The 207,751-nt window shown below is 45.2% G+C and overlaps 5 protein-coding genes, 1 long non-coding RNA gene, 2 other non-coding genes and 1 pseudogene across 11 annotated transcripts; 5 read left to right on the forward strand and 4 right to left on the reverse strand.

The window, feature by feature from the left end:
• Nucleotides 1-22,807: 22,807 nt before the first annotated feature.
• Nucleotides 22,808-22,914, reverse strand: LOC132651095 (U6 spliceosomal RNA). Its single transcript, XR_009588990.1, has one exon. It is a non-coding gene; the product is annotated as a U6 spliceosomal RNA (small nuclear RNA).
• Nucleotides 22,915-23,334: 420 nt separating this feature from the next.
• LOC132652070 (U6 spliceosomal RNA) lies at nt 23,335-23,444 on the forward strand. The gene has a single exon (XR_009589562.1). It is a non-coding gene; the product is annotated as a U6 spliceosomal RNA (small nuclear RNA).
• Nucleotides 23,445-37,854: 14,410 nt separating this feature from the next.
• On the forward strand, nt 37,855-41,414 carry Sfr1 (SWI5 dependent homologous recombination repair protein 1). The gene is made up of 4 exons (XM_021640214.2): nt 37,855-38,012; nt 38,789-38,898; nt 39,386-39,781; nt 40,653-41,414. The coding sequence occupies exons 1-4, from the start codon at nt 38,000-38,002 to the stop codon at nt 40,845-40,847; spliced, it is 714 nt and encodes a 237-aa protein (XP_021495889.1). The 5' UTR covers nt 37,855-37,999; the 3' UTR covers nt 40,848-41,414.
• A 2,775-nt stretch (nt 41,415-44,189) lies between these two features.
• Cfap43 (cilia and flagella associated protein 43) lies at nt 44,190-121,266 on the reverse strand. The gene is made up of 38 exons (XM_060390893.1): nt 121,111-121,266; nt 119,767-120,020; nt 116,845-116,941; nt 114,483-114,650; nt 113,139-113,286; nt 107,263-107,422; nt 103,976-104,043; nt 102,264-102,395; nt 99,409-99,525; nt 95,101-95,181; nt 92,492-92,640; nt 86,457-86,560; nt 84,828-84,968; nt 83,599-83,771; nt 82,465-82,614; nt 79,680-79,810; nt 77,511-77,682; nt 74,983-75,069; nt 73,707-73,784; nt 70,992-71,117; nt 69,373-69,477; nt 68,292-68,408; nt 66,765-66,995; nt 65,127-65,333; nt 63,395-63,484; nt 63,106-63,186; nt 62,428-62,553; nt 61,043-61,162; nt 57,786-57,893; nt 56,423-56,509; nt 55,663-55,751; nt 53,515-53,728; nt 52,473-52,585; nt 51,459-51,618; nt 47,178-47,342; nt 45,671-45,751; nt 44,725-44,878; nt 44,190-44,566 (listed from the first exon to the last, which is right to left on the reverse strand). The coding sequence occupies exons 1-38, from the start codon at nt 121,176-121,178 to the stop codon at nt 44,400-44,402; spliced, it is 5,019 nt and encodes a 1,672-aa protein (XP_060246876.1). The 5' UTR covers nt 121,179-121,266; the 3' UTR covers nt 44,190-44,399.
• LOC132656416 (uncharacterized) lies at nt 93,907-119,907 on the forward strand. The gene is made up of 6 exons (XR_009594162.1): nt 93,907-94,197; nt 106,892-107,908; nt 108,176-108,277; nt 109,792-110,006; nt 118,314-119,358; nt 119,792-119,907. It is a non-coding gene; the product is annotated as an uncharacterized LOC132656416 (long non-coding RNA).
• Nucleotides 121,267-127,714: 6,448 nt separating the features above from the next.
• On the reverse strand, nt 127,715-128,099 carry LOC110550378 (small ribosomal subunit protein eS12-like; annotated as a pseudogene).
• A 3,217-nt stretch (nt 128,100-131,316) lies between these two features.
• On the forward strand, nt 131,317-142,107 carry Gsto1 (glutathione S-transferase omega 1). The gene is made up of 6 exons (XM_021640241.2): nt 131,317-131,476; nt 131,568-131,676; nt 134,317-134,539; nt 136,635-136,733; nt 140,747-140,853; nt 141,651-142,107. The coding sequence occupies exons 1-6, from the start codon at nt 131,443-131,445 to the stop codon at nt 141,802-141,804; spliced, it is 726 nt and encodes a 241-aa protein (XP_021495916.1). The 5' UTR covers nt 131,317-131,442; the 3' UTR covers nt 141,805-142,107.
• An 8,009-nt stretch (nt 142,108-150,116) lies between these two features.
• Gsto2 (glutathione S-transferase omega 2) lies at nt 150,117-162,763 on the forward strand. 2 transcript variants are annotated; one of them, XM_021640231.2, is made up of 5 exons: nt 150,117-150,190; nt 152,499-152,721; nt 154,007-154,108; nt 161,334-161,440; nt 162,519-162,763. In XM_021640231.2, exons 1-5 carry the CDS (start codon nt 150,132-150,134, stop codon nt 162,688-162,690), a joined length of 663 nt encoding a protein of 220 aa, XP_021495906.2. In that variant the 5' UTR covers nt 150,117-150,131; the 3' UTR covers nt 162,691-162,763. The 2 variants fall into 2 exon arrangements, with proteins under 2 accessions (XP_021495906.2, XP_060224796.1); XM_060368813.1 differs by lacking the exon at nt 154,007-154,108.
• Nucleotides 162,764-173,801: 11,038 nt separating this feature from the next.
• On the reverse strand, nt 173,802-196,204 carry Itprip (inositol 1,4,5-trisphosphate receptor interacting protein). 3 transcript variants are annotated; one of them, XM_021640233.2, is made up of 3 exons: nt 196,034-196,204; nt 186,293-186,451; nt 173,802-177,401 (listed from the first exon to the last, which is right to left on the reverse strand). In XM_021640233.2, exon 3 carries the CDS (start codon nt 177,386-177,388, stop codon nt 175,724-175,726), a length of 1,665 nt encoding a protein of 554 aa, XP_021495908.1. In that variant the 5' UTR covers nt 177,389-177,401; nt 186,293-186,451; nt 196,034-196,204; the 3' UTR covers nt 173,802-175,723. The 3 variants fall into 3 exon arrangements, with proteins under 3 accessions (XP_021495908.1, XP_021495907.1, XP_021495910.1); XM_021640232.2 differs by lacking the exon at nt 186,293-186,451; XM_021640235.2 differs by lacking the exons at nt 186,293-186,451; nt 196,034-196,204 and adding an exon at nt 180,016-180,133.
• Between the last annotated feature and the right edge of the window lie 11,547 nt (nt 196,205-207,751).

Here is a 207,751-nt window from a genome sequence, read left to right on the forward strand (position 1 = left end):
CAGAGCAGGTAATAAGCCTCGGGGACATATCAGCCCAGGTTTGTGTGCACGGACGTGTGAGTCCTGTTCACAGACCCTGCAGTGGGTACTTGGAGGAAGAAAAAAAAGGAAATTCAGCACTCACCCTCTAGCTTCCCAAGGTTCACAACTCTTGACCGAAACTGTATGAAACTTACCCTGGAGCATGAAGAGAAAGAAGCCATGTTCTGCTAATATTCACGTGTGAAACTCCTGGTACTAGAAATGCCTTAGAATAACTAGAAAATAAGGGAATTCCCATTGAAATGAAGAAGTTTTGGGATTCTGCTTTTGGAAACAGGAGTGACTAAGATGCGGGAAGGAAAGGTATTCATCTCTCCTGACTCCAGCCAAAAACATGCTCATGAATCATGGATCAATTTTTTAAAAAGATGGATTTATTTTGTTTATGTGTGTGAGTGTTTTGCTGGCACTAAGGGTGTTACCTGTGTGAGGTGCCCTCTGAGGCTAGAAGAGGAATGTGGATCCGCCTAGAACTGGAATTACTGATGGTTGTGGGACACTATGTGGGTGCCAGGAGCTAAACCTGGGCCCTCTACAACAGCAGCAGGAGCCCTCGACCACTGAGCCATCCCTTCAGCCACACAATGATTAAATTTTGATTGGTTGGGAGTCAAAGGCATCCAGAAAAATAGTCCTATTTCCAAAATTACCTAATGACTGAGAAGGAGGCCAGCTCACAGGTGGCACAAGTGGATGTCACGTGACCAGACTCTTCACTAGTGAGAACAGGCAGACTCTGCTATCTCTGACTGACACATGTCTGGAATGAGACAGATAAACCCAGGTTCCAGGACCTGGGTGAGCGCTTTTGTCAAGCAGCTCTGAATCTTCGTACATACACACTTTCCTTATTTGCTTGGTTTTGATGACTGTGTCCTACAGAGTTCACCTTCCTCCCCAAATGGCATTTGTTAGTGGTGACACTTATAGCACTTTCATCCAGAGACCCTAAATTTTGGGGACTCTTTTGTACACGTTTCCTAAAAGACAATAAAAAGTAAGGGGCATTGACAGATGTGGTGGCACACGCCTTTAATCCCAGCACTCAGGAGGCAGAGGCAGGTGGATGGCTGTGAGTGCGAGGCCAGCCTGGTCTACAAAGTGAGTCCAGGACAGCCAGGGCTACACAGAGAGAAACCCTGTCTCAAGAGGAAAAAAAAGTAACAAACATCAAGAAGGGAGTAGGGGGAAACAAAATAGTTTCATGTTTTTTAAATATATTTTGTGAATATATAGCATATATCTTAAGTCATATATCTGTTGATCCAACTCTCTTATTGAACAGCAAATCCACTGATTTTTAAAGAACTAGTGCCCACATATCAAAAATAAAACAAAAATTGCTTGTGCTTTGCTATTGTTGCTGCTAAGACCAGAAGCCAATGTGCCCTGACTTCCCTGGTGACCACGTGTTTCTGGGTGAACAGGGACGCGTTACAGTGTGTGGAGAAGTGTGGCTCCTGGGAGGATGTGAGACATCACTGAGAGCACCTCCCTCCCCACACGGCCTGAGGTCTTTTCCTGCCTGTAAAGTGCCCTGAATTGTCTGCCCCAGCTGGGCTTCCTTTATTATAATAACAAAGGCCCCAGCTTCCTTTCTTCCAGTTCCAACTTCAGTTGTGCTCATTCCTGTACCCACCCCAAACCCACCCATGTTTGCTGACCGAGGAAACCACCAGCCACTGAGCGTGTACCAAGAGCAAGTTGTGGCAGGACGCCTGGTTCAGCTGAGGTGGTCTTCAGCTGTACAAATCGGGATCTTGATGCTCCATGCTCGGAACTTTGGAGAGTCCTCTAGTTTGGGACGTCACCGGAGCTTAATGGTCGGTGGTTTTAGAAACTGAACTTGAAGAAAGAACTTAGAGGAAAGTGTGTGGGAAAGGATAGGGAGGAGGGTGCTCAGGATAGTGTGAGCAGAGGACAGGGGGCAGGTGAGAAGGCTTGGGTGTGTAGGTGAGGGGGATTATTGAAGATGGGTGTGCAACGTTGGGCTCTGAGGAAGATTGACTGCTGACAACACAAGGGGTGAAACAGGGATAAAGTGGCAAGACGTTGGGGGCAGATGAGGAGAAATTAAAAAAAAAAGGTGCCGGGGCTCACGCTGATGGTAAAGCGCTTGCCATTCAAACTCTGGGCTCTAAATGCAAATCCAGACAAGAAGCCAGGCACAGGCCTTGTGCCTGGACTCGAAATGCTAAGAAGGCTGGAACAGTTGGCTGGCTAGCCGTCCAGCTGAATAAGCGACGTCCACATTCAGAGAGAGGTTCTGCTTCAATCAGAGCAGAAGGCTAGAGCCGTGTCTCAGCAGGTGACAGTCTCTGCCACCTCTGCACCAACTCCGATCCCAGGGGCCACCAGGCGGGAGGAGAAAACTGACTTCTGTAAGTTGTCTGTGACAGCCGTGTACCCACGCTCTTGCACACAGAAACCACATTAAAATATAAATACATATATAATGTAATTTTTTAAAAAGGAAGAAAGCAGTGAAGGAAGGCAGCCCATGTTGCCCTCTGGCCTCTTCATTTGTGTGTACCCACCCGGCCCCGTGCACATATGAACACACACAGGAATATAATTAACTAATTGAAAAGGAGCTCAGGGCGGGAGGCCGTAACAGGGGGGCTGGACAGAGGCTAGCATTTAGTGATGGCTGTTGGTCTGAGGGAGACACCAGCCGCTTCGAGGATGTTGAGATTTTTCCAAGCCGACCGCCCGCCGACCACAGCAATTTCCCTTCCCTGCCAAGTTTCCTCCCTCAGACCTCCCTGTGTTACACTTACGTTCACGTGGGGGAATCTGAGCACAATAACGGGATTATTCCTTTTGTTCCCAGCCTTCCCCGCCCTCATTTTGTCTCATGTTCACGCCCCATCACATTGAAAATGGGAGATTTAAAAATGGCCCCGCTGTCTGTCTTGATGAACTTGGAATCAAGCAGTAGAACAATACTGGACCACGTCACCTACAGGTGGCACAGCTGTTTGGGAGCCACCACCTGCTATTTCTGAGACATACCCCTGCAAATAACCTGACATTTATTTCTTATTATTTAACTTTTTTGTTTTTGCTTTTTGAGACAGGGTTTCTCTGTGTAGCCTTGGCAGTCCTGGACTCAATTTGTAGACCAGGCTGGCCTCCAACTCACAGAGATCCACCTGCCTCTGCCTCCCAGAGTGCTGGGATTATGGGAGTCGGCCACCACTGCCCATCACATTCATGTCCTTGTAACAAAAGAGCCCAGTGGACTCACAAAACACACCCAGTGCACTGGCCTTAGCAGTTGTCTGCTTCAGCTATGGCCGGAGCCTGTCCCGTCAAGGTCACGTGGTAGCAGTGTTGAGAGGTGAGATCCTTCAAAGATGGTTCAGTCACAGGAAATCTGACTGGATTGATGCTGCCATTGCTCAGCTGGTTCCTCACAGGTGACGAGCTTGGCCTTTTTCTTTTCCTCTTGCCCATGTGATATGTTCTGCCATGTTAGAAGAAGGCTTTCACCAGACCTGCTCCCTCAGTGTTGGACTTCCAGAGAGATAAATCCTTTTCTTTACAAATTATCCATTTTCTGGTGTTCTCCTCTAGAAGCACAGACCAGATGAAGACAGCTTTTATGATCTGAGAAGATAAATCCCTTGGATGATAAAAGATCCTTTCATTATTGGAGGCAGAAAGGAAAACCCTTGTGTCTATCCGGGTGGGAAGGCTTTTGTGGCCCTGAGCTTGGCAGTGATTCCCTGCCCACCTTGGTGGAGTGAAGCCTCCAGGGCAGGCAACTCCTCCACATGTTACTTGTTCAGAAATGTCACAGGAGCTTGTCCGAGCAGCCAGTTCCATACAGGGAGAGAACTAAAGTTGTTTGAAATTTCTGTTCTGCTTGATTCCCGTTGGGGAACAAGAAATAAAAACAGTTCAACGGAACATCAGGAAGCTGCTTGACAGCTGGATTAATTACCAGATTTTTACGCTTTTAGGGCAAAAAAGCTGAAAGGTCTGAGTCAGGCGGTGATCATTCATTTGTGCTGTAGGCCGTGACTCAGGAGCGGGGCTTGCCCTTCACAGACGTGTTCACACAAAGACTGTCTTCATTAACACGAAGGCCGCACCCTATTATCTATCCTGTGGTTGCCAGTATGTGCCCCTTGGGTATGTCTCCAGCGCATCGACTCACGCTGAGAACCAGGCCTCAGTGCCAGACACACCCATCAGCTCAGCGGCTACTGGTTAACGACACCCTGAACTAACTGCAGCATGGTCTCCAACCCTGAGGACCCCGTGCTTCAACAGGTCACAGTGAGGTGCCACTCAGGAAGCCTCACTCTGTTGACCCCGTTGGCGTCAGGAAACTCCACCCTCTCTGATGTTCTGGGTTGCTGCGGGGCCTGGTTTTGGTGCTGGGGATGAAGCCTAATGTTTACTTCTACTGTGAGCTACACCCTCAGGCCCGAGGGATTTTCAGCAAATGCTTGCAGCCGTGTCACCTCCACAGCATTTAAGACGCAGAGATTTTCCTTACACCCCTAAATTCACTTTAGTCCATTCCTGTCTCCAGCCCCCGACAGCTACCGATCTGGTTCCAGTCTCTGTGGCTTTGCCTTTTCCAGGATGCCATTTACACGAACTAAACAGTGTACAGCCCTTCCTGTCAATAGCTGAAATTCATTCATGTTGCAGTATGCATCATTAGTCTGATTTTCCACTGTTCGGCGCACATTTTTTATGTGTTCTTATAGTGATGGACATTTGGATCGTTATCAGTTGGTCTAGGTAAGCACCTTGAATTGTAATGATGGGCCAGGCATAACAAAATGTTGTGGCACACGATTCGGAAAACAGTGTCTCAAATTGTTCTATTTTCATATTTTTACATGCTGAACTGGAAAAAAAAATCTTAGAATCAAGGTCCTCTCCTATCAGGGACAGCTTTGGTGTGGAAACTGATATTTCATCACGCATCACAACCGACAGATTGAACCAAAATAACTTGTTTGCCTTCTATTTCCACCTTGAGGTTCTGCTACATATTACAGAAAAAGAGCCGGAGAAATGCAATCTTACCTGCACGGACTATGTCACAGGGTTGTGCCTGCCTCCTGGGCTCATTCAAATTCCAAGGAGAATCATTTTGCAAGCTAATTTCTGTCTCAGGCTCCATTTGCTCTGCTAATAATTATTTACCTTGTTCCTAAATTGCCTGTATTCCCACCTGTCCTTTTCCCTGTGATGAGATTATTACACAGGGGACGGGACTCTGGCTGGCTTCGTGCATCATCACACTACCACGATTCTCCTCTGCAAGTTAGTTTGTGTTTATTTTCTCCCATTGATTTATTGTCCAGCAAACCTTCAGAAAGCGGGAGGAGCGCTTTCCCTGAATCCCCACGGTACTGTTTTCTCTCCCCCAGAGCAATGTAAGAGAATTACTGTGTCCCACATCCTCGTCAGCTCTTGATATTATCCGTGGTGTGCACTACTAATTTAATCTACATTTCTGTAGTGAGTAGGTATGGGTGGTCTTTCCATAGGGTCATTTGCTATTCACATGTTTTCTGGCTAGGGCTTTGTAAGAGTTTTTTTTTTTTTTCTTTGTTTTTTGGGTTTTTGAGACAGGGTTTCTCTGTGTGGTTCTGGCTGTCCTGGAACACACTCTGCAGACCATGTTGGCCTCAAATCAGAGATTAAAGGCATGTGCCATCATTGTCCAGCAAGAGATTTGTCTATTTAGAAACTGGATTGTTTTAGTGTTGTTAAAAATTTATACCTCTTTATACATTCTGCATATACATTCCTTATCAAATATCTAATCTGCCAGAGACTATGTTTGACATTTTAATGCCTTATGAAAACACGGTCTATTTTTTTATTATGAGCCCTACTATTAGCATTGTGTATAAGAAATCTTTGCAAAGTTCATATGATTTTAAAATATATTTTCTTCCAGAATTGCTATTATTTTCAGTTTCAAAAAAACCATTCTGAGGACTTTCGTATATGGATCAACGTTCTTTGTCTTATTTCATTGCTTTTTCTCCGATCAGGTCTTGCTGGACACTTGTGCTACACTTCCTATTGCTGTGACAAAAGCAAGAAAATGACTGAAGTGACGAGTGGTCGTCTCAGGACTTCAGCCGTGGCAACTGCTTTTGTGTGTCTGGTTTGTGGTGAGACCTCAATACGGCAGAGGGGGAGAGCAGAACAAGTTGAAATCATGGCGACCCAGATGCACAGACCCACACCTTCAGCTCTCTTCTTTCTTTCCTTTCATCTCATCTAGGCCTCCAGCCAATGGGACGGTGCCATTCCTCTTCAGGGTGGGGCTTCTCACCTTGGTTAATCCTCTCTGGAACTGCCTCTGTAGATTCATCCAGAGATGCGCTTTACTGATCACTAGTTCTCTCAATGTAAGCAAGTCAACGATCGAACTTAACCATCACCTGTCTAGCCCTTGTAAGCTTGATACCTAATCTTACACTGTACACTTTACATTGTAAAATTTCTCCCCTGGATCTCAAAAGGCTCCTGCTAATCTTATAATGTGAATTTGCTTGGCCTATCTCTAAGAGCCCTCACGGGCTTAACCATTCCAACATTGCTCAGACCCTCCTCTGAGATGAAAAGCAAACATTTACCTTGAGTTCTTGTAAGCAAAGGCCTATACTGCATACAATGGCATAGAGTAAGTGTTTCCATTTCAAAAGTGGGAATAGGAGACCAGCAAGGATGTATTGGACCAAAGCAAAACCAAAACCCTGAATGGAAAAAATTAAATCCTGTAGCTCCGTGTCCAGCATCCGCACACATGGTGTTGTGATGCTGGCTCTGCTGGGCTTGGGACTTCCTGCCATAGGTCCTACCTCTATGGCTTTGCTGGCAGTGGCCCAATCCTGGCAGACTTTCCATTCCACATTCTGGGGTTCTCTAGCTTCCTTTGTACCCAAAACTTTGGTCTCACTGCTTCCCACATTAACCTCTCAGAGTGACTTCCAGAGAACTTTTCCCTGCTATGTGGACTCTCTCTGGTCACCCAGGCTTTCCTTTGAAATCTGAGTGGAAGCCTCCAGGACCTTGTAACTTTTGTAATTTGCATGCCTACAAAACCAGAATCAAGTTGGTTGGTGCCATGGGCTGCTCCCACCTTGAAGAGCAGGCAGGCCCTTAGGACCATGACTGCAGCAGCTTCCCAGTGCCTAGATAAAGAAGCCTGGAAAACAAGGAGCCCTGAAACTCCTTCTCCCAGCAAATTCTTTCCAGTGAATTAAAATTTCCGTGTCCCTGAGCCTGCCATAGATTGGGTCCAGCCTATTTCTAAGATGCCCTGACGGTACCTTTACTGTTGTCCCATGTTTTTACATGTTGTAAAAAGCATGGCTTCTGTTCGATGAACCTGATGTCTTTGATGGCCACACTGTCCTTGTCCCCAATTTTGCACATTTCCTCATCCAAACCTTGGCTCTTCTTAGTGATAGCAATTCTCTGTGGACTTGGGTATATAAATAGCCATGCCATAGCCTGAATGCTGAGCTGCCTTGAAATTCCTTCCACCAGTTTAATTGGTCCATCACCTTGAAATCCAACCTCCCACAAGGTGTTAGAGCTCTTTCCTTAGTGTAACCAAATAGCCTCCAGTCCCATGGGACTTTCATTCCCTTCTCAAACCTTATGAGCATGGTCTGCATGTCTATGGGATTTCTGATATTTGGAGTTCCTCCCAGGACTGACTTTTAGTCTGTTTGTAACAGTCTAGGTGCCCTGTAATCTGCATTTCCCAAAATTCTCAATTCCTTCTGGCAAATTATTTCTAAACTACCCTGTGAGGTAGTCGCAATAATGACCTACTTCTGTTAAGAATTTTCTGTGCTAGTCTATCTTTCTGTGGCTGTGACAAAGAGAGTTGAGGAATAACTTAAAGGAAGAGGGATTTATTTTGGCTCATGCTTTCACAGTCTGTTGGTTTTCTGGATCTGTTTGAGGCTTCTATGGATCATGGCAGCAGAGCATGGTGGGAAAGAGCTAGTCCTTGCACAGCCAGGAAGGGGGAGAGAGAGAGACAGAGAGAGCAAGATGCTGCTTACATTCCGAGATGTTCCCCTCAATTACTGTGTCCTAGAAATGTTTTCAGAGTTGCCTCCAGATGAACTTTGCTAATGCCCCAGGGCTTTCTGAATTCAGTCAAGTTGACAATCTTGATTAGCTGTCAATAGCCCAGGCTGGTCTTGAACTCATAATCTCTCTTAGCCTCCCAGTTAGGAAGATTACAATCATTTGCTACCATATCTGGATGTTCATACATGCATGTATTTTGCATGCCTGGCAAAAACTTAAAAAAAGGTCACGTATGAGACATACTTTGTTTATTTGTATGTCTCATAATTATCTTGTTTTTTGAATACTAGTGTTTTTAGTAATTCAGCAACTCTGAAAATCAGAGTCACATCCTCATTCAGGTTCTGTGGTTACCAACTGCCGCCTTTTATTCACGAGCATTCCCATTAGGTGACAAAGTCTCTATTCTTTGTTTTGTGTGGCCACCAAAGTCTCTACCCAGCTGATTCAACGGGAGCAAACACCTGGACAGAGATTTCCTTAAATGCTTGAAACTAGTAAGTACCCCCTCTCGGCTAAGGATCTCTGTGCATGTAGGCGGGCACGTGCCCATCACTCCTCCAGCGAGCTGGCTGCTCCACCTTAGCCTGCACTTCCTGCTTTCAGGGAACCTTACAATTAGAGCAGAGAGAAATGAAAGGCTTCTGAGGGCTTGCTGAGCACGCATGCAGAGCATGTCCACAGCGCTATGCATGTGCCCAGCTCTCTGGCTTCCCAGAAACACGTTACAAGCCCAAACAGCCCCATGGACATCTTGTCACCTGTTGCCGCAGTGTCACGCAGTGTAGGCAACTGTGACCAATACTCTAGGAAAAGGCTGAGTGAGTTCTGTGTCAGCTTCAGTGAAACCTGAGGATTCTGTAGTGCAGTGCTCGCCTAACATGCGTGAAGTGCTGGGTTCCAACCCCATAACTGTGAAAATAGGGATAACAAGGTGAGATAAAACAGCAAAAAAGATTCTGCAAGCTCCTCCCCCCACTCTTTTCTTCTCTTCTCTTTTCTTTTCTTCTCTTCTCTTCTCTTCTCTTCTCTTCTCTTCTCTTCTCTTCTCTTCTCTTCTCTTCCTTCCTTCCTTCCTTCCTTCCTTCTTTCTTTCATTCTTTCTTTCTTTCCTTCTTTTTGGTGACACACTGACTGTAAGTCTGGTTCTTTGCATAGCATGGGTCGGGGGTTATTAATGGAGCATGGGTAACTAACCAGTGGCCATACTACTGAAGGGAATGACTTCCCCTCCTTCAGGAGCCGTTAACTGCAGTGGCAGCTCCCTATTCATGATGGAATGGTGGACAGGGCCAGTCTTGTGGAACTGTCCTGTACATAATCACAACTGTGTGATGTCATGAATGTCATGGCTCTGTCATGTCTGGGAGATGGCATTTCCAACATTCACCCAGCAGCCAAAGCTTACATCCTTTCTAGCCCTTTGCCTGTGAGCTTTGGGAGGAGTAACGTAACAGTCCCTTGTGGAGCTGGGCACTACAGAGTGACCAGTTTTGTTTTAATGATATTTTCAAAAATTAATTAATGAATTATTAATATTGCTGAGCTTACTTATAGTTTTTGTTCCCAATATTATTGCTTTCTGATGTGTTTTTTTATTTTTCAGAGACTATGCTTCCAAATTTGTTTTACTATTACATTTTTGCTTATAAGTATTTAAAATTTTTTAAAATTAGATTCCTTCATTCTTCAGTGTGTGTGTGCATGTGTATGTGTGTTTGATGTAGTTTATTATAGCCTGGATTGATTTCCACTTCACTATGTAGTTGCAGAAGACCTTGAACTCTGATTCTCCTGCCTTCACCCCTTGAGTTCTAAGATAATAGTCATGAACTAACACACTCAGATCATGTGATGCTGGTCACCAACCCCGGGCTTCATGCACGCTATGCAAACACTCTACAAAGTTGGGAGCTTCGTCCCCAGCCTCAAGAGTAAATCTTAAAAAAAAAAAAGGACTTAAAAATTAGTTTGTTTATTTTATGTGTATAAGTGTTTTGCCTGCATATTTTTATGTGTGCCTGATGCTGAGAAGAGGACATCAGATCCCATGGAACTGGAGTTATGCTTGTGAGCTACTGTATGGGTGTGGGAAATGAATGCAGATCCTTGTCACCTTTGTGGCTGTGCTGCTTTAGGAGATCCACGTTACAGCCCATAACAATGTCTGAAGAAAGAAAAGGACTCCCTTTCTTTGTCTTCTTAGAAGTCGTTAACCTTCTTCAAAAGCCCGTGTCAGACTTTTCTTCATACACCACCAGCTAAGAAATGGGTCGTGCTTATTCCCAAATCCTTCATTAAAGGAGGACAATGGATGAAGAACAGTTCGCAGGACACAGTGGAGAGGCAGCCACCATGGCCACTCTGATGCACACTGCATTCTCAGACCGCTGTGCACAGACCCCTGGTAATAGATCAGTGTGCGTTGCCCACCTCTGCTCTCAGGCACCCTGAAAATTCTAGATTAACTTTTCTTTATAAGACCAAACGATTTCTGGATTAACTCTTCGTTATAAGACCAAAGTCTACTAACACTGAGGATATCATCAACTGTTTATATTCTTATATGGAAAGAAAAATGAAATTAATAGACCTGCAATGCTGAAGGCATTACAATACCAGACCACAACTTATACAACAGAGCCATAGTAACAAACACAAAGGTCACAAATATACAGCGGGTGGGGAACTCTTTATAAAACAAGTGCTATTTGCTTCAGTGTAAGTATTTATAAATACCCTCAGGTAATTTTTAAGAGTATCCTCAAATAAGGTGCAAGCAATTATTAATAAAGGCAGGCTGGTGGTTCACACCTCTAATTCCAGCATTTGGGAGGAAGAGGCAAGAGAATTGAAGTTCAAGGTTACTTTTGGCTGTATAGTGAGTTCAAGGCTATCCTAAGCTACGTGAGACTCCATCTCAAACAAAGCAAAAAAGTGATTAGTAATATATTACCACAACTTAAATTACAAAATTTAAGTGGGCGATTTTAGAAGCAAGGGAGCAATTAAAATTGAAAACCAGAACAAACCTGCACATTCCTGAGAAGAGAGACTGAAGATGATAGCAGCCATATTGATATCCTAGGAGCTCTCACATTAATACTCAAGGCTGCCTGTTTTTTCAGTGACACTGTAGATAGAAAGCAATGATCTTGTCACAGGAAAAAAAGTACAAAAGGGAATAAAAATGCAAGGATATGCTTGTTGGATTCCCGTCTTTCATCTGGGTAGGTCAGGTGAGGTGTCTGAGATGGAGCAGGGAGGTGAGTTGCTTATGTGCTCTTTGTCAGCCTATGAGAACTTTTAGATTAGAAGAGACAGGCACAAATGAGTGGCTGATGAAAGGCCTGAATTTTCTTTGATGCTCAGACAGATAGAGTTGGAGAGGTGCAGTGTGGGAGGTTATTTCCATTAACTCTAAGGTCTGACTAATCATTGGTCAAAGGGGAATTTTTTTTATTTTACTTTTTTTTAAAATTTATTTATTTATTATGTACACAACGTTCTGTCTGCATGAACACCTGCAGGCCAGTAGAGGGCACCAGATCTCATTATAGATGATTGTGAGCTACCATGTGGTTGCTGGGAATTGAACTCGGGACCTCTGGAAGAGCAAACAGTGCTCTTAACCTCTGAGCCATTTCTCCAGTTCCCTTAAAGGGGATTTTCTAAAGCAGAAAATAATTTCACAAATTCTCATAAGATAGACTACATTGCCTACAGCAATGATTCAGACTCGTAGGATAATTTATTTTTTTATTTTTATTTTTAGAGAAGATCTTGGTATATAACCCAGGCTGGTCTTGAACCCACAATCCTCCTGCCTCAGTCTCCCAAGCCTTACGGTTATGCCTTAGCCAGTTTTTGTCAATTTGACACAAAGTAGAGATTCCTGGGAAGAGGAAACTTCAGCTGAGAGATTAATTGGCCTGTGGTCAAGTCTATGGGACATGCTCTTGCTTAATGATTGATGAGGGAGAGCCCAGGCAACTGTGGACAGTGCCAACCCTGGGCACATGGCTGAAAGCCAGTGAGTTCCTCCATGGTCTCTGCTTTGGTGCCTGCCTTGACTTCCCTCAGCGATCAGTTGTGACATGTAAGCCAAATAAGCCCTTTCCTTTCAATGTTTCTTCTGATCAGAGTGTTTATCATAGCAGTAGAAAACAAATGAGGTGAGATTACAGGCAAGCGTCACCACACAGCTCTACTGCCTGGAAATTCTCGCAGCCCGTTGGATAAGGACCACAGCGATGGACCATCCTCACCGAGCCGAGGTAGCAGCTTTGCACGGCTCGGTGCTTTGAACGCTGTTGAGAGGCTTAGCTTTGGGCTGAGCATTTTCCTTAGTACTTTATTGTAAATACTCTATCATGTTTTCCTTTTCTCTTTTTTCGGCAAATGAGCAAAATCTCCAGAGTGGGGCCCTTGGTCGGCAGCAGAAAGACCCAAGAAGGGCACTGTCAGCCACAGATCCCCTTTCTGGATGGATTACCCTCCCAGGATGGCTTGCTCTCGTGGCCCGGCTAATGTGGACACTTTAAAATAACTCTGTGAACATTCCTGATAGCTGTGGCTGAAGACATGATTCAGTCAAGACTATTCCGGTCAGCCTGCACTGCTGGCTTTAGCAGCCTTCTGAGCGGTACAAGCCTTGGCAAACTCCAGGTCACTCTGTGCCCATTTTCACCTAAGCCAGACAGGAAGCACTTCCCTCAGAGGTCCAGCAGAAGGCTTGTGATTGGTGCAAGCGCAGTATTCATTTGCATGACGGACTGCTAGGATTGGTGCCATCACTTTAGCCCCACCCACTCCTGACTACAAAACCCGGATGTCCAGCTTATTTTTCCAGTCCCCTGGGAAACATCTTCCTGGTCCCACGTGTGCTTTTTCTTTGTCTACTTTTGATTTTTACTATAAGTAGAGTGGGCCGAGATGATCATTTGGAGGGAAACAGCTGAACAGTAGAAATGTAACGTCAGCAACACTGGCGCTATCAGCGGTGGCAAGAAGGTCACTAAGTAGTTCCAGAAAATGTCTTGATGAAAAGACGGTGGAGGGGGGTCAAGTATGGCAGGAATATAAAGGAGGCTGTGGAGAGCTAAAGACGGGACTGTGGGCGCTGTATCCTGGCACCCAGCGTTCCTGAGCTGTAACACTAGGACACAAGGCTTGCCGAGAGCTGTAACACCAGGTGGTGGTAGGGGCTGTGGATGCTAGCGTCCATGGTTTGGGAACTATGGCGCCAGCTGGTACCAACGGCTGCTGCCAGCTCCAGGAGAATGCTGGCTACCGAATACCAGGCCACTGTCCACCAAAGCTTCAGAGCAGTAAGCCTGCAAGCTGAGCGCTTAGAAACACAAGTCTTTGCCCCTACAGCCTGGGGCCAGACTGAGTCTGTCAGTCTAGCTCATAAGCTCTTGGCATTCAGGGACCCCGGTCTGCCAATATTAGAAGAGGCCTTCTTTCCCTGGTTGTGGCTTCTGAGCAGAGCGGAAAGACCCCAGCCAGCTGATTGGTAGAGCTGACCTCACTGAAGTCGGCAGACTCATCCTTCCTCGGGCTTGTTCCGGATCCTGCAAAATGCAAGGGAAGAAAGGTAAAGAGGTCATTGGGTAAGTCTCTCAGGGTCACGAGGACTTCAAGTAGCCATGGGCTTTTCTTTCTTACCAAAAGAGGCAGACTATTCCCTACAGAAAGATCAGTGCACACCAAAGGAAAGAAAACCAGCCTCAGAAGAGCTGGCACTCCCAGGCAAGGCCAGCTGGAGCAGCTGGGCATCAGCCAAGCCTAAAAGGTCAAACTCACAGTTAAGACCCACGGAGACCATCCTGGCCGGCCCCATGAAGAGGACAGGTGGCTGGCATTTCCCGCCCCTCTACAGGGCATAGATCTGACCACTTTCCTTTGTATAGCCTCAGAACCTTCTCATGTGCTCATGTTGCTTCTAACTCTCTCAGTTTTCTCAAACCCCGGGGAAACTGTTTTCGGTTTTACCTTTCCCTGTATTCTTAATCACAAACACCACAGACAAGCTATGAGATACAACGGTCTCTCCCCAGGGTGCCTGATGGGCATTTTCGACTTGTCCTGCCCACCTCCAGGGATATCTTGCTGACAGTCAGTCTCAACATGAAGAAGGTAGGGCCTGGCACTTCCCTCTGCTTGCTTCAGTCATGGTCCTGCTGCTGCAGCCATCCGTGTACCTGCGGGACCTGTGTACTGTGCTCACGGCAAGAACTATTGAGAGTGGGAGTATGGGGAGGAGAAAGTATGAAGAAATACAGTCCCAGCGAGAGGGAAACCATAGCCGGTGGTGCTGGCACACTTTAGTCCCAGCATTCAGGAAGCGGAGCCAAGGATCTCTGAGTTTGAGGCCACCAGCCTGGTCTACAGAGTGAGTTCTAGGTCAGCCAGGGCTACACAGAGAAACTCTGTCTTGAAACAAAAATACCCAAGAAAAGAAGGAAATCATAAAGGCCACAGAGTCAAGTGGAGGTGTGTGGGGGGGACTGGGGAAGCTGGGAGATGGGGTGAATTGACTAAGAGGGAAAGAAGGGTATTTTAGGTTGGATTTCACCGAATTTGAAGAGGCACCGTGAGTTCAAGAACCTTCGCTTAGGAGACCAGGAACGTGTGTTCACACCCTCCCATTCTGGTATTTCCTTCCACTTCACCCAGGAGGTTAGACCCTGAATGTTTTGTTGGTGTGATGGGAGAAAGGGCAAATGGGCATGGTTCCTGCAGTCGCCATCAGGGGCTGGGTTAATTTCCCCTCTGGAGAGTGACTTTGTGTAACAGATAGGAGCAGAAAGCGTGACCAGGCCCTTATTTCTAACCTGTCAGGTTTCTTTCTTGGTGCTAGGGTCTCCAGGGCCTCCTACAAGTTAGGCAGATGTTGTGCTGCTGAGCTCCACCCTGCCCCAGCTCCTGCTTCTTCAGATCACAATCAGAAGTGGAGACCCGGCTTTTCCCACGGGGAGCCAGCCCCTGATCCGCCTTAGGAAGGTAAAGAGACAAGCTCTTGCTTGCTCCTCTGGTTCTGGAGTTTGTTTTTTTTACAATGGTGTAACTGGTTGCTGGGTTTTCTTTAGGCATTCTGGTGCCAGCTCGTTTAAAGTTTGATACACTAATCTCCTTGAATGAGGACATGTCACAACTGTAACCTCCAGACATTTTCAGGTATAGGCAAGACACAGGCACTCCTTGATTTTGTTGTGGGAAGCATGTTCTAGCCCACAGGGAACCAGTCCATCACTGTCAGGGAACGGGAAGAGCCACGCTGACATCTGGTAGTTTTGAAGGGCACCTAGATCTATGGACAGAACCTTTTTCAGAGAAGTTATTTTAAGTACTTGTTTGTAAATGGGGTTTAGAGAAACCTGTTCTTTAAGCCAGCATAAGCAGCCACTATTGCTACATCAGCTGTCCTCAACTCTCTTCCTGTCAATCTGGGACCTCTGGATTTTTTTTTCACTCAACACAAACATCCTGAGCCAGGACTTGAAGTGGTTGGTAAAAAGCAACAGAAAAAAAAAAAAAAAAAAGCAACAGCAGAGGACGCTTCCAATTGGAATGCATGCCCCAGAGGAATGGGGGTCCCTCCTCTGCTTCCTCTTTCTACTTCCTGTTTCATTTTTTTAAATACAAAATTATAGAAATATTTGTGTATATATAAGCTATTTACACGGTACAGGCTCTAATTTCATTACAGGTATCCCAGGCTGGTTTCAAGCTGAACCCTCCTGCCCCTGTCTCCTGAGAGCTAGGATTACAAGGACATGCTACCACACCTGGCCACATATCTGTTCTGAATAAAGCAAATTATACGCATATTCAGTGAATGGAATGCGCACACAGCTAATTTTAATTATTATTATCTTACATAGGAAGTTTTTCAGACCTCAGGTCTCACTGTGCAGCCCAAGCTAGACTCAAAAATCAAAGGTCTGCCTGCCTCTGCCTCCTGATTGCTGCGATTAAAGGTGTGCACCACTCTGTCCTGTGGTGAATGGGTCCCAATAGCATACAAACCTTGTAAACCCCACAGATGAGTCCTGCTTTCTGTTGCCATCATTTATTTGTGTAGCTCTCACGACCTAAATGTATCAAACAAGGGGCCCTTCAGAAAGAAAGCAGACTTGACTTGGCCAGAGTGGGGGTTTCAAATTCTCTTCAGCCTGTAGATCACGGCAAACTGCTGGGTAATGATATTTAGAGAAAAGAAGGGTCATTCTATATATTTTGTATGTTAAGATAAAAACTTGTAATCTGATGAAGTCTCTAATAAGAACATAGGTGCATGATGCATGAAGGAAGCCCCAGGGAGGAAGAGCGGAGTGAAGGAGGAAAATCAAAGTTCTGAGTGTGCAGCACCCAGTTCCATTTGACCCTAAATAAATTGAGCTTCCCTGCCCACTGCTTGGTTGTAGACCCTGGAAGAACCACTGGATGATGAAGTACTCATCATTGTGACTACAAGTGTGAAAACATGCTGGAGTGTGTTTCTCAGTGTTCTAAACTATTTCCACACAACCTTGTTGTTTTAACAGTTTTTTATAATGAAACTTCACCAAGCCTCCGGTGAACACGAGTCTAGTCTTTCCCAATGCTCTAATGTAATATAAAGTCAACAACATTATCAAAAGTAGCTCGAATCTGTTGAGACGGTTTTCCAACATTGTGAACTAGGACACCACCAGGAGACTATGATGTGGTCAGTTCAATACTGCTCAGTTTAAAATATTGGTCAACTCACCTGATCACAACTTTGGACTACTTTTTCCCCCTTGTGGTAGTAAGGAGGGGGCCCAAAGTTGTTATGTTCAATAACTAAAAAGTGAGCTTGTCACTCTCTTGTCAGTTTAGAATGGACATGTCCAGCAAAATTTACTCTGAAGGACCAAAATGTAGTCTTAGGATGTTCCCTTTAGTCCTGAGCATTTACCGGAAGCCATCCTGACCTGCTCCTTTTGGGCAAGAAAGAACAGCTGTCCACCTTTCCCATCAGCCTGTTAGTCATCTCTGAGATGTCACTGTCAGGAATGCAGCGGAAGGAGCCAGAGAACAACAGGCTGTCCAGAGATTGTAGAGTCAATGCTCACGTAGAAAAGTTACTGAGCCTCGTGAGATGACGGAGTCAGGAGCAGGAGCTGGCGCATCCTCGTCCTGAGCATGCGTTGAATCAGAAGCATGATTCATCAGCCTGAATGTGGGAGCTGTGATCAGAATAGCACATGGCCAGGGTTCCCACAAACATTCCCAAGAATGTTGACACATCTCTCCAACTAGCCAAGACAAGTGGAAGTTAGGCTAGCTCTGAAATTTTAGGCCCAGAAACTGACATCTCCTGCTTAATTACTTGACCCTAAATTTTTATATACCTGCTGTTTCACCTATGACATTAACTAATGGCATAAAAAATTCACAGCATCTTTAGGAAACATATATCAATAGTGGAAGTGAATAATCACTACAGAAAGTGGATGAAGCCAAGGAACCAAGACTAATTTAAAACTACCTAGCTAACTCTAGTGGTGGATACCTATCATTATACATCTGTTAAAATCCATAAAATTAAGCAATAAGGGGTTTTCCCCTGGTAGTGGTTCCAACTTCCATTCCCACTAGCAGCATAGAAGAGGTGCAGTCTGTCTATTCTATATTGGCCACACTAATACCGGTATGGCTGATCTTTTGAATTTTTTGCCCCTTTGGTTTGTGGTAGTATCTCATGGTGGTTTTAATTAGAATTATCTGACCAAAACAAGGTTTTCTAATTTCATATTTATTGTGCATTTAAACACAATCAACAGAATGAGTGAATTCCAGTGTCAGCTGCGGACTTTACTGAATAATAATAATAATGTCTCAGTGTTCCTTAGCCGTTGTAACAAACTGGATCACAATGATGATGCAAGACACCCATGAGGTGTTTGCTTGTGTATTTGTGGCAGAGGTGAGGGCACATATAAAAACATTTTCCTGGGAGATCCAAGGTGGCGGCACTGGGAGGACTCTCTGACCAGCGGCACAGCAGGATCTGCACAGTGACCAGCAGACAGAACTCCGGGCCCCAAAACACCAGTGATTGTGTTTCCCAAGGGAGAGGAACCCCCATGGTGGGGGATTCAATGAGCTTCAGATCACCCAGCTAAACCGCAAAACAGTTCCCGGGTCCTGCCAGGCGCTCAGATGCCAGCCCAGAGCCACACTGATCACTGTCCCAGACTGAACTGGGGCCCCACAACACCAGAGACTGGGATTTCCAGTGCAGAGAAAACCCCACGGTACAGGAAGTGACTGGGACTGACCTTAGGTCACCCAGACCATCCCTGGAAAAAGACCTGGGTCCGGAGGACGCCCAGGCACCAGCCCAAAGTGGGTGCTTAGCTGCTGGCACAGAGTCCTGACTGTGTGCCTGACTTACCATCCCAGACAGAACTGAGGGCCCCAGGGCACCAGAGTCTGAGTTCCTCTGTCGGGTGGAAGCCCACAGTGAGGGGAAGAGCAGGTCTGACCTCAGAGCACTCAGCCGACAACTCCCCCCCCAAAAAAAGTTCTCAGGGAAAGTCCTTGGGTTGCTGCAAGCGTCCAGGCACCCAGTCCCCAGCAAGGCAGAGCCACACACCTGTGCCTGCTTGCTTTGCTTGCCATCCCAGACGGATCTGCAGACCCCCAAACACCACAGACTCAGGGAAACCATCCGTTCCAACCCTCAGGACACCCAGCTCCAGAAAAGCTTCTGGGTTCCCACAGGCTCTGGCCTTCTACTGCACTTTCTACTGCAGGTGCTGTGCTCACCTGCCACTGATTATGGCTAGAGTACTGGGGCACACTGCTCCAGCCTCAGACCTACAAAAGCCTGAGAGCCATTGGAGCAGCCCTCAGATACTGCTCCAAGGTGCGACCAGTCATCCCTAGCTAAACTGACAAAACCTCAGGACTCTGTGGTTCTTCACGAGGGCTGAGCCCAGCAAGTACAGCTTTGCAGCAGCAGCAGCAGCAGCAGCAGCAGCAGCAGCTCACTAAATTCAGAGCAAGAAACCCAGCAGCAGGGCAGCTGTCTACAGGACTTCTCTTGATGAGAGGAGAGCCTTCCTGAACACCACAGTAACCACACAGGTCCTTATGCCTGAGGTGAACTGTGACAATTCCTGAGAAGCACCACCATTCAGTTGACCATACTAAAAAAGCTGAGGAGATCTCCTTCAGAACTCTGCCAAGGGGATTCTCCCACCCTAGGACTCCAGCAGGCACTAGAAGTTAACAGACAACACCTGAGATGGACAGATGGGTAGAGGCCAGCGTAAAAGCACAACCAACAAAAGGCAAAGCAGTATGGCATCCTCAGAACCCAGGTATCCAGGGGCAAGTAGCCCCAGACACCCTAACATAAGTGAAATTCAAGATGACCTTACATCTATGCTTATGAAGAGGTTAATGGAGGAAATAAATAAATTGCGTAAAGAATTAGAGAATGATAAAGTCAAACAGATTATGCCGTAAAGAAATACAGGAAGATGCAGCCAAACAGTTTGTGGCTCTCAGAGAGGAAATGCTTAAATCACTGAAAGAAATAAAAGAAACAGAGGATTGTTCAAACAAACAGGTGAAGGAATTGAAGGAAAATATAGTCAGACAGGTGAAGGAATTCAACAAAACAGTTCAAGATCTGAAGATAGAATTGGAAAAATTAAAGAAAACACAAATGGAGGAAATCATGAAGAGGGAGAACTTAGGAAAGAAAACAGGAACTACAGAGGTAAGCATAATCAACAGACTACAAGAGATGGAAGAAAGAATTTCAGGTGTGGAAGATACATGGAAGAAATCGATGTATCTGTCAAAGAAAATAATAAATCTAAAAAATTCCTGACACAAACCATCCAAGAAATCCAAGACAACATGAAAAGACAAAACCTAAGAATAATAGGAATAGAGGAAAAAGAAGATTCCCATCTCCAAGGCCCAGAAAATATTTTCATCAAAATAATAGAAGAAAATTTCCCCAACTTAAAGGAGAGGCCTATAAGTGTACAAGAGGCCTACAGAACACCTAATAAATTAGACCAGAAAAGAAAATCCTCCTGCCATATAATAATAAAAACATCAGTTTCAATAAAAATTTGTTGATAATGCTGATTTTCTCAAGAACCAAAACAAACAAACAAACAAACAAAAACATTTTCTGCTCCATTCTTCTGTAAACCTAAATAAAGTCTATTATTTTTCAGTGTGTATATATTAAGTAATCACCACATAATACACATAGTTGTAGGAAAACTCCATGCTGCCTCAGCATCGCTGAATTCAGAAGATCATGAAACACTTTTGTTTACTTATGTACTAATGTTTTCGTTTTATTGCCTGCACGCTTGTCAGTGTACCACACTCACACTGCTGCTGGGGGTCAGAGCAGGCGTCACCGGTGATTGTGAGCCACTGTATGGATGGAGCTAAATCTGGGTCCTCTGCAAGAGAGGCCAGTGCTCTTAACTGCGGAGTCATCTCTCCAGCCTCACTTTTCATTTTCTGACATAGAAGAGCAGTACACATACAGAAAAATACAAAAACTCTTAGTATCCAGCCCCCGGACTACCCACAGAGAGAGCACACCCACGCAGTCACGGCTTGCAGGGAGCACCTGAACACTGCCTTCGCCTCACCAACCCCACTTCTTAGGAACTTCTAACACCATAAACTAGTTTTGTTTGTTTTAAAACTAATAAAAGAGTAATGCAATATCTGGCTCTTTTTGTTGTACGTTGCGCTAATGAAAGCCATCTGCAGGGCTTGTGTAACTTATTTTCATTCCTATGCGTTTCCCATTGTGTAAATGTATTAAAATTTATTTATTCTGCGTGGATAGCATCTTAATTGTTTCAGACTTTGACTGCTATGAGAAATGCAGCTACAAACTTTCTTGTGTTCTTGAACACGCATCGAGTTTCCATTGGCCATGTGCCTAAAGGATCCTTTTCTGGACAAGTGGGCACATGTGCATTTAGCTCAGATTTTACGTGACAATTGCACTGATTCCCTCCCCTGACCACCACTGGTTACTCTGCATACACACTGGAGTGGGTGCTATTTTCACATCTGCCCTAAGCACGTGGCTCTACTTCATTGTGGTTTTAATCAGAATATCCCTGATTGCCGATTCATCTATTTTTAATATTTATTGGCCATTTGTATATCCTTTTAATGAAATATCTACTCAAATCTTTTGAATATTTGAAGTGGGATTGTCTTTTTTCTTCATTTGCTTTTTCAGTTATATATATACATACATACATATAATATTAAATTTCATCTCTTAGTTTGTGGCATCCATTTTGACTTCACTTAAATGCCTTTGGTAATAGGACATTTAATTTTAATATAGCTGGACCCAGTCAATCTTTTCTTCATTAATCAATTTATTTCTTAAGAAATACTTCCATTTTTTTCATTTTTAAAAATTTTATTATTATTATTATTATTTTTAATTTTTCATCAATTACACTTTATTCATTCTGCATCCCCCCATAAGCCCCTCCGTCCTCCCCTCCCAATCCCACCCTCCCTCCTCCCTCTGCTTGCATGCCACTCCCCAAGTCCACTGATAGGGGAGGTTCTCCTCTCCTTTCTGATCTTAGTCTATCAGTTCACATCAAAAGTGGCTGCATTGTCCTCTACTATGGCCTGGTAAGGCTGCTCCCCCCCAGGGGGAAGTGATCAAAGAGCAGGCCAATCAGATTACGTCAGAGGCAGTCCCTGTTCACATTACTATGTAACCCACTTGGACTCTGAACTGCCCTGGGCTATATTTCCATTTTTAAGGCCGCGAATATACTTTCTTTTCTAAATCTTACACATTATCATTTAATACCAACTTTCTTACATTTGCTTCTAAATCCTCTAGGAATGCTCTCTCTCTGTCTCTTCCCTGTCTCTCGCTCCCTCTCTGTGTGTGTCCATGTGTACAAACACTGAGAAAAAGGTTTCATTATCCCATACGGCTCTTCAATTGACTGTCACCATTATTAGGAAGACAGTTCATGGCTCAGCCACAGCTCAGAGATCTGCTAGACAAGGCTTTGGGTTCAGTCTCCAGCACTGAATCAAACAAGAGCAGACGTCCTTGTCCCATCTTGCTGTGATGCTATAGTTTCCACGAGCGTCATCTTTCCTCCTGTGGGGCGCTTCCGGACTCCATTCCCCACCAGCGTGCAGGCGTTTCTCCTGCCCCAGCTCTGCACTGCCTCCATGCCATGTGAGTGAGCACCGCCGTAGACATCTTGGCTGCCATTTTGTGTTTCCAGTTAAACTTCAGAACCAATTTCTTAATTGTGATGATACATAAACACGCTAGAACCTGCTAAGAAATTCTTTAACATGGAAATTGTACACAATCCGGAGGTTAACTAGATGGAAAAGTGAAATCTTTCACATGTAGAGTCTTCTGGTTCGTGAGCTCTTTTGTTTGTTTGTTTGTTTGTTTGTTTGTTTTATGTTTAGGAGTACTTTGTCTGCATGTACATCTGTACACCAGAAGGTGATATTGGACAGGTGAGAGCTGCCGTGTGGGTGCTGGGAATTGAACTCAGTATCTTTGGAAGAGCAGTGAGTGCTCTTAACCGTCTCTTGAGCCGTCTCTCCAGCCCTGCTCTCTTGTTTTTTTAAATAAAACATGGAACATTTCACTAATTTGTGTGTCATCCTTGTGCAGGGATCATTATAGTCTTCTCTGCATTGTTCCAATTTTCGTGTATGTGCTGCTGAAGTGAGCATTCGTGAGCTCTTTTTAAGCCTCCATTTACTAAGGCCCGGGTTTGGACTAGTAAGTCACGGTTTTATGGAATTTATAGTTTATATGTTTTATAAACATATGGCTCATATATCGTAATGTTTATAGTTTATATATTTGTCTGCAACTGTTTACATGGTCTACAGTCTACATTCTGTATGTTGCCCTGGCCGGACTCCAACTTCTGGCCTCAAACACTTGCCTCAGACACTTGAGAAGTGGGGACTAGAGACACACGCCATCGCCTCTGCATGGTGTTCAATGTGTTTGACACTGGTTAAAATAGCACCCATTGAAATTTCATTTTCTCTTAGAAGCTTAAGATATTTTAAAAATCATATTGACTTTATATGTAGTAGACTTGATGTGTGTGTGTGTGCTGAGAAATTTGTTTAAAGATTCTTTTGCTACTCGCTTCAGCAGCACATATACAAAAATTGGAACGATACAGAGAAGATTAGCATGGCCCCTGCGCAAGGATGACATGCAAATTCATGAAGCGTTCCATATTTTTTAACCAATTGGTCTCCCATAGTAAGGGGAACAGGGACTATCTCTGACAGGAACTCAATGACTGGCTCTTTGACCTCCACACCCCCCAAGGGAGGAGCAGCCCTGCTAGGCCACAGAGGAGGACTTTGCAGCCAGTCCTGAAGACACCTGATAAAACAGGGCCAGACGAAAGGGGAGGAGGTCCCCCCAATCCGTGGATTTGGAAAGCGGCAGGGAGGAGATGAGGGAGGGAGGGTGGGACTGGGAGGGAATAAGGGAGCGGGATACAGCTGGGATACAAAGTTAATAAAATGTAATTAATAATAATAAACAACAATAAAACAATAAAACAAAAAAAAAGATTCTTTTTGAGCCAGCTGATGTTGGTGCACACCTTTAGTCACAGCACTCAGGAGGCAGAGACAGGCAGATCTCTGAGTTCAAGGTCAGCCTGTTTTACAGAGTGAATTCTGGGACAGCCAGGGCTACGCAGAGAAACCTTCTCTCAAAAACCGATTAAAAAAAAAAGATTCTTTTTGACTTTTTATAATTTCATTCATTTCTTCTGTAGATGTTTTATTTTTCTTCCAAATCTTTATACATTATATTTCTTTTCCTTCCTTATTACATTCTTTTGAGTCCTTCTATTTGATTCCAAATAGAAGTGAATCTAGTGAGCATCCTTTTATTCTGAATTTTAATGATTTTTTTTTTTTTTTGTGGCCCTGGGGATTTTTTGTCAGCCTCAGAGGAAAAAAATTCACTATTTCACCACCATATTTGTTATGAGTTTTAAAATTAAATCCTTTATCAGGTAAAGAAACCTCTTTAATCACTAATTTCCTTTCTATCTTTGTTTTTCAGTGTTGGGATAAAACCCAGGACCTCTTACATTTTGGGTGAATGCCCTGTCACTAGCTATACCCCACTCCAGTATTTTTGTGTTTTATTTGAGACAGTATCTCAAATTTATCTGCCTCCAATTCACCATCTTCTTGTCTTAGCTTCCAGCGTGCTGGAATTAGAGCACCCCCACCTTGTGTGTGTGTGTGTGTGTGTGTGTGTGTGTGTGTATGTGTGTGTGTGTGTGCGCGCGCGCGCGCGCGCGCGTGCGCCATGGTACAGTGTGGCTGTCAGAGGCCAATTTGTAGAATCATTTCTCTCCTTCCACTTCTGAGTTCCAGAGATCAAACTCAGGTCATCAGCTCTGCATCCTCAGGCAGTGACTGAGATGTCTGCTGGCCCAGGTTCTGAATTTTATATAGATGCCAGGGAGATGAACTTAGGTTTGCAGAGCACTTTACCTGTGGAGCAATTTCCTCTGCCCTGGTGCGTGTGGTAACCATCTGTTTGGGTGCTCATGTAAGTTTTAAATGTTTTATTCTGTTAATGTTATGCTGTAATGTTAATGTTATTAATGTAATGTTAATGTTATTGTATAAGAATTAACCAGTTCTGCACCTCATAGTAAACTCGCTTTGATCATTCTTTTTTCATGCCTTTTGAGTTTTGGTTAGTTTACTTAAGAGTAAAGAACTTAAGAATTTAGTTCTTTCCCAAGTCGATAGAACACTGGAAAAGAGATTTTGTGGACTTACAGCTTTGTTTACGATATGTTTATAATACCAAAGGTCAGAAGCTACGATGAGAAATGTGACCTTTTCAAGAAAAAATTTCAAAGGAGTCTTGAATTCTCCTTGCTTTTAAAAGTGTGTCTAGGAGCTGGAGACATGGCTCAGCAGTTAATCCTGCAGAGGATGCAGGCTTGATCCCCAGCACTCCCGTTTGGTAGCTCACGGCTGCAGGTGAATCTAGTCCATGGGATCAGACACTTTGTGACATAGTGGGAACAAGCTAACTGCAATGTCAAGGATTTAACCCTGTTGGAGGCTGGTCTGGTGCGTGTTACTGGGCCTCAAGATCTGGTTACCCCTGTCCTTGTTTTGTAAGCCTGCCTAACACATACCTGAATGGTTGATTAAATGGCCTATACATGGGCAGGGCAGAATGGTGCAGGCATGGCTAAGGTTCCTGGGTTTGGAAAGGACAGAAGATCACAAGAGACAGACAGACGGGAAGGGAGGAAGAAGGAGGAAGAAGGAAGAAACCACATGGGCTGGGAGGAAGAACTCCAATAATAATGGCGTGAAAAGGCCCTGATGAAAAGTACAAGCAGGTACCATGGGATTATGGATGGAAGGTAGACCAGATGAGGAGGATTAAGGCGGATGGCATTGGATGGGGGCTGGGCAATGGATGGTGAAATTTTTGAGACAATGTAGGTGAAATATCTGCCTGGCCCAAGGTAAATAAGGCAATTATAAAATCTAACAGTTGTCTGTATTTTATTATTTGTGATAGTGGGTTAGATAATACTGCCATGTTAAGCACAGGACGAATAGTGAATATTATATATCCCAACACTACAACATAGTCCCAAAAGGGTGTCTGCCAGGAGACCTAGCTTCCAAGATGCAACTGTTATTTTCCTTTGCTATCCCATATCTAGCTCCTTGTCTACAGGCAGTCTGTGGCGTCCCTTCCTGGAATAGATGTTTACGAACCATCCTTACCCATAATTTAGTCCATTGTTAGAAGAACTGGAACAATCGACGAAAAAGAAACAGTTCCCGCACATGTTCTTTGGGAGCCCTACTGGGTGCCAGAGGCTGCCAGCACCAAGACTTGCTTTGTTCCTTTTCTCCTGGAGACCTGTTCTTCATCTCATCTGGTCAGGCTGGTATTTTTATGCCCAGATGCAAGACCTCTTAATTCTCTTCTTTAGCATTCCTGCCTATGAAGAAACCTGGGACCTCTGCCTCTCATCAGTCTGATTCTCCAGAGAAATGGATGCATGCTGTCTTGGACCTGAAAGATGCATTCTTCAGCCTCCCATTGGCAGAGGTGAGTCAACCCATTTTTGCTTTTAAATGGACAGACCCAGGGGGATATTACAGCAGGCAACTTACACAAACCAGGTTGCCCCAAAGATTTAAAAATTCTCCAACCCTGTTTGATGAGACACTAAATGCTGACCTCCTTGCCCTTCGGTCAGAGGTCCGTCCAAGACCATATGCTTACAATATGTAAATGACCCCTTCTAACCTCTTAAACAAAAATAAATTATAAAAGGACCACTGAGGGACTTCTGCAAGAGATACAGGCCTTGGGTTACAGAATGTTGGCTAACTAAGCCCAACTTTGTGCATCAGAGACTACCTATCTTGGATACCAGCTGAGGGGAGCGAAAAGGAGCTTTTCTCAGAATAGGATTGCTGCCATCTTTCAGATCCTAATTCTAAAGACTAAGAGACAGGTTCAAGCCTTCTGAGGTGCAGCAGAATATTGTTGTCTCTGAATACCAGAGTTTGTGGAAATAGTAAGGCCTCTACACACCAGCACAAAGTAGGGCACTAAGCGCCCAAACTGGACTGAGACTAAACAAAAGGCATTTGAAGCTTTAAAATCATCTCTGACTTCAGCTCCTGCCTAGCACTTCTAAATGTCTCTAAACTCTTTTATCTGTTTGTCCATAAAACAAAAAAAAACCAAAAGGGCCATGAAAATGCCTGTTGATGTGCCTGCCTAAACATTTGGACCCTGTAGCCACAGGATGGCCCACCTAAGAGCTGTGGCAGCTACTGTTAATCTAACACGAGACAACAAACAAAAAAGTTAATTCTGGGTCAAGATGTTATATTTACAGCATGGCATACAGTTGAGGCCCTTCTCTGAGAAACACCAGAATGCTGGCTGTCTAATGCCCGAGTGACCCAGTACCAGGCCCTACTCCTGGACCAGTCTTGAGACTGGTTTGAGAGACCCACTGCCATCAGCCACCAATCCTGCTTGATGATGAGCTGTTGCTGATGCCAACCTAAAGGTCCCATTCATGACTGTCACAGGATGAAAGATGAAACCAGTCTTCTCTGGTGGATACCCCACAACATTATAATTTGAATATGAAGTCTCCCCACGGCTTCCCCACAAGTTGAACACCTGCCTTCTGCTTGGCTGTCTTACTTTGGAGGCTCTGGAAACTTTAGGAGGTGGGACCTAGCTGGAGAAAGATCACTGGGGCATGCCTTTGAAGGGTATACTGGGACCTCTGTCTTCACTTGCTTTCTGTTTCCTGGCAAACATGAGGCAAAGGACCCCTTTTGTCACGTACTCAGCCAGTCACGATATTCTGCCCAAGCATATATGGGGCAAAGCAACCAGGGACTGACGCCTCTGAAACTGTGAGCAAGCAAAATCAAAAAGGCAAAAAACATAACAACAACAAGACAAAACAAACACCAACAAACCTCAAATCTTTTTTCCCTTAAGATTTTTGGTTTTTAGACATTAGGGATGTGTCAGGGAATGACAAGGACTGAGAGAGGAGAATTAGTCTGACGCCCTGGGCTTAGGAAGATGATCTATGAAGTGTTAAAAGAAAGGGGTCATCACATCTACCTGAGCTTGTAGCACTCTGGGGACTGTGGTAGGAAGGTCAGGGTTACACACCAGGGCTGGAGAGATGGCTCAGTGGTTACTGCTCTTGTGAAGGATCCAGGTTTGAGTCCCAGTACCTATGCTGGGTGGCCCATAACTGCCTGAACTCCAGCTCCAGGAGGTCGATGCCTTTCTCTGGCTTCCACAGGTTTTTGCAAACATGTGGGCACACACACATAAGTGTATGTATTTACATATAAATAAAAATGTATATTTTAAAAGAAGAGTTTATGACCAGCCTGAGCCAACTTTCTCCAGCGTTGGCCCTGAATGAGTCTATGTGATACATATTGGTGTTCAATTTGTAAAATCTTAATATACTTTCCCCCAGAGCAACTAGCATATCTTATATGATATTATCATATTCCTTATTTCTAGGACATTTTACTCATAACCATTTCTCTGGAGGAAACTGATAATTTCTGCAATACTAAAATGAATCTAAACTGGATCTATGGAAGCCCAGATCTGGAGAAAGATCATATCCTTTCCAAAAATCCATAAAAGATTATAAACTAAGGGCATGGAGTTGCATTGCACCTGTCATAGCTGGTCACAAGTCAACACAAAAAAAGAGCTTTTCTGATTAATTCATCCCTGTTTCATGCTGAAGCCATCTTGCCATTGGAATGAAGTAATAAGTGGGGAAAATGTTGCGAACATTAGGAAGTGTCATTTATGTTCACCAAATCTTGTATTCAAACAAAAATCTCCAAAGATTTCCCCATGTGTCTAAATTTAAATTGCCAGCCCGTGATTATCTCTATTTAGAAAAGATTTGAGCAACCTCACCTTCCCCATTTGTGACCATAACCCTTTCCCATTCCTAAATCACTGCACGCAATGAATCAATGAATGTGAGATCTGGAGTCCAAACAGAAACTCAAAGAAGCAAGGTGTGTGACTTTACAGCCATTCAAAATTTCCCTACAATACTGTTGTAGAAAATAAATAGGTTATTAATGTTTACTATTGTTAAGTATTCACCCTGCTATCATATCAATAAAAGACAAAGATTCCTGTTAAATTTTAATATGCCTATGCACTGGTACTGGGCCAAACTAACCCCTTAAGCTGCTTTGTTATCTCCCAGTCCCACATCCTTAGCCATTTGCTCTAATCACTCCTAACTGGGACACTTCTCTGCAGCCAAAATACCATAAATACTTGCACATACTTTCCATCTGGGCCACTGCCCTCCATTATCAATCCTCAAAGCAGGCTCCTCCCAGACATGTGTTTCTCTCCATGATAACCCATGCTGTAACCGTGTGGGCTGGTGCTTTGTATTTGATTGTTAATTAATTTGCTCCCCAAGGCCTTCTTGATGTCTTTTACCAGTAGACATTCATGTAAGCTTGCCTAAGAGATAATTCCTGATTGGCTAATTAAAAGGTCTAAACCTAGTGTGACCAAAGTTCGAGAGCTTTGAGGACAAGAGGATCTTTGGAAGGAGACAAGTACAGGAGGAGGGAGAAGAAAGAGGACCCAGCCACGGGTTAAGTGGTGAGAGAAGCATGGAGGAAACTGGCCCAGATGAAGAATAAGCAAGCATTTATGGAATCATGGATCCTAGGTAGCCTGGGATGGGGCTGGGAGGTAAAGGTAGTTTAGAAGGTTACTATCTGCCTTGCCCCAGGTGTGTGTGTGTGTGTGTGTATGTATTAAAAGTAACCGTAAACTTGTATCAATATACCAAGATTTATATCAATGTAAACAAAAATAACCTTATCAGGGAATAACAATTAAAGATCTAAGTTGAAATCTTAATTCAATAATTTACATTTTTTCTTATTATTCCTATAAGATAATCCTATATTTCTTTTCAACCCCTTTGTCTTTAACTAAGAAAGAAAAAAAAAACGTAGAAATCCCTGAGTCTAAATTTTTCTACCTTGTTTTCTCTCTGTGTAAGACCATTAATAACTTTTGTTGTTTCATGGGCATAGGATACTTCTTTTGTGGGCCCAAAGGAAATTGGAAAAGAAATGGTTAAGTAATCCAGCAATAATATTTGTTGTCTAGTCTCTATATGTTGAGAAATTTCAGGTTTAATAGAAGTCCTGTTTGGAACAGTCTGAAAGGCAGGACCAATTGAGATCAGCAACTTTCTTTGAAGCTGGCCTGGAAGCAAGCTTTGATGGGGGCAGCAACTGAAGCAGTCTGAGGCCAGACATCTTGTGTCAGTGTTTCAGCATCTGACAGCAGATCCAGTGTCACTGGTGTCCAGTTCTTTTGCTCTGAAAATATACAATTTCTCACAAGCATTGTACAGTCCTAAAATAATAAATGCATGAGATGTGCAGGATGCACAGATCAGTTAAAGATGGATCTCTGTTTTTTGTATGAGCAGAAGAAAGGTATTTATCTTTCTTTAAGCCAGTCCGGATAGTATACCAATTGTAATAGCAATTTTATCATGACATTTAAAAGAATGGCATGATATATCTTGAGGATTTTTGTAGCCAACAAGATTTATTGGCTATGCAGAAATGGAATTCTGGCTGAAGACATTTACATGTCCCAGTCAGTCTCAGAGCTGGTCCCATGTGGAGGGATCAGCAAATTACATTACCTGTCTTATTTGGTCTTTTTTATTTCTTTTTTCTTGTGTGTGCAGCCAAGATCCACAGGAGGTCTGCCCCTGTCAAATCTGATCCTTATTATTTTGGATGGAATCAAAAGCCTTTAAAATTTTTTTCTTGTAAACAGAAAACATAAGGCCTTGTAAATATAAAACAATATAGCCTTGGTCCTCCAGTTTGAAGTATAAGTATAGAATGATTCAGTTCAGTTTGTCAGTCCTTTTTTTATTTGGTCTGCAAGTATCATTTGTATTCACCATAGCTTGTATTCAAACAAAAATCTCTAAAGATTTCCCCATGTGTTTCAAATTAAACTGAAAATCCGTGATTATCTCTATTTAGAAAATATTTGTGTAATACCAGCTTCCCCATTTGTAGCCACAACTCATTTCATCCCCAATTCACTGCACACAGCAATAAGAATCGATGAAAATGAGGTCTGGAGTGCAAGTGGAAAGTCAAAGAGGCAAGCAAGGTGGCTTTACAGCTGTACCCATTCAAAATGTCCTCACTATAAACTACAGCTTATTAACCTTAGAAGGTGTAGTCAGGTTGAGCTTGGTTATTATGACATCCATCCCACCACTCCTAAGAAAGTATACATGTATCAAGTACCTACTTATGTCTTTATTAATGGCCAAATATTGATATCCTATAATCATTTATATCCAATTATATAAAAAGGGCTTACGAACATGACTTTCCCAGAATTTAGCTCTGTCAATTTATAGGGTTCAGTCTGCTGCTTATATCTCAAAATCCCGTTGAATCTGCAGAATAATTAATTGTATGGGATAAACAGGTGGTAGAGTCAGTAATTTGTTATGAAAAAATAAGCGTTCTAGAACCTGAGTTGTTTTACTTCAGGGCAAGAAATAGTTCTTTTCTCTCTCTCCATTTCTTCCCACACAATTCTTGACCTTTTCCCCACCTTCCCTCCAAAACTGTTTGAACACTTCTGAGGCCATACTTCACTTGGGAACACATGGTCCAGGGGTACCTATGTACCAGCTTGAACAATCACTGATGATTTTACAAGGCTTGTTCTGGGAGCTGCTGGCTAGTACACAAACACTTAATTCCAGCTTCCCAAATATTCTCAATTCATACAATTCTTACCTGGAATCTTTCAAACATGTAACATGTTTTTCTTTAATCACCAAAATCAAGTCTCCAGGTCCCAGTTCACTCTGTCTCCTGTATGATATCCTTGAACTTATTTTTCTGGAATGAATGTTCTCTATTTGCTCTGGAAAACTTAATTCTATTATGAGGAAGGGAAACATTTTAATTGCTAATTGTAAGATGGAATCTTTTACATTGTAAAACCAGGAAGTATTCACTGCAGAAAGAGTGGTGTTGATTTTAAAGTAGGTTGATTGATTCTTTCTGAAAATTTAGTGCCTAAAAATAATGCCTGAAAATAAATTGTCCTTGTAGGTAATTATTGGAAGGACACAAGGTCAACTTCATGTCTCTTCAAAGCCTTCGAAAAGTATCTCTGAGGAGAAATACAAACCCATGATGCTACTTTCCTTCTTTGCCTCCTCCTTCTCCTTCCCTTCCTCCCCTTTCTCCTAAAGAGAAGAGAGCATCTTGCTAAAGATTCAAATTCATTCCTTTCAGGCCATGGCTTAATTACACAAGCCTTATGCTAATTATTGTTGTACTGCAGATTTGGCAGCTTTACAAAAATCTTGAACGTGTGCACACAGGTTTAAAAACTCTGTTTCAGTGGCCTAGAGTTAGACTAGGAAAGCATTTCAGAGGATGCCAATCTACAATATGGCTGGTCTTTAAAAAACATTTTTTTTTTTTAACTCATGTGTAGCTTGTAATTTATAGTTTCTCAGGAATTTGTTTAACTAATGTGTGGATGTGACTAGCTGCCTGCTAATCTAAAACTTGAATCTATTTCCCTTAGTATCTGGGGATGTTGACTGCTAAATGACAACTCAAAAGCCTGAGAAGTCCAAATTTCCTTGTGGGTGCTGCCTCTGCACTCGCTATGTTCTGTACCCACCACAGACCTTTGGCAACACGGAGGCTGCATTTCCAATATCCAACATTCATTGAAGGCTGTAGACTGGAAAGTCCTCACAGAGCAAGGGGAAGAAGAAGAAGATCACATTGTGGTCCTCTCCAAGTCCGGGCGTGTGGCTGCTGGGGAAGGGTTCTTTCAGTGGCCCATCTCTTGATTTTTAAGGAGGGGTTAAGAGTCTGTAAGGAAAGGACACTTGACACAGAGGAAGTGAGATGATGTGGGTTCATGAGACGCAATATAATAACAGCTAGAAAGGAAACCTTGAACAAGAAGCAGAGCTAATTAGAAACTGAGGTAAAGGTTTGCATTGTCGAAGGAAAAGTATCACCTTTCTTCATCTTTCGTTAACTAGAATCTAAATAGCTGGGTAAAGAGAGGACCAGGTAAGAGTTCTATTCTACGTTTCTTTTCCATAAAGCTGTTAACTGAAGTTTTGGACTCCGGGGTGCTGCACCTACATTAAACACTCAACAAGCATGACTGACTCATTAGAATTGGAATATGGTATTTGTGGCAACCTGAATCTGTGTTCCCAGGAAACTGTCATTCATATTTGGGTCCATAATAAATTATCTATTATTCCCTGTGAGATGAGAGCTATGCTTTTGAGTCAACAATATTCATTTATGGCAAAGATGTATTTTTTGCTATTAAAATACAACCCAGTGAAGTCATATACCAATTATGGGCCACCAGCATCATCATTAAGCTTGTATGTTATTTATTGATAGTTCCAAAAGTGTAATGGAGTCGGAAAGCTAGTTAACAATGTCACTGACACTGGGCCAAGTAGTGGTGGCACACTACTGTAAATCCCAGCACTGAGGAGGCAGAGACAGGCGGATATTTGTGAGTTTGAGGCCAGCCTAGTTTATAGACTGAGTTCCAGGATAGCCAGAGCTACACAGAAAAACCCTGTCTCAAAAAAAAAAAAAAAAAAAAAAAAATCAAAAATCCCAGTATCACTGACAAGTCCTATGATTTGGAAAGAGCAAGGGATAGGAGCAGTGGGGCGTATCTTGGAAGCAGGAAGGAGATGAGTGAGGAGGCAAGTGCGCCCAAGCCAGGGCTGCATCTCTGATCACCTCTGTAGTGGTCCCCACTGGGGAGGATGCTGCCTGCTCAGGAGCTTCCTATCTAGCAGGCTTGGTTGACACTGCTTCTGAAGGCTGAAATTTAAGATATTTTGTCTTTGCAGTAGAAACCTGGTGTTTTCTCCTGACTGGTAGGATAGTGGGAATGAGATTCAGTTTTAATCTAACTCTTGGATACTGAATTATGCCCCAAAGTTTCTGGTTAACCGAAATTCACATATCTGATCCAGTACTATATTTATTGCCAAGGTGTGGAAGAGTAGAAACTAAACAGGAGTAAGATCCTAAAACACAGTAGAGTGGTCTCTTACCTCCCATTTCCTCTATTCTCTCTCAATTAAGAGTCCCCAAGAAAATTATACCCTCGGGCCTGAAACAGTAATAGAGTCTAGGATAGAATACTGAATTGACATGTTTATCAGCACTTCAAACAGATTTCAATACTGTGAAACTATCATGAGAGTTGTTATGTCCCAAATTTCAATGTGGTTAGAGATGATTAGAAGACAAATTCTGTTGCTCAAGGATTTGCTGACATCTAATGCCTTTTTTTCTTCAAATGAATTCAAGGGCGACATTTCTGAGTTAATAAAGGGTCTGAGAATGATGTGGCCCTGAGCAATACTTTTATTCTCACTGTTTTTTCATAGTCTCACTCTTCTGCTGCTATCGTCTTTTTCTCAACCCACATAGACTACCTCCTCGATCACCATTATTACTCTAACATGAGTCACTCTATTCTTCTCAGGGAACAACACACCAGCAACAGCAGTGAATCACAGATACTCTTGCCCCTCGAGTCTGTAATGGACTTGATAAAACGCCAGATCTGGCAGAATGAAAGAATAGGAGCTTCATGTGAAGGAATCTCATTGGGTTTTTGTTCATCATTCTGCACCTTACTCATCAGAAGCTTTCCCAGTTGCCTTGTGTTGAAAAGGTTTTTATCACAGTAGTAAGACTGACCCTCATCATCGTCTCTCCTCATTCTAGGTACCTACCCTACTTAGTGAGGGATGCCTAAAACAACTAAGAGCCTTTTCATCTTGTGGTTTAAAATACAATTCTTTCATGATTAATACAGCTGAAGAATGATAAAAAAGTGCACAGAGGTCACCCTATGGTAATAGAGTGTTTGATAATCTTTAAACATAGATTAATCACACACTTTTGAATTCCCCATGAGATCCTTAGGTACCAGAGAAATAAGAGGAAACATGTAGCCAATTACTCTCAAAATGAAACTTAAGACTGACAGAGCAATAGAACTCCTCTATACCATAACTAGGTCTGCAAGATGGCAAGAGAGATGTAGGTAAGAGTTCTTGAAGGTACTTTCCCATTTACATACAGTAATAAAATACCATAATAAATAGTTAAAAGATTTACTGAAATTTTTTGTGATACACATCAACTTTATCACATGGATTTTATATATTCACCTAAATGATTTATAATCATAATTTTGCAAGTGTTTCTATCTTTTAAAAAAATCCTTTAGCACTAGCTATATCTTCATGAGACAAAATTTTTGTCAATATAGAAAAGTCTGTGAAATAAAATAAACGATCCTGAGTTCATGCTAGGATTAAAAAATGCCAAAGCTGCAAGGTTAAGAAATCTACTGAAATTTTCAATTGTGTTAAAAATACCTTTATTGTTGCATGAGAAAAAAAGAGAGAGGGAGGGAGAGGATGAGGGAGAGGGAGAAAGGCTATAAATACTGTATTCCTACACTTAAAAATGAATAATAAAAAAAAACTCAAAAGATTTCTAGGTATAGGTCATCATCCATCAACAGTAATCACAGCAAGAATGGAAGACACATTTTACCACTCCCTCATGAAGAACAGAGTAGTCATCAATTGCCTTGGGAACTGAAGAAACGTAAAAACAGAGAAAGTCTGACTTAGGAGGAAATTAATTACTATTATCCCTGTGTCTTAGGACAATTCTCCCATTGTTCTCTATGGCAGGGTAAGGAGTTATTGTTCTCTGGCTCACAAGAAAGCACTTTTTACTACTTGAAAATTTCATATGAAAATAAAAAAGGTCCTATGTAGCAAACACTAAACTCTTTGTAGGCAAATAGATTTCAGGTCACTAAAGACCTGAAAATATTTGCCTAAAGACACATAGAAACTGTAATGGCTATTTATAACCCACTGCCCCTGGGTCAGTGTTCAAATACAGGGCCGAGGGAATAACAGGCAGCATGCTGCCACAGAGTTTTGTCTCCATTTGTATAGCAGCAATTTGTACATAGTTCACATCTTTCACAGTAAACTGAGTATGGGAAGTAAAATACAAACATATGGAAAGGTCATTGGCACTTAAAAACATACAGAAGAGATAAGCCAACAAATGCACATTTCTGAACTAACAGGTTTTTCTGAGAGCTTGCTCAGAGGTCCTTTGAAAGTTTGGCCAGTCTTATTTTAATACACCAGTTTCACATAAAAACAAGTCAGAACATTTGCAAGGCAAGATATTGTTTTCCTTTATGTAGCCAGTAAAAACACAGCTCTAAGAGAGTCTGTAATAATAAAAGAATTTGGGAGCAGCTGATTTTAGACACAGAAAAACAACTCACCCTTATGCCTCAAGGCATCCTGAAAATGCAGAGTGTGCATTGTGCTTCAAGTGTCAAGACAAATAATTCTATATTTTGTAACAAGATGAACTCATATCAAGAAAAAAAGTGAAAAGAAATTAGTGTACAGATTGAGTTGTGAATTTGTAACACCTCTATCATAAAATCATGAATTTTGTTGATGGTGTTCTAAGGTCTGTAAGGTTAATTTATATGTTTCTTAAACATTAGGAGTGATTTATTAATTTATTAAGTCATAATAAATGAAGGCTCCAAGTTTTCTGGTACCTAACGGCTTAAGTTCTGTGGAATTTTGGAGATCATAGCCCCATTTTTAGAAATCCGTGCTTTTGGGAAGAAAGGTAAGGGATAAAAGCTTGTGACGCATTGCTTTAAGCCAGTTAGGGAATGACGAATATGTTGAATAAACGCCATTAAATGTTTCTCTGGTACTTGGTAGTTCTAGCTGCTTCTCATAAGTTATCATTTAATTTCCCTGTCTCTCCGGGAGGTATTATTCTCGTTTAGCAAACCAGCAAACTGAGGTACACGGCTACTACACTCCACAGCAAAAGACAAAAAGCAAAACAAATAAAAAACCGCTGTGCCAGGACTTGAACCTAGGCAATGAGCTGCAAGGTTGGCAGATCTAATCTCCTCATTACGTTTCTTCGGGTTCTGTATGTATAACTGACTGCTCAGGACTCTAATCATTTCTTTCGGGATGTTTTTAAGCCACCATTAGCAGATATTCGTAAAGAGTTGCATCCTGTTACAAACTTCCCAGTGACTCACTGGCTACTCAGCCTGCTGCCTTCCCGACACCCGGTGCTCCACCCCGGCTAGTTCTTCGCTGTTGCATAGCAACCGAACATCCCCGACCAAAGGAAGCTTAAGCGTTTCAGGCAGCGTTTGTGGCCTCCCAGGGCCTAGGAAGGGGCCTGGGTCTCAAACACCTGAATTCTAGACCGACTGCGCCATAACACGCTTCCTTGGGTTACGTTTTTCTCAGATTTGACCAGAACGTGTGAGGCCAACAGGGGAGACAACTGGAGAGGGTCTCCACGGCGCGAGCAGAGACGCCGGCACAGACTGCCAGCAGGCCTGCTTCCCGACAGCGCTCGTTCGTCACAAGACGCTGCCGGCGTCCTCCTGCAGGCAGCCAGGGGGCCCCCCGGGGGCCCTCCCCGGCCCCGCGGTCCCTCCCCGGCCCCCGGCCCCCCCGGGCCCCCCGGCTTCCGGCTCTGCCACGTCTGAGGAAAAGCCTGCGCCGCGGAGAGCGCAGAGCCCGCCCGGGCGAGGGCGCGCGGGGGCGGCGCTCTCAGGCGCCCTTCCCCGACCGGGCCCGCCCCCAGGGAAGCTGCAGGGAAGGCGGCGGGCGCAGCAGCCCGCCCAGGAAGGGGCGAGCGGGCGCGCGCCCCCCTCAGGCCGGTTCGGAGGTTCAAAGCCATCCTCTCCCCGGGCCCCCACCCGACGCCAGCGGCCGAGCGCGCGCAGTGGAGGCCTGGAGCGCGCCGGCCCCTCCTGCCAATCACGAGCCGCGCCCGCCTCCCGCCTGGCCCCGCCCCTCCCGGCCCCGCCCCGCCGCTGACGCTCGCGGCTGGGTGCGCGCGCGCAGTTGGGAGCTGGACGAAGCACATCCGCCCGCCGTGCTCAAGCCAGCCAATCGCGCGTCTCTCCTCCCGCGAGGCTCCGCCCCCGGGGCGAGGTCGCTGTATTGGGGCCGCTACGCTGGCGGTGTGTGGCCGCGTCTCCGCTGTGGGCATGGCTGAGGAAGGTATTGTGCTTTCTCCCTGGGGCTGCTCCGGGCGTCAGGCCTCCGGGTGTCTGTGGGTCTCACGGAGACGCTCTTCCCCGCGGCGCGAGAGCTCGGCTCCCCTGCTCCGTGGGAGAGAGGGCTTTCTGTGGTGACGGGGGTGGGGGGCGGGAGGGAATTAGGAGGATAGGGGGAGGGGAGCGCTGAGGGGCGGGAGGAGAGGGCTTTCTGCGGCCAGGGCGAGCGGGGGTGTGGGAGAAGGGGCGGGGCCGAGGAGGGGGCGGGGCCGAGGAGGGCAGGCGGTGGGGCGGGGGAGGAGAAGGCTTCTACTGTAGTAAACCAAAAGGGTGGACGCTGCTGCTTATTAAGGCCTGAGGCGTGGATGGTTCCTGGTTCTAGGCACAAAGGTTTCGAGATTCAGGATGTTTAACGTTATTCCGAGTCACGATTCCGACTATATCGCTTTCATTTTCGAAATTGTAACAGAAATAAAAATTCTTGTATGTAAAGTTAGTTCTCCTACCCGAAAATTTTTGGAGGTATGTAAAGGGGAAAATGAGAGTTGACAGAATAACTAGCAGGTTAATTTGTGGTGAGAAAACAAAACAAGGTTACACTCCTTGTGGAGAGGTACCTGGAAAAATACGAAAAGAATTACAGTAAATCAAGTCACAGCTATATATAAATGAAAACAGTTGCCTTTTTTGGTGTTTTGCACACTAAGGAAATTTTTGGTGATAAGAATTGAGGTCTGTTGAGATAAGTTAATCATCATCCATGTTTTTTTTTATTTTTAGAAGGAAATCAGGACGTCAAGTCCAAGATGGAAAGCCCTTCAGATTCAGCATCAACTTTATCTGACACTCCTCAGAATGGGAATCCACCATCACCAAATTCAAATACACAAGTATGAAAATCTTGATGCTACGCCCTCCCCATCTGTTCTGTGTTTCAAAGTATTCTGGTAGTGGCAGTTTAAGGGCATTGGAGTGTGAATTAATAGCCCATGCTTTTCTGTCTCTGCCAGATTTTCTTCTTGAATCAGTTCATTTCTCACAGTTTCTTGTCAGGTTATTGAGGTGCTCCAAACTGAGGAAATCTGAGTCTGAATAATATTTCTTCAGGGAACCTTAGTCTGTAGTTATGAAGCATTTCTGGTATTGTCAAGCAAATACTAGCCACTGATGATGGGAGAAGTGTCTCAGTCCTATTTTAGAAAGTAAGACTAAAAGAGCCTCTGGAAATTAAAGGCATTGGTGATGCTTACTTGAGATTTGTGGAGACAGAAAGCCAGCCAGTACACCCACTATAGAAGTGGAAAGCCGTCATTTCTAATAGTGATTTACTTCAAGAATGTTTTCTTAACCTTTTTTAATGTTTTGTGTCTTTTTCAGCCTATGAGTGGAACACTGAAAGAAAGATTAAAGAAAACAAGGTCTTCATCTCATTTTTGTAGTGTGGTGAAGCGACTTAAAGTAGAGAATGAAGAAAATGATCAGACCCTTTCAGAACCAGGAGCATCTTCAAAAGAAGAAAATTGTTCCAAATCCCAAGAAAGTGTGGAACACATAGACAATGAATCTGAAAAAGACAGCTCGGAGAGTAAATCTGAATCTAAGTGTGAATCTAAGTCACTTGATACTGGGTCATCTAGTACCCTCCAAAATGATTCTGTGAATGAGAAAACTAAAGAAAATTTAAAGGAAGAAAAAGCAAAATTGGTAAAGCTGGTTAAAGAGAAGGAAGAACTCCTTCGGAGGTTAAAACTAGTCAAAATGTATAGAATAAAGGTGAGAAGAATTTCAGAGCCATTGAATTTTTAAATAAATTGCAGTGAAGTAATTTCAGAATTTGGAAATAAATTCATTTTAGTCAGACAAACACAAACCTGGCTTACAGCAGCTTTAACTGAAATAGAAGTAATTGCTTTAGAGTGAGACATAACCTTCTTCAACATGAGGTACAACTTAAAAGCCGCAGCTTTCGTTTAATGCGCAGATGGAGCTTTTCAACTTTAATTTCTAGTTAGTAGCAAGATTAGAAGTGTAAATTGTTAGATGAAAATATGGTGGGAACAGAAAGGGATGATAATAGAACTAAAATTAGACTACAGAATACAGTATAATGTACTTCCAGTAATCTTGAATCTCTTAAGACATTTCATTTGAGAAAACAGTTTTAGGTTTCAACTTACATAGGTTGAGTTAAACAAAATATGTCTAGAAGGTGGTGACTTCTATTATGTGGGTAGTTCTTGGCCATGTAACACCTAACTCTTCTACAGAAATATAGAATAAATGAGAGAATAGTGTATCTTATTTTTGGTTTTGAATTTTTAGAACTTTTCTAAATGTGACTTGTTCTTAATGTTGGAAATAATTAACTTGAATATTTCACCTTTAAGAACAGTTTGAGGTTCGCAGCATCATATCTTAAAAGTATAGTTGTAATATAAAAGTGTATTTAAAACCTCAAATTCTATTTAACATGTGAATTTAGTAATTTTTCCCCCAAGGTGAGTTTTTCCCAGACCCTGTGCTGCCCGTTACGCGTGCTGTATTAGCCTTTAAATTGAGGCAGGAACCAGTGTAGTCACTGTGATGGTGTAAATTAAAATGCATGAATGTCTGATTATTAACTGACTTTGCTTTTCTGTTTCAGAATAACCTGTCTGAGTTGGAGATGTTAATAAAGAAGTGGAGGAAGTGCAGCCAGCAGCTGCTCTATGAGCTGCAGGAGGTTATGTCGGAGGATGAGGATGAGAAGCTGAGCCTCACTGAGTTGATCGACTACTATGGGATAGATGAAAAAGTGGTGCACTACAACAGAACTGAAGAGGAATTCACAGGGATTTGATACATTTTGGTTTTTTCCCTTCAGGCTTCTTTTTTTTTTTTTCTTTCTCTCTCTCTCTCTCTCTTTGAGGTGATGGGATCACACCCATGGCCTTAAATGTGCTCTTAAATGAGCTATACACTTTACACTTGGCTCCTCTGCAGAATATCTGAGAATGACAGTGTGAAAAGATAAATGTTTTAAAGGGAAGAAAGATGTAAGCTGTTGTGTTGTAGAGGGAGGAATATTGAACAGTTCAGGATATTCTGATACATAAACGGAATTGTAAAATGAAGCTTAGTATTTTGGATATGTTTACTAAAGAAAATATTTAAGTAAGTATAAAAAATTAAATTGTGTTTAAAAAGTTTGGATAATTCTAGAAACCAGGTTTAATACATTGATTTTGTGGCAAAAGGTTTTATATTCAGTGTTAAAAAGTAGTCTTTTCAATGTTTAAATGGCAACTGGCCTAAATGTAACCTGCCTCTCCTAAGTTTATGGACCTGTCTTCATCTGCTTACCATACCTTTGTTTCTGCTAATCTAGAATCTAATTAAACTTGTATGTGAACAATTTTTCTCCCAATTTTGTTTCTTGTTTTCCTCATTTACTAAAATGACCATCTGTTTCCTGAGAAGCTTTGGATCCTATGTGGAGGTGTTCTTGGTATAAAGGTTCTTCACAATTGCCTTTGTAGCTTCATCTGTGATGTAAATGAGAAGGGTCTATTGAGTTCATAGCCCTCAGCCAGAACCCTACCTAAGTTACGTTACTAGGATACCAGCAGGGTGAGTGCTGTAATCCCAGCACTCAAGGAGGCAGAGGCAGGGGGATCTCTGTGAGTTCAAGGCCAAGTCTGGTCTACAAAAATGAGTCCCAGAGCAGCCAAGCTGCACAAAAACCCTGTTTTGAAAAAAACACTAGGATACCTATTAGCTAGATGTGCAGATGTGTCCTAAGCGGGCCCAGTTGCTGAGGTTTGAGAATGAGCCCAGTGGAAACGCATGTTGCTGGAGCTGTTGTATAAACAAAAGGTTGGCGTCTTTAACAATAGTGGGTCTCCTGTCCCCAATGTGTCCTTCTGTCCCCCATCTTCCATTAGACTCTTTGTGCTCTGCCAAAAATTTGCCTGTGAGTCTCAGCATCTGAGCCCAGGGAGACCTGGAAAGACTGATGAATCAACCACTATGCATGTAGAGGACCTGCTCAGATGTAGCCCATAGGCAGCTCAGTCTCCATGTGGGTACCCAAGTAAGGAGAGCAGGGACTGCCTCTGTTAGGAACTCAGGTTGCCTGTTCTTTTAACCCTTGCCTCTGGTGATGTGGCCTTCCCAGGCCACAGGAAGAAGGTCCAGACAGTCCTGATGAGACTTGATAGGGGAGAACTCACCCTTTCAGTGGACTAGGGAAAAGGGAAGGTGGGGGGGAGGGAAGGTGGGACTAGGAGGAGTAGAGGGAGGGGCCTATAATTGGGATATAAAATGAATAAATTGTAAAATAAACATTAAACAAAAGAACAGTCTGTGTAGATGGCTAGACGGAGGGAGAACTTTGTGGTTTGTTCTATTTGCCAAGCATTCCTGAAGCTTTCATGCTTTCTGCTTGGGATCTAGAAAACATTGTTTATTAGTCTGTAACTCTTGTATCCTTGAGCTCTCTCTCAAGAACTTTTTGTTCAGTTGTGCACACCCTCTCATTCCCTTTTGATCTAAAAACTTGCTATTTGATACAACAGGAGACTCAAACCTATAACACACCCAACTACCATATACACATGTAAATTCCCTGTTGCCATCTGCATTTGTGAATCCTTTCTTCCTGTCCAGTAAGCCATGCTGTGCTTGACCTAGTTGACTCTATCACTAGTTGGTTCAGCAGAAGCTTAGAGGAGTTGGTAGCATGAACAGTAGGTACTGAGAGATGACTTAGAGTGTGTAGCACGGGAGCCCTTCAAAGCACCAATCAGACTCTTACACCAGAAGGGATCTTTGGAAAGGCTTCTTCTGGAACACTGTATGAGAGCAGGAGTCCCCAGTTCATTTGTGCCTCAAAGCTGAGGAAGGAGCACTACCTAGAGTTGGTGACAAAACAGATGAGGCACGCACTGTTAGGTCTATTAAGATCAGAATTAGCCATTTAAACTTAGGACATTGTCTTTAGCTAATAGAGTATCCAGGCAACTCATTAGTGACATGGCCTTTCTAATACTAGAAAAGTGAAGAGCCGAGTCTGGACTATCCACAGTTGACTGAAGTCAGAGAACTGGCAACCCACGCTAAGTACAAAGTGCCCGTATTTCCTGCCTTGCACACCCTTTGATTGCATCTCTGAGCTTCTCAGAAAATCCTCCCAGAAATCAGGAAATGGTACCAATGGCTTCTCTGCTAAGTCGACTAACCTGACAGCCTTGTACTCATTCTTGGAGGTAAAGGTCAGCAAGGTCATCACCCATGCTGCTCTTCGCCCCTGGAGCATTGAGCACTGGTTGGGTAATCAATTAAAAACCACTATGAGAGGTTTTTGTAAGTGAATTTTTTTTCTGCTTTCTTCACATCTGTGATAGTTGATAGTATTAATTCTTTTCTTTTATTGAAAGCTCTTTTCTCTCTCTCACATAATACATGATTACAGTTTGTCTTCCTTCCACGCCTTCCAGTTCTTCCTTACACTCCCTCCTATCCAGACCCAGCCCTTAGAAAACTAAAACAGGCTTCTAAGGGGTAACGATAAGATAAAATATAAGATAAAAACTAACGGACAGGAATAGGACAGACCAGCTAAGGGGAAATTTGTATTCTTTGAGGTGGAGTCTCGCTGTGGAACCCAGGTTGGCAGCCAGCTCTACCGATCTTGGCATTACAGGAGCACACTCCTAAATGAAAGATGGTTCTGATCTTTTCTAAAACCTCTTCCAGTATATATTAGATATGGTGGTATATATTAAGCTTAAATTTAGATTATAAACTGCAGAAAAGTAGGGCATTGACATCTCGTGGAGACTTTGGTAAATGATCCTGGTGATGTTGCTTGGAATGCAGTGGGCCGCAGCTGTGGAAGAGTGGATGGATGTTTTTTTTTTTGTTTTTTTTTTTTTTTTTTGCCAGTGGGTTGTCCTCCAGAATTGGCATCATCTACATGAGTTAGAACCAACTATTTCAAGGAAAGGAACAGTTGTTTGCTGAACCCTGTTAGGGTGAAAAATTGGCTTCTGTTACAATAGAGGGAAGGAAGACTATGTTTCCAAAATTAATTTACAAATTAGTATTGGAAAAAATACTGATTTTCTTTGGTTTTATTGGTAAAATTTCCGAAATTCTAGTAACTTTAATTGAATAAAATAAATCTTTGGTGTTTCCTGGCTGAAAAATATTTAATTAATACAAATGACGCTTTATAGAATTTTATTCATTTATTCACGTAGGACAAACAACTGTACTGATTAACCCAAACTCCATTAAAACCGTGTAGCTAAGAGCTAACCTACTTAGGTGTTCTCAGAAAAGCGAGAGAGGTCGTTTTTAGGCCCGCAGCATTATTCTGGAACGGCTCTGCCTGCTGCTCTGCTGGTGTCTACATTGGGACGAGGGCAGGGAATGTCTTCATCCGTAGTCTTTCCACTTCCGCCTGCAGTATCGAGATCTGCTCAGCCTGCTGTTTCGAGATGTTTGTCAACTTCTGGTGTTTCATCATGTTACGGTATCGTTCTCTGGCAATCTTCTCACAGGTCAGCATAGACCCTAATCCAGAAATGGAGACAGGGTTTAGTTGGATGATTACTGGCATCTAGGATCAGTTGTGTGTGCCATAAAGCTGGCAGCTTTATGGTGGTGGTTCAGTATCAGGGTACTTGTTAGAATACCACGACCAGACAGCTTTGGTTGAAGGGAAAGCTCACCCATTTCATGGCAGATGTCCTGTCTCTCTGAGACAGCCACCAATTCCTCCCGCAGACTACAGCTTAGAGCATAATTTGCGACATCCTTTTGATTGCTGTATTTTCCCAACTTCTTGAGTAATTTTTTGCAGTTTTCTACATTCTTCTTGTGGGTCTGAAATTTTCGTTCCCATGAAATCCCAAAACAATTTTGAAAAAAAAAGTTTATTAAATCATTTATACTTTATCATCACTGAGATAACATACTATATCCCTAGTGCCTATTAGATGGTCTATTCATTGTAAACACTCAGGTTTTGTTTTTTTTAAAGACAATGTTAATACTATACTCTAGAAAGTATTTTTTTTTAAAGATGTATTTATTTATTATGTATACAGCATTCTGCCTGCATGTACACCTGCACACCAGAAGAGGGCACCAGATCTCATTATAGATGGTTGTGAGCCACCATGTGGTTGCTGGGATTTGAACTCAGGACCTCTGGAAGAGCAGCCAGTGCTCTTAACCTCTGAGCCACCTCTCCAGCCCCTAGAAAGTATTTTATATGGTCTTAAAATGAGCATTTTAAAACTTTGGCAATTACTTTATTTCCATTTTATACGCTCTATAGTAAAACCAGTTTTGTTGTGATATTATACTAAAATAAAAAGTTCAAAATCCCAGGAAAACTTTCAGTGCTAGTGTGGCTCAGACTGAACTAATGTAAAAACAAATTCACATTCATCCACATATATCCCCAGAGATTAATCCTAATTTCCACAGAAATGCTGGAATGTGTGTTACTGGCTACGGTTGCAAAGACACTGTTCAGGAAGCTCTGGTTTTCACAAATATCAGTAATTTACCAAGTTTGAGTTCAGTTCTGTCTGTGTTCCTAACTGAAACATTTCTTTGCCTACATGATTAGAAGCTTGGCATTATAAAATTGATATGCTTGAGACTGACCTTCTCTAGAACATTAATGGTTTGTTCCATTATTCCAATCTCAATGGCAATGACAGTCTCGTAGTTTGGTTCATTTAGGAACTTTAAGAGGGGGAGAAAGAATATATCACAATGCATGTAAGAATACTTTTTCTATTTCTTTTAGATAACCATAAAGTTTTGAAAATTGTAGTTTTTCATAACAAATATCTGTATGTTAAGATTAAGTTGGCCTTTTGTGCTATAACATTTACTTGTATTTAGCTAGCAATATACTCATCTATATGCTCATCATTACACGTGCTTAAATTTTTCATTTGTTCAACTGGCCAAACATAGTGTCTCACTTGGGTCCCACATTAATAGTGTTTTAGTTAAAGAAACCAAATTGGATTCAAGGTCAGACAGCATGACCTAGAAGAAGAGGCATTACAGAAGGTATGTCAAGTGTAGCCAGGGCAGTCTGTGCTGGGTCAGGGTTTCTCGAGACTTGGGAAATCAAGAAAGGCATTATGGAGAAAAGTTTCTGCATTGTTTATCAAGTATTGATAAACCAGGTAGATGGGATGCGAGGAAGGGAAGGAACAAGGAACAAACGAGGGGAAGAAATGGGAGGCGGGGGAGGAAGGGGGAGGAAGCTGTTCCAGGTTGAAGAGCCACTGTGAGCAAAAGGTCATCTACTTGAGCCCTTGGGAGATGGCTTACTTGAAACAATGCTCGTCACACAGGCATGTGGATCCGAATCAGAGTCCTAGCACCCACGTAAAAGCCTCTAACCCCAGCACTAGGGGGCGCCCTGGAGCTTGCTGGCCAGCCAGGCTGGCAGAAGTGTGTGGGAAAATTACTGAGAAAGACATCCAATGTTGATCTTGAGCCTCCTCCTCCATTTCATTTTCGAATACTGATGATAAAAGCTATAGCGCTTTTTGTTCCTCTTACTGGCCCCAAGGGCAAGTTGAAAGACCCTGCCTACCTAGGGACTTTGTAATTTATTCGGCAGCTAAAATAAATATTAAATATTAAAACATTTGAGCAGATGTCACTAGAATTGAGTAGGAATTCAGTATGACAGCAGTATACAAAAATAACAAACTAAATGAATTTTGAGAGACAGGAGAGAAGAGAAGAGAATTTTGAGAAGAGGAGAGACACAGAGAAGAGATAAAAGGGCCAGAGAGAATAGGGAGGGGGGCAGACAATATCAGAGTATGAGAGACCAAGCGGCTAGTATTAGAGGCTAACTGTAAGATGCATCTCACTTGAAAACAGTGGCAAAAAGAGGAGACAAAGAAAGAAGAGATAAATAGCTGAACTTGGAAAGACAGGTACAGGAAAGAGAGACACCAAAGCTGACTCAAAATTTTAAGCCTGAGTGAGTGTTCAGAGAGATGAGAAATAAGCAAATAAGAAGAGACTAATGAAATTTGGTGTATGCTTGCCATTAGGAAGGAAGGCTTCCTATTAAGTATCTGTGAATGAACGAATGAATGAACAAACAAACGAATGAGGGGGACTGGGAAAGACTAGCCTTTTGACGGTTTCGTGAGAAAAACAGCATCTGAATATCCCAGGCCTTCTGGTTTAGATCTTCCATTTCCATCTCCATTTTCTTGTGCTCCCACTCAATCTGATATATCCCTTTGTGGACGTCTTTACTTTCCATCATGCTAGTCACTTTCTTTTGTCCTTGAGTCTGAAAAGATATGATAGTCACTATGGTTCTGTATCCGGAACTGCAGATTATCTGAAGCTGGTCTTTAAGACTCGACCTGATAACCTGTGCGGGATCGGAGACCTCCCGGTCTTTGCATCTGATCTTCCTGGATAAAACACACGGTTAACATGGCTAAGGCAAACTAGCATTTGTCTTGTAGCTAGTAGCAAAGAAAATGTCAGATGACACTTAAAACAGCCCACTGCTTTGTACCTCACTTAGAATAATGGTTATTCAATATATTCATATTAGGGTAGATATTAATATATTCAATATATTCATATATTAAATTCATTCATATAGGTTATTCAGTAATTAAATTTCAGTAATGAAATTAAAGAATATTTTAAATAAGTAACATTTAAATTAATTACATATTAAACACATTAATTTTATCAAATAAAATATTAAATGCTTATTCAATTAACTTAAATATTATTTAATATTATATGTTCTCAATATTAATAAAATTAAGGAACACTTATATGATCAGTATTTAAATTAAATAAAAACTGTTCTAAGATCACTAAAATGAAATTACCATGTCTCTAAAGTGAATTTATAGTCATGTCTGGCGGCTCCTACCTGTGATTCCAGTGTGTGGGAGGCTATGACAGGAAGATTGTCCCAAGTACAGGACTACTTTGGCCACATAATAAGCTCTAAGCCAGCCTGGGCTGTACTGTCAGCGAAGCAGTCAAACAATTTGTATAAGAACCCCATCAGTTACTATTTTGCATTAATTCTTTTCTTTTTTTTTTCTTCGCTTTCCAAAATCTAGCTTTTTTGAAGCACATCAACTAAACTATAGCATGTTCTACTCTTATTATTTTCATCTTTTGATTATAGCGTGGTCTCTCAACTCCTTGCATTTCTTACTTTTAATAATGTTTTAAAATTGTATTTCAATAACCCCGCTCCCATGCTCATACACATCAACTGGCCATCAGTAGCTCAAAAAATCTTTTCTTTTTATTTCCTTCCTTCCTTCCTTCCTTCCTTCCTTCCTTCCTTCCTTCCTTCCTTCCTTCCTTCCTTCCTTCCTTTTTCTTTTTTCTTTTTCTTTGAGACAGAGTTTCTTTGTCCTTGGCTGTCCTGGACTTGCTTTGTAGACCAGAATGGCTTTAAACTCACAGAGATCTGCCTGCCTCAGCCTCCTGGAGAACTGGGATTACAGGTGAGCGCCACTGCACCCAGCTCAGCCCAGCTGTTCAAAAAAGCTTCAGTTTAAGCATTTCTCTGCTGAGAAAAGCATGTTAACCCAGTGGAGGATCGTAAACTTTAGGTTATGTTTGGCTTGGCACAGCCAGAGAGGTTGCTGTTGGCATCTAGTGAGTGGAGGTCAGGGGTGTTGCTAAGCAGCCTACAAAACACAGGGCGGCCCCCATGGAAAACAATCTCCCATCCCAGATGTCAGAGGTGCTACACTAGAAAGTGACTGTTTTAGAGCTATCTGTCCTCTCCACCTTCACCTCAGCCAACGCTGCAGGTTGTACTTACAGTCAGTGTCTTCCCTTCTTTATCTCACGAGTGGCGCCCTTTCCTCAACCCTTTCCTGAGAATACTCTTGTCAAATGGTTCACACTGTGCGCAAATCGCTACTCAGAGACAGCACCCTGGTTTTCTCTTCTACTTTACTAGAAGCTTTCCCGCCCCCTTCCCTGTTTCCTTCCGTGCTGGACCTCTCAGAGTCAGATTGGAGGTGCATGCACAAACTTCCTATATTGTTGGTCTATCTAACTTCCTAGATTGTCTCAACCAATCTCATGGCTTAAATTACCTATAATTAGATACCTGTATATGATCATCTGTATGCAGTGTGATCTAGTTACATGTGATTTATAGAGAACATGCAACCCTAAATTCTGTCAGGTTGGATCCACCGAAATGTTTGAAATGCATCCATTACCTGTTTCAATTACCAGTACATCAAGCACATAAATTAACAAAGGTCAAACCTCTTCACTCTGGGACCCCAGCCAAAGCTACTGTCTCTCAGTCTTTCCACCATCAGTTAACAATGCTGTATCTATTCAGCTACTCAACTTAAAATTTTAATACTTTTAAGATAGTCTAACATAAGATCTTGGTACGTAATCCAGGATGGCACTGAATCAGTATCTTTCGTGCTGGCCTCTGAATTACAGGTATCGCCAAACCTGGCTAAGCATGGCATTTCTTGCAAACCTCCACTATGTTGAAGGTAGAAAGTTGGGGCGTCTACTTTGGTTGTCCAGTCTTGGAGAAAGCCTGGAACCAGCATTTAGGAAAAGCTAACCTTTTCCCTTATAGAGCCACTTCAGCCACTTTCCTCATAGAACCTTCAGCCACTTAGAGAACAGCAAACCCTGGCTCAGAAGAACAATTTTGGCTAGAGGAAGGGGAGAAGAAACAAAATTAGAAAAGGCAAAGCAAAGCAAAGCAAACCATATACTCCTAGGGAAAAGGTAAGGAAGAAATATTGAAGCAAAACAAAAAAGAAAGAAAAAGACCCCCATGCAGACCCTGTCAACCAAGAATTTAAGAAGCTTGTAATTACAAAAACTGTGTTTCAGAAATGAAGCCTGAGCTGGGCTCCCGGACTCCTAGCACCCAGAATGGCGAGGTGGAAGGATCCCAAGTTGAGGCCAGCTTAGGCAATGTAGCAAGACCTTGTCTCAAAAATCTAAACAGAATAGAATATTTGTAATAGAAGGACAAACTAAGATATTTTGAGGGGAACCAAGTGGATGGAGGAAATCTATTGCTAGTGGACTGGCTCTATAAAATATGCCAGAGGAAGTCCATCAAGTTGAAATAAGACATAGAAGAAGAAACTCAAAGAAAAAGGGAGGGATAAAAATACCACTGAAGAACTATGAATCCATTCATAATAAAGTCCAATCTGGTTCCTGGTTGCTCCTTTTAAAAGAAAGTCACACAGCCAGTCACCATAAATTAGTGTTATTAAGTACATACTATGAGAAGACAGAGTGAAAGAGGAGCCGAGCTTTAGTGGGGCAGAGCTTCCAATACTACCAAAGCTATGTAGACATTAGCCCTTTTTTTGTTGTTGTTACACACTTAGGAGAAAAGGAATTTGCACCAATAACTTAACTTTATGTGCCAGAAACAAACAAACAAAAACCCCATCATTGAACTAACTAAGAACAACAAAAAAAAGAAGCTAAAGTCAAAGCCAGAGGAAAAATAAAGTAAAATGGAGATATGTGAAAAAGAAAATAGAAAACAATAATATCCCTGAAATCAAAAGTTGGTTCTTTGAAAAAGAAACCTGGTATGATTGGCAAACCTTAGAGAGACTAAAGAAAATGTCGGGGTTGGGACTCTCCTATCCAAACCCAAAGCCGTAATTAGAGATATAGCAGAACTATATAAGTCAAAGATTATATAGCATATATAAAGATTGGAAACTATATTAACAAAGGCACATTAGAATGGACATTTAGATGCACTGTCCTGAACTTTCTATACCTTAGAATCATGTAGAGAGATTTAGAAAAATATTTATATCTGGGAGTGAGGTCTTGGCACGTTTACAAAGTTCTGCAGGTGATTCTAATGGCAACGATTGACAAGAAACACTGTTCTGACTGAATTAAAGTTGCTGTTTCAGTCAGGGGTGCCATCGTTATGATGGAACACCATGACCAAAAACAATTTGAGGAAAGGCTTTATTTAGCTTCCACTTCCACTTTAGTGTTCATCATCAAAGGACTCAGGACAGGAACTCAGCAGGGCAGGAACCTGCAGCAGGAGCTGATGCAGAGGCCATAGGTGGGTGCTGCTTACTGGCTTGCTCCTCATGGTTCGCTCAGCCTACTTTCTCATAGAACCCAGGACCACCAGCCCAGGGGTAGCCCCACCTACGATGGGTAAAGGCCTCCTCCATCAATCACTAATGAAGAAAATGCCCTACAGGCTTGCCTGCAGCCCCACCATATAAGGACATTTCCTCAGCTGAGGCTCCCTCTTCTCCAGCAACTCTAGCTTGTGTCAAGTTGACATAAAAGTAGCCAGCACATTTACCATAAAAACGAGAGACACTGTAAAGCATTTCATACAAAAGGCAGTATGTTCAAAAACTGTAATTACCCGAATCACAGAATTCAAGTCTTCAATTATGTTCTTATTGATGAGAATCGCATCAGCATATTCCAGGCTCAACTGGAAATTCTCCAGTTCTACTTGTCCTTGTTTAAGAAGAATTTGCACTGTCAGATTCAGCTGGAATTTCATTTTTTCATCCTGTAATCTAAATGTAAAAAGACTTCAAAGGTAGAATTTGTAGTATATTTAGGTTTCAGACTTCACCCGGAGCAGCTTGACCAGTATTTCCCCAAAGATGTGTGTTTCTAGAAGGCCCTCTCAGTGCCCCTTCACTTGATCTGGAATTCTAATTGTGCTGTTTAAACAAGAGTGTGGACCAAATTACAGTCATGAACTTTTTCTGTAAGATTAGGAAAAAAAAAACTGTATAGTCTTGATTGTAATGAAAAGAAGTTTTAAAAAAAAGTAGAAATACTTTTAAGTGGAAAGCCTATCAACATTTGACCTTACAGATTTTTGAAAATATAACAATATTAAGTATATATGCTGCTTATCAAATCTATTGCCTAATTCATATTCCCCCTATAGCCTAGATCTGAAACTGATGTATAACAATGAATTTGGGAATGTCACAGAAGTATTTATCCATGTGGTTATACATACGGCCTTTTGAGGCAAAGACTTTATACAAAGCACTCAGTAAAAACCATCAGGCTCCACGAAGAAAAACATAAACCTGGTGGGTGTTTATGGAGAAATTGTTTGGAAATTAGCTTGGTTTCCACTCAGGCTTGAGCCCAGCAGTCTGCATGGGCAGAGACAGGTTCTTTGTACTTTTGTGGGATCCTCGCCCACCCCCTTTCCTGAAAGTTTGCTTTTTTGTGTTAAGAGCACACATGGCGAATTTTCTTTTGAAACAAGTCTTGTGTTACAAACCACACTCTATAAAATGGAACATTTCAGCACAGTGCTAGAACTGAGACAGCCAGCCAGCTGTGGATCAGCCAGACTGTGAATATGAATGACAAAATCCCGAAAAACCTGAGAGGGTCGAGTTACCGGAGGAGCTCATGGAGCACTCTTTCGATCTCGTGCTGCACAGCCTCATCCTCCTCCACTCGCTTCCGGAGAAAAGTCATCATTTCAAGCAGGCTGGCTGCCTTCTGCTTCACCTGATGAGCCCAACACCAGCAGGTCAGCACATGTGGGGCTTGGCTGGAGACAACATCTGTCTTGGACTTTTTCTTACAAAATCTTAACAAGCCTGCCTTTCTTAGAGATGAAATCTTTTCATAACTCTGGTGAGTTATGTAAAACATGGTGGGCACATTCCATAAGAAATTTAAAGAGTACCAAGTTGGTCTCTGGCTGAAAATCGAGTATGTATTGTATGCGTGTGGGTGACGTACACATATACAGATCATTTTGAAATCCGTTATCATCAACTTCAGATGAAATATCTAGACTCACAGACACTCAGTGAAAGTTTGCCACACTGATGTTTGTGCACTGACTTTGGGAAATTACAAGAGAGGAGACAGAAGCGGGCAAAGGCAGGAGGGTCTCTTCACAGCTAAACACATTCTCACGCTCTCACCTTTTCCTCATCTCCTTCCCCTCATCTAGCAATGATGCTGCTGCCTCTGGAGAGCTAAATATAATTCTATGCAAAACCATTTCTAGCAGTGCTGTCCGGGAGAAGAGTGATGTGAGTCATGTGACTTTAAATTCTCTCATAGTCACTTTATAAAAAGTGAAACGAAACAGATGAACTTAACTTTACTAATGCTTTTTATTGAACACAATCTCCCCAAGATACTATTCTGCTTATAAGCAGTGTAAAAATATTAAGGAGGCACTTTTGATTTGTTTGATGGGAGGTGAAATCTGTAGTGTGTTTTCCAATAAGAGCCCCTCTCAGTAACTGGTCACATCTGTTTCCAGCGCACAGCGAACACATTTTGGACCTTGAGGATTTACATCAACACAAATAATGTTATTTGATTTGTTACAAACTAAGAGGCTCTTATTTTTCATGCATGTACTGACAGATGTGCTTTTTGCTTTTGGAATACTTAAAATTTAAAATGAAGTTATGTACTTTGTACTCGTTTTCCAGTTTTGCTCGTCTGATTGAGCAGAAGTGTTCCCAGACCAAGGGGTCCAAGCCTTCCGGCATGTTACTGATATTGTCCAGCTCGTCCATGGATCTCATTTGCTGGAAAAAGGTGTCCTTATTTAACTTGCCAGGTCCTGGTCTCTCGCCGAAAGGAATAAGAGTGTTCATATCTGTGTGTGTTTTCTGTTTGGGAACCCTGGTATTAGCAAGAAAAAAAAAAATCAACCTTTAATACTCTCACAAATACCAAAATGCAAACCAACCAACCAAAACAACCAATCAACCAACCAACCAGCCAGCCAGCCAGCCAGCCAGCCAACCAACCAACCAACCAACCAACCAGAACCCAGTGTTAAGTCACAGACCATTAGCATAAGCCTGAAGTTGTCTTGTCATTTCCTTTGTCACGTCAGGGCTGGTGAGCGGGTTACTCCAAGCACAAGCAACCACTTTGTCATTTCATACTCTAGCTTCCCAGACATGCTCTGGACTTACAGGTACCCCTAACTGTGCTGGCACCAGCAGCTTTACCCATGCAAGAAAACCCATTTCTTCTGTGTATTAGAAGCAAATAAACATCCAATAGCAGCTAGTGTGTATGCCCCCTGGGCCTGTCTGGCATAGTAGCCTCTTCTGGTACCTTTTATTCAGTAGGGCCTACCTGGACACATCTAGAACTGGGAAAGGGCTTTCTGTCTACATTCATAAGGTAGCTTAGTTTTCTTGGGCTGTGGCTGGGAGGTGAAGAAGGTTACAAAGAGCTGTGTATCTCCCTGTGGAGATGCCTGGCAGTGTACAGCCAGTGACATTTCCTCCGTATCTCCAGACAGGGTGGTTGGGTTCTGGAAGAAGCTACTGGCCAAAGGCCAGCTCTGGGTCTGAGAGACAGTGGAATTAGATCTCAAAAGAAATATTATTTGGTGATCAAGTGCTTCCCATGGGTTTATGATTTTGCACACTCCTAGCCAGAGTTGGTGGCTCACACTAATCTCTGCACTCAAGAGGCTGAAGCAAGAAAATAACTAAAATTTGAGGCCAGTCTGGACTACATATTGAGCCTCGGGCCAGCCAATGCTGGATAGTTAAGGCCCTGCCTCAAAAGATGTACAGTAAGCAGAAGGGGAACTGAGCTAGGGAGACAGTTCTGTCAGTACTGAACAGGATAAACACTTGCCCTCAGTCCCCAGAGCCCATGTAAAAAGCCCAGTGTTGCAGTATGTGCTTGTGTCCCATCTGAGCATGGATAGGCCGAGGTGGGCAGATCCTGGGGCCTCCCTGGCTAGTCAGCTTAGGAAAACCGACAAGATCCAGGCCGCTGGGAGACTCTGCCTCAAAAATTAAAGACATCAAATCAACCCAAAAGGTGGAAAGCAACTGAGGAATTACATCATGGGTTTACCTCTGGCTTACACACACACACACACACACACACACACACACACACACACACGCATGCACACATGGAGGGGAGGCAGATGAGGAAAGAAATTAAGACATGAGACAAGTCTCAGGCTAAATTCGAAGAGTTGACAGTAAATCTGTCAAAGGTGAGACTATGAGCTTGTATGCCTCACATAAATTATCTCTCTCCTTTGTGACAAACGGCATGATTTTGTATTACATTTGTTTGAAATTTCAAATATCTTTGGAAAACATGTATGCCAGCTATGGCTTAAGATTTTTCATGTGTGAAATAGCACTTGGCTATTTTTAAACACTGGAAAGAGGTCATCACACTTCGTCCTCTAGCATAGGACACCAGCATGATCTTGGAAAGCACTTAATCATGATCAGGTGGACACTTTCATCTCAGGATGGTTCACTGATTATTTTTATCTAATTGGGAAAAGGTGAAAAAACTGTAACTGTTTTACCTTTTGATTTTTATTTACTAATTTTTGAAATGTTTTGCATGTGCACACGCCTGTGTCGTGGCACACTGTGGAGGTCAGAGGGCAACTTGTGGGAGTTGGGTCTCTCCTTCCACCATGTGGACCCCAGGGATACCACTCAGGTCACCAGGCCCGGCCCTGAGGAGCCATCTCTCTGGCCCTCATAATTCTTTTAAAAAGACCCTGCCCTTTCTGCCCCACGCCCCCAACTCCAATTTGATAGCATAGAGAAACAGACCTTGGCCGCCGCTTAAAAAGTTTGTAGAGTATATCCACGTGGTGCCCAGAAGTTTCAGAAAATTCCTTTTTGAAGCTGCGTTCCAGAATCTAAGGATAAACACAGTATCTCTAGGACCGCAGAAACACACACACATTTCTCACTGGTTAGTGTAATTTCTAAAATACAGATGGTACCGCTGTGACCTTAAGACCTGGTTTTAACAGTTATTAGAGAGCAACCGTTTTCTATGCAAAGACTTCCTAAAAGATTTGTTCCTAGGGAGCATGTCAGGGCACTAAAAATATTTAAAAATATGAAAAATATTATTGTATATGACATTTTAAGAGCAATCATCTGGAAGTGCCCCCAAATAGTATTTACTCAGGAAACATGCAAGTCGCTGTTCATTCTATCCCTTTCTACCTCATTTTGTTCCATCCCTTTTTGCTATTCTAGCTATTATTCCTGTTACAAGCTGTTGGCATCCCATTAAGCTGATTTTATGAGGAACTTATGGGCTCCACAGCCCCAACTTTGAGGACCCTAAACTTAATGACCTCTCCTACACTTTCTTTTTCCACAGAAAAAGCTTAACCTAGGGAAATTGACAAAAATTCCTCTAACCCATGGATCTTTCAGAAATGCAAAATAACTGTGCAGAATGAAAGTCACAACTGAAGATGCCAGAAGGAGAACAATCCGGGAGGAAGCCCATTCAGGTCCTGCCCAACCTCCCCTGCCGACCCCAAGTGCCACAGCTCAGCACTGTCTGACTCACTTTGTCCTCCGCCAGTAAGTTGTCATGGTGCTCCTTCAACACATCCAGGTCCTCTCGAGCTTTCTGGATGATTTCTAAAGTCTTACTCTGCGGGAATGGCATGGTTAGTTAGTTGGAACTGAGAGTCCTCCAGTCAAACAAAGCCATAGGTGAGTCTAAGAACAGGAAGGCACCCACAGGATACAATGGGGGGTGGTCAGAGCAGGTTGTCTAGTGTCTCTGAAATGCCCTCCTCCTCTCCTAACGATGTCTAACAGCCTGCAGGGTTGTGGTAATACACTTCATACCATCTTGCTATGTAGCCCAGGCTGGCCTTTAGCTTGTGCTCCTCCTGTGTTAGCCTCCCATGTGCTGGGATTACAAGCATGTGCTACCATGCCTGGTAAAAGTTCTTGGCATGTGTTATAAACAGACTCTTTTCTTTTTTCTTTTTTTGTTTTGAGGTGATCTGTGAACTCACAGTGGAAATACTAAGAAGTTCTTTTCGATGACCGCTTTAGAGTCACTTTTTTTGTGACAGTCTCTCTCTGTCTCTCTCTCTCTGTAGCTCTGGCTGTCCTAGAATTCACTCTGTAGGCCAGCTGGCCTCAAACTCAGAGCTCTGCCTCCTGAGTGTTAGGATTAAAGGTGTATACTGCCACACCTGGCCTTATAAACAGATTATTAAAGTAAGTACATATGTAATCTATGATGCAGCAAATGTGTTCATAATGTGCTCTATTGACACTATCAATATAGGCTGACAGCCACTGAAGCATGTATTAACAATTAGCATCAATATAATTATATCTTTAATAACTCTTATTTAGTTGTGCTCATGTTTAGTGTTTTTGAATATGAAAGTTTTCATTCTATGTTTATCACTTCTATGTTCAGTGACAGTTGGAACCATGACATGGTCTGTAGCAGATGTTTTTTCCTGGACAATAACCTGTGAAAAGCTTCAAAGGTTGCATGCCTTGATCAAGGTCCCACAGCTGCTCCATGCTTAATAGCTGTATCTGGAGTGGGAAGTGTTAGGGGGTGTTTTCCTGTGTAGCCCTGGCTGTCTTAGAACTCACTCTGTAAACTAGGCTGGTCTTGAACTCAGAGATTCACCTGCCTCTGCCTTTTAAGTGCGACAGATTAAAGGTGTGAACCACCACCTGAGCATGGCTGAGTAGGAATAGCAGAAGGAAAAATAGGAGGTGAAATAGCCAAATGTTATTGCAATGGTCTCTACTTGCCTTTTCCTTAAAGAATTCCTCTTGTCTCATAAGACTACTTGATGAGAGTGGAGTTTATGGCTGTAATCAAATAAGACTCCAGCTGTGGGATCTGTGTCTAAACACGGGGCACAGATAACAGAGAGCCCCAAACTTACTTTCTCATCCTGCTTCTTCAAAAGGTAGTTGTTCAGGAACTGTTCCCTGGAGCTCAGTTCTTCATCCAGCAGCAAAGAGAACACGAGGTTGTTTATTTTCAGTTCCTCCTGTGGAAGAGCACTGAGGTTCAACACATCAGGCTGAGAAAGAACTTTCTACTGACAGTCTTAGACTGGACACTAATCAAATAAGCTCATGAGACAAGAGGGATTACTCCAATGAATGCCTTAAAGAAAAGTCAAAACAGGACTTTTACAATAGTGTTTGGCTATTTTACCTTATTTGTCATTTCACTGTAAGCAAAACATACATACATACAAATACTTACCCAGGAATTATTTAATGAGGTACTATGCAGGCCTTTGCTCGTGTCATTACCACTCAATTTTAAAACCTCAGCTTTGCCAGCACAGAATCCAGGTGTCACCAAGAGCCACAGTCGTGACCACTGTTTTGGCTTTAACAATAATGAGCACCTGTGTTTCTGTCATTCTACATGTTGCCACTTTTCATTAACAATATTTTGTTACATCTAAATCTCCTAAAACCTGCATGTCCTCTTTTGTCCTCTCCTTTCCTTCACAATACTTGTAGCAGTCAGCAGTCCGTATACATAGCATCACAGGTTCCATTTTGAATTTTAGGCCCCATGTCAGATAAGTTCTCTCAGTACTTTTCCAGAAAGCAGAAGGGTGTAACAGTCCCCACCCTACCAGGAAGAACAGATCAGAAATAGTTCCAAGAAAAACCACAAATGATCCTTGTCCTCAGTCACCAGCACGGGTGGAAGGGTGGAAAGTGCCGGGACCCAAGATACACTGGGGCAACATGACTGTGGTCCTGGGTATGTGCTAATCGCTCCGCCTCCCCTGGACATTCCAGGTGTGACTTAAAGATCAAATATCCTCCAGGTGTCCGGGGCAGGAATAACTGGACCTGGTGCCCAAAATTAACCAATCATTTTAAAAGTCAACTACCCTACAGACCCTGTATTCAATCCAGTGTTGCCAGACCTGTAACCCTCTTGCCCCCTTGAATTTTTTTTTTGTTGTTGTTTTGTTTCGTTTTCCTTTAAAAACCTGAGGCTTTTGTTCCTCAGGGCTGTTCCTCGCCAGTTTGCAGGGCAGCCCCATCATGCAATGGCTTGAATAAACCTCTTGCTGTTACATCTATTCAGTCTCTGAGTTTTCTTCATCTGTCTTCTCAGTAATTGGGCTCTCCCTGGGCCTAACACTTCCATAGGGCAGTTTATAAGGCTCCACAGCCCCTTCTAGTCCTTGGAAATTGGCAACTTGCTGAGGTCAGACCTGGCTGGACCCTTCTGGCAAAACTGTGGATTCCTCTGTTCTTTTGTCAGGGCATACATGATATTGTGCTGTCTTTGGGGATGTTTGTAGTTACAGATGCTCAGAGCACAAGCCTAGTAGATTTAATGAAAGTTGAAAAACGATCATTGTCTGTTTTCACTTTCAATTACTCATTGAAATATTTTATAAAGAAATGCTCCTACTTATGCTTTTGATGCCTAGGGGTATAGTTTGTACAGTAAAGTCAGAACAGATATTAGATCCTTTATCAGTTTTGGGGACAATGCCCTTGTCCTTGCTATCTGAAGGTGACTGATGGTCAGTGTTGACTGCTGAGAAACTCTAGGGTCTCAGGGAGAAAGGCCTCTGGGCATGGCTGGGGAATTAGCTTGACTAACTTATGAGGGAAGGCCCATTTTGATTGTGGTCAGGATCGCTAACTGGGCAGGGATCACAGACCACAGAAGAGGAGGAAGAGACGTGGGCAGCACACACATCCACTGCTCTTCTGACTGGACACAGTGAGGCCAGTTGCTGATGCCTCCTCTACCTTGATGGTCTACAATTTAAAACCCCGAGCTAGAAAAACCCTTTCTACCTTAAGTTGCTTTTGTCAGAGTGTTTGTTTTATTGCAGCAATAGAAAAGGAAACCAAGATAGTGACCAACCGTCATTTTCTTTTTAAAATGTCATAAATCCATGAATTTGGAAAAATTGGATGAGTTTAAACGAATTGCAACAATAATGTTGGTATAAGATTCTTGTGGAATGTATACAGTTTACCCTTGTTCATTCAAACGCTGATTTCTCTACCCCACTGTCTGGTTTCAATCCAGACATTGCATTGTGATGTTTATTCTAAGCATCACCTGTCTTAAGTTTGTGTAAACATGCCACCATTTGTTGTCTGTATTGTCAATAGAACAACCAGCCACAATGCTGAGCAATGGAGAGAATAGGGTGGGACATCCTGGGCTGGGAGGGAGAAGGAAGTTAGTAGGAGGAGTCAGGAAGGAGAGATGGGCAAGACAGGACTTAGAACCATGAGGAAGGATGAACCGGACCTGAGATATGACTAAAAGCAAGTATAATGTGGGAAATCTGAATGGGAGGAAACTTTGCGGGAGTGGAAGTTTAGGATGGAGTAACTATTGCCCAGCATTGTGCTCTAGGCTAACTAAATAAGTCCTAGTCTTTGTGTGGTGATTTAGGTATACAGCTTGTTTAACTAAAAGATAAGTCAATAATAAATATTAATAATCAACAACATAATAATAATTAATATTGTTAGTATTGTCATTGGTGCTGGAGTCTTGCACATGTAAAGGAAGTATTCTGCCCCAGCCCTGTTTTTCTTATTTTTGTTTGTTTTTTTGAGACAGGGTTTTTCTGTATAGCTCAGGGTGTGCTGGAACTTGCACTGTAGACCAGGCTGGCATTGAACTTATATAGATCTACCTGCCTTTGCCTCCCAAGTACTTGGCTTAAAGCCATGCACCACCACTGCCTAGCTGTATATCTGATTCTTAAATGGTGTACTTTAGACCAAATAATGGTAGTTGCTGAGTCCTTTGGACATTGCCTAGTAGTCTGATCACCCCCTCATTATCTATACAAAAAGATATTCTAAGCATGTCTTTAAAAAAAAAAGCAGCTTTCTTGAAGCATTTTCACATACCATGCACAGCCTTTTGCAGCTATTTTATATTGACCTCTATCAGAACCCCTCATAAGCTCCTCCTTCTCCCTAAAGCAGCTACTTATCAGGACCCTGGAGAAGTCAGAAGGAGAAAGAGAGAGTGCAGCAGCAGCAGGCTGGAGATGACTGGCACTCTGCCAGCAAGCGCGGCCTCTGTACCAGGTAAGTGTGCTGGTCAGCTTCCTTAGATGGAGGGATGCCCTGCAGGTTACTTAAAAGGACAAGATACAGGAACAAAGCCTTCATTTACCTGGTTGACAACCATCTCTGCCTTCACTCTTTTGTCAAAGAGTCTCTTCAAATGATCATCAAAGCCCTGTGTGCTTTCTTGAATAGAGTTTTGAAGTTTCTTCAATTCTGCATCTAAAGACTAAATGGGAGGTGATAGATGCTTATCACAATTGGTATTTGCATTTTGACACATGGAAGAAGCAGGAAGAAGGCAGAGAGGTACTACCTGGACCCATCTAAAATACTGTGAGTTTGGAATTTTTGCTTTCATTTTTTTGTCTTATCCCTTTTTTGTGTGTATTTGGGTGTGCTGTAAGTTGTGTGTACACGTAATATTGACCTCAGCAGGGTGAGCCCTCCTACACCCATTAACAATCAAGAAACTGTCCTACAGACACGCCCGCTGGCCAGTCTGATGGCAACATTTCCTTGCTTCAGGCTCTTTTTAACCACTTGTCTCTAGCTTGTGTCAAGCTGGCAAAAACTACCTGTAACACTATCCTTTTCTCTTCTGGCGTCTGTAGCATACCTATCCAAATCCTGACTTCTGCCAAGATTAGTTATTTGGGCTCTTTAGGCTTTTGGCTTTTAAACTTTGTTAAAAACACAAGGGAGAACTACAATGAATAAAAATACAAGCTGATAAACACTAGCGTTGAAGAAGTTGCTGGGAAGATAATGCCATGAAAAGCTGGTAAATTGTACTATCCTGTCTTGAGTGATGGTGTAATTTAATTTCCTTCATGAAAGAGTATTATTTATTGTGTTACATGTCATCGGTTTATTTCTGGAGGAGTCTTCCTAGGTTGTGAAGACTTCCTAAATACTTTCTGATGTTCCTGCCTCTGCCTTGCAGGTGTTGGGATTGCAGGTATACACCGCTACCATCAACCAATTACCATCGACTCTTGAATCTCTGCTACAAGTGTAAGATATTTTAATGTGGGCATGTTGTTTCTTTGAGCTGGAGGAACAGAAAAGAGAACTAGGTTGCAAAAGCCTCAAATAAGGACTGAACTGTGTATCATGTAGTCATGTCATTTTTCTTTTCTCAACGTCTTTCCTTGAGGTCGAGATTGGCTCAGGCAGAGGCACTGCTGAACCCAAATAGCTGGAGCCAAGGAATCGCAACCCTGTGATGCATGTGCTATAATAGGTGCTCCTTAAAACAGGGGAAGAACAAGGAGCAACCGAATGCTAAAAATGTGACATTAATAAGAATACAAAGCAATTGCTATATATATATTTTAAATGTCCCAAGGCTTCAGTTTTGTCTCTCCCAATCTCTTTAAGTTCTTCAGAAAATTTGAGCCAAATCACTATCCTTAAGCTCTATTAGAGACACTAGGAAAAATCTGACCTAGAGAATCTAGAGAAGTTATATTAATTTCCCGTCCCTCTAACCTTTCTGTACTTATCTCTTTCTTCATTTAGATCCTTGACTTTTTTCTCATACTCTTTGAATTGCTTCCTTTCTTCTTCAGTCCACAGAGCATCGGGTTTTTCCATGAAGGCAGGTTGAGGGATCACCTGGAGATACAAGGATAGATATATAATTTATATGTAACGCAGCACCACAGTAAAACCTCCTAGCTCAGACCGCAGCTAAAAACCCAGAACGTTAAGGGAGTAACTTGGTGCTTTGATGGAAGGCTGTGGAAAAGCCTTATAACTAGGTTCCTATGACTCCAAGAGGGTGATCATTTTAGGGTTCCTTGGGCTCTTAAGGGACAAAGTCAGATGTGTGTTGTTATCTTTGTAGCTGGAACTTCAGGAAGACCTGGAACGTTATGTCCCTGTTATGTTTATTCCATCTGTAGGTGAAGCAAGGGGACTATGCTTGCTTGATTGTGCTAATTTCTTCCTCCTCCTCTCTCTCTCCTCCTCCTTCTGGTGGTGCTAAGTGTATGTGGCAACAGAAAGCACATGTCTTGTTGGCCCATTGTGGTGTCTTTCTAGGTCAACTGAATATTGGGCACTGTAGAGTTTCTGAAACTGAGCTCCAGAGAGAATGAAAATGATGAACTTTAAGTAGCTCTTTTTACCTCATTGCATCTTCCACAAGATGGCAAAACATCTTACCATTCTTAAGATGTCTTCCTTCTTAACTTCCAGAACACCTCCCATCATGTCCATCAGGCCTCTTTGTCTTTCATCGGCGGCCTGGGGGGAAAAAAAACAGGAGAGAGCTAATATGTCAGGCAGCTGTCTGCTTGCTATTAGACCATTTACATTTGGGAAGTGAAGGGTGATATATAGAGAGAACAGAAGAACAGCATTTGCACTCCAAGGGACAGCTTGACTGTGGCAAATGCACGGTGTGTTTCTGTGATAGGAAGGATATTTTAGGTATTTGAACATGGCCACATACCTGTGATTGTAGCAATTTCTTTAATTCAATGGATGTGACCAAATTTGTTTTGGCTTTTTTCCATGGAGTAACATGTTTTTTAGTTGCAACCTGAAAGAGAAAGAAAGCATAGTTTCCTGCTGAGTTTCTTAAAAACAAAACAAACAAACAAACAAAAACAAAACAAAACAAAAAAAAAACAAGCCAGATTTTCCTTCTATAGTCTGGGAAAAAGTTAAATGGTATTAAGGGGGTTAAAGAAACATTCCTGATTTTCAACCAGTTTCTTATTGTGGGATGAAGATAAGGTCTAAAATGAGAGTGCGGGGGGGGGGGGGGGGAAGGTCCCTCACTTATCTATTAACTTTCAGCTATTGTCTCATTTGAAAGGAATTTTATTTAGATTAAGACAGAATGGGAGGAGGTTCGAGGTGTCAGCTTAGTCACATCCAAAAGGATGGGGGTCTTAGAGTTAAGAAGTGGGGGTGTCCAAGAAACCACCATCCAGAATGTGGATTCTGAATGAACCAGAATGTGTGGTCTGAACAGAGAAATCACTAGGCACAGAGGTGAGAAAAGCAGTCAAGAAAGGGCCTGTGGGCATTGTTCCCACTGGGGGCCCGAGTGGCCTGTGCAAGTGCCAGGCAGAGAAGGACCATCACAGATTTAGCAAGACAACTGCTCTCCAGAGTGTAGAATGGTTTAGAGTTTAAAGCTAAGCAGAGCTGCTAACACCGAAGAAGTGATTGCCATGACAGGGACCTCAGAGGGCAGCAGAGCGAGGTCTTGATTGCCACCTTGATCCAGGTCTCAGACACAGCAATAAGAAAGGAGAAGTGATCTGAATGACGACAGAGTGCAGAGAGGATGGAGCTGCCTTCTGAAGCACGACAATGGACAGTGTTCAGACCTTGACTCTTATTCATAAGCTAGGACACTATGCTCAAGCCGTTTAACCTCCCCAAGCCTTGCTCTCTTCAGCTGTGGAATGGAGATCAAGGTTGGGTAATCACAAATGCATTCCAGTCTTACTGGGACACATAGAATGCTGCCTGGCATCTTACATGCAGCACAACAGCTGTTACTTCTAAACATGATTATCTTTTGCCCCCAAATAATTTCAGTTGATTTCATATGAGCCAGAGATTTCCATTGTGTATTTTCAACTTTAAAATGATGACATATAGTCATCTAAGCACTTCAGCTGTTTTTTCCTACTGCTTCTGTGGAACACACTAAAAACTATCTGAACATCCCCTTGCCCTGGGTCCTATAGTGCCCTCTATGACCTAGATAATTACTCAAACTCCACCAGCTTCAGCTTCATTGGCCTGTTGGGGTTCTACTTTTAGTAACTGTTTGGGCTAAAGAACTTCTTGGGAAGACCTGGAGTTGGAACAAGAGATTCTCACTCAGATGAGCTCTTTTCTTTAGTAGAAGAGATGCAGAGCGGGCATTGCCAAAGGAAGTTAAACTTCACAGAGACAAGAGCTAATGCTGAACACAGTCTCCTGGCAACCCAACCATGTCCCAGCCTTGGGCTCCTGCTCCTTCTAGGTTTGGTATTTAAACCTTCCCAGGATCCATGGGACTCACAGAAGAAGCCCCCCTGCTGAGGCTTCGACACCTGCGTTTGTTACCTGGTACTAGCGCTGCCTAATGCAGCTGACTGAAATAGTTCAGACAAGAGGACAGACAAACAAGCTGGCAAGATCTCCCGAGCCTGGGAAGGGAGAAGATGGCTAGCCGGTACCTCATCATCTTCCACAGTAAGTGCTCGTTCTGGCTGCTCACAGTCTTCAAACTCTGGTCGCCAGACCTTTTCTCCCAATTCCAAGTCTAAAATAATTTCTTCAATTCGAACATTTCTTTCTTTTATGCGTGCAATTTCAATCTCTTTTTGTTTATAGGCACCAAAAAACTCAGTATTGAAAGACTGTTTGACCTGGTAAATGATATCCTGAAATAGCAATAGGTTACTGAAACACATCATCTCTTGTCTTTTCTTGTAGCATAATCTCATATACATATATGAGATCATTCCAGAAATTATCACTTAGGATGGTCAAACTCTTCCCAGACTAGTGTTTACAGTGAGTCATTTCTAGGTTTAATAAACTACAGTGGTATTTAGTCGGGTTTGGATTAAGGCACCAAGGTTTATACCCTAACTGTCTTCTTCCTAAAATGTGAGCTGTAATTCAATATGCGGGTTTGCTGGTAAGAACTGGTGGGTACTTGAAAGCTCATTGGACAATCATCTCTACCTTTTTGCATGTCCTTAAAAATCTACCATAGAATATTTATAATGCAGTGTACTGGATCAGCACTCTTTTCTTGGAAACTTGATGTAGGAGATGTAGAGAAAGAAGCACTGGTGTTTGGAGATCCTTACAGAGAACAACTCCTGTGTCCATTTGCTTCCTTTATGGAGTTAGGACATTCCCATATAGAAGGGAAAAGCTGAGTTAACCAGCTAGGTCAGCCAATAGCTATGGTGGGATCCAGCAGACTGCTCCAACTCAGCTCAAGGGCTAAAGGTTCAACTCTAAGTGACCACTCTAACTCAAACTCTGGTGTATGGTACAATCAGAGTTCAGTCCATCAATTTCTCTCACTAAAGTAGGCTGGGAATGATTTTAACACCTAACAGCAAAAGGTCCTTTGGCTCCAGTGGCTTCCTTATAGAAATACAGCAGAAGAGGAGGGCCAGAAGCTGATCAAAGGTGACTCAACAGTTCTGTGTGTAAACAAGTAGAAGTGCCACGGGTTGAAGAGGAAAAGGAGGAGGAAAGGATGGAAAGCAAGGGCTGAGCAGCATGGAAAGGGGAACACAAGCTCAAGACAAGGCTGAAGGACTTTTGAGAGCAGAAATAGCTAATGGAAATTCAAACTATTTACTATCTTAGTTGTTGATTACAAAAATATTTAATAGTCTTCTCCATTCCAGGTGTGTTCTGAGCCTGACTTGTTTAGCAGAAATCAAGGAGTGGGGGTTCTAGCCAGTGGGACCTCACAGCTTATGTGAGGCAGACAGATGAGCAATCGCATTGTGACGTTACAGATCCTGAGTGGTGGATGCATGGGTTACCGGGCAGACAGGATGAAAGCATTTCTTTGAGCTAACTAAAGTTCTAATCAGAATGTCTGTTTTGCTAGTTAGGGGGAAAACATTCGCCAGAAGCCTTGGTATCATGAAATCCAGTTTGAATAGGTGGGAGTAACTTGTACACAAGCTCTGTCTATAAGACACAAGTGTAGGCACCTACGTATTTCTCAAGGTTATAGAGACATCGCTTGGTGATTGCTAGGTTTTAATGTGAGCCCTTGGAAGGCACCTTGTGGGGAATATCAGAGATTTTTTTTCAAATAAAGAAGGAAATTCACCCACTTTCAGCATTATAATTTGGTTGATTTTATCCTCTCTGGAATGAAGTTCCAGTTGGCTCGTCAACAGAGAGGTCTCTGCCCCAAAATCATTGCTTAGGCTGCCCAGCAGGTAATTGGGCAGAGTGGCATCTTTTATTGTCTTGTCTTCCTCCTCCTCCTCTTCATCATCCTCTTCATGATGCTTTTTAACTGTGCCGGTTGTAGACGGGACCTCTACAATTTCCTTCCGTAGCTAAGTGTAGGGAAAGATGACGCGGCGGTTATACAATTAGAATTGCATAAAGGGCAACTTTCAGGTGATTTAATTATTTCAACAATCATTTTAAGACGTCAAATTATCTTGCCAACAATTCATCAATGTGATAGATGCTGAAATGGCTGCAGAAGAGATTAAAGTCCAGAAACAGATTCACTGTAAATCAAAAGAATAAAAGTGACCCTTGCTAGTACATAGTATTTATGCTTTTGTGTCAGGGTGATACCAGCCTGTACATATTCTGAGTCTCTCTTGGTACTTGAACATGAAAAAATAGCTCCTCCTCATATTTTATCAGGGAACTTGTTCACATGGGATTGGAGAGTGTGAGTTGATTTAAGTATGCCTCCATATTATGTTTCAGAAAAAGAGGGGGTGCAAAGTTCTGGCCAAGGAAAAGTTGTACCAAAGGGACACTTTTTACTGCTTTGACAGAGGCTGTTGTTTAAAAATTGTATCTGGGATTGCTCTGGGGAAACCATAAATTCCATCAACATAGATTCAGCTTCATTTTTGGTCAATGACCATAAAGCATGGTCTCTGATGTAAGGGAGGACAAAGAACGGGTGTGTGGATAAAGGCCACCTCGGAGCAGGACGCGAACAGCACCCCACCTCACCTTACAAAAGCGCATCTTCACACTTGGAGGCTAATCAACATGTAGAGTATAGATGCCATTTTTAATTATTTCGATATAAGACTATTTGTGAGGCTATAGTATATGAATTAGCCAGAGATGTAAATATGTAAACATTCTATGAAAACTTACTATTAAATTTAGTGTCAGCACAAATCCACATGATGGGGACTGTCCTACTTAGGATTTCTATTGCTGTGAGAAACACCATGACAAAGCACCTTGGGAAGTTAAGGGTTTATTTGGCTTACACTTCCACATCACTGCTCATCATTGAAGGATGTAGGAAGGAACTCAAACAGGACAGAAACCTGGAGGCAGGAGCTGATGCAGAGGCCATGGAGGGGTGCTGCTTACTGGCTTGCTGCTCAAAGCATGCTCAGCCTGCTTTCTTACAGAACTTCAGGCCACTATCCAGGGATAGCACTGTCCACAATGGGCGGAATCAGTCACTAATTAAGAAAATGCCTTACAGCAGATCTTACAAAGATATTTTCTCTACTGAGGTTCCTTTCCTTCTGAATACTCTTGTTTGAATCAAGTTGACATATAACTAGCTGTTATAGGGACCCTTAATAAATTACATTGTATATGTAAACACACACACACACACACACACGTGTTTAAAGTGGTACCTTAAGACACTCTGCCTCAATCTTCTTTTGCTGCAAAACTCTTTCCAACTCCTGCAGCTCTTCTTCTGAGCGCATTTTCATGGGGAAGTTCTCAACCACATAGGGTATATGAAAACACTCGGGTGGAAATCAAGACGAAATAAGTTCATTTTCTGTTATGCTTGTGGGTATCTGGGAGAGCATGGGGGATGTTTCCTCTCATTAAAATTAATCCAAAGGTTATTATGCAATGAGTGAAACTGACACTGGAAACCTTTAAAATAAAGTGATATAAAATGCTATTCTTATGGGCATAACCTTTGTGTAAAACAGCATGCTTTTGTGAAGGGATTCTTTCTGGAGCAATAATCCTCAAGGACAATTTTCCCTGCTTTGTTTTCTCTCAAGATACTTTGGGAATGTCTAGCGACTTTTTCTCTTGCTACTATAGTAGCTGGAGATGTCCCTGTTTGTAGAGGTTGAGGATGCTGTGAAAAGTCCGTTAGTACATAGGACAGACCTGACAACAGAGAATTGTCCGCCTCCACATGGACCACCCTTGCCACCCAGTTGCACAAATGTGCAGTGGCTGTGAACTTTATCATCCAAATGGAGATAGGTAGGGAAAGGCATATTTAAAGGGAGAAAAGGTGCGATTGGTAGCTATTTAAGGACATAAGCAGAAACCTAGATGTTTGGTTGCTCTATGTGTACCCTATGTGAAGAGGTAAGAGAATGGCTGTTGAGGTGAGGATAAGTAGAGGTGTAAATATGGACAGTGTTTGTCTGCCTTTTAATCTGCATGGAACTCGAGTAAGATAGCCTTTTAGGGTGGAAGGCATTGAGAGAAGGGTGCATGGGCATCACAGAGGACAGAGGAAAAGCTGCCAGGAACAACCTGGTCCTTGAACCACACTAGACTGAGCCGTGGGAAGGATGAACTAAAGGAAGGTGAGAACAGCTGGCGGGACTCAGTGGGGGGAGCAGCAAGGCCTGCTTGGAATGTTTTGTCCTGAGTGGATTTTCTTTACTCTTTAAAAAGTTATGTGATGGAAATCCTCATCAGCGGGGATGCTATGCCTGAGGTTGGGGGGGCTATTACCTTTAGAGCCCGGCCCTTCTCAGTCATGGAATTCCAGCACTCTTCCTTGATGAGCTCAGTTAAGTATCTCGTGGCTAAGTTATGCATCTCCACGTCTTTTCTCAGCTTGGAGAAAGGGAAATGTAAAAGTGAAAATATGGCCACTTAAGGAAAAACAAAACAAACAAAAACAAACAACAACAACAACAAGAAAAAACTTGCTATCATCAGCCCACTAACCAGTCAGAGCTGCCTACATAGTGGGGTGTTGCCCTGCACTTTGAGCTGCTGTGCTGTGGCTGGCTTCCAGGCCACACAGTCCTTACTTTGAGGACGCTTCCTAAGGCTTGTGTCAAGGCTTAGGGTTTCTGGAGAGACACGTCCTAGGGTGCAGTAGACAGGATGACTGGTCAGACTGCACACATGTATGTGCACACCCTAGAGGACAACCCCAAGTGTCGTTCCTAGGGTACCCTGCCTTTCGAGACAGGGTCCTTTCACTGTCCTGGAGCTCTCCAAGTAGTCCAGGCTGCTGTTGGTTGAGATGGTCCTGTCTCAGCCTCCCCAGTGCTAGGATTACAAACACAGGCAGCTACACCCAATTTTGTTTCTTTTTCAAGCCTTTCCAGCCCCGAGGCATCCTATTTAACCAAAGAAGACTGAGATTTATACTTTTATGTGATGTAGCAGGGTATGTAATGCTAGTTTCAGTCTTCTCAACATGTATTGAAGGGCCAGTTTGTGGCCTGTGTCTGGAATCTTTACTTAATTCTTCTATTATTTATGTTCACAATAAAAAGAATACCCGCTCATCTGGGAACCAGATTATTTACTTTTTAAGCATGTATAAGCGTATGTGTTGCTCCAGTTGGATTTTTCTGCTGATATCCCTTGATAGATAAGCAATTAAGTGTTCCTAGTTAAGAGTCTGCCCAAAAGCATGGTATGAAAGTGAACCATAACGGTCCTTAGTCCTTAGGGGCCTTTCTAGAAACTTCCTTGCATTTCACTTTATTGGCAGAATTGCTTCCCAACTAGCTAAGAGTAATCTCTCAGAATAATTTTTTCACATTCCTTTTTATTTATTTTGTTTTCTGATCAAATTACTCTGTTTGATATTCATCTCGCTTTATTTTTATTATGATTCATTGGGTCAACGGTGAATACAGTTGTCTGTGGTATACTGGTTGTCAGAGCCCACTGTAGTTCCAGTCTTTTCACTGGCCATCTCTCCTGCTGAGACTCTTCTATCAACTCCTTTAGATTCAGTGCCCAGCATGGTGTTCAGATAGTCATGACTGGGCTTTGTGGCTTTCTCTGTGGAGGAACCCCAGTGGCTGGGGCTGACTATAGGCTGAAGCTTTTTAGCATTGAGATCCCTGACTGGGGTGGGCCACTTCTCCCAGGGACTCATCTTCTCTCCACAAATATACTAACAGCCGGGGCTTACGCTGCCAGCTGTTAGCAATTCTTTTCAGGAGCGCTAACTCCAGGGCTGGTATTTCTTCTAAAGACCAGAGCTTTGGGAAAGTAACAGGAGAAGAACCTTTCATGGCATCAGGTTTTGTTTGTTTGTTTGTTTGTATGTTTTGTTTTGTCTTTCAAGTTGTTCTTAGGGCTCCAGGGAGGTAAGTGCATACCTTCCCAACCTCTTCCTCACTTCGCTCACGAAGGCGGTCCAGTTCCTCAAGATCCAAGCAAAATTCCTGGTGGTCTAATTTTGCAATTGGGTCCACATTTTCATTTTCTTCCATCATACCTGTAATCTGAATGTCAAAACAAGAAAGGATGATGACAGGTAAAGAATTGAACAATAAAATAGGTGTTGTATTTTTCTAAACATACCATGAAATAAAGAATTATTGCCTATTGCAGTTATTAAAGTTTAAGTTTGATACTTAGAAATTCATTTATCTAATAACAAAAGCAGCAATAATTTGTCACTGTGTAGAATGGATTCACCTAGGACACAAGCCTCTGGGCAAACAGGTCAGGTATTGTTTTTGCTTCTGAAAATGGCTGTAGAGAATTATGTTGGTTAAGTTATTTGAGGTGGAGAGATCTGCAGTGAAAGTGGGTGGCACCATTCCCTGGACGTGGGTCTTGAACTGTAGCAAAAGGAAACCTGGGAAACGTAATGACTTATTTATTAACAGATCTAAGCAGATAAAGCTTGTTGAAGTAACACGTGGGCTTCTGAACAAAACAAAAAACAAACAAACAAGACGCAAACCAAACAAACAAAACACCTATCTAGTCCTCAGATTAGTGAGAATTCTTTGGTTGTGAATGTCAGTAGTAGAGGAACTAAGTGTTCATTTTTCCCATCTTCCTGACTGCAGGTGGATGGGCCCAGTGTGTTGTAGACGGTTATTGATATTTACTATTGTTTTAACTTCTGGTAACGCTGCTGTTAATCCTCAGCAGCTGTAAAACCAATCACCACACAGAGCCTGGGTTTTTAGTTAACCTAGAACACAATGCTGGGCAGTATTTACTCCCTCCTAAACCTCCAAGCCCTCAGTTTCCTAACATTTAGATTTCCCACATTAAACTTGCTTTTTGTGAAATCTTAGGTCTGGTTCATGCTCCAAGTCCTCCAAGCTCTCTCCTCCTGCTCTGCTCTCCTCTTGCTCTCCTCTCCTCCAGCTCCTCCTCCTTCTCGCCCCTTCCTGTTCTCTAGCTCCTCCCCTCTTTCCTGTCCTCTGGCTCCTCCCATTGCACAACATTGTATCTAGTTGCTTTATTTGTGTCCTGTTTACACAAGAGTTGAGACAGGATGCTTATAGTGAGTATCACAATGCAATATCCAGATTGAAACCAGAGAGTTGGGGCTGGGGAAATCAGCATTTGAATGAACAAGGGTAAGGCATATACATTTTAAAAGAACATTATACCGACACCAGTGTCTTCAAGTTCCTTCCACCTTGACTCCCCTCAACCAAGTACCTCCAACTGTTATATCATAGCAACAGAAAAGTAACCAAGACTCACAAACAGATCTTAAAATTCAAAGAGCAAAGTAAATGTCCTATATTTTTTTTTTCAAAAATACATACACACACACACACACACACACACACACACATATATATATATATATATAGTATAAAGATACAAAAACATCCATGAGACTATATAATTAAATAGCTTTGTTCTAATGCTGGAGACCAGTGGCTACTCTCAGAATAGGGAATCCAGAAACTGTTGTGCATTTGGAGCAGCACTACAAATTTTGGAGAAGGGGCACAGTGTACTCAAATTAGAAAAGTGTTGTGGGAAATGGACTATTCATTTGAAAAAGTAAGATCCACCTTTTGTACCAGTCACAAAAGTAAACTACCCAGTAATTAGAGAATATTAGACAAGGACATGTGAGACTTGGAAGGCTTTCATTTTTTACCCAGCATCTCACTAAGTTTCCTAGGCTCAAGCGAGGGCCCCTATCCTGCCCCCTCTGCCTCTAGAACAGGCATGCACTTCATACCCAGATTTTGGAAGGCCCTTTAAAATCAGAGACAAATGCAAAAACTATGAAGGAGAATTATTGGCCATGCCATAATTTTTAGAATAGTGCATTTAAAAGGCGTATTTTTAAAAAGTTAAAAAGACAGAAAAGACTTGCTGTTGATTGAATCACATATATATACTTATTACATTTTATTTACTTATTTTGTTGAGGGTATGGGAGGGAAATCTGAATGGGAGGAAGCTATTTGGGCTTGGAGGTTTAGGATGGAGTAATCATTGCCCAGCATTGTGCTCTAGGTTAATTAAATAAATTCTAGTCTCTATGTGGTGATATGGGTATACAGCTGGTTTAGGAATAACCACTGTTTAAATAAAATATAAATCAATGATAAATATTAATAATCAACAACAAGTAAAGTTGTAAAAACAGTCATGTAATCACAACATACCACGTGACCAGGCTTTGGAAATTTACATGGCTGTGGTGGATGCATACTAGAGATGGATTTGTTGTCAGTAGTGTCAGGAGACTGTTTAGAAAGATGGAGGCACACAGACAAGAGAAAAGGTAGAAACGTTAAAAAACAGTTATCCTGGGGGTATGGGAGCCATGGCAAAGGGTGCTTTAAACAAACAAACAAACAAACAAATAAACAAATGTCAGTGTTTAATTGCAGTGTAAGATGGGGGTACCGGGGAAAGTAGAGGGAAAACAAATGTTTTGTTTGACATTAGAATGTGATATAGCTAAGGTTTGCCCCTGTAGGAGTACCCTGGAAACTTCAGGGGTTTATATCCTTACATTGTACGAAACAAAGTAAAATGAAAATGGAATTTTTGATGGAAGGCTGATGCATCTGAGTACATGCGGCCGTGGCACTTACAGTTTTCGCGAGCTCCTTGATTCTTCTTTTGATCTCTTTTCTCTTCTTTGAAAACTGTTTGACCTCATTTTTGATAGCCTGAAATGGAGCAAGTGCCTTACTTAATAAGGTAAGAGGAGATGCCCGGGAGAGATAATGAGAACTTTGAAAAATATACAAGTAGCACTTCTTTAAAACTGAAACAGAATGTGTGTATAGATTATAATATAAAATATACGAGGTGGGGGGCATGGCTCAGCCAGTAAAGGCTTGACACACAATTTGTGAGCACCGGAATTTGGAACCCCAGAAACACACATAAATGCCAGATGAGTGTGGTAGCCCACCTGTAACTGCAGCCTCAGACGGCAGATCCCCAGAGCGGGCTGGCTAACAGCAGCAGCCATATCAATGAGCTCTGAGTCTGAGACACCCTGCTCCAGTGAACCGAGAGGAAGAGCCAGAGAGGCTATTCCTACCATCAACTTTGAGCCCTCACAGACATGTGCACATACACACGAACAACACTCATGTAAAAGCATGAATATGTATGCATGAAAAATGGGAAAAAACCAGACAAAAATGAAATCACATCCCTGTGATACTTTGCTTAAATCTAATGGTATTTGTAAGTGACCACCGAAACAACATCCAAATGTCAATCACACAAGTTAAAAAAAAATAGCGAAAATCAAATAGCAAATAACTGGCAAGGGAAAGCTAACCTAACTTGGGTGAGATGGGATCCAGATATTGCCTGTGGCCGGCTGCTCATCTTTATGAGTTTTTAGCCATGTTAGCCCTTCTGTTCCCGACCTACCCCTTTAAGACAAGCATCCCTCAGAACTCACACACAGAGTCTTAAAGGTCCTCTTCACTTTGGCTTTCCTGATGCTTTTGTTGGACTGCGAGTTAAGTATAGGTTCTGAAAGCTTGTCCAACTTAATCTAAAAGGATGGGCTTGGCTTAGGTGTGTATTTGCTTTTAGAAAAGTCACTTGTGCAATGCAATGTACTGCCAAGGCGTGTCTCATTAAAGTGTCTTAACTTTCCCCCAGGTTTCCACATAAACAGAATGCAGTTTGCACAGCACAGAGAGTTAACTCAAACCCATCTCACCCTTTGTAAGTACTCTGCATGGGCTGGGCATTGTGGAGGCAGAGGCAGGTGGATCTCTGAGTTCAAGGCCAGCCTGATCTACAGAGTGAGTTCCAGGAAAGCCAGGGATACACAGAGAAGCCCTATCTCCTCCACTTCTTCATCCTCATCACCACCATCATCAATAATTAAATAAATACCTCTTCCCTTTTTTTTTGGATCCAGGGAATTTCCTTGTCAGAACTAAGGCCAAAGTCCTCTTGTGATGAGTCCATGCTCAGCTTTTTCTGAGAGCAATTAGAAAGAGGAGAGCAATTAGAAAGAGATGGATAGTTCTTAGGAACTGTCTAATTCCTCTCTTACCTTACTTCACATATTTTCATTAAATCCCTTTGTACTTGTCTCATTTAAAAATAATGCCAGACATGTGACTACCTAGATGAATTCTTTAATCTTTACATCTCTTCCGCCACAGAAATAAAGATGTTTTAAAGACTAATAAAATAATATTAACTGAAACACGTTCACTTCAATATTGCCAAAATCTAACTGCTACTTTGCAAGTGCCAAGAAAATCACTAAGAAAGCAGAAATGATGGAACAGTTCCCCCAGGGGCCAAGTCACCCCTGCCTCTCTCCTGTTCCTGAGGACCATGGGCTTCTGCTCATCAAGGCCTACTCTGTCACCGGTGCCTCTTAGCAGCTTTTTCTTTCTTCCTCCCTGGTTTTTGTTTTTGTTTTTGTTTTGTTTTATTACAGCTCTTAACCCGTTCCCTTCGGTATCATGTTTTCCTCTTCTGCTGGGTCTTGCAGTGGTAGCCAAATGCTCTGGGAACACTATCCCCAGCTGTCTGCTGTGCTCCCCCTTCACTTCCACCCTGCTTCTGAGATCCTCTTTGCAGCAAATGTTGTGGGACAATCCTGGGTATCTCAGCATTATGATTCTGCTGTTGCCTTGCTGGCTCCCTCCTTCCCTCCCTGCTACTTCCCTCTCTCTCTCCTGATCCTGATTCTTTCTGCTTTTCACTAGTCATTCTTTCACCATGACCTTCCCAAGTTTTACAGCTTTAACTTCAACCCAAATTCTTTCAGCTCTCAAAGCGACATCTCTAGAACCAGCCTCTTCCAAGAACTCAAGGTTTGTCTCTCCAGTGGCCTGGGCTTTGTGGAATTGCATCACGGATGCTGGAACAGGCTTTTCAAGCCCAGCATGGGGGAAAACTGATTTCAGATCCTGTCTTTTTCCTCACAGCTGCTAGCTCTTTGACAGCCCATCCTATTCCTACTTGGGGGTACCATCTTCTACACAGCTGTTGGCAGGAGCCTACTAGCCATCCTTGAGTCTTTTCTCTCCACCTCCTTGTGTTCATCCCTTGGTGGGTTCTACTAGTCTAATTTCTGAGACTGACCTGGACTCTGCTGGTCCTTTCCATAGCATCACTGTTCTCTAGGGATCTCCTTGCTCCCACTCTGTCTCCCCTAGGAAACACACCTTCCTCAAAGGAGCAAGTGCTCATTTCAAAACGGGAGATGAAAGTCCAGTTTTATTAGTCCTCTGCCTCAGTAGATTCTCATTGTGTGCAACAAAAAACCCCTGACTTCTCGTCAGTTTTATGAAGCTTGTCATTCCAGGGCTTCTTTCCTACGTGAAGGACCCTTTGTCCTTGCTCACTTCTACTGCACAGGTCTTCTGCTTTCCACACACATCATATTCCAAGCTGGATGGCCCTCTGTCCTCGCTTATCTTGCTCCTCCACTTTGCAAGGGGGCACTGTCTTTTAAGTCTGATGCTGGCTTATGTAGAGGCTGGTCCAGCGAACACTGTCGTGTTGGCCATTCTAAACACATGACCACAAGGACCAGCGCTTGTTCACTGCTCAGCTATTGTCTGCTCATGTCTCCATCTCTCTGTACCCCACCAGCCCCATCAGAACGAAACACTGGGGAAGCAAAGTAACTTCCCTTCACTCATGGGGGTGTCTATCCTAGACTAACACGGTGTAGACACTCAACAATTATTTGCTGAACCCCTTCCAACGCTGTTGTAATGGTCTTTCTTTTGTGGTGATCCCACATATAAAAATGTAATGGGCAGGGGCAGGCCAGTCTCTGAGTTTGAGGCCAGCCTACCGCATAAGCAAGTTCCAGGCCGGCCACGGCTGTAATGAGACTTTGTCTTAAAAACAAAATGAAACAAACAAAAGCATTTCAAAACTGGTGGCGAAAGTGTAAAAAACCACAAGCAAAGCTCCATTGCTTTAGAATGGCCATTCTGTGTCAAGGTCCAATGACATGAATATAGTTTGAGAGTAGACAAGTATTTCAGTAGCTTCCTTCATCTAGCAATATGATGTTTTTATATGTGAGTTCATGACAATAAAGTGATTTTATTTAATTTTAAAAGTATTTATTGAACAAGCAAGTAAGTATTGTGTTCTAGCCTGCTAATTCCTAAATCATGAAAATAGTATAATCAGTCACCAATATTGGCAATAAAGCTTTTTGAGCAAGCCCGTATCTTATACTATCATTTAAGTGAAAATTGAGATATAACTGAAATATCAATTATTTTAATACTGGGTTTTCTATCAGATGTAGCTTATATTCCAGTTGAGAAATCCCTCGACCTCTGGGTAAGGAGAAACGGCAATACATATGTGCTTAAAGAAAACCATAAACTGAAAACTTCCGTATTATTTATAAAGAAGGGAGAAAGCAAGCTAGCTACAGCGGGTTCAGGTGAGTCCTCTTCTTGTTGCTCATCCTGGGAAACTATGGATCCACGGAAAATTTCGGGCGCGATCAAGTATCTATTCTCCTTTTCCAGCTTGCTGCTCAGGTTGCCCATTAGTTTCTGGTAGTGTTCAAGGACATCATTTGCCAAGTTTCCTCCAAGCCGCCTAATATTAGTGAGAGAGAGTCAAAGAAAGACACAGAGAGAAAGAAAGCGAGAGGAAAAAAAACCCACATAACCATAAAATCACTTTAAAATAATCACATTTGCAATCTTATTTCCAGACAACTTTACAGAGAAACACGGGGAAGTTCTCCTTGGTGCCCTTAGGTCACTGGGCCTCCATCTCTCAGAAGAGACCCCTTTCATAGACTTTTAAGGACTCAGGCTTCCGACTTTTCCTTAGGCTGTCCTGTACCCTCACCCAGCATGCCCTTCGGCCCCCACTGCTCTAACAACTCCCAGAATGCACCAGGCTTCGCGTCACTCATTATCTCCTTATTGGATCTAGCCCTCACAGCCCACCCCAAAAGGTTATTTCTATGCCACATGACCGGAGCAGCTCAAACTTTATGCTTTGGAAAACACATTCCTGGGCTTATCCGCTCTGGTTTTTTTTTTTCCGCCAACGGAACACAACCTATAGTCACCGAAAAGGCGGCCTTCAGTTGGAGCGCCTCCATTAAACTGGCCTGAGCACGTCTCTGGGGCATCATCTTCATCGCTGATGTAAAGGGCTCAGGGTACAGTGAGTGATGCCATCCCTTGGTAGGTGGATCTGCGCTGTACACATGAGCCAGGGGAGGCAAGCCAGACAACACTGTTGCCTCAAGTTTCTGCCTTGGCTTCCCTCAATGATGGGCTACAAACCCTAAGCCGAAATAAACCTTCTCTACCCTAAGTTTCTTCTGGTCATGGCATTTAACAGGGCAACAGAAAAGCAAACCAGGACAGGTGCTGACACTCTGAGGCCGGTAGAGGGAATGGCAACCAGGCATGCATTTTTAGCAAGTTCAACGAAGCTGCACATCTCCAACCTTGAGCGACACGGCTGCAGGTAAGTTAAGAGCAGTGGTTCTGAGCCTTCCTAATGCTGCGGCCCTTTAATACAGTTCCATGTTGTGGAATTATTTTGTTGCTACTTCTAGCTGTAACTTTGCTACTGTTGTGACTCATAATGTAAATACCGGATACCTAGGATATCTGGCGTACAATCTCCAAAGGGGTCACGCCCCACAGGTTGAGGGCTGCTGACTCAGAAGTTCACTGTACGCCCACAGTCACGAGGCTCCTAAGTCCTGAACCAATGTTCCAAACACAACTTTGTTTAGTGTGGGAGTTCAAGTGGTTACTGACAGCTGCAAGTGTCGTTTCTTTTCTAAACAGGGCTCTTGCACTTGTTTGCTATTGCCTGGGACATGGTCTGTTCCTTCACTGCAAAGGGCATGGTGGAACTTATTTATTAAGATGCAAGTTTTCCATTTTACTCATAGCTTTCATGTATGAAGCGGATATGATGCCATTTTTAAATGAGTCCTTGAAATAAGCGGGTCCCCCAACTGTTATGATACAAAAATCTCCATGGCATTGGACATTTTCACCATGGTACCAAGGAAAGCTGTGTCACTGTTGCCAGAGGGAACTGCACATCGGTAAATGATGTCCATCATAGGCTCCATAAGATGGCATTTAAAATCCAAGGTGTCTTTTGTGTGTCCCATTGTTGACACAGGATGAGCCAGTTCCCAAAGACAGTGATGATTCTCTCTGAAGCACCCTTCCAATTACAGCCGACCAACCCAGAGGCCATCCCCCAGCCACCTGGGTGGGTGGGTGGAGGTGACTTAGAAGACACTCTCACACCCAAGGCCATTGTTTCTTGGCTACTAAGAGCCTCAGGATCAAGTTTCAGACAACAAGTAGCCAAATGCCCCAGAAACAGATGATGTAACCCATCCCATACGCTCACTCTATCCGAGATGCTTCCTCTGGAAATGAGCATTCTTGCTATGTTTCTTCCTTAGCATCCTTATCCATCATGGTGCTTCCCACGTGGTTCCACCCTCTCAGATCTCTGTGTAGAGCAGCCTATTTCTTGAGATACTGGCCGTGTGAATTTAGAACAGCATACCACATAGCACTGCTACTGCGCCCTGTACGTACTTCCATTTGAGGTAGACAAGGGTGCCATCGTCTTTCCCGTTCACCAGGATGTGTTGTCCGTCCATTGACATTGTTACGTACTGAATCCCGTGCGCCTGGTGAGAATGACTCCTACTTCGAGCAAACGGTTCCTCAAGAATTTTAGGAAAAGAACGGAGAAATTAATTATAAATGTAATGCTCCAGCGTGTTTTCTTTTCTCCTCACATGGTCACAGGTGCTTTTGCTTGTGGGTAATTTGTTTTGTGCTTCTGATGACATTTTAGTTGGTCCAAAGGTAGCTGCAGATAATACACAGCACTTAAAACCTCTATTCAGACCAATATTGATTTGTTTTCCCATTACTTCATGTAGTGTGGAAGGAGAGGGATCGGAACCAATGGCTTAAGTGAGCAACCAGACACTCTAACAGTGTACTTGCTGAGGAGTTAGGGGAGGGACCTTAGCTGAGCAAAACTGGGCTGCGTTCATGAATCATGGAGGATCTGTTTTGTGTGAAATGGTTGAGTGTGATGGGAAAAGGTGACAAGAAACACCCAGAAGGAAGGTAACAAGTCCTGGGCTGTGTTAATAAATCTATTAAGGAACCCAAACAAACATCGCTGATGTGTGCTGCACCCAGCAACAGTTTAAGCTCTTTTAGTAAAAACCTGCAGCTGTTACCCTGGCACCCAAGCCTTTCCACGCACTTTTTTGAATAGACAGTACATTCAAGTAGTAAAAAACAAAAACTAACCAACCAACCAACCAAACAAACAAACAAACAAAAACTAGCAGAGGGCCTGGCATGAACTCTCCCCTGACTTCATGCCCAGAAGTTCCCTCGAAAGCTGTGACTATACTACCATCAAGGACCTTTCAGAAAATTATACAAATATAAAATTTTCACACAAATTATAAATTAATATATACACATATATTATATACCTTGCTTTTCTACTAAACAACATTTCTTGGAAATTTTTCCATATTGTCACACAAGGCTCTCCTATTCTATGTCATGGCTGCCGATAGTTCATGTTTTACTTATGTATTGATTTTGTATCATAGTTCACGTAGTTCATTTATTTACCTAGTCTTAGGATTTCTTTCTCTCTTTCTTTCTTTCTCTCTCTCTCTCTCTCTTTTCCTTCCTTCCTTCCTTCCTTCCTTCCTTCCTTCCTTCCTTCCTTCCTTTCTTCTTTGTCATTTTTCCATGAATAACTTCAGCTGTGAGGTGCTTTGCCTTGCCGTGTTGGGCAGCTATCAGCTGTACCAAGCGGCAGGCAGTGCAGCAGGTTTGCAAATCATTTTCTTAAAAACAATCTCTACACCTGGAGACACGACTCGGGCTGTAAAGTACTTGCAGTACAGGCGTCACAATCCCCAGAACCCACGTGGAGATCAGAGGAAGCAGTGCAAGCATACATATTCCAGCATACGCCTACAAACACTTCTCTGGAAATTTCTGGCTTCGGCAGCAACAAAGGGAAGAGTGCACTGTGACTTTACACCCTTGCTACGGTGTGTGTGGGCCTGCACCCCAAAGTGAACATTGACACTCGCACATTTCACACACCAAGAAGAGAGAAACCCAGTCCCTACGAGACTCACAGTTCTTCTCTTGAACGGTACTGAGTTTGTCCAAATTTTCTTCTAAACGAGAAGAAAAAGAATTGCCATGTGCCCAACCAGAGGCATAGGTGGCTGTGGACATGCGGGAGTGTTATCACATGGGTGTGTGACATTTATAGTGGGTGGAGAAGAAGGGTGGAACACTGGGTAAGAATCACTGAGCAAATTAAATCACACAGATAGACTGTATAACCCAGTCTCAAACCTAGAAAGGCATGTCCCACCTTCTAGGGAAGAGCAACCATTCTGTTTCTCAGAGATCCGCTGGCTGTGGAAATCGGATGCTGCTGCTGGCTGACTCAGACAAGGGTGTTCTCTGCCCCTTGTGCTTTCTCATCATCTGTGAAGGGCTGAGGAGGACAGCAGCAGCAAGTCCAGGCCCTGCAGGCCAGGGTAGCATTGTTGCTAAGCACATCATTTTCAGAGCAGTTTTTCCCCCCATGAGCCTCAACGGGGCAGGAGGGCAGTTTCCCTGTCTTCACCCCAGAGCAGAGACGTTCAGTGCCCCTTAGTGAGTTTCCAAGGAACAGGCTGCTCTGCAACGCCCGCCCAGTGCTGTGTGTGCCGGTCTCACTGTCCTGCCTGGGGTTTCCTCCTTTAGAGTGGTAGACTGGCAATTATGCCAGAAATCCTTAACATTCTCAGTGAATTAAAAAGAAAAAGAAAAAAAAAATGAGTCAGTTTGCTTAAGGAAGTTCTGATTCCTTTTCTAACGGTTTTGTTTCTACCTGAAATCCATGCACATTGGCCACATTTTAAAAATGATTCCTATTTAATGATGAGCATGTGTGGGCATTTGCGCAGGAGTGCAGGGGCTGGTGGAGGCCGTGGCACGGGATACCCCTGAGTCAGAGTTACAGACAGTTGTGGCCCATGCAGGTGCACAGAGCCATCTCTCTGGCTAATTAAAAAAAAGATTCATTTATTTCTATTTCTGTGCAAGGGTGTTTTGTCTGCATGTACGTATGTGCAGCACATGTGTGCCTGGTGCCCATGGAAGCCAGAAGAGGGTGCTGGGTCCCTTGGAAGTACTTGGAAGTTACCATGTGGATGTTGGAAACCAAATGTGCGTCCTCTGGAAGAGCAGCAAATGCCCATAACCACTAGGCAATCTCTCTGAGACTCCCCGAGTCCTCCCTTTCCCTGCTCAGGTTTTCTATTTTTAAATTTACCAGATTGACGATATCTCGGACAAAGAGATATCCACATTTAGCTATTGTCAGAAGCCACAATCCATGTGAAGACATAAAGATCGTTCCGGACCCATACTGCTTGCTCTGTACTTTTTGGTATGGCTTAAGTATATAAATTCCAACATGATCCTGCCAATCAAAGCAAAGAATGCATTATGGAGAGGACCAGGCCAACAATCTATCTATCTTTCTGTCTGTCTGTCTATCTATTTATCTTGGTGCTGGGGTCACACCCAGGCTCCTAGCACCTCAGTTCTTCCACTAAGTATCCAAGCCTACAGTGATAGTGTTTTTCCTCATCATTTTCAAATACCATCATGTACAAATCAAAAGAGAAATTGTCAGTGTTCTCACTATGTGTCTCATGCATCCTCTGCTCCAAGCCTCCGACATGACCTTTCTTTTGTCTGAATGCCCTTCTCAGCTCCATGTCCTCCCAGTCCTGTTCCACTCCCCCCCGCACTCCTTCCTCACGGCGCACACATTAATTCCCAGCTCCAAAGTTGACCCAGCCTTCGAAGCCTAGTGTAAGTCTTGCTTCTACAACACTTTCTCAAATCTCCCATTACCGTGAACCATCTCTTCTTTTTCTTAATTTCTATACCTTAACACCAGCCACACAAAGAGAAGGGATATGAAGACAGCCATTAGTGGGAAGTTGGGTGGCCAAAGGCAGCAAGTAAGACAGTGGGCTGGTGTTGCAGCAGGAGGTGCCACAGAATGGCAGACATTTGAAGGGTGAGAAGAAACACGGCAGAAATAGAGTCTAATGACTTTGGTGCAATTTTACTAAGGGCCCAGGTGAAAAGTTTCACTGAAAATTATCTACCTTTCAGCCACTGGCATCTATAGAACAGACCGGATGCCAGATATTCTTTTAAGGCATTAAACAAATACTAAGTCACCTGCCCGTTTATCTGATGAGAATGACGTATGTGGCATGAAGGTGAGGCCACTCAATTGTGTTCATGGTGGATTATCAAGTAGCACTTCTGATTGAAGCCATGTCGTTACCATAGTGAAGCCATTTGCTGACTAAATTAACCTGCTGAGGCAGCCGAGAGGATCTCGTCTAAGTGACATGGCCAGTTTTGCTCACTGGAGCCCGCGTACCTTTTCAGGCAGTATGTAGCTGCAGATGTACGGCGCATGGCTGCAGTAGCCGTAGATTTTGTCTCTTTCGAAACCCAGCACAGCAGAAGAGAGAGGGTGTTCCACCTCATACAGGAACTTCTGGATGAATGCATCATTCAGCTTTCCCCTTTCATCAGAAAAATTACTAGAAGCTGTGAGATTAGGAAAAGAGGAGAGCTCACCTGTACCTTCCAGGCTACCCCGAAAGTCATTATGAACAGTTATGAAATGAAAAATAGTAAACATTTGATTAGTATGACTAAGGCTATTTGGTGACTTAAAAACATGTTAAAACAATTTGTCTCAACCTAAGATACTTAATGCTGATAGTAAGCTATGCTTCACAGACCTTCTTTTCATAAAATAGCTTTAAGAGTAACATTTAAATAAACAGAACAATACCAAGATTCTTTTTTTCCTTGATTTTTTTTTTTTTTAAATAAAGGTGTTACTGGCCTCAAGCTTGCAACAATCCTCCTGCCTCAGCCTTCCAAGTACTGAGATTACAGATGTGGTCCTTCCTCCCTCCCTGCCCCCTCCCCTCCTCTTCTTACTCTCTCTCCTCATTTTTATTTGAGAGAGGGTCTCACTATATACTCTGGTTGGTCTTGAATTTGCACATAGACCAGGCTGTCCTTGAATTCACACAGATATGCTTTCCCTGCCTCCATCAGGCTTCAAGCAAAGGCTTGTGCTACCACGCCTGGCTTCTTTGTCTTCTTTTAAGATTCATTTTAAAACATAAAAGAACTTTGAGGGTTTTCTTTCTTATTTTCTGTAATTATATATCTGCAAAATTTCAAGCTGGATAAATTTGTCATCAGAGAAAAAAAAAAGTATCTGTTTTCTCCTGCCTTTAAATCTGGTGAAGTTTTATAAATACACTATAAAGTATCTGAATTTAATTGTGCATATTTAAAACTACAGGACAAGAACCATTACAAAACGACACATCAGCTTGACATGGGAGTTGATCTTGTTTCTTTTCTCTTATTGAAAAAAAAATCAAACATTCCTGAGTCCCAAGGCATGGAGGAATGTCCACCTTTCACCCAGCTCAGCGGTCACACAGTATTAGTTTGTACAGATGCACAGAGAGCAGACACTTTACTGCTTTGCCAGAAGAATACCAGACCAAAAGAAAGCAGAAAACAAGGACAGCAACGTGTGGAGCCGGGAAGAAGGGGTGGGCTGCCCATTTGCATCACCTTGTGATAACCAGATAGGCACGGTGAAGTATTCCAGCCTGCTTCTCCCTGCTTCCAGAAGCGGGGACAGCACCAGCACGTCCACTATGTCTGTCCCCGGCAGAGACACCGTGGAGATCTGCAGAATGTCTTTGCTTGCCTCTGAAAGAGAATGGGGACTGACTCTATTAAGGAATCTTATGTCATTCTAGTTAAGACATGACATAGTACTTTTCCCCAACTCTCAGCATGATCTTTTGTTAATATTTCATATTTTACACACACACACACACACACACACAGATAGGGTTTTTAGACTTCTGAATTGCACTTTCCAGCCAGATGGGCTTAATCATGCTTGTGTCCCACAGAGGTGCCTTCTGGAGGCTGCCATTTTTGTCCCTCTCATCTGTACACCCTGTGTGCCCATGCCCTGGATCTCATTCCCTGAGATCAGTCTCTCAGGGAACACCTGCTGACTGACCAGCACACAGGACTCCTGAGCTTGCCCTGCTCACCCTTATCGGGACTCAATCTTGTCTTCCTTGAGCTATTTCTGGCAGGGATGATGCAGGCCCCTTACTACTTAGAACATTCTTGGTTTTCTTCACTGCTTCACACACACTGCCTGTAGTTTCAGTGAGAGGTGAGGATTTCTACTGGATTCCCAGCTTTTCCTCTCCCGCCTACAGGCCAACCCCACGAGTTAAAACTAGAACATTCAAGCAGAATGTGTACCCTCCCTGTGGTCAGCCTTAGGCTCTACCATACCTACTGGGAGCCAAATAACTTACAGATTTAGATTGCTTTTCGGCCCCAGGGAGCAGTTAGGTATTTCTGTTCTGTCTTCTCGGGCCATCAGCGTCCACAATGTCAAGATTGAAACTCTGCCATAAACCATGACTGCCTGTTCCTGTTTCTAAACGTATCCCAAGTGAGAGCTCATGGACGTCACACCTCACCAGCCCTGCCTGCACTGCCACAGCTCTTCCACTGTGTCCTACGTCAGACCTAAGACGTCTTGAGTTGAGGCACTAACGTGCCCCATCCCACACCTGTGAAAAGCTTCTGACCATTTCTGCTCTTGAAACACTCTCTCTTCCCACCCTTGGCCTCCCCTTGGCTGGGACCTTCACCCTCACTATTTCTGCTCAGTTGGAAGATTTACACAGCACTACATTATCTCCGCCTTTTCACCCCCCACAGGCCTACATTCAACATTTTGTACTTAGTAGGTACTTAGTACTCTTTTCATAAATGAATGAATGGATTTATACATAATTATAATGAGGAAAACACATATTTGCTACTAAAGGTATGGAGAAAAATTAATTATTAATCTGGGGTCAGAGGTAAAACATTTTAAAGCATTTCGGTCATAATCCACTCATTCCTCGCCTTGTAATACAAAATGTTCAGACATTTCAGTAGTTGATATAAGATTTTTTTTTAGCATCAGTTACATGCTAGACAACTCTAATGCTCCAAATTTCTTGAAATGTAATGTGGAAATTTAGCTTCTCTTGAAAATTTTCTTTTTCAGGAAAATAGGACGAACATAATTGTTTTGCTATAATTCAATTTCCCAACTTTAAATTGTTTGGAATAAAGCGACCTAAACTTTAAACAGGCAAGTCTTCTGTATCGTACCAGTGAATCCAAAAATCTGAAATCCTTTTGAGGGTCTGGCATCGATGACAAAGACGTTTCCTTCTGCTGTACCGACGAACAGAAAAATTCCTCGCTGGTCATAACTAGAGGAGAAGAAATCCAATGTCTGGATTATGCTTGTTTCACCAGCTTGGAGGTGAGCGAGCTTGCTGAACGCATGACCGACCACAGGAGCACACTCGAAACCAGCCACTCTCACAGTGCATGGCATTTATCTATGAACCCACTTATGTCGTGGTGCTGGCATGGAACTGAGTGTCCTGTGCATGCAAAGTAAGCCTTCTATTACCAGGCTACGTCCCCAGCCCTATGGTTTGTGATTTTAAACATTCTCTGACCTTATAAACACCCACATGTACAGGTTGATGTAGGCATTCCCCTCTGAGCCAACGCTGTCCCAAATTTAACTTACAAACACAGAGCCAAGAAGCCTCCGGGGGGTGAGGATGTAGCTCAGTGATAGAGGGCTTACTTAGCCCTCGTGAGGCCCCCAGGTCAGTCCTAAGCACTGAAACAAAACGGAATGAAAACCAACAGCCAGCCAACCAAAAACTCTGAGGAGATAGACAAGTGTTCCATCATAAATGGGTAAAAGACATTGGCAGAGATTAGTTAGTGATGGGTGTGGCATTTCAGTACCTTACAGCTGCCACATGGAAGAAGGGGAGGAACTTTGGAAAACATTTCTATACATTTCTAACATTTCTCAAGAGAGAAAAGAATGGACAGTATGAATTAGAGAAAACGAAAAAGGTCTGGGAAAGAGGTGGCCTCCACAAAAAGACATGGTACAGAAGAGCAGGGGACAGAGAGGAAAGTCACCCCTGCTTCTCCACTGTGTCGGAGGTCACAGAGATCAGCAGGGACAGTTTAGACATCGTGAATAAGTTGGCTTCATCTCAGAGGTACAAGGTATGTTCAACATATGCAAAACAACATACAAACAGTTAAGAATAGGAATCACATAATCATCTCAATGGACACAGAGAGGCTTTGACAAAGATCAACGTCCCTTCATAATGAAAGTACTAAAAATCCAAGGAATTCAAGGAACATTTCTGTATATATCAAAGACTATATATGACAAACCCAGAGTCCAAATTCTAAAAGTGGGGGGAACACTGAAAGCACTCTCACTAAAGTGTGGAAAGCAAAAAAGGATGGAACCCCCCTGCACTCTACGTAATAAATACAATGCCAAGAGTCTTAGAGATTGAAATAAAAGGGATATAAACAGGGAATGAGGAAATCAAACTATCCTCATCTGCAAGTCACATGACCCTACTGGCTCCACCAGAAAACTCTTTGATTAGGTAATACTTTTAGCTAAATAGCAATATAAAATCTAAACACAAAATCTAGTAGCTTTTATGGATACCGATAAAAATATGCTAAAAGAGAAATTTTGAAAAAATATCTCATTCATAACAGATTAAAAAAATACCTAAGAATAAATCCAACCAAGGAGGTAAAAGACCCCTGCAGTGAAAACGTTACATACTGAAGAAGGAAGCAGAAGACACTAGGAAATGGAAAGACCTTTCGTGTTCATGGATTGGCAGTGCTGTGACAGTGTTTTTATTACCAAAAATGATCTTTCAGATATGACATAATCCTCATCAAAATTTCTATGCTTTTCTCCACAGAACTAGAAAAAAAAATCCTAAAATTCATATAAAAACACAAAAGATTCCTGAATACAAATAGCCATTTTCAAATACATGTTTGGAAAGGTATTCAGTGTTCTGAGGCATTGGGGAAATGCAATTAAAACTACGTTTTTATTCCACCTCATCCAAACTGGTACTGCTATCATCAAGGCAACAAAGGCCATCAAACACTAGTAAGGACATAAGGGAAAAGGAGCCCTTATTTGTTGTTGGGACTCTAAATGTGTATAGTCACTATGAAAATATGTAGGGAGGTTTCTCAGAAATCTAGAAGTAGAAATACTGATCCAGTGTTGTGTAGCAGCTTCCCTGGAGATCAACGTCTTCCACCTTGAAGGGAAACTCCTGAAAACCCTGGGTATGGAAAATGAGGTGAAATAGCAGGCTATTTTTAGACAGGCTGTTTACAGGAAGGCGAAATAGTGAGGGTGAAACTTCCATATTGCAGCAAAAGGTGTTAAGCTCAGGCAGTAAACAACTCAAGTTCGTTTTAGGAAGTCCCTGAAACTGACCAGGTTCACTTGGTGCCCTCCTCCTAAAGCACAGGTAAGCAGCAAGGCCTGCTGAGTGTCATGCTCACAGCCCAGCCCCGCAGCATGAAGGAAAAAAGAGAGCAGCTGAGATGCTTACAATTGATAGGACAGTCAAGATTCCTAGAAAAGGCTTAGGCCAGCTGAGACACCTGCAAAGGACACACGCCAATCTGCTGAGCTTCCTACAAGCTGTCCTGTGCTCTAGCTTCCTATCTTTGGAGCTGTCCCATACTTGGGTGGGCTTTGGTGATGCAATTGTCTTTGAGTCATTTCTGCTTCCCACAAATGACTCTCATCCACATTCTCGTAAGTAACTCTGCTGGTTAAGTTTTTTTTTTTTTTTTTTAATGGTGTCAACTTGACACAAGCCAGGGTCATTTGGAAAGAGAGAACCTCAAATGAGAAAATGACAGCATTAGGCTGACTGCAGAGAAGTCTGTGTGTGTGTGTGGTGGGGTAGGGCAAACCCACTCTGGGTGGCGCTGCCCCTGGGCAAGTGGTCCTGGGTGTATAAGAAAACAGGCTGAGGGAGCCAGCAAGGAGTATTTCTCCACGGCCTCTGCATCAGCTCCTGGTTCCGGGTTCCTGCCCTGAGTTCCCTTCAAGATAACTTTGAGATGAAATAAGCCCTATCTTGGCCCTCTCCTGAAATCAAACAAATAAATGACAGCTCCTGCTGGTGAGGAGGCAGAGTAAGGGAAATCCTTATCTGTTGCTGGTGGGAGTGCAAACTTGTACAGCCCCTTTGGAAATCCATGTGACGGTTCCCCAGGGGCCCAAGATGCAGCTATACCACTTGGCTCTTGGACAAAGGATGCTTTATCCTACCACAGAGACACTTGCTCAGCCATGTTCATTGCTGCTCTATTCATTATAGCCAGAACTTGAAAAGAGCCTAGGTGTCCATCAATGGATGAATGGATAAAGAAAACACAAAGGTATATAACTCAGCCGTTAAAAAAAAAAAAAAAAGGAAAAAAGAAAGAAATCATGAAACCTATGGGTAAATGGATGAAACTAGTAAAAAAAAAAATGAACCTGAGTGAGGTAACTCAGACTCAGAAAGACAAACACAGTATGTATTCACTTATTCGTGGATGTTAGCTGTTACGTCTTCAATAACCAAACTATAATCCATATAACTCCAGAGGTTAGGTATGAGATAAGGAATTAGGGAAGATGGATGGATCTCCCTAGGAGGGGAAAATAGAGTAGTTATGGATAGATGAAAGAGGGGACTGGAACAGAAGGATTTAATAGGGAGAGAGAGGGAAAAGAGAAGGGAGGAAGGAATATGGGGAAGGGCTGCTGAAACCAAGGGCCTTTCTAAAATGTAAACACATATGAAGACAATCTCAGTGAACCTGTCAAGTAACAGGGAGACAGGGCCCCAGCTGGCCATCTCTCATCACCAAAGGAAGCTTTCAGTACAGGCATGGGTTACATCTAAGCGAGTTGTTGGCCAAAAGTGTCCCATTGGAGCCTCCAGTCTAGGCTATTGCTAGGGCCACTGGTTATTCTCCACAATGTGACAGCAAGGCCTATTGGTGAAGACAACACCTACACAATCCATTGAACATGGAGAAGTAGAGCTGGTGCCTGAACAGAGCCTTCACCCCTACAGACTGGTGTTTATGGTACTAGAAGGCACTCTGCTGCCAAACACTGACCCAGCCACAAACCCTTTGATCTACAGTGGTGACCTGTCAGCAAGATGCACTAATACTATAGCGAGTGGAACAAAGCTTGAGAGAGTAACTGACCAATATCTGACGACTCAAGGTGCACTCCCTGAGATGGAACCCATTCCTGGACAAAAACTAGAGGCAAGGTAAAGTCGGGGACCCAGGGGAAACCCTTGACTCCTGGTGTGCTAAAGGAAGGTAGCCACAAAATGACTCATAAGGGTACTCTGCTGTACTCATAGATCAATGCTTTGCTCAGTCACCATCAGAGAAGCTCCGTCCTGCAGTAGATGGGAACAAATACAGAGACCCACAACTTGAGAGTGTGCAGAGAGTGAGAGAGCTTGGAACACTCAGTTATACACGGGGTGTCTGCATGAAGTCTCTCCCTTTAGGGCTCAAGGAACCCTGAGGAAGAGGCGGTGGAAGGATTGTAAAGGCCAGAGGGGACAGAGGACACCAGGGAAACAAGGCCTTCCAAACACAGCAGGACTGACACGCATACAGACCCACAGAGACGGTGGCAGCTTGCGTGAGGCCTGTGTGGGTCTGTGCCAGCTGGGTTCCCAGTGTTGAGGGAAGTGGACCCGTGTCCCCTCCCTAACCCAGAAGCACTCTCCAGCTGGTAATTAGCTGCAAATGAACAGCTAGTTTTCTCCAACAGAGATACAAACCCCTATTAAGGGCAGGCTCCTTGTCCAGCTGCTGAGGCCAACACAAAAAGAACTCAGTGGCGTCTGAGGTTCTATGCCTCATAATGCTTAGTCAGGACATTTATTGGGGGGGGGTCATTTTCATGCATACACACACACACACATGATGGCTTCTACTTTTGTGTTTTTATTGGATTCCTGTGTGTGTGCCTGTCTATATGTATCTCTTGTTTTTTCTTTGACTCTTTTCTCTGTTTGTTTGCTTTGTCCTATCCCTGTTTGTTTGTGTTTTGTTTTACTATTATTCTTTAAATGATATTTTGTTTTCTAACCAGAGTCAGAAAGCAGGTGGATTTTGATGAGAAGGGATGTGGAGAGGCTGAGGAGCAGGGGAAACTGTAATCAGAATACATTTTACGAAAAAGTCTATTTTCAATACAAGAAAAATAAAAAGAAAAGAAGGAAAAACAATTGTAAAGAAAAATGAAGTCATGATATCTTTAAGAAGATGGGTGGAACTGGAAACGGCTAAACTAAATAGGCCAGACTCAGACAGACAAATATGCATGTCTTGTCTCATACGCAGCTCCTAGATTAGTGTGTGATGAAACTAGCAGGGGCCACGAGGGGCAACTGAAGCAAGGCCTCTGTGGTGATGGAAACAAAGTATGAAAATGGCCCTGTGAAACTCATCACATTGTTTAAGATGTTAAAAAAAAAAAAACAGTAAAAGCACCTTTAAGAATATTGCATCAAAGGATCTGAAATATTTTAAATGTCCAGCAATGCACTATGAGAAAAATGATGAAATGTGTGTATAATGGAATCCCATGCCACCGTATAGAAGAAATGAGACTTTAATGTGGGCGTTGAACACTCTCCACGGGGGCTGGGGAGATAGCTCAGTGGATTAAGCGTCTGTCCCTCAACTATGAGAACCTGAGCTGGAGCCCTGAACCTGCCTGAAAACATCCATGGTGGCTTCTTTCCCCTTTCCCCCTCCCCCGTGATACTGGGGCTTGAGAGGTGGAGACAAGATTCCTGGCCCTCACTGGCCAACATGCCTGGTCTACCCCAATCAGTGAGCTCCAGTTCCAGTAAGAGAACCCATCCCCCCAAAACAAGGTCGACCTCCGGCCTTCACATGCTTGCACATACATGCACCCTCACACAAGAGCATATGCTCTGGCGTGCTCTGAAGACTATAAGTGATCAGAAATACTAGTCTTTCTGTTTACTTGTGGATAAAAATGTCTTTGAAAAGGGACTTTTGGAAACTGGCAGTAGGCTGCTCCCTGGAGGGAGCCGTGTGTGTGGGAGTTTCCGCTACAGGTACCTTTGTACTTTTTGAATGCTGAACAGGGTGAGTGTTCAAAATGACAGGAATGTGTAAAACTGAAGAACGAGGTCGCCTCACTGGAGCCCCCTGGAGACAGGCCTGGTGTCAGCGTGGTTAGCGCAGGAGATGCTTACATCAAGATCTTCACTGGTGACTGCGAGAGGAAGACGGAGCGCATCACCCGAGGAGACTCCACGTCGTGGACGTTCAGGAAGTGCACGTAGCCATCTTCTGTCCCCACGGCAGCCGACGCGGAGGAAGGGCAGCATGCTAGAGTAGTTGCCTGTTTAAGACAGACCCCAGAGAATGAAGGCTGCTCCGTGTACAAGAAACCAACCGGGCTGAACGTGTCCCGCGGCTGCAGAGCTGACTGTTTGCACTCCAGGCCCCCCCAGTTCATGCTCAGAGCACCCCCCACCCCCCCTCAAATGCTTAGACAGTTTGAAAAGCCTGCAAAGCTTGTTTTGGTACATATTTCTCTTCAGGAAGTCAACATTCCTAAACCTGACCGATTGCAAGAAACCACAGGAATCTTCATATTGTGTTTTTATGCTAAAATTAGAATGATAGGGTCTAAAAAGGCACTTAGGACAACTAGGCTGCAGTGCCACAGAGAACCCTCCCCCCAACCACGTCACAGGGAAACACTGGGTCCCTCTCATAGATTCTAAGTCTTGCAGGCAGATTTGTCTGCCGCTGTGAGGACAAAAATGGGTAAGAGAAAGAAAGTCAGGCTGGGAGCAGTGTTCAGATGAGCACCCAAGGCTCTGACTCTAAAAACAGAGCATTCTAACCAAGTGGGCTTTTGTTTTTTGTTTTGTTTTTGTATGCATTTGTGGGCACAGTATGGGTGCGTGTGTATATGAGTGCTCACATACGTGTGTGTGTGTGTTTGTGTGTGCATATGCGGGCCAAAGATGGTCATCAGCCATCCCCCTTGATTGCTCCCCACCTTATTCTATACTGAAGCAGAGTTCTCTCGTTTGTCTGAAGACAAAGACCTAATGACCTGAATAAAAATGGATCTTACTGAGTGAGGTGGAGCAAGGCTATAGTCCTAGCACTTTTGAGACAGAAACAGGGACATCATGAATTTGAAGCTAGCCTTGACTACATAGGAGAACCTTGTTTGAAGGAAAACAACACAAAACCACTGGTTCAGCTAGTCCAGCCATCCAGCATGCTTCTTGAAGCCTGCTTCTGCCTCCTACATACCGGGTTTACAGGCAGCCCCCACACCTGCGCAGCATTTCCTCAGGTGCTGGAGATCCAAACCCTGGTCCTTATGCCCCACAGTTGCCATTTTACCCATATCTTCCTCCCAGCTCCCCTCAGTGGGCTTTTATAATTATAGATTAATTAAAATCCTTTACAGGATGTCTGGAAGGAGAGAGAGAGAGAGAGGGAGAGAGAGAGAGAGAGAGAGAGGCAGAGGCTTCCCGAATTCTGTTGAAATCCTCCTCTATCCTAGAGCTATAGTGAGCTACTCTAAATAGCAGTGGAAGTCTTACGTCCTCTTACGGGTGACATCAAGGGAAGCTGCTGCGATGTGGGTAGCTAGAGGTGCGGGGTTGGGCTCCTTGAGAACCACTTCCTAAGGCGTTCACGGGGAAACAGCTACAGACGGCAGAGGCAGAAGTATTCGGCCTCAGCATCACTGACAGGGTCTTTCCAGCGATCATTTCACTGCACTGCAGTGGGATCCACCATAAGGAAAGACCCATGTCTCTCCAAGCCCAGGCTGGACCAGAGCCATGTGTCAGACCTGACTCGGAGCTCGGTGAAGGCTGGCAGAGACCTCTGAGAGCGGCCGAGTCTCGCCTTGTCCAAGAGGAGCAAGGTAAGTCCTGGTTATCCAGGCCCCTAAGGGGTATTGTTACACACTGGCTTCTGGGCTGATCTCTGATGGGTGTATAATGTCTCTCTAGTTCTAGAAATTCTCATAGAAATTGACACACAGAAGCCTTTGTCACACAGAGTATGCAGTGTTAAGTCTCTCATGGACTTTTAGACAAGACTTTCTATTGTTGCCTTCCGGGGAGGGGAGGTGTCATTTATTTTTTGTAACTTGTAACATTATATGACATGATACTTGCTTAGTATCATGTCTTATATAATTGATGTAAATATTTCATAAATGAGATTTTAAATTTTGTTGGAGAAAAGAACTGGAATTTCCCTATCTTTTAAGATGCAATAGGAAAAAAAATCCAGCCCTATTACTATTTGTTAGGTCTTTACATTTCTTTACATCATTTTGTGCAAATGTACTGTGAGTTATGCAGAAGTGATGGCAGATTGAGAAAGGTGTTGTTTTCCAGCTAGCACACAGATGTCTTCCTTCCATAAAGGCCTACAATATCCCCTGAGAAATCTGCTCCTGTAATTTCTAGGGCTCTGTGTGAAGACTGTGACCCCACTTTCAGGACCACACTTATATTAAGACTGAGCGCCCTCTTATTCACAGGGTGACTCCCTTAGATGATGCTCCCTGAGGCCTGTAGAAAGGGAAAATGGCTGCTGTATCTCCATCCTCCTGCTGATGGTTCCCTTCCCTGATCCTGTGATGTGAAGCTGGCACAGTGGCAGGTGGGCACTGAATCGGCTGTCTTCAACCCTAACTCTGTATGGTGAGACAGTGAGGTAGCAAGGGTTTCTGAAGACCACTGGGATCTGAACATAGAGAAGGTGAGTGGAGGTAGAACAGAAATGTTTTAAACCTGGGTTTCTCGGGTGCACTTACCGGAACCTTCAGCAGGAGCCTGCTTATGCAAGTGCAGTCCTCTATCCACAGAATAGAAACTTCCCCCGAGCTTGTGAGCAGCTGGGGGAGAAAGACAGATGCCGCTGAGTGCACAGTTAGACGCCGCTGTGGGACCACAGGCTGCACTGCTAGAACACTCACCCGAGGGCCCAGTGAAAGGCTTCACTGTTGCTGTACGTTATTACTGCTTAACCTGTAACTTCAACCTCGAGTCTTCTTTTCTGAAGAAATGTTAACTATTACCTTTTTCCTTATCCTTTTGCTTTCTTCTCTCCTCCTCCCCCACCCCCATCTGTCTCTCTGAAAGGTTTCATATATAATCCAGGCCAGGCTTGGGCTCCCAGTCCTCCTGCCTCCTTTCCTAAGCGCTAGGATTACAGGCACAAACTATTACACACGGGCTCCTTTCGTGTTTTTAAAACAATTAATTTCAGCACTTGGGAGGAGGAGGAGGATCATTGTGAGTTTGAGGCCAGTGAGTCTAGGTAGTGAGCTCCTGAGTAGCCAGGGCTACAAAGTAAACACACAGTTAGTGGGTAAAGGCACTTGCCACAAAGCCTGATGACCCGAATTTGATCCAGAAACCCACATGGTAGACATGGAGAGAAGCAACTCCCACAAGGTCCTCTGACGCCTTCGTGTGAGCAAACATATACACACTCACACAAAATAAATAATAAAATGCAAGAAAATAGCCAGCCAGTGGTGGCGCGTGCCTTTAATCCCAGCACTTGGGTAGGCAGAGGCAGGCCGATCTCTGTGAGTTCAAGGCCAGCCTGGTCTACAGAGCAAGTTCCAGGACAGTCAGGGCTACACAGAGAAACTCTGTCTCAAAAAACCAAAAGAAATAAAACAAATTATCTTTAATATGATTTAAATAACATAACAACTAGGTTAAGAAACAGTGAGATAAGAGACTGGACATATGGCTCAGTGGTTAGGAGCACTGGCTGCTCTTCCAGACAACCCAGGCTTGATTTCCAGCACTCACATGGCAGCTCACAATCCTCTGAACTCCAGTTCTAAGGGATCTGATGTCCTCTTTGGCCTCTGCAGGCCCCAGGCTTATATGCAGGTAAAACACCCACACACATAAAAATAAAAATAAAGTAAAACATTTTCCCCATGTTCATACTTCAAATAATAATAATAATAAAAAACCCTGGGAACTCAGTGGGATTATTGCCTAATGATAATGATTAAGCCTAGAAATAGAAAATTCTATATTGTTATTTTAAAAGTATTTCACTTTAAGAGTGTTTTCTTTAGAACTATGGAAGCTTTGAGCAGAAGGCCCACTGGAGCCCCCTGACCTCCCACACAGCTTTCCGTTGTTAGCAGTTGGCATCAGAACGGGACAAGGGCTACAGCGTATTGGTCCACACCCCTCCGGTCACTGGCTGAAGTCTAGAGTTTACATCAAGGCGCCTTCAATCTTTGTGTTTCTCATTCTGAGGGTTTGATGAGTTGGTGATGACATGCATTCACAGCTTCTCTGCCTTAAAAACATCTCCTCTCGCCTGTTCCTGCCTCCCTCCATACACCCCTAACAGCCACTGATTGCTTTCTAACTGTCTCCATGACTTTGCCTTTGCCAGAATATCCTGTTCAGAGTGGCGCCGCGTGCAGGCTTTTCCACACTGGCTTCCCTCACTTAGCACTGTGCGTTTATGACCTCTCTGAGTCTTTCTGTGGCCTGACAGCTTTGTTTCTCTTTATTGTTGAGCAACAGCACATTGTGTACCTGTGCCACAGTCTTGCCGTTCGCCAGGCTGCGGGCTGGCCCTCAGTTGTTTTCCAGGCTTGAGCCATTACGAACAAAGCTGCTCTAAACATGCACACGCAGCTCACTTTTGGGTGGCGTTATGTGTTCAGCCCGTTTGGGTAAATACTAAGGGGTCTAACCGCCAGAGCATATGGTGCTTGTTTAGTTTTGAAAGCAACTGACAAACCGTCTTCCAAATTGGCCGTACCTATGTGCAACAAATGAGTGCTTCGCGTTTCGGCAGCTCTGAAGCAGTCTCGGCCATTGCCAGCATTTTAGATTTTAGACATTCTAAAAGGTGAGAGCATTTCATTGCCTCAACATGCAATTCTCTGAGGACGGATGTTTCCAGCATCTTTTCATATACTTATTTTCCATCCATATGCCTTCTTTAGTGTGGAGTCTGCTCATATGTGTGCATGTGTGTGTTGCCTATTGGACAAGGTTACTCACTTTCTTACTATTGGATTCCCAAATGCTTTCTGCAAATATAGGACCCTTGTCCTTTTTCAGCTGTACCTGCTGTAGAGACATTTGTTCCTTTAGTCTATGGTTTGTCTTTGCCTTCGCTGAGCAGAGGATGTGTCTCGGGCTTTCTACTCTGGAGGTCTTTCACAGAGCAGACGGTCCAGTCAAATGCAACCCACTGGTTTTTCCCTCTGTAGATTGTTTTTGGTATTGTAGTTAAAGAGCCTACTACCATCAAGCCCGAGGTAACTTGAATTTTTCATCATCTTTTAATAATTTTATAATGTTGCTTTTACATTTGTCTACAATTAATTTTAATTTTTTTAGAAAGTATTTATTATATTTGCACCTGGGTTTGAAATGCTCAACACACTTATATTTGTGTGTGTATGTGTGAGTGTGCCCCTGCCGTGGTGGGTGCACGTGTGGACGCCATATGCATGCAGAAAGCAGTTGTTTCGGCACCATTTGATGAAAAGATGGTAATATAGTTTCATTGAATTGTCTGTGCTACTTTTTCAAATGTCAGTTTACTGTGTAAGGCATGGGGTAGCGCTTACCCAATAATCCCAGCAAGTTGGGGAGTGGAGGAAAAATGAATATTGTAAGGTCAAGAGCAGCCTGGGCAACTCAGCAAGACCCTTTCTCAAAATAAAGTTTAACCCCCCCAAAAAAAAAAAAAAACATCAGTTGATCATATTCATGTGAGTTTATTTGGGGCTCTGTTTTCTATTACATTTATCTACTATTTTATTCTTTCATCAATACCAATCTTTATTGTTCTAGCATCAGTCCTGACTGTATTTATCTCTTAATCCTGCACTGATGCTTCCTTCAATAGTATATTGATTTTTTGCACTGCTTTGCAAATTTTATAATCAATCAATTTTTTTTTGTAAAATAACTTATTGATTGGTATTTTGACTAGAATTAAAGTAAGCCTGTAGCTCAGCCTGGGAAGAAGCGGCATCTTAACAAAGCTGAGCTTCTTGTCCGCGTCAATATGACAGCTTGCCATAGCTTAAGATAATTGTTTTAGTTCTTTCCTTGGGGTTTTACAGCTTTTCTCATATAACGCATACTATCTTTTGTTAGATGTCTACCTAGTTAATTTTATTGTGTTTTTAATTTCAAACCCTAATTGCTCACTACTGCTATGTGAGAAAACAGTTCATCTTTTTGTGTGGTAACAGTTTCCCCTGCAGTCTGCTGTGTTCACTCAGTATTAGGGGTGTTTGCTGATTGTGATTTTTTGTGTGATGGCAATCGTGTCACCTGAGAATGGAGGCAGTTTTATTTCTTTCCAGGCTGCTGTATACCTTTTTTCTTGGAAAAAAAAAAACTTATTGATATTAAGAATTAGGCATTTTGTAGCTATTCCTAGCATGGGGAGCAGCTGTACTTGATTTATTTTCTGAGTAGTTTTATTATAAGTAGGCAACATGCTGTCCAGTGCTTCATTTACTGATACGACGACACATTATTTCTTCTTTAGTCTTGTGATGTTTGGTGGTGAAGTGATGGGTTACATCAGCTGACTATCTGATGTGGAAACAGTGTCTCAGTGTTACATACCTGAAATAAATGACCCTCAGCTAAGGTATTTAATCGTTCTTTTGAGTTGCTAGCATTTAATGGAGGATTTCTGTCTCTGTGCTCAGGAGGATTCTGATCTACAGTTTACTTTTCTTGTAGTGTTTTGTCTGGCTCAGGTCGGAGGAAAGCCTCAGAGAGTGAGTTGGGAAGGATTCCTTCTGCTTCTAACTTTTAAATGTTATTGTGGAAAATTGGCACTATATTTTTTTTTCGTTAAATGTTTAGCAGAATTCACCAGATAAGCCACCTGGGCCCAGAACTTCTGCTTTTGGAATGCTGTTATAAATCCAATTTCCCTGATACAGTCTCTTGAGAACATCTCATTCTTAGCGTGTGATTTTGGAAAACTTTGCCTTTCAAAGAGGGGGTCTAAAGATACCCAGCTGCTGTGGATAGGAATTTAATACTTCAGATACAACACATTTCCTCCTACTGTGTCCCAGGAGACCATTTCTTACCACGAGGTGCTTGGTTCCCGGTGTGATGAAGTCAGTGGCCTGAACTTTCCCATCATAGGCTTCTAGGATTCTATCTAGAGGCATCTCTTCACCAAATGTGTAGGTGTAAACAGACCCCTGCAGAATCGACACAAGGAAAAGAAAACACATCTTACATATGTTGTTAGTTCAACAGACACTTGTTTAATGGCCGCTGTGTGCCACACGCTGTTTGGGGCCAGGTGAGAGGAAATGCAGACTTAAAGTCCCGGAGGAGCTTAAAATATACAGCTTTTTCATTTAGATGAAGGAGTGACTCAACGCATAAGCAGATGAAGCATGAGACAAGCATGTGGGAGATAAGGCCAGAGATGGGGCGCAGAATCTGGGTTGCGATGGGTTGTTTAAAGCACAGTTTGGGGCTCTCACTCAGAGAAGCCACTGTGGGCTCTGAGGGGCTCAGAGAAGCGCTATCTGCGTAGACGGGTATGCCAAAACTGCATGGTTCATTCCGTCATACATGTAGACAATACACAGTTCATTCCACCACACATGCAGAGAAGCCTATTGGAATGTCCTGCTCATAGTGTGCCTTTGTTTTTCCTAGTCATTCCATCATGCATTATCTGTGTCTGTGACCATGTTGTTAGGCTCCTGTGCATTTTACATGTTCATACATCCTGATATGTTTCTTATTCTGTCCTTTGAAATAAGGGAATGTATCATCTGTGTGATTTTCACCATTGAGGGTTTTCTCATCTGATGCCAACAGAGCATGTCCAGATTCCTTCCTCTTGGCATTTGAATGATGCACGTCCACCCTTTGCTGTCTTCTCACTGGACCTTGATGTGTCAGATGTGCTGGCACCATGAAGAGTTAGGTTTTGCATCTTTGATTTTTTTTTTTTTGTCTTCCAGTTGGGATCTTTCCTCCTGTGCCCCCCTGAAGTACATTTTTAACAGTTCTCTCTGGTAACAGCCTGCTGCTGGTACACCTCAGTTTTAGAGTATCTGAAAAGGTATTTGAAGTACTTTTTTCTTCTTAACTCATTTAATTTTTTGAAAGGGTTTGTCTTTGCTTTTTCAAAGGCTCTTCTCGGAAATTGTAAGTGTGGATGTCATTTTGCTCCCCTTGGGATTTATGGTGTCTCTTACATCTCTGAACGCTTCTATTTAATCAGTTCTGGAAAGTTACGAGTTAGTGTCTCCTGAAGAATAAATACCTCTGCCAACCTGTCTCTCCTCTCTCGCACTTGAGTCAGACATGCTACTTTTGCTGTATTCACATTGCTTATCCTTTCTTCTGTGCTTTCTTCCACTCTGCTTCTCTAGGCAACAATCTTAAAAAGATAGATGTCTTCATCTATCTTCCATGTCAAGTCTTCTGTTGGGTATGTTCATTTCATTTTGTAGCCTTTGTCTTTCTTTTTCTTTTCTTTACATTTTTTTTTTTAACAAGGTTAACATGAGGCATGGGTGTTTTGCTTGCATATATGTCTGTGTCCTAGTTAAGTGCCTGGCCCCATTTTTACTTCACGTGCTTGAGTGTTTCCCTGCATTTATGTCTATGTGCAACATGCATGCTTAGCAGTCATAGAGGCCAGAAGAGAGGTGTGATACCCTGGGAGTGAAGTTACAGTTGGTTGTGAGCTGCTATGTGAGTGCCAGGAATCTGATACGAGTGTTCTGGGAGAATGACAGGGCTCTGAACTATGAACCATCTTTCCAGCCCCCAGATATGTTCATTTAGTGTTTCCTCTGTTGTTGTGGGTGGTGGTGGTGATGGTGGTGGTGGTGATGGTGGTGTGTGTTTTAGTAGTTTTGTTTGGCTATTTTTCTATTAGGACTTTTAAAAATAGTTTCTTGTTCTCAACAGATATTTTTAGTTTCATTTATTTATACAACATAATACCATTGTTTTGACTTCTAGGAATTACCAGAAAGTTAAGTCTTTCCATACATAAAGCCAAAATATTTAATTTTATTTGCAATCTTTCCAGTGTTGTTGCCTAACAATAAAATGACTGCTCATCTTGACCTTTGAAAGTCATTTTATGAATTAGAGGTTATTTCTTTTTAAAAATTTTTTAATTATTTCATTTTATTTACATGATAATTATTTCATTTTACTTGTCTCCATGTATGTCTGTGTGAGGGTGTCAGAGCCCCTGGAATTGGAGTTTCAGACAGTTGTGAACTGCCATGTGGGTGCTAGGATTTGAACCCTGGTCCTTTGGAAGAGCAGCCCATGCTTTTAACCATTGAGACATCTCTCCAGCCCCTAGGGGTTATTTCTAACTATATAACTCAGAAGACCATTTGTTTAACTTTGCATTGATTCTTCAACCTTCTTTTCATACAGAACCCATATTTGGGTGAGTTAACTAGAACCATGGTTTGAGGGTATAGATTTGATGGACCTAGCCAGTTGGACTTTTCCTGACCAGACTGATTGATACAAGTAGATGGGTGAAAGTTATTCCAGATCTATTTTTCAGAACATTTTTATTTTCTAGTTGGTAACTTGCTTCCAAAGTTACCGATAGGACAGAAACATAAGCAGGAGTAGTGGAAGGCTGTCAAAGCCAGAAGGAAAACGTTTGGAATAAGTGGAGGCAGCAAAGGGAAACAGAAGCAAGGGACATGGCAGGCCCAGGAGAGTACCAAGGACCCTGGATTCACAGAGATTCTTCCCTGTGTTGGCGTGCGTAATCAATTTTTAATTCGGCCCTTCATCTAAGGTACTTTCCACTTATGCTTGAGAGGATACTGATGAGTCATGAATCATTTCACAATACACTCTGTTCTCCATTCCCATCACACCTCGACCATGTCTAAAGTTTGTGTGTCAAGAAATCACTATCTTATTAATGTACCTTGTCTGTTTGAATCAGCAACATTTTGTAACTAGGGGAAAACGTCAAATTTGCGACTGTCCCGTCAAACTTAAGAAAGCTCTTCACTTGGTACTTGGAGTCCTTGATGATGAAAGAGTATACCACACCATCCTACAGACCAAAGACAATGAGACAGACACAAAGTCAGCACTTGCCAAAGTGTAGTCCCCTTTGTCAGTAGACAAGTCAAGGCGCATGAACCAGCCCCGTTTGAGAGCACCGTTTGTGTTTGCATCTAGAATGCATTGCCACCTTTGATTCAGATGGCTTTAAGCCGTGCGTTTCATTACGCAGAAAGCAGGACAAATGAGGCAGAGTTTGAATGGCTCGTGTGTTAATTCTCCTCATTTCAAAGGACATTAGACCTAAGTGTGTTTTAAAATCATGACCATGTGCATTTTTTTAACCACCTATGGGATGCAAAGATAGGAGCATGCTCTTTATTTACTTCATGTTCCCTTCTCCAGCCCCTCATACAGCGCTAGAACATGGCAGGTGTTTGATACAAATGGGCTGATAAATAAACAACTGGTTGCTGATCAATAGCCTTAATCAAATGATTCTCTAGAGGATGTGAGTTATTTCTGCAATGGTTAAAAGGCTTGGGGAGGGAGCCACCATTTTCTAGGTGGAACCCCATTGTAACTAAGCCAGGCATTTAAGAGGTGTGACTACATATGGTTGAGACGTGGGTGGTGGGAGAGTCAGGCAAACTGCTCGCCCCAGGCTCATGATCACTCCCCATCCCTCACCAGAACAAAGACAGGGGTCATGAAGAAGGAAAGAATCTTAAAGGTCATAAACTCAGGGTAAATGTAGGAAATGGCAGGTGGCTTTCTGTAGAAAACTCCAGGAAGGGAAATATAAGTGGGGTGTAAGCCTAGAAGCTCAAGGTGGCCTCTGATCGGTGGAACCACACCTGTCATCCTAATTTGTCATTTCCTCTCTGGCCTCATGGTAACCTGTGGCAGTGAGACAGACAAATGGACTAGGAACCGCTTCACCTAGGCCTGAGATTTCAATGTAATGTTGCCACCAACCTTAGCATTGACGACACTGGTTACAACAACGTGGAAACACGTGATCTGTCCCCATTTTAAACTTCCTGGGACTGTGTGTTCTCGTAGATAAGAGCACAGTCCTTGGGGTGTGATACCCCAGGTTCACTCTCTGGTGACTGCTGCAAGACATGGTACTTTCATCTGTATGAGAAGCACGTGAAATTTCTACCTGACAAAGCTGTGAGGATTAATAACACACTTTGCATGGTGTCTGGTACAAACTATGGCTAATGCCATCTTCTCAAATGAGTGGAGATTGGTAAGACTGAATCTCCTTATCAGCTCATATCTCACAGCCCAATTCATGACCGTAGAAACAGGCACAGTGCTGGGCTGTACGTCACTGGGTGTATTTCTCCTGGGTGAGAGGGACAACTGCAGCTCTCTAAAACCCACTCGTGTTCATTTGCAACAACATAGACATGATTGTCCGTTACCTGTCTTCTCTTTTTGCATGCAATGGAAATTTCTCCTGGTAAATTTTCCATCATTACATTCAACAACGACAATTTTAGTTGCTAATCTGAAAGAACCTGACATGGCAAAATACGGCTCATAAACGTCAGCGGCAGCAAAGGGAAACTATGCTTTTTCATGAAGCAAGGAATTCTGAGAAACGGGATACATTACAACTCCAGAAGCGAGTATGCCGTCCTTCTGATACACCAGGATGAGTGGGCTGATAAGCTGGCCTCCGTCTTTGGGGAGAGAACAAACAAGAGAAAGTTGATGACAGAATTAAAAGATCAGCAACACATCGAGTAGTAAGAGCTACATGGGAATGAGTAAGCAACCGCAGAGTCAAACAAGTTGGGCTGGAGGTCTACAGTACCAAGCTGAGGAATCAGTAGAGAACTAGACAGCAGATGCATTTCTGTTTTCAAAAAACCATCACTGCAAACGCTGTGTCGAAGACTCACCCAATCCAAACCATACTATCACTGGGCTGTGTAAGATTCGTGCGTTTTATAAATTTATATAACTTATGTCAAATTCCACACAAATTTATATCAAGTAAATCACACCAGGAAAAAAAGTTCTGCAAGAACATTTGTTATTAATAAGACATTGTCTTTGAGGAAGAGGAAATAATAAAACTGTGTTAGCAGTTTATGTAGGAGAACATGGTAACTGTGGGGGCTCAGATGGCTTGGTGGTTTAAATAGGTGTGGCCCCATAAACTCAAGTGTTTGAGTACTTGGCCATAGGGATGGCTCTATTAGGAGGTGTGGCTTTGTTGGAGTAGGTGTGGCTTTGTTGGAGTGGGTGTGGCCTTGTTGTGGGGAGCTCGGCTTTGAGGTCTTAAATGCTCAAGTAAGGGCCAGTGTGAAACAAATCCAGCATTTTCCTAGCTGCCTTTGAGAATCAAGATGTAGAACTCTCAAGGCTCCTCCAGCACTATGTCTGCCTGCACTGTGCCATACTTCCTGTCATGACAATAATGGACTAAACCTCTGAAACAGTAAGCCAGCCCCAATTAAATGTTTGCCTTTATAAGAGCTGTTTTGGTCATGGTATCTCTTCATAGCAAGGAAAACCCAATTTAAGACAGATGGCATCCATCAAAATGTTTGTTTGCTGCGGAGAACATGTCGGATGTTGTTGGCTGCTGGGAGGTATATCCTTTTCTTCAGGCATAGCCCACCTCCTGGAAGCACCTTCTACAACCCAGCTACCACTGTAATCTTAAAGAGACCTGGCCTTGTCCAGGGGCTGTCTACAGATACATACTTTGAGGATCTCCTTTCCCCAACTGTGGCCAAATTAATCTGAAAAAGCACAATTCTGACTGACCTACACCCCTCACCTTGGGAGATGTCTTTCCACTCTCAGTCCCTTGGCTATGGTTATTTGTCAACATGTACTTAATAATATCAATGTCCCTAGAGGATGGAAATTATGTGGCTATGTACTTATTATGTTGGCAAGCTCTATTGTCCCATGACTGGGACTTCCACATTCTAACAGTACTTGAAAAATATGATTTGCCTTCAAAAAGAGTGTGTGTATGTGTGTGTTTATGTAGTCTGAGCTGGTTTGAAACTCATAATCCACCTGCCTCAGCCTCCTGAGCACTGGGATTACAGTCTCTTGTGCCAACACACCCAACTGATAATTATGTATTTGAAAGCATCTGTAATACACTGCAACAAAAATAAAAAAAGAATGTGCAGGAAAGAACTTGTGAAAAATGCTAAAGACAACTTGGTTAGCCTAATTGTATAAAATATATTAGACAGGTGATGGGCATTCAGAATGAAAAGCATTGTTTTATAATTCATTCTGCAAGTACCTGCAGAGGCCGCTTGGTTCTGTAGTTAACAGATTCTGAGATTAAATGGAGTGAAACAGCAAAGACTTCCAGAGACCTCAGCTGATGGCCAGGAGGGAAGAGTGGCTTGGGGCCACTGGGACAGCATGGGGTGAGGCTCCAACTGGAGCCCATGGTGTCCCAATGTGGGCACGTGATGTGCCTGAACATTGGGGTGTGGCTAGAGCAGGGTCCACACAGAAGTCGGCAAGAAAGAAATGGGAATTCCTGACAAAGCCAACTATAACATGCAGCGAGAGAGCACAGGTGTGCCGAAAAGGTGTAACATGTTCAAGATGGACCCCGCCCACAGTGGCTTGCTCTCGGAAAGCGTCCGGGTAGCAATGCTGTTGAGAGGAAGCGTGCTGGAGGGGCAGTCACAAAGGAGTGTGGGGGAAAGCTTTGCCAAGGAAATGGGAGTCAGAGATTGGGAGAGGGACTCTAGGAAAGACACTGAAGCTGTGAAAACTTTGCAAGAGGGAGTGGTATGTGAGCCAGATGCTGGGGTGGTACGGAGAGGGGAAAAGGCAAGAGAATGAGCCAGGAGACAGATCTGTGCAGTGCCAGGAGGAAACACTGGTCAGCGAGGACTCATCCTGGGGCCACTGGAAAATGTCTGTGTGGCAGTGAGGACCAGAGGCAGGAAGCAGGACACCAGGGTAGCAAGGCCCCTGGCTGAGCGGTAAGCCCAAGTATTCAACACAGCATTTGGTAGCAGCCAGCTTTGGACTGAATGTAGATTATCAGAAAGGGTGTGGGGTTTGTTGCAAAAATCCGGATGTGAAAAGATGGGCGGGGTGAAGAGTACAGGGCAAGGGTTTGGTTAACTGACCTTGGAGACACTCTCTCCCCAGAGCCCATATTTGGGTTGGGTGGGTTCCTGTGGTCCAGGCCGTACACTGGCCACGTATGATGGAACCAAGAACGGATACTGGATGTAAGGGAGAGCTGATAAGGTCCTCCTTGAAATACCTCACATGAAAAGGGGTTTGCAGGATAGCGCATTTAAAGACGTGGCTGTCACAGAAAGGGGGTTTGAAAGCAATGGGAGACAGAAAAGGACATGATTAGCTGACTTGGGAGTCCTTATTCCCTGGATTCTGACATCAGCCCCGGAGCTTAAAGGAATCTGAGCTTGTTTGTTTTGAGTTTACGCGTGATGGGAGGGGAGGGTGCCTTTGCCACAGTTTGTGTGTGAAAACTTGGAAGAGTTGGTTTTCTCTGTCTACCAACAGGGCTTCTGGGGATCCCAGATTGGTTCAGCAAGCAGCTTAATTTGCAAAGACATCTTTCCAGCCCGTGACTATGAGGGTGCTTTTTAAACCTCGTGTGGCTGCGGAGCTACGCGTCTATCTTCTTGCGGCACCTCAAGGATTTCATGACAGGAGCGTATAAAGTGGCATTGGAACGCCGGGAGCCTGCTTAACAGCAAACAGCGGGCAGGAACAAGGTCTATCCACAGGGCTTCGGTGATAGAGAATTAAACAGGAGGAGGCCCAGGACGTCTGGAAGCACGGGGCAAATCCGGGACCTAACTGCCTCCCTGTAGGGTCTGCGAAGCCAACCCACAGCTCGCCTCCGGGCTCTGGGCGGAGTGCTCTCTTACCCATCAGCTGTAGGTCGTCCGCCTTCTGCAGCACGGTAACCTTCAAGCTCTCCGAGTTAACCATCAGAAGGTGGCCCTCTTCGCACCCAATGTACAGGTCGCTCGTCGGAGTCCAGCAGTGCATCGTTGGGTGAAGCAAAGGGTAGATGTCATCTTTGGGCTTCGGAAGAGAACAGCACCCACATGTTAAGGCGGCCATGATGGTCAAGGGCCACAGAAACACCCACGAAAACAACTGCCACAAAGAAGCCAGAGGGAGCCGCCAGGGTGGACACGTGAGCTCTTCATTTTCAACATCAGTGGCAATTCTCTTTCCTCCGTTTTTTTTTTTTTTTTTCTCTCTCTATGTATATATTATTTCACTACGAACAACTAAGGCTCTCCTGCTAATGTGTTCAGAGGTCTCTTGTCACAGATTCTGATGCCCCTTTTGGCAACTTGAGTCCTTGATTGGCTACAAACACCCCCCTTTTCAGGAAAGACTGTCACTAGCGTCTTGTCTTTTGGTCCTACAAAGGTCAGCTTGGGATCTCTGCTTAGCTGGCTGTCAAAGGCAATGAGATGACCTTTGGCCTAACTCTACAGCTCCTCTAACGTGGTTCATGATCACTCCAAGTGCCTTCGATACAATAGAGGGAATCAGAATGTAAGTACCCCAAGCTCTTTTTAGGCACTGAAAAAGAGTTTGGAGCAAGTTAAGCAAGTTGGGTTTTGTTTTTTTTTTTTTTTTTCTCCATAAACGATTAGGGAGTGGGCGTTTCAGGGTAAGTGGACCCTGTAGATTGAGGACTGTCCCTGTTTTCTTTTTTATAACCCTTGAAAGTGTAAAATCATTCTTAGACTTGAGTCACCAAGATAGGCCAGAATTTGTTCAGGCTTGCCCTAGATGGTGACATCAACTGTTCTCCCACAGCGCTTTAGCACTGTTCAGCAAGGAGGGGCCGTCTCCTGTCAGCACGGGATCTGACTCCAGAGCCTCCTCCCAGTGAGCCTCGGAGGGACCCTCCTCCCCAAGGTATGTCAGAAAAGCTGTCTGCAGTGCTAGGCTGGGAGTTCAGGATACTGGAAGGTGGCCTCCCTCTCCCCTCTCTCCTTCTTTCCCTCTCTCCCCTCCCCCTCCCTTTCCCTTCTCTCCAGCTCTCCTTTTCTTCCCCCTTCTCTCCTTCTCCCTCCTTTCTTTCTCTCTCTCTCTTCCTTTTTCTTTCCCCTTCTTTTTGCAGTGCTAGGGGCTCATGGTGAACAAGCATTGCTCCATTGAGCCACGTTCCTACCCCACTCCTTTCACTGAGCTATTTGAAATGTACTAGTGTTTGTGTGCATGTCTGTGCACACCTGCAAGCGCGCTGTGTGCACGTGTGCGCCTGTGTACAGTGGTGTGTGCGCCTGTTTGAGTGTGTAAGCACGTGCACTCGAGTGTGTGTGTGCGAGTGTGTGTACCTGTGTGTAGGTGTGAGCTTCCTGTGGTTCTGCACAACTAAGACTTGGGCCTTGTCTTCTGGTGTCCTTGAACCATTGACATAAATGTTGTCAATGAGCCGGGGGCCTAGCATGTCTGGATTCTTTACGAGCTCTGTTTGTGCTGCCAGACGGTGGTGGCACAGGCCATCAATCCCAGTGCTCAGGTGGTAGAGCACGCAGATCCCTGACTTTGAGGCCAGCCTGCAGACTGAGTTAGGGTTACACAGAGAAACCCTGTCCTGGAAAACAGAACAGGACAGAAGGTCTGCGTGTATGCCCTGCTTTTACTCAGGCGCCCATTCAGCTGAGCTACTTTCACCGAGTAGCTGCTCCTTTCCAGACACTGCTTCAAGCATCCGCATGTGACAGTGAGTAACAGAGAAAATTCCCTTCCCTCGTGAAGTTTCCGTACCGGCAAAAAGAAACAGAATAAAAAATAAGTTGCAGGGTTGAGCAGGGGGACTCTTCCGTGCTGAGGGACATGTTGGAGAGAGGTGAAGTAGGAGGGCCACGGTGGGGAAGTCCTGGCGGCCACTGGTGCAGCGACCTTCCTTCTAACAATCGCTCAGCTGTGTGATAATAGCACATCGCTCTTTTAGTGTGTACCAAAGATTCGTAGATTGAAGTATTGACAGCAGCAGTCCTGCCAAAGCCCGTGATCCCACCAGATTCTCAACTGGCAGAGGCTGTTGATGGTTCATGTTCCAACAAATGTGCGTTGGCTGTTGGCTGTATGGCAGCCAGTGCGTCCAGTCTGGTTTCTTCTCAGTGGGACAGTCGTGTAGAGGTGATGGCTAGGACAGACATGTAGGTGATGGGAGCAGTGGTGAGAAAGCAATGGGCTCTTCCTGGCCGAGGGAGGAGGGGGAAGTGAGTTGCTTGGGTGGACCTTGAAATTCGACCAAGGCAGTAGTCAGGGACAAGAAGATGCAGCAGCAGCACCATGCTTTATTTTGAAGGAGGGGGTGGGGTGCGACTTTAATTGTATGACTGACCCTGTTTCATGTCATCAAAGGCTTGAACAGTTAGAAGATAAAAGCCTGAATAATCACCACTGTCCTCCCACCCCAGAAAGAAGGAAAGGATCAAAGGAAAAGAAAAGAAAGCCACTACCAACCAACCAAAGGGACTAGACTGTCACCTGTGAGTGGCTTTTCTGTGGGATCTGCCTGAGACCTGACTCATCAGGAAAAGAGATGCTCACTGAAGCATAATATTGAAACCCAGCTGAGCAGTTCTGATGACATCTGACAGACTACACATCACAGAAAGACTTTATGGCACAGGTAAGCATACTTAACATTTTATTATCTATCTATCTATCTATCTATCTATCTATCTATCTATCTATCTGTCTTGGGTGTAGCCCAGGCTAGCCTGGATCATTTAATTCACCTGCCTGTGGTTCCCTCAATACCAGTAAATCTATATATAAAACACAATGTAAGGATTAAGACTTGGAAAGTTTTTGGCTGTGGAAAGTTAAAGTACAAATAGGTGTTTTTATTTTTTCTTTCTCACTTCTTGTAGGTTTGATTTCATAATATTTTCTTTAACCTATGTCCTTGGTATTATTTAAGAGTAATGTGAGAGCATGTGGACTGCATAAGTCGAGGTCGTGAGTTTTGAGTTTTATAAACGAGTGTGTTGTAATAATGCTTAAGAACACTTGCCAGCTCAGCCCTTTTCAAGTCCTCTGGGGCGACACATCATTCTGTTCATTTCAAGACCAAAGATGGAAAACTGGATTCCTATTTTGTACTACATTAAACATTGGAACAATACATCTATGTTGAGGAACATTTGAGTTTATCAAAGAAATTCTTATTCTGTTTTTAAAAATTTTTTAAGGTAGATGGAACAAGGAAACAGGACTCTTGACTTTAAAATTCATTATGTTGGATCCAATTTCTGCCCGGATAACATCTGCTCTTGATTTTCCCCCACACAACTGAATAGGTTTCTAATGCCCCGAATAGCTAGCATAATGTGTATCAGGGCCTGTTTAAAGGCCTATGATGTGCCATTCTGGCGGTGGCTACAAAAAGGTAATGGGATTATTTAATGCCCGTAATATTGTAAAAGGCCCCAGCTTGCCGATTTTTGAGACTCTCGCATAGATCAAGTCATCATCGATTTCTTTGCCATTAGCACTCAGGTCACAAGAAATGAGCTTCTACGTGCTGAAGAGGTGGCTCAGTAGTTAAGAATACAGGCTGCTCTTGCAGAGGAACTGGGTTCAATTCTCACAACCGTCTGTAGTCCAGTTTCAGGGAATCTAATGCCCTTCTCAGGCCTCCATGAGTACTAGGCACACACAGTACACAGACATACACACAGACAAAACACCCACATACATGAAATAAGAAATTCAAAGTTAAGAAAATAGAAATTGCATTCGAAGGAAGGAAGGAAATTGAGGCGTTTGAGTGATAACCTTTGTCTATACATGGGGCAATCACTAATCAATGCTTTATCTGTTTTCCTCACTGTACATATGTATATAAAATGAAAGGCCAGTTCCTGGGAAATTAGATTTTTAAGTTAAACTCCATGTAACATGACACCTACATGACACAGAGTCATAATACTGCAGCGTTACGTTGCTTCTTTCGGAAAGCGGTGAAGATGCATGGAGCATTGTGAAATTAAGCTTTTTGGTTTATTCATGAACCTTGTTTAACACAGCGAGGTCTAGGCATTCCTGTTTCGGTGTAGCATGGTGTGGTGTGGGTGTGGTATGGCGTGGGTGTGGTGTGCGTGTGTGTGGAGGTGCATTCTTAGAGGCTAGAGGTCGGCCTGGGCATCTTGCCCTGCTTCACCTTGCTTCTTTAGGTGAGGGCACTCGGTGAAGCTACAGCCCCTCCATAGGCCCCCTCCCTGCTGTGTTGGGCTAACAGGTGCGCACCCCTGCACTCGGGGCCTCACTTGAGCTTTGTTTCCGGTGCTACCTTTGTGGAAACTGCACAGAGGCATTTACATGGGGTTTAAAAGATGTCATAGCATCTTCCAAAGGCAAAGGATGGTTGCCTACATTTTAAATGTTTCATGTTTGACCCATTATTTAGTGTGAAGTATTAGGACTTCTACACATTTACTAGAGAGAGGAGAGAGACGAGACAGAGAGAGAGAGAAAGGGAGAAATTGGAGGTTCTAGACGCCAAATAACAACTAGAGGAGTGCCTGGTTTTTTACTTTGCTGCCACCTTGTGGCTAAGAGCAGGTGGCACATGTTCCAAGGCTAGAAACTGGGCTGGTGGTAGTCATGCTTCCTAATCTGCAAAAGTGAATTACGTCCATTCATTAGAAGAAATACTATGAACATGATCTTTCCTCTTGCTTGCCACAGACATATTATGATAATCTAGTCTTTCAGGATGAATTACTTCCGCTCACAGCTTCATTTTCTACAGTGCTGTTTCACTGGGCATATCTCCTCCGTCTTTATCCACTGGCTAGTTTCACAGAACATCAGCTTAACAGGACCAGTGGCCCGGAGGACTCATCCCAAACACCTTGTCTTGTGACTTCCTTGTCCTGTCTTCCTCCTGACCACCATTCTGAGCCACATTGACCATTTCTGCCCTCCTACCATATGGCTCTTTTCTCTTTTCATGTCCCTCCAACATGCCAGGCCGTCTTAGCCAGGGCCTCTGGACGTGCTGTCCCTTGCACTTGAAACATCCCTTATGCTTGTAGCAGGAATGGTTCCTTGAGCTTTGAGTCTCGAGAAAGCAGCTCTGGTGTATGGCAGTTCCTTCCTCGCCACCTCGCCCTGCTGTTGCGATCATCACCTGTGTAATTATTGGTCAGGGTCTCTCTTTGTTGTTAGTCTGACAGGGTCATTCCTGCTTGGTCACCATGTGGTCCCACTGCCTGAAAGAGAGTCCTGCTACCTGGAAGGAGCATGATGGAAATGTGTGGAAAGAAGCAAACGGCCGGGGTGGGGTGAAGGAGCATGTGTGTGAAGCTGTTGACAAATTCCCCCTCCGTGGTCCTCCAGGCATTAGCAGTGTGCTTCTTCTCCATCCCTCAGCCTTTCTCTGCTTATTCACCAGCCCCGCCCCTTTGCTCCCCTGCCACATCTTCCTTAACAGGGCACAGGAAGTCTATCTGCCAGTTCCCACTCTACATCTCAGCTGGCTTCCCAGTCCTTCAACATCAGTAGGTTAAAAAAAAAAAATCAGGGTCACAACTGCCTGCTACTATCTTCCTGGTCATCCAGACTCCAAAATCAGCATCACACCTGGGTGCCCCGTGCTTGCCAGCATCTCCCTAATTGTCCAGACTCAAGCAAGTGGAGTCTCTGCTTCTCAGACAGTCAGTAACAATCAAGACGGTCCTCCATTCCCAGATGTCTCATAACCAATGACACCTCACTTCCAAGACTGCCTTCCTGGAGCAAGCAAGATAATTACCCTAAACGTCTCTGCCTCTTCTCCCACCAGCCCGGCAATGGCTGACAGTGGCATTATGGGCCCATAAATGAGGTCCTTGGGCAGCGAGGGGAAAAGCACATCTGTTTCATTTAAGAAGGTCCCATCTTCTAGAGGAAGCTTAACCATCCTGTAGAGAAGGGAGACATCAAAACAAATGGAGTAACAGCAACCAGTGATGGGCAGAGGTTGTGTGTACCAGTGTGAGATGGTGAGGGTTCCGCCATAAAAACACGGAAAAGGAAGAGGCCAAGAAAAAAGGTTTTAAAATATATGCCATGAAGTGACAAGTTATGAGTAGTTAAAAGCTAAGTGCGTGGGGACTAAGCTGAGAACATCTAAAGTCAACGTGTAAGGTGGAAACTGTGAACAAGTGCTGTGGGGAGACCTTGGGGGCCGAATAACCAAGAGGAGCGTATCCTTCTCTTGCAAAAGTGACAGGTACCACTCGGGTCCAGCAGAGAGAGTTGCTGACATGCAAAAATTTTGGTTCTAAAATGCCGTCTGGATATTTGTTGTAGATGATATTTATGGGAAATATCTCAAAATTTGAATGTTGAATTTGAATGTTGAACTAAATCAAATAAAAATGCTGTGAGCTGAAACACATACACACACACACACCCACACACACCCACACACCCATATAGTCTGAATCATAGTCTCTGAAATGTCTGCTGACAAAAATCCATCTTCAAGTTTATCGTATATCTACTTTCAGCCTATGTGATTATAAAGGTGGGTCTGGGGGCGGGTACAGTGCAAGCACTGAGACACCACGGGCAGTGCCTGACCAAGAGGGTGGTGGAGAGATGCCGGTGGAGAGATGGGAGAGAAAGGATCAAGCAAGCAAGTGGTAGACAGAGGGGACAGGAAGAGAAGCCTCGCTGCTTGTGCACTATGAAAAAAGGCAGAACTAGAGACATGAAGGCAGTGAGGAGCAGCCTGATGTGAGAGCCCTGAGCAGCTGCCGAGGCCATGGTGATGTCTGAGACGATGCCGCCGCCCGGGGCCATGTTTGGGTTTGTTTCCCTGCTGCAGCTGGGGTCTGGGTTGATGGCAGTGGCCAGCACTACTACTGTGTGAGGATGTGGGGATCTTTACTGCAGCCTGCAACCACCTTAATGTCCGAGGGCTCCCCCTACCCACCAGCCACCACACACTGGCACCAGTGGTAATGTGGGCACAGGAGAGCTGGCCCCAACCCTCATCTGTACAGCGTGTGTGTGCACTGTGTGAAGCCACTTAATTCGTCAAAGTGGCCCAATGATGGTTGTGAATTCGAATGAGGACTACCACATGGTGCGGAACAACAGAGGCCCCTACCTTGTCCTAAAATGATGCTCTTGGTTGCTTCTTTCAATGGTCCACACGCTCACTGAATTTGGACTTGACAAACATATTTGCTGCCAGTTCATGGGGTTGAAGGACATCTGGGTCACGTCCATCCCAGGATTTGATTTCCTACACAAGATGATCCCGGTTTCCCAGTTCCTTAGATGGAAACAGCATTTGATAAAAAAATAAGTTTGGGTTAATGCTATGTCTGGAAAATATCCAATTTTAAGACAATTCACATCAACTGGGACATAGTTTGTCATATAATTTACATAACCCATGACATAAACAACAAATTTTTAAGTGATTATGTTTAAATAAATCCCCTCTAAGTAATGAAATTCTATATATGTTAAATATTGTATCATTGTACCAGGGCTATTTTGTCCCTCTTTTCTTTTTAATCTGAATTTAACAGACTCAAACCTGGGGAATGGAAATATCATCACATTTGCTGAAAAGTAGGTGTTGCTTCTAAATCTTTAAGTGCTGTGTCTGAGCTCTGCATGTGGACCTGGCTGTCCTGCACTCACTGATGACAACAGATCACTTACTGAATTAAAAAAAAAAATTAAATAGACTGTTATTAAAGACAAAAGTGGAAAGTCCAACTATTTTATTTTGCTAATAAAGACTCAGGAGCCAGAAGCTGGGGTAAAAGCTGCTAGCTCAGAGAGGCAGAGAAAGCACCCACCTGGTCTTCCTTCTCAGCTCAGGTCTGGATGGAAAAAACCAAAAGGTTCACTAGCTTAACTGACAGCCCAGAAGGAAATGCCAAAAAGCCCAAGGCCACAGCCTTGCTAGTTTGAAGCTCCCAAAGTCAGGAAGCTGAGAACCTGAAGCCTAAGCTAAAGCCATGAGCTAAAAGCTCCTTCTTCTCCAGGCTGTCTTAAACACCCCTCAACTCATAGTCCCTCCTACTCTTTAATCCCTGTCAGCTGGTTTCTTGCTCTGTCTCTCGACCTAGGGTTAACATTATTAGATCCTATGTACAGAAAGCTCTTGGATTGAAGGTGTGTGCTAGAGCTGGGTGAACTACACCATAATCACCTGCTTACAATAAACAGAAAGCTCTTGGACTAAAGGTGTGTGATAGAGCTTAACCACACCAAACAAGAAACAGGCTTTTATAGTTCACAGTTTTGGGGTTCACAGTGGAATCAAATATCCTGCAACAATGGAGTACTTGATTTGTCCATTTGAGGAAATAGCCTCCAATTCTTCCAGCTAAGCCCTTTGATAAAGGAATGGAACACACACACACACACACATACACACACACACACACACACCAGAATGTGGAGGTTCCGCCACCCCAGGTGCCAGCAGAGCAGTGATTAGTTAACGGTGTTTCCTGAACTTGCCTTGCTCCCACTGTCTAAAGTGTCTACAGTCTCTATGGGACGCCTCATTATCCCCTCAGTTTGTCAGGTGCCTTGACTGACTCTTCTACTGATGAACCGGCTGTCCAATTCTGTGGACAACTCTTTTTTGACTGATTCCACACTTCATCTGTGTCTTAATTCACACCTGATTCCAATGTGCCCAAGGACACACATGTAGGCTCTCAGCATAAAATCTAGCAAGGTGCAGAGGAGTCAACACCCTATGAAATGACTCTTTCGTCAGTACAACACACAAGTCAGTGGACAGACAGGCTCCTCTACCCTTTCCCCGAGGCCACCTTCAAGACAAGTGATGAGAGCCGGGAAGCTTAGATTTTTGTGTAGAAATACTGGTGTTCAAAGACTGCTTCAATCATCCCAGGAACATTTTGCACTTCCCATTAAAAAAAAAAAAAAAAGATCCCAACCCCCAAGGGGGAAAAAAACCCAAACAATCCCAACCCCCAAGAGAGTTTTACACCATACATGGCAGAGAATGCATCCACAAAGTTGGCCACTTGAAAGAGCTGAGCACAGACACGTCTTACTGACCCACAGGTTTCTCTACCCAGCATGTTCTACTCTGAACATGCTGCTCTAGTGCTCCCACGAACCATTTGCTTTAAACCGATCTCAGATATGCAGACCATCCTAATTTCAGAGCAGGCAGAAAACATGCTAACAAGTCAAAAGACTCATTTGTTTATGGAAAACTGAAACTTTACGTACGTAGAATTGCATTCTTAACCCTGGTTAAGGAAATACTGCACCAAATGTCGCTAAATGGTGTCATGGTGTTTTGTCCTGACAGATTTCATACCTGAGCATAAGGATAACATTGAATCATGTGACTAGGGTGTTTCTTCTTCCCATCATCCCCTGTGTGGGGTTTTTGTGTGTACACCCTTTGGTAAAATCCAGAATGAAAGCTGAAGAAAAGGGCACCTCAGGGTGTTGGGACTTACCAGAGGGCCAGCTCAAACTCCGGGAGGGACGAGAAACTGGCCAGGTAGTTGCCACAGTAACTGAAGCAAAGAAAAGTGTAGTCCAGGAGGATGTTGCCTAAAATACAAAATCCACGACAAGGACTTGACTGTCACATCCAGATGAAATCATGGCCTGGCAGAGTACTTCCCGTTCCCAATGACTGGCACACATCTCTAAGGCACTTTGCCAGGAAGTAAGTGACCTCCTGGCCTTCGGGTAAAATTACATTCAGAAAGCTGAGAGCAAAGCTTTTGTTGGCAGTGATTTTGTGTTGTTTTCCTTCAAACAAGGTTCTCCTATGTAGTCGAGGCTAGCTTCAAATTCATGATGTCCCTGTTTCTGTCTCAAAAGTGCTAGGACTATGTAGCCTTGCTCCACCTCACTCAGTAAGATCCATTTTTATTCAGGTCATTAGGTCTTTATCTTCAGACAAACTACGCTATAGTGTCCTAGCCCAATCTGAAGTCAATGACCAACCCCTAAGATGTCTCAGAAATATGAGACATTGGGATTAGAACAGTTGCTCAAGCTTCATGCATCTTGGGAAGTTGTAATAATTCTAGATAATATATCAAATAGAACTTGTAAATAGGGATTTATAAATCTTTAGGCCATATTTGGACCTCAACTTAGTTTCTCCTGGTTCTTTAGAAGAACGTTAAATGCCTGGCTGAAGGAATGCCAACATTGCTTTAAAACCCTGGCAATGAGATGTTTGCAGGCTGGGTTTGGGGAGGCTGGAAGAGGGACAGGCTCATCTCTGTCTGGGTTTGGGGAGGCTGGAAGGGGGACAGGCTCATCTCTGTCTGGGTTTGGGGAGGCTGGAAGGGGGACAGGCTCATCTCTGTCTAGCAGGGACAGAGCTGATTTCCTTTTGACCAACTTTTCTCTAGTGTGGTTGCACAGGCCCAAGTTCACCCTTGACATTTGTGCCTGTGTGGCTGTTCTGAGTATTTTAATAATTGTTTGTTTTGATGCTTTCACCATGGGATTTTTAACATATTCACCACTGTTCATGTACCAAGGATGTGGGCCGTTTCATTTTTATAATACTCTTGGCTCCTTTTTACACACAGTTCTCTCTATATCTCAGACCATCACATTTCTTAAAATTGAGTTCTGATTCTCACAGTGGCCCTAGTTTATGCTCCACTGTCAGCAAGCAAGAGGCTACAATTTCTCCATATTCTGACTAACCATCATCAGCACCCCCAAAAACTGTGAACCTGACTGGAAGAAAAAGCCCCTGAATTTAAACCACACCTCAAAACTATCATCTCTGTTGGCGCAGACTATTGACTTGCCAATGATCTTCACCTCTAAATTCGCAGCTGTTTATGTTTGTCAGATAGTTTATTGTATTGGTTTGGTCTTCTGATTGATAACGAACGACACTGATGATATCCTTGATGATTTGTTTCAGTTTTTATTGTGTGGCTTTTTCTAGGGAGTTGTTGTTCAATACCGATGCTGTCTGCTGGTTTGGCTTAACCTCTGCTCGCTTGCCCAAGGCTGGGGCCACAAAATTAAGCTGAGGACATCTTAAACACGGAGCATGGTCAAAGTCCACACAGTTCCCAATTCCCGACTGAATTGTGTTTTCATTACGGTGTCCTCATCTGAGAAGAACAAAGACCAGGTTCTCCAGAGACAACACGTGAACTTTGGTGACGGTGCCAAATGACCAGACACCTGTCTGGCCCATGTGCAACCACGGCCTGTCAAGATCACGCTTCCTGACCACGCTCATGTGGACTTGCACTGTTAGCTTTGTTTGAGGCAGGGTCTCGCTTTTATCAAGTTGTGTTACATGGAGGCAGCTCTCATTAGACAGAGGGGACACGCAGCAACCTTGTGTGGAGGTTGGCTGTACCTGTGAGTGTTCAACAGTAACACAACCGATAGTGACCACAAATGAGGGCTTGAGGTGTGTGTGTGTGCACGTGTGTGTGTCTGTGAGAGTGTGTGCATGCGTGCGTGCGTGTGTGTGTGTGCATGCACGTGTGTCTGTGAGAGTGTGTGTGTGCGTGCGTGCGTGCGTGCGTGCGTGTGTGCTCTTGTGTGTATTTCTCTAGGGTCACCACAAACTTAACATTAGGCACTAGCTTGTGTTTAAAAACAGTGAGGTTCAGACTTGTCAATTACCCAAGCACCTGTTTGTGTTAAAATTGCAATAAAACACTAGGAAAGAAAAAAAAAATATATGGTCCCAGAAAAGGTCAGTTCTCTAACCCTGAGTTTCTCATTGTTTAATACTCATGAATCACCTGAGAAATCTTGTTAAAACTAAAGGGTTGGTTTGGTAGGTCTCCGGTGGGAGCCAATTTGTGTGTGTATGAGTGTGTGTATGTGTGTGTTGTTGTGGGTTTGTTGTTGTTGTTGTTTGTTTGTTTGTTTGAAGGAGCAGTTGTTTTCTTCTAACTTGCCTTGTCTGGTTTCCAGATCCTGGGCCTAAATGAGCTTTTTCAGCCACTAAGTTTCCGGGTCCACAGGTGTGTGCCACCCAACAGCATGATGATTGTGCCCATTTGGGTAGTTTCCGAGGTAGCTCCGGGGTTGACCAGAAGCACACCGCACAGGCTGGTGAACTCAGCTAAACTCTTTAGTGGTCAGCTTGACTGCTTCTGTTCACAACATTTCACAATACAAACTACCTTCGTTCACAAGAACTAAAGTTGCTCATATAAAAAAAAATTCTTTAGTACTCAGGTGTGGTGGTGCACCCTTTCATCCCAGCCCTTGAGAAACAGAGGCAGGTGGATCTCTGAGTTCAAGGCCAGCCTGGTCTACAGAATGAGTCCAGGATAGCCAGGGCTACACAGAGAAACCCTGTCTGGAGAAACAAATACCTTTCCATTCTGGGGGTGGGGTGGGGCAGCTCGGGAGGGTCTGCCAGATACCTTTTAACTTGTTTTTTCTGCTCAGGGCCGGAAAGGCGTATACGTGGATGATGGGCCTTAGCCTGCGGTCAGAGAAAGCCACAACCTCACCAGAAACGTTAGTTGCCACGATGCCCACAATCCCATTAATACACTGGAGGACAGTCTTGTTCTTGGTGTCCAGGTTGATGAAGATTACGAAGTTCCCAGAAGGGTAGCAGATGGTGCGGTCATTGACAAACTGAACGTTCTGACTGGGGAATCCTTGCACCCATCTTTGAGAAAAGATAGACGGCCATCAGTATCATACACGCTCGTTTCCTTTTTAACACAGCATCCAGAAAGCCATCCCAATCTTTGAAATACATCTGTTTCATCTTTAACTCCCTTTCTGCAACAGTGTTTCAGATGGACACACATGCTTACTGTGACACCACTGTGAGTCAAGGAAATACAGACATTTCAATGTCTTGGGCCAGTGAGATGGCTCTAGGTGAAAGCGAGCTTGCAATGTACCAGGGTTCTTTTCTTTTGTCTTTTTTTTTTCTTTTTAAACTGAACTAAAAAAGCATCTAAACAACTAAATTAAATGTCTAAAACAACTAAACAAATAAAAACATCCTTTGAATAGGACAGCGCCCTATGTGGTTGTAAGCCGCATAAACTGCTTCATAGATTATTCACATGAAGAATATGTGGCTTTGTTTTAGACCTAAAAATACACGTAAATGCACGAAACAAAAGGATATGAAATCCACAGGAGCAGATGGTTAGAACATAAAAGGTACATTTTAGGCGAGGATTCTGTGGTGCGTATATAGTTGGAAGGAAAGTCTGAGATAAGGAAAATTCTGTTTTATTTACGTATTAAAGACATATTTGAAAAAGGAGGAAAGAGAGTGAAGGACACGGGCTTTCTGAGTCCCCTCATGAAACGGAAGCACACAGCAGTGACAGAGGACACTGCATCGCAGCAACCCCCCAGAACGTGGAAGGAAAGAAATGTCTTCCAGATTCCTGAGGCCCAGCACCAGTGCACACAAATCCTGAGTGACGGGGAGAGGGTGAGAAGGAAGAGGATAGAAGAGGGCTGTGGGAGCTGTGGGTCTGGCCAAGCAGGGGAATACTGAGAAAGGAAAGGGATGCAGAAATGAAGGATGGAGACAAATACTGGGCAAACAGGCGAGGGTCCCCGCAGCGGGACAGCGGTGCGGTGCGGTGGGAAACCGAGGGGCGGTCATCCGGTGAGGGACCGAAGGGTCGGACACAAGAGGCCGCACAGGGAGCTGGGAGGGGAGGTGGAGAGGCAGAGTCTGCAGCGAGGAACCCAGGGGCCCCCAGCCCCGCGCGGCCGCGGTGCCGCACCTCACCGACAGCGTGGAGCTGATGGCGAACTGCGGGGAGGCTTCTTCGCGCTCCCGGCCCTGCGCCATGCTGACTCTCAGCCCACCGGGGGCTGCGGCCGTTACGCCGCAGTCCTGCTGGTGGACTAGGGAGTCCGTGAAGACGCCACTGTTTACACCCGTATCCGGGAGACCGGGAACCCCGCTCCCATTGGCTGGCTGGCCACGCCCACAGGCGAGCGTGAGCGGAGCGGACCCTTCGTGTGGATGCTGGCTGGAGTGGTTCCGACCGGCAAAATGTTAAAACAGCTATTAGTTTGGCATGCTGCCCCGGCTGCGTTGCTCCTGGCGACGCCCTGGAAATATTTATTTCCCTGTGCTGGCTGAGCCCGTTTCCTATCCCTAAGAAAGCGAGAAGCAGGAACTTGCCTGAGGTTACAGAACCCAGTGGGCTGAAGGCCAAGTCAGAATCCAAGGTGCCCAGGGCTCAGTGGCTGCAGAACACTTCAGGTGTCTCCTGTTAGAAAGCTGGCAGACGGAGGTAATCCAGTGAGTGATAGGCCATGCTCTTCTCAGCGCATTCCCTTGCCTCCTCCTCCCCTGTCCTGTCTAATCCTTTTCTTTCTCGGCCCTTCTCTCTCCTTTCATTCCTTCTCACCAGGCCACTGTCAACCTAAAAAGCAAACAAAACAAACCGCAAACAAAGGTTCTCCAAAGAAAATAGTATGTATTTGGGAATGGCAGAGGATGGCCCCAGGAACATTCACACCGTAATTGTGCTATAGCTCTGAGGGGAAAGGTATCCTGGCAATCCGGAACCAAAGAATACCACAGAGCCACAACACAAAACAAACCTCACCTAATGGGAGGGAAAACCCAAGAGGGTCTCTGCCTCTGCTTGGGAGAGACACAGTAAGGAACAGAGCAGAAAGGAGGGTTTATATAGGGTTTCTTGGAGTGCGGAACTTTCTAGGGTGGCTTGGGGTGGGTGGAATTTTTGTGGCTTGATCTTGGGACAAGCTTGGGGAATAGTGGGGTTTTATGTGTAAGGCCAGGTTCAACAAGTCAGGGGAAACTGAGGCAGGGTGTAGAGTCAGCAACTGGTCACTCAGCAGATTTTTCTCTGATTCACTAGGGCGGTACTTTCTTTTAATTTACTGGAACATGCGAAATAGAAAAAGAAAAAAGGGAAAGAGTCTCTCTCTCTCTCTCTCTCTCTTTCACACACACACGATGAAGCAACAACAAGCTCTAAAAACTTCACACATATACACACACACAATTGGTGGATGGAGCAAAGCTCCAACCAATTTACATATATGTGTAAAGTTATATACATACATACATACATACATATGTACATACATACATTCATATTGGGTGGGTGGAGCAAACTCCAACAAATGAGCTCCAACAACTTTATATTTTCTCCCACAGCATACATAGCCCAGCAAACTATTTCAAGCAGTACAAAAATCACAATGTGGTTTCATTCTATTTTTCTTTTAGTGAATTATCATGAATAATTTTACCTGAAAAATATTTTATATATTACAGGAGAAGAAAACATTATTTTCGAGAACCCACATATATTTGTAAATAAGTGACCTGTTATAGATTAACAAAATATAAGCAAGCTAGGTAACCTTATCAGCCAGTTTCTCTGTACTGGCAGATTGCAATTCGAAATCCTACAAAGAAAGGATCATTTATCTTATTTTTTTTAAAGATTTATTTATTATTTATACAACATTCTGCCTGCACACCAGATCTTACTATAGATGGTTAGGAACCACCATGTGGTTGCTGGGAATTGAACTCAGGACCTTTGGAAGAACAAAGAGTGTTCTTAACCTCTGAGCCATCTCTCCAGCCCCTTATTATTTATCTTAAAAAATGATCTTATAAATATCTTGGAAGAATCACAAACCTAAACTTTTATGTAAAAAACAATCAGTCATTGCTACTTTAAATACTCAAGTTACACATCTCATTAACAATTTTTTATTAAATCATATCAGGTAGCTGAGGGGAAAAATGAGTAAAAGAAATTAACTATCTTGATCACCAGCCCAGCTTTAGTGAGTCACATCAGCCAGTGCTAATCAGCCTACTACTGTTCTTGTTCTAGACCTCAAAAAATCCCGAGCTCAACTGTCATGAGTGTGCCTTTCTGAATTTCATATTGTTCCTTAAGATTTTCTACATCAGAGCCAGTAAGAAACACATCTTAACCTAAGCTTGCTAACAAACTACATCTCTAAATTCTTTCTGAGGGTGGTGGCTGGTTCATTAATCTGCTCCAGCAGGAATGCCTGAAGGAGATCAAGCATTGCTATTGTGAGTGACAGTGATACTGCCCAGTGAGGGGATGGAGGACATGCCCTGAGGACTTCATGCTATTATGGAGCAACCACCATGGTCTTGCTAACCTGTGGGCTGCATTGCATTAGTTCTAAAGCTGTTTTGCTCTATCCAACATGGCTCTCTGCTCAGGGATTGGTGAGATCCTTGGGGAAAGCTCAGGGATTGGCCCTGGTCTTGGGCTTGTGGTCAGGTCAGGGTCAGAGTATTTTTCCTTTGGCGCTGGTCTTCTGGGTCAAGTCAGGGTCATGGTGTTCTTTCTCTGGCCCTTTTACCCTATGGTAATAAACTATGGATTGTTCAAGCAGGTTGAAGCAAGGGAAATTTTAAAGAGAAAACCAAGAAAGAGTATATCAAATCCACAGCAACTGTGTTTAATAACAGGAATGATGTAATGATGTTGAGGTAGAACAGGAAGATGGGAAACTATGGAGCCATGGGACAGGGGAGGGCCCTCTAGCCCGAGTGTGGAAGCTGAGAACTCCAATGCCGTTAGCATTTGCTTGAGGCCTTACTCCTGTCCCAGCGGAAGACTTGAAGTTTCTAGGGCTCTCATCAGAATTTCTCTTTCAGTACAAGGACACGCCTTAACCCCCTTGTGCAATCCTGGCCACACCTGTTATTTAAACCCCATTCAAGGCACCTCCTACAATTGCCTATAATTAATCATATACAGTTTTGGTGGCTCTCAAGTTAGATCTCAAAAGGTAACTAAAACCAGCATTTTTTTTTTTTTTTAATGTGAGATTAATGCTAAGACACTCAACTGGGACTCTCTTGAGAAGCCCACGCCCACACTAGTCTGTGGTGTTGGTGTGTTTTGCTCATTCCTTGAGTTCTTCCATTCTTTCTTTTCTTGAGGCAGCCTCTATGCAAGGTTGGAATCTTCAGTTATTTGTAGTGACTGGTATCAGGTAAACCTTCTCGGCTTATTTCTTTGCTTACACTTGCATTAGTTGGTACAAGTTACTCCATTTTGATTCTAACAACTTTCACTTTTCTTTGACACTGACTTCTCTCCTTTGTCTCTTTCAAAAAGCATTTGAGCATCCCCCAGGTAATCGGGCATTGTTTCAGTCACCTGGAACAAAATGCAAAATTTCTTCTGTGGTGAAACCCAAAGGAGCTGGGAAGAGATCTGCTTCGTTGTCTAAATACAGGCTTTTGCCAGCTAGCACACCAGGGTCTGCTGCTGCTGACATCACCAGGACACAGAGCCATGGGAAAATAACGCTTGGGTGATGGTGGCTCACTTGTTTAGCAATGATTTAATCCTTGCATTTTCCAACCTTGGCACAGCTGGCCTTTTGGACTGAACTGGGTGGTGTGCCCCGCTCACCGCAGGAAGCTGAGCTGTGCCTCTGACGGCAGCACTTTACCTGTTGTGACTGTCCAAACATGTCTACGGATATTCTTCGGGAAGGGCAAAAAAATCTCTGCTAGCTGAAAAATATGAAGTCAAAGTAGTAAAAAAATGTCAGACTCTGGTCTTCTGGTTTGCTCTGAGCCTTGCAGTGGGCTGAGGGACCACAGCTGTTGAGAAACCCCAGGGAGGAGGAGGAACAAGCGCATACTTGCTCTGACAAGCAATATGGCATGTTTGCTCTGCAGCATAGCCTGGAACAAGGCATTTTCAGATCATCAGTCAGTCTACAGGCGGGGCTAAGTCCTATCTACTCAATGGTTGCAAAGGGAACAGACACAATGGGGAGGCACTGGGCCTTTCATCCCATTCCAGCCGCCCACCAGGTAGCTGTGTGGAAAGAATCAGCGTTTTTAGCAAAAGCCTTCAGGTTTCTGCAGAGTAACCAGGGCAATCCATTACAGCACCTGTTGAAGGTGTGATTTTAAAAGAAACCTGGTGGGAATCCAATAATGTGCTGCTTAGGGGCATGACCTCAGAAGCAGCGGCTTTTGAGTAAGTCCTGGGAGAACGTGCTGATGAACTCTCTGACATTGGAGTTGATTCTGGTTGCTGACTGAAGGAGTCTCAGTGGGGTCAGATCCTTGCTAACATTCCTTACTCTTTGTTTATGGATGGGACAGCCTTCTGAAACCCCACTAGGTTCATCTTGGTTTAGTCATAAGGAAGTTATGAACATTGGCCTTGGCACCTAATCTGTTGTTTTGTGACAATGCTATTGATAGCATGTCTATTTGGGTAACTGGTTAAAGCCTCAGAGGTTCAGTTCGGTTGTTTGTCCTCTTGCTGGGTTCCCTGTCTATCTCACTTTGTCTTAACGTCTCACAAAAGCTTAATGACAGTAACACCTATCAATAAATTCTATTTTTATCATTTGATCTGATGCTCTGTTGACTGCCTAGTCCTTCAGGGTCTTTTATGTTTCTGTGTTCCTTTGGACTAGAGACCTGTGTTTTCTTAAACATGTGCACACTCTGTGGCTTTTCTGCCATGGTGAGTTGAGAATAAGTGCTCTGTTGTGCTCTATGACAAAAGCTTAAGTCAACAGAAAGAAAGGGCAGATGGAGTACTGACTGTAATTGGCTTTGGATGATATTCTCAAAAAAACCCTGAAATTTAGAGAAGTGAGCTCTCAAACTAAAAGCTCATGGCTCTTCTCTCTCTGACTCTTAATAGGTTGTGATAACTGAGAAAACTAACAGTGTTATCTCTGAAGTTCCTGCAGCATTTTTTTTTTCTCTTTCTGATTACATTTCCCTGGTACCCTCCCAGGGCTTTTGTGAGGATGGGGTGAAAGGGAACAAAATTGCGCTGGGAAATTCACAGCGGGAGGATTGTGAAATCAAGGCCAGCCTGGATGACACAGCAAAAGTCTGTCTCAAACAAAACAAAGTCAACTTTTATGTAAAATGTGCAATGCACATGTGTGGCCCTGCTTCATAGTTGGTCCAAATGGAGAGGTTAAATGCATTTGATTTCTGTTCATCCTTATATAAATAGATAAGCTGTATAATGGTTTATATAAGTAAATAACGATCTTCAAATAAAAGTTTTCTTTTGGAAGATATAAAGCATATTAGAAGAAGGACCGTGAGGGAGGCTGAGTGCCCTGAATTAAATCTAAGATAAACTGGAAAAGGGAAACTCTATGTCAATTACAGAACTGGAGAATTTTTACTTTGCGCTTATTGAAATCACTCTCTTAAACTCAGTCAAAGTGTTTTCATAACACAATTTAGGAATAGATTCTTAAGCCGGGGATGGCGGTGCATGCCTGAAATCCCAGCACTCTGGAGGGCAAGCAATCTATGTGAGTTTGAGGCCTGCCTGGTTTACAGAAGCGATTCCAGGACAGCCAAGACTACACAGAGAAACCCTGTCTTGAAAAAACAACAAAGAAAAACCAAAACAAACAAAAACAAAAAAGGAACAGGTTTTTATTTTTTTACTTCCTGGAGCCTAAAGAAGGAAACAGTTAAAGACATGACTTAAAGCATTGCTTCCACCTGCTCATTTTGAACCCAGCTCTTTTGAATTACATTGTAAATCATGCCTGTAGCCCCCAGGGTCTGAGCACTACCCTCTGTGTCAACAATATCTTTTCGTTTAACAACAATTTTAAGCTATTACCCCTGTTTTTGGAGGTTTTAAGCTGTGAAGAAACATGACTGATAAGATATGGTAGCAGTTTTAGGAGAGTCTGGACTACACTACAATAGAAAACCAGCTCTGCCCTTTTAAAGTGTATTGATTTTGAGAAAGTCACTTAACCTCTGACCTCTCTGACCTCTAAGTTTCTCACCCATCATACTATTTTTTATAATTTATTTAATTTTATTTTATGTACATTACTGTGAAGATGTCATACCCCTGGAATTGGAGTTATAGACAGTTATGAGCTGCCATGTGGGTGCTGGGAATTGAACCCAGGTCCTTTGGAAGAACAGACAGTACTCTTAACCACTGAGCCATCTCTCCAGCCCTGAGAAGATACTATTGACAGCAGTCAGTTCTTAGGAAGAAAGACATCTTATAATCGACAGTTAACTCTTACATAGTGTGTTCTGCAGCATTTGCATTTAATAATGTATTTCAGCATGTTTTTATAGTTGCATCTACAGTTCTGCTTCATCTTTCAGACAGTTGCTAATGTATCCTTGGCTGTACTGGAGCTCACTCTGTAGACCAAGCTGGCCTCAAACTCATGGAGATCCACCTGCCTCTGCCTCTTAAGTGCTGAGATCAAAGGAGTACACCACCAGGACTCCACTGACAATTGCCTTTTAACAGTAAAAGGTTTTGTATTCTTTTCTCCCCATGAGCCAAAATTTTTATTTATTCATTTCTTGCATTTAAAGTACTTTTTTGTGGCATCTTTGGCCTGAGATTCTTTGTCATGGTCCTTAACACAACTGTGTCCAACCATTTTAAGTGGCTTTCCCTCTCCATCAGTTTTACAGAGGCCTACTCATCCCTCTAGTCTCTTGGTGTCATTAAGCTTAACTAGGTTGATTTGGTGCTCAGTACAAAGTGCTTCCACCAACTTGACATGCATGGACTCATTACAATCGGATGCCAGCACACAGAGGGACTTGGCACTCCTCTAAGGCCTTGGCATCTTTGCATATGCCACGCGATAGGCTGTCGTGGACATGGGTGGTCTTCAGCCCCCTTTGCAAAGCAATATTGACCTCCATCACACCTCCATCAGCAATGCCTTACCCGGAGATGGCAGTAGATTACAGGCCTCAGCAGTTATAGGAAAAAGGTGTTCTTCTATTCTAAAGAATCCAGTTTTTGTTTTTTTTTTTTTTTTTTTTTTTTTTTTCTGGATGTGATGGTAGCGCACTCCTTTAATCCCAGCAGTCTGTGAGACAGAGACAGGTGGATCTCTGTGAATTAAAGGCCAGATTGGCCTATACAGTGAGTTCTAATAAGACAGGACTATGTAGGGATACCTTGTCTCAAAAAGTAAAAGAAAAAGAGAATCTCTTTCTTGAATTTTTCCCTGAAACATAGTAAAAATTGCACAGAAAGCTCCCTTGCTTCCCTGCCCCTACTTCATCCTGTGTCACAACAGTGCCATTCTCAGAAGCCATCTTCCTGTTGAACAGAAAGTGGTTCAAATCCTTGAATCATTCCCTGCACAACACGACTGGCTCTCCCCCTTCCCTTCCTCCCTGTGGGCATCTACACCACCATAAAGGCTGTAGGTGGCTTTTCCTTCTACCATGTACACATGGGTGGCAGTTTTAATATGTGTTTGATTTTCACATCTTAAAGTTAATATATAGCCATAACATATATCTTGTTGTGTCTTGCTTTTATGACTCAGCAAGGGTTCTGGGATGCACTTGAGTTGGTAACTAGATCCGTAGCCTATTAATGTCCATTAATCATCCATTACATGACTAAACCTCAGTTAACTCGTTTTCCTCTCCTGGTCATTTAACTTAAGCTCCTTTGTTTATGGACCATTTGTTTCCGCGTTGCTTTTTATTGGGAGGATTTTTTTTTTTTCATTGAATGGACACTGGGCCTTCCTAGCTTATTCACTCAATCATTAGCCAGTAGTCTTCCCTCTCTCTTTATCTCTCTCTCCCTCACAATTTTTGGAGACAGGTTTCTCTGTGTAGCCTTGGCTTTGTAGACCAGGCTGTCCTCAAACTCACAGAGATCTGCCTCTGCCTCCCAAGTGCTGGGATCAAAGGTGTGCACCACCATGCCAGGTCCATGATATCTCCTTGATAAAGACTGTTTTCCCTGTTAGGGACAGTCAGAGAATTAATTAAACCAAATAGAAACTTTATGTGACCAAAGCCTTAAGCTAGAGACCCAAGTCTGGCCCAAAGAAGAGAAGTGAAAGTAATTGTAAAAAATGTATGAGAAGGTTTTAATCAAAATGGCCGTTTAAGTATTTAATCCCCCCTTGAGGGTGCTGACAGGAGCTGTAGAGTTAAGTGGAGGAAGAGGTCGGGGAGTGGTAAGAGACATGCACTATTAAATGGTGTTGCTCAGGCTGTGGTTTGGTTGAACATTAACTCGGTCTGTTTCTCCAGGATGACCTCCAAGGAGTCTTTAGTGCTTGTGTGGACAATCTGGTTTGCACAAGATGGCTCCTGTTTTGGGGTGATCTTCTCACGAGACAATCTGTCTGCAAAGCTCTACTATTCCTGGAATCCAAGGTGTCTTCGGGTTTAGGGGAGTGAGTGGAGCCTACTGGTACCTTTTCTGATATCTGGAATTGGTTGTAAAAGCGAATAGTCGTATTGCTTTTTTATTAGAGCATCAGCTGTGAGGCGGTTGATGTGAATGTCAACCTGAACTTGATCCTGTTTCTGTAGACTGTATGTTTGAGAGTATGACATTACCCGTCGCTCTCCTGAAAAGTTACAGAAGGTTGCTCTCTCAAGTGGACAATCTGGGCAGTGAAGGCAGACATTCCTAGAAGGTAAAACTATTTCTTACCCCTGGGGTTTTAGTTTTTCATCTTCTTGGAATATAGTCAGTTCAAATTAGTCTCTCCAGGTTAATTATTGACAGTTACAAATACAAATTATGTAGTCTTGTGCCATTTTAGCTGTGTCCAATAGTGATGTATATCCAGATATTCAAGTTCTGTGTTCCCAACTGCTAAGACTACTATAATGCAGACCAATAATCTACTACAGTAGTTTGCTGTAACTGTATTTTTTTCTTTACTCCAGCTAGATGGGACGGCCCCCCTGCTAGGGTGCTGCCATTCCCTGACTGGGGCTGGTAGATGTATCTGCTGGTTACATCACAAGGAAAAGCCAGGATCAAAACTGGAGGGGGCTCCTAGGACATTCTCTGCTTCTTCAATAATAAGCTGGAAACCAAACTAGACATATTCTTCCGTGAATAGCACTGGAGTTAGTAGCTTTCAACCACCGGCTCTGTGAATTCTGGTGTGCACAAACTCCACCCTATTTTCCTGACACCTAAGTGAAAAGAAGCAGTTTGTGCTCACCCTCTGGCCAGACCGTTTTTCTATAGACTCAAGACGCTAAAGATCCTCAGCCCACGGTGCTTAAACCAGCTTGTGCTGTTTCTAGAGCTTCCAATCATGTTTTATGGATGGAATTTTGAAAGCACAACCACGTTCTGAAGCTAATAACGTCCAGATGTGTGCTTTTTTCTATGGGCTAAAATGTGCTTCCGTGAGGGGCGTAGAGACGGTGACAGAAAAAGGAAGATTGTCCAGGTGGTGAGATTGCCACCTCCAGAGTCCACGAGTTACACCAAGGACCTTCCGAGCGACCCTTCTGGAACGCTGAGACCAGGCCACAGGACCTAAGTTGGAAATCTTGGGGCAGAGCAAGAGCTGAGAGTAAGCCCAGGGGTTCCTAGCACCAAGAGTCACAGTCCAGATGACAGTACCACGTGGACCTTCAAGGTATGCCAGGCAGTGGGTGTGGGAGGTATGTGAGGCCAGGGCCAGAGTCCTGTGTGAAAAGCAGATAGGCACACACCCTCTGCCTGAGGAATGCGGAAGCTCTGAGCATCTCTGAGCATCACTAGGCGGCCTGCTCCTGACACAAGGCACCACAGCAACCTCCCTTTTTTTGAGATTAAAAATTTTTTATTACAATTTATTCACTTTGCAGCCCAGCTGTAGACCCCTACCTCGTCTCCTCCCTTGTCCTCGCCCAACCCCACATTCCTTCCCTCCCTCCCTCCCTCTCCTCCCATGCCCTTCCCCTAGTCCACTGAAAGGGGCGGTCCTTCCTTCTGACCCCAGCCTTTCAGGTCTCATCAGGACTGGCTGCATAGACCCCCTTTTCAAGCACTGCCCTGTGTGGTGTCTCAATGGTATTGTTCCTCCAAGCACTGTGGCTGCAGCTATCATGGGAGTCCATGGGTCACGCAGGATCAGGATCGCAGCGGCCACTTTCCCTTTAAGGGCGGAGCCAGCTCCGGGCCGGGGGGCGCGGTCTGGGCGGGGCCGAGCTTAGTCACTCCAGGCGAGGCCAGGCCACGTGCTTCCCGAGTGGTCGTCAAAAAGGAGAGCGGAGGCGCGGGGCCCTCAGAGTGCACGCTGCAGCGATGTCGGGGTCCTCCGCCAGGAGCCTGGGGAAAGGTGAGGCTGCCGGCGGCGGGGAGGCTCGGGGGACCGGGACGCCCGCGATCTCCCTGGGAGCCGGGCCCTGACCGCCTCCCCTCTCCCGCAGGAAGCGCGCCCCCGGGCCCGGTCCCAGAGGGTGTGATCCGCGTCTACAGCATGAGGTTCTGCCCCTTCGCGCAGAGGACGCTGATGGTCCTGAAGGCCAAGGGAATCCGGTGAGGACGAGGGCGACGACCCCGAGCCGCCCCAGCCGACGGGCGTTTCAGACCCTCGGGGCGTTGGTTTTCAGGGCTAAAAACCGTTGTCCGTCTTTTGTTTCACACCCTCTTCTAGGAGAATCGTCTGGAGTCCAGGGCTCCAGGCCGGCCTGTTTAAGCATGCCACGGCTTGGAAAAGCTGTTTCCTCACTAGAGTCAGAGGTCTGTGCAAGGCCTTAGAACACTGAGGCGAAAGTCTTAGCTCGTCCCCGCAGTCTTGGTCCACTGAATTTTGTTTTCAGCCAGAGGCGTCTCTATAGTGCTTCACAGAGCACAAAAGTTAGATCTCTGAGGCAGCTTTTCCTGTGCACAGCCCTGTGGGTCGGGCTGTTGTAAACAAAGGGAAGTGTCGGCTCTAAGTCTCTGCAAATTTGCCCTCATTATTGAAACAGTCATTGACCTACGGGTTATCTACAGTTGGTGAGTCACTTGGCTTTTCTCCGATACTGTGTCCATGGCTCATTTTCCTTCCAGTGTCTTGGGAAATCTTTTGAACAGTTATTAGACAGCCTGCTGTTTGAAAGCCCACTCTTAAGAATTTTTCATGTACACAGGGAAAGTCCATGGGGAGTTTCCCCTAAATGTTAAGATATATAAGGCAGTATTTTAAAATTAACTATCATTTCGTAACGATTTTAATGTCATTTGGAGAAGTTTTCATGGTCTTGATCACCTAAGAAAATATTTTTGATATCATTTACCTAAAGCAATTTTTTTTTTCTGCATTAATCAAAACTTTTACCAGCACTAAGAAACTCAAACAGAATTGAAAAATGAGATATTTATTGTCCTTCTGCAGTGGGAACGTCCAAGAACGGGACACAGCTGGGTTCAGAGGCACCTGCCTGGGTTATGTGTTTCCCGCTGAAACTCTGGGTGGAAAAGAATTAATGTTTCTCATCAGTACTTCTCTAAAGCAAAGTTGAAATTATTTTACCACAACAGCGGGGAGGGAGGGCTTCACTGGGGAAGGGGTGCCTTCAGTTAGTGAGCATAACTGTTCTACTATGTTCAAAGATAGATTTTGAACCCCAGGAGGCTTTTGCTGGGGCAGTGACATCTAATACAGCTCCTGTCTGTCACATGGTCTGTGTGAGGAGCCTCCTCCATCCTCAGGTGTGTTGACTACTGGCTCAAAATGTTGAACTTCCAGCATTTTGTGTGTGTGTTCTTGATCTTCAAAGCCCAAGATCCACCTTCCGTTTTCAAAGTATAATTCTCAAATATGGGCATTATTTTATAGCAGAGGGTTTGGATTTCCCTTGGCAGCTATTCTGTATGTTCATTATTGTCAGTACATGAACCTTCCAACTCATATGCACGCACATACGCATGCACGCTCTGACTTCAGTGTTGGCACTGGTTGTATTTGTGAAGGATTATGTATTTAAATCCATAAACTAAGTCTATTCTGTTGTGGTGAGGAAACAGGAAATCAGCCATGCTGGGATATCTTACTTTTTGAATGATCTGTCCTAATGGACATTGTTCCTGATCAAGTTATACAGACATTGCTTTAAGGAGTATAACACTTTCCTTTCTTTTACAGTCTCTGCAAGATACAAGGTGTATTCAGTTACAGTCTGGAGTTAGCCTGGATCCAGTGGATTCTCTCCTTTTTACTTTGTATAATATTTAAAATGATTGTATTTTCATGTGCATGTGTATGTGTGTGTACATGAATTTATGTGCACCGTGTATGTACAGTTTATGTGCATGTGTGTACATGTGTACATGAATTTATGTGCATCGTGTGTGTGTGTGCACATGAGTTTTTGTGCACCATGTGCTTCCAGGATCCTACAGAGGGCATTGGATCCCCAGGAACTGGAATTACAGTTGTAAGCCCTGACATGGGTCCTTGGAACTGAACAAAAAACATCTGCCAGAGCAGCAAGTGCCCTTAACCACTGGGCCATCTTGCCAACCCCATACTTATGATTTTTAAAGCTTTTTTTTTTTTTAAAGAAAACTTATCAAAACACGTGGATTTGATCTGGTTTATTTTATGAAATTTTAAGGATTTTTAAAAATACCCTTTTAAGAATTTCAAAAATTAATATTAGCAAAATGAACTCAGTTGAATCAGTTCAACTCATTTTGAGCTGAATCAAAAATGAAATGTTTTATCAGGCTGATTCTAATATGCTGAGTGGTTTTGTGCCCAGTCCAGTTAGTTGTCTCCTATCAGGATCCAGAAGACACCGGAGTTCCCATGCTCACAGCAGCTGTGTTTCCAAAATGTAATGTTGATGGCCAATGACCACCGAGTGGGTAGGAGAAGGTGCTCTGTAAGTAGGGTTCCACCTTCAAATAGAAGGCAGGTCTACCGTGTGATGAAGGCGGATCATGATGACATTAAGAGAAACACATTAGATAAACACGGACCAGGGCCTTGTCTGATTCACCTGCAGGAGGGCATCTGAACCAAGTTCTTAAACAGTTTAAGAACTGAAACCTTTTCACGCAGCCTGAAGACTGAGGCAGAAATCTCTTCCTGAATCCAAGCCTGGTCAACTAAGTAGATGGCAGAACAATCAGCACTGATGCAGGACAACAGAAATGCTGTGCCCTCTTCAGTAGTCTTGTGTCTTTCAGGCATGAAATCGTCAACATCAACCTGAAAAACAAGCCCGAGTGGTTTTTTAAGAAGAATCCCTTGGGGCTGGTGCCAGTTCTGGAGAACAGTCAGGGTCACCTGATTTCCGAATCTGTCATCACTTGTGAGTACCTGGATGAGGCTTACCCGGAAAAGAAGCTGTTTCCCGATGACCCTTATGAGAAAGCTCTCCAGAAGATGACCTTTGAGCAGTTCTCTAAGGTGTGTGGAAGAAATTCCAGCTCTTGTTTGAAAAAACCCCTCACTTTAAGCTAAATCAGTGCTGCCTTTGCGATGGTTCGGAAACTGGGGACGTTAACAGAGGGCTGGCCTCCGCTCACCATGCCGTGCCAGGCCCTCATGCTCTGCTCCCTGCTTCTCTTTCACAGTCAGCCCTAGTGGCTCCTCTCCTGACTCCACCTCTCCTCTCCTGACTCCACCTCTCCTCACCTGACTCCACCTCTCTTCTCCTGACTCCACCTCTCCTCACCTGACTCCACCTCTCCTCTCCTGACTCCACCTCTCCTCTCCTGACTCCACCTCTCTTCTCCTGACTCCATCTCTGATGATTTTTTTTTTTTTCAGTCTTGCCACACATCCCTCTTCTCCCAGTTCTTGCGGGTGTCTTTTTTCCTTCTTTTACTTGGCTTAGGCATCTTTGATCTATATGCTTGGACATGTGCCTTCTAGAAACATGTCTGGGCTGCTCCATACTCCATCTCTGTTCCCTGCTAAGCTTTTACTCATCACGGCAGTTAGCCCTCTGCCCTCACAGCTGTCTGCCTTCTTGCCCCTGCTCCCTGTGATAGTGAGTACCACGTGAGGGCTAAACTTCCATACCTGATCGATAGCTACCTTGGTGTGTGACTAGCTTGGAAAATGTTCAAACGTGTGTGCTTTTGGGACTGGATCACTTCTTTTACTTCTAGTGTGTTAGTTCACCTGTAAACAGGTCAAACACATACTACCTAGAGCAGACTCTGACATATGGGACCTATCAATGTTATCTCTTAATTGTCATTGCCAGTCTTCAGCAGGGACAGTCCCCTGAGGTACGTGGGGAAGAATGAGCTTGAATCTTAAATTAGCATCAGAGTGAATTAATTCAAATTAGTATTAGCAGAGAGATGACCAACAGGTGTGTGTTTAGACATGGAGAATAGCGATGCTCTGCTATGTCCATTTAGATGGATTACTTTGGTAGTATGGTCAGTATCTAAAGAAGCATTTTGTCTATAAAGAAAGAAATTGTTTAAAAATATTTAGAAGAAGGGAGACTGACAGGGAGAACATTCTGTTTTGGAGACATTGCAAAATGGCAAGGGAGTCATCTGGCTTAGTAGGATAAAGGCAAAATAGCCGAAGTGTCTGGGGCATTTATATGTGATGTTGTGGAGTTTTAAAAATGTCAAGAATGGCTGAGGAAATGCTCTACAGGCAAGCATGCTTCTCTGCACGCACAAGGCCTCAGGTGCAATTCCTCAGCACCCACATAAAACACTGGGATGGCTGTTGTGTGCCTGTACCCCGGCGCTGCTGCATGTGTGTGCGGAAGGGGGTTGGGTGGGGTTGGAGGTCAGTAATACCTGGTCCAGAATGCTCCCTCCCCAGCCAGCCTAAACCACAACTTGTGGCTCAATGAAACACCCATCCAAGCGGTAGCTAAGGTGAGGAAGAAGTCTTTGATGTTTCTGCCCTACCTCCACCTGCACAGGCGTGAGTGCACTGAACCCTCACACTCCAGTACACATAACCACACGAGGGCACGTGTGCATGCGCGCACATGCGCACACACGCACACACACATATGTCCGTAAGCCATGTGTGGTCAGGCATGCCTGTAATGCTAGCACGCAGGAGGTAGTGTTGTCTCCCTCCTAGGTATCGCGGTGGCGGAGGCTGCAAGATTAAATTCTAGGGAGCAATGTTAGGCGAGTGTTCCTACCATCTCCGTGTGCAGCAGTACACATGCCCTGCAGTGCTCGCTGGCACTGGCAGCAGCGTGCCTCTTGGTTAATCTATTTCTCAGTATTATTTTAGAAAATTCGCATAGTTCCAGGCCCATTTGTTCAATTCTAGGTCATGCAATGCCTATTTATGACATTTCTGGCCCAAATTTGCCAAAGTGGGCTCCATTATCTGCAGATTACAAAATCCAGAGCAACCTCACATCCTAGTCTACAAGGTTTGTAGTATCAGGGCCATGGTTTCTGCCAGCGTTGTGACTTGGTCTACACTTGCCTCTGGTATGTTTGTATGTGTGTATGCTGGGGAAGCATTAGCCTCATACTGACAAACTAAAATACTCTCTTTCCAGGTGCCGCCACTGGTTGCAAGCTTTATTAGGGCAAAGAGGAAGGAAGACCATCCTGGAATAAAAGAAGAATTGAGGAGAGAATTCAGCAAGCTGGAGGAGGTACTCATTTCTCTTAGCTTTCGCCATAATAAAAGATAATCTTTATTTTTGTTCCCTTTCTTCCCTCCTCCCTTCCTATGCTCACTCTCCAAATACTGACAATTAGATAGTATCGAGTAAAAGTAAATCACAACAGATTTCTGTAAGCTGTTCTATTCATGATATAAAGCAAGACCTAAAAGTACTATCATTGACTTTATTTAGTTTTTCAAAACAGGTGTCACTGTATCTCAAACTTGCCTCAAACCCACTATGCATCCCGCAGTGGCCTTAAACTCATGATCCTCCTGCCTCAGCCACCTGAGTGCTAGTGTTAGAGGCATGCTTGACTACACATGCTTATGGGCTTAAAGTATTTAGTATATCAGCATTAGAGGAACAATAAAAAAGTATTACCTACAGTCCATAATACATCACTTGTTTCCATTTTTCTATTCTTGTTCCTAGTCTATGTTCATATATTTAATAATTTAACCTAGCTGTAATCAGACAATGGATGCCACTGTATTGCCTCTCCCTGCTGATGTAATAAATATTTCCCACTACAAAATCTGCCAGAAATGCAGACACACGAGGAAGCCCATGCATCTTTCCTTTTAGGAAGACCTGTTCTCAGGCCTTGACATAAAACTTTCTTCTTGGTTTCTGGACAGTCTGTTCACACTTAACCATAGTTTCACATAGGTACTACCTACCTTCACTGGGATACATTTTATCACTAAGCATGGAATTTGTTCTGTTTTTTATTTTCACTATGTTCCTGTTACTAATTTGCTGTTTTTAAGATTTTATTTTTATTACTTTTAATTATGTGTCTGTGAGGGGACAGTGCAGGTGGGTGTAGTCATAGGCTTGGAATCCCCAGAGCTAGAGTTAAAGGTATTTGTGAGCTATGTGATGTGGTTGCTCACCATACTCTACTCCTATAGAGAAGCAGTTCATGCCCTAACCTCTGAGCCATCCATCCCTGCAGCCCTAATTTGATAATTCTTACACTGTGAGATGTTCCTGGCATCTGTTCACAGAACCTGTTCCCTTGAACCTGATGCTTGTGGTCTGTAAGCACCTGCACTGGGTCAAGGTACTTACTGGGCCCAGGTCACCTGACATGGCCTCAAGGAATTAAGCCAGGCTGGCTGCCACAGAAAAACTTAAGCTGTGGCAATTTTTATTTAGAGCAATCAGACTTTTTATGCCTTTATCAGAAACAGAATATAATGGCAATTGCCAGGATCAGTACAGCTGTAGTTGCCAGGATTTGGTGACCTTTGCAAGCTACACAGGGTACCCAAGGTTAATGTCTCAGAGCAGTTGTCCTGTTGAGCTCCCTTGCTTCCTTGGCCACTAAAGGGACACACAGAGAACTGCAGAGTGGCCTCCTGAATGCTTCACTGCCGGAGGGACTGCCTCAGTTCCCCAGGAACTGAAAGACACCCAGTGTCCCAGGAGCCATGGACTCTAACCCAAAAATCCTACTACTCATGACTCTCAAGGCAGTTAGGCCGTGCCAACTTTCTGATTCCCCATAGTGCTCTTACAGATGGACTTTTCTGGTACTGAACCACCTTAGCGTCATTAGGATGGCATCTTGCTCTCATTAGCATTTTATGTGTGTTATAGACTTTCTAAACAATTTCTATGTGCTTATGGGTTTGACCCATAATTTACTATTCTGACATCTTTATTTGGGTCTGTTATCATCAATACTTTAAAAGGGCTTGGGTAACTTTCCTTACTTTTCTAACCAATAAGACAATTTATTTTTCAAGACAGGGTTTCTCTGTGTAGCTTTGGCTATCTTGGACTCACCTTGTAAACCAGGCTGAGCACAAACTTACAGAGATCCTCCTGCCTCTGCCTTCCCGAGTGCTGGGATTACAGGTGTGCACTACCATGCCTGGCTCCCCTAAGACAATTTAATAGGGCATTTTAATTTGTGCCTGCTGTATGGTACAGTTTACTTTCTGTACTGCTAATTCATTGTGGGGTTTTATATTTGTTCTTAAATCACAAATTTAAGAACTCTGGGAAGATGTAGTCCACATTCTTCAGGTTATTTTAGTGCAGAGAAGACAAATAATCATAAAGACATAAACAGTCTATCCATACTTCATAACATTACACGGTGCCTGAGGAAGACTACAGAGGTCACTTATAATGGGCAAACTGCTTTGGTTCTGGTCTTTTAAAGTTCTCTGGCTGTGTCATATACAGACAATAAATTTTAGTCATATGCATCCTATCTCCTTCTATCAGATCAGGTTTAATTAACCAATTCATATTCTCAATTTCCCTTTGTTGAAACGTTGAGTATCAAAAACAAATGCAGCTGTACAATGTGCAGGTTTTAATAGCTTCTTCCACTCTGGTTTAGAGTCTTCTATGCTACGTCTAGTTCCTTCCTATTTGCAGTCCAGTGTTCTAAGGTTTGATTTTCTCAGAGCTTCTTTACTCTGGACAGTAACATGTTCGAAGTTGAGCTATTCTAAACAGTACTTCCGTATACATCAGTTTGGGGGTTTCTGTGACCACCAGAGTTGGCAGAGTGACAATTGGAGAGAGTCGAGAAGGAAATTTGGTTCAACAGGACTCAAGCGCATGGTAGTTCAAACATGTAGAGTAGACAGTGGGTACTTTATTGTAGGTGTGTTTAGGTACAGTGCAGTCTTCTGTGCAGGAAGGCAAAATTACATTGAAACTCAAAACACATGTCCATGAAGATGGAATGTGGAGATAAGCTCCATGTGTTTTCTTCAGGGCCTAAGGGAGGATCTGCTGTGGTTTCAGTCTGTGTACAGATAACGTAGAGGTCACCTGGGCTGTCAGCTACCTCCAGTCCTGGTTGTGGGAGCTTCGGGCCTTACAAATAACACAAAGGTCATCTAGACCAATAGCCATTTCCAGGCCTGGTTGTGGGAGCTTTAAGGGAGCCAGGTATGGCCTGGCCCCACAGAAAGCACAGGGGTCACCTGGGCTACTAGCCATGTCCACTCCCAGCCTTCTGGGTAGAACAGGTTATACGTCTTTTGAAAAGACAACCTTGTGTGTTTAACATTTCTGGTTTCCCTAGTGCTGTGAGTACATATCTGACATATCTGTATACTAACAGCAGTTCTCAGCCTGCAGGTTGTGACCCCTTTGGGGGGGGGTGTCAAATGACTCTTTCAGAAGGGGGAGTTAGTAAGACCTGGAGAGGTCAGGAGCTCCACAAGGACCACATATATCAGGGCACAGGGGTCTTCTATGAGACTGTTTCTCCAACCAAGGACCATGTATGGATATAACCTAGAACCCCTGCTTGGATATAGCCCATGGTAGCTCAGTATCCAAGTGGGTTCTCTAGTAAGGGGAACAGACTATTTCTGACATGAACTCAATGGCTGGCTCTTTGAACCCCCACCCCCACCCCTGAGGGAGGAGCAGTCTTGCTAGGCCACAGAAGAGGACATTGCAGCCAGTCCTGAAGAGACCTGATGAGCTAGGGTCAGATGGAAGGGGAGGAGGTCCTCCCCTATCAGTGGACTTGGAAAGGGGCAGGGAGAAGATGAGGGAGGAAGGTTGGGATTGGGATGGAATGAAGGAGGGGGCTACAGCTGGAATACAAAGTAAATAACCTGTGATTAACATAAAAAAATAAAAATTATTTAAAAAAAGTTAAAAAAATGACTTTTTCACAGGGGTCACCTAAGACCATGGGAAAACACAGATATTTACATTATGATTCACAATAGCAGCAAAAGTACAGTTATAAAGTAACAATGAAAAGAACTTTATGGCTGGAGGTCATCACAACATGAGGAACGGTATTGAAAGGTCACAGCATTAGAAGGGTTGAGAGCCACTCGTGTATTATCTTTAGAGTTCCAATTAAAATTGCTGGGTTATATACAAAAATCCATTTTGACTATATCAGGATAAAAAGGATTTAGACATTATCTAATTTGCATCTGATGCTTTTGATGATGTTTTTCAAGTTGCACAAATAAACTTACTTTACCTTTTTTAACATTCAGGCTATGACTAATGTGAAGACAGCCTTCTTTGGTGGGAATTCTCTCTCTATGATTGATTATCTTATTTGGCCTTGGTTTCAACGACTAGAAGCACTGGAACTCAATGAGTAAGACATTTGAATATTTTGTGCATAATTTAGGATGAGAGCTGTAATATTATGTCTGGATATTTTTCTGAACTAAGATAAATATTTAATACTATTGGCATGAATGAGAACAGCAGAGAGGAAAGTCCTGGAATTAAAGAACCTGTCAGATACCTATTCACTACCCGTGCTCTGCCCCAGGAAGGATGAGGCATGAATAGGAGTGTTTTAAAAATTTACCCTCTGCTGGTTAAGAATCCATGAGAGTGTAGACAGTGAATTTTAGTTATACACATGCTCCATCAGTACATGTTTAATTAACCAATCAATATTCTCAATTTCCCTCTTTGGTAAAACGTTGGTATCACTCACTTTTCTTACTTGCTTCCCACCTACCTCTACTAGTTCCATATTGCTTTCTAAACTCGTGCTTTGAATCTGCACTCATCCACACTGGCTTACTTCTATGTCTTAGAAATTACAGCTGTCTGGGGCTACTTCTACTCACATTTCATATAGAAAATTGGTATTTAACACTCTGTTGTCTGTCAATCTCTCTGTGAAGTTCTACCAATGGACCAAGCCACTCACTCTCAAGTCAGCTTCCTCTTCTGTGACAAAAAAAAAAAAAAAAAACCAAAAAAACCAAAAAACCTCAGTGGCACTCAAATCTAAAACCTTTCTAGTCGGTTGCTTGCATCTTAAAGAAATGTCTTTAAAAATATGTTCTACGTTCTACACGTTTAGGTGGTAATTCGAGACTCTGAGATGCCCATCTAGTTCACCTCACTCACGTCTCTCATCTTGTCTTCCTACAGGTGTATATCCCACACCCCAAAACTCAAGCTCTGGATGGCAGCCATGCAGAAAGACCCTGTGGCATCATCCCACTTCATTGATGCCAAGACCTATCGTGATTACTTAAGTCTCTACCTACAGGACAGCCCTGAGGCCTGTGACTATGGGCTCTGAAGGGCAAGCATCCTCACCGAACGAATGATGTTTTCCTTCACTGAGTGAATATCATGCTTCCATTTTACCCATTATTCTCACTGGCTCAATTCTGACTAATTTGACCTTATGACTTCCAGGCCCCTCTACTACATTTCTATTTTGGCATAATCAATTCTAATGGTCCTAACAGTCTTGGCTGAAAAACCCTGAGCCATCACCTCTAGTTTGACCAAGACTTCTAATATAGATCTCTTGATTAAAAAGAAAAAAAAATGTCAAGTTGTTGATTTATTTTTAAATTAAAAACTAAATTCCCCATTCTTTCGATTATTAACTCTCTCTTCTTGCTGTTCGGAGCATTGAAGACTGAACCCAAACCACTTGAAATCAACATGACTGGGTAGCCTCCTGCTCCAGTTCCCAGCTTCTAATTTCATTTCTTAAAAAAACAGTCTGTTGTGCAGGTGCCCTTTGTGGGGGTTAGCGGGGCAGAAAAGAGAATCCAAGAGCCCCTGGAGCTGGCAGAGGCTGTATGTGATAGGAACTGAGTCTTCCTCTGAAGAGCAGCAAACTCTGAACCACCGAACCATCTCTCTAGCCCCTACTTCTAACCTTTTCAAATCCTTCAAAATCCCATATTCGATAGAAATAGGTGTTTTATACAATACTGGGTAAGTAATGGGTGAGATCTCCACTGGGAAAGGTTAATCTTACTACTTCTGTCACCTCCATAAGAGAGGGTAGTCTGGGAGCCACGTTTCATTCTAGGGATAATGCAGCTGGTCCTGGGGTTAAGTGAGGTCCTAAGATGTTGGCAGAAGGATCTGGAAACATCCTGGAGGACACTGCCGACCGGTTGGGTTTCTGTACTCGTTTTAGAACCTCGGGGAGATCAGCGCCGCATTTGCGATTTAGCCTCACAGTGATATGAGCCGCACCCTGGGGAGCCGGGGACTGGTTGACTTCACAAACGGGACGACAAGCGCCCCGCTCCGCGAGCGCCACAGGCCAGGCCCCGACGGCTCGTTGCGCACTCCCACTAGGAACCGAGACCCGGCGGCTTGCAGCTTGCTACCCGACTTCCTCTTTCGGTTGCCATAGATTTCCGGCGGATCTTTATTTCGGTAGCGAACTACGGTAACGCGGCCGCCTATTGGGTCGCTCTACCAAAGGCGCCAGGCATTGGCTGGAGCTCAGGGCGCTGTGGCCAATTGCGGGGCAGGACCGTGCGGGAAGGGGCGGTCCCGCGTCCGCCTCCGGACTGGAGCCGTAGCCACAGAAAGGTTGTTCCTCCGGGAGGTCTTTCCTGCCACCGCGGCGGGGTCGTTCCGTCTCCCCTGCATTGTATCGGAAGGGAAGAAAGAGGCTTTTGAGGTCAATTCTGAACTCTGGGAACTTCTTAGATTTGAGCTTTCATAATAGGATCACCAACTTTTAATTTTGCACTTTCACTTTAAAAGAAATCTCAAGTATTTAACCATAGCTAATGTTTTCTTTTAAATTTCCACTAAAAAAAAAAAAGTGTGAGGACGCTTAGAATATAACATTAGGGAAAAACACACACACACACACTAGGAAAAAAAAAAAAAGAACAGTTAATAATCTAAGAGAAAGAGTCTTTAAGCCAGACACCTGTAATTAAAATTGGATCGTTTTTATTTTCTGGTTTGGTTGAAGACCTGCAAGCACTCAGATCAGGAGTTCCTGCCTTCAGCTAGGCATTACTAGTTGATTTACCATGTCTGATGACACAGACAAGCAGGGGGATTTCGTTTCTGGGACTACCTATTTTTTGAAGTCTATGAGAGTCTTCCCTGCTACATTCAAATAATAGGAAACATAGGAACAGCTATGTTAAGTAGTTGCTAGACAACAAACACATGGTAAGTATTAAAATGTTTGCCATATGAGCCCATTAAAACTTCAAAACTACATAGTATTCTTACCTCCATGTTACAGATTAGAATGCCAGGGCATTAGAAAATCAGGGTGCAGGAAGTTTTATTTTCCCAAGATAACCCAGCTATTAAAAGCTGAAGTGATTCAAATGTAGCCTGCACCTGTAAAGTCAGCTAAGTACCCTCTTTAGAGAAGAGCTTGCACATCTGTAAGGTTCCTTTTCAACAGCCCTTACATTTAGATGGTAAGCCAAGACAATAAATAATATGATCTGTTATCGATGGATTCCATATTCTCTCGTTTGACTACCTTAGAACAGAAAAGAACAATTACTGTACTGAGTATGTTCAGACTTCTCATGCCAGTATTCCCTAGGCAATGCAACATAACATAAAGTTTACCTTGTGTTGGCTATTGCAAGGAACCAAAGAGTGGTTTGATGTATATACGAGGATATGGGTAGATTATTTCTACTATAAAATTCTTGAGCATCCATGGAATTTAGGATATGGGTAGATTATTTCTACTATAAAATTCTTGAGCATCCATGGAATTTGATGTCCAAAGAGGGTCCTGGAAGTAATTCTTGGTGGAAACTGGGGGATGACTCGATCCAGACCCACTTTTTTTTTTATGGTCAGACCAGTATCATGGTTTAGTTTTAGCAGATGTTAATGTTCTGCTTGAGTTTATAGACTTCAATGTCAGAATCTTAAAATTTTGCTTTTGAGTATTCAAATATTATTATCAAGATGCATAAATGTATCACATCTTATACAGATATAGGAGAGGGGAAACAAATACTTTAAAAGGAGGTCTCCTTTGACCCAGTTTTCTTTAAGTGGAAGGGAAGGTCCTCCTGTGGTACCTCAGTAACCTCATTTACTATGACCCTAAGTCGGCTTAATTGGAACCTGAGATTCCCTATGATCTCCACTCCCTGAAAACCCTGAATAAAGGCAGATCTGAGAATGGAGCCCTTTCACTCATCTGAGTCCTGGAACAGCAAACAGTAATGGGGCACCAGTAATGTAATCATTCATGTCAAGTGGGCTTTTAAATAGGAGGACTATGATCTAGTATTACAGACTGTTGTGAAAAAAAAAATAATTCTTGAAAACTCAAGTTGGGCATAGTGGTGCACACTTTTAATTCCAGCATTTGGGAGTCAGAGAAAGGGGGATCTCTGTAAGTTCAAGGCCAATCTGGTCTACAGAGTGAGTTCTAGGACAGCCAGAATTTACATAATGAGACCCTGTACAGAAACAAAACAAAAAACAGTGAAGAAATTATTTCCACCTTGTAAACACAGAAATCATTGATCGCCATGACAAAAGATTCCTGTATTTTCACAAAAGCAGATCTGGCTCTGGTGAGGTGACTTAGTAGATAAAATGCTTATTGAGCAAACAGAAGAAGCTGACTTGCATCCCCAGACCCACAGACAAGGCCCGGTGTAGTGCTTGTAATCCCACTGCCGGGAGGCAGACATGGATCTCTGGTGCGCTCAGGCCAGCCACCCTAACCAAATCAGCAAGTTCCATGTAGAAAGCTGAGACCCCGTCTCAAAAGATCTCTGGCCTCCACATCCACGCTTACACATGCATACATGCACTTTCGCACGCACACACACACACACACACACACACACACACACACACACACACAGTGGATATGATTATATCTAAGATGCCTGGACACTTATTTGGAATAGGTTTCTATGACCTTATTACAATTTTTTGTGCTTGAGTTAGTCGATATAATTGAGACACAAACATGAAATAGCATAGACAGAACATTTGCAAGAGAAAAAAAAAACACTCAGGAGTTAACTACTAAATATTTAAGAGGACGTAGAGAACAAGCTTAAAGGTCATGATTAAAATCCTTCTGGGAAAACTGTTGTGATATTTGGTGAGATTAAAAATCACATTACTGAAATATAGCCCGCAGCATCCAGCACATTCAGCTAGCATTAAACTGCTAGCCTGTGAAATCACAGTGTTGTGCGTTGGATTCTAATTGTGATATACTCTGCAAGGCTGAGCTGCAATGTGAGTCTTCTTCATGGATGCAAACAGGGAAGGCACCGTGCTACTAAAATGCGTTCTTTTAAAAAATTATTTATTCACTTTATATCCCCTAAAATGCATTCATATTCATTAGTATTTCTCTTTAATTTTAAGGTACACTGAGCTAAACCCCTACTGATGAGGTCTGCATGATTTCATTCCATACTCAAACCCATCATGTACGTATTGTTAAGGCTGTCATCTTAAACAGGGAGGATGGGGGTCAGAGAGGCTCAGATTTTGCCCATGTCCTAAAGCTAGGTCCCACAGCCCGTCTGGCCCCATTTAGTGAACCCTGACATTGTACTGCTTCCTATAGGTAAAGAATGCTTTCCACCTCTGTCCTAACTACACCAGATAGATTTCTATCTTAAAACTTGACCTCCTGCTGGGATAGGTGGTGCATGCCTTTAATCCCAGCACTTGGGAGGCAGAGGCAGGCAGATCTCTGAGTTTGAGGCCAGCCTGGTCTACAATGTTAGTCCAGGACAGCCAGGGCTACACAGAGAAACTCTTGTCTTGAAAAAACAAAACAAAACAGAAAACCCAAAACAAAAAATATTTGACCTCCTGTATGCAGACGTACTTGGGGGATGGACAAAGGTCACTGTGTAACCCTAGTTGGTCTCTAATTCGTGGTCCTCTTGCCCTAGACCTCAAATTCTAGTATTGTAACATGCACCACAACAGCTTGCTTAGGTAAACCTTTAATAAATGACATTTCTATCTCTCAGATTTAGCTCCCTTTAGAAGTGAATCATGAGGGAAAATTTGGAAATACAGCCTCTTCTGACATAAATAGAACCTTTTTGTTTGTTTGGTTTTGGAGACTGGGTTTCTCTGTGTGGCTGTCCCGGAACTCCCTCTGTACATCAGGCTGGCCTTGAACTCCTGCCTCTGCCACCACCGCCCAACAGAACCTTTTAATTTGCAGATGGAATTCCAGTTCTGACCGTTGTTACCTCAGCCAGTGCAACATAAACTACGAGTGACCGAACTGAAACCGCAAGGCTAGCTCAGGCCGCCTGCTGGATTTTTATGCAGCTCAAAGCGCTAAGGATGTTTTTCCAAAATACTGTCTTAGGCAGCTGAAAATATCAAAATATAAACCATAACTTGTGAGGTAGAAATCAGATTGATCAATAGTGAATGGTCTGTGAATTGTGGACTTGGAATGATGTGTCAGTCTATACTTGCTGTAACAAAAGGCACCATTCTGGTTGGGATGTTAATAGTGAGGAGGCTGTGTGTGGAGATGCGAGAATATGGGCTTCCTCTATGTGTTCATAGTTAGGAGAATATGGGATGCCTCTAGATGTCCTGCTTCATGTTGTTGTGAACCTAAAGCAGCTCTAAAAGTTAGAGTCTATTAAATATACATACCAAGTTCAGTGTCCATAGGTCAGGTTTTATTGGTGCACGGCTGTACCCCTTCATTTATGTTTTGCCCATGGCTGTTTTTATGTTGCAAGAGTTGAGCAGCTGAGACCTGAAAGGCCTTCCATCTTTACTCCTTCGGGAGAAGTTTTCTGACTGTTCATTCTGTTGCATCTGGCACTGACCACACTACTGGATGAGAGGGTTATCCTCAGAGTTAAACTAACGAAATTCTTCTCTTTTACATTTAGTAGTTGTGAGACATTTAGCAAGTGCTTAATCTTTTTAGCCCTTGTTTACTGTATTTTGACTGGGAGGTAAGCTCTGTAGGATACTTACAGGATCAGTTTAAGGGTAAAAAGAACTAAGGACACACCAAACAGGTCAGTGAGAATTCATTTAGATTTTGAAGTTCTGCCTTTCTCTTCTGCCTTCACTTTAGGATCTGGCTGTGTTTTCCTCAGTTATCTGCTTTATTTATGTGAAAAGTGAATGAACAACAAGAAATAAAAAGGAGGGCATGATTGTTCTTAAGGGGTTGAGGTCTTTATTATAGATCTAAGGGAGAATACAAACAGACAAGCAGAGGCATCTGAGACAGTCCAGAGTAGACATAGCCAGCAGACTGAGTTGGGCCATGTGAGGAGAAGAGAGCGGGAGAAAGAGAAACCAGGAGCAGCAGCCAAGTGGCTAAGAGGCCAAAAGGGATAAAAGGGCCAGTGTAGCCAAAATGGCTGGGTTAAATAAAGAAGAGCAGCTGGGGGATTGGCAAATCCAGCCCAGTCTCGGGCTGGAGAAGTCTAGGGTAGGGGGCGGGTCTCTCTCTCTCTCACACACAAACACATACAACATCGGCCAGGAGGACCCTGTATCAGTAGGAATTGAGGGATGCTGGGAGAACCTGGTAGCCATCATCCACCTTAATACGTTAACAGGCACCTCAGCCATTTGTCCTGGTTTGAGAGCTAACAAAGGGTTCTTTTGTCTTCTCAGAAGTCATCTCCTTACCCCGACTTAACAGGGTGTGGTTATTATGTTCCTTGTTTCTGTCTTACCATCAAACTTGTCTATCCCTGATCCAGGGTAGAGGTGCCTGTAGCGGCCTCTGCCCCAGTGAAAAGTGAGAAAGTCCTTGCCTCAGCACAGAAAGCAAGAACGAGATACCAGGTTTCTGGCCAATACCTGTGCACTTCCAAGCATTGCTTCAGACTTTCCCGCCATTCCCTAACTCAAATGTATTAACTGTGGATGATGCATTGCCGATTAAGCTTAAGACCCATGGAATCACTGGATTCTTTCCTAAAACTGTAGTTGAAGCATTGTTCTCAAGATTTCAAAGATTCTTATGCTGCAGAAAAAAATATTATCATTATTAGCCAAGACATTCCGGAGTGGTGAGAATTTCAAAGGAAGGAATTATATAAACCACATGATAAGGCTCTGTTGTTGTAGGGAAAATGTTTGATTTAGCAATGAAGCTGCTGTGTGTGCTGTATGCTTTTCTGGACACAGACTCTCCAGTGTTATAGCCCAAGACAACGGGCCTTTTAAGTCCTTGGACTGTTAAGGTTATTTGACTCCGATAAGTGTTCATTTTGGATAGTTTTGTTTTTCTGGAGTCACTTTTGTGAAGGAGGAATAGTATCAATTAAATGACAGAGAAGTTTGGGGAATGGAATACATTGTAGAAATAACTGAGTAAGTGCTTTTCTTTACTTCCTTGTCATTCCATAAAATGTGTTTGCAAACCATTTCTACTTCATCTCAGTCCTGGGTAAAGATTCCCTTTTCACATGCTGGAATTCAGGAGCTCAGCTTATCAGTGTCAGGGTCAAGGCCAGCTACCTCCTCGACCTCAAGTAGCCAGGAGCGGTGGAGCGGTCACTGTGTTGCTGAGTATATGTCCTTGGAAGCTAAAGCAACGTCTCTCAGAAATTTAGGCTGGAGGAGGACTCTCAAACAGTTCTTAACCTCTAGGTGTCACGTTCTTATTCACTGCCAGATTTTCAGAACTTGGGTGGAAATCTCACAAATAAGATGAGGAAGGACCAGGGAGAGGCAAGTGCAATGTGGAAGGAATTGAAGCTGGCACATCACTTTCCAAGTGATGCCAGGTGTCAACGCATCCTAAGTCTTTGGTCCCATTTGCCAAACCATGAGAAAGTTTGGCCATTTAAAAAATAAAACAAAACAAGAAGCAAGCTGAATATGTTATACAGAAGGCCAGACCTTCTGTATAACATATTATCTGTCTCAGATGAAGGTTATCGATGGAGTGGAAAAGTTAACATTATTCTGGTAAATGTTTATTTGGTTCCTTTGAAATCCATGTTGGAGTTTAACTATCCAGTCTTCTTTATGTGGATGAGGGCCCACCAAATGGTTTCTCTTTGTTTCTAAAGCAAGACATACTTTCTGGGGCTTGCTTTGGTATTTATTGTTTTCCTAACCCCTTCATGGACTTCCATATCAGCGGAGGTGTCTATGAGGGGTTAGACTATACAGGGGTCCCAGTTCACTTCCTCTCTGCCCCACCAGAGTGCTGAAGACGTTGAGAAATTCAGTTTGGGTCTGGAGGGAGTACAGCTGTACCCGGAGCCAGCACAGCTGTACCCAGAGCCAGCAGCAGCAGAGGACCTCAAGATGGAGCCTGGGAACATGTGTAGACATATGGAGATGACGCCTGGGGATGCGACCAGAAGCCTGGGGAGAGGTAAATCTTCTAGACTTTGACCCTCGGGCTGGGGGAGATGCATGACAGAGCTGCTGTGTCTGGACAGGAGTATCTGGACTTTGGCCTATAGAACAGAGAACAACGGATGGGCTGCCCTCTGGACTTGAGGGGTTCAGCGCACAAATTCCTCCAGGATGTCCGTGAGGTGAGCAAGCCCTCTCCCCCAAAGACTAACCAGATTCTCCATCTTCTTGCCCCTGCCCTGCCCTGCAGGAAGCTGTCCCCCAGGGCCAGTCCCTGAGGGTGTGATCCGAATCTACAGCATGAGGTTCTGCCCCTACTCACACAGGGCACGCCTGGTGCTCAAGGCCAAAGGCATCAGGTGAGAAACAGCACTCCCCGAGCAGGCTGAGCACGCCTCAGCTGGGAGTATTTAAAGTGCCAGGTTCCTGGAAGGGGCTCTTCTTCCCTTCCTTCCTTCTGAGGCTGAATGACTCGAGGGACTGTTTTTTGTGCAGGCTCTCCTCAAGTGCTGAGTTCTTTTCCAAATCAGATTTTCATGACATCTAGACCAGGCAAGGTAAACTCAATGATGCTGTTGGCAAACTAGTTCCCACACATCCACTCTGTTTAGGAAGGGCACATCCAAGCTCACTGATTTCTCCTAACTGCCCCAGTGTAGCCCTACCTGTACCACAAGCAGTTTGGATTAACACTGTTCTGTTTCCTCATCATGCTTAACTATGTCAACACTTTCTAATTTGTTCTGTCTTTCTACTTCTTCCCCTCTCCCCCACTCTATGGCAACCATACCCCCCCCTCCAAAAAAAAAGAGAAGAGTTTGAGAGAGTAGGGTCTGCCTCATTTGAGGACTAGAGAGAGCTTGGCACGGAGCAGGTATTCAAAGAGTGTTGGGCTTAGGGATGCAGCTGGGTTAGTAGGAGCGTTTGCTCAGCATGGGTGAAGCACTGGTTTGTACATCCAGCTACCGCATAAAACCAAGAGTGGAGGAACACCTCACAGCTTGGAAGGTAGAGGCAGGAGGATCAGACCTTCAAGACCACTCTTGCTAACATACGAACTTCTAGGTCAGCCATGGCTGCCTACGGCCCTGTCTCACACACAAAGACTCCGGCCTCTTGCTCTGAGCTTGGAAAGTCCGTCTTAGGAACTGGTGTCAGAATTTCAGTACATGTCAGTGAAGAGAGTGACCAGTGTGGAGATATTTTAATAAAGTTATGTTAACTCTGCCTAGGTGCATATGTTTAACAAGCATTTCCAGACTCTTTCCTCTTGCTCAGATCTTTTCCCCTATGTTTACCTGTTCTTTTTGTGTCTTTGTTTTTAGAAAAATCAGAGCAGTACAACGTGTTGCTCATTTGAGGACAAACTGGTCACTTAGGAACTGATACAAATAGTTGTGGGGTTTTGTTTGTTTTTGAGACAGGGTCTTATGTGACTCAGGCTAACCATAAACACATAAACAAGGTATCTGAGGATGACCTTGGACTTCTGATCCTCTGACTGTTCCTCTGGAGTACTGGAGTTACAGTGACCTCGCCATCCCTGGCTTCTGTGATGCTGAGATCGAATCCAGGGCTTCCTGTAGTTTGGCTAGATCTTTACCAACTAAGCTACATGCCCAGCCTGTAGTTAGTTTCTCAGAGTGGAGTTGCTCACCCTTAGCCCCACTCGCTGACCTTCGGGCCAGGCGGCTTTGTTTGGGAGAGGGTGGGGGAAGGGGTTTTCCTGTGCACGCAGGGCTATTTGTTAGTGTCTCCATTTTTATCCGCCAGGGTTATATTGCACCCTCAGGGTGAAACCCAGAGTGTCCCTAGATACTGAGATACATTCTTTGGATGGAGGAGAGGTAAAGCAATCTCGTTGAGAGCCACCGCTTTGGAGAATGTAACCAAATTTGTTTCCTCTAATCCTTCTAAATATGTGTCTGTGCCTCTGGTAACTCCAATAGCAATGAGTAGGGGAGGGCTGAAAGTGATTGCATGCTAGTGTTCTAGACATTCTCCCTAACACTACACACGATCACTGTTTTGATTGTCACAGTGATGCCAAGAGGTGGGCACAGCTGTTACCTCCTTACGGTTACAGACATTAGCAGGGAGAGGGGAAGGACCTGGCTAAGACCTCAGCTTGGCCATACAGCTTGATGCGCTTAGCTGTTAGTACTCAACAATGGCTGCTATGACCCTCAAATAACACGTGTGTATTTTTATGGTTGTTAATGTTTTGGTTTTGAGATAGGGTCTCACTATGTAGTCCAGGTTGATCTCTAATGCACAATCCTCCTTCTTCTGTCTCCTGGGTCTTGGATTACAGATCTGAGCCACCATGTCCTTCTGGATTTGTGCTTCCAAGCTTTAAGCTCTCGTTGCCACTGTGGCTGAGTGTTTGAGCATATGGAGCCAGTCAGCATGGTTTTCATTTTGCCTTAGCCACTACTTAGGCCATATCAGGCATGGGATTCAATCATAGGAAAGGATGAGAGGAGCCATAGAGGACCCTAACACCACTGCAGGAATGAACACGTACACGTTACATTTTATACAGAACTCCAATTTTAAAGAACCAGCTCTAAGTACGAATGTTGATGCTATAGCTGTTTGTTTTCCATGTGAGCATCTGTCTGCCTGCATCTCGTTTCTAGTCTTCTTTTTCCTTTGTTTTTTAAGGCATGAAGTTGTCAACATTAACCTGAAGAACAAGCCTGAGTGGTACTATACAAAACATCCTTTTGGCCAGATACCTGTCTTGGAGAACAGCCAATGTCAGCTTATCTATGAATCTGTCATTGCTTGTGAGTACCTGGATGATGTCTACCCAGGAAGGAAGCTGTTTCCATACGACCCGTATGAACGAGCTCGCCAGAAGATGTTGCTGGAACTATTCTGTAAGGTATACACAGTTATGGAGAGCCACACAGGCTTGATTTTACTGTGTGTGTTTCCCCAGCTATAGTCCGTTCCACAACTGATCATGACATAGTTTTGTTTTAACTCTTTTTGCTTCTGAACAATAACTCACATGGGACTCGAGTCAGGTGTGAGCACTGACATTCATAATGGGAAGTGGAAACTCATGTGGCTAGAAATGGGCATATCAAAACAGCCGAAACTGCTGTTCCTTTAAAAAGAGCATTTCTCAAGCTGCAGAGAAATAAAAATAATGCAGGAAGATTATGTCTGGAAGAAGGCTATCTTCTCAGCAGGACAAGGGTGACAAGCACTTTAGGAAACATGAATAATGGGGGCAGTTGTTGATATTAACAGAAAAGTGAAGACAGCTCCCTTAAAAAGAAATAAAAATGACTCGGTGAGGGGCCGGGGAGATGGCTTAGTGCCCAGGCATGAGGACCTGGTTTTGGATCCTCAGCCTACATAAAAAGCCAGCATGGCAGTGCCTGCCGTAATCTCAGTGCTGGGAGGGGGAGACAGGAGGACCCCTGAACCGTGCTGGCCTGCTAGTCTACTTGAATCTGCGAGGTCCGGGTTCAGTGAGAAATTCTGTCTCAGGAATTAGGGCACCTGCTTCCAAGCCTCATCTCGTTTCATCCCTTAGAACCTTGTGGTGGAAAGAGAGAAATGACAACTGAAAGTTGTTCTCAGATCTCCATATGCGTTTGGTGGCACTCATGCATTCATGCTGCATGCACATGGCATGCACACATGAGCACACACACTAAATACATGAATGTTATACAAAAATAAGATGTAAAAGGGGACAACTGCGTGCGCGCGCGTGTGCGCACGCACACACACACACACACACACACACTATTCATGTACCCAACTTAATGCTGTTAATGGCTGACATACATTGGGCGCTGGGGTACGTTCCAAACCATCTCTCACTATTGATTGGTTCCTTCCATGGCTGCCCGTGAAGGGTGGGTGGTTCAGTTTTTCAGACAGGAACACTGAAGCATAAAGTGAATGCACAGCGTGGGTGTAGCCGACCAAGCAGGGGCCAGTGAGAACCCTGTAAGGCAGCTTGAGCAGTGCTGTGAGAAGTGGTTCCTCAAAGCATGGAGGTAACCCCCAGAGCCCCTCACCAAAACACGGGAACATGTGCATGTGGCCATGTCCTCCTGTGCTTGAGTTGGGGAGCCTCACTGCCTTTCAGTCAGAGTGGGAACCATTCTCACAAACGTCTCCTCTAAGAACCTCTGTCCTCTGACTAGGTCCCACATTTAACCAAGGAATGCCTGGTATCAACGAGATGCGGGAGAGAGTGTTCGGATCTGAAGGTCATCCTGCGTCAGGAGTTCTGCAACCTGGAAGAGGTGCGAAGGAGCGCCTCTCTTGTTCAGAGGCAATGGGTCAATGTAGTGTCTTTAACTAGATGCCTGACGTCACCTGCTTGCAGACTGTCTGCCAAGCTTCGATGCGGTCCCTCTGTAGTCACCTGACTGTAACCTGCAGATGTATGCATCCCTGACTACTCTGTAATGATTCTTGAAAAGTTGTCAAAGACAAGCAATCAATTCGCCCTTTCCTGGCATCGTGGCATCCCCTGAGTATTTCTGCCAATGAGGCTGAGGTATTGGTTAGAGGCTGTGTGGGACCTAGCCGCTTTAAGTTTGTCTAATAATGGCTTATTCTCTCTCATTGCAAAGCCAAGCCAAAGAGAGACAGTCCAGGACTGTTTCCATGCTTTCTCTTGAAGTTAGCAGGGACTGAGGTTCATCATTCTATCACATTCAGTGCAAGGCTTTCACCCATGAAAACAAGGTAGCTGCTGAAACTTCTGACATTGCCTTCCACTCAGGCTCTAGCAAAGAAAAGCAGAAAAGTGGCAAATGGCTGGATCCTCTTATAGGACTCACCCAGAAATCCAGTGACTACTTACACCTCAGTGGCCAGAATTTAGTTGTTAGGTGACTATCAGCAAAGGAGCTGGGGTTACCTTTTAGTTGGGACATCCTGAATAAAATCAGTGTTGCGTACTTTAGATGAGGAAGGTGGATGTGGGTGGACAAGGAGCAGTCTTTGCTGACAGGGTCTGTACAGGGCAGTCATGGAGCTACTACACACCTGTCCTGAGGACCATCTGTGGGGCTGGGGCTCCCTTTACCTCCGCTCTAGAAACCAATGAATTCTTTTTATGGGTGGGTTCCTCCCTGTTGACAACCAGAAACCCATCTTTATCCCTTTAAGAGGAGGCTAGCTATTAATACCCTTACACTTGACTTTATCAACTAGAAGCAGATTAAATTCACCCACATTCTGTTTCCTGACTTGGCGTTGCACAGTTGCCATAGTTTTGGAAGGTGAATAGTAAGAAATGTTAGGCATCAGACTTCCACGACCCTAAGGAGGCTGCTGATAGTTGGGTCATGATTTTAGGTGTGGCTTTGTTGGATTCCGGAGCCTTGGGCATGAGAAATCTGGAAGATGGTCCCAGACTACTTCGCTAACACTACCTTTAATCAGAGTGTTGAACAAGACATGAAAGAAGAGGAAGGTGAAGTGCTAGACACTGCTTTAAAAGGAGGAGTTGAAACCTTTCTGAGTAGAGAATTTGAAATGCCTCTGTATTTGGTGGGGGTTGTTGTTGTTTAGTTTCTTCTCTTTTTGAGACAGTGTCTTACTATGTAACCCTCAAACTCCCAGAGATCTGCCTGTCTTTGCCTTCCAAGTGCTGGGATTGGAACAGTGTCCTACCACACCCTGCTACTGTCTTTTTAAAGATCATCTGAACAAACTCCATCCTGCCTGGTTACTTTCTCACAGATCTGTGAATCCTGGGTCAGATTAAGGAGCCGAAAGCAAAACAGTGAGTTTAGGAGTCATTGAAAGTACATTTTGCTTGTTCTTGCTGCTCTTCCACATGAATCTGGGAAGTTAGGATGTAGGTGTGGCTCTTCTTGAGCTCCCTCTGCCATGCTCTTTGTGACACACTAAGATGCTGGGGCGCTTTGTGTACACTGTCTCACTCTTCACAGCATCTTGCTGGGGCCAACAGTACCAGTACTTTGCAAATAAGAATGGCCTTGAACTCACAGAGATCCGCCTGTATCTGCCTCCTAAGTGCTGGGATCACCTCACCCTTCATGTGGGTTTTACAAGCAAGAGTTTGTGTGGGCTGAAAAACTACACATGGTATTTCTGATCTCTGTGTGTGCACTGTGTGTGTAAGCACGTGTGTGTGTGTGTGTGTGTGTGTGTGTGTGTGTTTGTGTTCATGTTTGGGGGTTTGGGTGGGCTTATGCAGCAGTGGATAGATACATGGAGGTCAGAGGGCAGCCTCGGATACTGGTCCTTGCCCTTCACCATGTTGGAAACAAGCTGTCTTTTGTTGTTCTCTGCTTTGCATACAGATCTCCATCTCACCACAGGAGCACTGCTACATGCTACTGACACACATGCTGTCCCCAGCTTTGTGTGGTCCTGGGACTTGATCTCAGGTTCTCTCGTTTGTACCCACAGAGCCATCTTCCAGCCCAAAGTCAAGATTTTAATGCAAAGAATATCATGATAGCCTGGCAAAAAACTCAGTTTGAATTTGGTGGCCCTAAGCTCCAGGTGATCTTAACCTTTTGAAAAATGATCTGTATGATCTTTTTATTTAAAATGATCTTTAAAAAGTCTAATTTCCTGAGTGTGTCAGTATGGGCCTAAAATTTAGTGCATAGAGGCTAAAGGTAAGAGGGTCACAAGTTTGAGGCTAGCCTGAGCTGTGTAGTCAGATTCCGTCTCAGAAAAGAGCAGCAACCACAAAACTTTTAAAACTACTAAGAATTCACTTAGGATTACATAGATAATATAAACGAACCCTGCTGCTTCGATGATCAGAGCAGCAGGCTTCACTCCCACCTGCCTGTCTTGAATGCTGGCATGCGTTTTATATTGTTGGATGCTTCAGACTAAACACACTTCAAACCTGCTTCTGAGGGACTTCCTAGCTCTTCTCGAATTGTCAGCTAAGAAGTGCCCCTTTTAGTTTTCTTTTTTATGGTATTGACTGTTCCATTTCAGCATCACACTTGAGCTGGGCTTTGTTTTTCCTGTCTTCGAGGATTCCAGCATGGCCACACCTCATAGGGGTTCTTTGCTAGCGGTGGCTTATTCAGAACATTTTCAAGGCAGTAGTTGTCACATCCGGCCCCGTGTTGTGCAGTAGCTTGCTGGATCGGCCACATTTTTTTCCTGATGCTTTGGGTTTTCCTTCATAGTCTGTGATCAAGCCATTAGGCTTTGGCTCTGAGTGCTGGCTTCTCTTGGCTGCTTCCAGCTGTTACAGGACTGGATGGAGCGTGGGCTGAAGCTCACTGAGGGATGAGGACCTGCAGCCCTCTTCTTCCCAAGCTGCAGGGCACTGTGGTTCAGTGTCTTGATGTCTTTTGGCCTGCTTTGTATTCCTGTCATTTGCGGGGTTTCTCACACCACCTCGTCACATGCTTTGTGCACACAGTTTGTCTGTGGGCTGTATCTGTGTCTGACATGTCGACTCGGGAGCTCCTGCCGGTTATTAGGTTTAAATTTCACTCACAATCGTTTTTTCTTCCCTTTGCCCCCTTTTTCCTTCCTTCCATACTTGTTTCTTTTCTTTTTCCATCTTCTCACCCTGCCACCTTCCTACTTTTTCAGACAGGGTCTCACTGCATAGCCCAGGCTGACTGCAAACTTTGTCCTCTTGCCTTGCTTTCTCCAGTTCTGGGGCTGAAGGCATGTTCTACCGTGCTCAGCTGTAATGCTAATGTTTAATTTGTCTTTTCTTCTTTACAAACAATTCGCTTATTAGTTTGTGCTGTTTGGTTAAGTTGATTGTTTTGTGAAAATTGTTCAAAGATTTTGTCCATTTCCGTTCTAAGATTGTACTGGCCTTGTTAATTTTTACAGTTCCATTTAAAGACTTTCTTGTATTTGAAGGCTGTTTGACTATTCTTTAAACATGTTTGTTTTGCTTCATTTTAACTTTTGAACTGATTTGTCTCTTGTGCATATGGAAATGGAACATTTTAAGACATGGAGGGCTGTGTTTCCTGTTGTGCTTTCTTTTGTCAGTGTCAGGCCCAGGAAGTCCTCTGCCTCTTCAGAGGTGTGTTTGTACCCACCACCCATTGCTCCACAAGAATTCGGTTAGGCGTCCCCTAGCTTTCACATTCTGAATGGCAGGAAGGAGCCCAGTAAGAAGGCTTGCAACAGGATTTTCAGAGTCCCATCAATCCCTAAATGCTAGCAAGCTGTATTTTGTGTCTCCATAGAATAACTTGGTCCTAAGTGAGGCGCAGGGGAAGACTGCTGGAGACTCGCTGCTCAGACTTCTTCCTAACAGAGCAGTGTATCTCTTTACAGGAAACCCACTCCCTGCATCGTGAGCTCAGGCTTGGCTGTTCTGTTTCTGTTTGGCAGGAACCTGGGATTTAAAATCTTGAAACCGCCTCTTATTTCCTTACAAACTCCAAAAACCTGTCTCCCATCTGAATGCTTTGCTGCTGTCTCTGGATATGGGTTTGATTCTACTGCTCCTGTCCTGGAGAGCACCTTTGCCTTTGCAGAAATGGGTGTGTGTGACTTCCAACTCTTAAGAATTACCCCCCTTTCCATCAAGTAAGGGGCATCCAACGGGAGACACAGGACTGCTTGAAGACTGCAGAGCTAGGATTTCCTGGTGATGGGCTAAACGATGGCAGTGTAAAGCAGATAGCTATCGCAAAGGTTGAAGCCCTTAGACTGGGCTTTTTAGAATTCCTGGTCTAAAGAACTCTGGGTTCTTAGTTTTTGAAACTCGCTGTTCTGTTACCACAATTGGGGTGGTATGTGGCCCAAGAAGTATGTTAACACTTCTTTCTCAAAAGCCTTCTTTTTTCTCCTCTATAACTTACAGAGGGAGCTTTGGCCACCAGGGGGAGCCCCACAACCTCCTTCCACTATGCTCCCTGCTGACGTTCCTCCGTTATCGTGCTAGGGGGAGCCGGAGAGCTCTCCCTGGCAAGCAGGTGAAGGGCTTCAGTGGTTCCAGGGTGGAACAATGCATCTTCACCAAACCAAACAGGCCTCCTCTGTTGCCATCACTCACCAGCTACTTCCTACCACACCTCTAGCCTTCCTGTTCAGTTACTGTGTGTGTTTGTGTGTGTGCTTGTGGAAAGCAGGCACACATGTGGAGATCGTAAGATAGCCCTGCCCCGGGTGATGATCCTCACCACCACCTTGTTTGAGGCATGTCTAGGAGGTACCTGTTGAAGCTTCTAAAGACAGCAACAGATCTCCAGAGAGGCCAGCCAGGGTGTCCAGTGTCACCGGGAGGCCGCTTTCCAGTGCAGGAGTGTTAGGCTTCCCCAGTACACTAGTCCTTTTCTCCTTGCTGTGACCAAATAGGTGACAAGCAGCAACTTAGGAGGAAGGGCTTATCTTGACTTCTGATCTAAGTCAATATGAGTGTGGGTGACAAGAGGCAAGGCCAGGCTACTTAGAGTTAGGTGGTCTTTAGCAGTTTCTGAACATTAAGGCAGTTTAGAGCTTTCTGCTTTGTTCCTTCCCCTCTGTTCTAGTTACTTTTCTGTTGCTGTGATAAAACACCATGACCAACTAAGGAGAGTTTATTTGGTGCCTGCAGCTCCAGAGGGTTAGGAGTCAAGGCCATCACGGGGGGGGGGAGGGCAGTAGGCTGGCAGACATGGCGCTGCAGCTGGGACCTCACATCCCAGCCCACAAGCAGGAAGCAGAGAGTGCTGCCTGGAAATGGCTGGAAGTTTTTGGAGGCCTCAGAGCCCACCCCTGGGACACGTCTCCAGCAAGACAACCCCCTAACTCATTCCTAAACAGTTCTACTGAATGGGAACCAAGCACTCATACGTGAGCCTAGGGGGTCCTTTCTCACTCAAGGCACCACACCTGTCACCCAGGACTGAAATGAGCAGCAGTCCCTTCTCGTTGTTAGACACCTCTTGGCTTCTTGATGCTACCTAACGTTCCTCCAGACTTTCAGGACAATGATCCGGGGCCCTTTAGCCCACCCTGGGGAATATGAAAACTTGCCTTTAGGGCCTTGAGGTTCGTTTTCCCTTCTGAGAAGAGGAGGCCAGCCGAGGAACTCATTGGCCCTCCATCAGGATGATTATCTTTCTGTGGCACCTTCAGGAACTAGACTGTCCATGCATGCTTGTGACTCACCATGACCTCTGAGGTGGCCACAAATAGATACCCTTACAGTTGAGGACACTGAGGCTGGGGTGAGGAGGGAGGTAAGTTGTCCTGGGTTCCATGTTAATCAGAGGTAAAACTCAGCGTACTGAGCAGCTGTTTGAGTGAGTACAAAACCTTGACCACACCAGAGTCAACAGAACAAGCATGTTTAGAGGGTATCTGGCTTTTGGTGCCATTTCTACTCTGTGAAGTCTATGTTGAGTTTTCTGAAGTAGAGTCTCCCACTGGCGTGAGGAATCACAGATTCAGGTGTCTCTATCTCAGGGAATGCGGAGGCCCCACCAGTGTGTACCACCACAGCAGCCTTTCCCGTGTGGGTTTGGAGGACCAATTTTAGCTCCTTCTGCTGGTGTGGCAAGCCCTTTACTGACTGAGCTTTCTCCCCAGCCATGAATGTAGAGTTTGACTCTTTGTGAAGTTCTGGTCCTCAGCAAGTTTTCCAAATCTAAGATGGAAAACAGCTTTCTTCCCACAACTCACCCTGTCTGGCAGTCCCTGCCGGCAGCAAGAGAGAAGTGTTGAGCTGTCTGCACGCTTTGTAGGTCGGTGTGAACAGCTGACCTAACTGGGAGCTTGGCATTGTGCTGTTCTCTTTGGTTCAGCAGGAACCACTTATCTTTGGGAAAACAGCAGGTGCTTTCTTGTGGCTGTCTGTGGCCTGTGGAAATGTGTTTTCCTTACAGTCCATCTGTGAGGGTTGGTTTGTCCCATTTGAGAAGGAAAAGTTTTATTTTATTTTAGAATGTTCATGGTGTTGAGTAGCATGATGCTTGAAGAATTTGAATAAAAGAAACTATGGTAAAGACCATGTTGGGATGCAAGGGAACCCACTAACTAGCATTGCTCTGTCCAGCCTTAGCTGTGAGGCCACTGAGAAGACAGAGCAATGGGGCTTGGGGCATCCCCTTCAGGATATGTGGGAGACTCCAGCAGGTGGACTTTCAAAAGCTGCTTTTTAGCATCTGGCTCAGACGTTTAGGTCTCTGGGGAATGGGGAGTGTTGGCCTGAACCATGGCTTCCCAGCTTCAAGCTGACCTAATCTGGAGATGGCTTAAAGCTTGGAGGAACCTGTCCCCGGCTAAGGGCCACCTCTGTCAGGGTAGCTCTTTCCAAATTCTCCAAATAAGCTATGTGTTTTTTTTTTTTCTCAGTGTTGAGGGGAGGTAGGAACAGGATGTGGCCAAGACTGTGGCCCTAAAGGAGTTGGAAGAAACATGGGGGGCAGGGATAGAAAAATAGAAGACAGGAAAGCTAGTTCTCCGTCCTTGTAATTAATCTGGAATTTTTATTTAACATCTGCAAACATGTCAGCCAATGTGTAAATTAACTGGCCACTGTTCTGTGTCTCTTTCTAGATTCTTGAGTATCAGAACACCCCCTTCTTTGGTGGAGATTGTATATCCATGATTGACTACCTTTTCTGGCCCTGGTTTGAGCGGCTGGATGTATATGGACTAGCAGAGTAAGACATGTGACTACGTGATTGACAATCCAATAAGTGCCAATTGTTGAGAAGCTCTGGGTCCTAGTAACACCCATGTGGACTGTCTCATGTTTGTGGAACAAAATCAGGGCTGGAAGCTGCTCGTTCGGGTTTCCTGGTTCAAAGTGCCCGTGTGTTCTTCTCCCACCGAGTACTACTCACATGTGACCTACATCTCTGTGGATAAGACCCTGTGTGCAAAGACCTCCCGAGTGCTTCAGAGCCCAGTGGCCCTGTGGATCCACAGACACTCGAAATAATCGGATGGCTGCACAGCTGAGTCCCATCTCAGTCCCATCCTATTCGTCCCCCGAATAGGAATACCCTTTAAAAACCAGGCTTCAAAAGCAATTCATGTGTGGTCTTTATATAAACAAAATGGCAGCCACATATCACACAAGTGTCACACTTTGGAGCTTTGTCACCTCAGAGCTCAGAGGTGACACTGTATGTGTGTGGTGCTGCGGACTCAGATGCCAGCCAACCAGCATTTCAGGTGGCTGGAGAGTGAAACCAACAGACAAGTCATAAGCCCCTCCTTCCAAGGCCGAGTGGAGAGCTCTCCATTAGCAAGGGTACCGCTTGTGCATCCTGGCCTCCCGCCCACCAGCTGTCTTCCTTTAGTGTGGCAGCTTGCAGACCCCAGACCTGACTTCCCCTGTCCATCTTTGAAAAGGCCTGGGCTTCAAGGTTGTGTTGTTGTTTTTATTCATTTTTAAAGTGTTCGGGAAGCTCCTCTCCTTTTCAGAACCCTAAAAGTAAAGTCTACAAATGTCCTAAGACTGTTTGCTTGAGGTCATCAGTCAGTCAGCAATGAAACAGACACTTAGTTCCCCTGCCTCAGCCCACAGCATTTATCACCTCACACAAGCCATTGTGACAACGTCAGCAGACGGACACAAAGTTCCACCTAAGCCTTTTCCTCAGTTAAGACCGGGCTTACTGGCTACTAATTAAGCTCACCATGTTTCCAGAGACATCCCTATTTTTGTTTCTTTTAAATCTACATGGGAATCAGTGCTCCCTCTCCCAATGCTCCCCTTTTTCTGTCTTGCAGCTGTGTGAGCCACACCCCGATGCTGCGGCTCTGGATCGCCACCATGAAGCAGGACCCCGCAGTCAGTGCTCTGCTCATTGATAAGAACACTTTCCTGGGCTTCTTGAATCTTTATTTTCAAAACAACCCTACTGCCTTTGATTTTGGGCTGACGCCCCCAGCCATACGGTAATCACCTAGGCAATGGCCTAGGAGTCTCAGCTATTCTGATTCTGCATCACAGGTTGTCTTGGTGGTGGGGGGGGGTGTGTCAGTGCATTTTTGTTATTTTTGTTTGTTTGTTTTTTGAGGTCCCCAGTAAACATGGAAATGTAAAATATAGTCTAATGATCATGTGTCTGACTCCTGTAGCCTGTGGCTTCTAATGATTCTCTAGAAAGCACCCAGCACTGAAGTGAGAGTGCATTTTGGGAGCTAGTGTGACCCTGGGTTCTCTGGCATCTGGCCAGTTTGATTCCTAGATTACTGAGCACAGTGCTGGTATTAAGGGCCTGCTTTGACAGACATTTGTCACTCTAGATCGGAACGCTCCAACAGCCTCTTTGGCAAGAAGAGATCTTGAGAAGATGGAAAAAGGAGGAGGAGAAGGAGGAGGAGAAGAAGAAACCAACTATAAATACTCTCTGTTGAAATACCCTTCTTTTTCCTCTCTTCCACCGCTTCTGGTGTCTATCCTGTTTGCCATTCTGAATGAGATTTAAGCATTCTCCCTAGGGCCCTCCTTAGTGTTTAGCTTCTTTAGGTCTGTAGATGGCTATCCTGTATTATATGGCTAATATCCGTTTATAAGTGAGTATATACCATGCCTGTCTTTCTATTTCTGAGTTACCTCAAACAGTATGGGAGCCTACTATAGAGTGTCCTCTGAAAGGCTCCACCCAACAGGGGATCGAATCAGATGCTGAGACTCAGAGTCAAACTTTGGGCAGAGCACAGGGAATCTTATGGAAGAAGACCGAGTGTGGGGATAGAGGGACATGGGGGAACAGAAGCCCCACAAGGAGATCAACAAAGCTAAAGGGTCTGAGCCCTGGAGGTCCTGTAGAGACTGATGCACCAACCAAGGACAATGCGTGGAGAGGACCTAGACCCCCTGCTTAGACTGGCTGATTGGCAGCTCAGTTTCCATGTGGAATTCTGAATGAGGGGATCAGGGGCTGCTTCTATCATGAACTTGGTTGCCTGCTCTGTGATCACTGACCCCTGGTGATGCAGCCTTGCCAAGCCTCGAAGGAAGAGGATCCAGGTAGACCTTATGAGACTTAGCAAGCTATGGGCAGATGGCAATGGTGGAGAACTCCCCCTTTCAGTGGACTAGGGGAAGAGGATGAGGGGAGGGGGGAGTGAGGGTGGGACTGGGAGGAGTTTGAGGGAGGGAGCTTCAATCAGGAAGCCCCAATTGAAAATATATAATGAAAAAAATGTGAAAAAAAGGAAAAAAAAAGAAATACCCTTCTTTTAGCAAAAAAACCACTGCTGCCCACATGGGAAGGCATGCATATCATTACTGTTCAAACTTTGGCCATGGGCCTGGGAGACACCCAAGGGTCTTGTGACTGGAAAGAATTCTAAAACAGGAAATGAAACACCCGTTTATCACCCTGGACCAACTACGTCAGATTCTCACTAGTGTTACTGGAGCTCAGGATGTCTCACAGTGTTTTATTAACCAGCATCCTGTCTCCAAAACACCCCCCTGCTCTAATCCCAGTCACAGGCAAAGGTCACTGCTGGATATGCGTCACACACGCAGCTGGTCCCAGCAGACGCCTCTGGTTGCTTCTTGGGTACCAAATCCAGGACCATGGGCAGGATAACGCTGACAAAGACTGGACCTTGCCCCATGGTGTACCCCCATCTCTGCACCAGATTGGGTCAGGTTTTCTCAAGTGCAATGTAACTTGCCTTGCAGAGATTATTTGGCTGGACTTCCCTGAGGCCCTCCATCAACTTGACCGGGCAGTGCCAGTGCCATGCCACCAAAGATGGGGAAGACAGAGACTTCTGGAGGTGGCTGGTGTGCCGGCAGGTGCCTTCAGCAGGCAGCTGCCGTCACTTCCTCTGGAGGAGGGTTGACATTGCCCATGCTGTTCTATGCCAGTGTGTCCTCATCAGCCTCTGATCATTTTGGCTTTGTTCTCACTTAAGAGTCTTCCAGCCTTTCAGGATCCCCAGCCGTGCCCAGAGGCCAGGCAAGCAAATGTGATATTTTGACTTCTCCATGCTCTTGCTTTGGACTCGGCCCAGACCGACCTTCCCTTCCCCCTGCATCTCAGCTGGCTCTGCCACTTGCTGGCTGTGGGCTTATTTTGCACCATATAAATAGTTACTAGGAGCCACTCCATGCCAGTTAGACAGAGGCAGTTCTGTTTGGCTAGGTGACCAGGCCTGCCAGAAAAGACACCATGTGACAGGCAGTCTGTGGTACCATCTGGTCCGGATGTGGTGCCTTATTGCCATGGTACCTAAGCTACTCGAGTCTGAATCATCGTTTGCTGGGCTCTATGGTTGGAAAGAGGGAATAGTTCCTGTGGTCTCCGCTAGGACTGCAGGGCCTGATTAACTATGCAGGTGTCTCGAAGGCTCCAGCCGCTCCAGCCTGGGACCAGCTGTTGCTGCCCACATCTGTTGGTACCTTCTCGAGGCTCCACGTGTTAGTTTACGAAGCCCGAGGAACCTGAAAACGCAGGCTGGTGGCCTATAATCTTGCTTGCAGTTTGAATGCCCTTTGGGTATGAGTTCTTTATGCTGCCAGGGCCCTGGTTTCATTCACGGCTTTGAATTTGCTTCTTCTTGCTTCTTTTTGTTTTTAGTTTTACTCTTTTCTTCCTTAAAAAAAAAAAAAAGATTTTTAAAATGTATTTCATCTGCATGTATGTATATGCACCCTGTGCATGCCCGGTGCCTGAGGAGGAGGCCAGAAGCAGGTATAAGATCCCCCAGAACTAGAGTGACGTGGTTGTGAGCCTCCATGTGGGTGCTGGCAATCAAGCCCAGTTCCTCTGGAAAAGAGCGTCTCCCCCACCCCTCCTGTGGTTCTTGATGTCACCTTCCTGACTCAGACAGCAGATGGAGTCCCCAGTCTCTGAAACTAGGAGGACAGAGCCTGAGGAATACAGACAAATCTGCATTTCGAATTTCGTGAAGAGTTCTTATGGGGGAGTTAATGATGGCTGGGGTGACGGCTTCGTGAAGAGTTCTTATGGGGGAGTTAATGATGGCTGGGGTGACGGCTCAGGAGTGTTGGCCACACAACTGTGAGGATCTGTGTTTGGATGCCTGCCGAGCGTTTGTGTAGAAAGCAGGACACACACGGTAGCACATAACTGATCCTGGTACTGTAAGGGCAGAGACTGGAGGAATCCAGGAGCTCACGCTAAGAGCCAGTCTAGCTAAATCGGTGTGCTTACAGATCCGTGGCGGACTTTGTCTCAAAAGATAAGTCAGAGAGCCTTGAGAAATGGCTCAGAGGTTAAGAGCGCTAGCTGCCCTTCCAAAGGAGCTGGGTTCGATTCCCAGCACCCACATGGCAGCTCACGACCACGTGTAACTCCAGTCGCAGGGAATCTGGCCTCTCTTCTGGCCTCCAGGGGCACATACGCAGTACACAGACATATGTGCAGGCGAATCACACCCGTACATATAAAAATGAATTTTTTTATGGGGAGAACAATAGGAGAGACACGGAGTGTTGACCTCTGGCCTCCGTGTGCGCACGTGTGTGCATTATACATGCGAACCCCACCCTCGCACGAAAAAATGCAGTCGTGAAAAATAGGAAGTCTTGTATGTTCTCCCACAGAGGAGCGTTTTCAGCAGTGGTTGCTGAACTGGAGCCTCGTCTAGACTGAGTCCTGTTACATCAGAGCTGGATTCTGGGGCAGAGGGTGTGCGTGGCTGAGCTTGCTGACCGTGGCGGTTGGTCTGTGACAAAACATCATTTGAAATTCTTTCTTTGGGGCTCAGGTTCTCTGCTCTCAGCCAATAGCTGTGGCTTCGGATGTTACAGGGACGTCATGTAGGTTACAGCTCCCCTTTTTGATGCCGGGCCTGCTGTGTGTGGCAGCCATAGTGCCTTGAAACTGTGTGTTGGTGTGAGACAGCGTCTCCCTTTGTACTTCACCTTCAGGTCTGCCAGGGTGCACCCTCCTTTGTTATTTCACCACCTCCCTTCCTTGCCTTTGTTCTTCCTCTTTCCCTCGCTCTGTCTCTGTCTCTCGGCCTCTCTCTCTCATACACACCTTTGTGAACATTTTTGCTACATGAGGCAAGTATCAAAATACTGAAGAGCTGCATAAATGGTGACGCCAGGAAGCATTTAAACTTTCTTGTCTTGAAGTGAAGGGTGCTTGGCGTTTGCTGGCTGGTCAGAAAGGCCCTTTGCACAGCTCTGTTGCGACTGGGACTCCGTGGGGTGTGGGTGCCTTAGAGATCCCAGGTGCAATAGGGAATAGGAGGAGATGCCTGGCTGTGAGCAGGGAGACGAAGCCACTGGGACTCTAGAGGAAGTCTTCACCTACAACCATTGAGGAAGAAGGAACAACAAAGTGTGTACTGACTGCTTCGTGTGCGTTAGACACTTCACCTACAGTACTCGCTCTTCAAAGCCTTGCAAGACAAGTAACAATTGGCCCCATCTTACAGATGGGCAAGCTGAGGCTTTGATGTCCTGTGGTGTGTCCAGACTTCCTAGAGCTGGTCATGGGCAGAGCCAGGGTTTGCACAAGTACTGATTCCAGGGTCCATGCCTTCAGCCTTCAAGGCCCTTTGCCTTTCATCACCTGCTCTGCTTGGGTTCTGCCCTCCCGGCCTTCCTCCTTAGCTAGGAGGAATAGGAGCTCTCAAGCAAGGGTTGTCTCTTTGGCTTTCCTGTTCCTCTCTGATAGACAGGGCCTTTCGGTGTCTGCTGTGAGTCCAGGATGGGGTTGATGACTCGATAGGGGTGCACCTCACCCAGCCCAAGGAGAGTCTCCTGAGACAGCTGCCTTCTCCCCTGTTGTCTGTGAGAGACCCCGTGTCTCTGGAGCTGCGGGGGTTCTAATGTGCTTGTTTTTCAGATTCAGTTCAAAGAGCTAGTGAGAGAAGTGTTCCAGGGCCAAGACGCGACTCCTCGCCATTCTCAGACACTGCTGCAGCACCCCAGACAATCCCAGGAAGGTCCAGAAATGTTTCCTAGGCACCTGGCACCCAGAGAGAGATTAGTGAAACAGTTCCCGTAGGTACTCATGTGCTGAAGGGGCCCCCAGGGAAGACAGACTCTGTGTGGGAGGCATTGGATCCACTGGAGCAATCAGCAATGGGAATTCAACTATGAGGAGTTCAAGTGGGTGAGAGGCATGACGGGTACTGGCTTTGATTCCATTCTTTGGGCCCTCAGCTAAGCACTTGGCACACACCCTCATACTCAGTCTCACTGGCATCAGTTATCCCCATTTCATGGCTGAGGTAGTAGAGGCAAAACCCAGACTTACAGTAAGAGTGAGACTTCCTGTTCTAGGATGCTAGGACTGGGACAGCCTCAGCTACTAGTCCGTGCAGCCATGGGCTCACTGGGATATGGCTGGGTGCCCAGTGAACTGGCCTCATGTGTGGGCCTCTGTGCTTGGATGGTGTATGGAGCTGGGGCAAGGACCTGCTTTCCCCTGACTCTCCCTGGGCCATTAGCTACCCAGCTGAACAAACCCAATGCTTAACGGTTGTGTTGATCTGGATGCCTGTGGCGCACGGAGCTTCCCATCTGGCCAGAGCAGAAAGCAACCGAGGAAACTGTGGACAGGGCTTCTTAGGCCCAGTGCTGGGTGAGGCTGCGCTTCAGGAGGGCTTGGGTGCTTAGGGCGTCTGCTGCGGGCCTGCTTGGTCCTGATTCCTGGAATGTGGGTATGGAAGAGCTGCTTCCTCATCTCCCATTAGGACTGACCTGCATCCTCCTGTTACCACTCCACCACACCCCCACCTTCTAGAAGCCTTTGTCAGCATCATTTATGCCATTTGGAAGAGGCTCCAGGCCACAGTCTTTGTGGGGGGGTCCTGTCTAACCACTATCCCCTGAGAACTTGCTCAGTCCACTCTCCAGAAGGATGGAAGTCATGAGCTGGGAGGAGGCTTGCCTATGTGCATGTGAACTCAGTGAGGGGTGGCCACCGCAAGGAAACAAGAAACAGGTCTTTGCTTTCTGTTTCTATTTTTAAACAAAATGAGTCCAAGAGAAACCAAAAGTACGGCTATGGGCCGTAAATAAACAGATGAGACCAAAGTTGTTCTGGCTCCTCTCTTCACCCATCTTGCACCCCTACCCCCCCTTACCCTTGCAAGGCCTTTGTCCCATGGAGGAAAGAAGGAATGTGTCCGAACATCTCCGAGGGTTGTGTTGTTCCATTTTGCTGGAAGATAATTTGTTGCTGAGAGTTTTACTTTCTAATCTCTTTCTGGGGCTGCAGAGGAACACCAGAGCGGTGACAAATGCTATTTTTTACCCCCACAGCAGACCCTCATACTGTGCAGAGACAAAGCAACCATGCTTAGATGGGTTAGGCACACATATTTGGAGGACAGGACAATCTGGGTGCACGAGGTTCTCCCCGGGGTTATGCCATGCATTACCCATTTGTGAGGCAGCTAAATGGCTAAAAGCTCACGTGCAGAGCTGGCCTGGTCTTACATTCCTCTTTAGTAGGCTTCAGAGCTACCAATTTTATTTTTCATTTATGGTCTTTAGGGATCCCTGACAGTCTGGAGCTGTTGGCCTCCTGACAGGCCCAGTTCTTTGGGTCAGAGCTGCTGTCTTCCATGTTGCCTTCCTCGTAGTGCCTGTCTCAGCAGTGTGCACCTGAACCCTTGCTCTCTCACATGTCCTGACAATCCTCACACACCCCTGGCAATCATTTCTATGGAAAGACGCTTGGTGAACACACATGAAGCAAGTTCGTCAGTGTGGAATATAGTGACCACTAGGGCAGGAAAGCTCTCATGGGAACATGCTGAGTGCTCAGTCATGCTCACCCCAGTGTTGCTTCTAAGAGGAAAATGACAAGCACTGGCGACAACAGGGCTCCTTGGTAGGGAGATGAGTAAACTGAGGCACATGGGAATACAAAATGAGACAGTGAGCAGCTACCTTAAAGAGTAAGGTTGGGACAAGTGCCTAGTGGGATGACCAGGAAAGTTAGATGGTGTGCTGTCGTGTGTGTAAGAGCAGAAGGAAGGCATTTGTACATGAACTACACCTAGGCTGGGGAGAGCTGGGAGTAGACACAGGAAACAATGCTAGTGATTTCTGAGAGTGGGCTCAGAGTTGGCAGTGAGAACTTGTGCGTTACTTGATTTCTGCCAGTTTAAAAAATCATGATGGTATTGCTATGTGTGCATGCGTGTGTGTGTGTGTGTGAGAGAGAGAGAGAGAGAGAGAGAGAGAGAGAGAGAGAGAACACTAGCTAAAAGAACAGCTATCTTTAGAAAGCACTGAGAAAAGTCAAGTCTAAGAATTCCCATCCTGGGCAGGGCAAAGCAGGGTGCAGAGAAAGGGGGATGAGGCCAGCCTCAGGCACGTATTTCCCCCTGCAAGTAGTTCTTGGCTCTGCCTGGGGCTCAGTGTTGGCCAAACCAAACAAACTCCCAGCTCTCTCAGGAGATGGAGACTAGACCGAACAAATTCTGAATCACAGCCTTGGAGAGACTGGACATTCCCTGGCCGCTGGCACAGCTGCCACCAGCCTTGCTCTGGAGGACAGCCATATACTGCTCACACCACGCTGAGCACATAATTCATGACCCCAAAGCTGTAGATGAATCAGGCAAATAAAAAAACCACCAACGGTTCACCTCTGCCCACTGCATGAAGTCACCTTTATTTTAGATTAGCACTCAAGATGTTTATGGTTTGGCCTCACAGACCCTTCTCCATCTTTTTTTTTTTTTAATTTACTTTTAGCCTGATTGTAGCCGCCCTTCTTCCTTTCCTCCCAGTACCATCCTCATACCCTTCCCCTATCCCCTTATCTTCAAAGAAGGGGATGCCTTCGCCCTGGGACCAAACCACCCTGACACCTCAAGTCATGGCAGGACTGGGTGCATCCTCTCCCACTAAGGCTAGAAAATGCAACATAGCCAGGGAAAAGGGATCCACAGGCAGTCAACAGAGTCAGAGACAGCCCTCACTCTAATTGTTAGGGGACCCACATAATGACCAAGCTGCACATCTGCTACATATGTGTAGGGGCCTCGGTCCAGCCCATGCATGCCCTCTGGTTGGTGGATCAGTCTCTGTGAGGCCCCGGGGCCCCGGTTAGTTGACTCTGTAGGTCTTCTTGTGGTGTCCTTGCTCCCTCTGGTTCCCTTAATCCTACCCCCACTCTTCCACAAGACACTCCAAGCTCCACCTATTATTTGACTGTGGGTCTCTGCATCTGTTTCCATCAGCTGCTGAATGAAGCCTCTCAAGACAGTTATGCTAGGCTCCTGCCTCCAAGCATAGCAGAGCATCCTTAGTAGTGTCAGCGGTTGGCTCTCTCTCATGGAGTGGCTCTCCAGTTGGGCCAGTCATTGGTTGGCCATTCCCTCAACCTCTGCTCCATCTTTATCCCTGCGCTACTTGTAGGCAGGACATAGTTTGGGCTGAAGGTTTTGTGGGTGGGTTGGTGTCCCCCTCCTTCCACGGAAGTCCTGCCTGGCTACAGGAGTTGGGCCTCTTTAGACTCCATGTCCCCCACTGGTAGAAGTGTCAGCTAGGGTCACCAGCATAGCTTCCTGGAAGCCTCCCCCTTCCCAGAGATGGCCCCCCACTGTTTCCATTCTCTCTCCCAGCCTTCCCTCCTCCCCACTCCTGATCCCCCCCATTGTGCTACTTATCCATCCAGTTTCTTTCCTCCCTCCTTCTACTTCAGATGCTTGAATCTCACTCAGAAAGGGATCCATTTCCATCTTGCATATACAAACACATACATGTTTTTTGGAATCTGGTTGGAATCCTGACTGCCATATACCCCCATGTGACCCCAGTCAAGTCACTTGACCCTTCTGCATCTCATTTCCTGGTCTGGAAAATGGAGGCTACAGTAAGAGCATCCATTCAGGACTGATGTGGAGTCATTGGAGTTGATGCCTGTGTGAGCAGATGGGGGCTGGATCACAGCAGGGGCTGCTGCAATGTGGCTGTCCATCCTCCATGTTTCTCCAGGCTTTCCCTAACCACCCCAGGCATCAGGGTCCTTGGATTTCTCGGGTGGGAAATTGGGCAAAATGTAGATGCTGTGACTTAGTGAGGTCACTGAAGCCTGCAGTGGAGCACAGGAGCCTGTTCCCAGTGACACAGATAGCGAGGGCCACCCAGGGAGTGCTGACCCCACCGACACCGGGTTTCAGTCTCTGCAGGCATGTTATCATACCAGTTTATGTGGTGTTGGGGACTGTACCCAGCTCTTTGTGCATGCTAGGCTGGTATTCTACCGACTGAGCTACACCCTCGGGGCACTCCAGTTCCTCATGGAACTTAGGTCACCTGGCTTTCCCTTTGAACAGTGCCCCCTATGCACCAGCCTCCCAGTGCCTGTACCAACCTGCCAGGAATTGGGCTTCCCCAGCCACCTACTGCCCTGGTCACTTGTGGGACTGCGGTTGTGCTCAGGGAAAAAAAGCCGTGGTGTAGTTGGCACCACAGCAGCCATACTGACCATAAGTCTCCAGCAAAGGGATCAGCTTCCCCCAGGCCTGTCTTCCAATGAAGCAGCCCACTGGGGTTCTCTTGAAAGGAAGCTAAGAAGTTTTCCTCAACTGCACCACCTGGGGGATGCTTTACACGGTCACCTCAGATTGGACTGTGAGCACCATGCAGGCTAAAGGCAACAGGCCAAGCTCTCTGGGTGATTTGCGTGGCAGACTTGGTAATGAATCAACATGCTAGCTATGTCCAGGGAGCTATAGCTTGGATGTCGTTGCCAGTCCACACCTGCCAAAAGTTCTTGCTTTGGAAGAGTGGTTCTTGTGTGGTGGAATAGCAACTTTAAGAAGTAAAGTCTAGTGAAAGAACATCAAATTAGGGGACCTTGAGGGAGATCATGTGTTTCTTTTCTTTTTTAAAAATTGTTTTCGAGACAGGGTTTCTCTTTGTAGCCTTGGCTGTCCTTGGACTTGCTTGGTAGACCAGGCTGGCCTTGAACTCACAGAGATACAACTGTCTTTGCCTGCCCAAGTGCTGGGATTACAGGTGTGAGCCACTGCGCTGGCTCAGGTGTTTCTTGTGTGACACTGGTTAGTTCTCACAAAGGTTAGCATAAGAGCCTCAGCCTGAATTTTTACCCCAATCAACGCATTGTGTCCCCACTATAACATGCCATCCTCAGCAGATGTCAGATACAGCCATCTGATCAGAATCTAGAACCTTCTAAATGGTGAGCCATTTACACTCTTCTCTTCTTCGGTCGTTTTGATTATCTCATGGTAATAAGGGAAGTTCCCTAAAACAGGGGGCTGGGGCTCTGTGTGTGTATGTAGGCCATAGGACAACATCGAGTTCTTTCTTTGGGAGCAGTCTATCTTGTTTTGGAGACAGGGTATTTTTTACTGGTCAGCGAGGCTAAACTGGCGAGGCAGGAAGCCCTGGGGATTCATCTCTGTCTGTTTGTCTGAGATTACTACCACGTCGGCTATTCACTTGGGCTCTGGGGATTAAATTCAGGGTCCCTGTATTTGTGCGCCAAGCACAAATTTACTCAGTGAGCCATCTCCTCGGGCCCTGGCCTGGGGTCTTTGAGGACATAGGGCACTCCCCTAACACAACCAACCTCGTAGCCCTCCCTAGCTCACTGTTGTCCACAGGTGCAGCTAACACAGTTCTGAGGCCTACAGCAGAGCAAGTCAGGAGATGCCGATGCTGTCCAGTGTCCTTGGGAGGTGGGAGGACATCTTTGCTGCAAAGGCGTCGGGAGAGGATGTTGTCCTTCCTGGAAAGGCCCTGCAAGCTCAGAGGACTTGAGTTTCAAGACGGATTCTTCAAAGAGCAAACACTCATTTCTTCCAGGTCCTTTGGGTGTTAGCACAGACCTGCTCTATGAATCAGGCCTCATGCTGGACTCGGCCCTGCAGCCAGCTTTCCAAAGCACTTTGGGGGACCCTGCGGGCAGTGCACAAGGCACCTCAAAGGCAGAACTATTCCATTTTGTTATTTTAAAAAATTCCTGAGGGTGTAAGAATAAAACGGCATGTGTGTGAAGCTTTGCTTGCCAATAGGAAATCTACCCTCGCCCCCAACTCTGCCCTAAGGTTTCCTGAGTGAAAAACAAACTCTACTCCTTATAAGAATTGAATCCTTCCTTTAATATAAATAAGGCAGCATGAAACCCCAAGAGCCCTGCTGCTTCCATCGCATCTCTAGGATACAACTGGCTTCTGTTCCCCCAGGTGCCCAGCAGACAAGAAGCCAGAGGTGTGCTTCCCGTGACCTTCCTCCCAGAGGTGAAGGGGAAGCTGAAGGTCCAGGCTCCGTCTTGGCTTCTGGAGGCTGGTTCTTCGCTGCCGGGCTCTCTTCAAAGCACAGTGGGATATAAATGAACAGAGAAAGGCACAGATGACAATAACTGAGGACATCTGCCTCGACTCTGGAAGGTACCTGTTGGCTAAGGCGGCTCAGGGCTGCTGGCAGAGCCACACTCAGAGTAGGCTCCGCTCCTGGGTCCTGGGTTGCCTTGTTGAGGCTGTGGAGGAGTGGGACCACACACGCTCAGTCTAACTCTGCCCACACTCAGGCATCCTGTGGTCTCCGGCCACCCTCCCCATGGTGGAGATCCTCTCCACCGCCACTTAACCTTGGTAGCTAAATGGTCCATCTTCTGGAGCTTTCTGAGGCCACATGAGGCATGTGTGGGGCTAAGGGAAGCCCGGTTTTGATCCCTGCAAGGCTCATTGTCTTAATTTCTAGGTACCACCTTGTTCTTCATCCAAGTTTCTTCTGCGGTCCACTGTAAAAGTTACCAAGATGATGTGGAAAAGAAATCCCAGAACAGCTGGTTAAGTTCAAATGCAGAAGAAACAGCTGGATCTTCTGAAATAGGCCTGGACAGAAGCCCAGCTCCAGCCTCAGGCTCCAGTGCTGGTCTGGGGCCCACAGCACCCCTTTGAGTTTCCAGGCTGCGCCTAAACTACTCACACAGATCCCCAACGAGCCCAGCCTCCACCATGGTCTTTACCTCTGGGTCATCCAGGAGGTCAGCAAGGCCCGTGCAGAAAAGACTGGCTATGTACAGTGGCTGGGGCCCTCTTGGAGTCAGGAACTGGGAGATGCTTTGGGTCTAGGTTTTATAGCACCCGTGGCATACAAGCCTACCCTTTCCTATGATCAGGACCCCGAAGATGGGTTAGGGCTATTGTAATCCTTGTCCCAAGGCTCTGTAACTTTCTCCAAGTGGGCCAAAGTGCAAGTCAGACGTATCTGTGTCACTCTACCACTGCTGGCTGGCAAGACCAGCTATGGAGAGGGGAGGGGCTTCTGTGGGAAACGATACCCACAGTGGTTGGGACCTGGTCTAAGGGTAAAGGGACAGGGAGAGGGTCAGATGTGTGGCTGAAAAACTGGCCAGTGTTAGACTCTCCACCATCAAGTACCCATTTCTGTGTAATGGAGATATTAGCTACCAGGCTCCTGGACCTCTGCCAGGTTCTTTTCACCAAGTGGTATGAAAAAATGTCAGCCACCATGGGACCTCAATTATTGTGCCTGATGTGGTTCAAAGGCTGTGGATTCCCACACTGGCCCGCGTTTCTGAGTCAACTGCAGATAGCTGGACCAAGAGTTCCTGGAATGGAGTGCTGGGTCTTGATCTGGTTCCCAGCAACATCCTCGTAGATCCCCTATGGATACGAAGCACAGAATGGACTGCGATACAAAAGGGGTTACATTCAAGCCAGTGCTTGCCTTCTCTCTAACTCAGCACCCAGACACTGTGAGCTCACTGTCTTGGTCATTGGTAGTGATCTAGAACTAGCTACAAAGGATCAGTGCCCAAACCCAAACTGTGGTTTTACCAGCAAGCCCCTGTGGCAGAAAGACAAACCAGTGTCCAGTTGTGATTCTGTTTCCTTCACTCTCCAGGACTTGGCTCCCCCACAAGCTGAACCTCAGCTCCCTCCAGGCCTACTGTGTTTCCTGTACGGGGTCACAGAGCCCAGTAAGGTAGGTACATGGGATGCTCTCCCTCAAGGCCCTCAAATCTCAAGCTCTACAGGGCAACAGCTTTTGGTGGTGGGCTGGCATGGTTTGAGGGGACATGGAGGGAATACTCTCGAATGAACGTCGGGGCATTCTTAAGCATTTCGTAGAAGAAGTCCACTGTGCTATGGTAAAGAGTCCTCTGCAGGACGAAGGGCCGGAAGAGGTTGAGTGGCTCGGCTGTGCGCACGACCCCAGGGAGTCCCATGGCCTCGGGCACCTTACGGTTGCCCACAAAGAAGTGATGGAGCTTCTTCTCCAGCAGGCTCCTCTCCAGGAAGCAGAAAAGCTCCTGCAGGCGCGCCTGCAGCTGGCTGGCCTTCCAGTCAGCGGCCCGCCGGGACAGCAGGAGATGCAGCAGGGCCGTCTTTAGGTGGTAGTTGCTTAACTCACTGGGGCCTGTCAGGCGGCTCTGCTTGGATAGCAAGAAGCAGGCGATCTGCAAACAGCTGAGGTGGCAGGCACCCTCGGGCAAAGCCTTTGCTGTCATCCGGAGGAACTGTCGCTCATAGACAGCAAAGGACAGGGGCCAGTCAGTGCTGGTGGCTGGAGTTCCCCCACAGGGCTCCTTGGGAGGCCGCAGGACGAAGTACAGATCCGAGTCGTTACACTGGATCACAGGAGTCAAGGTGAAGGGCATGGCCTTCCCTGAGCGGAACTTGATCTTGAGACAGCCTGGAGTGTCCAGCTGGTCAAAGGCAAGGTCAAACTCATATTTGTGGGCAATGTGATGCCAGGCCCTGGTGAGCGCCACCTGGAACCACTTCATGACCTGCATAGTGTCCAGATATGAGGACTTCCTGGAACACAGTAAGTCCTCCATTTCACCGCCTCCCCCGCTGCTGGGCCGCACCGCTCTGTTCTTGCCGTGGAGGAGGCACAGCATATCCTCCCCAAGCTTGGTTTTGCCGCAGATACAGCCTAGAGGGTCCCCATCTGCCAGGGTCACCTTGATTTGGCCGTAGCCCTGGCGACCCAGGGGTACAGAAAGGCTGGAGCACCAGAGCTCTGGGTGGAAGCTGTAGGGCTCCGGGGGAATGAAGGGGACGAACAGGCGGCACAGCAGGGGCCTCTCCGCTTGCCAGTTCTCATACATGCTGTCCACGCCAATGAAGTCCTCCATCTCCATGTCGGTGTCTCGGTTGCAGATGCTCCTCAGAGCTTCCAGCAGGTCATCCACGAAGCCTTCCACAAACTCCCGGGTGCGGGTGGCATCCCCCGTGGCACTCCGAATACAGTGCTCATAGAAGTGGTCCAGGGCGGCCTTATCGGGCAGGGGAAGGCCCCGCAGCGGGGTTCCAGAGAGGTCGTCCTCATCCCCGCCCAGGCACTCTGGAAAGGGCCTGTCTTGGAGGTCTTGCCGCCATATCTCGATGATCAGGAAGAGGATCATGCAGAGGGTGCTCCAGAGGTCCCAGGCAGTGTGGGCCTCCGGCGGCTGCTGGCCGTCGTGGTCCTCTGCCTGCTGCAGGGCCTCCTTCTCGGCCACCAGCCGTGACACCTCCTCCTCCAGGCGCAGCTGCTCCAGCTGCAGCTTCTCCTGGTGCTCCTGCATCTTGCGGATGATCTCTTCCTCGTTCTCGGGAACGGTGGCATTCTCACGTGGGAACAGCAGGGGGTGGTTAATGATGGCCGTCACCACCACCAGACAGACCCGGAAAAGTCCCATGGCCATGGCTGTAGAGTTCCTGGAAACAGAGAAAGACACTTTGGGTCACACCTAAGGCTCCTTCAAGGACCCTTTGCCCCGGAGCCTTGTACCAGCCTCCTTCCCCAAGAGCTGGTGATGGCCCTGGGTCTCATGACCAACCCCCAGCTGCCTCCAATGACCATCTCCGGTGCTCCAGCCTCTGAGAAGAGTGTAAGGCTTACCCACACCACAGACATTTCCTTCTACCTGCTAGAACATTTATCGTGATGGAGCCAGCACACTCTTGACCCTGAAGGCCAACCTTTTACCCTCCTAGCCCTTTGGCTGGGGTAGATATGAACCCACAGCTCAAATCCGGAGGTGCGCATTGAGGCCAAACCCAAGACAACAAGACGATTCCACACAGCCACAGCTCTACCCACAGTGACTGGTTCTGTGATGTGTACATGAGTAAGGTGAGCCAATGGGAAATGAAGGTTTTCCTCGTTGCTAGGGTTGTCTGATAACAGGATTACATGCACAGCCTGGGCTGCCTGTTAGCCACTACCAAGGGGAACTGCTGCCAGCACAGAGTAAAGCACACCCCTGTGCCCAGCTGTGTATGAAACCGTCACAGCTAGGTTTTGCTATCAGACAGGTTGATAGAGATGTCCTTCCTCTTTAAGCTAAGTTGAGCTGTTGTTCTTCAGCCACCAGAACTATGACGCCTCACATGCTGCCTCTGCCTCCACTGGATTTCGTTTAGTGGGTGTGTCTTCCTGCAGTAAAACCTACTGGTTAAGACTGAGGTGTTCCAAAGCCAGTCCTGCCATTGAATAGCTGCGGTGCTGGATACGATCACTCACCTCTCTGAGTCTAGGCTTCTTGGTTTAAGAACAGAAGGTAATCATACCCCCACAGGGACATGGATCCCATACCTCTCTCTTCTCTTATCAAAGCGCTTGATCTCTTAGTCTGACCTCTTAGCAATTTCTCTAAGACAAATGGATTTTTAGGACTTCAGTAGTCTCGGGGAGAATGGCTACACTCTTACACTCTTGCAGTTGGCGCACTGGTGGAAGCCTCTCCTGGGATCTTGTCAGAAACCTGGAATGAAGCTGAGTGTGGGGCTGACACACTTAGGACACAGAGTCAGGCGGACTGCCATGGATTCAAGGTTAGCCTAAGCCACACAGGGAGGCCACCCAAACAAAACCAAATAAACGAACAAACAAACAAACAAACAAACAGAAAACAAGACAGGAGGCCTAAGTGAGGGCTTAGCCAGTAAACACACTTGCCACTCTTGCAGAGAACCAGTGTTTGGTTCCTAGTACCTATGTCACTCAGCTCACAACCACCTGTACTCCAGTTCCAGGGAAACTGATGCATAGACATATAGACATGCACAGACAGACAGACAGACAGACAGACAGACAGACACACACACACACACACAGAGAAACAAACAACTAAATGCAGAATCGCAGCCCCACTCTTGGCCTCAATCAGAACCTGTACTTTAAAATCATCTAGATGGGGTTGGAGAGATGGCTCAGTGGTTAAGAGCATTGGTTACTTTTTTCAAGGGCCAGTGTGTGATTCTCAGTACCCACATGGTAGCCTCCAACTGCCTGTAACTCCTGTTCCAGGGGGACCTGATGCCCTCCTCTGGTTTCCTTGAGCACTGCATGCTTGTGGTATGGATATACATTCAGACAAAATACCCACTTCCATTTATTAAAAAAAAAAAGTGTGGGAAGGGCTGTGTTACGGGTACGGTAGACTCATAATGCCACCTGTAATTTCATTTTCCCAAGTTTCAGTTGCTTAGAGTCAACTGTATATTTTAAGCTACATTCTGAGCAACGTGTTGAAATCATGCTGCTCTACGCTTTCTTGCCTGGAATACAAGCCACACATCTGTCCAGCATTTCTTCCCAGTACACACTACTCACTCATTAGTAACTAGTTAGCCACCTTGGCTGTCAGGTTGACTGCCAGGACATCACAGCACTTAACGGTCAAGTAATCCTTATTTGACTTTATGGCCCCAAAAGTGCAGAAGCAATGATTCTGGTGTTTTGGATATGCTGATGAGAAGCAGACAAGCACTTCTTTTATGTGAAAAGACAGACATTCTCAAGAAAAGAAAGACAATCATATTCCAAGGTTTCCTATCCAAAATTGTGATGAAGGAAAAGAAATTCTTGTGAGTTTCGTTGGTGCACCTCAAACTACAGAAGCTATAGCTGCAATGGGTGGTGAGCGGGGGGGAAGGGAAAGGCCTTGGGTCTCTCCCTCTCTCTCTGTGCGTGTGTTGTATATGTGTGTGCGTGTGGTAAGACAGAGAACACACAGCCGCCAGCACTCAGGCACTACATGAGGTCTAGGATACGGGGCATCTCCGTATTGACCTACCTTGTACTCTCTCCTTCCAGCAGGAGACTTGGGGATTAACCATCTACCTCTTTCCCTACCTGCCCTGTCCCTTTCCTTTTAGTGACCTTCTGCAAAGAGAGCAAAGATCTTGAGTTGATGGACAACAGAGTGAAGAACCCACAGGGCCTCACCTGTCAGCCTCCTGGGGCAAGCCAACACTGGTGGACAGAAATTCCTGGGCTGTTTGCCTTGAGTCCCCTGAACTTCAATTTGCATGAGTCAGTTCTTACCCTCATGGTACAGGAAGGCAGAGTTCATCAGCAGGTGAGGATTCTCTAGCAAAGGGAAGATGTACACTCTTGGCCTGTTTTTGCTGCTGGCCAGGGCAAGCTGCTGTTCAAAGGTGACTCAGACAGCTCCACCCCATATACACAGTGCACTAGTCAGCAGGATCTGGAGGGGCTGCGGCTGTAGAGCCAGCCCCAGGGAAGGAGGAGACAAGTCCAGGCGCAGCCCTCAAGAGCCCACAGGTTTCTACAGAGAAGAAGGGAGAGACAAGAGAGGGGGCAGGACGTCAGACTGGAAGAGATAGGATGGGGGAAAAGTCCAAAGGCAGCCAGCCATCCTCCCACTTCGGGGAGCTGGGAAAAGCATGCTGGATAATTGCAGAGACAGAGCAGCCATGGTTTCCACAACACAGAGACAGCAAAGGGTGATCCGCCAGGGCGGCCCAAGGGCAGAACTGAGGCTGGTCGATGAGCATGGATCAGGGCTTTAAATGAAGTACTGGCAGCAGAACACCAGATGGCAGCCAGCTAGCCAGGTCACCATAGGAGGCTCCAAGGTCTTTCCAGGCGGCTGCCTCCGGGCACAGCTGCACCCATAGCAACTGCCATCATGGGAGGAAGTCAGTTTCCACATCAACTGAGGAGGGAGAACATGCCACCAGTGTGTGTGTGTGTGTGTGTGTGTGTGTATCTGTGTGTGTATCTCTGTGTGTGTGTGTATGTATATCTGTGTGTGTGTCTGTATATCTGTGTGTGTGTATGTATATCTGTATGTGTGTGTCTGTGTGTGTGTATCTGTGTGTGTGTCTGTGTGTGTTTGTGTGTGTGTATCTGTGTGTGTGTATCTGTGTGTGTCTCTGTGTGTGTATCTGTATGTGTGTTTGTGTGTGTGTGTATCTGTGTGTGTATGTGTGTGTGTGGGGGGGCCAACGCTAATCCCCAGAGTGGAGAGTTCTCTTCCCCTTCATACACCAGCTACGGGAGCAGAGCCTCATGCCACGGGAGGATGCGGGACTCCAGGAGTCTCCTTGTTCAGAACTCAAAAGCAAGGAGTTAACAGCATTTGGAGGAGACTAAGCTAGGAAAAGCATAGGCACCTTGGACAAATCCCTCTGCTTTTTCAGTGTCATCTCTGCCCCTGTCAAAGGGGAGGAGAGAGATCTGTTCTTGTAAAGTCTGAATAAGACGACCCCCCACCCACGAGCCTTTCTGCCACTGTGTAACTGCTGTGTCAAAGAGTAGCTGTGATAGAGTGAGAATAACAGATGTCCCCACTGCAGGGGACTCTGGAAGGACACAGCAGCACCCATGGGGGTTACAGACAAACTTTATCAGAAGCACAAGGCCAACAGCACAAACATAATGCATCCAGCTTTAGATGTCCAGGGGGCCTGGCCTTGAACTTTGGCTCTACCTCTGGTGTTATGATCTCAGGTGGACTCTCATCTTCTCCAGCACTCCCATCCTCATCTGGGGGAAGGTCAGAACTGCCCCTCCTTTATAAGGGTGCTGAGGCCCAGGGCGTCTGGGTGCCCAGGACAGCGCCCAGGTGTGGAGCAGGCACTATGAGCACTCATCTTCTTTCCCCTTGGCCTCACAGGTGAGGATTCTCACCGGGCAAGCACAGCAGCCCCACCCAGGTCTCAGGGTGTGGAGGAGCCCACGCTGAGAAGTGCTTTGGAAGCAGAAAACGCTCCACGGTTATTGCTGTTTCTTGGCATGGTGCTCCTTCCACTCTGCCCCACAAGCAAATGAGGGGAATCCTTCAGAGCCTGGACCTTCCTCTGTGTAGGAGGCCCCCTGCTGACTCAACCCCTCCACCCCCCTAGCCACACTCAACCATCAACTCCTTCCCAGCCATCTTAACCCGGTTGTCATCTCGTCCCCTGCTAACCTCTGTCTGGGATAAGGTAGGAGGGCCGGGCCAAGATACCGAATGGGTTTCAGCCACTCTGTGCCTACCACAGAGCTGGGGTTGAAGCGTCTGCTCTTCTGCCTCCCAGAGAAGGGCCTAGGGCCTTGTGCTCCGATGTGAAGCTCTTGTAAACCAAAACTACATGCATGTGTACACACTCTCCCATGCGCACACACCCTTCCCCAAAGGGCACCTTCCCCCACCCCAAGGATGTCTGCCTCTGCTGGGCCCCAAGCTGTCAGCTCTGAGGCCGTCCCACACCTGTGGTTTGTGACATCTGTTGGCAGCCTTGGCTTTGGGAATAAACCTGGGTCACTTGGCGGGCTTTCCCCTGCTTGCCAGGAAGCAGACAGGAAGCCCGCTGAGTTCCTCTCCACCCCAGCCTCACCCACAGAGAGGGTGGCTCAAACAGCTAAACTTAGCCTGGCAAAAAGCCAGGTCTTGGGGTACAGAGGCTGGGGAAAGATGGTGACCTCTGTGTGTCTGGGTGAATGTGGTGGCCAGGACAGGTACTCTTCCTGTAGGGCTAGCAAGAGCCTAAGGCCCTCGAGGAGAAATGTGAGGTGGCTGTTTACTGGGGTCCTTTACTCCTGCACCCCAGAATGTTCCTCACAAAAGCTTTGGAGAACAAACACCACCACGAGTTTATTGCCCACAGCTCCTGTCTGTCGAGTCCTCACTAGGATGCACTCAGCGCTGTCCACAGCGACGGTGGTGGCTTTCTAAGAGGTGGCTATGATCCCTGTCTCACAGATGGGTTAATCAAAAAGCTCAAAGGACTTTCTAGCCGTGTGGCTACAGAGGATGGAGCTAGCTGGCGTTCCAGCTGCTCCACCCGCCTTTACATGCAAAGCCCAGACTTTCCCACCCCGCTGCTGCAACAAAGAACCTGGTACTGGGAGAGAGCTGGACACTTCGGGATCCCCGATGATGAGCACAGCTCAACCCTTGACAGAAAGCCTTACAGACAGCCTTACAGGCAGACAGCCACAAAGCACTTCACAGGGGCTCCAGAGGCCAGTGACCTAGAGCTATGAAAACAGAGACTTTATTCAAGTCCTTTGAAGGGTCTCCCGACCCCACCCACTGGTGGGGGTGTCATGGACCTGGCTCCATCTTTACTTCCTTCTCTCTTTCCAGAGAATTCTCCAACAAGCCTTGCCCTTCTCTTCTTTCTGCCCTGTCGCCAGCCTATGGCCATCCAGGGTTGGATGGACGATGCTAATCTTAGCCACGGAAGCCTCTCAGGCCATTTCTCAGTGACTTAGTACCTCCCGCTGGGGCTGTGACTCTCTGAGGCTCCCAGAAGCAGCACCCACCTGGGAACTTGCTGGACAGATGTATTTTCAGCGACACCTTAAGCTGCCTGTTGAGCAGAAATGCCAGGTAGGGCCTAGCACTGTGGTGCTTTTCACAAGCTCCCCTGGTGGTTTTTGGTCTCCCTACTGCCCAAGTCAGAGGACCACCCATTCTAAAGCCAGGTTCCTAAGCCAGGTGCCTTCCGAGGAGAAGGAAGGTGGGGCTCCTGCAGTGGCACAGCTGGATTCTAAAGCTTGCCAAGTTCTCCCGCCTGGCCCAGCCTGGCAGATGTAATTAGCTCTGCTAATTAATTACCACAGTAGCCACAGTGCTGGAGAGGGAGTCCGAAAGAGGAACATCTGATGGCTTTCTTATCGAAACGGAATAAAGGAGGTGGATGGTGGTAGACTGTGTGTGTGAGAGAGAGAGAGAGAGACAGAGACACACAGAGAGAGAACTTAGTTTCCCCCCGCTGTCTAGGCGCTAGACCCTTTAAGAAAGGAGTCAAGAAGACCCAGACTATTCTGACTGTGCCGAACGCTACGGTGTACCTGGCCCCGTGTTTTCAGTTCCAGCTAATGAGGTTCACAGGTGTGTGTGGGGAAATAAAGCCAATTGGAGAAGGTCAGAATTTAGAAGTGTACTAATCTAAGCCCCATCATACAGGTCTGCAGCCTGAGGCATAAAGAGGACACAGGTTGGACCTGGAAGGTGATACAGAGGGGGTGGAGGCAGAATGGGCATCGTCCGTGGGTCCTCCCAGAAGACCTCTGATAGGAATTTCTGTGCAGAAGAAAAGCAAAGGGTGTTCTCATTATGAGGATCTTCTTTGTGCCAGGTGTGATGTTAAGCACTCTGCACGTGTGGTTCCATGCCAAGCGCAGTGCTTAGCATCCCTCATGTGCTTGTTTAACTTTTAGAACCCGAGCGTGGCGGCCGTAACATTACCATCTTACAGAAGGGGCCGATGGTCACAGATGGTCTGCGGCACGCTTAAGTGAGCAACGCCCAGCTGAGCCTGCCCCTGCCTCCGCTCTCTCATCACTCCTCAGGAAGTCAGGGGGAACCGAGTGAGTGGGTCCATTGCCTCCTGCTGCCTGGGGCCCCTCCTGGCCACCAATGTCAGCAGCAACTGGCCTTATCATCAAGATGACTGTGTCTTGGGCTTCCTAAACCCTGGAGAACCCAAGGCTGGGGCAGCCTGAGCCCTGTGGAGACTCCCTCCTGTACCCCAGCTCTTTCTGTATCTCAAGTGCCACACTTTATTCAGCAGAGTGGAGACTAGCTGGTGTGAGACTAGCTTCCCCTAGGGGCAGGTCGATCTTCCCCTCTGAGTGCCCTGGCTGCGAGCTTGGGCCACTGCCCTGCCCTCCCCTATGGCAGCTTAGTCACTGGTTCTGCTTTCTCACCTACAGGTCCCGCAGAGCAAACAGAGTGTCCTTCTGCAAGTGCCAAGTCCCCTGCATGGGCTAGACACACACAGCCCCGGCTTGGCATGGGGATCTGACTTAGCACGTGCTGGGAGATGCCCAGGGCAGACGTAAGTGTGGCAGTCACCTGCCCCTGCCCTCTCCACTGTTGGCTAACTCAGCACCCAGCACCAGGGCCCAGTCACCTCAGCTCAGTGTACACTGCCTGCTAAGGGAGCACCCACCACCGTTTTAGAACACAAGAGGGGAGAAAGGCCTGATAGAGGCGGTCCTCGTCTAAGCAAGGCTCAGGGGAGATGCAGGGTGCTACTGTAGCATCTCTGGCTGGACCGCTCTTCACCTGTACCCATACGGGCACAGGGGAGACATCTCTGTTGGGGGCTGGGCCATGGCAGGGCTCTGGTCCTCAAAGGAGGGGAGGGCCAAACAAAGAAAGGAAGTAAGGAAAGAGGAAGGAAGAAGACCAATAAGAATAATTGAGAAAGTAGGCAGAAAGGGTGTGGTTTGCCCTACCCACCTCATTTACCCAGACTCCTTGTAGACCTGGCCTCCACTACCGTCTACCTCTCCCACCCAGGTCTTGCTCTTCTCTTCTTCTGGTTGTTCTCCCTGCAACAGTGGTTGCGAAGCCAAGGTTGTCAGGGAGAAGCGGGAGATAGGTGACGACACCAGGGAAAAAGCAGCCAGGCTGCTGTGGAGGGTCGAGTAGCTGGGACACTGCCATTTGAACGATACATACTCCAACCAATGGCCACCACAGCGTGGAGTCTATGACCCCAGAATGGCAAGACCTTTTTTTTTTTTTCCTCAGCCTAGGCCTAACCTCCACCCTATACCCAGTCCTGGCCATCCCTGTGTCTCCTAGTCAGCCTTGCTGCCACCCTGGAAAGAACCATTTTGACAACCTTTGAGGGATAACAGTGTCTCAGGCCTGTGCTGGGGGCTTTCCATAGGTGCTAGGAACGTTTGCTCTCTTTCCCATAGCTTCTCCAGAATCTGAGTGTGGAGTCTAAAGAGTATGCTAAGGACAGTATGGTGCTAAGGCCTGTGGTCCCCCAAAGTGGAAGACATCCCTCCACCAAAGCCAGAGGAGACCCAGACTGACCCAGCAGGCCACCAACGAGCCAGTGATAAGTGCCCACCAGGTGGGAAGTTACCCCCTTTGATGAAGTAAGCTGTGTTGTCCACATGGGGATGATGGCTGGACCCAAAGGAGATACAAGCTCACATCATTAAAAGCACTCTTGGAAGAGGGAGGGACTTCAAGGAAGTCACCAGGATGCTGATCCTCTTGTCTGGAACGGGGTCATGAGAATGGCCAGGGCAGTCAAGGGACAGGAAGGACAGGGGCCTGGATGTTGCTGACCCTGGCAGGAGGGTTACATCCTTCCTGCTCTGCTACTTGGTGTGCCCATGCTTAGTGTGGCGGGAAAATCATCAGTCTCCCAGGAATTACAAGGTGTCCCTCTGCCCAGACCTCTGCCTCACAGCTGAGGACCTGGTGCACAGGGCGTCACTGGTAACTTGATGTCGTAGGAATTCACACCGCTAGGGTGGGAAGGGGGGGAGCAGGAGGGGGGACTACAGCCCTGAGCCCTGGCCACACCCCCTTTCCTCATTTATTCCCTTACGGCACCTGGAAGCCAGCAGTCACTGAGTGGATTGAACGGCAGCCTTCAAGAAGATGTGACTCTGCCAGACGCTGAAGTGAGCTTATGTGGACACAGGGACTTTGGAGATGTCTCTAGATGAAGGAGCTTGAGATGAGACCCTGGAACCACACGGGCTTAAGTCCCTGCGAGAGACAGAGAGGACAGGACGGAGGACTAAGCAACGGAAGACAGATCTACACGGGGGATGCTGCATCAATGTAGGGACATCTGAGCTGGAAGAAAGAAGGAACATAGCAGCCCCAAGAATACCCCGTCACAGCCTCCTCAGGAGACTGGTGCAGCCTCCACGAGAAAGCAGTTGCCTCTTTCCCAGCAAACAACTCCCAAGCCTTGTGTCTGTCTGATCCAACCTTTGTTTCACACCAATGACATGGGAGACAGAATAAACTTTGGGGTGAGGTCCTTTGACCTCTCCTCAGTATCCTGTTTCTCTACTCAACCCTAATGTGCTACCCCCAGCCTTCCACTTCTTGTTGCTCTTTCCAGGCAACAAGATCAGAGTTTAGGTATAATGTCCAGTGCCTGGCCTCCGCCTCAGGGACCCCTCACTTCCCTCTTTGCCTTGCCTAGCCATTTCAGATCATCCCTGGCACATCTCCTCCCCCCCTCCCTCTGTGCCTCCACTTCTGTAAGCTAAAATGTCTTCTTTGTAAGCTCCTGCCACAAACCACGTTAAGGTGCCTTCCAGGTTCCTCTAACTCTGGAGGCAAGTCTCTTCCTGAAAGGGAAGGGAGTTAGACATACTTACTAAGGCTCTGAATGTCTGGTGCCTTTGTAGGTGAGGCCTAGATTTGTGCACCTGACATGCAGCAGGCACACCCAAGTGTGGGTTCCCTGGGCCTCTCTCCTTAGTGTTATATCCCACGATGCAGCACTAGGGAGGGTGTCATCAACCTCACCTCACAGGCAGGAGCCCAAGGCCCTGACTTTGAACAGTCTGAGGTCATTCAGCTCCAGGCCCACACCTTCCATGCACAGCCCTCTGGCCTCATCAGTTAGCTGCATTTATTAACTGGCCAGGGCCAGAGGAGGGGATGTCTTTTTTGCCTTCTCAGTCCCCAAAGTACTAGACATGTACCTGCTCATAGTGCCAAAGACTCAGAGCTTACACTGGGGATGCCACATTCCAAAGCAAGCCCTCGCAGATTCTGGTATCCTCCCTCACCGACGATTCCCTCCACGAGTTTCCCAGGGCGTACACTGGCCGAGGTGGGGTGGAGGGTGGGTGGTGCGGGGGGGTGTCAGATGGGGTAGGGGGGTCGGTTGGGTGAGGGTGGGGGTGTCTCCCTACGTCCCTGGAATTCCTACTCAAACTTCTAAAGCTGAAACACGCAGTGTGACTCAAAGGAACGGACAGCCTGTTAACCATTTCCCAGACTTGTACTCCAAGTAGAATCTTGTACGCACGCACGAGTGCTCGCACACAACCCTTCCCTCTTGCTTTCAAGATTCAAAATGGGAGGGGACATGAGGGCAGGCTCCCACTTGCACCCTTCCTGCTTGTCCACCTTGAGTTTTGTACACACACTGCCTCCCTACTTGGTGGAGCAGGCAGAGCCGGCTGCAGGGTGAAGCAGGATCCCCAAGGGGAGCAGGGTTGGCTGCTGGAGGCAAAGAAAGAGTGAGGAAGCTTGAGCTGAGCGGAGGAGTAAACACAAAGGAAAACAAAGCCGTCCCAGGCCCCTCCCCTTCCAGAGGAGCTGGGGACGGTGGAATTAAAGGAACTGTCAGGGCCCAGCAGCCACTTTCTTTTTGATCCTTGCATGGGAACAAAAGTCAGCTCAGAAGACAGCCTGCCTGAATTCTCCAGCACCTCTAAGGCGCACCCCCACTTTCTGCAGCCAAAGAAAGGCCAGTTCCCCTCCTGGAGGCCTCCCCAGCCCACTCTCCTTAGGCTGAGGCAGTACCGATAAGTACTGGACCCCAACTGGCCAGGGAGGAGAGAGGAGAGTCAGGAGAGGGTAGGTGGAGAGAAAGGAAGGTCTGTGTGTGTGTGTGTGTGTGTGTGTGTGTGTGTGCGCACACACACACAGACACACACACAGACACTATGCTTGTAAAAACCTCAAATCCCTTTCATCTTCTTAAAGAGGAACAAGGAGGAGAGAGAGGCCAGCTGTAAAAGAAAAAAAGCCTAAGAGCTGTAGTCAGCTTTGTTGCCTGTGCTGAACCTCAGGTTCCTGTGTTGGGACAGAATGCCTGGCTGCCTGCCCTCCCACACCTGTCGGTCAGAGCTAACCAATTCTCCTTGCTCCAAGGATAGTGTCACTTGCACAAACCTCTGCCCCGCACCAAGGCCACCTAGAAACAGTCCAAAGCTCTTTGGCTGGGGAGCGTTTTAACAGTTCGCAGAAGCCCAGAGTACATACAGTAACGGGGCCAAAGTGTCAGGACTGGTTGAGGTCCTGGCTCTGCCACGTGCTATGACACCGTCACCTAGTCCATGGCTTACATCCAGCCCACCGGTGAGGTATTGCCCAGTCACATTTGGTGCTGCACTTTGGAAGTGGCCTTGCCGTTGGCATTTGTACTGTCCCTCCGGGAAGATGACAGTGAGTGACACCCCTGCAGATTCTTCAGAACCCTGCTACATTAAATCCTCCTCATTTTCTTCTAAGGTCACAGGGAGGACAAAGTCCTAGGAGCCTTAGCAGCATTGTCCCTCATTCCCGCGGGCCAGCAGCACCACCATGGCTCTCTAAACAGTTTCTGAGCCACACAGAGGCAGCTGTGCTATGACTGCTTCCTGAATAAATGAATAAATAAAGGGAAGAATGGAGTCTTATTCCCAGGAGCAGACGTGTGAAATTCTTGGAGTGGGGAGTCCTGGCTGAATTCATACCTAGACAGTCTTTCTGGGAGGGACCCTATACTCAGAAAAACAAGGCTAACAGTGATTTTCCCCAAGTACCAGCAAACGTGAGTCAAACCCCTGGCAGGCGTAGCCGTGGAAACCACTGTAGTTCTTTTTGGTCTTGGCAGGCCTTAACTTCATGCCAGTGTTTACAAAGAACCATGAATGAGGCCTGCAGAAAGGTTTATAAGAGCCTCGCTACCTCACTTCTTTCAAGAAATACTCATAGAGATGAAAGATAGAGGTTATAGAGTTAGATAAAATTTCAGTAAGGCAGAGTGACCATCTTTTCTGGAGAAACTGGACAAGCCGCTGGCGTTGACACAGGCTCGGCAGGTTCAGTCAATTGTAACCAATACATAACATTTGATGCTTAAGCTGTGTGCCATGTGCTTTACGTGTCTCGCCTCTCATGTTAAATCTCTGAACCAGGCACTCATATCCATCTGCAGATAAGGAAACTGAAGCACAGAGGAGTGAGGCCACTCACCAACAAACTGGAGGCAGGATAAAAGTGTCCCATGATGCTATACTGCTCAATGACACATCTGTGGAACATTAGGCATGCGCTTCTGAACTCTTAACTTTTATATACGGATACTGAGAGAAACTGAATGAACTCATGAAGCGTCTTCTGAGAGACCATGTGACCTAGGCAAGCCTCCTCACAGCCAATTAGGAAGAGGAATGGGGCTCTTCTGACAGGGGGTGGGAGGTTTGTATGTGTTAGGGTAAAGCAAAAGGAAAGAATAAGGATGGGTAAACTTGGGTACTGGGGGGAGAATGCAAGAGTGGGACCTGGTATCCTCTGCCTCCGCCCTGCCAGCCTGGGATGCTGTCCTGCCTCCTCAGAGATTCAGAACAAAGGACCTGTTCATGAACTTGAGGTAACTCCCCTGCCTGCCTCTCCAGAAGGCAGCTATTGAAACAGGCTCCCGTGGGAACTGTGCTATGAGCTCACAGTTCTCTCAACAGGCAGGGCCAAGATGATGACAGCATCGCTCCAGGCTGGATGCTGCTGGCGGGCACTCTTCTGCATCCCCTTTGGGTACCCACCATGGCAGCTCAGGGCAGCTTAGCAGTAGTGCTTCTGCTCCTGGGCAAGCCATGAGTGCTCACCCACAGGAATCGAGTCCCTTGGTCAGCACGGCCTCTGTGTTTTCCCCAGGGACTCCCATGGGGGCATCTCAGTGCGTAGCACACGTTACGTGGTAGTTGTTACCATCATCACTGAACAGACAAGAAAACAGTCCCCTCTGCTAACATCACAGCGTGGAGAGGGATGGAAGGCTCAGGCTGGGAACCGGTGATCTGCCTGCCAGCTTCTCACGTTAGACAGGCAAGCTGTGGGATTCCATAGCTACGTTCTTGGTCTCCAGTCTGTGGAGTCCAGGCAGAGATGCCTGAGGTGGCAGAAAGAAAGGCCTGGGGGACAGCAGATCTAAGTTGGAGTGGTGTCTCAGGGACACGGAACAAGTCTGAGCTTGTTCCTTTATCTAGAAAACTGCACGCACCTTGAGGGGCTGTTGAGAGCAAGAGAAACAGATGTGTGTAAAGGGTCATGGGCGGGCTTTGCTGGGAGCTGGCGTTCAGTGTTTTTCTATAAAGATCACTCTGTTTGTAGGAAAAAAAGGTCTTGACAGGTGGCTTTTTGGGGGGACCAGTTTTCCAAGTAGAAGCATGAGCTTGCAAATTGTCTACCTAACTAACGGTATTTTAATTTTCACTTAGAACCCTAAAAAAGGCTATGTTCATATAAAAAAGGGGGCTATTACTTTAGCCCCTGACCTGTTGGACAACAGGGAAGCCCATGAAGTTATGTCTAGTGGCACCAAACAGACTTAAATCAGGTCATTTGAAGCTGAAAGGCCTTGGGTTCTGAAACTCTACAGAGACAGACCTGACATGCCATCTAGTTTTCTTCCACTTCTGCCTGGGAGGGCAGTCTCCTGTGCCTGCATCTTTCATTGGTAGCATGGGCTCGCAGCAGCCTTTGCTTAGGAATTCTGTCTGAAGGACAGCAGCAGCAGGCATCACCTTAGATGATGAGGCTGAAGCCACAGGCGAGCAATTAAGAGCGTCAGAATTGCCGCAAGTTCAGCCGGGTGCTCAACACTGTCCTCAGAGTGTCCCTTTGATGGTACACAGTGGGCAACTGTGGCTGCTGTCTCTGCCGCCACTCCTGAACTGCCAAGGATCTCGAAAAATACCCCTACCTTCCAGGACAAGCTCCCAAAGATAAAAGGACTCCACAGGACTAATTTCCCACGTGTGGAATCCCACAGGGCCGTGAGTGCTGGGTGAGAAGTAACTGCCTACTTCTCAGAGGGTGCTTCCGCTTCCACACATTCCTTTCCCTCCCTGCCTTGGTTATAAAGCTCCGTGAAGCTACTGAGTCCTCAACACAGTGCCACGCTTGTTGTATTTGCTTGATCAGCGAGGAACCCTTGTCATAATAAGGACACCAAAAAAACCAGTTTCTGGTGCTATTCCACTGCACTGGATTCTCTGCTCCACACCCCCTTCTTAGAGGTTCAGGCTACAGGAGCAGAAGCTCATCTATGGAGTCGGTCTGGCTCAGAGAAAACAAAACAAAACAAAACAAAAACAAAACAAAAACAAAAACGGAGCAGTCAGCACTGTGCCTTCCCCTTTACCTAAGGCCTCAAGACCCTCCACCAACTAGCTCACAGTCCAGACCTCAAACTCGGTTCCACTCATGGCCCACCCCCGAGAAACACACCTGTGGGAGCTACATCTTCTAGGTCCTGGTCTTGTGACATGTGTCTTACAGTTGAGGCTGGTTTGCGTCCTTCCTGTCTGGCTAAAGGGGGTGTGTTGCCTGGGCAACAGTGATGCCATCGAGGTGCTTCCATTCCAGTGATGTCACTGGGTGGGGCATGAGCATAGGGGGGACGTATTCTCTATGAGAAGATACCAGGGGTCGTACACCATTGAAGACGGCCGTTTGGACACTCTTAAGAGACCCCTTTTCCTCTAGAACCCTCCCCGCACTGCTCTCCTGACTGGCACCCACTGCCAGCCAGTCTTGAAGCTGGCTTTCCCTTATCTATGGTGGCTCAGCGTTGTCCTCAGCTTGGTGAGACAAGGAAGCTCTCCTTCTGTCCCTGTGGGACAGTCTGGAGCCCTGTGGCCTGGGACGAAGCTTGGACTAGCCACACGGTAGCCTGGGCCAGACATGCCTGAGATGGTTTTACAGATGAAACTGAGACCTGGAGGGGACAGGGCAGCACTCACCCTTTGAGAACACCCAATTATAGCACAGTGGAACAGGGACTCTACCTGGCCTATCCAGGCCAAAGCCCATGCAGTTCATATCTTGATTTGGGGGCACCTGATGATACGGCTCACTAATCATGAACCCAGTGTCACACAGACACACACAGACACACAGACACACAGACACACACACATGGGGGGGGCAGGTGGGTAGGGTGGGTGGCCTGAGACAGCCAAAGCAGTGGCTGTGGTTGGAGGCCTCACTTCTAGGCTTACGCAGGGGTTCCAAGCAGCCACCTGCACTTTTCTACTCCTCAGGGCCCAAGTGCTAACTAAAGACAACATTTCTTTGTTCTGTGCTAGGCTTCTATTGACTCGCCCAGGTCACTTGAGTATTCGACTGATTTGCATAAAGCAGAGTACACAGCCCCGCAGTCCTGAGATTGTATAATGTTTACCTTATGCAAATATATGTAACTGAGGGTTAACGCTTCCAAAGCACTAAACAAATAAGTAAATAAAATGAAAAAAAAAAAGCTACATTATGAAAACATAGAGGGAGAAATCCTACCTGGCGGCATCTTCAAATGCACACAAGGATTTCTTAGAGGGTAGAGCTATGAAGAGCCAAGGCCTGTGATGTGATGTGCCCAGGTAAACAGGCAATCTGCTGGACCACTCACCATAGATGGACCGAGCTTGGGAGTGTTCTCCCAATTTCTTAAGTGCCGAGACCCGTGGTATAGGAGCTAAGTAGCTTTCAAGCTGGAGCCGAGACATGGAGTGTTAGTAATGTTTCCTCCATGGTGTTGGGAAGGGCATGTGCAGATAAATAGGATTTGATGGGGCCAGGAGGAGGACACAGAGGGGATGAAGGGTTTGGAAGAGTTAAGTCGGCATGTGTGATCTCTTTCATCTGCTTCAACTCCATGGGAAACTCCACCCTGCAAGTAGCTGTCACCTTTTCCCTCTGCACCACACCCAGGTGGCCCTTACTCATCCCTGTCACTCCAGGATGCAAACTGGATCTGCCACCTCGCAGCACTCCGTGATCAAGAAGGTCATTTGATGCTTGGCCAAGCCTCACTTCAACCATCAAGGCCGGGCTTGCCTCTTTCCCCGGCTGGATGAGTCTGCCATCCTTTTGTTTTTTGCTTTTTAATTTTTACTTTATTTGTGTAGATGGGTGTTTTGCTTGCATGTTTGTCTCTGCACCACTTGCATGCCTGATGTCCTTAGATGCCAGAAGAGGGTGTCTGTTCCCCTGAACTGGAGTTGCTAGATGGTAATGGGCCACTGTGCAGGTGCTGTGGAGTTGAACCTGGCACCTCGGGAAGAGTAGCCGTGCTCTTAACCACTGAGCTAGCCCTCCCATCCATGTTAAACTCTTAATAATTGACTGTTGTGACTGATTTTCAATAGTAGATTATTCAAGAGAACCAGGCTGGGGAGCAACAAGGATGCTCAGCTGCTTGGCCGTGAGGTCCTAGAGGCACTGAAGAGCATCCTCTTGCTAAGGGTGAGGGTCATAGTTTACCTTACACAAAGGATGGAATGGCGGTGGTAGCCTTGGAGGTTGCCCTCAGCTCTCAGCTTCCTCACGGCTCTGTTAAGACTGGATGAGGGCATCCAAGATAGACCAACATCCGGCATGAACCACATTTTGATTTTTCGGAAAACCTGGCCCTGTCTTAGCATACTTTTCTACCACAGCCCCCCAGTCTGCCACACCGTCAGGTCTTTATTGGGGTACCTATCACCCCCAAACACAGAAACACAGAGGCATGTACCCAGAAGGCACCACCCCCTTCACAACCTCTGCTCACACTCATGGCCAGCACATGCCTTTTGGCCTCTGACGGCCGTGCTCTGTGGAGCCCTATCTCTGTTCTAGCCGGGGACTCTGAGGCCAGGCTGAACAAGCCATTTCTTCTATCAAGTTTCAGTGCTTGGAGCACCTGACAGCCATGCCCCGTGCTCCTCCTCATCCGTGGGTCACGTATTCGGTAGCCCTTCTTCCTCACCAGCTACGCTTTCCCCACTGTCCACATTGTCTCAGCCCTTCTCCTCGGGAGGATTCTAGTTTGCCAGTGTTGTCCATCAACAAGTGGCTTTGGTATCTAGTGCACTCCACTGGCCCAGCCTTACTCTTGTGGGCTGCAGAAAGCCAGGTGCATACCACTGTCTCCATGGAGACAGAGCATGCTTTTACCAAACAGGATCCCTTCCTACACTAACCTCAGAGGGGCCAAAGAGGGAAACTATAGAAGGAGGTTTCTTGTAGACAGTGAGCAATTATCTCCCAGAGGCTGCCGCACCTTCTTGCCCTCTGATTAAAAAGTTCACCCACACACTCTTTATGTTTCTCTCAAGGACCGGGGAGCTAACAGCTTTTGGGATGTTGGCATCAGGTTAAAAGTTCAGACCCTTGCCTCCTTTAAGTCAGAACCGGAAACTGACGCGTCTCTGAAAATTACCCACGGAGAGGGCAGTGTGTGAGCAAATGCTTTCCCATTTTTCCCCCGGGATCCATCCAGAGAGGGGCTGTAACACCACGTGGTTACCCACAAGCGGAAAATCTGAAGGCAGCATGCCTGGGGCAGCAGCGATTCACAGGAATCAGCAAATAACGAAGGGCATTTAGGCATACCAGGTTGGCAGGCAGGCAGGCAGGCAGGCAGCCAGGAGACGAATGACAGCAGCCTCTGCCACCCTTTTCACGGCTGACCTGAACCAGTGACCACACAGGCTGTGATGGCTTTAGCTGGCAGCATCTCCAAAACAGAACTAGGTTGTAAAAGAGAAGAAATCCGAAAGGAAACAGAAAGCCACCGGATACTTAATTACATAGTGCCAGGACCTGGCTCCTTCTGTTTTGGAAAGGGTGGCCACTGTCATACTAGGCAGAGGGATAAAAGGCTAAAATGCAGTTCTTCCCTGGCTCGGTCAATATTTTTCCATTTTGTACAGGGAATCGGCCAGGGGCTTCTGAGTCCTTTTACCTGTCGGCCAGAATGAGGGAGGCTCAGAGTGGGCCTCAAGGAAGGGGTTAGGAATCCAGACAGAGACTATTTACAGCCCAGGAGAACGTTCTGCAGGGTTTACTCCACTAGGAGTCCTGAAGGAGGAAGTGGCAGGGGCTTCATCAGGCCTGAAGCAACCTCCTTGCGTCATGACAAGTTACGAAGAAACCAACGTCATTCCCATTCCTTTCTCCCAGGGCTGAGACTACCCAACTCTGTTTAAGAGAAGGGAGGTCCCGGCTCCAAGCGCAAACACGTGGCCCGGCTATGGGCTCCAAGCCCAAGGGGCGCGGAGCCGAAGCTGCCTGCCTCCCAGATTGCAGGAGGCACTCGAGGGGCCTCCGCGATGGGGACCCCAGTGCATCACACTCCAAGTGATGAGGGAGACAATGCCCACTTCTCACGCGAGCGTAAAAGGAGTTCCTGGGGTCGTTCCCGGCCAGGGCCCCCGCCCCCGCCGCACCCGCGCTCCTGGGCACGGTCGCCCGCGCGGCTCCGCGGGAGTCCCCAGTCCCCCGCGCGCCCTCCACCCCACGCACTCTGAGCTCGGCGGGCAGCGAAGCCTCTCGCCGGAGTCCGGCACTTACATTCAGCCGCGGCGGCCCCAGGGTACCGAGTGGGCCTCGCTCCACTCGCGCCGGTCGGGGTCCCGGGTCTGCAGGCTGCGGGGACCCGGGGATGCGGGCGACTGGACCGCGGCAGCTCCCGCCTCCTGGACTCCTCCCGCCCAGAGCTACTGGGCAGCAGAGTTACTCATTTCCGCGTTGTCACGGAAACTTTTTGCTCCTTATAAGAACAAAACACCCGCCTTTACTGGCGCCAGGCGGAGGTCCTTAAGGACGACCTGCGAGTTGCCGCCGAGGTGCCCCGGGTCCGCCTCAGAGACCCTCCTCTTGGTCAACCAGATGCTCCAGAGAGGACCGTGGAATTGGAGAGCCACCTGGAGAGAAGGGTCTGACTGCTGGGGAGGAACTGGGAGGGCGGAACAGGGGAACCGGGAAGGACGCCCTTAAAAGCCGGGCTAGGCTGCAGGGTGAAAAGGGTTAAGTCCCCGCGAGCCAACCCTCCTTGCTGTGGCGGGTTTTACAAGCCGTGGAATTCCTGGGGCCACCTATTTTGTCCGTCGAGGGAAATATAAATCGAGACGCGAGGCGGGCCGCTTTCCCGCCTGCAGCTTGACTGGATTAAAACAGTTGGCTACATTTACGGTTAAAGACTGCGTTGTCTCTCGGCGAGAGAGAGGCACAAAGGAGAAAGAGACCGACTGCCTGAGCGGGCCGGCGCGCTCTTCTCCAGTTGTCAAGTTAGATTCGGTATTGCTTTTACAGCAGGAAGAGCTGGGACGGAGCATGGCAGAGCTCGCAGTTGGGACAAAAGTTTATCAACAACCTTTCCTTTGTAAACAGCACATTCCTACAACTTGTGCGAGTGGCTGGAAAGGGATGGAATAAGTTACTAATTCGTTTCAGGAGCACCTAGGGAAAGCGGGGGGAAGCAGCAGTGTCCGCTGAGATTACCGCTTTACTGCTGGCGTTTGGCCTTAGAGCACCTTGCTCTCCTCCATCCAGCCCAATGCCTTTTAACGCTCTCCTGGAAGGCTTTAGGCTGGGTCCTCAAGATAAACAGGCGTTGAGAAAATGTCCTAAAAATAGACCTCTGGCCCTTGGCCCAGGGCACTTTCATGTACAGTCTTTGGCTGGCTTCTGCTCATAACCCTTTCCTGATGTGGGGGATTCTTATTGCAGAATTAAGAGAGAGGAACTTTGGGGGGAAACATCCCCAAAGAGCTGTGTATTTCCGAAATGTCTCCAAGTTCAATGGACAGGACACTCAGAACAGGTGGGAGAGTGCCTGGGAGGTGGGGGCTCTGAACTGGGGCCTGTCCTTTGGCTGAGTTCAGCGTTATGCTTGGAATGTCAAGGTTAGTACTTTCATTTCACTCTGGGATCGCAGCCGCCTGCAAAACTATTTAGCATTTTCTAACTAGCTGCATATAGTTACTAATAGAAAACTATTATATCTGTTTGCCTTTTGAGCTTGATTATTTCACCCCAGTGCTCCCTTTAATGGGTCCCCCCAGTGCTCCCGTTAATGCGCCCCTCTCTATTCTCAGCAGTAGCTATATCTATAATCCTAACCTGGCATATAAGCCCTTTTTGAACTAGCCCCTCTTCATGTCCCCAAGCCTTTCTCACTTATGTGCCACAGTAAATTCCTTACACAGACACACACACACACACACACACACACTCTCTCTCTCTCTCTCTCTCACACACACACACACACACACACACACACCAAATGAATTTTAAATGGAGTATTTTTTAATAAGTAACAGACTACATAGCTGTAGTTTTATGTGTCTAAGACTAGAAAATGTTTAACGTGGTGAGGGGTCAGTTTCAAGTAAGAAACCTGTATATATTAAAGGAAGGAAGGAAGGAAGGAAGGAAGGAAGGAAGGAAGGAAGGAAGAAAGGAAGAAACCTGTATAGAGGTGGCTGCTTTGTTTCACAGCCTCGGCTGCTTCGGGGCTGGCCGAAGCTTGCGTGTATTTGCTGTTTTGGTAGACCTGCAGGATTGCTCTCCTAAGAGATTTTGCAGTTTTACCCCTTGTCAATAAGTATGAGGCTCCCTGTCTCCTATATCCTTGGGGGCTTTGGCTCCTCTCTCTGCCTTTCCATGGAGTCTCACCATGTAGCCCAGGCTAGCCTGGAATTCATTTTCCTCCTCTTTTGTCACCTGGGATTAGAGGCGTGAACTATCAGGCCCAGTTTTCACAGGCTATTTTATCAGTATCATTTATTTGTTCATTTTATAGGTTTAAAAAAGCTATCTCAGTGTCCCGATTTGCATTTCTTTAATTATGAGTGAGACTGAACAAAACATTATTAAATTTACTTCTGATTAGCACACAGAGAAAGGAGGTTTCTCACGAGACTTTCATACCCGTATATCATTAGACTTTGTTCTCAGTCACCACCTAGGCCATCAGGACTCCCCCTGCTGCTAGTTTCCTTTCTCCCCCAAATACTCTTCTCTTCTGCCTTCACGTGGCATTCCTTAATCTCTCTTGTTCCCCCTCCCGCTCTTCCTTCCATCTCATAGTGCCCTTTCTACTTTCCTGTCCTACACACACACACACACACACACACACACACACACACTTGCAAATCTAGATTCTACATATGAGAGAAAAATGTGGTAGTTTTCTCTCTGAACCTGCTTATTTTGCTTAATGTAGTGATTTCCAGGCACACCCTGTTTCCTACAGATGTTAGGGCTGTATTTTCATTAAAGCTGCATAAAATTCTCTGTGCCCATACACCACACTGCTTGTCTATTCGCCCATTGTTGGGCATACAAGCTTGGTCCATGTGTAGGCTACAGTGAGGAGTACAGAAAAAAACAAAACAAAACAAAACAAAACAAAAAAAACCCAAAAAGAACAAAAAACAAAACAAAACAAAAAACCCCAAAAAGAACAAAAAACAAAAAACAAAACAAAACAAAACAAAACAAAACAAAAAAACGAGTGTGCAAGCAGCTTTGAGAGAGCTTTCAGGTGTATTCTCTGAACAGAACATCTAAACTGGCCATTTTCATGTCTTTATTTGTGAATAGCCAGTTACAGCTCTGCTTAGCATTCTGCTGTGTGTGTGTGTGTAAAAGTTTTTCATGCTCCTACATGCTAGATGAAGTTCCAAATTCCACAGTGAAAGGCAACTTTGTGACAGATACTGGGCCAACTGTAGGGCAGCTTCACTTCACATTTCAAAGTCAAGATAACTGGGAATTTAAAATAATTAATACATGGGATAGACTTCCTGTTCACCTCCAGCTGTGATGATCCACAAATGTGGAGTAAAACGAATAACAGTGGGAGAGACAGGAAGCCAGTAGGAGCTGTTAGGGGCCCATGGAGGGGAAAGGGCACGTTGCATGATGCTCTCAGTCCCTCACCACCCTGGATTCCACTCTGCCTGTAATTCTGAAAGATAACAGCAAGTTCGTGTACAGGATGTCTCCCTGGAACACGCTGTTTCCCATGTCAGTCGGGTGAGATGGATGACTTTACATTTTGCTGCTCTTTCCTGAAAATCTGCTCCAGCAAACCCTGGCCACAGGAATAGGCCTTTGGGACTGCCTGCTGAGGGCCACAGGGCTGGAGAAGTTGTCACTCTTCAAGGCTGCATTGCTGCTTAGACATCACTGGGTGGTTATGCTTGGCAGTACTTTTTTGTGCACGTAATGACTCACTGAATTCTCGTAAGACTTCTGTGTCATAGATAGCATTTGATTCCTATCGAACAGGTGAAGAAATTCAGGCCCTGACTGGCTAAATGTAATTAGGGTCACACAGTACGAGGGAAAGCAAGGCTGACACTTGGGCTCCAGAACCTCGGCCTGCACTGCTGCACATTACTTTCTTGTTGAGGATATAACTTGTCTTGGTTTTCTGTTGCTGTGGTAAGACATCATGACAACTTGAAGAAGAAAGAATTTATTTGGGGCTTACAGCATCAGAAAATTAGAGTCTCTGATCAGCATGGCAGGGAGCATGGTAGCAGGCAAGGAGTAGCGGAGCAGTAGCTGAAAGCTTACACCTTGAGACACAACCATGAGGCAGAAAGAGTTAACAGGGAGGGGGGTGGGCTTTTGAAACCTCAGAGTTTGCCGCCTCCAGTGACGCACCTCCAACCTCCTAATCCTTCTCAGTTCCACCTGAGGACCAAGCCGTCAAATATACACGCCTATGGAGGCCATTCTAACCCAAACCATCCTCTAAATACAAGTCTGCACTTAACTTCCCCAAGAACCAGATTCCGATAGTTAAACAAAGAGCTGTCAGACTTAAAAAAAAAATTAGAGTCCAGTACATTACACGAGGGAAATACGCTATAACTGAAAAACAGGTGCTTTAAAAGACTTTGCTATGTGTATTTTGCTCATTTTTGTATTGCTTTCATTTTCTTCTTTTTGTCTTTTTTTCTTTTTCTTTCTTGGAGAGGGGGACGATTTGAGCCATTTGATGATGATATTGGCATCATGTGTGTGTGCTAGGTAATAAGAGCTCTCCAGTGAGTTATGACAATGGTCTCCTTTTTTCTCTTTATGTCTCTTCCCCTTATTATTTTCGTTATACATTTTGGTAGTTTCATGCATTAATTCAGTGTATTTAGGTCACACCCAGGCCCTGTTTCCACTCTCTCCACCGCTCCCAGACCCCAGCAGCAGCTCTTCCTCCAGACTTCATGCTTCCTCTTGCTCTTCTCCCTTCTTCTTTGTAATCCTCCCTGTCCACTTCCTGCTGCCTGTGTGTGCATAGGTGCACAGCCGTCCACTGAACATGGGCAACCTAGCATGCGCACAGAGCTGAAGAACTCAGCAGCCTTCACCTGCCAAAAGCTCCGCAGTTAGGGCTGGGGCCCTGTGAGCCCCTCCCTGTCCATGGCGGTCGACTGGCTTAATCCGGTGCAGATCTGTGCAGGTAACCACAGCCACTGCTCACCAGCCCCGTCCTGCCTAGAAGACACTTTCACCCAGTCCACTCTGACCTCTGGCTCTTCTGATCTTTCTATCCCCCTTTCCATATGTTCTCTCAGCCTTTCAGAAGGAGAGGGGGTGATACAGATGTTGAGGGACCTCCTTCAAAAAATTCAAAAATTTGAATTTTTTCAAAAAATTGAAAAAACTTTAAAAGAAAGAAACTGCCTTCCTACCTCACAAGAGTTTGTAGGTGTTAATTTTCTATAACATAAGCTGCCTGAAGTGGGAAGGCACTGATAGGAGTTTTCCACCGAGATTATTTCTGGTTATGAGACATTCATTTCTCTCTCTATGGTTTGTGTTTAAAGATGGTACAAATCAGTATGCAGGAAATTAAGGAAAACCTTCATTCTTCATTCATTCATCCATTCATTCCACAGATTGAAAATGCTCTATACTTAGCATTGTGCTAAATGGAGTTAGATGGCAGACCCAACCCACAGCACCACTTTTTTTCTATACTCATAATCACTTTGGCTCACAGCCATGCTCATTTACACACTGTCTATAGCTACTTGTGTACTATAACAGTGATCTCCGAGTAGTTGCTACAGAGGCCACATGACTATTCATTCATCAATTTTCATTGAGCGCCTACGCTGTATCCATCCCTTTGGACAAGAAAGAGGTGCTACTTACTTACAATGAGGATGGACAGAGAAACAGATAAGTTTATTATATTGCAATATTGATACTTCTATTTGGTGCCCTAAGAAGTACTTGACATGATTTGTTTAACCACCTTAAAAATCTTAAGCCAGGTCAGGTGGTGCATGCCTGTAATCTCAGCACTTGAAGAGACTGAGTGAGACCAGTTTGGGGCTACATAGTAGGTCTGAGATCAGCCTGAGGTACAGAGGGAGACCCTATCTCAACAACACTTAAATGTTTGTTTCTTAATAGCTTCCACTTTTCTCATTCATTTATCTCTAAGGAGTAATTACTGGTGCCTGAGTGCATAAGATAATTGTACTTTCCATTCATTCATCAGACCTTCTATCTGTCTCCTATGCATGGGTTAGCATCAGAGACACATTAAAAGGGGAAAGCATAACAGAGCATGGAAACAAATGCATAGCTACAACATTATGCAGAGATGATCAGGTCTCTTAGTAGCACAGAGGAGGGGTGGTGAAGTTTGAAGACTTCTCAGAGACTTTCTCCCTCCTACCTTTCCTCCCTTTCCCTCTTCCCTCCCTTCCTTCTGCTATCCCTCCTCCCTCCTTTTCTTTCTCTCTCCCTTTCTCCCTTCTCTTCTTTGCCCTCTCTTAGTTCCTTTCTCCGTCCCTTCCTTCCTTCTTCCTTCCCTCCCCCCTCTTTCCTTCCTTCCTCCATCCCCCCTCATTCTGATCTGGTCTCTCCAGACTTGCCTTAAACTCTTGGACTTCCTGCCTCAGTTGCCACATAATGGGACTCTGGGTTTGGCCACCACGCCCAGCCTGATGTACTCCTGAAAAAGACTGAGTGTCTGGGGACAAGGTTCAGCAGTAGAGTGCTTGCTTAGTATGACCAAGGCCCTTGGTTAGATCCCTAACACATCTATAAATAATTAATTGATTAGCTGGACAATGAAGTCAACACAGGAATTGTCAGGGTTTCTATGACTGTTATGAAACACCATGACCCAAAAGCAAGTTGAAGAGGAAAAGATTTTTTTACAGTTCCACATCGCTGTTCGTCACCGAAGGAAGTCACGACAGGGACTCAAGCAGGGCAGGGACCTGGAGGCAGGGGCTGATAGGCCACAGAGGAGTGCTGCTTACTGGCTTGCTTCCCGTGGCTTATTCAGCCTGTTTTCTTATAGAACCCACAACCACCAGCTCAGGGATGGCACCATCCATAACGGGCTGGGCTTTCTCACACTGATCAATTGAGAAAATGCTTTACCGCCAGATCTTGTGGAGGCATTTTCTCAATTGAGGCTCCTTCTTTTCTGATGATTCTAGCTTATGTCAAGTTGACATAAAACCAGCCAAAACAGGAATCATACATGTAAAGCCTGGAGGTGTTTGAAAGTATACCCTTTCAGGGGATAGTAGGAACTGAACCATCCTCAAAACTATTCATATTTTAACTTAAATATATCTCTGTTTGTTTATTTGTTTAGAGGTGGCATACTTTGTGGAGTGCCAGCATGGTCAGCCACTTGGTTTGTGGGAGTTCTTCTCAGTCCAGTAAGAATGGAGCAGGCAACTTTGGCCTCTTGAGCAAGAACATGCACGTGCGTAAGCTGGCCTAACCAGTTATGCCCCAGTCACCACACCTGAGAACAGCTGCTGGGAAGCCAGCCACATTCCAGACAGGTGACGCGTCCTGGTTACAAGACCATTCTCTCCTCTGGAGGTGGGGAGAGCTATTTCTTTTCAGGGTAAAAACCATGAGCTACCACGGCTGCTTCCTCACTGCCGCCGCCTGCCTCCTGACCTTCCCATCTTCCCCATATATCTGTCTGAGCTTCACTGCTTCCTTAGGTACCAAGGGGCGAGTTTGTCTGGAGACCCTCTGGGAACTGATGCCAGACGCTCAAAGGATGTTCTGTTAAGTTAGATCTGCAGCGGGCTGGAAAGGAGGAGATTAAAGGAATAAAATATGTCGTGCACAGTTTTAGAGAAGCACCAGCCAGCTGGGATTCGGCTCTGTCATCTAAGGTGACCAAAGGGTTGGCTGATAAATGATAACAATTTTCTGTAACACATGGGCTTTTAATCTTCCCAAAAGCCTGGAGGAAAAATGCTAGACATGATGACTGGAGCGGTTCTTACCATGTCATTGGGGACCCAAATGTAGGTTTAGCTTCCACGGACAGTAAATCCAGCGATGTGGGAAGAGTGCCCGTGTAAACAGGACCTATGTCAGTCAGGGCTTGTCTGCTGGAGGGTGATCGTGGAGCTAGGCAATGAGAACTCTTTTCATTTAGCTGAAACACATGAAGTGATGTTGTTGGGGGTACAACACATCAGTAGACTCCCCAGGAAAGTGGATGCCACAGGGCCTCCCTGGGCTCTGTTACCAGGGAAGGAAGAGCCGCCTCCCCCATCTCCTCTTTGGAGTCTGTGGTTCCTCCTCCCCTTCCGCCTCCCTTTTTTTTTTTTTTTCCTTTCTGGTTGTTGTTGTTTGTTTATTTGCTTTTAGTTATTTGAGACAGGATTTCTCTGTGTAGCCCTGGCTGTCCTGGAACTCACTCTGTAGACCAGGCTGGCCTCAAACTCAGAGATCCATCTGCATGCTGGGATTAAAGGAGTGTGCCACCACTGCCTGGCTCTGTTTTTTTTTTTTTTGTTGTTGTTGTTTATTTCAGTTATTTTTGAGACAAGGTTTGATTTGTAGGTCTGGGCGGTCGGGCTGTACAGCCCAGGTTGGCCTCAAACCTGTGACCCTCCTTCCTGAGCTTCCCAGAGCTGGGATTACAGGCATGGACCACCATACCTGACTCCATTTTTTTTTTTTTTCTTTTTCCTTCTCTCCCAAGTCTGTCTTTTTCCACTTCTGGCCTTGACATGTTCAGTTTCAGGCTCCAGCAGTACCTGACAGGAAACTTGTGCCCTTAGATATAAACTCCTATGAAAATATAATAGAAATCAGCTATGGGAGGCAGGCTGAACATCTGGCTTTATGGAGACTTGCCTTTCTTGATCGAAGTTATTTGTCTAAAGGAGCCGGTGAATTGGACAGACTCCTCTCTAACGGCCTGCGGGACTTCTGTGATCCCCTGAGGGGTGAGTTTCCGTGGCAAGCAATTGCTTTGCCTTTCAGACTGGAAAGCTGCAAGGAAGAGTTTCTGCCCTTCTGGAGGCTTATCGTCTCGCTGGGTGTCGTTGATGAGGGCAGCACTCTCCGTAACACTGCTGTTCCGTCTGTGCTGTGCGCAGAGCTGAGCAGTCTGAGGAGACTGATAAGAGGCTGTTGTATTCAGGGGTAGAAAGCAGCTCTGCAGAGGAAGCACAGCTCCTGCCCATATCTGAGCTCTCCCGCAGAACAAGGGGGTGTATCCATGGCAGTCTCCGGTCCTGGAGTTTTCGGCAACTTTCCTGCTATTCTTCCAGAGATAGCTGCCATTCACTCTTACCCTCTTATTAACAGTGTCCGCCGGTCCCTGATAGGAACCTTGCCTCCTTAAAAAAAGAATTCTCTCTCTCTCTCTCTCTCTCTCTCTCTCTCTCTCTCTCTCTCTCTCTGGGTGTGTGTGTAGCTGCAGTTATAGGTGGTTGTGTACCTCCTGCTATGAGTTCTGGGAACTAAGCTTGGTCTTCTGTGAAAGCACATGGTCTTAAGCACTGAGCCACCTCCCCAGTCTAAGATCTGACCCTTTTTTGCAGGAGGCTTTTTGCTGTTTTGTCTTGGTATGTGTCTATGCTATTTCCTATAGTTGGGATTCCTTCTATTTTCTCCCACTTCTCTACCCTTATTCTTTAAGTTCAGCTTCAGTTCTCTTTCCCCAGTGTGCCACGGCATCCCTCACTTCCATACCTGAGAACTCTTTCACCAGCCATTCATTCAGTGCTTACTTCCTGGGCAGTGTTGCTGGACATACTATTTTGCCAAAGCTGCATGCTTCACACACTAAGACCTGAGAATTGGTCAATTGTCTAAGATGACCGATGAACGGGTCCACGTATCAGGTTGCCTAAAAACCAGAAAATTGATTTCTTCATAATACTGGGGATTAGAAGTCCAAGATGAAGGGGTCAGCAACTCTGCTGTCTCGCGTGGCCTCTGTCTTGTCTTTCCTGTGTCTGCAGTTGCTCCTGCTTGTACAGCCAAATGGATACTTAATCTTCTAGGGACGCCAGTCAGATTGCATTAGGGTTACCTTGTTTTAACTTTAATCATGACTTCAAGGATCTCACCTCCAAATACAATCTCATTCTGAGCTATGAGGACTTAGAGTTTCAACATATGATTGTGTGAGAGAGAAAGAGAGAGAGTTCAGCCTATAAACCCAACATAACTGAGTACAAGGCTAGACAAGGCTTACTTGGCACTCTTCACCTTGGGCTGTTCACCTGCCTTGAGGAAGATGGGTATGAACCATTTCCATAACCGGGTCCTTTGTTACCATTATCGATAGTCTAAGAAGTAGAGTACAAGGCATGTGAATTATTGCCAGGGAAGAATTCACTGAGGTTGTGAGATCTCAAGGAAGGATTCGTTGGAATATTCCAGCTCGGGAGTGAGGTGGTCCAACATTCTAGGAGAGAAGCACTGTGAGTTCCAGGCTTCACATCCTCAAGGAACGAAGGTCAAAGGTCCAAGGTTCACAGGGCCTTGTATCTAGCATCCTCATTCCATGCTTACTGTATCTACCTTTGGTAGATCTGAAAATCTTTTGGGAGGGAAGGTGGCACACACATTTTGATTCTCTTTGTGTTCATTTAGGGAGCTTTAACCTCTTTCGTATATTTTTTCCTCATCGTACGCAGCATAGGGCTAAGAATATAGTAAGTGGCCAGGAAATAAATGGGCGTCAGGAGCAGCGAGGGTAAAAGAACACTGTTTAAATCAGAAGCAGCACTGTCGTGGGTGGTTGTCCTTGAGGCTGTGAAAAGTGAGGACTCTTTGTAGTATGATGCCACCTAGTGACAGCCCAGAAGGCAGAGGGCAAACAACCGAAGTGACTCCACTTCCCCGATCAGAAAACGGGAAACCATTCTGTTTTATCATCATAGACTGAACTGTTCAAACATGCATTCTTCCATCCGTTATCCATTTCCCCACCCATACTGATGTCCACCTGGATTCCACATCTCTGATCTCAACATGTCACAGGCCTCCCCGCCTCCTTGACTCCCACTTTGGAATCTTTGTTTCCCCAGATCATAAATCCATTTGCCAGGATGACAGTGTCTACCCTGCTTGAGCCCCCACTGTTCTTTCTGTGGGCTCGGCATGCCTGAATCAGGACTTCTTAAAAATGTTCAACCCATAAGCCTCCAAAATTTTATATGCCCCTCGGTGTATAAGTATATAAAATAGGTATACATGTCAAACATTTATCAACAGTAAGTCAAAAGAAATTTATTTTAAAACATTTCTGAGGCATGCAGTTAATTTTACCATATATTAAAGGCAAAAGCAAAATTTCATACTAATAAAATAGGTACTCTTACTTTTTTCTGGCTAATCTTGGGTGACATCGGCGCTGGGCAGGACATAAAGCACCAGTGTTTTTCCAGAGTGGATTGTTATTTTGGTCTTGTTAACCAACCACACTGAGACTACCACTAAACATACATTTGGAATTTTTAAAAAATGCCAGAATTTTGTTTAGAACTACTTTGAAAATTGATGGCAATTCTGTCCTAATCCTAGTCAAAATTTACTTAATAATTAAAAAAAAAGAAAAGAAACTCAAGTCAGAAACTCAAATAGCAATTTTAAAAAGCGAACATTCTAATGCAAAGATAAATTAATTTGATACTTACATGCTGAGGAATGCTGGTAGGAAAATAGGAAAAGTCGTTTCCCATAATTAAATCATTATGTTTCTTTAAGAATAGAAAACTGTTGAGGGAAGGAGGGTAGGATTGGGAGGGAGTGAGGGAGTGGGATACAGAGTTAATAAAATGTAACAACAACAACAACAACAACAAAAATGGCCAGGTGGTGTGGAAGCGCAGAGGAAGATGGATCTCTGAGTTGAAGGCCAGCCTGGTTTAGAGTGAGTTTCAGGACAACAGATACACAGGTCCAGATACACTGAGAAACCCTGTCTTGAAAAAGAAACAAAGAAACAAAACTAAAAATAAAAGAGAACAG

Source organism: Meriones unguiculatus, chromosome 1, assembly GCF_030254825.1.
Source record: "Meriones unguiculatus strain TT.TT164.6M chromosome 1, Bangor_MerUng_6.1, whole genome shotgun sequence".
Taxonomy (NCBI): Eukaryota; Metazoa; Chordata; class Mammalia; order Rodentia; family Muridae; genus Meriones; species Meriones unguiculatus.

Excerpts from the sequence above, each read along its gene's own strand:
- Sfr1 (XM_021640214.2), top strand. Across the intron at positions 38,899-39,385 it reads CACCAAATTCAAATACACAA|CCTATGAGTGGAACACTGAA; the intron begins GTATGAAAATCT and ends TGTCTTTTTCAG. Across the intron at positions 39,782-40,652 it reads TCAAAATGTATAGAATAAAG|AATAACCTGTCTGAGTTGGA; the intron begins GTGAGAAGAATT and ends TTTCTGTTTCAG.
- Cfap43 (XM_060390893.1), bottom strand. The coding sequence starts at position 121,178 with ATGGCGCAGGGCCGGGAGCGCGAAGAAGCCTCCCCGCAGTTCGCCATC. Across the intron at positions 83,772-84,827 it reads GCCTATCTGGTTATCACAAG|CTTCTAGTAATTTTTCTGAT; the intron begins GTGATGCAAATG and ends CTAATCTCACAG. Across the intron at positions 61,163-62,427 it reads AAAGAGATAAGTACAGAAAG|TCTTTAGATGCAGAATTGAA; the intron begins GTTAGAGGGACG and ends CCTCCCATTTAG.
- Gsto1 (XM_021640241.2), top strand. The coding sequence starts at position 131,443 with ATGTCGGGGTCCTCCGCCAGGAGCCTGGGGAAAG. Across the intron at positions 134,540-136,634 it reads CCTTTGAGCAGTTCTCTAAG|GTGCCGCCACTGGTTGCAAG; the intron begins GTGTGTGGAAGA and ends CTCTCTTTCCAG. Across the intron at positions 136,734-140,746 it reads AATTCAGCAAGCTGGAGGAG|GCTATGACTAATGTGAAGAC; the intron begins GTACTCATTTCT and ends TTTAACATTCAG.
- Gsto2 (XM_021640231.2), top strand. The coding sequence starts at position 150,132 with ATGAGGTTCTGCCCCTACTCACACAGGGCACGCCTGGTGCTCAAGGCC. Across the intron at positions 152,722-154,006 it reads TGCTGGAACTATTCTGTAAG|GTCCCACATTTAACCAAGGA; the intron begins GTATACACAGTT and ends TCCTCTGACTAG. Across the intron at positions 161,441-162,518 it reads GATGTATATGGACTAGCAGA|CTGTGTGAGCCACACCCCGA; the intron begins GTAAGACATGTG and ends TCTGTCTTGCAG.